The sequence below is a fragment of the Scyliorhinus canicula genome, chromosome 12, assembly GCF_902713615.1.
Source record: "Scyliorhinus canicula chromosome 12, sScyCan1.1, whole genome shotgun sequence".
Lineage (NCBI taxonomy): Eukaryota > Metazoa > Chordata > Chondrichthyes > Carcharhiniformes > Scyliorhinidae > Scyliorhinus > Scyliorhinus canicula.
In genome coordinates, this window is record NC_052157.1 from 12,781,775 (window position 1) to 13,070,132 (window position 288,358).

A 288,358-nucleotide genomic window follows, 5' to 3' on the forward strand; every position below is an offset into this window, starting at 1 on the left:
AGTAGGATATTGCAAAGATTAGCAGCATTCTGAGTGAAGATATCTCTCCTCATCTCTACTCTAAATGACTGATTGCTTTAACCTGATAAGGTGACCCCTAGATTTTGAGTCTCCAGCCGGGGGAAACAGTTTCTCAGCACCAGCATACAGAAGGTGCTCAAGATTGGTTCCTGTGATGAGAGGATTGTCCTATGAAGAGAGGCTAGGTAAATAGGGCTATGTTCTCATTGAAATATACAAGATTCTGTGGGGTGGCCGCTGAGAGATTGTTTAGTCGGGGAATCTGAAACACAGGAGCACAGTGCAAGATAAGGAGCCAATCATCTCCGACTGAGATGAGGAGTAATTTCTTCACTCAGAGTGCTGTAAATCTTTAGAATTCTCTACCTCAGGAGGTTGTGGATTCTCCTTCATTGAATATATTTAAGGCTGGGATAGACATATTTTTGGTCTTTTAGGGAATCAAGGGATATAGGCAGGAAAATTGAGTTGATTCCCAAGATCAATTTTTTTTGGATTGCATTTGCTTATTGTCCCGAGTACCGAGGTACAGTGAAAAGTATTTTTCCATGAGCAGCTCAAACAGATTATTTCGTACAAGATAAGAAAAGAAAATACATAATAGGGCAACACAAGGTACACAATGTAAAAACATAGACACCGGCATTGGGTGAAGCATACAGGAGTGTAGTATTAATCAGGTCAGTCCATAGGGGGGTCGTTTAGGAGTCTGGTAACAGCGGGGAAGAAGCTGTTTTTGAGCCTGTCCATGCGTCTTCTCAGACCTTTGTATCTCCTGCCCGATGGAAGAAGTTGGAAGTGTGAGTAAGCCGGATGGGAGGGGTCTTTGATTATGCTGCCCGCTTTCCCCCGGCAGCGGGAGGTGTAGACAGAGTCAATGGATGGGAGACGGGTTTGTGTGACGGACTGGGCAGTATTCACGACCCTCTGATGTTTCTTGCGGTCTTGAGCTGTGCAGTTGCCATACCAGGCTGTGATGCAGCCAGATAGGATGCCTATGGTGCACCTTGAGAGGGGGGGGGGGGGGGGGGGGGGGGTTCAGCGATGATACCTCTTAAAACTGAATAGTTAGCATGCCACTAGAGTAGTTTTGCGTAAGTTACTTTATTTTTTTTTAAATATAATTTTTATTGGAATTTTTTACAGAAAATATAAAACATAACGACAAACAATGAAATGCAACAAAATAACCCATAATAACTGTATCAGCCCCAGACCGTATCGATGCATGTATCCCATCCCCCACCCCCCCCAACCCCAATGAACAACAAAAGAACTTCAAAATAAATTTAAATTAAATAAACAAACATAGTCATCGTCCGCCCCCCCCCCCACCTTTTCCCTCCCCCTTCCCCCCTCCCCCTCCCCCCCCCTCCCCCCCCCCCCCCGGGTTGCTGCTGCTACTGCCCCAGTACCCTATCGTTGAGCCAGAAAGTCGAGGAAAGGTTGCCACCGCCTAAAGAACCCTTGTACCGACCCTCTCAGGGTGAATTTGACATTCTCTAGCTTAATGAAACCCGCCATGTCATTGATCCAGGTCTCCACGCTTGGGTGCCTCGCATCCTTCCATTGTAGCAAGACCCTTCGCCGGGCTACTAGGGATGCGAAGGCCAGCACACCGGCCTCTTTCGCCTCCTGCACTCCCGGCTCCACACCGACCCCAAAAATCGCGAGTCCCCATCCTGGCTTGACCCTGGATCCCACCACCCTCGACACTGTCCTCGCCACCCCCTTCCAGAACTCCTCCAGTGCCGGGCATGCCCAGAACATATGGGCATGGTTCGCTGGACTCCCCGAGCACCTGACACACCTGTCTTCACCCCCAAAGAACCTACTCATCCTTGTCCCACTCATGTGGGCCCGGTGCAGCACCTTGAATTGGATGAGGCTAAGCCGTGCACACGAGGAGGAAGAATTAACCCTCTCCAGGGCATCAGCCCATGTCCCGTCTTCAATCTGTTCCCCCAGTTCCCCCTCCCACTTAGCGTTCAGCTCCTCTACTGACGCCTCCTCCGCCTCCTGCATAACCTTGTAGATATCAGATATCTTCCCCTCTCCGACCCAGACCCCCGAAAGCACCCTGTCGCTCACCCCCCTCGCGGGAAGCGAAGGGAATCCCTCCACCTGCCGCCTAGCAAATGCCTTTACCTGCAGATACCTGAACATGTTCCCCGGGGGGAGCCCAAATTTCTCCTCCAACTCCCCCAGGCTCGCAAACCTCCCATCAATAAACAGGTCCCTCAGCTGTCTGATGCCCGCTCTGTACCAACCCTGAAATCCCCCATCAATGTTCCCGGGGACGAACCTAAGGTTCCCCCTTAACGGAGCCTCCATCGAGCCCCCCACTTCTCCCCTATGTCGCCTCCACTGCCCCCAAATCTTGAGGGTAGCCGCCACCACCGGACTCGTGGTATACCTCGTAGGAGGGAGTGGCCACGGCGCTGTTACCAGGGCCCCCAGGCTTGTATCTCCACAGGACGCCCTCTCCATCCATTTCCATGCTGCCCCCTCCCCCTCCATTACCCACTTGCGCACCATCGACACATTGGCCGCCCAATAATACCCCAAGAGATTGGGTAACGCTAGCCTCCCCCCATCTCTACCCCACTCCAAGAAGACCCTCTTCACCCTCGGGGTCCCATGAGCCCAAACAAAGCTCATGATGCTGCTCGTAACCCTTCTAAAAAAGGCCCTAGGGATAAAGATGGGCAAAGACTGAAAAAGGAACAAGAACCTCAGGAGAACCGTCATTTTGACGGACTGCACTCTACCCGCCAACGATAGCGGCACCATGTCCCACCTTTTAAATTCCTCTTCCATCTGCTCCACCAGCCTGGTAAAATTAAGCTTATGGACAGTCCCCCAACTCCTGGCCACCTGCATCCCCAGGCATCTGAAACTCTTCACTGCCCTCTTAAATGGGAGTCTCCCAATTCCCTCCTCCTGATCACCCGGGTGTACTACAAATACCTCACTCTTGCCTAAATTTAACTTATAGCCCGAGAAGCCCCCAAATTCCGCTAACAGCTCCATCACCCCCGGCATTCCCCCTTCTGGGTCCGCCACATACAACAGCAGGTCGTCCGCATACAGCGATACACGATGTTCCTCCTCACCCCGCACCAGACCCCTCCATCTCCCTGACTCCCTCAACGCCATAGCCAAAGGTTCAATCGCCAGTGCAAAGAGCAAGGGGGACAGGGGGCACCCCTGCCTGGTCCCACGGTAGAGTCTAAAGTACTCCGATCTCCTTCCATTTGTAACTACACTCGCCATCGGAGCCGCGTAGAGCAGCCTCACCCATTTGATGAATCCCTCCCCGAATCCGAACCGCTCCAGCACTTCCCACAGGTACCCCCACTCAACTCTATCAAACGCTTTCTCCGCATCCAGCGCCACCACTATCTCCACCTCCCCCTCCACTGCCGGCATCATAATAACATTTAGCAGTCTCCGCACATTCGTGTTGAGCTGCCGTCCCTTGACAAATCATGTCTGATCCTCATGTATCCCCCCTGGCACACAGTCCTCTATCCTGGTGGCCAGGATCTTCGCCAGCAACTTAGCGTCAACATTGAGGAGCGAGATAGGCCTGTATGATCCACACTGCAAGGGGTCCTTATCCCGCTTTAGGATCAGAGAGATCAGTGCCTGCGACATCGTCGGGGGCAAAGCCCCCACCTCCCATGCCTCATTGAAAGCTCGCACCAACAGGGGGCCCACCAGATCCGCATACTTTTTATAAAATTCCACCGGGAACCCGTCCGGCCCCGGCGCCTTACCTGACTGCATTTCTCCAATCCCCCTGACTAGCTCCTCCAACTCTATCGGCGCCCCCAGCCCCTCTACCAGCTCCTCTTGAACCATTGGGAACCGTAGCCTGTTCATGAAGCTCTCCATCCCCCCTCTCCCCATCGGAGGTTCTGACCGGTACAGTTCCTCGTAGAAGTCCCTAAAGACCCCATTTACTTCTGTCCCCTTCTGCACTACATTCCCACCCCTATCTGTCACTCCACCAATTTCCCTAGCCGCATCTCGCCTGCGGAGCTGATGCGCCAACATCCTGCTCGCCTTCTCCCCATACTCATATACCGTGCCCTGCGACCTCCTCCACTGTATCTCCGCCTTTCTGGTGGTCAACAAGTCAAATTTGGCCTGCAAACTGCGCCGTTCCCCCAGCAACCCCTCCTCCGGTGCCTCCGCGTATCTCCTGTCCACATCCAGGAGCTCTCCCACCAGTCTCTCCCTCTCTCTCCTCTCCCTCCTTTCCCTATGGGCCCGGATGGAGATCAGCTCTCCCCGGATCACTGCTTTCAGAGCCTCCCAGACCATCCCCACCCGGACCTCCCCCGTATCATTGGTATCAAGATACCCCTCAATACTTCCCCGGACCCTCCTACACACCTCCTCATCGGCCAGCAGCCCCACATCCAGGCGCCAGAGCGGGCGCTGGTCCCGCACCTCCCCCATCTCCAGATCAACCCAGTGCGGAGCATGGTCTGAGATCGCTATGGCCGAATACTCTGCATCCTGCACCTTCGGGATCAATCCCCTGCTCAGGATGAAAAAATCTATTCGGGAATAGACCCTATGGACATAGGAGAAAAAGGAATACTCCCGCGCTCTCGGCCTCCCAAACCTCCAGGGATCCACCCCTCCCATCTGGTCCATAAACCCCCTCAGCACTTTGGCCGCCGCTGGTCTCCTACCCGGCCTTGAACTGGACCGGTCCAGTGGGGGATTCAGCACTGTGTTAAAGTCTCCCCCCATGATCAGGCCCCCTGCCTCCAGGTCCGGAATGCGGCCCAACAAGCGCCTCATGAAGCCGGCATCATCCCAATTCGGGGCATATACATTTACCAGCACCACCTTCTCTCCTTGCAGCCTACCCTTCACCATAATATATCTGCCCTCCTTGTCCGACACCACCTCAGCCGCCTCGAACGCCACCCTCTTCCCCACCAGGATCGCCACCCCTCGGTTCTTCGCGTCCAATCCTGAGTGCAAAACCTGCCCCACCCACCCCTTCCTCAGACGAACCTGGTCCGCCACCTTCAAGTTGGTCTCCTGGAGCATAGCCACGTCCGCCTTCAGCCCCTTCAAATGAGAAAATACCCTGGTTCTCTTAACCGGCCCATTCAGCCCCCTCACGTTCCAGGTAATCAGCCGAATCAGAGAGCAACCTCCCCCTCTCCCCCGCTGGCTAGTCATAGCTTATCGACTGCTCGCCCCAGGCCAGCTCGCCCCGCCTGACCCGTTCCCCATGGCGATAACGCCTCTCCTCTACCCCCCCCCGGCCCACGCCAGCTCCTTCCTGGCCATTCCAGCAGCAACCCGGTATCCCCCCCCACCCCCCCAGGCTAGGACCCCACCTAGCCGCGACGCACCCTCCATGGTACTTCCGTGAGTCAGCTGACTTCTGCTGACCCGGCAGCTCCTGACAAAACCCATCTCCTCCCGGCATGGGTCATCCCCCTCTTGACACACCTCCTTGGCACCGCTTCAGCGCGGGAAAGAAAACCAGTAGAGGCCACGCCCCCACCTCCAGCTCCGCCCCCCCCCTGCCCCGCAGCGCAGACAACCAGAGGAAAGCCCGCGCTTTCACACTGCCACACCCCACCCTACCGACGCAGCTCCTCAAAATCCAGTTTCACCCCAACCCCCGGCCCCGTACAGAAGAGAACATATAAAGCACATACCCCCAACGTTCCCCACATACCCCACACCCATACCCAACAGACAAACCCACCCGGAAACAGAGCAAAAAGAAAACCAGCATAAAAAAAACACGTGTCAAAATTGAAGAACAGCAACAGCGAAAACAGCAACGGCCATAGTGTGTCCCCAGATCCTAGTTCGAGTCCAGTTTCTCCGCCTGTACAAAGGCCCACGCCTCCTCCGGGGACTCGAAGTAGTGGTGCCGGTCCTTATATGTCACCCACAGACGCGCAGGCTGCAGCATTCCAAATCTGACCTGCTTGGCATGCAGCACCGCCTTCGTCCGGTTGAACCCGGCCCTCCGCTTTGCCACCTCCGCACTCCAGTCCTGGTAGATTCGTACTACCGCATTCTCCCACTTGCTGCTCCTCTCTTTCTTGGCCCAGCGCAGCACACACTCCCGGTCGCTGAATCGATGGAACCGCACCAGCACCGCCCGCGGGGGTTCATTTGCCTTAGGCCTCCTGGCCAGCACTCTGTGGGCTCCCTCAAGCTCCAGGGGCAAATGGAAGGACCCCGCTCCCATCAACGAGCTCAACATCGTGGTCACGTACTACGGGAGATCCAACCCCTCCAGCCCCTCCGCCAGGCCCAGGATCCTCAAATTCTTTCGCCTCGTGCGAACGTCCAGCTCCTCCAAGCGGTCTTGCCACTTTTTGTGAAGTGCCTCGTGCAACTCCACTTTCCCCACGAGGACCACGGCCTCCTCCTCCCGCTCAGCGGCCTGCTGCTGCAACTCCCGGATAGACACCTCCTGGGCCGCCTGAGCTCCAAGCAGCTTGTTGGTAGTCGCATTCAGGGAGTCCAGCAACTCAGCCTTCAGCTCCGCAAAACAGCGCAGAAGAGCAGCTTGCTGCTCCTGCGCCTACTTCCACCAGTCCTCGGGTGTTCCGCCGGCCGCCATTTTGTCCTTCTTCCCCCGCTTTTCTTGTGGAGCTGCTGCAGCCTTTTCCCTTGCCCCACTCCGGGTGAGCACCATAAATTATGGGGAATGCTCCTCTAGACACCTTCCCCCACCGGGATTCGTCGAGACAGCACCGTTTGGGGCCCTCAAATCGGCCCAAAAGTCCTTAAGTAGCGGGAGCTGCGGTGCGGCTTAGCCGCACCTGCAAAGCCGGTTTTCTGACCGCTCCACTCCTAGTCCAGGCCATCCACCGGTGGAGAATCTGAGAAGGAGTGTTCCCACACGGGGAAAATTCCAAACAGCACCACTACGAGCCCTTAAAAGAGCCCCAAAGTCCGAAAATTGTGGGAGCCACTGAACGTGCGGCTTAGCTCCGCATCACCGCTACCGGACGTCCGTCTCCGCTTCTTCAATGGCCTTGGTGAGATCTTTTCACAGTTCTTCCCTCTGCTGCTAGAATTCAGCTTTCATAAAGGCCCTCAGGTCAGCTTGAGACCTATAAGCTGGCCCTTCCCCCGCTAGCATGCTTGCAGAGGCTTTTGTTTGTTGCTGTTCAGACAAATCTTGCACTGTTTCTGAGGGTCTGATAACCAAGGAACATCCTATTCCTGGGGGAAAATACTCCTTGAACATTCACCCACGCCTTTTCATCGAAATTCCAACCCGTGCTGCCCAAAAAAGAGCTCTTTTCTGCAACCTTAGGCAGGAGCTGCCTTGTGTGTGCTCACTCACTTCATGATGCACACCGAAAGTCCGTAAGTTACTTTATTAAGGATTGAGATGAATTATAGGACTGAGTAATCATTATTAACCATTAAACATGTATTTTTAGGACATAACAGCAATAAGTAATCAAATAGAATTTAGGATAGCTACCTTGTCCGGAAGGACGTCACTTCTGATATCTTGTCTTTGTGAAACAATGTAGGATGTGGGTTTTGCTGTCCTGCTTCTCACAGACAATGAATGCACAGCAAATTACGAGTAAGCATAGCTGTCAGGATGAAGATCAATCATGCGCTGCTTGCAATTCTATTGGGTGAAGTTTAAACATTGCTTACAATTCTATTGGATAAGTTTAAACGTAGCAGCTTCAGGGATTGGATTGCGTCCAACTGGGGTGGGCTATTGATTTTTGTAAATTGTATAAGTACTGTGTTCTGGTCTTTGTTCAGCAGAACAGATCTTGGCAGATATCCAGTCTGTTCCCCTTGTACACGTAACAAGCTCGATTAAATAGCCATCTTGTCCAGGTTGTCGATGTGCTTTTTCCTCTCTGTACTGAGTTGAGCCACGGGGAATAACCCCACGTGGAAGCTGACTCAATACACAGGTCTTGAAACCACTCCTACACACCTGTGAAAGTTGGCAAGAGTCAGTGTGGGCATGCTGCATTTCCTTCATTTCCTGAGGAAGTATAGGCGCTGCTGCGTTTTCTTGGTAGTAGCGTCGACATGGGTGGACTAGTTCAGACTTTTGGTGATGTGCACACCAAGGAATTTGAAACTGTCAACCATTTCCACCTCGGTGCTGTTGATGCAGACACGGGTGTGTACGATACTTTGCTTCCTGAAGTCAATGATCAGCTCTTTAGTTTTGCTGACATTGAGGGAGAGATTGTTGTCAACTGTGATCGTATTGAATGGCGGAGCAGTTTCGACCAGCTGTATGATGTTCTCCTACTCCAATTTCACGTGTTCTTCTTTAAGTCATTCCTTCGTGTGAACCATGGGCTGATTCACCATTTATAAAGGAACTGCGGAAGGAATTGATACCAGCTAAGTCCGAGATCCAAAATGCCACTTTTCCCCCCATCTGCTTCTGATTGAGCCTGGAAGCTGCCTATCAAAGGCCTACCCTTCAATCTGGGCTGATGTGTAACATAGCGAGGACGCTTACTCATGGCTGGAGACTCCCTTCTTCAGTTGACTTGACTGCTTCAGTTGATGGTTTGGGTTGGTAGGAAAGCTCCCATAGCAGTTCCATCCTCAACCTTCTAATACAGAGACAACCACTGAGACCATGAAGGGATAATGATGATGATATATGTTCAAGTGAGGAGGCGAAAATCATGTGGGAAGCAAATGAACAACATTCGCTACTTTCCAGAAGTAATTGAATGTGGGAAGTTTGAAGATGTGCTTTATGTGAGTATGTCTTGATTCCGTCACCATGGTGCATGAGATGAAAACACCCAGTCTAAGGGTTAAGTGTTCTCTATATTGCCAATTGAAAAAACTGGCAAAATCCTTTTTCATCATTCCCACTTGAAACAAAATAATTACCTTCCTGTCGACATTATACACTGTAATTGCAAAGATCACTGGCATTCTAACATGAATAATATTTTTCTGGCTGTGTTGCTCTTTTGAATGGCAACCGCACACATGAGCACTAAATTACAATGTTAACTGGGCTCTTGAAAACCTTTCAACTTTGGCTTGAAAACTGTGCCGCTTGCTCTGAATATATTTGCCGCTGCCTTTTCAGAAAAGGCACGGAGAAAAGGCACATGAGTATGAAAATGGCCAGACATTTATTACTGTCTCAACACCGATACTGCCAGGAGAAATACTCTGATCCACAATGCAGAAGGGAATAGAAGGACGTGTTTACATGTTGACATGCTTCACTTGGTGAAATCGGGTTTGAAAGGACGTTTGTGTGGAGCATGAACACTGGGACAGCTTCAGGCGGTCGAAAGGCCTGTTTCTGTACTGCAAGTTCGATGCAATTTATACACTGTCCACTGTTCATCCAGCAAGAGTGAGAGAGCCCAACACGCCAGTCTCTGAGAAACACATTAATATTAATGTTTGAATGTTCTTTTGGTATAGGAAGACTCCTCGACTGTGGTATTCAATGACCGCGCCATTGTTCAGGAAATGAATTGCAATGGAATAAAACTGATATGCAAATTGTCAATTCCGGAGCCTGTCTTTGCCTCGAATCCCATGCTTTCAGCTCGGGTGTACTTCCAAGTTGCCACTGGGGTGACAGCACACTATGGCAGAGGGTGCAGAGAGTTTATCAGATTGTTGCAATGATTTCAGTTATATGGAGAGACTGAAGAAGCTGACCTCTGCTTAACGAGAGAGGTTTACGGGGAGGTTGTGCAAACGTTCTGCGGGTTTTTAATAGAATTTTTACTCGCAGTTGAATGGCAGCCAGAGGACAGGGATTGACGAAAGATTCTGAGGGGCGGTAAGGAGAAGTTTTTTTACACAGCGTGTTGTTATGATCTGAAATTCACTGCCCGAAAGGGGGCGGAAGCAGATTTAACAGCATCTTTAAAAGTGAGTGTAACTTTGTACGGGCGAGGTAAGAAAACAGTGCATACTGCCCATTATCATCAGGAAATAGGACAATGTTATACAACCCAGTAATTCAGGTGATCATTGATGGAACCATCAATTCACTAGACATATGCTTTAAGATATAAACAGTGGTTTTAATCTACTTACTGCAGAGCCAGCCTGTTACCCGTTGAACTCTCGATGAACTGCAGGCTGGCTCTGGACAAGGGTATTTATACAGCAGTCCAGGGGGAGGAGTCGTGGGCGGAGCCAAGGGTGGAGCCCTGTACAAACGCCTGAGCATTCCCAGAGCTACTCCCCCTAGTGGTCGGATAACGCTACTGCGCCTACAATGGTATTGGTAAATACAGTATGAATTACTAAGTTACATAGAACATAGAACATAGAACAGTACAGCACAGAACAGGCCCTTCGGCCCTCGATGTTGTGCCGAGCAATGATCACCCTACTCAAACCCACATAACCTGTATACCCGTAACCCAACAATCCCCCCATTATCCTTACACTACGGGCAATTTAGCATGGCCAATCCACCTAACCCGCACATCTTTGGACTGTGGGAGGAAACCGGAGCACCCGGAGGAAACCCACGCACACACAGGGAGGACGTGCAGACTCCACACAGACAGTGACCCAGCCGGGAATCGAACCTGGGACCCTGGAGCTGTGAAGCATTGATGCTAACCACCATGCTACCGTGAGGCATTCACCACAATCATCGTATCAGGGAACTGGATTTAAATGAGCAAAGGTATATCACCAGGAATCTCTGGCCCACTTTCCAGTCATTTTCACCCAATATGCAGTTGATTACTGAAATAAACACTCTGCTGTTTAGTTTATATTTAAGGAATAATCTAGACTGGCTGGACCAGATCCAGGTCGATGGCTACCCTTCCGAACTAAACATGACGGGTGGGATTCTCTGTTGGCTGACGGCAAAATCGGGAAACGTGATTGAGTGGAGAATAGGCTTCAATGGCAAAATCGTGGCGGGCGCCAATTTGACGCCAAATCGCAATTCACCTCGACAGCAGCGTCAACGCGGTCCGGATCGCACGTACAGTGAACACCATTTCCATATTATTAGCGGGCTTCACCCGATATTCTCCGGGAATCCGTGATCCTCCGCCTCTGATGGGCCGAGTTCCCGACGGCGTGGTTCACTTGTGCTTTTAAAAGTCGTGAAACCAGCGTCGTGGGTGCTGACGGAGAGAGAGGGGGTACGGAAAGACTCCAACCTCGCCATAGTTTGCTGACAGTTGTGCCGCTGGTTGGGGCCCTTCTGCTGGGGCTGGGGTGAGTAGCCGGGGCTGGCCAGGAAGCGGGCAGGCACAGAACACTATTGTCGCAGCAGGCAAGGCTGCCCGACCAGCGGGCCGGCCTTGCAGCTGTGCACGCCACTGCCAACCCACTGTGAACTTAGTGCCATGGGTTGTATAGGTTTCCTTTCAGGCCACCCCCCTGGGTGCCCTCTGGCCCCAGACGACCCATCAGCTGTACGGGTGCGCTCCAGCACAACCAGTGCCATCTTGTTGGCTGGGGCGAGTGTGTGTGGGGATTATAATCTGTATGCGCGGCTACAGCTTGTCAGCCCCCTGAGTATCATTCATGGACCCAGTGAATCCCGCACCACCTTTTGTTGGAATCGGTCGTGTTCCACATGACACTGGTGCTAGCCCCTCAGTGATAGCTGAATCGGTCCAGATTCGGCACCAGGCTTGCTGTCGTGAAAGTCGTGAATCCTGCCCCGGAGTTAACACAGGAACTGAGAATCCAGCCCGACATATTTGGTATCAGATTCTGAAGTCACCAAATACATATTTTGGGAATGATTGTTCATAGCTTAGAATTTACAAATGACAGAAATATGAATGTGGAAGTTCAATGTATCTTGTTAGGCTGTGACAACAGTAACACGGCTTGAAGCATATGCAAAGGCACAGGACAGCACGGTAGCATTGTGGATAGCACAATCGCTTCACAGCTCCAGGGTCCCAGGTTCGATTCCGGCTTGGGTCACTGTCTGTGCGGAGTCTGCACATTCTCCCCGTGTGTGCGTGGATTTCCTCCGGGTGCTCCGGTTTCCTCCCACAGTCCAAAGATGTGCGGGTTAGGTGGATTGGCCATGATAAATTGCCCTTAGTGTCCAAAATTGCCCTTAGTGTTGGGTGGGGTTACTGAGTTATGGGGATAGGATGGAGGTGTTAACCTTGGGTAGGGTGCTCTTTCCAGGAGCCGGTGCAGACTCGATGGGCTGAATGGCCTCCTTCTGCACTGTAAATTCTATGATTCTATGACAGTGGAGAATGAACTGATTAAATAAGAGTACGTTCTCCCAACATCTGCAACTTCCTGTCGCCCACAGAGCTGAATAGATGTTTGTTTAGAATGCATCGCTGCTCTCAATGAACGCAGCACTTACACAATATAAATCAATTTGCTCTCTAAGCTTGGAATAAACAAACAATACTTTACATGGTCGGCGCAGCATCTGTGCTCAAAGAGAAAATTAACCCCATTGATGCAAAATAAAAGATGTATATTCTGTAGTTCGGACTCCGAGTACTGAAGGAAGCTATTTGGTTCATCACACTTGTGATGGTTCTAGCTGCTCATTTATTCAATATTTTCTTTAATTCTATTGTTTTTTTTAATATTCGTTGATGGATGTGAGCCTGACTGGCTGGGCCTATATATGCTGTCCATTCCTAATTGATCTTGACGAGGTGTTGGTGAGTCGCATTCTGGAGCCACTGCGTCCATGAGGTGTAGGTACACCCAGGGTGCTACTGGGGAGGGAGTCCCAAGATTTTGAACCCGTGAGAGTGAAGCAATGACAATATAGTTCCAAGTCAGAATGGGAAATGCCTTGGAGGGGAATTTGCAGGTGGTGGTGTTCCCTTGCATCTGTCGTCCTTGTCGTTCTAGTAGTAGAGGTTGATGGTTCGGAAGGTGCTGTCAAAGGAGCCTTGCTCAGTTGCTGCAGTGCATCTTGTACATAGTACACACTGCTGCCACTGTGTGTTGGGGGCTGAAGGAGTGGACGTTGAAGACGGTGGATAGGGTGCCAATCAGGCAGACTGCTATCTCCTGGATGGTGTTGAACTTCTTGAGTGTTGCTGGAGCTGCACTCATCCAGGCAAGTGGGTGTCACTGGCTCTTGACATGCTTTGTAGATGGTGCATAGCTGTGTGAGTACAGAGCTTGGCATGAGTTTTCTAGTTACTGTTTCACATTTGAAGCGTGACTTTCAGCATTTCAAGACCTCCCTGGAAGCTTTTCTTGAAGATTGGAGCACACCGATCCATCATTTGTAAGGTACTGACCCTCTGCTTCTGATCAAATGGGGATAGTGTACACTGCTGGTGGGACCTTCTCTGAAGAGGAAGAGCGGGGCGGAAGGGAAAGGAGGCAGGAGAGAGGAGGCAAGGTGAGGGCAGGCAGAGACCTGTATGAGGAGAGACACGGGTTGAGTTGGTGCAGGGGCAGTAGGGAGGCCAAGACTGAGGGGAGGGGGAGGGGGATTGGGGCTCAGTGGGGGTTCTGTGCACTGTCTCTCAATGAGCCGCACACAGCTATGTCAATCTAGTGACTGATACCAGCTTCAGACATGCCCACACTTACATCAACTACCCGACAGAGGGCAGCCAGGCAGAGAGGGCACGAAGGTTCACTGGGTTCCCCCGCATCCAGGGTGCTATGGACTGGCCATAATGGTGCCAGCTGGATAGTCAGAAACTTTTATCAACAGGAAGGGTACCACCCGATGAAGATGATTGTCTGAGACCACAGGACATTGATTCTCAAAGTCTGTGCCCATTATCCAGGAAGTTCACGTGATTCTTACATCTTGCAGCCATGCCGCCCTGTCCCGTGTGCTGACTTCGAAACGCGGCCTCATCAGAGGGGTGGAATGCAGGGGTGCTGGTGGCCACCATGCCCACTCCATGCAACGGGTCCGGGTTGGCACCGGTGTCCTCTCCTCTCCCTCAGTGCCCATAGGGCCCTGGGGTTCACCTTGGGCCGGAGGGGCAGCTGATTCGAGCCCTGGCTGCCCCTGCATCGTCTGGATCTTCCAGCCCTGGTGGCTCCCTGATGTCTGCACCATTGTGTTGATGCCCTTGGCAATGCTCCTCAGAGACTGGGACATGCTCTGTTGTGTCTCAGCCATGCCCACCTGCAACTGGGACAAGCTCCGCAGCACCTCAGCCATGCCCATCTGACAGCAGGACATGTCCCGCGGAACCTCATCAAGGTCAGCCTGGTACTGGGTCACATCACCTAGCGAATTGGACTGTCTACCAAAGCCCTCAGCCATGGCCGTGACTGACTGCTCGATGCCTTGGACACCTTCACTCATGCTGCTGGCATCGTGCACCAGGCTCTCCACTGCGGTTGCCACCCCAGGAGTGTTGGCCTCGGTACCACACATTGCCGGCGACATCTCCTGCACCCACAGCCTCTGGGACTCCTCCAAGCTGCTATGGACCTGCCGGTGTCATTGCCATCTCCCTCTGAATGTCTCAGCCACTCCCTAACATCTCCATCAGCTCTGGGGCAACCTGTACCAGAGGCTCAGCATCTGGCTGGGTCCTAGCTGGGTCCAGGGATCCAGCAGACCTCCGACTGCTGTCTCGCCTGATGTACATCATCAGCAATGTGGTGCTCACCAGATTGTGCCTGGGAGCCTGACCACTAACACTTCTCACTGAGGTGTGTGTATCTGCTCTGGTGGAGGGTGAGGATGACAGCTGTGATGCGTCAATCATGGCACCCTCAGAGTTCTCCTCCGAGGTGATCTCATGGGAGGCAGATGGGGAAGGCCCACCTGGATAGGCCGGTGCTGTTGGCTGGAGGACCTGCGGGGGAATGGACATGTGGTCAGTGGGAGGGATGGGTCAGTCCGTATGGCAATAACAACTCGTGTGTGACAGCTCCTCCGCATGGCATCCGATGGATCCTCACCTCTGGCGTCCGCCAACCTCTGCATTGGTGACCTCTCTGTCTGCGGCCAACCCCATCACCTCCAGGGCCGGTTCCTCGAAGGTCATGAAGATTCTTATGTCCGGGGGGGGGGGGGGTTTGGTGAAGGAAGGGTTAGTTTGACAGTGGGTGGGGTAAAGTGAGGGTGCCCACTTGCAGGTCTTGCAGGGTGGGGTGGGCGGGGTCTTTGGTGTCAATTCACCCGTGCTAGCCCGTTGTTGACCTTCTTGTGACACTGGAGGGTGGTCCTCCTGGTCACCCTTTCCGAGCTGACAGCCTCTGTCGCTTCATCACAGGTGGCACTAACTGCCCTGTAGCTCACCCTCCAGGACCCTTGGGGGAACAGGGCATCCCTCCTGGCCGTGACCGCATCTAGGAGCCTTCCCAAGTTTGCATTTCCCGAATCTTGGGACCGGTCTTCTCTGCGCCACAGCTGTGAGCTGAGCGGGGTTGGCTGTACAAGAGCTGTTTCAGTGCTGCTGGACATTGTTAGCGGGGATCTGATGAGCACGGTGCCGGCGAATCGGCTGGCGAGCCTCCATTTGCAGCGTGAAGCGTGTGGAGCCTCATTAAGTGGACCAATTAGCGTTAATAGCATTGCCGGCCTCTCCGGGTGGAGCTCAGGTAGTCTCGAAGCAGTTCCAATCGCTACCACACTCAGAAACCTTTCTGGAGAATCGTGCCCTGAAATACAGCGTGACCCGGATGCAGGAGCATTGTCCTCCTGTATGCCTGATGGGGAGTCCTCAGGGTTGCCTGTGGCTGGCTGGGTCGGCTCATCTGTGGAATAAAGAAACAACATCAGTGAATTTAATCATCGTTGTCAATATACATGCTGGATATGTAAATGGTGTGCCGAGACAATGGAGAGAGCCTTCATGGTAACTTCTGCATTAGAACTTCAATGTGCAGTCGGGCTGGGGCAGCTCACTTTCCGATAACTGGTGCCCGTGAAGCCCGCCGTACCCATGGCACACTCACCTACACAGATACCTTCATCCCAGACCCCTGTCTCACCAGGACCAGAGGAGAGAGCTGGCTGGTGGCAATCCAGCTCCAGGGCATCACTCTTGCTCCAAGTCAGGACCAACAGATTGGGGACTTCCCCAACATTTCAGCGGCTTCTTCTGCTGACGTTCCAGCCTTACATAGAACATAGAACACTACAGCGCAGTACGGGCCCTTCGGCCCTCGATGTTGCGCCGACCTGTGAAACCATCTGAAGCCTATCTGACCTACACTATTCCATTTTCATCCATATGTCTATCCAGTGACCACTTAAATGCCCTTAAAGTTGGCGAGTCTACTACTATTGCAGGCAGGGCGTTCCACACCCCTACCACTCTCTGAGTAAAGAAACTGCCTCTGACATCTGTCCTATATCTCTCACCCCTCAATTTAAAGCTATGTCCCCTCGTGTTGGTCATCACCATCCGAGGAAAAAGACTCTCACTGTCCACCCTATCTAACCCTCTGACTATCTTATATGTCTCTATTAAGTCACCTCTCAGCCTTCTCCTCTCTAACGAAAACAACCTCAATTCCCTGAGCCTTTCCTCGTAAGACCTTCCCTCCATACCAGGCAACATCCTAGTAAATCTCCTCTGAACCCTTTCCAAAGCTTCCACATCCTTCCTATAATGTGGTGACCAGAACTGCACGCAGTACTCCAGATGTGGCCGCACCAGAGTTATGTACAGCTGCAGCATGACCTTGTGGTTCCGAAACTCAATCCCCCTGCTTATAAAGGCTAGCACACCATATGCCTTCTTAACAGCCCTATTAACCTGGGTGGCAACTTTCAGGGATTTATGTACCTGGATGCCGAGATCTCTCTGTTCATCTACACTACCAAGAATCTTGCCATTAGCCCAGTACTCTGCATTCCTGTTACTCCTTCCAAAGTGAACCACCTCACACTTTTCCGCATTAAACTCCATCTGCCACCTCTCAGCCCAGCTCTGCAGCTTATCTATGTCCCTCTGTATCCTATAACATCCTTCAGCACTATCCACAACTCCACCGACCTTCGTGTCATCTGCAAATTTACTAACCCATCCTTCTACACCCTCTTCCAGGTTATTTATAAAAATTACAAACAGCAGTGGCCCCAAAACAGATCCTTGCGGTACACCACTAGTAACTGAACTCCAGGATGAACATTTGCCATCAACCACCACCCTCTGTCTTCTTTCAGCTAGCCAATTACTGATCCAAACCGCTAAATCACCTTCAATTCCATACTTCCTTATTTTCTGCAATAGCCTACCGTGGGGAACCTTATCAAACGCCTTACTGAAATCCATATACACCACATCAACAGCTTTACCCTGATCCACCTGTTTGGTCACCTTCTCAAAAAACTCAATAAGGTTTGTGAGACATGCCCTACCCTTCACAAAACCGTGTTGAGTATCGCTAATCAACTTGTTCTTTTCAAGATGATTATAAACCCTATCTCTTATAACCTTTTCCAACATTTTACCCACAACCGAAGTAAGGCTCACAGGTCTATAATTACCAGGGTTGTCTCTACTCCCCTTCTTGAACAAGGGGACAACATTTGCTATCCTCCAGTCTTCCGGCACTATTCCTGTCGACAAAGACGACATAAAGATCAAGGACAAAGGCTCTGCAATCTCCTCCCTGGCTTCCCAGAGAATCCTAGGATAAATCCCATCTGGCCCAGGGGACTTATCTATTTTGACATTTTCTAAAACTGCTAACACCTCCTCCTTTTGAACCTCAATTCCATCTAGCCTGGTCGACTGAACGTGAGTGTTCTCCTCGACAACATTGTCTTTCTCCAGTGTAAACACTGACGAAAAATATCCATTTAATGCTTCCCCTATCTCCTCTAATTCCACACACAACGATTTTGGCAGAGCACACTTCAGTGCCAGTTGGCATACACTCTCAGACCCCTGAACGCACATCGAAATGGACATCTGACTACCCGTCTCTGCACAGGTCCGTGCCAGCTCTGCACTTACCCTTCCTGACCGCAGAAATTCATTGAACCTTTTACAGCAGTGCAGCCATTGCCCACTGACCTCGGCAGTCACTTCTGTCCACGCCTTCTTTGTCAGGTGGGGTACCTTTCTCTTGCCATAACTGGGCATGTGAATGTGGCACCTGGCACTGTTCTGTGGCACTTAGAACAACCAGGTACTCAATTGTGACATGGGGCGCACTTAGCCCACCCGACTTGCCCACTCACCTTCCATGACCCTCTGGTGTTGATGTCATTGCCGAACAGCAGGAAAGCAATGACTGTTATCTCCCAGAGTGGCCTCGGTCTCCACCACAATTGTAGGTAGCCTTCAGGGGGGCCACCTCCACAGGTGTTAAACCCCCCTGCTGGGTCCTCATTGTATCTGGTGCTTGATGCAATCCCTCTGGCACTCAGTAGGAGTCCAACCAGCAGACGTGTTTCACGCTGGACGGGTCTTAATCGGCCACGTAGCATAACATTGTGTTAAATAGGGCAGCACGGTGGCCTAGTGGTTAGCACAACCGCCTCACGGCGCTGAGGTCCCAGGTTCGATCCCGGCTCTGGGTCACTGTCCGTGTGGAGTTTGCACGTTCTCCCCGTGTCTGCGTGGGTTTCGCCCCCACAACCCAAAAATGTGCAGAGTAGGTGGATTGGCCTTGCTAAATTGCCCCTTAATTGGAAAAAATAATTGGGTAATCTAAATTTTTAAAAAAAAAGAAAAAAAAACATTGTGTTAAATACGTGAACTCAGGCAGGAGCGGGTTTACATCTGCTCCTGCCGACGCCGATTTTGGGTGCACCCCAAAGGTAAATTCAGGTGCTGCTCTTGTGGTCACAGTATGGGCCAGCCTAGTTTCTGGTCAACGATAATTCCCAGGATGTCAACAATGAGGGACTCAGGCACGGCAATGCCATTGAATGTCAAGAGGAGGTGGTTGATTCTCTCTTGTCGGAGATGGTTATCATTTGCAGCAACGTTCTCTCCACGCTGACCCTTTCGACAATCTTTAAAGAAATAAAGAATAATCAATTGAGCTTGTAACCAAGCCAGCTGACCAGGATATTACACTGCCCATGACATGTTGGCAGGTGGATGGGGGCGGGCACTCCAGAAGTTGTAAAAAGGCAGGAATGAATTTGGGGAGGGCATATCATTCAGGTCCCCATGGCCAAAGACAGGTAATGTCAAATTCATGCTCCTCTTTGTCTTGAAGGGTAATTGGCAGTCAGACACTTTACCCAAATGTTATTGCGGCCAGATGCTTCATTTGAAGGTTATTGATGGCCGGTCTCCATATCTGGAGTTTTGCAAAAGTGTCACTTTTGCTGGAGGGTCACAGATTTAAAAATTCTTTTGCAAGGTACAGGTATCACTGGCAAGGCCAGAACCTGTTGCCCAAATGAGTGGCTTGACCATTTCAGAGGGTAGTTACGAGTCAGCCATATTGCTGTGGTGATCCGCATGTGGAAACTCCATCACATGTAGACCAGACCAGATAAGGCTGGCAGATCTGTTCCTCCTGAAGGATATTTGTAAACCAGAATGGTTTTTAAACAACTGTTGCCATGGAGACTAGCTTTATAATTCCACATTTTTCAAATTGAATTTAAATTCCACCAGCTGCCAGGGTAGGATTTGATCCCATCTCCCCAGAGAGTCGCTGGATGACGAGGCCAGTGACATTACCACGACACTACCATCCCCTCATACATGTTTGGTGGAGGGTCATTGATCGTCAGGCATTTTATTTGAAAGGTTCGTTATGGTCGGACTGACTCTGAAGCATTTCAGTTACGCAGACTTTCTTTCTCGAGTACATTTGATGGTGCAATGGTTTTTCTGAAAGATTACTGCGATAATTTGATCGATTCGCCCTCTTGTGCATTTACTTATTCCAGTGGCTCATATTTTTGCTTTCAGAATTGAAGACTCCAGCTGTTATGTTGAAGTGTGTGGGTGTAAGTGAACGATGGAGGCAGCACAACACAGGGAGAACTTAACAGGTTTGCGCTGTGCTGTTACATTTGCCTAACATGTTGCAGTTAGATGATAATGGATAATGTTGGAAAACTTTCAGTTTTAACTGTAACGTATGGTTCTTCTTTTCCGCCAAATCCTGTTCTAAAGTCACGATAATAGTCACAAAACTAACGCTCAAAATGAAGATCTTTCTTTGCCGGTAACTCAGTGATTGGCGAGTTTTATTTCTCAAATAAGGCTGTTAGGCGGTCAATAACGAACAGCCAAAATGTCGGCGTTGGACTGGGGTGGGCACAGTAAGGTGTTTTACAACACCAGGTTAAAGTTCCAAGTTTATTACGGGACCTCCTCTTGTGCAAGGTTGAGCCTGATACAGTTTAAGTCAATGGAAAAGAAGATTAACTCTTACTTCAGCCAGTTGGGGATTGACATGAAATAAATTTGTGTGCTCCACAATGAAGCTCTTTCCTAATGGTAAGAAGTCTTACAACACCAGGAGCTGTGCTCTGAAAGCTAGTGTTTGAAACAAACCTGTTGGACTTGAAAATGAAATGAAAATTGCTTATTGTCACGAGTAGGCTTCAATGAAGTTACTGTGAAAAGCCCCTAGTCGCCACATTCCGGCGCCTGTCCGGGGAGGCTGGTACGGGAACCTGGTACTTTAACCTGGTGTTGTAAGACTTCTTACTGTGCTCACCCCAGTCCAACGCCGGCGTCTCCACATCGCTCTTTCCTAATGAGTGAGTTCCCGCACATCACCTCTTTGAATTCAACATAAACTGCCAGTAAAATGAAAGCTTCACTGACAGACACCACAAAGTCCACCAGTGTGTCCCAGCGGAGTATTAAAGGATGTTTTCTGAGGTTAGGGATGAAAGGCACATTTTTAAGCTCGGCAGAAGGAGCTTTATTCTGCTTCGATAGAAACATTAAGCCTGACCTGACAGCACAGGGCTAAATGACTACAACATGAAAAGCACAGTAATTCACCACAATGCATAAATTCTAAAAAACAAAACTGAAATTTCACACCGGATCTTGTGAGATTCAAAATCACTGTTTCCTCTTTGCCAGTGTCCAACTGTTTAAAGTTGACATAAGCAGCTGCGTTTATGGAGATGTAATTTTCTCTCTAAGCCCCTTTCCACTAATCGTACAACTAAATAGATGATGTTTTGTTTCTGAAATGTTATTCACGGGTTGGGTTTCAGTCCCAGCTTTGTATTTGATGGCACAAGATCTGCATTGTTCAGCTACATCCCAAGGTGTTGTCAATTTAATTGGTGTCATACTGGAGCGCCAAACTGATGCATTCTATTAATCAGTGTTTCGCAGCTAGTCATCACCAGCATGGTTTGACAAGAACTGGATTTACTCAGATTACATTCACAGTTTTAGTACAAAATATAGGTTTACACCTTGATCAATGCGGAGGTTCTTCATTTTTGGGGTAGATTTTATTTATTGAGTTTCTTTACGTTCAGAACCAGGGGATCGAATTTGTGCAAACTACTCCTTGGATTTCAGGTCGAATAATAATTCATCCCAAATCCTCCCCTCGCCCCCACCCAGAATAGTTACGGTGCAGAAGGAGGCCATTTGGCCCATCGCATAACCAGTTTTGGTTTCCTTACTTGAGAAAGGGTGTATAAGAACTGGAGGGTGTGCAGAGGAGAATCCCACCCATAATGAATGATACAAAGTCAAAGGCCACATGAGGAAAATATTTTTCCAGCAGCGAGTGGTTGGGACCTGGAATGAACTGCCTGAGAGTGTCATGGACCCAGGTTCAATCGTGGCTTTCAAAGGGAAATCAAATAATTATCTGAAGACAAAAATGTTTGCATAGCTGTCAGGAATGGGTGAGGAAATGAGATTCACTCTTGCAGAGAGCTAGTACAAACATGATGGGCCAAATTCTATGATTTAAATGGTCTCCTTCTGTGCTGCAAACTTTCTAACATTCCAAGATTCGATGAGACTCAAGAGCAACAAATGTGGATTTCATTAAAAATACTTGGGTTATCCAGATGTCCTATGCTCTGTATAATTCAATACCCATTTCTAACCAGCAATCCTCTGCTCAGGGTCTGACTCCTGCGCATTGAGATTAAAGGCCCTCAAAGTGAGGGGTTCATTTGGAGCCCGAGAACATCCAGCAAAACCAAGTCATTCTGGAGAATCCTCTATAATTCTTAACATGTCTTTCACATATGAGCAGGAATATATGGCTGAGCCAAGCTCCAGTCCTGCTCTTGGAGACAGCCAACTCAGCCGATTTGGACAGAAATGAGAGACTACTCTGAATCACTGTGGGCCAGAAGGAAGCGGCCCATGTCCTTCCGGGTCAGTTGGCACCTCCGCTGTGTACTTCCAAAATCAGCAGCAGGAGGCTCAGCTGTCCTCTTTGCCTCACAATCAGTTCTGATGCACAGACGGAATGTTAGGATATGGCACTGTAATTTTATTTAACTTCAAATCTATTGCCTGCTCAAGCCGCACAATACATCTTGTCTCGAGTGTGCAATGCAGTAACACTTGCTGCGGTATACTGACTTACAGGGATTACCAATTCTCTTCCAGCATCAAGGCAGATTTTCATCTGTTTCTACGGCTAGTTATTTCCAGAATGGGTCACTAGTCTGTCGCCATGGGGCTTATAGTTTGAGGGACGCAGCTCCACATCAAGCGTGGCTGACCAGGTATTTCTCCCATGCTTAGTGCCTGCCATTGGTGTATTTGGAAGGATGTTTCAGGTTGACACACTCAACTATTTGACCGTGTTATGAACCCACCTTCCTTGGCCATCAAGTCTTGGGGTGGGGCTCGAAACTGGAGCCTCTGGCCGAGAGGCAGCGACGCTACTCACTGCGCCACAAGACCCGACCCACAGGAATAGTCAAGTATAATTAAGTAGTCGCACCGCTCGTAGTGTTAACATAAGATGTAGGAGCAAGAGTAGGCCATCTGGCCCTTCGAGCCTGCTCTGCCACTCAATGAGATCATGGCTGACCTTTTATGGACTCAGCTCCACTTTCCCGCCCGAACACCGTAACCCTTTATTCCTCAAAAAACGATCTATCTTTATATTGAAAACATTCAATGAAGGAGCCTCAACTGCTTCACTGGGCAGGGAATTTCATAGATTCACAAACCTTTGGGTGAAGAAGTTCCTCCTAAATTCAGTCCTAAATCTACTTCCCCTTATTTTGAGGCTATCCCCCTAGTTCTGCTTTCACCCGCCAGTGGAAACAACCTGCCCGCATCTATCCTATCTATTCCCTTCATAATTTTATATGCTTCTTATCAGATGGCCCCGCTTCCTTCTGTAGCCAAGGTTTAGTATGGCAAATACATAATGTAGTGTCTCTGGTAGAGTCAACATGAGGAGCATACAGACACACATTACTTTCAATGAGGGCAGGTGCATCCTTGTTGATAATGTCGTGATGGCCACCTCAGTCAGTGGGGGATCAGCTCCGTGCAGGAAACACGGGCTGTAATTGACGAAAAGAGCCAATCTGTCGGCAGGTTTAGTGCAAGCTCGGATCTTTTTCCACCCCAATCCTATTCAGAAATAATAAGTTTGCGAAACATTTTGACACGAGGTCTTCTGAAAGAGCAAACCCCATTACCTGAACAGAAAGCAACGAGAGAACAACAAGGCAAGTAAAAATGAAATGAATAAATGAAGAAGAGCAGCTTGCTGTGTCTACATAATCCTCTTTCAATGACTTATCCACCCATTGGATTAAGCGGCTTTAGATGTATATATGGATTCTACTCTTCATAATGATATTTTGGACTGTACCAAGCTTGCAAAACGCATGAGGGGGAGCAGCGACACTGAGAAATACAATGTAGCTTTTCTACAGCTTGGTCATTTCAGGAACAATTTGTTTCCCAATTTACCTGGCAACTCCCAGTAAATTTCTTCCACAAAAAGTTGAGAAGGAGCATGTGTCTACAAACTATCGACCTATCTCTGGCTTCCTGGCTGTTAAGTGCTGCCGTTGTCAGATTTTAATGACGCGATGCAGAAATGCAACTGCTGAGGGCTGCAATGAAACTTGGTTGGGAGGTCCAGCAGCAATCAGTTAATGAAGGAGTAATTGATGACGGCTTTAAAACTGTCACATCTTTCTGATTAGGATAGCCTGATGGAAGTGCATCCAGCACACTGGCATTGCTGCACGATAAGAAAGATCTTGATAAAACCTCTCTCTTTTCTCTGCAGCCGAAATTATCATAGATTGTGTACGATTTGGATTGATGTATTTGCCAGGGAAAGAAACTTTGGTCTTTTTTTCAATTTCTGGATAAACTCCATGCGCTTGTTAGCGATCATTGCACAGTAGGAGTCCCTTCTCTTGTTTTCTTTTTTCACATTGCCACTTGCCGGGGTAATCTGAATTTTGGCCGAGAGTGTCAAACCAATGCTATTGAATCAGTCGCCTTTTGTCAGATTATTCGCTCTTCCTTCTTCACTCAATCAGCACCTGATTTTCTGGGTGTGGGGGATGGTGGCGAACACTATTCCTATCGGGACATTGTGAATTTGTGCTCTCATTGAGGAGTTTGCATCCCGGGAGCATATGTCAGGAGCTGGTTTCCCAATTCCCTGATGCCTGATGGATGGAACATTGCGGTGGAGAGGGTACACTCCACGTTCCAATCATGGAAGGGAACCATTTTGTACAATGACTCACGGGCAGCACAGCATGGTAGCACAGTGGTTAGCACAGTTGCCTCACAGCTCCAGGCTCCCAGGGTTCGATTCGCGGCTTGGGTCACCGGCTGTGCGGAGTCTGCACGTTCTCCCCGTGTCTGCGTGGGTTTCCTCCGGGTGCTCCGGTTTCCTCCCACAGTCCAAAGATGTGCGGGTTAGGTGATTGGGCATGTTAAATTGCCCTTAGTGTCCTTGGGGGCTGGTTCAGCTCACTGGGCTAAATCGCTGGCTTTTAAAGCCGACCAAGTTGGCCAGCAGCACGGTTCGATTCCCGTACCAGCCTCCCCGGACAGGTGCCGGAATGTGGCGACTAGGGGCTTTTCAGAGTAACTTCATTGAAGCCTACTCGTGACAATAAGCGATTTTCATTCTCATTTTTCAAAAGGTTAGATGGGGTTACTGGGATACGGGGTTTGGTTGGAAGTGTGGGCTTAAATGGGGGGCTCTTTCCAAGGGTCAGTGCAGACTCAATGGGCCGAATGGCCTCCTTCTGCACTATAAATTCTATGATTCTGTGATCATCTATGACTCCTGTCTTATTGTATTACACCATACCCACACATCACCACAATGGCCATTTTCCCTGAGTGCAGCTGACAGTTTAGTTGTGGCAGGCACTAAATGCAAAGACTGAACAGGTTGAGGCTCTTCTCGCCAGAAAGGGGAAGGCTGATTTGAATGAGGTGTTTAAAATTTGGAGAAGGTTTGATTGAGCAGATATAGCGAAGAGGTTTCCACTTATCGCGAAGACCAGAATTAAGGATCAACAACAACAACAGTGTATATCTATATAGCACCTTCAATGTAACACAACTTCTCAAGGCAAGGCCATCAGTCACCAAAAAATTAAATACGGATTTCTGGAGGTATATCTTTAATCGGAGATTGGGTAGACTGCAGACCTCATTTCCACAAAGACTAGTTAAGGCAACTGGCATAGATGCCCTTATGGCGATGAATTATTGAGGGAGACAAGAGTGGAAGGCTATGTTGATAGTGCTAGATGACGAAAAGGTGGCTGGAAGCTCAATGTGATCATAAATACTGACATGGACCTGGTAAGCCCAGGGCCCGTTTCTGTGCTGTAGATATTACTTAATATGTCCTAGTTAATAAGTCAAACTAGCATCATGTGACAGGCGCACACATGCTTGTTGAAAGAGGGGTCTAAATTCATTGAGGATGAAGAACCATAATTAATTCCACACCCCGTGCCCACACCAGCCTGGAATGTTGAGGGCAATTACACCAGCTGAAATCAAACAAAGTGGCTCAGTAGATACATTAGCAAACTGAGCCACTGGCATCTGTTCAATGTTCTCACTATCTGTCCAATGTCAACCCAAATGGTTTACATATATGCCCAGATCTGTCTGTTTAAGTCTTTAGCTGGGGGCAATTGCTGGGGTCTTCTTTCACCCTCATCCACGATGTTGCCACCTCCAGCTTTGATTTTGCCAAACCTGAAATTCAAACTCAGACTGTACCCTACGTAGCTCCAACACATTTCAGTGGTTATGTTTTAACCTGTACTCAGTTTCATTTGACTGCTTCATTATCGACCTCCCCCCCCACCTCCTGTTACGCTGAGTACTGAATACAGAACCCCTGCTCACAAATCCCTCCAAGACTTTGCCCTTTTCCACTTCTGTCATCTCCTTCAGCCCTGAATCCCAGCTCAAACCAACACTGGCCTCCTGTGAATCCTCACCCCCATCTGCTCCATTACCATCGGTGCAACCTTCCCGTAACAGCCTCCCCGAACAGGTGCCGGAATGTGGTGACTAGGGGCTTTTCACAGTAACTTCATTTGAAGCCTACTCGTGACAATAAGCGATTTTCATTTCATTTCATTTTTTCATTTCATTTCAGCGATCTCTGCACCGCACTGTGCATCCCGCTCCCTGGACATCTCTGCCTTGCCTCTCCTCTCCCCATCTTCCCAGCCTGGTTATTTTGTCATGTCTTAAGTCAGTGAATCTCGTGTTTGTTATCCAATCGTATTTCCATTCCCCTCTCCTTTCTCTCTTCTGTGAAATGAGTGGGGACATTTACCATGTTGCTGTTGTTCCAGAACATTTTCCATCAGTGACAGTCTGATGACTCTCACAAAAATAAGACTCTGTTACAGTAATCTGTACGACACTGGAGACCGGAAGTGGTTGCATTGAAACCCATTGATCATACTTTAAAAATTCAGTTGCCATCATCCAGAATATTGCAAAGCGGAAAAAAACACGGGAAACTTCCCTCCTTAATAAAGTGTTTTGTGGAAACAAAAAGGCATATTTATTTGACCTTGGCAGATGACAGTTTGCCATTCTCTATCCCTTCCCCCACCACCCCCACTCCGGCTCAATGCCAAACTTTTGTGACTATATTCCAGAAAGAATTAAAATACCTGATACAGAAATGTCAGCAAATAACTAGGTTCACAGATACACCTGTTCATTTCTTCCTGTGTGGAAATTGTGTTTTTATCCAGGGCCTCTCACGGATCAATGAGTAAATACCTAATGTGGTACAAAGCCATTCAGGCCACATGCTCTTTGGGTCAAACCCTGATCTGCAGGGAGTTTGATGATCTTAATGAAGCATATAAGATTCTGAGGGGCTTCAGATGCTAGGAGGACTTAATAATCTTTATTAGTGTCACAAATAGATTTGCATTAACACTGCAAAGTTACTGTGAAAAGCCCCTAGTCGCCACACTTGGCACCTGTTCGGGTACAGAGGGAGAATTCAGAATGCCCAATTCACCTAACAAGCACGTCTTTCAGGATTTGTGGGAGGAAGCCGGAGCACCCGGAGGAAACCCACGCAGACATGGGGAGAATGTGCAGACTCCGCACAGACAGTGATCCAATGGGGAATCGAACCTGGGACCCTGCCGATGTGAAGACTGTCCTCCACCTGGGGAATCTAGAAACAGGGAGCACAATTTAAAAATAAGGGGTCTGCAAAACAAGATTGAAACAAAGGGCAAGCTACAACTATATTCCTATTTATGGAAGTCAATTTTATTTGAAGAAATATTATGACCTAGTTCTATTAGTTGTAACCTCACGTGTTCAGCCAATAGCCAAAGGCTATTGGGACAAGTTGACTGTGGGTATAAACCTGCAGCTCTTTACTGAACTTGATGGGGGCGCCATTGAACATGGGCAGGAAGATAAGGCAGATGGATTAGCTTTTGGCATCCTGTATAGGACGTACCCACTGTACAATTCCATTGAGATCAATGGACCAGAATATTAGATGTATCACCAACATATAGTATCATAAAACCCCTGCATTGCAGAAGGAGGCCATTCGACCCAACGAGTCTGCACCGACCCTCTGAAAGAGCACTTTACCAAGGCCCACAACCCCCGCCCCATCCCCGCAACCCACCTAACCCTTTGGGGACATTAAGGGGCAATTCAACATGCCCAATCCTCCTAGCTGCACTTCTGTGGACTGTGGGGAGAAACCAGAGCATCCGGCAGAAACCCACACAGACACGGGGAGAACGTGCAAACCACGCGTAGATAGTGACCCAAGGCCGGAATCGAACCCGGGTCCCTGCCGCTGTGAGGCAGCAGTGTTAATCACTGTGCCACCATGCCGCCCCTGTGGTGCAATGTGATTCAGCCTGTTTGTATTCCCCTGCCGAGATAACACCCTTTAATTCTGCATGTGTAATAATTTCTGAGAATTACTGATTCTGAATGAACAACAACTTTTATTTCTGGCATGCCTTTCACTTAATAAAAAGTCCCAAATCAGTTCCCAGGAATGTTAGAATACAAAATATACCTAGGGTTAAGGTTAGGTCAAATTCTTGGTCAAGGAGGTAGCTTTTAGGCAGCAACTTAGAGGAAGAAAAAGGGAGTCTGGAAGCACAGAGGTTTAGGGAGGATGTTCCAGATCTTTGGGATAAGGCAGACAAAGGAACAGCCACCAATGGTGGAGCAATTCAAAATCATGGATGCTCAAAAGGTGAGAATTAGATGAGCGCAGGTACATCAGAAGGAGGAGATAACAGAGTTAGGGAGGGGTGAGGTCAGGGAGGAGTTTGATAACAAGGATGAGAATTTTAAAATCAAGGTGTAGACCAGCGAACACAGGGTCGTTGGGTAAACAGGACAAGTGGTGCAAGTGAAGTCAAGGGCGGCAGAGCTTTGGATATCCTCAAATTTATGAATGGTGAAATTTGGGAGGCCAGTCAGGAGCACATTGGAATAGTCAAGTCTGGAATTAACAAAAATATAAACAAGGGTTTTGGGAGCAGATGCGTTAAGTTGGGCAACTTTCCAGAGGTAGAAATAGGCGGTTTTAGTGACGGGTCGGAGAGGTGGTTGGAAGGTTATTTCAGGGTCAAGAGCAGCTCCAAGTCCGTAAAGAGCTGGGTTTAGCCTCCGACAGTTGTCAGGGAGAGGGCTGGGCTTGTTAGCTTTAGGGAACTGAGCAGCCACTGAACTACTTTCCAGTAGCTCTGTGCACAAGTTGATATTCATCTAAATAGGAGCAGGAGCAAATTCACTGCAGTTTTGAAACCAGGTTTCTGTACACTGCTCTGAAAGTGCTGGCTCCTGCTGGGGTTTGATTTGTCATCATCCATCGCCTTTGGAAGAACAAGCCTGATCTGTCATCCCCCGCTGTCCACACATATGGAATTTCCAGCATGAGTCACCGGATAGAAATCAAGGGAAGATTTTGTCCCTGCACTTTATGTAATGACAGCATAAAGAATCAATCGCTTTATGATTTTGATGGAAATCTCCAACGGGACAAAGTTCGAACCCTGAATGGTTTTACCCCTGCCTGGCCTTGGTCAATCGTGGCCAATGCCAGTCGCCTACCTCTGTCCCCGTTGAGATCAATGGATTCAGCACAGAACAAAAATCAAACCCAGGTGCATACAGAACCTTTCCATCTTCTCTATTCAATTTGTGGTGTTGGATTGGCCAATGCCACAGGCAAAGGTAAGATCCCAGATACCCTAATGCTTATTTTTGACGGCGTCAGATAAGAGATAAAGGTGGGCACAGCCGGGCTATCCCTCTACTCTTTGACCTTTGGCATGGCATCTTTTAGATTGCGGCATGGTCATGGAGGGCACCTGATCTGAAAGACGGTACCTGCAACAATGCATTGCCCCATTGGCAAGTGAGGGAACTGTTGGCCTAGATTACGTTTTCAAGTTCTGGAGTGGGATTTTGAAGGTGTCTGTTTGAAGCTACAAAGATGTGCCGGTTGGGTGGATTGGCCTTGCTAAATTGCCCATTGGTGTACAAAGATGTGCAGGTAGATGGGGTTCAGGGGGAGCCTAGAGGGTGCTCTTTCAGAAAGTGGGCGCAGACTCGACCGGCTGAATGGCCTCCTTCTGCACAGTAGGGATTCTATGAGAATGAACTTCCCCATCCAACAACGCAAGCCCGTGCCCTGGCACTTTAAGAGCTGGACCTTTGGAGTGCTGACAATCTCCTAACAGCTGTCAATGCAAAGCGACGGAAACAGGACACAGGCGAAATGTACAGGGAGACACTTCATTGATTCCGCCGGAAAGAAACGGCGATGAAATGATATTGCAACCGTTCTTGCTCTGGGGGAGGGGTGTTCCGCCAGCCCTGATAGAAGCTCTCCTTATCATTTGAATTCTGTCAAACTCACTTCAGCCTTCGGCGTCACAGATTTTCCTATTTATCTTCCTGGACCATTTGCAGAGTGCAAGCTCCCCCCCCCCCCCCCCCCCTCCCTCTCTCTCTCTCTCCTCCTGCTGCACTGCTGTGTGGGCTTGTCTGAGCTGGGCAGAGCTCCCCTCCTCTCTCCAAACCTCCCTCTCTCCCAGTGGAGCAGGGCACATCTGTGCAGTCCGGGAGCCACTATTCCGCGATAGCAGCCCTTTTGGAGATTAATCTTCCTCCAGCAAGCTAACGACCATTTTGGAGATTGCGGCAGGCAGGGCAGCCGGCGCTGGGAGATGCTGTGGGTTGTTGGTGAGTTTCAGAGGCAATGCCCCTGGCTATTGACTGCTTTCCATCTTTACCCCTGCCCCCTCCTCCCTCTCCCCTCCTCCCTGTCCCAGCTTTAATTGATATTTACACAGCAGTACCTGGAAAGTGATTCCTGCTGGGAGGGGGCAAACTTAAGTTCAATCCTTCGTTAAAAAAAACTTGGAGGAGTTAGACGAGTAAATGGTAAACTTGCTACTGGAAATAACACTTAGTGTCTTTGGGTGTGTGTGTGTAGGGGGGGGGGGGGGGGTTTAGGGAAAGAGGGGTGGGCTGTGTCGGTGGCTGGAATTGTGTTTAATTTCCAGATGTTGGAAGTGCTCACGTTTCATGTCCCAACACATATTTGCTTTTCGTTACTGCACTCATTTGGTCCAATACTCGAATCTGCCCTTTTCTGGGTCTGGGTGTGAAGTGACTTGACATTAAATTCTCCTGGTGACCAGAAGGTGGATTGGTAAAGGCGTCAAGAAAACCTTGTGAAACTTCCCGGCTGACAAATATTCCCAGCACGGCCCCCTGGATCATTTCAACTGATCCAACTCACCCCAGGAGACTCTCATATTTCAGCACATTCCCTGTTGGAAACCTGCTTCCCACCCCAATTTGCTGCAGATCCCAGTGAGGGGCGACACTGGTGGCATGTTTACCACTGGCAGTTGCACCTCTCTGTTTTACAAAGCAAAAAAATTAATAAAATGGCTGTAAAAGATTAATTTATGTGCAAAAAATAAACAGACGTGTGGACCATTGGATTGTGTGGATGAAGTTGGTCCCTCATTGATGCCGCATGCGGGGATTGCATAGAATGGTCTGAATCAGTGAAGGCACTCAATGCGTTTCATTGCCACAGGCAGGACTATTGATTTTTCTGCTGCATTGCCATGCCAGCTCCGATTGTATCCATCTGTAAAGTGTGGGGGCTGGTTTAGCTCAGCTGGCTTTGTGATGCCAGGAGCGTGGGTTCAATTCCCATACTGGCTGAGGTTATTCATAAAGACCCCGAATCCTCAACCTTGCCCCTCGCCTAAGGTGTGGTCAGGTCAGGTTAAAACACCACGAGTCAGCTCTCCCCCCTCAAAGGGGAGCCAACGGTCATCTGGGACTACCGTACACAAATATCCTCTCTGTTGCAACAACTGACGGGGTAAAAAAACAGAATAAATGTCTGATCTGGCACGGGTGCAGGTCTGGGATAAGTCCTGAAAACTGATGGCAAACCAAGGTTTCGCCCAGTTGCTGGATACAAATCCTGATGCAGTGTCCTTCAGAAGTCATGACCCAGATACTACAGCTGCACCCTGCCACAAACTGGCACTGTCACTGTTGGTTGAGAAACAGGTCTGTTACAGCATTCACAACACTCGTTCAAGACTTATTACATACTCTCAACAGTCACAACGCCCGTTCAATCCCGGCCTCGGGTAACTGTGTGAAGTTTACACTTTCTCCCTATGTTTGCGTGGGTTGCCTCTCAGCCCAAAGATGTGCAGGTTAGGTGGATTGGCCATGCTAAATTACCCCTTAGTGTCCAAACAAAGTTAGATTTGGTGGGTTAATGGGGATAGGGTGGACGTTTGGTGCTCTTTCCAAGGGCCAGAGCAGAATCAATGTGCTGAATGGCCTCCTTCTGCACTGTAAATTCTCTGAAATCTGTCGCCCGTACTTGGTCTGGCCTAACTGTGAGTCCAGCCCCACAGCAACATGGTTGATCCTTAACTCTGTCGTAGCTGAGTAAGCCTCTCAGTCAGGGGCACTAAGGAAGGGCAATAAATAGCCCTTTCCCGACTGTGAACTTTCATATGCTCTGCTAAAAGAGTTATTAACAATAGATGAGGGGAGATGCAGGGTCCAAACTGCTGTTTGAGATGGCGGGGTGATGTGGAGGAGGGGAGGGGGGAGCTACTTCAGAAAGGAATCTGTAAGTGAAGAAAGAGGCAGAAAAACCTAGAGCAAAACAAAAAAAAGGGACATTTCCCTCGAGAAAACTACAGTAAGTGCGCGATCAACCATTCGTGTTGTTACAGTCATAAACTAGGCAAAGAATCCTGCTTAGTTAAGCTGTAATAAAATATTGTTATCATCTGTCGGGATGGAGAACATTTCATTTTACATGCAAGGCATCAAGCTATACCTTTCCAGAATGTAAATGGTTAAGTGCATGGCAGACATACACTTAGTATAAGGATCAGGAAATGAGAGTAGTTTAACCAAAATGCATTTAGACTATAACACCAAACCAAAATGCTACAGGTGCTGAACATCAAAAATAAAAGCAGAGGATACTGAAGTACTCAGTCCGTTCAGCAACACCTGAGGAGACATAAATAAACACAGTTAATGTTTTAGGTCGAAGAACTGCAAAATAATTAAGAGGCGACACAGGTTTTAAGCAAGAGGAGAGGCAGAGAAAGGGGAGGGGGGAGAACAAAAGAGAAGATCTGTGTTGGGGTAGAAGGCAGGAGGGATTCAACGATAAAAGATACAATGTTGCAAGGCAATAGGAGATGCTAATGGGGAAAATAAAGAAAAGGTTCTCGAGGAGACGTAAATATGATGGGAGGATCATTACAACAGCTGCCATCTAAATCAATAGGGGCAGAGGTTAGAATCTGAAATTGTTGAACTCAAGGTTGAGCAAGACAGGCTATAAAGTGCACAGTCCATAGAATCTCTGCAGCAGATAAGGAGGTCATTTGGCTCAAAGGGTCTGTACTGAGTCTCCGCAAGAGCACCCTACCTAGGCCCACTCCCCGCCCTATCCCAGAAACCCCACCTAACCTGCGCATCTTTGAATACTAAGGGGCAATTTAGCATGGCCAATCCACCTAACTTGCACACCGTTGAGTCATGGGAGGAAACCAGAGCACCCGGAGGAAACCTACGCAGACACGAGGAGAACATACAAACTCCACACAGACAGTCATCCGAGGTCGGCATTGAGCCCGGATCCCTGGGGCTGTGAGGCAGCAGTGCTAACCACTGTGTCACCTTGCAGATGAGCTTCTGTTTCTTGAATTTACATTGAGCTTCATTGGAATTGTTTAGGAGACTGAGGATAGAAAGACGATAGTGCGCGTTTTGGTGGTGCTGGTGGGGGGGGGGGGGGGGGGGGGGGGGGGGGGGGGCAGGGGTTGGGGGGACGCAGGGGGATTAGAGTGAAAGAGTTTGAAGTGGACCAGGTGAAGGTGTAGGAAAGGCTAAAAATTTGAAGCAAAATTGATTACATTTACAATTTGAGGGAACGAGCTGAAAGTTAAACTGCTACAGTCATCAAAATATTGGACAAAGACATGAGGGAATGGACCTGAGTAAGATCGGGCCAATGAATGATCCACATTTCCCACAAAAAGACAGGCATAGCTAGGATCGGTGCAGATTCCTATAGCAACACCTTTTATTTGGAGGAAGTGAATAAAATTCATGGAAAAGTTTTCAAAACGGCAACATGTTCAGCCAAGCTGGGGGGAGCTGTGGTGTTTGGTGGGGCTGAATTGGACCTTCATCCAAGGAAAGAATAGAAAGTCCTGAAGGATGGAGATGAAGTGAGGTGAGATATCCACTCTCCTCCATCTCCACTATTCCAAAGGAACCATTCCTGCTGCGACACCCATAAGACATAGGAGCAGAATTGGGCCACTCGGCTCATCCACTCGGCCAGTCTGCTCCGCCATTGAATCATGGCTGGTATGTGTCACGTCCCCACTCTCCTGCCTTCTCCCCTCCCCTCCCCGCCGATCACCCAGAATATGTACATATGTAAAATGGAGGAATTCCAATAAATATAGGAACACTGAAGATTGTGGAAAATTCCAGTGTCATTATACTTTGTGAGTACAAGTATTAGCCAACCAGAGCCTCGAGTTTATAATCCGTAAACATCAATGGAGAAATTTCTCATTTATTATTTTAAGTGTTAAACATATGTTCTTTGTAAATTGTTTGGTAAATATGATGCATTAGTTTTTCATGTTGTACAGGAAACCAATTTGACAAATGACCTTAGCTTAAATCTGGTAACAGAAAATCCAATCAAGAAAGTTCAGGCTTGCATTTATATATCTCCCAGCACTTCCTTTACAATCGATCACTTTGAAGTGAGTGACTGATATAGGCAAAGCTGCGCGCCAGAAGATTCTATAAGCAGCAGTGAGATCAGTGACACTTTGACCTTTATAAAGGTGCGTTGACATGGAAACCACACTGCTCGAATACAAATGCAAAATACCCTGGTTGCTGGAAAACTGAAACTAGACGTGTTAGTAACACTCAGCAAATCTGGCAGCTTCTGTGGAGTGAGAAACAGCGTTAACCTTGGTGAGCTGTCATTGGCCTAAGATGCCAACTTTGTTTCTGTCTCCACCAAATGCTGCCACATCTGCCGGGTCTTTGCGGCATTTTCTGCTTTCGGACCATGTAGCTCCCTGCACACCTTTGAAGAAAAATCTTTGGTGTTCATCACGGGCCACTTAAACAAGCAGATCGGAGATCTTGCTTTAATAGTTTGTCTAAAGGTCTGGCAGTGGTGCAATCCATAGTGGGCTTGCTCCCACAATAAGAGGTGAGCCGGAGTGACAGATGTCCATGTCTAATATTGCAGTGGAGGGTAAGGAGAGGAGAGGGCAAGAAGGATGAAATGAAAAAAAATGAAAATCGCTTATTGTCACAAGTAGGCTTCAAATGAAGTTACTGTGAAAAGTCGCCACATTCCGGCGCCTGTTCGGGGAGGCTGGTGTGGGATATTGAGAGGAATAGAATGGGAAATGTAAAGGACAGCAGCAAAGTTGGAACAAGAGTTGGGTGCAGAAAGACACTGGATTATTTACCAATGGGAATGCGGAGGTGATGTTTGAGGAAGGGAAGTGGCTAAATCATTACATTTTGACTTTTTTAACCATGAGGGGGAGGGTTAAGATCCTGAGTCAAGCCAGGAAGACAGAGAAAGAGCAAACCGGAACTAATGTCACAGGGTTGGCATAGTCCAAAGGTTCAGGCAACTCTAGACTGATAATTTCCTTGTCAAGTGTGCTGATGTAAATACCTGAGGAGATTGCAAATCTTTCAGCGCTCATCGGAATTACCCAATGGGACCTCCTCGTGAACCTGCTCCTGGGCTGGTCAAACTTGCCATAAACACGCTCAGGCAGACCTGACTGTCTGCCCCTCTACCATGGCTACATTCGCGGCTGGGTGTCCCTGACGAGGGAGCATGGGGTGTCCACGGGAACCATCAAAGCCTTCCATGCCCGGTGGGGCCCACAGGGCATGGGGTGCTTTATCGCCCCATTTAATCATATTTCGGTCTGATATTTTAAGTTTCATTTGCAATTTGTCTTTGTTTAGGGCAGTCTCCCTTTAAGGGGCTGCCCCTTTAACTTTGTCCTTCAGTTTATTTAATTTAGTTTAATTGTTTTCCATCAAAATAGTTGGAATCATCCAATTTCCCAATGGTTTGGAAAGGAGTAAATCAGGGCCTCATTTTAAACATGTTGTTAAAGAGTAAGCGATACACCATCACATCACAGGTCTGTGATCCCCACCTTGATTGTGGTGCGTTCTCAAGCTTTTCCATAGCACCTTTCATGACCACCGATTGTCCCAAAGCATCTTCCAGCCAATGTAGCCGCCAATGAACAAATGTGGCAGCCAATTCGTACTCCCAGAAATAGCAATGCGATCACCTATTTTAGTGTTATTAATTCAGGGACTAACATTGGTCAAGACTCCTTTGAGATCAGTCCCGCATTTCTTCGAAATAGCGCAATGGGATATTTCATGCCCACTCGAGAGAGCGGACGGGGGCCTCAGTTTAACATTCTCTCCGAAAGATGGAACTTCCAAAAAGATCCTCTTGATTTTGGAGTGCGTGGACACTAGAACATAGAACATAGAACATAGAACAGTACAGCACAGAACAGGCCCTTCGGCCCTCAATGTTGTGCCGAGCAATGATCACCCTACTCAAACCCACGTATCCACCCTATACCCGTAACCCAACAACCCCTCCCCCCCCCAACCTTACTTTTTGGACACTACGGGCAATTTAGCATGGCCAATCCACCTAACCCGCACATCTTTGGACTGTGGGAGGAAACCGGAGCACCTGGAGGAAACCCACGCGCACACGGGGAGGACGTGCAGACTCCACACAGACAGTGACCCAGCCGGGAATCGAACCTGGGACCCTGGAGCTGTGAAGCCTTTATGCTAACCATCATGCTAATTAAGGGTTATAATGTAAGGCAGGTCCTGTGGGCCTCAAGGTCCTTCCGAATCCTTTTCCCATTTCTTACGGATGATCCAACTTGGGTGTGTTTCATAGAATCACAGAATTGATAGTGCAGAAGGAGGCCATTCGGCTCATCGAGTCTGCACCGGCCCTTGGAAAGAGCACCCTGCTTAAGCCCACAGCTTCACCCTATCCCCGTAACCCAGTGACCCCGCCTTTTTGGACATTAATGGCAATTTAGCAATGGCCAATCCACCTAATCTGCCCATCTTTGGACTGTGGGAGGAAACCGGAGCACCCGGAGGAAACTCACGCAGACATGGGGAGAACGTGCAGACTCCGCGCACACAGTGACCCAAGCCGGGAATCGAACCTGGGACCCTGGCGCTGTGAAGCAAATGTGCTAACCACTGTGCTGCTGTGCAATGCACGTCAGTCTGTGCATTAACCACAACATATCCTTGGGTTGTTCTCTGTACCACACACTCCTTGTATGTTGCCCTTCGGATAGAACTGCTGTTGAACATTTGCAATCTTTCTGACTTTTATTTCGATGATGATGCCCCAGAGTACAAGCAATTACCTGCAGTTTAAATGACACATCCTTTTGAGAATGAATGCAAACAGCTGGGTATCTGGTGTGAAGGCAGTGCAGTGCAGTCTGTTTAAATATTTAACACTGCAGTGATTTACAGGGAAAGTGTAAGTCATCAGCATTGGAAAGGGAAGATGGGTCTTTGTGCGTGATCCAGGCAGAAGTGCCAATCGTCCGCTTTCTGATCAGATAGCTGGCAGGCTTGCCATCGCTTTTACAGGAAGTGGACTTGGTGGCAAACATCCAGTTGGCATCCGTGTGCCCCAGTTTTATCTCAGTCCCTCGCGTGTGGGATATCATGGTGAAAGAACAGGGGGAATGGGATCATTCCAATTGGTCTTTCAAAGAAGCCAATGGGCGGAATGGAGTATTTCTGTGCTCTACCAGTCTGAGATTCAATATTACAACATGATCCAATTATTCTATATGGGGCGGCCCAGAGGCACAGTGGTTAGCTCTGCGGCCTCACGGCACCAGGGACCTCACTTCGATTCCTGGCTTGGGTCACTGTCTTTGCGGAGTTTGCACATTCTCCCCGTGGTCTGCATGGGTTTCCTTTGGGTGCTCCGGTTTCCTCCCACAGTCCAAAGATGTGCAGGTTAGGTGGATTGGTCATGCTAAATGGCCCTTTATTAGGTAGGGTGCTGCTGGAGACAAAGTGAGCCTTCCACTCCATTTGTGAAGTTACTGTACTTGTTACGTGGGGTTTGAAGCGGGAGCAATAAAGATTATTATTAATCTGCAATGAAGTTACTGTGACAAGCCCCTAGTCGCCACATTCCGGCGCCTGTTCGGGTACACAGAGGGTGAATTCAGACTGTCCAAATTACCGAACAGCATATCTTTCGGAACTTGTGGGAGGAAACCGGAGCACCCGGAGGAAACCCATGCAAAGACGGGAAAAACGTGCAGACTCCGCATAGATAGTGGTCCAGGGACTCCGCATAGACAGGGAATCGAACTTGGAACCCCGGCGCTGTGAAGCAACAGTGCTACCCATTGTGCTACCGTGCTGCCTGGTAGTGTGCGAAGAGTGTGCCTGAAGGAGTGCCTGTGGGGTGCGAGGTGTGTGGGCACAGAAGCTGGGACTTGGGAGGGGAGAGGGTGGGGTGAGGCGGGCTTGCTGGATTTAGGTTTATGAAGGAGTTTGGTAACTTTAGCCAAGGCTTCCATCGCGAGGCTCCCCTGACAGGATGGAGTGCAGCTATTATGATGCAGCTTTCCTCTCCATTTGGACTTGCTATGTGAGGCTTGAAGCGGGAGGCTTGAAAGGGTAATCAGGCCTCAGCATGTACTAGTTTACTGCAGAATCTGACTACCCCACTGTCACCATGAGCTTCTTTATTCCATTTAATGTTACTTTCTACTGGAGACATAGTGAATGAGATTACTTCTTGATGTGGATATTTTTCCTCAGAAGCCAACTGAATTTAAGTCACTATTGATGAGGTTTGGCTTGCTGAAGCAGTTTGGTTATATAGAACTATGTAGAATCATATGAATCATGTCAGCAGATAGAATCTGAGCAATTGCATAACCATTCTTTTTGACTGCAGAAATGGATATTTATCAAAATGTGTGTCAGCCGTGGCTGTGTTGGTAGGAGGGCCTTCCCGCCAGCGGAATCTTCCTGATCCCTGGTGGCGGACTGGCGAGCCACGCAAAATGCCGTAGGTATCGGCGGGACGAGTAGTTCCAATCGGCAGACAATGAAGAGCCGCTTTGCTGCTGGAACATGGACCGCGGGGAAGGGAGGATGCGGGGATTATGGAAAATCCCACCCTCTGAGTGGCAGAGCTCTGGGTTCAAGTCCCAGTCATAGAATTTTATAGAATTTACAGTGGAGAAGGAGGCCATTCAGCCCAACAAGTCTGCACCGGCTCTTGGAAAGAGCACCCTACCCAAGGTCCACACCTCCACCCTATCCCCATAACCCAGTAACCCCAACCCAACACTAAGGGCAATTTTGGACACTATGGGCAATTTAGCATGGCCAATCCACCTAACCCGCACATCTTTGGACTGTGGGAGGAAACCGGAGCACCCGGAGGAAACCTACGCACACACGGGGAGGATGTGCAGACTCCGCACAGACAGTGACCCAAGCCGGGAATCGAACCTGGGACCCTGGAGCTGTGAAGCAATTGTGCTTTCCACAATGCTACTGTGCTGCCCCCTCAGTCGAGGGCTTGAGCACAGCATCAAGGCAGACATTCCAGTGCAGCTTCGGAGGGAGTACTGCGCTGTGGAGGGGCCGTCTTTCGGACGAGATGACTCTATTATGGGTCAAATGCGGGCAAGTGGAACTAGCTTAAGGTAGAAACTGGGCAGCATGGACAAGCTGGGCCGAAGGGCCTGTTTCCATGCTGTAAACATCTATGACTCTGTGAGATGTTAAACCGTGGCCCTGTCTGTCCGCTTGGGTGGATATTGAAGATTCCCTGGCACTATTTCAAAGAAGGGCAGAGGGAGCTATTCCTGGTGTCCTGGCCAGTATTTATTCCTCAATCGACAGATCACAAGAACAGATTATCTGCTCGTTATCACATTGCTGTTTGTCGGAGCTTGCTGTGTGCAAATTAGCCGGCACCTATGCAAAAGACTTTGTTTCATATCTCTTTCACATCTGGTTGCTGTCATTTACCTTCAGATTTAACCCCTCTGCCGTGAACCCTACCTCACTCCTAAAACCCTGCTTTGCTGTAGAATTGGGGAAAGCTGCCGATCCCACATCCTTTTCCCTCCAAGACGTTTACTCTCATCCCAGTCTTTCACTCTGTGTCCACGGGAAGTACTAGTTTTGTCCGGCGCTACGACATGACCCATCTGTTTAATGTGCACCAAGGTGTTTCATGACCGACATGTAATTAAATTAATTTTGTTGAGATTTAATTAGCTGCAATTTCCATGACCTAATTCTCAATTCCAATCTGTTCCGCAGTGTCGTTATCACGTCCTGTGGCAACTAATGGCCAAAAGCTACCGCTAACTATTTGTATTTTAGACATGAAGAATTCATGCATTTTCTGTCACCTTCATCAGCCTCTCTCTGCTTATTGCAGCTTCATGTTCTTTTTGGCAGACGTTGGCTTCACTTGGTGTTTGCAGCTTGTGGAGCCAGCGGGGGAGTGTGAAGGAAATAGCGAAGCTTTTGAAGGGCTCATGGAGGGAGGAATGAAAATGGTCTCGGCAGCAGCACATGGGTAGAGTGGAAAACGTGTTATCAGTCTCCATTTTGCACTATGGCCTGAAGTGGACTTTGCCCCTCATTTGTTTCAATCTTACGTGATACCTAATTTTGAAGGAGGAAAGACATCTAGGTTTTTTATTCATAAATTTAGAGTACCCAGTTCTTTTTTCCCAATTCAGGGGTAATTTAGCCTGGCCAACCCATCTACCCTGCACATCATTGGATTGTGAGGTTGAGACCCACGCAGACACTGGGAGAATGAGGAAACTCCTCACGGACAGTGACCCGGGGCCAGGGTCGAATCCGGGTCCTCGGCGCCATGAGGCAGTAGTGCTAAGCACTGCACCACCGTGCTGCCCACAAGACCATCTAGGTTGCCCCTTTCCTACAGTTTCTTGCTATAAATGTACAAGCTGGTTTATACACGCTCAGTTGGCTGGACGGCCGATTTGTGATGACGCAGAGCGAGGCCAACAGCGCGGGTTCAATCCCCGTCCCGGCTGAGGTTATTCATGAAGGCCCCGCCTTCTCAATTTCGCCCCTCGCCTGAGGTGCGGTGATCCTCAGGTTAAATCACCACCAATCAATACTCCCTCCTCAAAGGGGAAAGCAGCCTATGGTCATCTGGGACTAGGACAACTTTACTTACTTACAGGATCTTCGTTGTACTGCATCTGAAGTACTGTGTACAGTTTTGGTCTCCTAACTTATGAAATAATATAATTGCATTGGAAGCTGTTCATAGAGGGTTCTCTCAACTGACTCCCGGGACGAAGGAGCTATCTTATGAGGAAAGGTTGAACAGATTGGGCCTGTACCCATTGGAGTTTAGAAGAATGAGATGTGATCTTATTGAAACATGTAAGATCCATAGAATCCCGACAGTGCAGAATGAGGCCATTCGGGCCATCAAGTCTGCACCGACCTTCTGAAAGAGCATCCCTATCTAGGCCCACTCACCCGCCGTATCCCCATAACCTCACCCAATCTGCACATCTATGGACACGAAGGGCCTATTTAGCATGGCCAATCCACCTGACCCGCACACCTTTGGACTGTGGTAGGAAACCAGAGCACATGGAGGAAACCCATGTAGACACGGGGGGCGGGACCCTGGCGCTGTGAGGCTGCAGTGCTAACCACTGTGCTGCCGTGTCACTCCCTGAGGGGACCTTCCGGGATGAATACGGAGAAGATTTTCACCCTTTTGGGGCAGTCTAGAATAGTTTAAAAATTAGAGGTCTGCGATTTGGCGCAGAGACAAGGAGGATCTCTTTGTCACAGGATCATTGGTGGAATTCTCTTAACCGGAGAACAGTGAAGACTGGGTCGGAGAGCAGTGAAGACTGGGTCGGAGAGCAGGGAAGACTGGGTCGGAGAGCAGGGAAGACTGGGTCGGAGAGCAGGGAAGACTGGGTCGGAGAGCAGGGAAGACTGGGTCGGAGAGCAGCGAAGACTGGGTCGGAGAGCAGCGAAGACTGGGTCGGAGAGCAGCGAAGACTGGGTCGGAGAGCAGCGAAGACTGGGTTGTTGAATATATTCAAGGCTGAGATAGATCAATTAAGGATCGACAAGGGAGTTGAGAGTATATGTAGGGGGTAGGAAGGAAAGTGGTGTTAAGGCCACAATCAAATCAGCCATGATCTTAATGAATGGTGGAGCAGGCTCAAGGGGTCAAATGGCCTACTTCCGCTCATCATTCAAATGCATGGTGACACGATGGTTAGCACTGCTGCTTCACAATGCCAGGGTCCCGGGTTCAATTCCGGCCTTGGGTACCGTCTTTTTGGATTTGGTACGTTTTCCCCGTGTCTTCTGCTGCGTGGGTTTCCTCCGGGTGCGCCCCCCCCCCCCCCCCCCCCCCCCCCCCAGTCCAAAGATGTGCAAGTTAGTTGTGGGGATAGGGTAGGGGAGTGGGCCGAGGTGGGGTGCTTTATCGGCGGGTCAGTGCTGACTCGATGGACCGAATTACTTCCTGCTGCTCTGTAGGGGTTTTAATGGACTCTGCCCACCATGGCTCGAGGAAAGGTGTTCTGATACTTCCACCCAGCCCATAATATAAAATAAAGCAGAATTCCAGAATCTCGATTTCCCCCCCATTCTACCTTCCTGACCGGCTCCTCCCCTCGCTTTGACACTACTGCAGTGGCATCAGCTCAGGATTCAGCGTGGCCCGCATGGTATGCAGTCATTTCTCTCTGTACTGATCCTTAGCATTCACAACCACACTGCTCACCACACAATTATTCAGCACATCATCAAACACTTCAGCCAGGATTTCATTCTGCAGCTCCACGACTGCGTGGGAGGGGAAAATCCTTCTAATCTCAAGCCTAGCCTCAGGTTTGATAATCATGTACTCACATCTTCCAGCTCTGTGCTCTCAATGCAAATTGAATAGCGTGCTTGCATTTGCATTATCCATTCCTCTGAGCATTTTCAAATCTGATAGAGTTAGTGGTGATTACTGCTATAATTGAAAGGAGAAAAAAGGAACTTTCATCTACAAAGCACCTTTCATGACCTCGGGATGTCCCCAAGCCTTTTATAGCTAATTAAGTACTTTGGAAGCATGGTCACTTTTGGAAGGTATGGTACCATTAGTCACTGGTATAGGCAGTCATAATTACTGGTGTAGTTAGTGGGGTTTACTTGTAATCAGAAAGAGAGGGGATTTCCCAGCTATCTTGTTAGTCGTGGAGAGGTTTGCTATTGGAGTTATCAAGGATGGATTAATGAGTCTCAGTCTGAACTGATGTCTGATAAGAGGAATGTATCGATAATAGTGATTTATCGATAAGGCCGATTTATTGATCGGCCATCAGAAAGATGCCGATAACAAAAACTGTGAGATCTCACCATTGAGGTCGTACTTCACCAATCTGTAGGGTATAAACTTTTGGTACTCTGCCACTTAAGTACACACGAACATACAATTTAGGAGGAGTAATAATCTTTATTATTGTCACAAGTAGGCTTACATTAACACTGCAATGAAGCTACCGTGAAAATCTCCTAATCGCCACATTCCGGCGCCTTTTCGGCTACACAGAGGAAGAATTCAGAAAGTCCAATTCACCGAACAGCACGGGGGCGATTCTCCGAGCCCCGTGCCGGGCCGGAGAATCACCGCAACTACTCCACGATTCCCCATTGCCGGCGCGCGATTCTCTGAGATGCGGAGAATCGGCGCCATTTGTGCCTACGCATTTGGCGTGGCGCCGGCCGTGGGCTGCTGGAGCCGATTCTCCGGCCCGGATGGGCTGAGCGGACGCGCCGATACGACAGAGTCCCGCTGGCGCCGTTCACCCCTGGTCGCTGCTGGTGGGAACTCTGCGCGAACAGGCAGGGGGGGGCGGACTGTGGGGAGGGCCTCCTTCACCGGGGGGCTTCCGATGTGGTCTGGCCAGCAATCGGGGCCCACTGATCGGTGGGTCGGCCTCTCCCCCACCCCGGGCCTACCTTCGGGTGCGGCCGGCCACTGAACACCGACGCCAGCTTGAGTCGGGGTCAGCACGCATAAGTGGTCCCCCGCGAAAGGAGGCTGGAGCGGCGTGAACCGCCCTATGGGCGCCAGAACCTGTCGTACCCAGGCCCGGTTCACGCCGTCATGAAACGCGACTGCGTTCACGACGGCGCGAACATTTGGGCTCCATATTGGAGAATCACCCCCCCACGTCTTTCGGGGCTTGTGGGAGGGAACTGGATGATCAGGAGGAAACCCACGCAGACACGGGGAGAACTTGCAGACTCCACACAGACAGTGACCCAAGCCGGGAATCGAACCTGGGAACCTGGATCTGTGAAGCAACTGTGCTAACCACTATGCTACCGTGCATCTGTCGTGGACAGAAAGACAAAGGGAATGTAAATGGTGGTGATAATGACTAACGAGGGTGCTGATAGTGGCACTTTAAGAGATCAGAATGTGTTAATGGCAAACAAAGGCAAGCAGTGTGTCAAAGGTGATTCACCTGAGGAAGGAGCAGTGCTCCGAAAGCTAGTGTTTGAAACAAACCTATTGGACTTTAACCTGGTGTTGTAAGACTTCCTACTGTGCTCACCCCAGTCCAGCGCCGGCATCTCCACATCATGGAACAAGGGAGAGATGGCTCAAGTGGGGTGGGGTAAGGGGAGAGGGGACAATGGTGAGGGAGAAACAAATTGATGGAAGAAATGAAAATAAACTGATCAAAATAAAATGGGGTGAAGGTGGAGGACAGAATTCACATTCTGAAGTTGTTGAACTCAATGTTTTTTTTTCTTCTTTTATTAATATAAATTTAGAGTACCTAATTTTTTTTTCCCAATTAAGGGGCAATTTAGCGTGGCCAATCCACCTAACCTGCACATCTTTGGGTTGTGGGGGTGAAACCCACGCAGACACGGGGAGAATGTGCGAACTCCACACGGACAGTTACCCAGGGCCGGGATTCGAACCCGGGTCCTGATTGTGGACGGAATGAAAGTGTTCTGCAAGGTCTGCGTTTAGTCTCTCCAACGTAGAGTGGACCGCATTGGGAGCATGAATGCAAGAGACCAGATTGAAGGAGATGCACGTGAATCAGTGCCTCACTGGAAAAGAGTATTTAGGCCCTTGGATGATGAGCATTGAGGAGGTAAAGGGGATGTGTTGCACCTTCTGCGATTGCATGGGAAGGTGCTGTGGGAAGAGGGTGATGGAGGAGTGGACCAGGGTATCCCAGCAGGAGTGGTCCCTGTAGAATGCTGGCAGAGGGAGTGAAGGGAAGATGGTCAGTGGTGACATCAGGCTGGAGTTAGCGGAACTGGTGGAGGATGGTTCTTTGAATGCAGAGGCTGGCGGGGTGTAAAGTGAGGACAAGGGGAACCCTATTCTGTTTCTGGGAGGGAGAGGAAGGGATGAGAGAAGAGGTGCGGAAGATGGGTTGGTCACGGATTCGAGCTCTGTCAACCACAGTGGATTGGAAACCACAATTAAGGAAGAATTAAGACAACTTATATGTTTCAATCACGTCGCCTCTTATGCTTCCAAACTCCAGCGGATACAAGCACACCCTGTTAAATGGAATGAAAAGACGTTTTCTCATATGTGGTCCTTGGAATTCAATTAAATCATTTCCCTACTGGGAATATTTTCCCAATCTTCAGAGGATACTGTTCCACAACAAATACCTGGAAAAACAGACCTCCAAATTAAGTCAAGCTGCTTGAGGCAAGGATTAAGGTGTTTGAGGTTTCAGTAGGAGAACATTTTGGGAGTAGTGACCACAATTCTGTATGTTTTAGGTTATTTTTGGATAGGGATGTGGGTAACCCTCAGGGTCGCAGGTTCGATTCCTGGCTTCGTCTTACGTTCTTACTGTGTTGGTGTGGGTTTTTTCCGGGTGCTCCGGTTTCTACCCACCAGTCCTGAAAGACGTGCTTGTTAGGTGAATTGGACGTTCTGAATTCTCTCTCATTGTACCCGAACAGGTGCCGGAATGTGGCGACCAGGAGCTTTTCACAGTAACTTCATTGCAGTGTTACTGTAAGCCTACTTGTGACAATAAAGATTATTATTAAGGTGCTAAACTGGGGAAAGGCAAATTACGATAACATTAGACAGGAATTGAAGAATTTGGATTGGGTGCGGCTGTTGGAGGGTAAATCAGTGTGGAAGTCTTTCAAGCGACAATTGATTAGGATTCAGGAAAGTCACGTTCCTGAGAGAACGAAGGATAAATATGGGAAGTTTAGGGAGCCTTGGATAACGAGGGATTTTCTGAACCTCGTCAAAAAGAAAAAGGAGGCTTTTGTACAGTCTAGAAGGGTGGGGACAGTCAGACACCTTGAAGAAAATAGGAAGGTACGTAAGCGGGAAATTAGTGGATGGGCTAGGAAGGGTCATGAAAAGTTCTTGGCAAGTAGGATGAAGGTGAATCCCAAAGCTTTTTATTCACACGTAAAAAACAAGAGGATGCCCAGGAAAAGGATTGGACCACTTAAGGACAGTGGGGAGAATCTATGTGTTGAGCCAGAGGAAATGGGTGAGGTACTAAATGAATACTTCGCATCAGTGTTCACCAATGAAAAGGACTTTGTGGAAGATGATTCTTGGGTCGGGTATGTGGATAGCCTGGGCCATGTTGACATCAAAAAGGAGGATGTATTGGACAACTCATTTAAAAGACATTAAAGTAGATAGGTCTCCTGGGCCAGATGGGATTTACCCTAGAATACTGAGGGAAGCAAGGGAGGGAATTGTTGGCGGCTTAACTGACACCTATGTAATAATTTAAAAACATTTAGAGCACCCAATTCATTTTTTCCAATTAAGGGGCAATTTAGCATGGCCAATCCACCTACTCTGCACATCTTTGTGTTGTGGGGGCGAAAATTACGCAAACAAAGGGAGAATGTGCAAACTCCACACGGATAGTGACCCAGAGCCAGGATCGAACCTAGGCGCCGTGAGCCAGCAATGCTAACCACTACGCCACCGTGCTGCCACAACACTTTTGTAATAATAATCTTTATTATTTTCATAAGTAGCCTCAAATTAACACTGCAATGAAGTTACTGTGAAAAGCCCCTAGTCGCCACGCTCTGGCACCTGCCGGGTACACTGAGTGAGAATTCAAAATGTCCAATTCACCTAACAAGCACGTATTTCAGGACTTGGAGGAGGGAACCGGAGCACCCGAAGGAAACACATGCAGACGGGGAGAACGGGAAGACTCTGCACAGACAGTAACCCAAGCTGGGAATCGAACCCGGGTCCCTGCCGCTGTGAAGCCACAGTGCTAACCACCGTGCTACTGTGCCACCTATCCTCATTGGCTACAGGTGAGATCCCAGGGGACTGGAGAATAGCTAATGTGGTACCGCTGTTCAAGAAAGGTAGCAGACATAATCGAGGAAACTATAGGCCGGTGAGCCTCATGTCGATAGGAGGTAAATTATTGGAGAAAATTCTCAGGGACAGGATTTATACCCATCTGGAAACAAATGAACTCATCAGCAACAGACAGCATGGTTTTGTGACGGGGAGGTCATGCCTCACTAACTTGATCGAGTTTTTTTGAGGAGCTGACAAAGATGATTGATAAGAGGTGGGCGGTGGATGTTGTGTACATGGACTTCAGTAAAGCCTTTGACAAGGTGCCTCATGGCAGACTGGTACAAAGGCTTAAGTCACATGGGATCAGAGGTTAGGTGGCAAGATGGATACAGAACGGGCTCGGTCACAGAAGGCACAGGGTAGCAGTAGAAGGGTGTTTTTCTGAATGGAAGGTTGTGCCTAGTGGTGTTCCACAGGGATCTGTGTTCGGGCGTCTGTTTTTAGTATACATAACGATTTGGAGGAATATGTAGCTGGTCTGATTAGTAACTTCACAGATGACACCAAGGTTGGTGGAGTGGCAGATACTGTTGAGGATTGTCAGAAGGTACAGCAGGACATAGATAGGTTGGAGACTTGGGCAGAGAAATGGCAAATAGAGTTTAATTCAGACAAAAGTGAGGTAATGCATTTTGGTAGGTCTAACATAGAGAGGAAAGATACCATAACTGGCACAACTCTTAGGAATATAGAAAGTCAGAGAGATCTGGGAGTGCAGGTCCACAGATCTTTGAAAGTGGCAACACAAATGGACAAGGTAGTCAAGAAAACATATGGAATGTATGCCTTCATTGGACGGGACTTCGAGTATAAAAACTGGCAAGTCATGCTACAGTTGCATAGAACCTTGGGTAAGGCTGCACTTGGAATATTGCGCACAATTCTGGACGCCACACTACCAGAAGAATGTGTAGGCTTTGGAGAGGGTGCAGAGGAGGTTTACCAGGATGTTGCCTGGTCTGGAGGGTGTTAACTATGAGGAGAGGCTGAATAGACTTGGACTGTTTTCATTAGAACAACGGAGGTTGAGGGGTGACCTTGTAGAGGTCTACGAGATTATGAGAGGCAATGGATAGAGTGGATGGGCAGGCACACTTTCCCAGGGTGGAGGGGTCAGTCACCAGTGGGCACAGGTTTAAGGGCCGGGGGGCAAAGTTTAGAGGAGATGTGCGAGGAACGTTCTTTACACAGAGGGTGGTGAGTGCTCGGAACGTATTGCCAGGGTAAGTTGTGGAAGCAAATACATTATCGGCGTTCAAAAGGCATCTTGAGAAACACATGGGTAGGATGGGCATGGAGGGATACGGCACAAGGAAGTGCTGAAGTCTTGGCCAAGTGGTATCATGACCAGTACAGACTTGGAAGGCCGAAGGGCCTGTTTCTGTGCATTATTGTTCCTTGTGCTTTAACAGGCATAGATAAAAGCAATGGGTATGTGTATGAATATTTCCAAATGTGTATGATTTTACAAAAATAAATTTAGAGTACACAATTCATATTTTCCAATTAAGTGGCAATTTAGCGCGGCCAATCCACCTAGCCTGCACATCTTTGGCTTGTGGGGGCAAAACCCACGCAAACACGGGGAGAATGTGCAAACTCCACACAGGCAGTGACCCAGAGCCCGGATCGGACCTAGGATGTCCGTGCTGTGAGGCAGCAGTGCTAACCACTATGCCACCATGCTGCCCCAAAATGTGTAAGTTAAGGTATCATATAGAGGGCTGGTTGATCAAATTATAGCTCACGGCGTTACTGCAGCATAAAAAGGGTGTTTCCTCAAGGACAGGAAATTAGAATAGTGGTTAATGGATATTTTGGGGACTGGCAGGATGTAGGCAGTGACATTGCACAGGAGACAAAGGGTTAAAAAACATTGCTGGGGCCCCAACCCCAATATTCCAATCCATGTTTTATGACAGAGGCAGTGAGCTGGGTGATTGACACAGCGAGTGCTCAAGGAGCATGTGTGAGCCAGGAGCAGATGGGTGAGGAAGGAGGTGATAATTACTAAGTTGGTTTTGCTTAAGAATCAGAACATAGGAACAGCAGTGATCCATTTGATTCTCCAAGCCAGCTCCTCTATATTTTCTTTCTTTTTAATTCCATTTCTTTGCCCCCCACCCTTGCAAGTGTGTTATTTCCTAAGTGCCCGTCTCCTTTCAATTGTCCCAATCAAGCTTGCATTATGTCCTTCGGCGACACAGTAGCACAGTGGTTAGCATTGTTGTTTCACAGCGCCAGGGTCCCAGGTTCAATTCCCGGCCTGGGTCACTGTCTGTGTGGAGACTGCACGTTCTCCCCGTGTCTGCGTGGGTTTCCTCCAGGTGCTCTGGTTTCTTCCCGAAACACGTGCTTGTTAGGTGAATTGGACTGTCTGAGTTCTCCCTCTGTGTACCCGAACAGGCGCTGGCGTGTGGTGACGAGGGAATTTTCACAGTAACTTCATTGCAGTGTTAATGTAAGCCTACTTGTGACAATAAAGATTATTATTATGGGCCTGTCGGTATCAGATCCTCACAGCCGGTGTCTGGAACCCTCTTTTTCTGTAGTCACTTTTGACCGACCTAATGGGCAATTTTATGATTATGCCCCCCCTCACACTCCCCCCCCCCCCCCCCCCACTCTGAATTCTACTGACTCGCCAACTAGAGGAAAGAACCACTCTGTTACTGACATGCAAGCCAGCCTCAACAAAACTCAACCCTTATTGCTGTAATTGATTCCTAAAAATGGTGGGCACAGTAAGAAGTCTTCCAACACCAGGTTAAAATCCAACAGGTTTATTTGGAATCACTAGCTTTCGGAGTGTCGCTCCTTCATCGGGTGAGACTCACCTGAGGAAGGAGCTATGTTCCGAAAGCTAGTGATTCGAAGCAAACCTGTTGGACTTTAGCCTGGTGTTGGAAGACTTCTTACTGTGCCCACCCCAGTCCAACGCCGACATCATAAAAATGGCGTGTTTGCTGTGTGTCTGTGTGTGAGTACGCTGTGTCAGTTGAGCAGGAGATTGATTGAAGTAGGTTCTACTGCCTCACCGCCTGCTAAAGCATAAGGGAAAGTTGTGGGCAATGTGCAAGTGAGAACTCAAGAATAATTATCTCCTTGCCTCCCTCGAATGATAGAAATAGCAGTGCAGAAGGATGCCTTTTGACCTATTACACCTGTCCTGGTTCCAGCTCCACATTGAAACTCTACAATCATTCCAATACTTTGCTTATTCCTCATATCCTTTGATATCTTTCTCTTTAAAGTTGAATGTTAAGAGTTGCGACTTGGCAATGATACCAGAATATACTTCTGCCAGTGTAATGTTAACCTTCTCACCTGCCTCCAGGAATTAATACATTGAGAAGAGAAGAAACATTGTGGGAAAAGAACCTTAAAAGACAGATTCTGCTTGTTAGTTAGTGGTGTTTATTGATAATGACAGACAGAGTAAGCAGGGGATTAGAGAAAGCCTATTTCTCCTCTGTCACATACCACCGCACCATCTGTCTCCCACACTAACAAGGTAGAGGTAAGCTTAATTGGGAAGGTAGATTTAACTTTCTGGTCATTCAGCTGAAACAGCTTCCCAGCACAGTGCAAACCCCTTGTTGCTTAGATGTGTCAAAAAATAGTTTCGACCAAAAATCTAATCGGCAGAGGTCTTTGGGTAGGATAGTATCACCCTGGGGGTGGGAATGTCTTGGGGGGGGGGGGGGGGGGGTCCTTCTCAACCTTGCCCCTCACCTGAGTTGTGGTGACCCTCAGGTTAAATCCCTGCTGGTCAGCTCTCTCTTAAAGGGATCCCACATCCTGTGGGACTGTGGCAACATTTACATTTATTTTAATGCCGGATTTGAGAGGTTAGATGACAGCCTGACTGAGGGTATATGACCAGGGTTGGAAATGGGTGGAGGAATGGAATTAAAGTACACATACAGTCAAACCTGGATTGGCACATTTTGAAACAGGGGACGAAAGATAAGAGGGGAGATCGAGAGAATAAGATCAATTACTGAGCAGCCAGACAGAGGAACTGGATAGGAGCTGGACTGGGGGAGAATTATGTTAAAGTCCAAATAATGAGCGGTTTATAAAGTGCAGACTAAAAAAGTTGGGGAAAAAAGGGTTTCAATGGATTCTTTTGAATCTCGTTTACACGTTAACATTTCTACACACCAATGAATGGGTATCAGACAGCACAGAAATTGGCTGGATTAAAATCCCCATGAATTGCAGCAAGGTGATGTTGGGGGAATCCGCCCGTACAGGCTGTGCAGATTAAAACGCAACTCGATTGCCTGAGCAAGTAGCCATTACTCCCTCAAGGAAACTCACAAGGTTGAAGCTGGGGGGGAAGGGAAGAGTTCTCAACTTCCTGTAATGCTGTATTCTATTCCAGCCAGTCACTGCTGACAGGCCCTGCAGTATTAGCAATCAGCCCTCCTGGGATTTTTTAAAACGACTCTTATTTCCCTTTAAACATATTCAGAACCTCGCTTTTTGAATTCTCTGTCTGCATCATATGGTAAAAAAAACAAAGCTATCGCTCTGTTGGTTTTAAATCAGCTATATGTGTTCCAAGGGACATTTTATTTTTAAACACTCATCCAGTTAATGGTGCAGTAATTAATAACAAAATATTTGCTCACTTGTATTTAATATCCAGTTAGGAGAGTTGGGCTGCAGTAAATGTTGATTCCGCACCTGTGGAGCTATGAAATTACTTTCATTCAGGATGTAACTCCTTGTGTACAAGACCGGCTCATAGAATAAGGACATGATCAAGGTGGCAATCCAATGATTTGTGCTGTTGGCAGTGGTTTTAATTGCTGCGGACCTGTCACAGGGAAATACTGAGCTGAAATTCTCCAGCCCATTGGCAGGGAAGACGGTGGTGTAGTGGTATTGTTACTGGATTAGAAATCCCGAAACCCAGAGTAATGCTGGGGACCCAGGTTCAAATCCTGCCACTGCAGATGGTGAAATTTGAATTCAATAACAATGTGTAATTACAAGATGACCATGAAACCATTGCCAATTGCCGTAAAAATCCATCTGGTTCACTAATTTCCTTTTGGTTGATGGTCTGGTCTGGCCGACATGTGACTCCAGACCCACAGCAATGTGGTTGACTCTTAACTGCCCCTTACGGGCAATAAATGCTGGTACAACCTGCAACACCCACATCCCATGAACAAATAAAAATAGATTTGCTTTTCCCATCAGCAACGTCCCCCCCATCCCCCCTTGATGGTTTCTGGGGGGCGTTGGGTGGTTTCATTGGGAAATCACATTGACAAGTGGCGGGAAGATGTAATCCCGCCACCAGCGAACGGCGCGCAGAACCACAGGGGGTCGCAGAATCCAGCCCTGAACCAAGGGCTAGGTACTGATCTCAGTTGACGGTATTGTGTGTCAAAGGGAAAGCGTTAGCACGTTCCCCACATTGTTCTCAGAAAAAGATTAAGCCCGACGTTGGCCTTCTTGTGCCCTGCATTGGGGTTGACCAGAAGGATCCTATGTGAATAAGTTAGTGTTGGCTCAAACCAGCTCTTAGAGTCATGATAAATCACAACCTGGTCATTCAGCCTCTGGGCCATACGGGGCCCACAGTACCAAACCCTTTCTACCTGCGCACGCTTTAGCGCTGAATTGAAATCGTACTCAGAAAGATCGCGGGTCACTGATGTGAAAATGCAACAGAATGTCACAGAAATCTGGTAGGGGGCATTCTATGTGAGGGCGGCATTGAGGTACATTTCTGGGACAAAGTAGAAGGAGCTTAATTCTGCATCCACCTTGGCTGACACTTTACCTCAAAGGTGACGTTCAGAGCCCCAATATGTTTCGCTCCGCAGCACAGCCATGTGGATAATCCCAGAAATTCCTGAAATAAACAGAAATGGAGATGCCATCGTGCTCATGTATCAGCGTTGCCATTTTGATTTGAACAGTTCTGGAAAGTTGAGCTGTCGCGAGAGCCTTGATAGCGCACCTAACACAGTGCCTGATCCGGATCAACTGAGGCAACACTGACAAGATTGATGGTGCTGTAATCTAACTATATTTGGGGAAAGAAAAACGCAAATAAAGAGCAAAACGTTGCAGATGCTGGAAAGCTGAAATAAGAACAAAGTAAGCTGGAAAAAGGCTGCATCTGTGGAAAGAAGCAGAGTTAACGTTTCAGGTCAATGCTCCTGCACCTGTTTTATTTTACCGCTGTTTCTCTTCACAGATGCTGCACTGAAGACACCTCACTGAATGCATCTGGCTTTTGAAACTGAAATGAATATGAAATGAAACGAAAATCACTTATTGTCACGAGTAGGCTTCAATGAAGTTACTGTGAAAAGCCCCTAGTTGCCACATTCTGGCGTCTGTCCGGGGAGGCTGGTATAGGATTCGAACCGTGCTGCTGGTCTGCTTTAAAAGCCAGTGATTTAGCTGAGTGAGCTAAACCAGCCCCTTTTTGTGTTCTATTTGAAAAAAACCACAACATGTATTTTAAAAGGATCAACCATCACGAGAGGAAAGCACGTGGCATTACAGGTCATGTATCCATTATCTGAAACCTTCGAGGCCAACAGCGTTTCGGACTTTGTTTAATTTCAGTTTTCGAATACGCATATCGGCCTAGCTCTGCTTACGTTACAATTGCCGAAGCCTAGGTTAGTTATAGTCTAAAGTAAATAAAATGTCTCGATAATTAAGATGTTTCACTGTGTAATAAATACAGGGGGCTGGATTCTCCGTCGGCAGAATCCTCTGTTTCGCCGGCAGCGCACTCAGGCGTGGGGGGGCCCACAATGGGAAACCCCATTGGCTGGCTGGCGTGACGGAGAATCCCGCTGCCGACGGGGGGGCGTGTTGCACCAGAAAACGGGTGCTGCGGGACTGAGAATCCCGCCCAATGTACCAAGTTCCCACCGTGGCGCCATCCTGAGATTCTGCTTGCAGGAGAACTGGGATCAATGTCGATTTGCAGACAAACAATTAGACCTCTGGTGCCAAAGGTTGGGTGCAGTCAGCGAGATTTGTGTCGCCTCAGTCCATGTCGGCTCGGGTCAGGGTCTTCCTGCACTAGAGATCTTACTCGGAGAGCCCAAAGTCATGTTGGGAGTGGAAGATTGCACAGTGTGGAGCGAATTAGGTGGTTTTCCAAAGCATTGGCTAGTTAAGCAGCATTGTCGGAAGCAAAGAGGCAGGAACATTGGTTGAAATGTGGATAAAGAACTGAATTTGGAGGTGAGGTGAAAGTACCAGCCCTCAACATCGAGGCAGCATTTGACCAATTTTTGGCATTAAGAGGCCCTGGTGAAAATTGAAGTCAGTGGGAATCAGAGGGCCGAGTACTGCATTCAAAACTCCAACTCTATTTTTGTGACACCTGTAATAATGATGCCCACATCTGTCAACACCTTGGCACAAGTTGTATGCCTCCATTCAAAATGGAAAAACTGAACTCAGGACAATAACAACAACAGATTTATACATTGCTTTTAAAGTAGTAAAATGTCCCAAGCTGTTTCACGTGTGCATCATGGAACAAAGGTTGACAATGAGCCGCATTTTCTTTATTCATTCAGGAGCTGGCCAGCATTTATTGCCCATTCCTAGTTGGCCTTGAGAAGGCATAAGGAAACATTTGGACAGGTGACTAAAGGCTTGCTAACAGAGGTAGGTTTTAAGGAGCGTCTAGAATATAAGTGTGGGGCAGCTGAGGGCATTTCTGCCAATGGTGTTGCAAAATAACAAGAAACAAATAAATTACGATACCTTAAAATAGCTTGCAGGTGCTGTATAAATAGTCTGTACTGTGGGGACCTATGAATGGAAACTAAAGTCGTCACTGCAGTGTATGTGACTTCTGAGTGTCTGCTCTTGGGTTATGCCACATGGTTTATTTTCCATAGATCACTGAAGTGCATCCTCAGTTGACTTCACTTTGACTCTGATGAGTTGTATTGTTTTTCGCTGCTCGCCCAGAGCATGATCTTGGCAGGATGCCTACTTCCGAGAATTATTTACAATCAAACAGTTTGTTTTCCATTCCCTCCGAAAGTTTCCTCTCTCTTCTATGAAAGGCAGTCACTCGTGCTATTGTATGGCTCAGTTTAAAAAACATCTTTAAAATTCATTGACAGGATGTGGGCGTTCCTGGTTAGGCCAGCATTTATTGCCCATTTCTGGTTGCCCTTCAGAAGGTGGTGGTGAGCTGCCTTCTTGAGCCGCTGCAGTCCTTGAGGTCTAGGTACACCCACAGTGCTCTGAGGAAGGAAGTTCCTGGATTTTGACCCAGCGACAGTGAAGGAGCAGCGATATATTTCCAAGTCAGGGTGGTAGAGTGACTTGGAGGGGAACCTCCAGGTTGTAGGGTTCCCAGGTATCTGCTGCTCTTGTCCTTCTAGATGGTAGTCGTCATGGGTTTGGAAGGTGCTGCCTAAGGAACCTTGGTGAGTTCCTGCAGTGCATCTTGTTGATGGTATGCACGACTGCCACTATTCGTCGGTGGTGGAGGGCTTGAATGTTTGTGGAAGGGGGAGCAATTAAATGGGTTGCTTTGTCCTGGAAGGTGTCAAGCTTCTTCAGTGTTTTTGGAGCTGCATTCATCCAGGCAAGTGGAGAGTATTCCAATACACTCCTGACTTGTGCCTTGTAGATGGTGTACAGGCTTTGGGGGGTCAGGAGGTGAGTTATGCGCTATAAGATTCCTAGCCTTTGACCTGCTCTGGTAACCACAGTATTAATATGGTTAGTCCAGTTCAGTTTCTAATCAATGGTAACCACCAAGATGTTGATTGTGGGGGGTTACGTGATGGTAATGCTGCTGAATGTCAAAGGCCGATGGTGAGATCCTCTCCTGTAGGAGATGGTCATTGCCCAGCACTTGTATGGTGCAAATGTAACTTGCCACTTGTCAGCCAAAGCCTGAATGCTGTCTAGGTTTTGCTGCATTTGGATATGGACTGCTTCATTATCTGAGGTGTTGTGACTGGTGCTGAACATTGTGCAGTCGTCTGCGAATATCCCCACTTCTGGCCTGAGGATGGAAGGGAGGTAATTGATAAAGCAGCTGAAGATGGTTGGGCCTAGGACACCACCCTGAGAAACTCCTGCAGTTATGCCATGGAGCTGAGATGATTGACCTCCAACCACCACAACCATCTTCCTTTGTGCCAGATATGACTCCAACCATTGGAGATTTTTCCTCCGATTCCAATTCACTCCAGTTTAGCTCAGGCTTCTTAATGCCATACTCAATCCAATTCTGCCTTGATGTCAAGGGCAATCACTTGCACCTGACCTCTGGCTATCCATGTTTGAGCATGTATTGAGGTGAGGAGCTGAGTGACCCTGGCGGAACCCAAACTGAGCATCAGTGAGCAGGTTATTGCTAAGTGCCGCTTGATAGCGCTGTTTTTAAAAAAAAACTGATCCCCTTAGGGCAAATTTCACCCTCTCCAATTTAATAAACCCTGCCATATCGTTGATCCAGGCCTCCACGCTTGGGGGCCTCGCATCCTTCCAGTGAAGAAGAATCCTCCGCCGGGCTACTAGGGACGCAAAGGCCAGAATGCAGGCCTCTTTTGCCTCCTGCACTCCCGGCTCCTCTGCAACCCCAAATATTGTGAGCCCCCAGCCCAGTTTGACCCTGGATCCTACCACCCTCGACACCGTCCTTGCTACCCCCTTCCAAAACTCCCCCAGCGCTGGGCATGCCCAGAACATGTGGACATGGTTTGCTGAGCTCCCTGAGCACCTAATACACCTGTCCTCGCTCCCAAAGAACCGGCTCATCCTTGTCCCGGTCATGTGAGACCTATGCAGCACCTTAAACTGTATGAGGCTAAGCTTTGCACGAGAAGAGGACGAGTTCACCCTCCCTAGGGCGTCCGCCACGTCCCCTCCTCAATCTCCTCACCCAGCTCCTCCTCCCATTTACCCTTCAGCTCCTCCACCGAGGCCTCGTCTACCTCCTGCATCACTTGGTACGTTGCCGAGATCCTCCCCTCTCCAACCCACACCCCCGAGAGCACCCTGTCCTGGACCCCCCGCGGCGGCAACAGAGGGAACTCCGCCACCTGCCGCCTGACAAACACCCTTGCCTGCATGTACCTAAAGGTGTTCCCCGGGGGGAGCCCGAACCTCCCTTCCAGCTCACCCAGGCTCGCAAACTTCCCGTCTACAAATAGGTCCCTCAACCTCCTAACACCTGCCCTGTGCCAACTCGGGAACCCGCCGTCCATTCTCCCTGGGACAAACCGGTGGTTCCCCTGTATCGGGCACCCCATCGAGGCTCCCATCTGCCCCCTGTGCCGTCACCATTGCCCCCAAATTCTGAGGGTAGCCGCCACCACCGGGCTCGTGGTATACCACGTTGGAGGGAGCGGCAGTGGCACCGTTACCAACGCCTCCAGGCTCGTGCCCACACAGGACGCCATCTCCATCCTCTTCCATGCTGCCCCTTCCCCGTCCATCACCCACTTACGCACCATCGCTGCGTTGGCAGCCCAATAATACGCACAGAGGTAGGGCAGCGCCAGCCCGCCCTATCCCTGCCCCGCTCCAGGAACACCCTTCTCACCCTCGGGGTCCCGTGCGCCCACACAAACGCCGTAATGCTCCTGTTAACCCGCCTGAAAAAGGCCTACGGGATAAGGATGGGGAGGCACTGGAACAGGAACAGAAATCTCGGGAGCACCGTCACCTTGGCTGATTGCACCCTACCCGCCAGAGACAGCGGCAACATGTCCCATCTCTTAAACTCCTCCTCCATTTGCTCCACCAGCCTTGTGAGGTTAAGCTTAGGCAAGGCTCCCCAGCTACTGGCCACCTGGACCCCCAAGTACCTGAAGCTCCTCTCCACCCTTTTTAGTGGGAGCTTACCAATCCCCCCCTCCTGGTCCCCCGGGTGTACAACGAACAGCTCGCTCTTCCCCAAGTTGAGCTTGTACCCTGAGAAATCCCCAAATTCCCTGAGAATCCTCATCACCTCCGGCATTCCCCCCACCGGGTCCGCCACATACAACAATAGGTCATCCGCATAAAGCGACACTCGGTGTTCCTTCCCACGTCGCATCAGCCCCCTCCAGTTCCTCGACTCCCTCAGCGCCATGGCCAGGGGTTCAATTGCCAGCGCAAACATCAGGGGGGACAAGGGACACCCCTGCCTCGTCCCTCGTATAACCGAAAATACTCTGACCTCCTCCTATTCGTGGCCACACTCGCCATCGGGGCCTCTTAGACTTAGACTTAGAACAGTACAGCACAGAACAGGCCCTTCGGCCCTCAATGTTGTGCCGAGCCATGATCACCCTACTCAAACCCACGTATCCACCCTATACCCGTAACCCAACAACCCCCCCCTTAACCTTACTTTTTAGGACACTACGGGCAATTTAGCATGGCCAATCCACCTAACCCGCATATCTTTGGACTGTGGGAGGAAACCGGAGCACCCGGAGGAAACCCACGCACACACGGGGAGGACGTGCAGACTCTGCACAGACAGTGACCCAGCCGGGAACCTAACCTGGGACCCTGGAGCTGTGAAACATTTATGCTAACTACCATGCTAACCACCATGAACAGTGGTTTTAATCTACTTACTACAGAGCCAGCCTGTTACCCGTTGATGAACTCTCGGTGAACTGCAGGCTGACTCTGGACAAGGGTATTTATACAGCAGCACAAGGGGGAGGAGTCGTGGGCGGAGCCAAAGGTGGAGCCCTGTACAAACTCCTGAGCATTCCCAGAGCTACTCCCCCTAGTGGTCGGATAACGCCACTGCGCTTACAAAGATACAGTGTGAATTACCAAGTTACATTCACCACAGAGACTGAGATGGATCATCCATTCAGCACTTCTGGCTGAAGATTGTTGCGAATGCCTTGTCTTCTGCACATATGTGCTGGGCTCCTCCATCATTGGGGATGGGGATATTTGTGGAGTCTCCTCCACCAGTGAGTGGTTTAATTATCCACCACCATTCGAGGCTGGATGTGGCAGGACTGCTGCGTTCATTTCATCCAGGTGTCCCTGTGTGTTTCATTGGCGCATCCATTCTTTCATCATAAGACCTCATTGTCGAACCCAGCTCTCGTTCTTGCCGTGAAGTCATGAGCACCCCCTTCGCAGCTGGTGTCACTGGACGGAGATTAAGAGCAGAAACACTCACTGATTTTTCACCCTCCTTGTCCCAGAGATGCTGCGACCAATTGCAGCAATATAATAGCTGAGTTTAGTTAACTCAGCATAGACAGGGAATTGAACGCTGGCTGCTCCAGATCAATACGGATCAATAGTACACCACACAGAGCGCCTGTCAGCTAAACCATTGAGGGAGGTTAAAGGAGTAAAGAGGAGATCAGAATTGCTGAAGAGAACACTCACTCTTTGCTCCTTCACTCCGGGTTTTGCAGGAGTAAAGACAGGTCACCGAGTGTTTGACTTGCCAAGCCTGCTGTGTCATGCAAGAGTGCCCCCCCACTTCTAAATCTCCTCAGCTTTTGGTTTCATGCCAACTGAGCGACGATGAATACAGATCAAAGCACTAAGGGCTGGCTGACCTTCCCCTTACCCAGCTGCTCTCTTCATTGCAATGCAGATTCCAAGTTCAGTGTGATTAATTATAACGGGCCTTCAAGAACTGAATTTATTTATCTGAAGTAACGCTTGAGTAAGCTGTTTATCTTGATGATGTTGGCTATTACACACATTGTGTGCGCCTGCGTGTGCGTGCAACAACTCATGGACATAGCACAAGATTGTTATCTGAGAGCTGTTAAGTGTTTCGAAGAAGCAAGAATTTTTAGGAGGCGGGTATTAGGCGCACCTGGCCCGCTCTTTTGAACAGTTCAGCCCTACCATAGAATTTACAGTACAGAAGGAGGCCATTCGGCTCATCGAGTCTGCACCAGCCCGTACAAAGAGCACCGTACTGAAGCCCATGTATCCTATCCCCGTAACCCAGTAACCCCACTTAACCTTTTTTGGCCACTAAGGGCAATTTATCATGGCCAAATCCACCTAACCTGCACGTCTTTGGACTGTGGGAGGAAACTGGAGCACCCGGAGGAAACCCACGGTGACAAGGGGAGAACGTGCAGACTCCGCACAGACAGTGATCCAGCCGGGAATCGAACCTGGGACCCTGCAGCTGTGAAGCAACTGTGCTAACCACTATACTACCATGCTGTCCTCCACTATGCTACCATGCTGCCCTGCCCTGCCTTGCCCTATCTAGAAGAACAACAACTTGAATTTATATAGTGCCTTGAATGTAGCACAAGGTGCTTCAGAGGAGGGTTAATCAAGCAAAATTCAACACCGAACTGCATTATGGGATTATATACAGACAGGTGACCAAAATTCTGGTCAAAGAGGTAAATTTAAAGGAACATCTTTAAAGACGGAATAGGTAATGTGGAGGTTGAGAGGTTTAGGGTGGAAATTCCAGGGTTTAGGATCTAGGCAATCGAAGGCGAGCTCACCAATTGTGGAACCTATCTTTCCACCCTGTCCCTTAATTTCTTTGCTCATTGAATATCCATTGAACCCATTTATGGCTCCAGTAGACCCTTCTTGAGTTATTTATTCCAACACTACATTATCCTTGGGTTGGGCGAAATGCCACTTGATTTTTTGACTTATACTAAACCTCCTAATTTCCATTGTGCCTCCCCATCTGAGATGAAATGCTATCTCTTTGGGAAGCATGTCAGCCTCTTTAGCACATTTCTCCGCTTCCCCATCCACCTTTTCCCGGAAGCATTGGCTCTTGCGGCACTGGAGACGCATGGAGACGATTAAACATGTCTGATCTGCATTAGATATTTGCTCAGGTTGTCTGTTCTGGGTCAGTGTTACAAGTGGAGCCCATATCTCTACGATCAGAGGTATACTGTTGCTGCTAGATATTTATTCGATGTTTGTATAACAATACATCACCTCACTGTACAAACTGAATCCAGCGATTTCCCAAGTCTTGTCGTGTGCAATTCTCCTGACTTTCAAATCGTCAATTGATGAGCTCTCTGGTGATGCAAGGCCAATTGGAAATCAACAATTGCGGTTTGTTTCGCAAAAAGTGCATGAATGAATAGGCCACCGTTCTCACAACAATATTTAGCCATTTCCTATTACGTGCAGACATAATCGTGCTGTAGTCTGTTTTTATTCCAGAGGGAGAAAGAGAAAAAAGGTTCTAAAGCTTGATCTTGGTCCCTCACCCAACGTTCCCTGTCAGGGATTGGCTTCCTCAAATACCAATTAAAGCTAAAAATGAGGAAATTATTGCTTTGTTGGGAGAACCAATACAATTGCTTAGTCAATAAGCTAGGCCTCCTACTGTATACGACAGATTGAATCGATTCAGTCTTATAAAGACAGCCTTAGAAGACTTCCCCTATCTAAGGGCGCACGGAGCGCATGCTTTTCTGTGGCTAGTTTTGCCTGGAACTGGTCTCTGGTCTGAAGCCGGGGGGGGGGGGGGGGGGGGGGGGGGGGGGGAGGTTATAGCTCGCGGGGCGCCACCCTGCAGAAAACATGGCTGACTAGACGTTTCTCCTGCTTCAATCCTGGAGTGGGACTCAAATCTGGAGCCTTTGACTTATTGGTAGGGACAAACCCACTACACCACAATGTCTCCCTTACGGGGACAGTTCTCATTGGAGCATACTCATACCCTTTCATTGTCTCCAACCGATAGGGTATGTAAACAAAGACCCCATCATTTTTGTGGCGGCTGATACTGATTGGACTGAAAAATCACCCTTTCTAAGAATGAATATGGGTGCGATCTTATGCCCGTGTTCACTGTGCCGCAGGTGGAAAATCTCACGAGAATCGGGAAATGCGATTCACGCTGAGGAAATGAATAAATGAATGTGATAAAATTAGGCACTAGGACCCTGAGGGCACTGTGGTAACAGACAGAACAAAGGAAAGCAGAAGTTTCATGGCTCGCGGGGGATGGTAACCTCGTGGTCAGAAGGAATCAAAGATGCTGGGGTTACAATGCAAAGTGACCAATTAGGATATAGGGCCAGGTCAGGAGGTGTATAGAATGACCAATGGGAAGCTTATATGTGAATCTTACTGTGATTTTGAATATATCAGCAGAAGCTTCTTTGTATTCTGTCTCTTTTTATTCTGGGCTCTCAGAAGACAGTGTGTGTGTCCTGAGGTCCTATGGATTAAGTCAGCCTTGCAAGTTGGTTATTATTAAATGATATGATACCTGCAAATCCATCTCAGATTTTATTGAATCTAGACTGACAGCAAATTAACCAGGAATCCACATTTGGTGCCGAAATCCGGATTTCTCGACAATTTTGCCTTTCATCTGCGAAATCAGAATTGGAATGCTCGCAGACGGTGAGAAAGGAAATGGGCCCCACGGTATTTTTATATCGATTTTCCTCTGTCTCGTATTCTGCTAACAGTCTAATCACTCGCATTTGCTCAGGTTCGATTGCCTCGACGAAATCAAAGGTCAGTCTGATGGATTCAAAGATTTTATTTCAGTCACTGCAGGTATGGTTAAGTTTTGGAATGAGGCGAACAGTTCAGTTGGTGTCTGATGGGATGTTGCCTGGTTCCTCAGTTGCATGAGGCGAACAGTTCAGTTGGTGTCTGATGGGATGTTGCCTGGTTCCTCAGTTGTATGAGGCGAACAGTTCAGTTGGAGTCTGATGAGATGTTGCCTGGTTACTCGGTTGCATGTGAGTAGCAAATTAAAAATTGGCTCTATTAAATTATACTTTAATTCGGTTAAGGTCTTTAACGGATTGATGTGATATCGCGTAACAGTTCAGTAAAAGACCGCTGATGGGATGTTGGCGCACACTTCAATTCCGTTCAATTTTAAATTTGATGAAAAAATTGGTTAAGGTCCGTACCGGGTTGATGTGATGTCGCGAAACAGTTCAGTGAAGGAAGGATCGCTGATGGAATGTTTGCGGACAGTTCAATGCCGTTCAACTATAGCTTCGCGAAGATATGGGTTGTTTGAATGAAACAGAATTGGGTTATAAATGACTTGTGTGTTGATGAATGCATGTGTACGGATGTGAATTCCTTTGTCTGAATGGAGATCTCCAATGAATGAATGAGTCTGTTTGATAAGAATGTGATAACCTCTGTTCCTAGTTTTGTGAAATGTTGTGTTTTAGGAGGTATTAAAGTGAGAGTTAAAACGGAGTAAGTATTTGAAAGTTCTTCAGAACCTTAGTAATAATGATGTTAATTAAACATAATTCTCAGGAAGAAAACAAAAATTGAAATCAAACTGTATAAATTGGGATTCGTAAATGATTAGTTGCAACTCGGCATAGTCTTGGCTGGAAAAAAATAAATAAATAAAATGAGGGAGATAAATACAAAAGTTTCAAATCAATTAGAAGTAAAATAAATGGCCGGCACAGCAATGTGCTTGGGACAAAGATTTCAAGCAGTCAGCTTTGTGTAAGCTGTACTGCATGGCTCCGCAGGGTCCTAGTGCCCGATGAGCACGAAAAGTCACTTGCAGAAATAATGATGTTTAGCATGTTATAGACATTGAAGAAGGAGATTTGGAGAATAAAGATATTGGACCAGAAGTTAGATTAAGAGAATTAATTGCAGTATCAGGAAATGAGAATCTGATTGCAGGGAAATATTTAATGAAAAAATTGATGCAGAAAAATTAAGATATTAAAACCAATTGCTAATTTAGAGGAAGTTTGGGTGAAGCTACCAACTAAGACTTCAGGGAACATCATCCGTGAAGCTGTAAGATGTGAAGACAAGATTAGTTCAGATTCTGAGTACACATACAGTTGAATTAGGGCAGCATGGTGTCTGGAGCAAATGAAATTGTATCACATTTAAAACAAATGATCCGATGGGGGAGAAGACAGTGAATTAAAACCTGTTCGCAGCATTGATTGGACAGCTGATAAAGTTCAAATGTCATGTTTGGATCTTACTTTCATACAAATCCGGTCGTCATCAACATAAAGTAATTAAAGTAAATGCAGTAGCACTATCAGGAATGTATCAAAGGAAGGTTTTTACCAGATTGGATCACTGGGTGAGCAAAAGGGGAGGAGTTTGAGATTCTTCGCATCTCACTCAGGGGTGCAATATCAGAAGGAGGAGGCTTAACAGGCCACAAGGGCGGTGATTAATGGCCCTCAGTTTAAAATGGTTCACAGTGAGTATCAGGAAACCACAAGTCTGGATTGTGGGGCATTCTGTAGCCCGATTGTTTGGACTGGTAGTAGTCATATGAAACCCAGGAGACGGTCAGATACTGAGTATTCAGGAGAATGGATAATGCATTTGCAAAGACAGCGATGGGATGCTGCAGCCCCCAGGGAGATTTGGGGCATTCAGGTTTGTCCTGATTGTTTTGTGGAATATCAGGCAACTTTAATGATTGAGGTTTGTGACCACAGAGGGGATTTTGAATCCAAGAGCATGGAGCAGTGCAGCACAGGGCAGGCCCTTCGGCCCTCGATGTTGTGCCGAGCAATGATCGCCCCGCTCGGACCCACGTATCCACCCTATACCCGTGGCCCAACGGCTTCCCCTCCCCCTTGCCTTGCTATTGGGACACTGCGGGCAATTTGGCGTGGCCGGTCCACGTAACCCCGCACATCTTTGGACTGTGGGAGGAAACCCACGCACACCGGGGGGGGGGACGTGCGGACTCCGCACAGACGGTGACCCAGCCGGGAGTCGAGCCTGGGATCCTGGAGCTGTGAAGCATTTGTGCTAACCACCATGCTACATAAGTGTCAGTGTAAGTGGGATAGATTAATGACAACGTGCAATTACTGCAAGGATAATTTGGCCGACAACAATGTGACTTTAAAAGGCTGTGCAATCTTGTAGACAAGTGACAGACTTATGGTATCGATTTGTGAGGCAGTACATGGGCTATGCTAGATGGTACTTCTGGGATATCCAAGCACGGATAGGAAGATACAAATTAAGAAATAGGACCCTCTCCGCCTTTGACCTGTTCGTTTTAGTTTCAGATGAAGCAACGATCATACCGATGAAGAACCTGAACAACACTCTGCAGAAGAATGTTTCAGACAGTATGGGAAAAAACTAATGATACAATTGGCTACATGTTTGAGGGAATTGAATGATAGAGCCCGGAAGAAAAACCTTACGGGTTAGCAACAAATCAAAATATCAAATTATTACTGAATACTGAAACCTCCGGTCAGACATCTCTAACGGGACGTTAGCTGATGGGTGATCTGTGGTCTCCAGGAGGGACGTATTACGCGGAGGAGTTATTAAGGGTCTCGGCAGACAGCAGTGACTGACGAGGAACCCCCATATTTTAAATGACAGTAGTCTGGAACAGTGCATCTCCATCACGCATTTAAGGATGATCGTGCCCACAAAGATGCAGGCAAGATAGTCAAGAGCATAACGGTTCTGCATGGCAAACAACCTGAGTTGAGATAATTCCCTGGTTAGTGCCCCAAGGGCCCCTAAGGTCTCGTTTCCCAGGATGGTAAGGCCGCAAATAAAATACTTCCTATCGTTGACCGCCAAGGAACCCCCCATACCCCCCAGTGTCTAGGCGCTCAGAATTCCCCATCCGGCTGAGTGGCCCCGGTTGGGTGCTGGAACCTGAGGTTTCTTCCAACCTTCGCAGAATTCGGCTGAGACTGACCGACGCGCCAATTTATGGTGCAGTATCCACTCAGTGGGGCAGGGGGCCGCAGTATCCACTCAGTGGGGCAGGGGACTGTGGTGGGGACTAGAGTCCCGATAGCAATTTGGCGGGGAAATGGGAGTGACTAAACATTGGCCGCTGTACCATTAAAGAAAAAGTAGTATCCTTGCTCCGTGTACCGGCTGGCATCACAATCAGTATATTGATTGAGCAGGGAACCCCCAGTAGCCCATTTCATCCAGCTTTGGAACGCCCATTCGGGCCTCATAGCAATGCGGAACGCCCTAGACTCAACAGTGATATGAGAGACATTCGCCCAGCTACAAAGGAGCTGGATGCCTAGCGTCAACGGGACACAAGTGGCATTGTAACAGGCACATTGACCTGATGTCAGGGTTATGCAACACTTTGGATCAGTACAAGTGGAGGACAGACATGTTATATACATTTTCATCTCTACCAGCAAACAGCCGTACCTCTCACTGCTGAAACAATTCTCATATGACCGGGAATCTCTATTGGGAGTGAAGGGGCTAGATATATATGCCCTCCACCGTTGAAGCTTATCCTAGTGAGAGTGGGAATTATCCCCAGGAAGGGGAAGGCGAATAGCCGGTGGGCCGAACCTGGATCGTAAGGAAGAGTAACTTGCGCGGGCGGTGGCTCGGAACTCTGACAATGAACCACAGTTGGGGGAGTGCCCCAAAGCGGTGAAACAGAACATAACCTAGACACCGATGTGGGGTTTGGGTAGCAGACAACCCTCCCCTGGCCATACAAGCGGTGGTAAATCTAGAAGAGATTCATACCGTCCAGGTTTCCCTCATTCCGGATCCTAAATAAATTAAGTACATCTCCTGATAATCTACGTCTGGTTGTACCTCCCCTCTTACACAGCCCTTCCTCTGTCTAGTCCCTCTTTCTCTCTCACAACCTCTTCCTACCCCTCCTCATAGTCTGATTTTACCTGTAAGGCATCAAGGTTAACACATCCAAAATCAAATTTACATATGCTCCAAAAACAAGGCAATGTCCATGCAGTCTTCCCTTCCCATCGTTGGGACCGGTGCAATTGCGTCATAAGTCCTGAATGGTCCGTTAACCGGATGACCTTCCATGAGTCGATACCACGTCCTCGTATATGGGGGCAGCGAAGAACGTCATCTTTGCAGAGGTGGAATGTCCGGGTACTTCGGTTGGGGTTACAGATGTAGATGATATTCCCCTGTTCCATTACCGCCGCCGATGTCACTCTAAGCGAGGCGTTGCCGAAGATCACACAGGCGGCGTGTAGCCACCCCATCATGCTTCACACCTGTAAAATAGCGCTGGGGAAGGGAGGCAGGTTAGTGACCGACCTTTTACAGTGGTGGAGGTGGGCCCAAACACTCCACCCCTCCACTTTAACTGCAGTGGGGGTGGTAAGGAGAACTTGGAAAGGCCCCTCCCATCGTGGCTCTGACCCTTTCCGAGTCCAATTCTTGACCATGACATAACGACCAGGCTGCACTGAGAGCGAGCTATGTAATAGGGACGGTGACGAGTGAGCTGCACGGTACTGGCCATGGAGCTCCTTGAGGGCGTTAGTGAGGGCTAGAACAGAGTTAGTCCTTTCTTTAGTCAGATGGTGAAACTGGACCAATCTGGGAACAGGCAGGTTCCCGGGAGTTCTAATGGGCCTGCCGGAAAAGACTCGGCAGGAGAGAGCCAGGCCGATCCTGCAGGTGTGACCTACAGCTGAATGAGGACACCGGAGAGCAACTTAAGCCATGTCGGCCCCGTGTCCGCTCTTAATTTAGCCAATTTAGTTTTGAGGGTCTGATTATGTCTCTCAACCAACCCGGCTGACTGCGGTCTGTCCACACAGTCTAACTGCTAACATATCCCCAACTGGGAGCAGAACTCCTTGTTAATCTGTCCAATCAAATGAGGCCCGTTAACAGAACTTAACTGAGCCGGTATTCCGTACATAAACACCTCATCACATTTTTACAGCCTTTGGCTCTCCGTCCTCTTCCGTCTGGTGTCATGGTCACCAGTGACGAGATGTCATCTTTGGTGAATAATGATGGGCCAAGCCTATCGGCAGCATCCGAGCCCTAGCCAGCGTACAACACATATTAAAGCATCCAATGATTGTGCAGTCTACAATTATTTTTTTTTTTTTTTTTTTTTAAATTTAGATTAGCCAATTATTTTTTCCAATTAAGGGGCAATTTAGCGTGGCCAATCCACCTACTCTGCACATTTTTTTTTTTGGGTTGTGGGGGCGAAACCCACGCAGACACGGGGAGAATGTGCAAACTCCACACGGACAGTGACCCAGAGCCGGGATCGAACCTGGGACCTCAGCGCCGTGAGGCGGTTGTGCTAACCACTAGGCCACCGTGCTGCCCCAGTCTACAATTATAATAACAAGTATTATCAATCCATGCAGCAGGTAAATCCCCATGACCAAGCTATGAGAGATAACCCCGAACTGAATCTGACTAGATAGATAGCCATCCTCAATACTACTGTGTTTCCCTTAGGATTTATCCTTCTTATAGTTATACTGACTAGCAACTATCCCTCAGCCTTGTCATTCGTGTTTACATGTCAGGATTTGTAAACTGTGCAGGAAAATCAATGGTAAATGCATCCATCTCGCAGACCAGTGTCAATAGACCCTTTGTGAGGTGCTTTCCTCAAGTCCAATCACCGTGAACCATAGCTGGCGCCACTCAGGAAGGTAACACAATAGCCATTCCGGTTGTTCCACTACCTCCAAGGCATCTGACTACCTCGGGGCAGTAGCACCATAAAAGCGTCCTCATGTCCCTTAGAAGCAGCCCACAACTCAGTCCATCAGTGACCACAAAGTCCTTATCCCTCACTGGGATTTTTTGTAGGATTTTCCCCACCCCTCGCCAGTGAAATCATGAGATTCGTGCTGACAAAGGGTGCGAATCTCATTTGAATAAATTTGAATGGATTTATGTTATTAGCGCCCGACCTCTCTGTGATGTCATGTAGGCGAGATTTTGGAAAGTGTTGGCCAGGTGTGAGGCAGTCAAGGGGATCCCTCCAGGAGTGCAGAAGTAAGCAGAGCCCCAGGGGGGTTAGACTGGCATTCCCAGGCCATGGCACTGCCCCTGGCACAGGTTGGCATTGCCAGGCTGAGGGCAGCACGGTGGCGCATTGGTTGGCGCTGAGGACCCAGGTTTGAATCCCGGCCCTGGGTCACTGTCCGTGTGGAGTTTTCAGATTCTCCCCGTGTCTGCGTGGGTTTCACCCCCACAACCCAAAGATGTGCAGGTTAGGTGGATCGGCCACGCTAAATTGCCCCTTAATTGAAAAAGAAATTATTGGGTGCTCTAAATTTATTTTTTTAAAAGCATTGCCAGACTGGCACTGCCAATCCAGCAGTGCCAATCTGTGCCAGGGAAGTGCCAGGGGCAGGGCCTTGTGGAAGCCCATGGTGGGGGGAGGAGATTGATGTGCGGTGCGGAGGTAGTGGTGCAGAGTCTCACTGGTCCGTACAGCTGGAGAGTTATACGCCAGTGAGCCTGACACTGTCAAATTCTGGTAAGATTCCATCCTTAATATCTTGTGATTCAAATTTAATTTTGTATCAACATTGTCAAAAAACTAACCTGAAATTCCCTTCTTGGCCAAATAGATGAAATTCGAAATTGCAATAGTCAACAATCTGTGCAAATGACCAACCTTCATCAGTTTGTCACGCGTTTCAACAGGAAGAATCAAAATATTGGCCAAACTCAATCCCCCCCGCCATGACACCACAACAGAACAACTAGCTTTACAGTGAGACACACATTTATTGACCAGGACATTCATGGAATTTTCTGAATTCCAGTTGGCTCCAAAACCTTTGACATAAAACCTTCTTGTTGCATTGGAACGTGGAAAAATACAGGACTGGCAAAGTCTCCGCAGTTAATCTAGATGATCGCAATGACTAAATACCTCTCAATATCTCATTCTCTCAAATATCCAATTCCACTGTTATTTCTGCAAGGTCTTCGCCACCAGAGTCTCCCTGCGAAGTCCTCCCATGTGAACACATTCACCGGCAAAATTTTGGTTACGTCGAAAACTTTTGTGTTTAAGCCCGGTTTACTTGTCTTGGAACCTGAGGCAATCTTCAACATTTTGGGGGTTGAGCCTGTCTATTTGCTAGAAAGTCTTATGGCTTCTGAGCCTTTTTCCCCCCTGTGTGAACAATACCAGGCTCCTCAAACTCTCCTCACAGCTCACCTGCCTCAAGCTAGGTAATGCTTGTTGTTTGATTGCCCTTTTGTGCAGTGTCCACAATGTTTGGATACCTTCGCTGCTACAGCACATCCAAATTAGATATAATTCTGCAAGAGTGCCTCTACCAACAGCTTGTACAGCGTAATCTCCTGAGATTTATGCAGTTTAACTCTGACTATGAAACCTTAGATCTATTTCTTTTCCCTTCCTGATGCTACACGTTTCACCGTGCTATCCACGGATAACCCCAAGTTTGTCTTCTGGATTGCATTCTCTAGCCTTATTGATGTTCCTGTTATTTATTTTCTTCCCCCAGTTTCAATACATTGCTCATATTTAATGTCACTTGTCATCCACCTTCCTAACCTATCCAGATCCTTTTTACCAGATTCTTGTGTGAATCCTCTTCAACCTTATTTTTCTTTCTGCCTGACGGCACCGGGGGGGGGGGGGGGGGGGGGGGGGAGGAGGAGGAGGGCGCAGTGGTTAGCACTACTGCCTCAGGGCGTTGAGGACCCGGGTTCGATCCCGGCCCCAGGTCACTATCTGTGTGGCGTTTGCACATTCTCCCCGTGTCTGCGTGGGTCTCAGCCCCACAACCCAAAGATGTGCAGGATAGGTGGATTGACCACGCTAAATCGCTCCTTAATTGTGGAAAAAAAAGAATTGGGTACTCCAAATTTATTTATTTAAAAAAAAATTCTTTCTGCCTTTAACTGCAAATCATATACATTGGAAACAGCTGTGACGCTAGCACTGACTGCAAATCATATACATTGGAAACAGCTGTGACGCTAGCACTGACTGCAAATCATATACATTGGAAACAGCTGTGACGCTAGCACTGATCATGGTCACACGCCGTTCGTGACCTCTTGCCATATATACATTGCGCCAATCTCAAGTGAACTTTGTCTTCACTGACGTGGCATGTTTTCCAGCTCCTCCTGCTTCCTGCCTGCCTGGGTCGCAGACTACTTGCTTGCGTCACACAGGATTGAAAGCCTTGCTGAAATCGGGGAATGCATCCCGTGTTTAGGATTTCCATTGGCACCTCATCTGCATCCAGACCAGATAGGTCCGTCTGCAGTCAATTTTTCAACTGCAGTGTACCTGTATCCTTGTCTAACCGGCATCATTGCTGAAGCAGATCTGTGTAATGTTGATGATACCACTGATGTGGAGATGCCAGCGTTGGACTGGGGTGAGCACAGTAAGAAGTCTTACAACACCAGGTTAAAGTCCAACAGGTTTGTTTCAAACACAAGGGGCGCAATTCTCCGCACTCACGACGGTGCGGAGAATAGCGGGGGTCGTAAATTTTTACAGCCACGCTAGTCTGACACCCTCCCGCTATTCCCCCCACCCCCCACACCCGACTCCCGACACGAATCGCTGCCGCCGTTTTTTTACGGCGAGCAGCGATTCTCGGCTGGCCGATGGGCCGAAGTCCAAGCCCTTTACGGCCGTTTTTACGAACGGCAAACACACCTGGTCTGGCCGTTCGTAAAAACGACCGTAAAGTTCGGATCTTGGCAACCATGGCACCGATTGGCACGGCAGTACCACGGCCGTGCCAAGGGTGCCATGGGCCCGCGATCGGTGGGCACCAATCGCGGGCAGCGGGTCCGATTCCCGCGCACTCTTTGTCCTTCCGCCGCCCCGCTGTATCCATTCGCGGGGCGGCTGAGGGGCATCCCGGCCCGCGCATGCGCGGGTTTCGCGCAAATGCGCGATGACGTCATCCGTGCATGCGCGGGTTGGAGTCTTCCAATCCGTGCATGTGCGGCTGACGTCATGTGACGCGTCAGCCGTCGCAAACTTTGGCAAGCGGGCTTAACGAAATTCGTTAAGCCCGCGATGCCGGAGTTCACGGCCGCGGCATGCTAGCCCCAACCGGGGACCAGAAACGGTGCCCGGTCGGGGAGGGGGGGGGGGGGGCTGGCGTCAAACCCGCCCGTTTTTGACGCCAGCCTTACGAATTCTCCCTGTTGGGGAGAATCGCGCCCAAGCTTTCGGAGCACAGCTCCTGAGGAAGGAGCTGCGCTCCGAAAGCTCGTGTTTGAAACAAACCTGTTGGACTTTAACCTGGTGTTTTAAGACTTCTTACGATGATACCACTGGTCAAGCAAGGACTGCCAGCTCCCACATTTTATTGCTTACCTTGCATATCTATTGGGCATCTGTTTTCCCTGTTCCCTAGGCTAATGTATTTATCTATGTATCATCAGTCCCCCATGTGGTCATATTGTCATACTCTCCTGTATTATCTGCTGTTTCTGTGTCTGTGTTGAATTGTCCATTAGCATTCCTTGCATTCTAACATCACATTTAGCTTCTGCATCTTTTCCATCTTCATCATTCTTTATTTCCCCTCTTCCTTGCTCGGAGCTGTTTATGCCTCGCTCTTGCCTTATTAGTTCACATCCTCCGCCAGTGCCTCAATTATATTCTTTGTATTGACGTTGCACTGTTCTGCTCTAAAGTCGGTTCCTTATAAAAAGATGTGCTGCCATCAGAAAAGGAGCCCTGTCAAGCTTCATGACAATCGGTAAAAAAGGCAAGAGCTGGTACTTACACAACACCTCATCACAGTGTTCAGAAACATCCCAAAGCAGGTTACATGCCATGAACTACATTGAAATACACTCTGTTGTTATGGACGCAAAGGTGGCCACCGTTTTGCACACTGGCGATGTCCCACAAGCAACGAGGTTGAATGTGTTTTGCTTATTATAGTGTTTCACAATGAGTTTTTGCAACCTGGAATGCGTTGTCTGGTAGGCCAATGGAAGCTGATTCAGTCAGTAATTTCCAAAAGAGAATTGGATAAAGACTTGGAGAGAAAATAGATTGCCCGGCTCAGGGGAAGTTGCAGGGGAGTGGAATACATAAGGTGGCTCGGTCAGGGGCCAGCGCAGCTATAATGGGCCGAGTGGTCCCCTGTGCAATTTTTCATTTTCGGAATGTGGAACTATGGTCACAGTCAGTTCAGCCATGATCTTACCGAATGACAAGGCAGGCCCGAGAGGCAAGTTGCATATTCCTGCTCCTATTTCTTACAATCTTATGGCCCTGTTCTTTATGCAAATCAGTTGTTAATGTTCTTCCGCCCCACCCCCTTCCCCTCCATGAAGACAGTGCCCCTTTAACACAGATCTGGAAATGAATGGATACTGCGGCAATCATCACTGAAGTATGAATGCATCATTCTAGAAGCTAATAATAGAACAGCCATTAACGTTTCATAAAAAAAGCAGCATTGTCTACAGTGTGAAATTGGAGATCTTTTCCCAAAGGAGATGCCTCAGCTCGGAAAGACTGACTCAGAACCGTAATGAAAGTGCTTTGGTTCTCATTTTTCTTTTATTTCTCTTCTTTTATTTTACTAACCCGTGCAGCATCTTGCCCGGGTCTCCTGTGAGCAAAGGAGGTTCCGAGGAGATTGGATAGAGGTGTTCGAAACCATGAAGGGTTTGGAGACAGTATAAATGGAGAAACTATTTTTGGCAGCAAAAGTGTCGGTGACCGGCGTTCCCAGGTTTCAGGGAACTGGCAATGGAACCAGAGGTGACGCGAGGAAACGTCGTTTTAACGCAGTGGCCGGGATTTTCCGGCGCTGCCTGCTGGTGGGATCTCCGGTCCAACAAAGGCGACCACACCCCTCCCCTGCGGCAGACATGCTGCGGAGGGAAGGGCGGGACAATCCTGCCAACTGAGTTGTGATCTGGAATACACTGCCGGAAAGGAGAGTGGAGCCAGATTCATCAGTAACATTCAAAAGACAATGGAAAAAGAAACAGTGTTACTGAAGAGAACAAAAAGCATAGTCTTCCTTCTCAGTTCCATCATTTTATGATGATGAAGCCCTCAGTCTTTATCCGTGAGGCTTGACAGTGGGTGCCAGCAGGAGTTTGCATCCTGGAGGCACGTTAGCCTCTTTGCAACACACGCGCATTTTCAGCAAAAGTTATTGGACAATGTCGCTGAAGATTGGTGGAGCTTTCCCCTCCCAGGACACCGAGGTCAATTGGGGCTGGTTTAGCACAGTGGGCTAAATATCTGGCTTTTAAAAGCAGATCAAGACAGGCCAGCAGCACGGGTTCAATTCCCGTTACAGCCTCCCCAAACAGGCACCGGAATGTGGTGACTAGGGGCTTTTCACAGTAATTACATTTGAAGCCTACTTGTGACAATAAGCAATTTTCATTTCATTCATTTCATTTCATTGTACCCCTCCAGACCGCCCCCACTGAGGTCAGCTCACTCAACACAGAGCTGGGCGGGATGATAGTACAGTGGTTAGCACTGTCGCTTCACAGCTCCAGGGTCCCAGGTTCAATTCCCGGCTTGGGTCACTGTCTGTGCAGAGTCTGCACGTTCTCCCCGTGTCTGCGTGGGTTTCCTCCGGGTGCTCCGGTTTCATCCCACAGCCCAAATATGTGCAGGTTAGGTGGATTGGCCATGCTAAATTGCCCTAATTGTCCAAAAAAAGGTTGGGTGGGGTTACAGGGATGGGGTGGAGGTGTGGTGCTCTTTCTGAGGGCTGGTGCAGATTTGATGGGCCGCATGGCCCCCTTCTGTATTGTAAATTCTATGAAAGGCCAAACCTGGAGCTAGCCTGGTTGATATATCTTGAAAAGCAAATAAGGTAACACTTGCACAAACGACTTCTATCAGTTGTAAAAGCGTTGCAATGCCATGACAGTTAAAGTGTTGGCAGATGTGGCAGCCATGTTGAACACTGGAAGATGCATGAGGTGAACAACCAGTTCATCTCTTTTCGATGAATATTTGCCAGGACATTTTCTTGAAGTTATGGAATCAAAGATATTTGAGCACAAAAGGCAATCTCTGGGTTATTCTGGACTATTAATGGCAGTTTCCTTGCGCATGTATCCTTTACAAATTTTCTTCAAATGTGTACCTGTTTCACTGCTGAATCCTGTGATTGACTCCGTTTCAAGCATTTTACTTGCAATAATTCATGTCCTGTGCCCGATTTTTATTAAACTTCTCCCTCCTGGTATTGATCTTAAAAGTCTGCCATACTATTACCAATTACCAGTGGGAATAATTGCTCATTTTTTACTCCCTCGAACCATTGCAGCACTTTGAACATATCAATGAGATGTTCGGTTAACTTTCTTTGCTCCAGTATAGATCAAATGGTTCATCATGTCTCTATTCTCTCTTTTTTTGGGAACATCCTAATTAATTTACTTGTACTTGTACATTTTCCATGGTTTTAATGAACCTTATGAAAGGGTTTCAAATTTCTTACAGCACTGCATCTGTAATCTAATTAATGCCTTAATCAGATTCAACACCCCTCTTTGCTTGTCTAGTCATTATATAACTGTTGATAGTACCTCAGTGGTAACTAACCTTTAGTTGCTTCTTTTACAGAAGGTCACAGGTTCAAATCCTACTCCAGAGATTTAAGCACATGACACAGACTGAAACGCCCAGTGCTGCACTTGGGGGAAGTGCATCTTTTGTTAGAGATCTTCAACTGAAGCCCAGTCTGCTCCCTCAGCAGTGAAACAGAACAGAGGCATTCTCCCTGGCCCCCTGGTCAGTATTTATTGTTAACCTCAAGGACCAGACCCCAACATTTGTTAGAATATCGGACAAGAAACCCAAACACTTTTTATTTTTATTTTTAAAACTGTGAGGAAAGGGGGTGAAATTCTCCGACCCCCAGCAGAGTCGGAGAATCGCCTGGAGCCGCCGAAAATCCGACCCCCGCCGTGGCAGAGATTCTCCGCCACCCGGGAAGTGGTGGTGGCGGGAATCTCGCCACTCCGATCGGCGAGGCCCCTGCAGTGATTCTCCGGCCGGGATGGGCTGAGGTCCCGCCGCTGGGAGGCCTCTCCCGCCGGCGAGGTTTGAACCACATCTGTAATGGCGGGATCAACGGCGCGAGCGGGCCCCCAGGGTCCTGGGGGGGGTGGGGGTGGGGGGCGATCGGACCCCGGGGGGTGCCCCCACGGTGGCCAGGCCCGCGATCGGGGCCCCCCGCTCAGACTCCGGGCCAGTGCCCTGGGTGCACTATTTCTCTTCCGCGGCCACCACGGCCTCCGCCATGGCGGAAGCGGAAGAGAAACCCACATCGCGCATGCGCTGGTGGTGACGTCAGCGGCAGCTGGCCGCTGACGTCACCGCCGGCGCATGCGCCGACCGGCGAAAGTCTTTCGGCCAGCCCCGCTGCCGGGGGCACCCGTTTTTTGTGCCAGTCTTCTGGTGCCAACCGCTCCGGCGCGGGGACAATTCCCCACCTTTGGGGAGGCCCGACCCCTGAGTGGTTGGCGCCACTCCCCTACGCTGGGACCCTCCGTCACGCTGGGTAGGGGAGAATCCAGCCCAGGATACTTGCTCCAGGAGTGATTCCACTGACCAAGAGGTATCATATATCAAAACAAACTTTATTATTGACACAGGATTAAACATTAACATCACAGAAAATAGCTCACAATTAAGTTAAAAAGGAAACCCTTTTTACTGCTAGCATTTTAATTTTTCTATCTCCAATTAAGCAAATCCCATCACATGGCAAAAGCCACTTATAAATAAAGTTAGTAAACACAGGGTTACTAGCTGTACATTTGTATAGAGATTTCTTGAAATTCTGCTTGAAGAGAGCTAGAGAGATACTTTCACGAAACTGCCTGTGGATCCTTCCATCTATGTGGCATAAGCTGCTGCCTAGCGGAATGGTCCGAGCACTCAAAGCTATATAACACTACCAAAAACTACAGACCTGGCTCCTCCCATTAACGGCATTATCTTTATCCCACTCAGATCCCAGACCTGCTTATCGAAATCTAAACGAAATGGACTGGATTCTGCACCAGCAGCTGCCAGTAATGGGGCTCCCACTGCGGCGGAGAATTGGGCATCATAAAAAAACTGGAATCGGCAGCGGGTGCCGATCTGTTGATACCCTGCGCCGCTGGTAGTGGGATCGAGGTTTGCAACCGTGTGCCACCGGGAGGATGCAAATGTCTTTAAAAAAAATTTTGAATGCCCAATTCATTTTTCCCATATTGGGGCAATTTAATGCGGCCAATCCTCCCACCGTGCACATCTTTGGGTTCTGGCGGTGAAATCCATGCAAACACGGGGAGAATGTTCAAACTCCACACAGAAAGTGACTCAAGGCCGGGATTGAACCTGGGACTTCAGCACCGTGAGGCAGGGATGTAAATGTCTTAATGACCCATTTGCATCATTTTGCGGGCTGAGCATCATTTTTTCAGGCCAACGTGATCCTCTGGCCCTTGGGGCTTGGAATCATGTGGGAGGGATTTACTACAGGTATTTCCCAGCGTAGCCCTGACATGATGGACCTCAGGGTGGGCCAAGGGTTAAATCCTTAAGCGAGTTGCCCCCATAGTTCATCAAAGGACCACCCTCCACCCCCACAATGCAAGACCTGCCCACCCCACAACCACCAGACCTCCTCCATCACCCCTTCCAGAGACCCATTCAATAAAGAGACCCCCTAAATAAAGAGACTGCTCCCAGAGACCCTCTAAATCAGTGGGGCATCTCCTTATTTAGGGGTCTCTTGCAGGGGGAGGGATGGGCCAAGTTACCCCCGTACTTGCGGAGTGACCCAGAAAATCCAGTGATTTGTGATGCGGGGAGGGGGGCTGATTTGCGATGCGGTGGGCGGTGACCAGCCACTGGAATGCTGGCCCCACAGCGGGATTCCCCCTGATCTCCCACAATCCTCATCATGCATACATTTGCATGGCTGAGGATTGGGAAATGCTTCCCTAATTTGCAGGAGCACAAATCAACAGCCATTCACCTCCAGCAGGAGAACAACAGTCTCCCAAATGGAGAATCTTGCCCAATGTCTCAAATTATCTAATCTACAGCAATCATAACAAAATTCCACTGCCCCTCTTTGTAAATACATACATGGTTGGAATGAATGATGATCCCACTTTTATGACATCTTAATTGCAGCTTTTGCAGACACACCGCCTGCCTGTCAGTTAAACCAGGATTTAAAATGAAATGCAACACATATATTTACTTTAACCCAAGCTTTAAAAGCATTGCTGCAATAGATATGAAAAATTATTTATTTAGAAATTTTCCATATTCTTTACAATATCTCACAAGTCATGTCACTAAAAACAGATTACCTGGACACTATCACATCACGAGGTGATTATGGGAGCTTGCTGTGCTCAAATTGTCACATTTCCTATGTTAGAAAAGTGACTTAATTAGCTGTAGTGCAGCTTGGGACATCCGAAGTTACGAAAGCGATTACATCACTGATAAAATTGTATTACTCTTTTTTTTATTTACACTGATCTAATTTGAAAATAATTTATATATACATTCATGGAGAGCGAGAGATATTGTAATAAAGATCCACGAGTAACATCACGTCAATAAACTGCATCTTACTCCGAGGGCAGAATTTTACCTTATTTTTTTTGCAGTGTGGTAAAGGTGGCATTGAAGCCATCGGCACTGATGGTGGCTTTCTCCGTCGTATTTCTAGGAACTTAGTGTCTAAGTGTTTTAAGGGGCGAATTCCAGGACATCACGCTGGCCTGCTTCAAACGTATTTTTCTAAAGATCGGGGTCCAGTCTGAAGTTGTTGAGTCCTGAAGGTTGTAACGTGTCTGATCAGAAGATAAGGCGCTGCTCCTCCAGTTTGCACTGGGCTTCACTGGAGCATTGCAGCAGGCTGAGGACAGACATGTGGAGCAAGATGCTGCATTGAATGGCAAGCGACAGGAAGGTTGGGGGTCATGCTTGCAGACTGAGTGAAGGTGCTTCACATAGCGGCCACCCAGTCTCAGCACTGTAGAGGAGACCACATTGGGAGCAGCAAACACAGTAGACCAAATTGAAGGAGGTGCAACTGAAATATTGCTTCATCTGTAATGAATGTTTGGGGCCTTGGACGATGATCAGCGAGGAGGTGTGCATCATCTGCAATTGCAAGGGAAGGTGCCAAGGGAAGGGGATGAGGAGTTGGGGATGATGGAGGAATAGAAAAGGGTGCCATGGAGGGAACGGTCACTGGGGAGTGCTGATGGTGGTGGGGTGGTGGGAGGAAGGTGTGTTTCCCAGTTTTCCCAGCATTTTCTGGTGTTGTTAAATGTCCTTGTTTAGCCCATACATTTTCTAAGGCTTGTTGTGTTATGTATTCTGGGAGAACACAGGCTGCAACTTGATGCAGTTTTGACCAAAAGATACTCCAGACTTTGAAGTAAGTTCAATGCGATTTATTGAACCATTAGCACAGTTCTCTCTGAGTTCGACTCTCCTGCTAATCTTGCTATAGTAACTCAGTCTAACTAACCAGTCTGCTCTAAGCCACGTGGTGGGTGTGATGCTTCTGATCTGCACTTGTCCTACTCTCTAAGTGTTGCCTGTGGAAAGAGACAGAGCATGTGTGCCCTGTCCTTATATATGGGTTGTGTAATGCCCCCTTGTGGTGCCACCTCTGGGTGTCTTGACTGCCCATTGGTCGTGTCCTATTCTATGTGTTCATTAGCTGTATGGCTGCATGTCATGACACCTCTGGTGCTCCCTCTAGTGTTTACTTAGTTGTAGTGTATTTACATTAACCCCGTGTGTATTTACAGTGATGCATATCACTACAAGGCTCTCCTGCAATTTTCTTTCACAGACATGATGCTGATCTGAATCCATTCAATCCATAGAATCTTCATGTGTGCAGGAGTAGGCCATTTGGCCCATCGAGTCCTAGGCCCATGCCCCACCCTATCCTTGTAACCCATCTTACCTTTTGGACACAAGGGGGTAATTTAGTATGACCAGTCCACCTAACCTGCACATCTTTGGACAGTGGGAGGAAACCGGAGCACCCGGAGGGAATACACGCAAACACGGGGGAGAATGTGAAAACTCTACACAGCCAGTATCCCACCCTGGGTCCCTGGCACTGTGAAGCAGCAGTGCTAACCACTGTGCCACCATGCTGCCCCTGGCTTATCCTTATTACATGGCTTATCCTTGATTTTTGTTTTGAACGGGATGGAACAATTGCTTCCCTACTGCTTTCCTTAAGTAGAATTCCCGCCTCCAAAGAACTATGGATCGTGTCTCTCCTATTTCTTCACTACCTCCCGAACTATTCTGGGATCCAGATCATCAAGACTTGGCAAATTGCCAAATGTAAGTCTCATTAATCTTTCCTTAAGATTTACGTCACGCGACTCTTCTGCTACATCCTTCCTTTCTATGCCTGCAACCTCTCCTTCACTCCGTTAACCCAGAGACATAACTGTGGCACTGGAGAAGAGCAGGGAGGAGGAGGTTTTGCTGTTTCACCTGAAGGGCGGTGTTTCTGACATTGCAGAGCTCCCTCGGCACTGAATTGGAGGGACTGTCTGCATTACAAAAGCGAATGATGGATTTGCATTGGCAAAGCTCCTTTTGTGACCTCGGGACACCCTGAAGTGCTTTACAGCCAACGAGGCACTCATTCTATCCAAGCCCGGTCACTGTTGTGATGTAGGAAGCCGAGTGGCCAATGTGTACACAGCAAGATCCCACAGATGCCAATAAAATAAAAGTCTGGATCAATTGTTTTTAAGTGATGTTGGACGAGGGATAGATATCAGCCAGGCCACTAGGAAGAGGTCCAATACTCTTGGCTGAAATTGAGCCATGGGATCTTTTACTGAGGGCAGACAGGGCCTCGGTTTAAGGTTTCATCCAACAGTTGGCACCTCAGAGACTGCAGTATTCCGTCTCAGTATGCACTGCAGTATCAGCTTAAATTTTGTTTTGCTCAAATCTATCTGTAAGAGTTCTCTACTAAATTATTTGCTTGTTTGAATTAGTTTCCAGACAGTGAGAGCTCAGAACACAAAATTTATATTAATTTAGCATGAATTGATGTCAGTATAGACTTTGAATGATTGTGTAAAATGGGCACTATCGGAGGTGGAGTTCTCCGGCCATCACGATCCACCTTTGTGGGCTTCACGACACGCGAGGTGTCTCCAATGGGAAATTCCATTGAAAAGCGGCAGGAGTAGAGAATCCCGCTGCCAGGGAATGGTGCCCCACAGAGAAACACGTGGCGCAGGGTGGGGGGGGCAGAACACAGCCACAGATGAGTAGCCTGTTATATATATCTCCTGTTTTTAGATCATAGATCATAGAATTTACAGTGCAGAAGGAGGCAATTCGGCCCATTGAGTCTGCACTGGCCCTTGGAAAGGGCACCACACTTAAGCCCACACCTCCACCCCATCCCTGTAACCCAGTAAACCCACCTCACCTTTTTTGGACACTAAGGGCAATTTATCGTGGCCAATCCACCTAACCTGCAAACCTTTGGGCTGTGGGAGGAAACCGGAGCACCCGGAGGAAACCCAGGCAGACACGGGGAGAACGTGCAGACTCAGCACAGACAGTGACCCACACCGGGAATTGAACCTGGAATTCTGGAGCTGTGAAGCAACAGTGAAAACCACTGCGCCACCATGCCTTCTACTGAGGACAAGACACGTACTGGAAATGGGGATTTTCAGGATTCTGGATCCTGGGCTGGGGCCTGGGCTAATAAAGAACAAAGAACAAAGAAACGTAAGCACAGGAACAGGCCCTTCAGCCCTCCAATCCTGCGGCGACCATGCTGCCCGTCTAAACTAAAATCTTCTACACTTCCGGGGTCCATATCCCTCTATTCCCATCCTATTCATGTATTTGTCAAGATGCCCCTTAAACATCACTATCGTCCCTGCTTCTACCACCTTTTCCAGCAGCGAGTTCCAGGCACCTACTACCCACTGTGTAAAAAACTTACATCGTACATCTCCTCTAAACCTTGCCCCTCGCACCTTAAACCCATGCCCTCTAGTAATTGACCCCGCTACCCTTGGAAAAAGTCTCTGACTATCCACTCTGTCTATGCCCCTCATAATTTTGTAGACCTCTAAAAGGTCGCCCCTCAACCTCTTAGTTCCAGTGAGAACAAACTGAGTTTATTCAAACTGGTAAATCTCTTCTGCACCCTCTCTAACGCCTCCACCCTTCTGGTAGTGTGGCAACCAGAATTGAATACTATACTCCAAGTGTGGCCTAACTAAGGTTCTATACAGCTGCAACATGACGTGCCAATTTTCATACTCAATGCCCCGGCCAATGAAGGCAAGCATGCCGTATGCCTTCTTGACTACCTTCTCCACCTATTTTGCCCCTTTCAGTGACCTGTGAACCTGTACACCAAGATCTCTCTGACTGTCAATACTCTCGAGGGTTCTATCATTCACTGTATATTCCCTACCTGTATTAGACCTTACAAAATGCATCACCTCACATTTGTCCGGATTAAACTCCATCTGCCATCTCGCCGCCCAAGTCTCCAAACGATCTAAATCCTGCTTTATTCTCTGACAGTCCTCATCGCTATCCTCAATTCCACCAACTTTGTGGCATCTGCAAAGTTACTAATCAGACCAATTACATTTTCCTCCAAATCATTTATAGATACTACGAACAGCAAAGGTCCCAGCACTGATCCCTGCGGAACACCACTAGTCACAGCCCTCCAATCAAAAAAGCACCCTTCCATTGCTACTCTCTGCCTTCTATGACCTAGCCAGTTCTGTATCCATCTTGCCAGCTCACCTCTGATCCCGTGTGACTTCACCTTTTGTACCAGTCTGCCATGAGGGACCTTGTCAAAGGCCTTACTGAAGTCCATATAGACAACATCCACTGCCCTACCTGCGGCAAACATCTTTGTCTCCTCCTTGAAAACCTCTATCAAGTTAGTGAGACACGACCTCCCCTTCACAAAACCGTGCTGCCTCTCGCTAATAATAGGATAACTTAAAGCCGGGTGATTTCTGTGCCGAGCTAGACTCAACTGGAAAGGGGAAAGGGAGGGATTAGGGGCAGACCAGGTCAGTATCCACTGTTAATGCCAGACCCAAAGAATAGGGATCCCTCCACCACCTGGATATGATGCTGGGCAATGCATGATGACATTGTAGTTTCCAGGTCCGGACCCAGTTTTCAGGTCCTTCTGGATTTTGGGATACGGGATAAGAGGTCTGGGACTTGTATTTTTTCAGATAGGGCATAAGTATAGAATTCTCTCCCTAAACCTCTATCTCTCTTCCCTCCTTAAGGAGAACCTTAAAACCTACCTCACTGACGACACTTTTGGACATCTGGCTTAATATCTTAATTTGTAGCTCTGTATCAAATTTTGTCTGACTCCTCTCTTGTAAAGCACCTTGAGATATTTGTATTATGTTAAAGGTGAGTGGTGAGGTGCAAGTTGTTGTCATCCAAAGTGAAAATTCCCTCCACGTTGTCTGTACATTGTCTTCATTGGGATTGGAGTGGCCACCATTGCTGCAGTGTCTGTTTGAAACAGACCCCTTTGCAATTTACAGGCCCTTGGAAGTTCACTCTGCTGAGTGCTGTCTGCCATTGAATACTCAGAAGGCCTCTGGTGATTTGGGAGTCCACTCCGGCCTCCCCTCTGGACACCCTCTTACCCCAACCGTTTCATCAAGGGGATGGGTTCAGCCATTCTCAATTATGGGCCCACCAGGTGTTGGCACTCATCAAAAGCGCTGCCTCACTGCAGACGAAGCAGGGGATCAGCAAAGCTCACCCCAACCAGAGGACACCTGGACCGAGGCACTTTGGCGTCCTCCATGGTTCTCAGGGCAGAGGCCTTACCAGTGACTCCCCGCCCCTCTGGACCACAAGGTGTCTCCTCCTGGTGTGGCTGGCAATGCTGACGGCTTCTGCCACAACCTCCCAGGCAGTGTTCAGGAGGGCAGGTTTGAGCCTATAGTCCACCCAGCGAAGAGGGTGTATCTCCTCTCTTCACTGGCATGTGGGTCCACCTCAGACTCCTGACCTCAGGGAGGGGGGGGGGGGGGGGGGGGAAGACAGTTCTTCTGTGAGCCATCTTAGTGACTGCAGTGAACGTGTGGTAAGTAGAGAGCTTAAAAATAGCCCCAGCTGGCACCCAGATGGCACTGCCAGGGTGCCCAGGTGACACAAGCAGTACCAGAGCACCACCCTACCCAAAGGGCATGTACCTGGTGGACTCTGATCCCCTGGGAGACCCCCCGCAAGCTCCATTCTGCCTCGTCCCCATTTGTGGGGACCAGTTTTTTTTTTCAAAAAATATACTTTATTCATAAAATTTATCATAAACTTTACAGAACATTTCAGATTATCTTGGCTGTACATTTCCATCTGAGTTACATTCATTTGTCTTTCTTCAATTCAATTGGGATAACATTACACACGTATCCTACTTTAAGTTACAGTTCTTTCTTAAATATTTACATTGCTTTGTTTCTTTCATACATTGTGGTATTGAAGACCCAGACCAAGGGGTTTTACACTGTTACCCACCCCTCGGTGTACATTTGCTGGTGAGACCTTACACAGTGGTCTTTCCCCATTGTGCCTTGGCGGCAGCTGCCCCAAGCTTGAGTGCGTCCCTCAGCACATAGTCCTGGACCTTGGAATGTACCAGTCTGCAACACTCGGTCGAGGACAATTCTTTGCACTGGAAGATCAGCAAGTTTCGGGCAGACCAAAGAGCGACTTTCACCGAGTTGATGACCTTCCAGCAGCAGTTGATATTTGTCTCGGTGTGTGTCCCTGGAAACAGTCCGTAGAGCACAGAGTCCTGTGTTACTGAGCTGCTTGGGATAAACCTTGACAGATACCACTGCATCTCACTCCAGACCTGCTTTGCAAAGGCACATTTCACAAGGAGGTGTGTGACTGTCTCATTTCCCCCACAACCACTCCGAGGGCAGCGTGCATTGGTGCTGAGCCTTCGGGTGTGCATGAAGGATCTGACAGGGAGGGCCCTTCTCACCACCAGCCAAGCTAGGTCTTGATGCTTGTTTGAAAGTTCTGGTGATGAGGGATTCTGCCAGATGGCTCTGACAGTCTGCTCAGGGAACCATCCAATGTCCTCCACAGTCTCCCTTTCCCTGAGGGCCTTGAGGACATTACGTGCTGACCACTGCTTCATTGCCTTGTGGTCAAAGGTGTTTTCCTTCAAAAACTTTTCCACGAAGGACAGGTGGTACGGCACGGTCCAACTACTTGGAGCGTTCCGCGGCAATGAGGCCAGGCCCATCCTTCGCAACACCGGGGACAGGTAGAACCTCAGTATGTAGTGACACTTGGTGTTTGCAAACCCGGGGTCTACGCACAGCTTGATCCAGCTGCACACAAAGGCGGCCATCAGGATGAGGGCGGCGTTGGGTACGTTCCTCCCTCCTTTATCTAGATGCTTGTACATTATGTCTCTTCGGACCCGGTCCATCTTGGATCTCCAGTTGAATTTGAAGATGGCCCGGGTGATTGCTGCAGCGTAGGTCCGAGTGATGGGCCAGACCTGCGCCATGTACAGTAACACCGAGAGTACCTCACACCTGATGACCAGTGTTTTGCCCGCAATGGAGAGGGAGCGTTGCTCCCACCAGCCCAGTTTCTGTTTTACTTTAGCAATATGCTCCTCCCAGTTTTTGGTGCATGCCCCAGCCGCTCCGAACCATATCCCCAGCACTTTCAGGTAATCTGACCTGACCGTGAAGGGAACAAAGGCTCGGTCGGCCCAGTTCCCAAAGAACATGGCCTCGCTCTTGCCGCGGTTTACCATGGCTCCTGAGGCCAGTTCAAACTGGACCAGTACCAAACATTGCTCGCCCGAGGTCTCCAAGGCGAAGGGGTTGAATCCCAAAGCCTCAGGTACCTCGGGATTCTGCACATTAGAGTGAGGCTTACTGCCTCGCTCTAATATGCCGATTTGCCCAAATGTGACCCTGCCCACAATGGGCGGGATTTACATCGCAACATCTCGCGAGATCGCCTTAAATCTCGCGAGGCAGGGCGACCTGGGTTGATCCCGGGAGCGGGGTCTCCCGCCTTTCATCAGCCACACTGCACTGCGGCGAGCTGCTTTTCCTGGCGAAGCGTGGCCATTGGATCGCGTCCAAAGTCTTGTTTAACAAGGGAGTCAAATGGCATTGGAGGTAGCCGGAAAGTAGCACTGCGGCCACAATCAGCCATAATCTTACAGAATGGCGGCGCGGACTCGGGGCCAAATGGCCTATTCCCGCCCCTAATGTATATGTTTGTATGTTCACTGATTGGCAACACGGATTCAAGGTGTTTTTTATTAAGGAATGTGCAAAGATCGCAGACACACTTGTTTCACAATGTGTGTGAGGTTTTGGGACATCTGTTATAGTTTCTTTACTTGTGATTTAGTTACTAGAGCCCTTTAACTGACACATAATCCATTATCTCCCCAATTAAAAATAAATGTTTTGCTTTCTGGTCAATGTCAACATTTCCTAAAGCCAATTCCATGCAAATTTGTTCCTACCTAACAAATAAATATTGCATGGATTTTTTTTTCAGAGATGTGATTCGATCTTAACTTTCCTTGAACCAGGCTTTATTTAAACTGTTTTTTGCCTCTTCCTCTCCTGAAGCTACTGATATTCGGAGGTATGTACTGCCTGATAATTCTCCCTGTGTAAGCCTGGACAGCAAACCGCGGAGAGCTATTCTAAAGTGGCAGGCATCACAGTCAAGTCTAATCCTGTCCCTGCCCCACATTCATAAAAATTACTTTCCAACACCTACCAGGACTGATTTTTAACCCTCTCCTGCCCAGCTCAGGAGCTTCCGAGCTCAATTATGATACTTCAATTATAACCGCAGCTGAGATTACTTGACTCAAAAACAAATGGGGGGTCTTTGTGATTCGAATGGTTTGGCTCAATATTGAGTAACCTATTGCAGTACTAAATGGCAAATCCCATTTCAACCTGTGCAAAACAAACATGCCATGAGAAAATGTAGAAGCTGATGATTAAAAGTTAATTTCTAGTGAATAAGTATTGGTTAGCACTGCTGCCTCACAGCGCCAGGGACCCGAGTCCGATTCAAACCTTGGGTGACTGTCTGTGCGGAGTCTGCACCTTCTTCCCTTGTCTACGTGGATTCCCCCCCCTGCCCTCCGGTTTCCTCCCACAGTCCAAAGTGTGCAGCTTTGGTGGATTGGCCATGATAAGTTACCCCATCAGTGTCCAAAGGATAGATGTGGTTACGGGGATAGAGTGGGGTGTGGGCCTAGGTAGGGTGCTCTTTCATAGGGTCAGACTGGATGGGCTGAGTGGCCTCCTTCTGCAATGTAGGGATTCTATGATCCAAGAGCATAAGAAAAATAGATTTTTTTTAAACAAGGGAAGCTTGAATCGCAGTGATATTATGTGGTGAATATTGTCTCTTTCTCTAACCAGTGTGATTAGAATTTTCTAATGCAGTTTATTTCACTTTAATAACGACATGGCTGATGAATGAAATGGAAACCAAAAATGCTGGAAAGCAGGTCCGTGACGTTTCAGATTGATTAACCTTTTGTCAGATTCCTACATTTCTCTCCACAGCTTCTGCCTGATCTATTGAATGTGCCTAGATCTTCCCATTAGATATTTCAGCCTTCCAGCAACTGCTTTCAGCTTAGAAGCAAAAAAATACATTTTTGTTAAAACTACCTGGAGTTATTGATCATTTTATTTATTGAGCAAGATTGGGTATTGCAGTGAAAATCAGTCAAGGTGTTGTTGCATGTTTTACTATGGGCGTAAAACGCGTTTATTGGAGTGTATTAACACGCCTCCGAGTTCGACGTGTGCTTAACACTGCTAGGCTCTGTTCTATGTAATTATTCAGCTCTGGAGTCGCCAGCTGCCGTATAGGCAACGTCACAAGTATTCCAAGGTCAAGTTCAAAGTAATAAAGACGATACACCGATTAGTCAAGTTCAAACGATCAATATTTATTATACAGTTATAATAAATACTCATGCACACACTAAGAGACTAAGCTACAACTAAACATAAGCAAACAGAATACTTATCTAACAGGAACAGGCAAGGTCAGAGAACGAGGCCTTCGTCCTGGTTTTGTCTGCAGCCTTCAGCAAGCGTTCTGGCACTTGGGAGTCTAGTGGGCTTGGATCGCGTAGCGAGCGTTGAACTTACGGTTTCGGCGGCTGGTGCTCAACGGCTGGAGTCAGGATACCAGGTGTCAGTCGGGGCCGGAGCACGGGTTTAACAGACCGGACAACACGAGGTCCCTATCTTTTATAGGGGTTCCGTTGTCCTTCCCTCTTCTCGGGCGGGCTCTACCTATTGGATCAATTTCTTATCGATACTGGATTAATTCCCCAATGCGAGGGGGTCTCCGTGATGGAGGGGGCGTTTCTTATGTCCTTTTGTTTGGAGGTTTCTGGTGCCTCGATGTCTGGGTCTTGATTGGAATGTGTCCATTCAGAACCAAATGTATCTATTGTGTGGGTGTTCAAGTCTGATGGCCTCATTAGCATGCAAAGCGTTTTGCCATTTGCACCTAGCTAAGGTCTTTTCACCTGAGCCCAAACTGGTTTCTGCTGCTGCAGAATGCAAACTGCTCTTTGCAGACTGCTGTTCTGGCTGAACTGTCTGTTTCCCAGCAGCCTTCCATTTTAGTTTGGCTCAGTGTCCATTTTGCGTGGCCAGCATGGCTACATTCCCTCCTTGTGATCCTCACAATCATACTATTGTGAAGGATCACCTATGTACTTTGCCTTCCTTGTGTTCTGACCTCTTGCCAGTTCCTGTTCTACTCTGTTCTAAACTATGGGAAGAAGAGAAAAAAATTTTAACTAACATTTCTACTTGGCCCTATGTCAAAAGGGACATGCATTACTACAATTGGGAACCTCTACCTATCACTATTAACCTTAACCTTAACTTAAACATTTAATCACTCTAAAACCTTAACCATTCACACCACAACATCACACTTCCCAACTCGGCAGTCGAGTATGGAACAATATAATACATGGCTGAATTTTTATTTACAGAGTGTTGTAATCAGTGAGGGGTTGAGGGGTTTGGTGGAATCCGAAGATGGGGGATTGCACTCTATAGATGGGTGAGGTGCTGGAACGAGAGGCTCTCCTCTTCCATTTCCTCAACCTGAGGGTCTGCACTAGGATGATGAGGATCGCAATCACCAACAGTGATTCGATTATGTAGGACATGGAGTACCACGTCATGAATTTAGTACACCAGGTCTGAACCTCGCTGATCAGAGCTGAGCACTGGGGGTTTGCTGTAATGGACACATTTACGGTGGGGGTTGTGGGGGAAACGTGTCTTGTTTCCACACATATACATATGACATTAAACAGTAATAAGTGGGCTTCCATCATTTTGCTGTTCTTCTTCTTTCTCTTCCTTCTTCCTCCGGTATTGACAATCCTGGCTTCGACCCCTGTCTCGTCCTTTGAAACCTTTGGGATCAAGCACAGTATCTGTCAATACACAGTTTAAGACCTTTACTTGTTAGTGCATCTGTCTTTCAAAACCCAATTGACCCTTTAAATGACTGGCTAAGTCACACCCTGTGACTCCCCTCATTTTTTTTCAAAAAGCGAATTTAAAGACCAGCATACACCTAACAATCCTTCCTTCTGCGAGCCGTCTCGCAGGCTTTGCTGATTTACCATCCGAATGTTCCCGGATGTAAATAGCATGTGGGATGGTGGCCGAAGGGCTACCTAACCTAAAATGAAAACAAACTTGGAAATAAACATCCGAATGAGTTGCGTATGGGCCGCTACGGGTACGAGTTGGATGGGATCCCCGGGTAGGGCGTGCTGTGCCATACCCGAGCTTGGCTGACCAAGGGTTGGTTCTCAGACAGGGCGGGTCCTCAGTGCCGTTTGTCCACTGCCTGAGTAACCTGGAAAGAAACGGGTACGAATGTGTTTACCATGACTTGCAGCCTCTATTTCGCCGAATAGAGGGGCACCTAAAAAAAACCAAGGGAGCCAAGATGCTCCAACTGAGGACATCACTGAAGTTCTCAGAGATATCTGCGGACAAGCTATTTGGCGTGTGGCCTTACAACTTTGGAAAAGATCTCCAATCAAACCGAAGTTCTCAGAAGTATCTGCGGACAAACTAACGTGTATGTGAGGTGGTCACAATCTTTTCAGCTGAAAAGAAGATGTCCATCCTCCAGCTGAACAATGTACATTCCTGAAAACAAACAAACATAAAACGAAGACAAACATACGTGCAGGTTCCATCAGAAAGGACATCGTTTCCCTCAAACGATTCCTATCTTACATCATCTGGACACCTCACTTTGATTCTGCCTCTGTGAACAGGGTCACAAAGGGGTTGCCGTGTCGGGAGTCAGACACCGTGTCGTCCTGCTCTCCCGGATCCCACACCCTTGTGTGGATCAGGCATGCTATTTTGGAGTTGTGTGACCGGGGGTCACTCTCGTCATTGCGGACAAGTCTGTAGGAATTGTCCCTGTGCCATTGTGTAGTGTCGAGTGTGTTGTCGGGGTAGTCGGGGTCGGGTGGTGGTTCTGGGTTTTTGAGGTAAGTGACTTCCATGGGGTCACTGGAGTCGGGGTCGTAGTTGGTGCAGTGTGGGCTGTATGGCTGTGTGGTGTCGCTGTCTTCAGAGTCAGTGTCAGTCCTGCTGTCTCTGCTGTGGCAGCTTGTGGGCGTGTCGGGGCGTGGTCTGTAGTGGTCTGTGGGCGGAGTCGTGGGCGAGTCCGTGGATGAACTGGTCTGTGAGGGGGATGGTGGAAAAGTGTCTCTGGTGGGCGGGGTGAAGTGTTCTGCCGCGTCTAGCAGGACATGGTGAGCATGGTTGGCCTGTGTTCCATAAGCCTTTAACTGGTTTATATGGAACCACGCGGTCTTCCCATTAGGATACTTTATCCTGTAAACGGAGGGGCTAATTTTGTCCGAAATTGAGTAGGGGCCGGAATATTTTGGAGCCAAAAAACTGCTGGGGTTATAAACAGATAACATTACCTGTTGCCCAACCTGGAATTCTGTGGTGTGTACGGTCTTATTGAAACAGGCAGTCCGTTGCTGTCGGCGTTTCCCTAGCTGGACTGCGGCTGCGAGCTGTGCAGACCTCACAGTCTCAACTAGATTTTTAACTGCCTTTTCATGTGTGAGGGCCGTCACTTCGGGGCTTGTCATGTCCAGTCCTAAAAGGAATTCTGTACCTTTCATAGGGCGTCCGGTCATGAGTGTGTGTGGTGTGTATCCTGTCGATGTGGAGACAGTGTTCCTTATGAACATAAGTGCAAATGGGAGCACTGAATCCCATGTGGAATTGTTCTGTTGAACCATTTTCCTAAGGGTAGTTTTTAGGGTCCGATTCATGCGCTCCACAATCCCGCTGGACTGTGGATGATACGCAATGTGGAAGTTCTGTTTGATTCCGAATATTGTCAGGACGTTCCTCATGACCCGTCCTGTAAAGTGAGATCCCTGGTCCGAATCGATACTTCGGGGTAAACCCCATCTCGTGAAGATGTGGTGGGTCAGGATCTTTGCAGCTGTCTTTGCTGTATTTGTTCGTGAGGGAAATGCCTCTACCCACTTGGTAAAGGTATCTATCACCACCAGAACGTATTTATAGCCATTCCGACAAGGGGGCAATGGACCTATAAAGTCGATCTGGAGGTTTGTCCAAGGGCCGTTAACTGGGCGAGTATGCCGAAGTTGTGCTTTCTTAGAATACCGCTCCGGGTTATTCTGAGCACAAATCAGGCAATTCTCTATGTAGTGCGTGACATCAGTCCTGAGATTAGGCCACCAACAGAGTTGCCTGAGGTGCCTCGTTGTTGCATCAATTCCCTGATGCCCGTGTCCGTCATGGAACAAGGCAATCATCTGATTCCTGTCCTGCTGTGGGACCACATAAAGTTGGTCCTTAATGATCACACCCTCATGTGTGGTCAGTGCGTGTTTAAAGTGCTCGTAAGCAGGCACAAAGTTTCCCTTGAAAACCTCCCTGAGGTCTCCGTCCTGTTGCTGTGCTGCCACGAGATCTTTAATATCAGTCTGTGAGACTTGGACTGCGCTCACAGGGGTGCTAGCTGGTGCGCTAGCTGGGGGGGTCCATAAGTGTCCTCTCCTGGAACCTGCCTTAGCCAACGCGTCGGCTTTTACATTCCCAGGGGGTGATGACCTATGGTGACTTCTTACTTTTATTATGCCGAAGGTCCTGTCCTTCGCTTTTGCTAAAATATGCTGGAGTAAGGGGGCTGATGGAAGGGGTTTTCCGTCTGCGGAGACAAAACCTCGTGTCCTCCACAGGGGCAGAAAATCTGTTAGGCTATTGCAGACATATAAGCTGTCTGAATATATGTCTGCTGGGCTGGGGAAAGAATCGGGGTGGTCCACTATGTACGCTATGGCTGCTAGCTCTGCTGCCTGCGCGCCTAAGTGACCTGGTAACTTAAGAGCGATTTCTTCGAGAGCGCGCCCCTGCGCGTCCTCTACATAGATGCCGCATCCTGTGATACGCTCACCATTTAAAACTGTGGAGGAACCGTCTACATAAATCCTCAAGGGTCCACACGTGTCTGTGGGCTGGGGGCTTTGTTTCGGGTTCCCTATCTTCCTGGGGGGTGTTTTGGCTAAAAAGGGTCCTGTGTTATGCAGGGGAGCTACAATTTCACAGTCATGGGGCTGTCCGGGGTATTGGAGGTTGTCGGCTAAGTATGTGTGGGTGCGTGTCCGTTTCACTGTAATGTCCCGTCCTTGTGAAAGTAGGGTCCACCTAGCTGCCCTAATCTGGCTAACTGAACCGTCCTTCAGTCGACCGTCTAGTAGTAGCTGTGTGGGTGTGTGTTCGGTCAGAATAGTAATGGGGTTGAGTCCGGTGATGTATGAGAAATACTGCACTGCCCAGAAGACAGCAAGGAGGTGCCTCTCACAGGCTGAAAATCCTTGTTCTACCGGGTCTAACAGTCGGGAGGCATAAGCCACTGGTCTTAGCTGCTCGTGCCGTTCCTGAAGCAACACGGCCGAGAGGGTCAGATCTGTGCTAGCTACCTCTATTGCGTACGGTGAAAGTTGGTCGGGGACTAGCAGCGCGGGTGCTGCACTAAGGGCTCGTTTCAACTCTTCCACAGCGCCTGTATGCTGCGGAAGCCATTCCCAGGGGGCTCCTTTCTTAAGGAGGTCTGAAAGTGGGGCGGCTTTTGTCGCGAATCCGTCGATGTGGTTCCGACAATAGCCAACCAGTCCTAAAAACGACCGGAGGGCTGATACATTCTGGGGAAGGGGCAATTTGACGATCGAATCAATTCTTTTGAATTCGATCTCGCGTTTGCCGTGCGTGATGACTGATCCCAAATACATCACTTTACTTTCCAATATTTGGGCCTTTTTCGGGTTAACTTTACAGCCAATTTCAGTTAAGAGTTCCAGGAGTTCGGCCAGAAGCGAAATGTGCTCTGCCTTTGTGTCTGTCTGCAGTAGTAGGTCGTCTACATACTGTACCAGACAATCGGGTCGGGAAAATTTCTCTAATCCACTTGCCAGCTGTCGGTGGAAAATGGAGGGTGAATTGTGGAATCCTTGTGGGAGGCATGTCCACGTGTACTGCTGTGTTTTAAAAGTGAATGCGAATTTGTATTGGCACGCTTTTGCCAATGGTATTGACCAGAATCCATTACTGATGTCCAATACCGTGAAGTACTTGGCGTTGAGACCCTGCTTGAGCATGGTCTCGGGACTAGTAGCTACCGTTGGGGCTACTGCGGGGGTTACTTTATTGAGTTCCCGATAATCGATGGTCAGACGCCATGATCCATCGGGCTTCCTCACTGGCCAAATAGGGGCATTGTTGGTGGAGGCTACCGTTCTCAGTACACCTTGGTCCAACAAGCTGCCTATAACTTTTTCTATTTCCACCTCTGCTTCAAGGGGAAATCTATACTGCTTTTGCGGTCGGGGGTTCTGTCCGGTAACATGAACTTGTCCAGTCATTCTGCCACAGTCATGACGGTGACTTGCAAATGCTGTCCTGTGTTTGTTTAGTAGGGCCTTAATTTGTCGGTCGGTGTGGAGTGTAGTCAGGTCGAATGAGTACTCTCCCACTGCGCTAATCCGATTAGCGTAGTCTCCTACTGTGAGGGTGGCTGGGGCTCTGTCTGATCTAGCCATTCGCCAGACACACTGGTTCACTGGGTCGAACGACAAGCTATGAGCGTTCATAAAATCTATCCCCAGGATGTGCTCTGCTGTCCGGGGAAGATTTACTAGAACTACGGGGTGCCTTGTGCTAATGTTCCCTAGCTGGATCGCTACGGGTGCTGTGATATGTCCCTGCTGCGAGTGTCCGGTGAACCCGCTAAGTGTGATGGTGGAGGTGGTCGGCCACGTGTCTGAGTGTGCCGTGGTTGTGGAGTTAATGGTGGTGCGGGATCCTCCTGTGTCCCACAGTAACTCTATGGGCTTCCCTTTGACTTTTGCTGTGACTACGGGCCTCCCTGATGAGTCCCATAGTGTGTCACAGACCCAAGTGGGGGAGCCCGAACACCGTCAGTTCGTCTCGTCCACATTGGTGGGTCCTGACTGTACTGCTACATTGTGGATGGGTTTTGCCTTACTGCGGTTCAGAGTGCCTGTCTGCTGGCCTCTCTGAGATCGCTGGGGTGCATTACACTCTTTTGCCCAATGCCCTAACTGTCCACAGTTATAGCATTCCTGTCCCTTCTGTTGAGGGCTGCTCTTGCCTTCATTTACCCATGCGGGCTTCTGGTGCTCTCTGACTGCTTGGATATCTGCAGCAGCCTGAGCCTCTTCTGGGGATCTAACTTTTCCTTTTGCCTGAAGCGATTGCTCCCAAGCGCGGGACAATCTTTTGAGGACCCATTTTTCGTTATGGGCCTCTTCTGAGGGGTCGTAATTATTGCAAGCGCTCTGTCCTGCTTCTGTTGCGTGTGAGATAATTGTGCGCGTCCACTTAACCATGTTTTCGCGGGTTAAATGCGCTCTATCTAGCTGTCCGAAAACTGCGCTGAAATGAATCCACAGCCTTCCTGCGAATGCTGTGGGGTGTTCGGATCTCTTCTGCCTGCACTTATTCAATCCTTCTACGGGGTCACCTCTATTGTACCCGATGGCATCTAAAATGGCAGTGTGCATCTCCTCTAGGCTGCCTCCTGCCACGTTTTGTGGGTCGGGGAGGGCTGCCACTACACTCTGGTCTAAGCTCAGCACGGTGAGCTTAACCTGCTCTCTCTCATCCAGGCCGTACATGGTAGCCTGCTGTTTTACTTTAGCGAAGAACTGGTGGGGGTCTGCGGTGGGGAGGAACGGAGTGATCTTTTCACAAGCGTCCCTTAGCTGGGTTACTGTTAAAGGGGTGGTGTAAGTTATGTCTGGGGCGCCTTCTGATTCGGCTTTCCTCTGTGTGGTTACGGGATTCATGGGTGCGGTTATGGTCTGAGCTGTGGGGGGTTGGGGTGCCTGTCGTTTCTGCTGAGCTGCTGGCGCACATGTTCCCTGAACATAACGCTGCGCTGTCTCGCTTAATTCCTGCCAATCTGGGGCATTTTCCCCATCTAACTGTGCTCCAAAGGTGCTTTGGAAGCCATTCTGCACCGAAAGCAGAGATTGCAGTTCCGCAATCTGTTTCCTGCATTTCGCGTGGTCAACTGTGCTTTGTCTTTGTTCGGTCGTTGCAGCATGGAGTGCTCTCAAAGCTGCTTTGAGATCAGAACATTGCCTCTGCAATGCCTCCACCTGCTTTTCCGATTCCTGTCTTATCAGAACGGCACGTTGCACGTCCTGATAGGCTTTCTCATACTGGGTCTGGGAACTGTTCAGATGAGCTAGACAAGACTGGTGAGCCCTCTTGGCATCATCCACCTCTCTACCCTTCTCTGCCAACTTCCCTTTGAGATCCAGGTTTTCTTTCTCGATGTCCCTGACATCGACCTTACTCATTCGGTCCCTTTCCTCTAAATCTGCCCGGAGCGTCCTGATGACCTCCTCTGCGCCTCGCAACTGTGCCAAGCAGGACACAATCGCCATCGGCTTGCGTGCTTTACCTAAACTCTTTTTGTGTATTTGAGAGAGGTTCTCCCACCAAGTATGACCTATACTCCCGGGACCTGTCTCCTCATTTGCACAAAACTCTTTCCAAAGGGGCCATCCCTTTCCCTGCAGATATTTGCGGAGTTCCAGCTCCCACGTGGGACACTGGCCTACTCTGCTACTGCTGCTGGTCGCTGCGACCACAAACTTTGCTGGATCCATCAGACGTTCCATTGCCTGCATGGCCATTTCCTCTGACTCTCTTTTTATAATTTGGAACAGGGGGTTGCTGGGGTGGTGTTTCGTGAAAAGGGTACGGCTTACGCTATTTTCCGATTACAAAACTACCGAAAGTTTGTCGCAACAAAAAGCTTTCAGTTTTACCTTACAGCCCTGTTAGTACGCATGCACTAAACACACTTCCGAATTTCGCTTATTATTTTGAACACCTTGAATACTTGTGATCTCTTTCTTTCTCTGCAATTTGGAGTTCTGATTCAAATTTCAGGGTCCTGGACACTGTGGTGTTTCCACTTACAACAGGGTCCCGGCGGATGTCGCCACTAAATGTTGCACGTTTTACTATGGGCGTAAAACGCGTTTATTGGAGTGTATTAACACGCCTCCGAGTTCGACGTGTGCTTAACACTGCTAGGCTCTGTTCTATGTAATTATTCAGCTCTGGAGTCGCCAGCTGCCGTATAGGCAACGTCACAAGTATTCCAAGGTCAAGTTCAAAGTAATAAAGACGATACACCGATTAGTCAAGTTCAAACGATCAATATTTATTATACAGTTATAATAAATACTCATGCACACACTAAGAGACTAAGCTACAACTAAACATAAGCAAACAGAATACTTATCTAACAGGAACAGGCAAGGTCTGAGAACGAGGCCTTCGTCCTGGTTTTGTCTGCAGCCTTCAGCAAGCGTTCTGGCACTTGGGAGTCTAGTGGGCTTGGATCGCGTAGCGAGCGTTGAACTTACGGTTTCGGCGGCTGGTGCTCAACGGCTGGAGTCAGGATACCAGGTGTCAGTCGGGGCCGGAGCACGGGTTTAACAGACCGGACAACACGAGGTCCCTATCTTTTATAGGGGTTCCGTTGTCCTTCCCTCTTCTCGGGCGGGCTCTACCTATTGGATCAATTTCTTATCGATACTGGATTAATTCCCCAATGCGAGGGGGTCTCCGTGATGGAGGGGGCGTTTCTTATGTCCTTTTGTTTGGAGGTTTCTGGTGCCTCGATGTCTGGGTCTTGATTGGAATGTGTCCATTCAGAACCAAATGTATCTATTGTGTGGGTGTTCAAGTCTGATGGCCTCATTAGCATGCAAAGCGTTTTGCCATTTGCACCTAGCTAAGGTCTTTTCACCTGAGCCCAAACTGGTTTCTGCTGCTGCAGAATGCAAACTGCTCTTTGCAGACTGCTGTTCTGGCTGAACTGTCTGTTTCCCAGCAGCCTTCCATTTTAGTTTGGCTCAGTGTCCATTTTGCGTGGCCAGCATGGCTACAGTGTCCATTACAATCAAAATATTGTAGGTAGAAAATGGAAATCAAAACTGAAATCTAATGGAGAAATTCGCATGATATTAGAATATCTGAGAGGGAGGCTCGAGCCATTTGTGAATGTGATCAGTAATCAGATTATGGTCTCACATTCATTCCTTGTTGTCTGTTTATTCAGTGATGTATATCAGACAATTTTGTAAATGGAATTAAGGTCTTCACATCTTGTCACCTGCAGACAAAGTCAGTATTTAAATCAGTTTAGGTTTTGGAGGGTGGCTGATGGCTGTAGGTGTAATGGCGGTACAATAGCACAGTGGTTAGCAGAATACTGAAGGAGGCAAGAGAGGAAACTGCTGAGGCCTTGACAGAAATCTTTGGATCCTCAGTGTCTTCAGGTGATGCCCTGGAGGACTGGAGAATGGCCAATGTTGTTCCTTTGTTTAAGAAGGGTAGCAAGGATAATCAAGTAGCAAGGAACTACAGGTCGGTGAGCCTTACGTCAGTGGTGGGAAATTACTGGGGAGAATTCTTCGAGACAGGATCTACTCCCATTTGGATGCAAGTGGACGTATTAACGAGAGGCAGCATGTTTTTGTAAAGGGGAGGCCGTGTCTCACTAACTTGATAGAGTTTTTCAAGGAGGTCACAAAGATGATTGATGCAGGTAGGACAGTGGATGTTGTCTATATGGACTTCAGTAAGGCCTTTGACAAGGTCCCTCATGGCAGACTGGTACAAAAGGTGAAGTCGCACGAGATCAGAGGTGAACTGGCAAGGTGGATACAGAACTGGCTAGGTCATAGAAGGCAGAGAGCAGCAATGGAAGGCTGCTTTTCTGATTTGAGGGCTGTGACTAGTGATGTTCCGCAGGGATCAGTGCTGGGACCTTTGCTGTTTGTAGTATATATAAATGATTTGGAGGAAAATGTAACGGGTCTGATTAGTAAGTTTGCGGATGACAGAAAGGTTGGTGGAATTGCGGATAGCGATGAGGGTTGTCAGAGGATACAGCAGGATTTAGATCATTTGGAGACTTGGGCGGAGAGATGGCAGATGGAGTTTAATCCGGACAAATGTGAGGTGATGCATTTTGGAAGGTCTAATACAGGTAGGTAATATACAGTGAATGGTAGAACCCTCCAGAGTATTGACAGTCAGAGAGATCTAGGTGTACAGGTCCACAGGTCATTGAAAGGGGCAACACAGGTGGAGAAGGTAGTCAAGAAGGCAGACGGCATGCTTTCCTTCATTGTCTAGGGCATTGAGTATAAAAATTGGCAAGTCAGGTTGCAGCTGTAAAGAACCTTAGTTAGGCCACAATTGGTGCATAGTGTTCAATTCTGGTCGCCACACTACCAGAAGGATGTGGAAGCTTTAGAGAGGGTGCAAAAGAGATTTACCAGGATGTTGACTGGTATGGAGGGCATTAGCTATGAGGAGAAATTGAATAAACTCGGTTTGTTCTCACTGGAACGAAGGAGGTTGAGGGGCGACCTGATAGACGTCTACAAAATTATGAGGGGCATAGACAGAGTGGATAGTCAGAGACTTTTTCCCACGGTAGAGGGGTCAATTACGAGGGGGCATAGGTTTAAGGTAGCAAGGTTTAGTGGAAATGTACGAGGCAAGGTTTTTTACACAGTGGGTAGTAGGTGCCTGGAACTCGCTGCCGGAGGAGGTGGTGGAAGCAGAGTTGATAGTTATGTTTAAGGGGCATCTTGACAAATACATGAATAGGATGGGAATAGAGGGGTACGGCCCCCGGAAGTGTAGAAAATTTTAGTTTAGACGGGCAGCATGGTCGGCGCAGGCTTGGAGGGCCTCACAGCGACAGGGTCCCAGGTTCGATTCCCGGCTTGGTTCACTGTCTGTGCGGAGTCTGCATGTTCTCCGCGTGTTTGCGTGGGTTTCATCCGGGTGCTACGGTTTCCTCCCACAAGTCCCGAAAGACGTGCTGCTAGGTCAATTGGACATTCTGAATTCTCCCTCTGTGCACCCGAACAGGCGCCGGAGTGTGGTGACTAGGGGCTTTTCACAGTAACCTCATTGCTGTGTTAATATGAGCCTACTTGTGACAATAAAGATTATTATTATTATTACTCAACTGTACATTACAGCTTCTTTCTCTCTGTTTATTCAGTGCTGTCTGTGGTCATTGCTCTTCTGAATTTCTCCCTCTAAGTTTCAAACATTTTTTCCGAATCGGGTTAGGTGAAGTCGGATTGATGGGAGGAGGCTTGAGTGGGAGATCCGTGCTGACCCAGACTTTGTCACTCACACCTCTACAGGCCAAAGGGCCAGGTTTCCGTGCTGCTAATTGTATGGAATTCCAAATGCTAATTATTGCTTTGCCTCACATCTTCATCACATCATCACAACGTCCCTCACTTGAGTTATTTTCCTTCTTGATGAAATCACGTAAGTGCCTTAGTTTCCCCGTCCACCTACCATCCCTACATTTTAAAGATTGGGTTGATTTTCTCACTCTTTTCAGCCTCGGTTGGGTCGCCATGCACAGCTTTGCTCTTTGGCTGCTGTGAAGGAGTTTGCAGTGGACGACGAGAACAATCTTGTTACAAAGAGTGTCAATTTGAATACAGAGCATTCCTTTCAGCCTTTCTCCTAAATGTTATTGCTTTACTGGCGTCTGTTGAGGATTCGGAGTATGTGCGGGCTTTGGGTGTGGTTTTCCACTCTGTAAGCAGGACCTGTTTTACTTGAGTTCCTGTTTTTATAATAATCTTTTAGAATCTTTAATAGTGTTACAAGGAGGCTTACATTAACACCGCAATTAAGTTACTGTGGAAAGCCCCTAGTCACCACACTCTGGCGCCTGTTCGGGTACACAGACAGAGAATTCAGAATGTCCAATTCGCCCAACAGCACGCCTTTCGGGACTTGTGGGAGGAAACACGGTAGCATGGTGGTTAGCATAAATGCTTCACAGCTCCAGAGTCCCAGGTTCAGTTCCCAGCTGGGTCACTGTCTGTGCGGAGTCTGCACGTCCACCCCGTGTGTGCGTGGGTTTCCTCCGGGTGCTCCGGTTTCCTCCCACAGTCCAAAGATGTGTGGGTTAGGTAGATTGGCCATGCTAAATTGCCCGTAGTGTCCTAAAAAGTAAGGTTAAGGGGGGTGGGGTTGTTGGGTTACGGGTATAAGGTGGATACGTGGGTTTGAGTAGGGTGATCATTGCTCGGCACAACATCGAGGGCCGAAGGGCCTGTTCTGTGCTGTACTGTTCTATGTTCTAAACCGGAGCACCAGGAGGAAACCCACACAGACACAGGGAGAACGTGCTGACTCACACAGACAGTGACCCAAGCCGGGAATATATTTATTGTCATGACTGTTACTATTGTTCGACTACCCCTTTTGCGGTCTCAAGTAGCCACAAAGTTTATATTCAACATATTAACTAATTTACAAAGCTATGGAACTGGTTTAGCACAGTGGTCTAAATAGCTGGCTTTCAAAGCAGACCAAGGCAGGCCAGCAGCGCGGGTTCAATTCCCATTACTAGGGGCTTTTCACAATAACTTAATTTGAAGCCTACTTGGGACAATAAGCGATTTTCATTTCATTTCAAGTGGAGGCCATGTCAGGAAATTGAAGTGGTTGCTAAATCAGTTTCTGCTTACATAGAATTTATACTGCAGAAGGAGGCCATTTGGCCCATCGAGTCTGCACCGGCTCTTGGAAAGATCACCCTCCCACGCCCACACCTCCCACCCTATCCCCATAACCCAGTTACTCTACCCAACACTAAGGGCAATTTTGGACACTAAGGGGCAATTTAGCATGGCCAATCCACCTAACCTGCACATCTTTGGACTGTGGGTGGAAACCGGAGCACCCGGAGGAAACCCACGCACACACGGGGAGAACGTGCAGACACTACACAGACAGTGGCCCAAGCTGGGAATCGAACCTGGGACCCTGGAGCTGTCAAGCATTTGTGCTAACCACTATGCTACCGTGGGATAGGTAACGGCAGCACTGATCTCAACATTGCCCCCAATTCTGTTAAGTCACCTTTCGAGCTTGTATGGCATTGAGAAACTGGACGAGTGATAGTCGGAGTGAAAGTTACCATCAACCTGTTGCTTTATGCTTCTTGTGAGCCGCGTGAACAATAACATTTGGAGGCCTTTGGTCGGGATATCTGCCAGCCTTCATTAACAAAGTAAATACATGGTATCGTCATTAGGGATCAGGGAGAAAATGGGGATTAAAAATTAGAGATGGGATCATAGATCATCATAGGATTCAATCATCGTAGAATTTACAGTGCAGAAGGAGACCATTCGGCCCATCGAGTCTGCACCGGCCTTGGAAAGAGCACCCTACTTAAGCCCACACCACCATATTCCCATAACCCAGTAAACCCAGCTAACCTTTTTGAACACTAAGGGGAATTTATCATGGCCAATCCAGCTAACCTGCACATCTTTGGACTGTGGGAGGAAAGCGGAGCACCCGGAGGAAACCCACGCAAACACAGGGAGAAAGTGCAAGCTCCACACAGACAGTGACCCAAACCAGAATCGATCCTGGGACCCTGGAGAGGTGAAGCAACAGTGCTAACCACTGAGCTTGACTGATCACGCATCTCTGGGAAATGTGCTTAAATCCAGAAAAGCGTGAGGGGATAAAGGGTTCTTTTGTTTCCTCCCAGAGTTCTACTTGATTGGCGAACGATTCAAATCGAATATGACCTTTCTGCTTCTGAAGGGTAATATTTGACTCAGAATGTTGGCACTGTTTCTCTTCCCACAGATGCTGCCAAACCTGCTGGGTTTTTCCAGCACTTCCTGGTTTTATTTCAGATTTCCAGTATTTTGCTTTTATTTGCGTGACTTCTGTTTGGATTGGTGCTAATTGGGACCAAATGGATAATCACACTTAGAAAGGAAATGAAATGAAAAAATGACACAGGATGGCAAGTGCAGGGAGTGATTTCAATAGACTTTGGGGAGACTGCTGCTCAGCCATATTTGTACTGGAACCTGGCTATTCTTGATGCCACATGCTTGAGATGGGAAACTGTCCCATTCCATAGTACTGACATCCCACAGACTGGTGACTTATATCTGCACAGTGTGCCGTCTGCCTCTTTGCAAATTGGCGCGAAAATCAAATGGTCAATAAAACAGGAATTATCTTTCATTGAGTATTGCCCCATTGCTCTTCAATTCTCTAATTTACTACAGAGACTTTCCAAGCAGCGGGAACTGCTTACAGACAGTATTATTGTGCACATTGGTATGAACAAGGGAGCTGTTCACAGTGCTGAAAATAACCTCCTCCCCCATACCTTTGCTGAATAATAGAAAATAGGATTCAGTGAGGGCCTGCATCTTAGTTTGCTCTCCTGAATTTGCTACTCTTGAACAATAATTCAGGCAGTCTGATTTCTCCTCCTCCGTGCCTGAGAGACTCTTCTTAGCAGCCTGGCTGAGACTTCCACCTTAGCGGGATGGAGTGAAGAAAGATATTGAACCAATATCCCTCACTGCCTTGGCTTCTATGCACAGTATCCAATGAGCTATTGTTTTTGCTTTTGTTGCTAATAAAATCCTAAGATGTTTTGTTGCAGGAGATCATCTGGTCTCTTATACCTGTGCTATCTCCCTGAAAGATCCACCTATTTAAATCTGATTATGCTGCCTTGACCTCGTATCCCTATTATTTTCATTTTGTCAAGTATTTGTAAAAATAATCTTTATTATTGTCACAAGTAGGCTTACATTAGCACTGCAATGAAGGTACTGTGAAAATCCCCTAGTCGCCACACTCAGGCACCTGTTCGGGTACACAGAGGGAAAATTCAGAATGTCCACTTCACCTAGCAAGGACAAGTGGGAGGAAACTGGAGCAAGCGGAGGAAACCCACGCAGACATGGTGAGAATGTCCAGACTACACACAGACAGTGACCCAAGCGTGTATCGATCCTGGGAGCCTGGGGCTGTGAGGCAACAGTGCTAACCACTGTGCGACCGTGCCACTCATATCCAATGCTCTTTAAACGATGTTAGCACTTGAGTGCTGGCAAGACAAAATTTTCATGGAGTAGTAAATGCCTTGCACCCTCTTCCGTTGAAGGTGCAGCATTCATTGCCTGGTGCTCAGCGGCATGTTGCAGGGTGGTCCAGGGACTGATGGAGAGAATGAATACCTTTACGGATGTGGTAGTGAAAGCTCTTTCTCCTGACGACTTCCATAAAGTTGAGTAACATCACTTACTCTTTTTAGGTGAAGTCCTCAGAGAATTTCCAGAATTGATGTTTTTTTAGTGTTGGTGAAGTCTTGACAAAGTGCCCCAGAGAGTCTCTGAAAGTGTTACTGAGGTACTGCACACAGCTCCAGCAGCAATGTATATGGAATGGTGAGTTTGCCTTTAAGCAGCGTTTTATATTCCCATCAATGACAAGTTGCTATTATGAGAAGGTGCTGGCTGCATCACCATCTATCAAAATGCCATGCAGCCTCTTTGATGAGCACTTGCAGGCACCTTAACTGGCAATCAGCTATTTGATGTGCCTCTGGGCAGACATTCCTATCCCTGGTATCAACTCCTTTACCAAGATGGTGCCCCGTGCTGAATGCAGGATGAATCAATGTTGCAACTGAGGACCTCATTTTGGCTACCCAAGAGGCTCTTTAATGCTTCAGGTAGTCAGTGAAAATTACCCTTCCCTTATCCCAGCAACCCCATCGATAGAAATGTCTCCCAATCGCCTTTTTTATTTCATTGGTCACCTTAATTAAATTGGTGCCCTGCAGTTACTGACTTATTGGCCAATGACAATACTGTACTTTCTCCAAATTTGCCTCCACATGGACGGCATGGTAGCACAGTGGTTAGCCCTGTTGCTTCACAGCGCCAGGGATCCGGGCTCGATTCCTGGCTTGGTTCACTGTCTGTGCGGAGTCTGCACATTCTCCCCGTGTCTGCGTGGGTTTCTTCCGGGTGCTCCGGTTTCCTCCCACAGTCCAAACATGTGCGGGTTAGGTGGATTGGCCATGCTAAATTGCCCCTTAGTGTCCAAAGGGTAGGTGGGGATACTGGGTTGCGGGGATGGGGTGAAGGCGTGGGTTTAAGTAGGGTGCTCTTTCCAAGGGCCTGTGCAGACACGATGGTCCGAATGGCCTCCTTCTGCACTGTAAATTCAATAATTCTCTGATTTTACAATGTCAAATCTAACTCCATTTTCTACAAAGTTGCACTGTCTAAGAACCTACACAAAGGTGCGCGTGCATAACATTTTACAATAATCTCTTTCATTCATCCTATACCTCTACTGATTCACAGACATGTGCGATTATATTGCTGATTAATACATTTCCTAAGAGGTTCTGCCCTTGTGCATATAATTCATCCTGCCAGAAAAATGCTAAAGTTCTACACGGAGGGCAGAGGAACCTGCAATAATGATTAATCATATTGAAGAAGACCTACTGCCTATGTTGGGCTAATGCCAGCAACTGGTCAGACACACTTGCAGTACAGCTTTAACGTCGAATGATGGGATAAGCTTTACCCTACCTGAAATACAAATAGATGGATTAAACAAGAAAATCATCGGATTAACGGAACAAAATGTGCTTCGATATGGACATAAAAGATACCCCACTGGACCTTTAATCTAAAAGGGGAACTGTCTTCTCCGTTCGAGATCCTGGCTGCTTTGTTCCATGAGCATTGAGGGCTGAATTGTGGAGTGGTTCTGCTACTAGACTAGTAATCAAAATGCCTGAAGTAATAATTCTGAAGTACCCTGGTTCAAATCCCATGGTGGTGGTTTAAGAATTTCAATTCGGTTAAGAATGGCTATTAAAAAAAATCAGCCATCGGGTTGTTGTAAGAATCAAACTGGTTCACGGATGGCCCGTGGGGGAGGCTGCTGTCCTCATATGCTCCGGCCTGCAAGTGACTCTGGTCCCACAGCTATGTGGTGCACTCGTAACATCCCTCTGAAGAGGCCATTCATTGCTACACCAGGGAAACAGGAAATACAGGATACTGTGAGGCCTGGATAGAGTGGACATGGAGAGGATGTTTCCACTTGTAGGAAAAACTAGAAACAGAGACACAATCTCAGATTAAAGGGGTGATCCTTTAAAACAGAGCTGAGGAGGAATTTCTTCAGCCAGAGGTGAATCTGTGGAACTCTTCGCCGCAGAAGGCTGTGGAGACCAAATCACTGAATGTCTTTAAGACAGAAATAGATAGGTTCTTGATCAATAAGGGGCTCAGGGGTTACGGGGAGAAGGCAGGAGAATGGGATGAGAAAAATATCAGCCACAATTGAATGGCAGAGCAGACTCGATTGGCCGAGTGGCCTAATTCTGCTCCTACGCCTTATGGTCTTATGGATAATAAATGCTTGTAATACCCACATCCTGTGAATAAATTATTTTTTAAAAAAACAGTCAGAAGTTTAGCCATGGTACCAGATTCAATATTCAATACATGTAGATTAGATTTTCCTCAAATGACGCACGGTGACAGGACTGTCACACCTGAGACAGAAGATTGTAGCTTCTAGTCCCACTCCGGAGGCTTGAGCCTATGACCTTCAGTGCAGTATTGTGGAAGTACTATCTTATCTGTGTACTGTCATTTGGGTACGGTCTTAAACCTAGGCTTCATCTGTCTGCTCATGCAGATATAAAAGATCACATGGCACCACTTGTGGAAGGGTAGGGGAGTTGCCCAAGGCATCTGACCAATATATGGCCTGCAATAAACGTCACTGAATCAGATTACCTGGTCAGGTATCTAATTGCTGTTTGTGGAATCTTGCTGTGCACTGGTTGGCTGCTGTGCTACTGGTATTGTAACAGTGACTACACTTTAAGTGTATTCCATTTGCTGGAAAGTGCTTTGAGAAATCCTGATGATGTAAAAGTTACTTTATTAATACAAGCTCAATTGTACCAGAGTATTGGGCGGGATTCTCTGATCCTGAGGCTAAGTGTTGACATCGTTGGAAACGCTGTCGCATTTCTTGACGGCGTCAACACGGCCTCAGGGTCAGCAATTCTGGCCCCTACAGGGGGCTATCATGGCATTGGAGCAGCCCACGTCGCTCTGCAGAGAATCGCATCCCGGCGCCGGGGTGTCGTGGCGCGATTCGCGCCGGTCGGGGAGATTCTCCGGCCCGGCCCCGGGCTGAGAGAATCCTGCCCATTATGTCCTTTCGGCAAGCAAGTTTGATTTTCATTAAACTGTTACAGTTTAAGTGTAGATTCCAAAACATCTGCCACTGATAGACGCGTATTGTATAGTTCTGTAGTAATTAGAGATTTAAAAGGCTATCATCTGATTCCAGCCAGTGTAGATTGTTGACAATCAACAAATCTTTTCCCAGTACTTTATGTTCTGAGACTCTGATGTAAAGGGCTGTTCCTCATTACTGCTGAATATGTAAGCTCTCTAGTTGTTACCTGTGTGGTAGGTAACATGTGCTACTCAATCCAGTTACAACAGAGGCTTCCGGAAGAAGGCTCAAAGTCGTCCAGAAGTTTATGTTAGGTTTATTGAGTAACAGAACTTAACAAGTGCGTGAGTTCTTACTTTAAGAACTATATTAGTAGAAAGGTTACAACTTTTACATACAACAACTAGGCCTGACCACACTAGCAGCCCTGCGCTAAATCTCTGCTTCTGCTCGCCTCACAGTCTAATCAGCCCCCAGAGCCCGGTGCCAGTGCTGCCCCCTAGTGATCTTTCCATTTCCCATCAACCCCTTCTGTACATACCCATGTATAGATCACTACACATGTCCTCTAATTACAGCCTATTATCCTTTATTTCACATACCCATTGTTACGCACTGCACATTCTGCACAGCCCAAAGACCTTCATTGTTTACATTTTATCCCATTCTCTATGGCTCGTTATTGTTCATCGGGTATTCAGGGCTGGATTCTCCGATTTCCAGGATATGTCCGGAGGATCCGTGGCGTTTTATGTGGGCAAAATTGGCAAGGCGCCAGCACCGATCCTCCGACCGGTGAGGGGCTAGCAGCCGCGCCACGCAAAACGCCCGGCCTCCCCGATATAAACGGCTGGAGAATTGCCGGGTCCGTGCGGCCGCGCCGTACAACATGGCGCCGGCCACGTGCGGACCCGACCTGCCAGATAGTGTCCCTCTGGGCACCCCCTCGCCACCTCTCCGGGCCACCCCCCATCACCACCCCCAGCCCTCGCCGAAACCCCCCCCCCCCCGTTACTAAGTCACTCCCCACTACGGCCCCTGACCTGGGCAGTCACCCCTCCCCAGCAAGCCTGAGAATATTTTAGAGTTTTTCTGGCCGCCTGCTCCCCCTCAACAGCCATGGCGTCCAGACCCCATTTGTGAAAACCTGCATCAATTCGCGCCTGCGAGACTTCTGCTTCAGAGGGGTGGAGCATCACGGAGGGGCGGAGCATCACGGAGGGGCAGAGCATCACGGAGGGGTGGAGCATGAAGTGTCCAAACCACTAATGATATTTAAATCCATATAAATAACATCGCCAGTGGGAGACCTGAGTATGGCGATGGAGTCGGCGCCGGGCGTAAATCGTGATTTTTGTCTATTGTGCGCTATTCTCCTCCCGCTTGCAATCCTCCCTGTCGGCGATGGGATGCGGAGAATTCAGCCCCCTTTGCTTACCTGACTTTCGACAGACCAGTTCTATTGAATTGTCTCACGTGCCCCATCCATCCTGTTCCTCAGACAGCTTTCTGCTCTGTGCTTTGACAAGTTGCGTCGCTTTCAACCTTATCTCTTTTTTGTGATCAGGGCTGTATCGGATATTAAACGCTGCGCAGACCCACACTCTGCTATTTATTGTCTGTCGATCTGAATGTGTTTGTCGTTTTCCAAATTAAAAAAATAGGGATGTGGGCAGAAATACAGGAAATGAAATAAAATGCAAAGGGAAATAACATTTGGAGTATTGTTTGCAGTTCTGGTCACCTCATTATAAGAAGGATGTAGAAGGATTGGAAGGGGTGCAAAGGAAATTTACCAGGATGTTGCCTGGATTGGAGGGTAGGTCTTATGAGGAAAGGTTGAGGGAGTTAGGGCTTTTCTCATTGGAGCAAAGGAAGATGAGAGGTGACTTAATTGAGGTGTATAAGATGATGAGAGGGATAGATAGAGTGGACATTCAGCGCCTTTTTCCTCGGGTGGATGTAGCTATTACAAGGGGGCATAACTATAAGGTTCATGGTGGAAGATATAGGAGGGATGTCAGAGGTAGGTTCTTTACTCAGAGAGTGGCTGGGGCGTGGAACGCACTCCCAGCTTTGGTAGTGGAGTCGGACACTTTAGGAATTTTCAAGCGGTTATTGGATAGGCACATGGAGTGCACTAGAATGATTGGGAGTAGGTTGATTTGATCTTAGTTTCAGACTAGTTGGGCGCAACATCGTGGGCTGAAGGGCCTGTATTGTGCTGTAAAGTTCTATTAAATGTTATATTTGGTGCATAAACTCAAAAATGAAAATAACTACAGCTAAAGTGAAGTTTACAGTTAAAAATTGGCTGATCCTGGGGAATAGTAGCTTGTTGAGTATTATTTCACATTGGGCCCTGTCAAACTGAATCACTGCTTGTGAGATTGTGACAACGTCTGGAAGGGGAAAGACTGGCGGTAAAGCTCGGGCCAAGGCCAAGTCTCGCTCCTCCTGGGGCTGGACTGTAGTTCCCCATGGGTCATGTTCACGGGCTCCTGAGAAAGCACAACTATGCTGAGCGTGTGGGTGCCTGAGCCCCGGTCCACCTAGCTGCTGTGCTCAAGTATCTGACAGCTGATAGCTGACTTGGACAACAAGAAGATCCGCATCACCCTCAGACACATGCAGCTGGCCATCTGCAATGATGAGGAGCTGCTGGGAGGGGTGACCATCGCTCAAAGCGGGGTGCAGCCTAATCTCCAGACTGTGCTGCTGCCCAAGAAAAACTGATCTGGTGTGGGCTTGAAGACTAAGTGAAGCATTCTTTAGTCTAATAACCCCCCCAAAAACAATAATATTGTAGTGGTCAACAAGTTGATACAACAGAAATATATTTATTGGTGGAGTATTAACATTAAACTTACAAAAATAGACACCTAGAAAACTAAAAAGTGTAATACTTTACCTCCTATATTTGTAGGGTGGGTGAGGGTGCAGTACAGTTGATAAGCGCAGAAGAATGGGCTTCAGCCTAGTCCTGTCAAGTTTCACAGCAGCACCTCACTAACATTTGGAAAGCCCTTTCCTGGGTGCAGCCAGGCTGAGAGGATGTCCTGTGGTTGGGTCTTTAGCCACAGCCGTGGGGCAGAGAGGAGGGATGGATTGGAGAGATTGGAGGACGGACAGAAGGGAGGGGGGATGTTTGGAGGATCTCTGCGGCTTCAGCGAAGATTGGATGCCTTTTGTGGGGGACTCAACAGAGTCAGCGCGATAGGCCGCAGCCAGGGAATGTAAAGGAAGAAGAGTGGGATTGGAAAGACCAGGTGGGAGGTGGGAGATTATGATGCAGTCGGCACCATCATGGTTTTGGAGTGGTGCTGTCTGATGGCTGGATGTTTAAGGGTTGTAAGTGAGTAGATGCTTGCTTTCTGGATCCATCAATCCTGATCTCCCATCAGATGTTAGGCTTCTTGAGGTCTGGGAAACCCAACTGACCAGGGTCCAATTGAAAATGTAGACTCATATCTGTGCGATGCAGCCAGTGACTAAACTACTTCTAGAAGGCCCACGCCTTAGAATAGAATAGAGTAGAAGGAGGCCCATCGAGTCCGCACCGACCCCCTGAAAGAGCCCCACTAAGGTTCGCTCCCCTGCCCTAACCCCACCACCCCATCCATCCTTGGGCATTAAGGGACAATTTAGCATGGTCAATCCATCTAACCTGCACTTCTTTGGACTGGGGGAAGAAACCGGAGTACCTGGAGGAAACCCACGCAGACACAGGGAGGACATCCAAACTCCACACAGACAGTGACCCAAGCCCGGAATTGAACCCGGGTCCCTGGCGCTGCAAAGCAACAGTGCTAACCACTGTGCCATCGTACCATCCCTTGTACTGCCTCTGTCTTTACTTTCTCCACAACCCAAACAGTAAGGAGAGTTAAATCATCTTCTATCATGCTGCTTACACATTCATTGCTCTTGTATTGTTTTCTTTTCCATTTTCTCGCCCTCTGGCTTTAAGTGCAATTTTTCGCTTTAATTTTATCTTTATCTTACCAAGAAAATTACATTAAAAATCTTTGAAGTACTTTCCTCTTGATCTCCATAGTTCTCTCTAGTGGTTAAATCATTTAACCATCAAATCTTGTTGCAGGCAAGGCCTTGTCAATCTAATACTTGCAGAAAACAAGCATTAAAACCAGGACAGTGGGCCACCCAGCATTTTCATCAGCATCCCCAATAAAGGTGTCACTTTTTCGGGGAGCACGTTACAGAAAACATCCACATGTTACCTATTGTGAGGTAAGGTTTTACGGGGTAAAAATTCATTTCGGAGGGCTGTGGAAACTGGACAGTGTCATATCGGCTGTCCATGTGGATCACCTGACATTCAGTTCCACGTGGCATACAACAGACAGCGGGCACCATAACGACCATCGAGCATTAAGAGTTTCAATACGTATCTTTCCACCCAATCTTTTAGCCTCTTTTTCCAAAGCAGTTGCTGGGGCATGGTTCCATTGTAGCTGATTGCACGTGAATCATCCGATGATAGATTAGTCACGTGTGGTTATGGTGAGTGCACGCACTGGGCTATTTAACTATGAGAGGAATCACAGCTGGCTCCCCCACTGCCCCGTCTTTTCCTAAACTGATGCCCACACAACTGGACTTCCAGCAGAAGTCACCACATGGAGATCTGGCTGGGAACATTGATACTATCGCATCCTCACTGCCGATCCCACTGAGGTCTGTATATTTCAGCAATGCACTGAATAAGCTCAGCGGACCATTAAGTGAGCACCCGGATAAATGTTTAAGCATATGCTCTGTATTGACGTAAAATTCCAATGCTAAATTTCTGCAGTGCAAATTGTGGGTGTGACTTTATGACCACGCTGCGCCTCCAAAGCAGCTCGCCTTGGCGCAGTGCGGCCGAGAGAAGGCGGAAGACCCCACTCCCAGGATCAACCCAGCTCGCAACACCTCACGAGATCTAATGTGATCGTGCGAGATGCTGCAATGCGGGGTCTCTTTTTAGCAAATCTGCTAGTTAGCCTCACTTTAATGTGCAGATTCCCAAGGTACCCGGGGCGGGGTATCTATCCCTTTGCCTCAGAGACCTCAGGTGAGTACTGTTCAGCACTGGTCTCCACAAATTGGGACCAGATGGAACGGCGCTCATTGGGGTTTCCCAGGGAATTAGAGGCCCCTAGGTTCATGCTCTTTAGGCAAGGTGGCACCCTGGCACTGCCTCCTAGGTGCCAACCTGGCATGGCCAAAGGACCCAGGTGGAACTGCCAGCTGGCAGGGTGCCAAGTTGGTTGTGCCAAACTGACATTTGTTTTGCATGAGTGTGATTATGTCAGGGGTGCCCTGTGTGGGCTCTTGGGGGGATGTGGAGACCCTTAGGGGGTTGGGGCTTACTTTCGACACATTGGAGATCGGAGCTGCTCGGTGTACAAAATGGGGCTGTGTGCATCCTTGGCTGTGCATTCCCCATTGAGGCCCCTTATCAAATGCCAGTCGCGTTTTATAGCCTTGTGTTTCTCGGTGCTGCCAGCGCCGGGAACTATACGGTTAAATGCGCTCACTATGGGACCTTGTTCCCATTTAGTAAAATCCCGCCCTGTGTGTTTTCTGGAACCTCCAGCACAGAAACAGGTTATTTGGACCAACTAACAATAGGTGGGATTTACTGGCTGTTCACGCCGGCCGGAAATTCAGTTCCCACACCGGCGGCGGGGTTTGCCGGCGGCGAAGGGCGGTATCGACGTGAATCCCATTGACAACAGCTGGACGGGATGATCCCGCTGGCTGGGCGCCTCCCCGGTAAATCCCACCCAATGCCTCTGTCTATACTCCACTCGAACATCCTCCCACCTCACTTCATCTCACCCTATCAGCATGCCTGATATTCCTACCCCCCCCCCCCCCCCCCCCCCATGTGATTATCTAGCTTCTCTTTGAATGCATCTACACCATTCACCTGGCAGTAAGCTCCAAGAATCGTACAACACTGAAAAAGGCCGCTCAGCCCATCGTGCATGTGCAAGCACAGGTTCGTGCCTGAGGTGACCACGTGAATCCCTCCTTCAGTGAGGGAAGCTCACTTTTGTTCATCTGGTACCGGGACTCTGGACTCAGGCTGCACATGCACAATAACCTGCAGCAGTTGTACGATTGCAGCATATGCATCATTTTTAATTCCGCAGCTCACTTTCTTCCTCCCAAACGGGGGAATTTTGACACGGATCTCCAATTGCTGATCAATCAAACTGGGTGAATCTGCATTTAACTTCAGGCAGGCATCAGTGTGCAGGCAGCATCTGCTAATCTGCGGCTGTCTATATCAATGAACACCAGTCTACTTTGCTTTACTTGTTAATGTCAGAGATAAATCAGCCACACCCTGGACTCCAGAGTCTGTACAACCGCAGCAACGCAGTCAGGGATTCTCAGTCAGTGCGATGTGACCAGGGTTTGTTTATCTCACTAGCACAGAGCAGCTGTGGAAAGGTGTCACTGCTGGAGTAAAAGGATGTCTTTTTAAAATAAAAGACTTTAGCACGACTGGTAGACGTGTACAAGGGTATCGTTCAGGGAAATGTTGGATGCAGGAGGTGCCAGGCGCTGATTCTCAGAATATATTCTGTCCTCAGGTAAACATTAATCTGTGCTCGTTTGTGTGAACTCTTATTTTTTGTTTGAAAGGGGCAGTCTCTCATTGCGAAAATTGCATGTAAAATGGTGTCTTTCTACTTTTAAGTTAACAAGGAAAAATAACAGCTGAATTCTGGCACTGTTCATGGAGTCGTTGGGCGGGATTCTCCCGCATCTCAGCCAGCTGTTTGCCAGTGGTGTGAGGCGCCACGCCGTTCGCTGGTGGAATTCTCTGCTCCCGTTGCCGTCAATGGGATTCCCATTGAAGCCACCCCGCGCCGTTGGGAAATCACGGGCGATGGTGCGCTGCACGTGGGATCAGAGAATCCCGCCGCTAGCAAACGGCCGGAGGATTCCGGCAATGAGAGTTTTACAGCACAGAAAGAGGCCCTACATCTTTCGTACGCCAGCCATCAAGCACCAATCTATTCTAATCCCATTTTCCAGCATTTGGTCCACAGCCTTGTATGCTATGGTGTTTCAAGTGCTCATCTCAACCCTTCTTAAATGTTGTGAGGGTTCCCGCCTCTCCCACCCCTTCAGGCAGCGAGTTCCAGATTCCCACCACCCTCTGGGTGGAAACGTTTTTCCTCAAATCGCCTCTGAATCTCCAGCTTAAATCTATGACCGCTGGTTATTGACCCCTCCACTCAGGGGAAAGGTACCTTCCAATTCACCCTATCTATGTCCCTCCTAGCTATGTCCACCTCGATCAGGTTCCCCCTCGGCCCTCTCTGCTCTAAGGAAAACAACCCCAGCCTAACCAGCCTCTCTTCATCGCTGAAACTCAGGTAAACACCCTGCTGAATCTCTGCTGCACCCTCTCCAGTCAAATGCAGAAAATTCAAGAAAGGCACGGAAGACTCTGACAACAAGAGAAAGGCAGGTTTTAAACTTGGGGTGCCGATACTGGAATGATTCCAACACTTCTGGAAAATTGTGCTGGGGCACGAGGATGTGAATTAAGTCAAAACTCTGCGACGGGCTGCGAAAAACATCATTGCAAAGCTCACATATTATCATGGAAAAGAAGGGCCGGCGAGTAGCCTTTCAGTCACGTCTCCCACGATGAGCAGGACCTCCCCTGTAAACCCAGAAACTGGATCGATCGAAGCTTTAGTGGATCTTTGAGGTAGGAAGCAGGTCCTAATGTAAAAGAGTGGTTTTAATATGCATAGTAGCTTTGCTATAAGCAAACGGATGCTCCAGTCGGCACAAAGATAATCTAACTACATCAAATGAGAAAAATAGCATTAAAATGAGATTTGACATGAAGTGCAATTAAACTTTTGTATTTTTCCCAGGTACTGTTGGGCCCAATTTAGATCATATCCTCTGTGCTTTCCCTCGGGATCAGACAGGTTGTCAGCTTTTGTAAAGAGTTTATGACGTTTGTTGTGTTCTCTGAGATACAGCAGTATATTCTAATCAACTATATTTGTGCTCTACGCATGATGTTGCCATGCCTTACAGGCAATTAAACCAGGCGAACGTCAGGAAAGTAAGAATCATAGAATCATTGAACCACTACAGTGCAGAAGGAGGCCATTTGGCCCATTGAGTCTCTACCGTCCTCTGAAAAAGTGCCCTAACCAGCTTCACGCCCTATCTCTGCATAACCCCACCTAACCCACACATCCCTGGACACTAAGGGGCAATTCAGACTGACCAATCCACCTAACTTGCAGATCTTTGGACTGTGGGAGGAAACCGGAGCACCCGGGATAAACCCATGCCAGTATGGGGAGAAGGTGCAAACTCCACACAGACAGTCACCCTCGGCCGGAATTGAACCTGGGCCCCTGGTGCTGTGAGGCAGCAGTGCTAACCACTGTGCCACCGTGCCAAAGGAAGTTGAAAGCAGTTTTACAGTTTCTTTGTATTTCTGCTTTGGCAGTGCTCTCGGTAGGCCATTTTTCCCGGCGACCGGCGATTCTCCGGCCCGGATGGGCCGAGCGGCCTGCCGTTCCTGACCTATTCACGATGGCAGCAATCACACCTGGTCGCTGCCGTCGTGAACATGGCGCCAGGTAAGTGTGGAGCCTGTGGGGGGCGGATCGGGGATCAAGCACCATGACCGTGCTCGGGAGGGGACGAGCCCGCGATCGGTGCCCACCGATCGTCGGGCCGGCGTCTCAAAGGGACACACTCTTTCCCCTCCGCCGCCCCGCAAGATCAAGCCGCCATGTCTTGCGTAGTGGCTGGGGGGAAAGACGGCAACCGCGCATGCGCGGGTTTGAGCTGTCCAACCCGCGCTTGCGCGGCTGACGTCATTAGGCGCCGCCGCGGCGTCATTCTTGGCACGCCTGGCCTTGAAGCCAGGGACAAGGCCCGGTGGTCGAGTTTCCCGGTACATCCCTCCTATCCCCCCGGGGAGGGGAGAATAGAGGGCCGGGAAAGGCTTCCGACGCTGTCGTGAACCTCTCCGAGCTTCACAACGGCGTCGGGCCTTGCGGAGAATTCCGCCCTAAAATGTTTTCAGTCGTGACTTTAACCTAATGTGCTTCTGATAAAGGTTTTGTTTTTAAGTCGTATGGATGTTAAAAAGGAAAGCTTTAAGGTTTACTTAGTGTTGTACTCTTTGGGGGTTGTATTTGAATTAATGGTTGCTAAGATGTTCACTGTTTGTTTTAAAAAGGTTAACTTGATTTCATAGTATAAACATTGTTTGGCTTTAAAAAATACTTTTCCATTTCTGCTGTACCACACCTGTAGAGTGGGCCGTGTTCTCCCCATACCACAAGCTGTGGGTCAGGTGAACTCCATGATACACTTCGGGGTTCTCTAAACCCTGGCCCATAACAGAGGAACCCGGAGCACCCGGAGGAAACCCACGCAGACACGGGGAGAAAATGAAAACTCCACACAGACAGTCACCTGAGGCCGGAATTGAACCCGGGGCTCTGGAGTTGTGAGGCAGCAGTGCTAACCACTGTGCCACTGTCCTGCCCAGCTGATGGGCCTCAGTTTAAAGACACATTCTAAAGAAACAACACTGCCTGGGCACTATACTGAGATGTCAGACTGGATTATGTGCTCAAGACTGGAGGCCATGAACTCACACTGCTCTGAGTAAGCCACTAGAATAGGGTCACGGCTGACATTTCCGTGGATTTCCATTTCTCACAGCAGCCGCAATAATTGCCAAATTTGAGACAGCTTTGTGGAGTTGGCCCCATACACAGCTGGGGCTGTTTGGCACAGGGCTAAATTGCTGGCTTTGAAAGCAGACCAAGGCAAGCCAGCAACATGGTTCGATTCCCGTAACAGCCTCCCTGAACAGGCGCCGGAATGTGGCGACTAGGGGCTTTTCACAGTAACTTAATTTGAAGCCTACTTGCGACAATAAGCGATTTTCATTTTCATTTCATTACACAGTGGAAGACAGAATTTTATTTGTCCAAACCCAATCCATGTGGAATCCAAAATATTGAAAGATTTTGGGCGGAATTCTGCGCCCCACGGAGCCGCAAATGCGAATCCCGATCGGCTGGAGATTTGGGCGTCCGGCCGAAATCAAGGTTCGCGTCAGGGCACCATTCTCCGACCCCTCGCTGGTGGCGGTAACCAGGTTAATGCCCTGCACCTGTGACAGCACGCATACCCGGCATTTGCACACATTTAAATGTGACTCGCGGATTGGACACTTCAAGCTCCGCCCTTCCGCTATGCCCCGCTCCTCTCAGGCAGGAGTCTCACGGGTGTGAATTACTAGAAGTATTTACAAATATAGTCTGGGCGCCATGGCTGAGTGGGAGGGAGGGGGGGAGCAGGAGGCTAAAAAAAATCACTGGATAACTGTTTAAAACTTGTTGAGGGGTGGCTGCCCAGGTCAAAGGCAGTAGCTGGTAGTGACTTGGCACTACGTCCGTGAATTTGAGTTGTCCACTTCAGAATCGAGGGTGGCCTGGTTGAGACCATCATTGCTGCAGACCGTCTTTTAAACGCACTCCTTTGGTGCTACTTACAGACTCCTGGCTGCTCACACTGCTGAGAGCTGCCTCTGTCCTTTGAATGCTCACAAGGCCGCTGGTCATCTGGGAACCTGCCTAGGTCGCCCCTCTGGACACCCCAGCTGCGTCATCAAGGGCCAAACTCAATCAGGAGACCACTGGCGTAGGCACTCCTCAGAAGTGCTGCCTCACTGCAGAGGAAGCAAGCATCAGCAGAGCTCACCCCAACCAGAGGACACCTGCACCGAGGCCTTTGGAGCCTTCCTTCATTCTCTGCCCCTCTCAGGGCAGAGGATCCACCCAGGGACTCCCACCCCTCCGGATCACCAGCTGCCTCCTCCTGGTGAGGCTGGCAGTGCTGACTGCTTCTGCCACCACCTCCCAGGCAGAGTTCAGGAGGGCTGACTTGAGTCTGTGGACTTCCCCACCCAGGGGAAGAGGGTGTCCATCCTCTATTCTCTGGCATGGAGCTGTGGGTCCACCTCGGATTCCTGAATTTGGGGAAGCAGACCTTCTGTGAGCCACCTTGGTGGCTGCAGTGAGTGTGAGGTAAGTGGAGCGCTTAAAAACAGCTCCAGCCGCCAGGTTCTTTGGCACTAACTCTGGTCCCAGTGGTTAAAATGCCCACCCTGTCAGGAATTGCTCAGCATTTGTGCCAGCAGAGGGTTGGCCCATTACCATGTCCTGAATTGGTGCACAAATTGCGCCCCCAACGGGAATGCGAACCGCACGCAATTCAGTCCCGGTGTCAACACTTAGGGCGCAAAGGCGACGCTGCGCTGGAAAAGCAGTTTGCTGCGGCGCAGTGTGGCCGATGAAAACAGGGAGACCCCACTCCCGGGAAATACCCGGCTCGCTACACCTCATGTGATCCAACGGGATCTCGCGGGACGTTGCGATGCAAGTCCCGCCCATTGGGGGCGGATTACCTTTTGACAAATCTGCATATTAGAGCAAGACAGCTAGTCCGACTCTTATGTGCAGATTCCCGAGGTACCTGAGCATTTGGGATTCATCCACTTCGCCACAGAGACCTCGGGCGAGTGAGCGCCATTCAGCCAAATTGTGGAGACCAGATGGAATGACACTCATGGGGGTCTGCCAAGGGATTGGAGGCCCCCAGCTGCATGCCATTTGGGCAGGGTGGTGCCCTGGCACTGCTGGTGCCACATGGGCACCCTGGCAGTGCTATCTGGGTGCCAGCCTGGCACTGTCCAGATGGCACTGCCAGCTAGCAGGGGCACTACCAGTGGCACTACCAGTGTGCCAGGTTGGCACTGCCAAGCTGGCATCCTTTGAGCATGTGCGATCGGGATGGGGATGCCTGGCATGGGGGTGGATGTGGGCCCTCCCATTGTGTGTTCTGGCTGGTGGGGAGGAGGTTCGGGATCATTTTGGGGGCTTTGAAGATCGGGCGTCCCGATCTTTCGCTACACTGGGGAGTTCCGACGAGCGGGTCTATGTGCGATCTCTGTTCAGGCCCCTTATACAATGTGAGTCGCACTGAATAACCCATGTTTCTCTGCACTGCGAGCGATGGAAACACGCGGCTAAACATGCTCCCTATGGGACTTGTTTCCTTTTGGGCGAATCGCATCCTTAGTCTCCCAAAAGGAGAATTTCGCCCTTTGTTATTTTGTCATTAGAATAAAGAAGTCTGCATTAAATGCTGCACTTTTTTGATGGAGCATGGACTTGGATGATATTTGATTTTATTGGTGATATAAAACATCCTAAGCTGCTAGCTCAGGAATTGAGATCACCCTGCTCTGGTGAAAGACGCTGATGGACAAAAAAATCCATTTCCATCTGCGTAATTGTTTCTTTTTCAAAGCATAGTGCAATCTTATGGTTGAAGCTTTCACTATAAAAGCTGTCTATTTAGATCGACTGCCATTAAGCTGGAATGAGTTGCAAAATATTTATTTATTCATTGTGTGAGTGAGGTTGCTGCTTTTTACAGTTATATTCTACGTCTGTCAACATCGCCCATCCTCCACCAAGGAAGGGTGCCCTGTTTATTAATGCCTGGGTGCTGTGCCCTTGCAGTATGCATGGTCAATGAATGGTAATTTGTCATAGAATTTACAGTGCAGAAGGAGGCCATTCGGCCCATCGAATCTGCACTGGCTCTTGGAAAGAGCACCCTACCCAAGCCCATACCCAACCCCCATAACCCAGAAACCCCACCTAATACTAAGGGCAATTTGGACCCTAAGGGCAATTTAGCATGGCCAATCCACCTAACCTGCACATCTTTGGACTGTGGGAGGAAACCGGAGCACCCGGAGGAAACCCACGCACACACGGGGAGAACGTGCAGACTCCGCACAGACAGTGACCCAAGCCGGGATTTGAACCTGGGACCCTGGAGCTGTGAAGCATTTGTGCTAACCACAATGCTACCATGCTGCCCTAATCTTGCTCAAGGAAGCCACAAAGTAGCTGGTTAGGGATGAGGGTTAGAAAATGCAGCCACAAATTGGGCGCATCTGTATTAGAGTTATGGGTTAAGGTTTAGATTAGGGGTGAGTGAAAGGATTTACGGTTCGGAGTTAGGGTTAGAAATACAGAAAAATAAAATGCGCACATCTGCCAGAGGCGAAAGCACTTTGATACCGCTGTAAGATCAGGAAGGCCTGATTTATTACAAGAACACTTGTAGCTAAAGCTATAAATGATTTATTAACATTAACTGTGGGTAAACTGTATACAAAACAGCAGATGAATAACAGTAAAATCATGCACAGCAACCTCCCTCTGCAGCTTCCTCCAGCCAGTCTGAGGTCAGCTGACTCTAACATTCACTTATATACTAGTGAGACTCCTAGTGGTCAGTCGGTGAATTACAACACAACCATGATGTCACTACAGCCGCTATACCAGGAATCCAACATCACGCGGGCCTAGCACACAAACAGTAATTCAGCATTTTCGAACACGAAAAAGTGGATTTTGTGGGTCGCTTTTGAGGTTTGAGGTCATTTTTTGGTACACACTTGCTCCACTTGCCTGGATGAGTACAGTACTAACAACACTCAAGAAGCTCAACACCATCCAGGACAAAGCAACCCATTTGATTGCTCCCCCTTCCACAAACATTCAAGCCCTCCACCACTGACTAACATTGGTAGCCATGTGTACCATCGACAAAATGCACAACAGTCACTCGCCAAGGTTCCTTAGACAGAACCTTCCAAACCCACGACAACTACCATCTATAAGGACAAGAGCAGCAGATACCTGGGAACCCCACCACCTGGTTCCCCTCCAAGTCACCCACCATCCTGACTTGGAAATATATCACCGATCCTTCACTTTCGCTGGGTCAAAATCCTGGAACTCCCTCCCTAACAGCACATTGGGTGTACCTACACCTCAGGGACTGCAGCTGTTCAAGAAGGCAGCTTACTACCACCTTCTGAAGGGCAACTAGGGATGGGCAATAAATGCTGGCCTAACCAGCGATGCCTAGATCCTAAAATGAATTTTTAAAAAAAATACGTCTCAGAATTAGATTTTTGGGTTGTACTTCGGTTTGGTGATGATTATAGTTAGAATTAGGATTAGGGGGCAGTTTTGGCATTGATTTATTGTTGATGTTCTTCTGAGGCTAATACTGAGGCCTATTCCTGCAGGAGGTGCAGAGGGAAGCAAGGGAGATGGGAAGCGTGGATGCAGGATAATATTTTGAGTATCAAACTCTGGTTCCTAGTGGCTTGCCCAAGTAACTGATTGATCATAGGATCATAGAATCCCTACAGTGCCATTCAACTCATCGAGTCTGCACTGATCCATGTCCAACCCTATATCTGCAACCCCAAAACATAACCTTCACACCCCTTGATTCTAAGGGGCAATTTAGGATGACCAATCTACCTATCCTGTACACTTTTAGACTGTGGGAGGAAACTGGAGCACCCGGAGGAAACCCACGTAGACAAAGGGAGAACGTGCAAACTCCGCACAGGCCTAAGGTTGGAATTGAACCCGGGTCCTAGCGCTGTGAGGCAGCAGTGCTAACCACAAGGGAAATTACTGGAGAGAATTCTTCAAGACAGGATCTACTCCCATTTGGAAGCAAATGGACGTATTAGTGAGAGGCAGCATGGTTTTGTAAAGGGGAGGCCGTGCCTCACTAACTTGATAGAGTTTTTCGAGGAGGTCACAAAGATGATTGATGCAGGTAGGGCAGTGGATGTTGTCTATATGGACTTCAGTAAGGCTTTTGACAAGGTCCCTCATGGCAGACTGGTACAAAAGGTGAAGTCACACGGGATCAGAGGTGAGCTGGCAAGATGGATACAGAACTGGCTAGGTCATAGAAGGCAGAGAGTAGCAATAGAAGGGTGCTTTTCTGATTGGAGGGCTGTGACTAGTGGTGTTCCGCAGGGATCAGTGTTGGGACCTTTGCTGTTCGTAATATAAATAAATGATTTGGCGGAAAATGTAACTGGTCTGATTAGTAAATTTGCGGATGACAGAAAGGTTGGTGGAATTGCGGAAGCGAGGAGGACTGTCAGAGGATACAGCAGGACTTAGATCATTTGGAAACTTGGGCGGTGAGATGGCAGATGGAGTTTAATCCGGACAAATGTGAGGTAATGCATTTTGGAAGGTCTAATACAGGCAGGGAATATACAGTGAATGATAGAACCCTCCAGAGTATTGACAGTCAGAGAGATCTTGGTGTACAGGTCCACAGGTCACTGAAAGGGGCAACACAGGTGGAGAAGGTAGTCAAGAAGGCATACGGCATGCTTGCCTTCATTGGCTGGGAAATTGAGTATACAAATTGGCAAGTCATGTTGCAGCTGTATAGAACCTTAGTTAGGCCACACTTGGAGTATAGTGTTCAATTCTGATCGCCACATGACCAGAAGGATGTGGAGGCTTTAGAGAGGGTGTAGAAGAGATTTACCAGGATGTTGTCTGGTATGGAGGCCATTAGCTATGAGGAGAGGTTGAATAAACTTGGTTTGTTCTCAGTGGAACGAAGAAGGTTGAGAGGCGACCTGATAGAGGTCTACAAAATTATGCAGGGCATAGACAGAATGGATAGTCAGAGACTTTTTCCCAGGGTAGAGGGGTCAATTTTAGGGGGCATAGGTTTAAGCTGCGAGGGGCAAGGTTTAGAGGAGATGTGCGAGGCAAGTTTTTTACACAGAGGGTAGTGGGTGCCTGGAACCCGTTGCCGGAGGAGGTGGTGGAAGCAGGGACGATAGTGACATTTAAGGGGCATCTCGACAAATACATGAATAGGATGGGAATAGAGGGATACGGAACCCGGAAGTGTAGAAGATTTTAGTTTAGATGGCAGCATGGTCGGCGCAGGCTTGGAGGGCCGAAGGACCTGTTCTTGTGCTGTACTTTTCTTTGGCTGCTCTAGTGTATGGAAGCCAGTGGCGTACTACAGGGATCTGTGCTGGGACCCCTATTGTTTGTTATTTATATAAATGACATAGATGACTATATGGGGGTACGATCAGTACGCTTCTGGATGACACAAAAGATTGGCTGGGCGGTTAACAGTGAGAGAGTCTTGGGTTACAGGAAGATATAGACGGGATGGTCAAATGGATGGATAATTGACAGATGGAATTTAACCCTGAAAAGTGTGATGTGATCACTTTGGAGAGAGTAATTTAACAAGGATATATACTATGCAAGTTCTGATACTGGGAAGTTCCAAAAAACAAAGGGACTTTGGTGTGTTTGACTGCAGATCTCTGAAGGCAGAAAGGCAGGTTAATAGGGTGGTGAAAAGGCATATGGAACACTCGCTTTTATCAATCGAGGCACAGATTACAAAAGGAGGGTGGTTATGATGGAGTTGTATAGAACTTCGGTGAGGCCATAGCTGGAGTACTGTGTGCAGTTCTGGTTGCCACAGTAAAGGAAGGATGTAATTGCACTGGAGGGGGTGCAAGAGAAGATTCACCAGAATGTTACCTGGGATGGAACATTTAAGTTATAAAGAGAGGTTGGAAAGGCTTGGGTTGTATTCTCTGGAGCAGAGAAGTCTGAAGGGTGACCTGATTGAGGTGCACAAGATTATGAGAGGCATGGACAGGGTGGATAGGGAGCAGCTGTTCCCCTTTATTGAAGGTTCAGTTATGAGGAGACACAAATTCAAAGTGAGGGATGGGAGGTTTAGGGGGGATTTGGGGAAAAACTTTTTTACCCAGAGAGTGGTGATTGTCTGGAATGCACTGCCTGGGAGAGTGGGAGAGGCGGGATGCCTTAAATTCCTTAAAAAGTACCTGGATGTACACTTGGCACGCCATAGCATTCAAGGCAATGGGCCAAGTGTTGGCTGGAGGGATTAAGTGTGCGATTCAGGGGCTTTCATGTGCCGGTGCAGGTTCCATGGGTTGAAGGGCCTCTTCTGCACTGTTTAACTGTGATTCAGAGAATGACTGCCCTTGACATCAAGGCAGCATTTGACCAAGTGTGGCATCAAGGAGCCCCAGCTAAACTGGAGTCAATGTGAATTGGGGGGAAAACCCTCCGCTGGTTAGAGTCATACCTGGCACAAAGGAAGATGGTTGTGGTGGTTGGAGGTCAATCATCTCAGATCCAGGACATCATTGTAAGAGTTCCTCAGGGTAATGGCCTAGTCCCATCATCTTCAGCTGCTTCATCAATGACCTGACTTCCATCATAGGATCAGATGTGGGGATGTTCGCAGATGACTACACAATGTTCAGCACCATTCGTGACTCCTCAGATAATGAAGCAGTCAATGTCCAAATACAGCAAGACGTGGACAATATCCAGGTTTCGGCTGACAAATGACATGTTACATTCACTCCACATAAGTGCCAGGCAATGACCATCTTCTACAAGGGAGGATCTAACCATCACACCTTGACATTGAGCGGCATTACCATCACTGAAACCCCCACAATCAATATCCTCAGGGTTACCATTGATCGAAAACTGAACTGGACCAGCCACATTAATACTGTGGCTACCAGAGCAGGTCAAAGGCTCAGAATCCTGCAGCAAGTAGCTCACCTCCCGACCTCCCGACCTCCCAAAGCCTGTCCATTAGCTACATGGCACAAGTCAGGAGTGTAATGGAATACTCTCCACTTGCCTGGATGAGTTAAGCTCCAACAACACTCAAGAACATAGAACATAGAACATTACAGCGCAGTACGGGCCTTTCGGCCCTCGATGTTGCGCCGACCTGTGAAACTATCTGAAGCCTATCTGACCTACACTATTCCGTTTTCATCCATATGTCTATCCAGCGACCACTTAAATGCCCTTAAAGTTGGCGAGTCTACTACTGTTGCAGGCAGGGCGTTCCACACCCCTACTACTCTCTGAGTAAAGAAGCTCAACACCATCCAGGGCAAAGCAGCCCGCTTGATTGCTCCTCTTCCACAAACATTCAAATCTACTACCACCGACAAACAGTGGTAGCTGTGTATACCATCTACAAGATGCACTGCAAAAACACACCAAGGTTCCTTCAGCAGCCCCTTCCAAGCCCATGACAATCTAGAAGGACGTGCAGCAGATACCTGGGAATCCCACCACCTGGAAGTTCCCCTCCAAGTCACTCTACCATACCGACTTGGAAATATATCACCGTTCCTTCACTGTCGCTGGGTCAAAAATCCTGGAAGTCCCTTCCTAAGAGCACAGTGGATGTACCTACACCTCAGGGACTGCAGTGGTTCAAGAAGGCAGCCCGCAACCACCTTCTGAAGGGCAACTCGGAATGGGCAATAAATGCTGGCCTAACCAACGACGCCCAGATCCTGTAAATAAATTAAATAAAAACTAACTGCACCAGAGCTGCCCAGGTTTTCTTTAAAATTTAGAATATCCAATTCATTTTTTCCAATTAAGGGGCAATTTAACGTGGCCAATCCACCTAACCTGCACATCTTTGGGTTGTGGGGGTGAAACCCATGCAGAAACGGGGAGAATGTGCAAACTCCTCACAGACAGTGACCCAGGGCCGGGATTCGAACCCGGGTCCTCAGCGCCGTAGGCAGCAATGCTAACCACTGTGCCACCGAGCTGCCCAGGTTGGCTACTGGTTTAGCTCACCTGGGATTCCAACTCCTGACTGTTGACCTATGGCCCCTTGTGTAGATGTGTGGATGCTGAACAATGACCTAGCTTCACCTCTCCATGGTAAAACAGAGCAAGGGAACCTGCGAACTAAACCTGGGCATGAAGAATGGGCATTTGGGGTGAGCCATCAAGGCGCTAACCTCTTCAGAACACGAATAGATAGAAGGCAAGGAAATCGTTAAAAAGTACTCAATTCTGATTGCTAACAAAAACGATGAACTGGAAACTGTTAGAAGCTCTTATTAGAAAGCACGATTATGATTATTTTTTCAGCGAGCCTTTCGCGGAGCACAGTAATAGTCGTGCAGATAATCAGACGCTAACAGGAGGGCCTCGACATCTGCTTGTAGGTTCTTGTTTCAAATATAATTGCTTTTGTGCGTGATTTGTTTCAAATTCATTTTTCTGGGGTTTAACTGGATTGAAACAGTATTTATCAATTGATAAAAGACCAGTTTAAATGGTGCTGAAATCAGGTGAGTCACGGTGTTGGCAGGGACAGAGGGCTGTTGCCCTCAAGTGCCAATGCTGCCTGAGTCTGCAGTATTTATCTTAACAATCTTCATTGTCCGGAGACCAAACAGGGACATCAGCACCGCATGAATGCATAAAAAAAGTTGTCGGGCTACACCAAAACAACTTGCACTTTTATCACACCGTTCATGTAGTAAACCATTCCGAGGCTCTTCGACGAAGCATTATCAAACAAAATGTGACACTAAGATACCCACAGAGATATTAGGACAGATGAACAAAAACCTGGTCAAAGGATTTTGGATTTGGATTTGTTTACAGTAACGTCTACCGAGGTACAGTGAAAAGTATTTTTCTACGAGCAGCTCAAACAGATCAGTTGCACATGAAAAGAAAATACGTAATAGGGCAACACAAGGTACACAATGTAAATACATAGACACGAGTGAAGCATACAGGAGTGTAGCATTAATCATGTCAGTCCATAAGAGGGTTGCTTAGGAGTCTGGTAACGGCGGGGAAGAAGCTGTTTTTGAGTCCGTTTGTGCGTGTTCTCAGACTTTTGTATCTCCTGCCCCATGGAAGAAGTTGGAAGAGTGAGTACGTCGGATGGGAGGGGTCTTTGATTATGCTGCCCACTTTCCCCAGGCAGCAGGAGGTGTAGATGGAGTCAATGGATGGGAGGTAGGTCTGTGTGATGGACTGGGTGGTGTTCACAACTTTGTAGCTTCTTGCGACCTTGGGCCGAGCAGTTGCCATACCAGGCTGTGATGCAGCCAGATAGGATGCTTTCTATGGTGCACCTGTAAAAGTTGGTTAGAGTCAATGTGGACATTGACTGAATTTCTTTAGTTTGTTGAGTAAGTATAGGTGCTGTTGTGCTTTCTTGGTCGCAGCGTCGACGTGGATGGACTAGGACAGATTTTTTGTGATGTTCACACCTAGAACTTTGAAGCTGTCGACCATCTCCACCTCAGCCCCGTTGATGGTGACAGGGGTGTGTACAGTACTTTGCTTTCTGACGTCAATGACCTGCTCTTTAGTTTTGCTGACATTCCAGTAGAGATTGTTATTGTTACACCACTCCACTAGGTTCTCTATATCCTTTCTATATTCTGACTCGTCGTTGTTCGAGATCCGGCCCACTATGGTCGTGTCGTCAGCAAACTTGTAGGTGGAGTTGGAGCCAAATTTTGCCATGCAGTCATGTGTGTATAGGGACTATAGTAGGGGGTTAAGTACGCAGTCTTGTGAGGTCCCGGTATTGAGGACCTTCGTGGAGGAGGTGCTCTTGTTTAAAAGGACATCTAAAGGAGGGGAGAGAGGCAATGAGGTTCAGAGAGGGAATTCCCAAGCGAAGGGCTCTGGCAGCTGATGGCATGGCAGCAATTTGTGGATCAATTGAAATTGGGAATGTGCAAGAGGCCAGAGCTGAAAGAGCGGAGAGATCTCAGAGGGCTGTAGGACTAGAAAAGGACGCAGAGATCGGGAGGAGGGGTGGGGGCGAGACCATGAGGAGATTCGAAAACAAAGATGAGAACTTTAGAATTGAATTTGTCAGACTGGGAGTCACTGTGGTTCCCGACAGAGTAGATATTGCGGGAAGTGGAAAAGTGTCACAGTCGTGTGGGAATAGGGGTTGCTCCCCTGTGCATGGTTATTGTTGGAGCGGTGGCTTTGAGAGAATCTAACTCTGAACCTGACGTGGTTTGCGTGACCTGGAACCACTTGATGCTGATGATGTAGATGGTTTTCCATTTCCTCACCTTGGCAAATTCTCATTATTGTCAACGTGGATGTTTAAAAAAAACGAACAAGGGCCATTGCTGAGCAGGAATTAATCAACCACCAGCAGTTTTTATCAAACGGAATAAATTAAGAGGCCATTTGGGGAGTTGAGAAGGCTTCTGCCACATTATGCAGAACTCCCCAAGGGATGTTCGCGTCAACATAATTAAAGGCATTTCACGGTGAAAATATATTTGGCCAAAATGTTTTTGGAGAAAGCAATAAATGCATTTTCTCCACCTACAACATCCACATGTAAATGTCAGGAGTACATAAATCATCCTTTGTGTCATCATATCAGATACTTGCAAACAAATGAGTAGGGGTTTTGCCAGGAAATCTTTTTCAGAAAGGATATTCCAGTCTCCCTTTAAACAGTGACAGAGCAGATGCGTCTGCTTTCTAACAGAAGCTTCCCATAGGCAGAAACCACCCTCGTAAGTGCAAGGAACCAGAGGTGAACCAGGCAAGCCTTACTGTCGCCATGATACCGCAGTTATACTTATTTTTCAAAGCCAATTTTACTTTTCCCCGGAATTAGTTTTAAAAAAAAGTTTTCTCCTGTCTTCTCCTGACTGCTTTGGTGGTACAGGTGATGATTCGTACGGTTCATGCAAATGTGGCTTGCTCCCTGCTCGTGCTGAAGTACTGTGCAAAGGTAATGGCTGTTCACCAATACCCAGTCTTGCTGTGTTGTGGCATCCGAGAAATGGCTTTCCCCCAAATGCAGTCAATGATGCAATTTCGCCTTGTTGAGTATTTTTAAACTTCATTTTTTCGTAAATTATTTCAGCCCTTTCATATCTGATTGTTGAAATGGGTGAATCCCAATTTTGCAAACCTTCTGGGATACCTTGGCTGCAGATTTTAGGGAAGGTTTAGTGAAATGCCTGGGATGTGAACAGCAAGCCCTCTTTACTAATTACTTCTCAATACGCTGACCTTACATTGCCACAACACTTTTCATTTTCAAAAGTAGAGGGATTGTCGATAGGCTTGATTTCAGAAGTGAAATATGTCAATAACACAACAACAGAAACTGCTGGATAAGTGCAGCAAGTCTAGCAGCATCCGAGGAGAGAAAAGCTGAAGTTAATGTTTAGGTCCATATGCCCCTTCAAGGTTATTTAGACCTGAAAATCTTGCTGTTGCTCTGTGCGCTTTATAGAAATATAGAAACATAGAAAAGAGAAGCAAGGAGGAGGCCATTCGGCCTTTCAAGCCTGTTCCGTCATTCATTATGATTGGGTTTGTTTATTGTCAAGTGTACCGAGGTACAGTGAAAAGTATTTTTCTGCGAGCAGCTCAAACAGATCATTTGGTACATGAAAAGAAAATACATAACAGGGCAACACAAGGTACACAATGTAACTACATAAACACCGGCATCAGATGAAGCATACAGGAGTGTAGTATTAATCAGGTCATTCCATAAGAGGGTCGTTTAGGAGTATGGTAACAGTGGGGAAGAAGCTGTTTTTGAGTCTGTTCGTGCGTGTTCTCAGACTTTTGTATCTCCTGCCCAATGGAAGAAGTTGGAAGAGTGAGTAAGCCGGGTGGGAGGGGTCTTTGATTATGCCGCCCGCTTTCCCAAGGCAGCGGGAGGTGTAGATAGACAAGTTCAGTACCCTGATCCCGCCTTCCCCCATATCCTTTGATCCCTTTAGCCCCAAGAGCTATATCTAATTCTATGGCAAGATGGAGCCGGAGCATGGCGACTCTCTGCGAGCTCTCCAAAACAGATCCTCTTTTTACATCTCTTATTCCTAGTCTGTATTTTCTTTTTCTTTTCTTTTCTTTTCATGTTCTAAATGACCTGTTTTGAGTTGCTCGCAGAAAATTACTTTCCACTGTACCTCGATACACGATACACAATAAACAAATCCAATCCAATCCAATAATTTCTTCTTGAAATGACACAATGTTTTGGCCTCAACTACTTTCTGCGGTAGTGAATTCCACAGATTCACCACTCTCTGGGTGAAGAAATTTCTCCTAACCTCAATCTAAAAGGTTTGCCCATTATCCTCAAACTATGACCTCTTGTTCTGGACTCCCCCACCATCGGGACCATTCTTTCTGAATCTACCCTGTCTAATCCTGTTAGAATTTTGTAAATTTCTATGAGATCCCCTCTCACTCTTCTAAATTTCAATGAATATAATCCCAACCAATGTAGTCTCTCCTCATCTGACAGTCCAGCCATCCGAGGGAGCAGCCTGGTAAACCTTCGCTGCACTGCCTCCAGAGCAAGAATATCCTTTCTTAGGTAATGACACCAAAACTACACATACTACTCCAGGTGTGGCCTCACCAATGCCCTATAAAATTGCAGTAAAGCATCCCGATTCCTATACTCAAATCCTCTCGCTATGAAGGCTAACATACTATTTGCCTTCTTTACTGCAACTGATGCACAAGGACGTCAAGGTCTCGCTGAGTATCCACCTCTCTCAATTTACACCCATTCAAACAATAATAATCTGCCTTCCTATTTTTGCTAGCGAAGTGGATAACCTCACATTTATCCACATTATACTGCATGTGCCGTGCATGTGTCCACTCATTCAGCCTGTCCAAACCTTGTTGAAGCATCTCTGCATTCTCCAACCCAACTTTGTATCATCTGCAAATTTAGAGATAATATATTTAGTTCGCTCGTCCAAATCCTTCATATATAATGTGAACAGTTGGGGTCCTAGCACAGATCTTTGCTGTACCCCACTGGTCACTGCCTGCCGATCAGAAAAAGACCATTTAGTCCAACATGTTGCTTCCTATCTGCTAACCAGCTTTTTATCCATCTCAAGACACTATCCATAATTCCATGCACTTTAACTTTACATATTAATCTGCTATGTGAGACCTTATGTAAAGCATTCTGAAAATCTAACTAAACCACATCCACCGGTTCTCCATGGTCAACTCTACAAGTTGCATCTTCAAAGAATTCTAGTAGATTTGTCAAGCATGATTTTCCTTTTGTAAATCCATGCTGACTTTGTCTGCTTTCCAGGGGGCTAGTTTAGCTCACTGGGCTAAATCGCTGGCTTAGCTCACTGGGCTAAATTGCTGGCTTTTAAAGCAGACCAAGCAGGCCAGTAGCACGGTTCGATTCCCGTACCAGCCTCCCTGGATAGGCGCCGGAATGTGGTGACTAGGGGCTTTTCACAGTAACTTCATTGAAGCCTACTCGTGACAATAAGCGATTTTCATTTTCATTTTTTTTTCAAATAGTGTGCTATGAAATTCTTGATAATGGACTCCTGCAACTTCCCTACTACTGGCGGCTCACTGGTCCATAGTTCCTCATTTTTTCTCTACCTCCCTTTTTGAATAGCGGGGTTACATTCGCTACCCTGCAATCTGTAGGAACCCTACCAGAGTTCAAAGAAGTTTGGAAAATGACCACCAATGGGCCTACTATTGGATCGACTAATGGATCTACCAGGGGCTGGTTTAGCTCACAAGGCTAAATCGCTGGCTTTTAAAGCAGACCAAGCAGGCCAGCAGCACGGTTCGATTCCTGTACCAGCCTCCCCGGACAGGCGCCGGAATGTGGCGACTAGGGGCTTTTCACAGTAACTTCATTGAAGCCTACTCGTGACAATAAGCGATTTTCATTTTTTTCATTTCATTATTTCTAGGGCCAGTTCCTTAAATACTCTGGGATGAAGATTATCAGGCCCTGTAGATTTGTCTGCCTTTAATCCCATTAATTTACCCCAAACTATTTCCTTCCTAATACGAATTTACTTCAGCTCCTCACTAAAACTTGTGTTTCTCAGAACCTCCGGTACATAATTCATGTCTTCCTTTGTGAAGACAGAAACTAAGTACGAATTTAGTTCCTCAGCCATTTCTTTGTTCCCTGTTATGAATTCCCCTGTTTCTCACTGTAAGGGGCCTACAACAGCTTTTATAAATCTTTTTCTTTTTAGATACCTATAGAAACTTTTATAGACTGTTTTTATGTTCTCCGCTAGTTAACTTTTAAGTTGCATTTTTCTCTTCTTAATCAATCCCTTCGTCTACCTTTTCTAAATTTTAAACTGTTCCCAATCTTCAGGTCAATTGCTTTTTCTTGCTAATTTGTATGTCTCTTCTTTGAATCTAATACTATCTCTGATTTCCCTTATAAGCCATGGTTTGACCACAGTCCCCGTTCTACTCTTGCACCAAATAGGATTAAACAGCTTTTGGAATTCACCTATTCGTTCCTCAAATGTCTGCCATTGCCTGTCCACTTCCCTTCCTTTCAGTAATGTTTCCCAGTCCGTCATGCCTCATACATCATAGTTACTTTTATTGAGGTACAGGACCCTGGTCTCTGAATCAGCTACCTCACTATCCATCTTGACAAAGAATTTTACCATATTATGGTCACTCATCCCCAAGGGTTCTCTCACAACTAGGTTGCCAACTAATCCTTTGTCATTGCACAACACCCCGTCCAAAATGGCCTGTTCCCTTGTTGGTTCCTCAACATATTGGTCCAGGAAACCATCCCGTACACACTCCAGAAATCCCTCCTCTATTGTACTGTGACTAAAATGAGCCACCCAATCTATATGCAGATTAAAGTCACCCATAATCACAGATGTTCCATTATCATACATTATCACATATTCCCAACATTACCACTGCAGTTTGGTGGTCTGTGTACCACCGCTACGAATGTTTTTTGTCGCTTGATATTTCTTAACTCCACCCAGAGGGATTCCACATCATCAGAAGGGAAGGGGGGAGCATAGAAAAGCAATAGTAATAGGAGATTCAATGGTTAGGGGAATAGATAGGAGATTCTGTGGTCGCGAGCGAGACTCCCGAAAGGTATGTTGCCTCCCGGGTGCCAGGGCCAGGGATGTCTCGGATCGTGTCTTCAGGATCCTGAAGGGGGAGGGTGAGCAGCCAGAAGTCGTGGTGCACATTGGTACCAACGACGTAGGTAGGAAAAAGGGTGTGGAGGTAATAAACAAGTTTAGGGAGTTAGGCTGGAAGTTAAAGGCCAGGACAGACAGAGTTGTCATCTCTGGTTTGTTGCCGGTGCCACGTGATAGCGAGGCTAGGAATAGGGAGAGAGTGCAATTGAACACGTGGCTGCAGGAATGGTGTAGGAGGGAGGGCTTCAGGTATTTGGATTATTGGAGCGCATTCTGGGGAAGGTGGGACCTGTACAAGCAGGACGGGTTGCATCTGAACCAGAGGGGCACCAATATCCTGGGGGGGAGGTTTTCTAGTACTCTTCTGGAGGGTTTAAACTAATTTGGCAGGGGAATGTGAACTGGACCTGTGGTCCAGCAACTAAGGAAGCCGATATTCAGGACGCCAAAGCACGTAGTGATGCAGTGGGGAAGGTAACACTGACAAAGGAGAGTACTTGCAGGCAAGGAGATGGGTTGAAGTGTGTATACTTTAATGCAAGAAGCATCAGGAATAAGGTGGGTGAACTTAAGGCATGGTTCGGTACTTGGGACTACGATGTGGTGGCCATCACGGAAACTTGGATAGAAGTGGGGCAGAAATGGTTGTTGGAGGTCCCTGGTTATAGATGTTTCAACAAGATTAGGGAGGATGGTAAAAGAGGTGGGGGGGGGGGGTGGCATTGTTAATTAGAGATAATCTAACAGCTGCAGAAAGGCAGTTCGAGGGGGATCTGCCTACTGAGGTAATATGGGTTGAAGTCAGAAATAGGAAAGGAGCAGTCACCTTGTTGGGAGTTTTCTATAGGCCCCCCAAAAGCAGCAGAGATGTGGAGGAATAGATTGGGAAACAGATTTTGGAAAGGTGCAGAAGTCACAGGGTAATAGTCATGGGTGACTTCAACTTCCCAAACATTGAGTGGAAACTCTTTAGATCAAATAGTTTGGATGGGGTAGTGTTTGTGCAGTGTGTCCAGGAAGCTTTTCTAACACAGTATGTAGATTGTCCGACCAGAGGGGAGGCCATATTGGATTTAGTACTTGGTAATGAACCAGGGCAGGTGATAGATTTGTTAGTGGGGGAGCATTTTGGAGGTAGTGACCACAATTCTGTGACTTTCACTTTAGTTATGGAGAGGGATAGGTGCGTGCAACAGGGCAAGGTTTATAATTGGGGGAAGGGTAAATACAATGCTGTCAGACAAGAATTGAAGTGCACAAGTTGGGAACATAGGCTGTCAGGGAAGGACACAAGTGAAATGTGGAACTTGTTCAAGGAACAGGTACTGCGTGTCTTTGATATGTATGTCCCTGTCAGGCAGGGAAGAGATGGTCGAGTGAGGGAACCATGGTTGACAAGAGAGGTTGAATGTCTTGTTAAGAGGAAGAAGGAGACTTGTGTAAGGCTGAAGAAACAAGGTTCAGACAGGGCGCTGGGGGGATACAAGATAGCCAGGAGGGAACTGAAGAAAGGGATTAGGAGAGCTAAGAGAGGGCATGAAAAATCTTTGGCAGGTAGGATCAAGGAAAACCCCAAGGCCTTTTACACATATGTGAGAAATATGAGAATGACTAGAGCGAGTGTAAGTCCGATCAAGGACAGTAGCGGGAGATTGTGTATTGAGTCTGAAGAGATAGGAGAGGTCTTGAACAAGTATTTTTCTTCAGTATTTACAAACGAGAGGGGCCATATTGTTGGAGAGGACAGTGTGAAACAGACTGATAAGCTCGAGGAGATACTTGTCAGGAAGGAAGATGTGTTGCGCGTTTTGAAAAACTTGAGGATAGACAAGTCCCCCGGGCCTGAAGGGGTATATCCAAGGATTCTATGGGAAGCAAGAAATGAAATTGCAGAGCCGTTGGCAATGATCTTTTCGTCCTCGCTGTCAACAGGGGTGGTACCAGAGGATTGGAGAGTGGCGAATGTCGTGCCCCTGTTCAAAAATGGGAATAGGGATAACCCTGGGAATTACAGGCCAGTTAGTCTTACTTCGGTGGTAGGCAAAGTAATGGAAAGGATACTGAGGGATAGGATTTCTGAGCATCTGGAAAGGCATTGCTTGATTAGGGATAGTCAGCACGGATTTGTGAGGGGTAGGTCTTGCCTTACAAGTCTTATTGACTTCTTTGAGGAGGTGACCAAGCATGTGGATGAAGGTAAAGCAGTGGATGTAGTGTACATGGATTTTAGTAAGGCATTTGATAAGGTTCCCCATTGTAGGCTTGTGCAGAAAGTAAGGAGGCATGGGATAGTGGGAAATTTGGCCAGTTGGATAACAAACTGGCTAACTGATAGAAGACAGAGAGTGGTGGTGGATGGCAAATATTCAGCCTGGAGCCCAGTTATCAGTGGCGTACCGCAGGGATCAGTTCTGGGTCCTCTGCTGTTTGTGATTTTCATTAACGACTTGGATGAGGGAGTTGAAGGGTGGGTCAGTAAATTTGCAGATGATACGAAGATTGGTGGAGTTGTGGATAGTGAGGAGGGCTGTTGTCGGCTTCAAAGAGACGCAGATAGAATGCAGAGCTGGGCTGAGAAGTGGCAGATGGAGTTTAACCCTGACAAGTGTGAGGTTGTCCATTTTGGAAGGACAAATATGAATGCGGAATACAGGGTTAACGGTAGGGTTCTTGGCAATGTGGAGGAGCAGAGAGATCTTGAGGTCTATGTTCATAGATCTTTGAAAGTTGCCACTCAAGTGGATAGAGCTGTGAAGAAGGCCTATGGTGTGCTAGCGTTCATTAGCAGAGGGATTGAATTTAAGAGCCGTGAGGTGATGATGCAGCTGTACAAAACCTTGGTCAGGCCACATTTGGAGTACTGTGTGCAGTTCTGGTCGCCTCATTTTAGGAAGGATGTGGAAGCTTTGGAAAAGGTGCAAAGGAGATTTACCAGGATGTTGCCTGGAATGGAGAGTAGGTTATACGAGGAAAGGTTGAGGGTGCTTGGCCTTTTCTCATTAGAACGGAGAAGGATGAGGGGCGACTTGATAGAGGTTTATAAGATGATTAGGGGAATAGATAGAGTAGACAGTCAGAGACTTTTTCCCCGGGTGGAACACACCATTACAAGGGGACATAAATTTAAGATAAATGGTGGAAGATATAGAGGGGATGTCAGAGGTAGGTTCTTTACCCAGAGAGTAGTGGGGGCATGGAATGCACTGCCTGTGGAAGTAGTTGAGTCGAAAACGTTAGGGACCTTCAAGCGGCTATTGGATAGGTACATGGATTAGGGTAGAATAATGGAGTGTAGGTTAACTTCTTAAGGGCAGCACGGTAACATTGTGGATAGCACAATTGCTTCACAGCTCCAGGGTCCCTAGTTCGATTTCGACTTGGGTTACTGTCTGTGTGGAGTCTGCACATCCTCCCCGTGTGTGCGTGGGTTTCCTCCGGGTACTCCGGTTTCCTCCCACAGTCCAAAGATGTGCAGGTTGGGTGGATTGGCCATGAAAAATTGTCCAAAATTTTATGATTAACCTAGGTCAAAAGTTTGGCGCAACATCGTGGGCCAAAGGGCCTGTTCTGTGCTGTATTTCTCTATCTACTAATATCTATTCTCAGTACCCTTTCATTACACTTACCTCTTGGGATGTTTTTTACATGCCCCCATCAGGTGCACACTGGACAAGGGAGGGCACCTAAAAGAGGGAAGTTGCCCTCCCCTCCACCTTCCTGCCCACCCCAAACTCATCCCCATAATACGGGAGGTGGGCGAGTGCCAAAATTGGCAGCTCACCCACCACATCCAAGTACATAATCAAGGGTCAAGTAGATTTGTTCTCAAGCCAGCTGATCCTGGTAATACATTGCTCGTGCGGTACAACATTTGGCATGGGCAGTAGGACAGGAGTGGGCAGCCCGATTCTTAAAAAAAAATCTTCTCTGGGCAGGAAGGAAGTAGGATTCACTCTTTAGGGGCTGTCCTTTTGCTGGTCCTGGGGCACCCCCATTTCCCCTCATCCCTAAGATCCAACAGCCCCCTCCCTTCCTACCCACCTGCAGCCTTAAAACCCACCCTGACCTACCCAAACCTTCCATCTCCCAAGATCCTAGATTTACCTGCATGGGGAATCCATATGCCTACTTCCTTCCACTCCTGCAGTTCCGGGAACTGCCACTGACTCGATCTTGGCGCCGCTGAGACGGATGGTGCTGCCCTCCCATCAGATTGGCGGGCAGATCCAGAGGGCAGGACTGTTGAAGGGCCACTTGGTCCTTATCTAACCACCCTGTGGAGTGCTCTGGTTGCAGGGTGGGCCAGCAGGAAATGTGGAGCCCCCCCCCCCCCGCAATATTATCTTTCCTCCCAAAAAACATGACCTCATACTTTTCTGCAATAAGTTATCCACCAGTCCTCTTGAAATATTTCCTTACTGTTTGTCAAACCTCTACATTTTCTCGTGCTCTTGATGGTGGCACCTCGAAACGCAACACTGTGCCCATCAATCAACCGTGCCACATTAGCATTGACTTCGCAATCCCACACAGGGAAACAGTATGGGGGGGTTGATAAGGGAGGTGAAAATCCCTCAGCAGTCTACAGGGGAGGTAACACCATTCTGGGGTTGAGGTTAAAGAATATTGAGAGAGGGAAGATCTTCGCTGGATGTAACACCAGCCATACAGGACTTGGGGGTGCTCAATAACGGTACTGAGTACCACAGTATGGAGGAATCTGAGTTTCATCTGCATTGATCTTGATTAGCATTAACCAATTGGTAGGTATTGGAAATTAATCCCTGTGTTCAGACACTTCGAGAATTCACTCCAATTTCATTGAAACCTTACCCTCCCCCACACGTCTGTCACTGTCTATAGGTGTCTGCGGTGTTATTATGGAAGCATGGGAATATATTAATATCAAGCCACACCTGGTGACCGCATGCTTCCTGGGACATTGCAGTCGATTATCTGACTCCATAATGATGTTTAGTTTTGGGAGCATACTCACTTTAGCATTGGTGTAGACTGATTTTGGGAGCAATGGTTTTACATCTGGCATTATCTCTGTTAGTCTGACTGAGGTATTTAAAATGAGGACAGAAGTTCATCAGATACATGCAAGAAAACTATTCCCTCCAGGAGGAAGTGAAATTTGATGTCCATCCCTAATTGCCCTTGAACCAACGTAGCTTTCTGGGTGTTATAACCTGCCTGCTTACTATTGGCTGGGGCCTGATGACTATCCTACAATCCTGTGGGAGTATGAGCTTCCCCAATGAGGGGGGGGGGGGGGGGCGGAGAAATCATTAGCAGACTCCCTGCATAAATAGAGCTGGCCAGTTTGGAACCAGGGAGAGAGGAGTTAGCAGCAAGAGAAGGTGTTGCTGCTGTTGTGTATATAATATGTTAATTTGTAAATAAATGTTATTTCTTTGTATCCTGAAAACTCGTGCTGGATTCTTCGTGGCCCTCACAAAACTGGGTCATTTCAGAGGGCACTTAAGAGTCAACCGCAGTTGCTGTGGGTCTGGAGTCACAAGTAGGCCAGACCAGGTTAGGTCGGCAGATTTCCTGACCGAAAGGGGGCATTAGTGAACCAGATGGGTTTTTAACAACAATTGACAATGGCTTCACGGTCATCATAGGCTTTTAATTCCAGAGTTTTGCGGATGTCAGGCTTATGGTGAGATTTGAACCGAGGTCTCCGGAGCATTAGATAGAACATAGAACAGTACAGCACAGAACAGGCCCTTCGGCCCTCGATGTTCTGCCGAGCAATGATTACCCTACTCAAACCCACCTATCCACCCTATACCCGTAACCCAACAACCCCCCCAACCCTACTTTTTAGGACACTACGGGTAATTTAGCATGGCCAATCCACCTAACCCGCACATCTTTGGACTGTGGGAGGAAACCGGAGCACCCGGAGGAAACCCACGCACACACGGGGAGGACGTGCAGACTCCGCACAGACAGTGACCCATCCGGGAACCGAACCTGGGACCCTGGAGCTGTGAAGCATTTATGCTGACCGCCATGCTACCTTGGGTCTCTGAAATACTAGTCCAGCGACAATACCATTGCACCATTGCCTCCTGCTGTGTTCCTATTGCCTGCACAACCCCGCTCAGCTAACTCAGAATACAACAGGGATGGAACCCAACATTCACTTCTAATTCAGAAACCAATAACAGCTCGAGATACAAACAATTTTCTTTAGCGACCAGGGTCCAAAAATGACCCGTTGTGTTGCAAACATATTCAGCTTCTATCCATTTAATTTAAACTTCACATTTAATGAAATAGACGTGGGGATTCCACTGGGCTTGATATATGCTTGCAGCCTCTAAGGGCTGTCAGTGTGCCAGACAATTTTTAACAACAACAGTTCAATCAGAAAAGAGATTGAAAAGGGACAGGTTGTGAAAGTAACTAATTTCATTCCAATCTACACCTCGAGGACAGATACGTTTATTTTCTCTTTCTTCTTTATTGCAGAAATTTACCATTCGGACCAGTCCATGAGACACACGGAAGGGCATCCGTCACTTCAAAGCCACTGACAGAATTTGATAGCTAAGCTTTTTCCCAGTGGCAAGGATTTGCCCTACAGACTTCCTGTTTACATCGGCATCTCATCAGAGACACGCAGTGGCCTCATCGTGGAGCTGAGGAAATCGGTGACAAGTGCATCCAAATAGTTTTGTGTCTTGCCTTTTTTTAAACAGTAGATCAAATTGTAATGTACGCTGACAAGACTGTGTCCATGTAGTTGAGCTGCAGGTCAGAAGAGGTCTAGTTTGCTGTGAGCACGATGGATGACGGATTTGGGAATAATTCAAACTTCTTCCAAGGCGCCAAGGATATTGCCTATGAGGCCAAGAGGCAAGGCAGGATGCAAGACTCGTACACGCGGTACGATGGCGGTGGGGAGTATGCCCCGCAAGGTGGGGGCTATTACCACGGTGACGAGCCTCACGGGCAGGAAGACGCTGACAGTGATGCCACGGAAGGGCACGATGAAGAGGATGAGATCTACGAGGGGGAGTACCAGGGGATCCCACATCCCGATGACATTAAAGCCAATCGAATGGCAGCAACACAGCCCGTTCCGGATGAATACAGGGACCAGGCAGATCTCATGGCTGAACGAATGAAGGACGAGGAGCAGCTAGCGCATCAGTATGAGTCCATCATTGAGGAGTGCGGACATGGACGCTTCCAGTGGACACTCTTCTTCATCTTGGGATTAGCGCTGATGGCTGACGGAGTGGAAGTGTTTGTGGTGGGCTTTGTACTTCCCGTGGCTGAAAGGGACATGTGCATGTCAAATTCGAACAAAGGAATGCTGGGTAAGTGCTGCTGCAATGAGACGATGGATGCGCTTTCCGAGCTTGGGGTTCAAATCAGTAATTACACCTTTCGCCCAAAGGCTGAATTCCAAAATGACTGTCATTCCTGATAAAGGGCAGAGAGCGCAATGTTGAGTGGCCTTTCTTCATACATCAACCTTGTGATAAATCTGTAGCTGGCAGGTTATTCAACTTTGCGGGCCATCACGGCTGTTCCTGCCCTAATCCCACACAACGTCCACACCTACAATTCTGCAGTGGGATCAGGGACCTTGACAGGTTTAATTCCCACCGCTGTAGCCTCAGAACACTGAGCTGAATTGAAGAGCCCCCATCTCCACCCTAGTCAAGAACAGCCAATTGAGCAGAGAGCTGGTTTCGATGCTGGATCCTTCCTGATCTATATGGTTTAGTGCCAAGTCACATATTGCATTTGCTCACTGCCCCTTTGGGAAGGTTGGGCTGTCCAGTGTGTCCTTAGTCGTGCTTCATTTGATTTAAACTGCTGATGAAGCATTGTAACCCGACTTGTGGTGATGTAATGACATTAACATGCACTGATGGCATTAACTTGGATTTCTATCTGGAGACATGAGGTTAAATGTTGTTTGGAGGCCAGACAATTTCTCTGAGCAAGGGAGGAAAGGATTTAAAATGACGTAAACATCCTGACCAGGACTGCACTTCTGGGGTCTGGGGCCTCAGTGGCCTCACTGAGAAGAGTCAGCCTGCTTGGGCCCTTTGAAACTCGGCGTTCTGATATCTCCATCTCAGAGACAGCTCAAATAGATCAAGAGGTTGGAGACCGAGGCTTCAAATTAAAATTTTAAGGGCCCCCAAGCAGGTTGCCTCCTTATGACGGCCCACTGAGGGCCCACAGGTGACCCTTCCTGCCTGCAACCCACCCTTTGGATCTTGGGCCCTCTGGCTCTGATAGCCCCTCGCACGCCCCCCCCCCCCCCCCCCCCCCCCCCCCCCCCCTCTTCCAGACTGCCTCAGGGAGGCCACATCGGCCAAGCTATTTGTGTTGCGCTGGTGTGAGAGAAAAGATGGCCCTTCCCACTGGTGAGGTATTACAGTTCCACCAAAGTCCATGGACATTTGAATGGCTCGCCGTGTGGGGGCGTGGGGGGGGGGGGGGGGGGGGGGGGGCAAGGGGAGGGGGGGGGGGGTTAATGGCTGTCACTGGCAAAGTGGCAACAGGCTTGAATGATCAGCCCTAAGTGGGTTATTAATTGGCTTCCCCATTCAGCAGACAGCGCCTCCACATCTGACTACACAGGGAACCCCCCAAGGCCAAAAAAAAACGGCAAAGTGATTCTCGGTGCTGCAGCCACCAAGAAACACCCTGCCAAACGTGTCTGAATGCGGACTTGTTGTTAGTCCGCTGAATCGTGTCCAAGATTACCACATTACCTCATCTTAAATGCAGACGAAAACAGTTGCACAAAATACATGAAAGTTCCCAATACCTGTGGAACATCAAAGCCAACATATCTCAAGAAAGGTAGGAGAAAGATGGGTGAGTAACAGAGAGAGAGTTTAGGCGGACGTTCACCGCCCGTCGTGCCGTTCAAAGGTCCATTGACTTTGTCGGGAACGGAAAATCCCGCTGGTGGGAGGTGCCATGTTATTCCGTCTCTTCTCAGACCGAGCAGTTCGGCGGCACCGCGGTCAGCATTGCTGCCCCACAGCGCAGGGACCCGGGTGCGATTCCGGCCTTGGGTCACTGTCTGTGTGGAGTTTGTACGTTCTTTCCATGTCTGCGTGGGCTTCTTCCGGGTCCTCCGGTGCCCCCCCCATAGTCCAAAGATGTGCAAGTTAGGTGGAGTGGTTATGATTAATTGCCCCTCAGTGTACAATGATTGGGTGGGCTACACGGATAAAATGGGGGATTGAAAGGGTGGTCTTTCGAAGAGCAGGTGCAGACCCGATGGGCCGAATGGCCTCCTTCTGCACTGTAGGGATTCTATGATTCTACCAACTCTGATTGATTCTCAGCACAAACAGGATTAAACCTCCTTTTGGATTGATGCATGATGATGTAGCCCTCTCAGTCTTTAAACAGTCAGGATGTTAAATGGATGCTTTAAACAGTAATGCAATAGAGGTACTTTGAATGGTTAACACAGTTTTAACAAGAGTGAATGCAACATTCTGCTGTTCTTGCAGGACCTCATTAAATTGATGGCCAGGAGCCCGGAATGTTCTCGATAGCACTGAGAATGATCTGTGATGTGAGCTCTCTATTGATTGAGGAGTTTAATGGAAATTATCCGTTAAAGTACCATCTTCCATTTTGTGTATCGACTACCAAACAAATAAATTTTTGGAACTGCTGCACTAAGTATCTTGCTAAATGCGGCACATAATGAGATTGCTCCTACAGTGTCTCACAATGTCCAAAGATGTGCGGGTTAGGTGGATTGGCCATGCTAAATTGCCCGTAGTGTCCTAATAAAAGTAAGGTTAAGGGGGGGGTTGTTGGGTTACGGGTATAGGGTGGATACGTGGGTTTGAGTAGGGTGATCATGGCTCGGCACAACATTGAGGGCCGAAGGGCCTGTTCTGTGCTGTACTGTTCTATGTTCTATGTTCTACAACCACTCAATGGATTCACAGCAGCGTTGGTCTCTAATGCTGGGGACAGTTTTTTTTCCCTCCCCGGGGACTGGGTGATTGTGGTTAGACTGCAGTCCTATCACTTCGTGCGTTCTGACCCAGACAATCTGGTGGGTTGAAAGCATCTCGAGACTGTCTCAATCTACAGGGTATGGAACACGGAACAAAATTGCTTTTAGTTAGCATTAAACTAGCAAACGTACACCCAGAAAGGCTGCAGGAAATAGTACTCATTGGATGCTCGTCTGAATTTGGGATTTGAAGTTCATCGCCGGACAGACACAAAGCTTTTCTCTGCGTCTGTCCTTGATGCACTTGCGTTTTGCACCAGTCCCCTTCCACCCTGAAGGTTTTGTGTAAAGCGCTGAATTCACATTTAACAAAAAATCAATTCACGAGCGTATGTCGCTGGCAAGGACAGCATTTGTTACCTATCCCTAATTGCCCTTGAACCTAGTGGCCTGCTGCACCATTTCAGAGAACAGTTCAGAGTCAACCACACTGCTGAGGGTCTGGAGGTACACGTAGGTCGGACCAGGTAAGGGTGGTCAAACCAAAATTCAATGGGAACTTAACATGACTTTTCTCTTCTTTAATTTTATCTCACTAGAAATAATAATCTTTATTCTTGTCACAAGTAGGCTTACATTAACACTGCAGTGTAGTTACTGTGAAAAGCCCCTAGTCGCCATATTCTGGCGCCTGTTCGGGTACACGGAGGGAGAATTCAGAATGTCCAGTTCCCCTAACAGCACGTCTTTCAGCACTTGTGGGAGGAAACCGGAGCACCCGGAGGAAACCCACGCAGACACGGGGAGAATGTGCAGATTCCGCACAGACAGTGGCCTAAGCTGGGAATCGAACCCGGGTCCCTGGTGCTGTGAAGCAACAGTGCTAACCACAGAGCTACCGTGCCACCCAATGAACCCCAGAGCAGTGCTTGTGGGGTTTTGTTTGTCCTTAATAACCTGCATCACCACATTCAATAATCTTCATGTTTGTACTCCCAAATTCCACTGCTTCTGTCCATTATATAGACACTTAGGACGAGATCTTCCAGCTGTTCACGCCGGCCGGATCGTCAGGTCCCGCCGATGGCGCACACCCACTGCAGGTTTCCCGGCAGCATGGGGTAGATTCGGTGGGCAGTGGGACTAGAAGGCCCCGTCACTGGCCAGTGGCGGGTAGCCTCTTGCAGCGGGGAAACATGTTGTAGAGAGGCCAGACAACCTTACCCTTATTGTCTACAAAGAGCATGAGGCCTCCTGCTTCTACCTTCCTGCATATATTTTTTTTTTACCAGAATTTATTACCTCACATTTATCTGTTGAAGTTAATTTGCCAATTTCACACCCTATTGACTCGTAATTGGAAAGTGCGTGAGAACACAGGGCGAGGGCAGGATTGCATGGCCTGTCAACGCTCGCTTGTGCACGGGAAATTCCCACTTCTGCGAGGTGTGTGAATGGCACGCACTGAACTGTGACTGTGCAAAGGGGAGCAAACTGACAAGGAAAAGGGGTTGTTGGTCAGTATTGGTCGAACAGCCGTTGTTAACGCACTTGTTTAATTTCCTGTCGTGATGCAACTATCAGACTGTCGATTTCCCTGTGGAGTGGAGTTGCTTTACTGTTAGTGCGTTCATTCAAAAGCAGCGACATCCTGAGAAGCTAACAAGGCACGCGCACTCCCTTGAGAATATTCACAGCATGAGATGCTAGGGCACAGTGTCATTTATTGTGCAACCTACTGCAGTAGCAGTATAATATAGAAAAGGGATTAAAACATTTCCTATGGCACAGTTGCCGATCTTTGTGAAAATGATGTTCAAAATGCTGCTGGATTTGACACGCACTTTTTCCTTGAGCTTCTGCTCAAACTCATTTTCATATTGCCGAAGGTAAACTAACCATGGAGATTAATCCGGCTGAGGGGCGTGGCCAGCTTTGTGGGTGAGGCCAGTTTCTAAACGAGTGCAAAGGCTCGCAGAGCTCAATATGTGCTGGGCATAATTTTCACCTGAGATTCTTCGATCTATTGAGTGAATTGCATCGGACAAACCAATTGAATCTATTTTGGACTAACTGGTTTCTTAGAACGAGGGAGGTTGAGAGGTAACCTGATAGAGGTCTACAAGATTATGAGGGGCCTGGATAGAGTGGATGGGCAGGCACTCTTTCCCAAGGTGTAGTGGTCGGTCACTCTGGGGCATAGGTGTAAGGTCCATGGGGCAAAGTTTAGAGGGGATGTGCGAGGCAGGTTTTTTTACTCAGAGGGTGGTGAGTGCCTGGAACGTGTTGCCAGGGGAGGTCGTGGAAGCAGATACATTAACGGCCTTCAAAAGGCATCGTGACAAACACATGGATAGGATGGGTATAGAGGGATACGGCACAAGGAAGTGCTGAGGGTTTTGGCCGAGAGTGGTATCATTTCTTTTTAAATTTAGAGTACCCAATTCATTTTTCCAATTAAAGGGCAAGCGTGGACAATCCACCTATCCTGCACATCTTTGGGTTGTGGGGGCGAAACCCACGCAAACACGGGGAGAATGTGCATACTCCACACGGACAGTGACCCAGGGCCGGAATCGAACCCGCTCCTCTGCGCCGTGAGGCAGCAGTGATAATCACTGCGGCACCATGTTGCCCAAGGTTGGTATCATGACCGGTGCAGGCTTGGAGGGCTGAAGGGCCTGTTCCTGTGCTGTATTGTTCTTTGTTCAGTGCATTAGGTCTACCAGTTCAAGCTGCTTGTACTGGATGTCTACCTTGCGTAACAGATGTCAGCTTGGCTCTGTTGGCCACATTCCTGGCTCTCTGGGATCAACTCCACGAGGGATTTGAGCTCATAGCCGAGGCTAAAGTTTTTGTGAGTATATGAGGTGTAAGGTTAAACTGTCTGGTCTGATGCATTAGAAAAGATCTCACTTTAGCAGGGGCAGCACAGTAGCATGGTGGTTAGCATAAATGCTTCACAGCTCCAGGGTCCCAGGTTCGGTTCCCGGCTGGGTCACTGTCTGTGCGGAGTCTGCACGTCCTCCCCGTGTGTGCGTGGGTTTTCTCCGGGTGCTCCGGTTTCCTCCCACAGTCCAAAGATGTGCGGGTTAGGTGGATTGGCCATGCTAAATTGCCCATAGTGTCCTAAAAAGTAAGGTTGGGGGGGGTTGTTGGGTTACGGGTATAGGGTAGATATGTGGGTTTGAGTAGGGTGATCATTGCTCGGCACAACATCAAGGGCCGAAGGGCCTGTTCTGTGCTGTACTGTTCTATGTTCTATGTTTACCGTAGAGGGAGGCGGAGGGCGTAATTTAGCCACCAACCCACCGCGTGTTTTTTGGCTGGGGAGGCAGCCCGCCAGCGGGATTTTTCAGGCCCTGCTGCTGTCAACGTGTTGACTGCACCCCTCGCCGCCGGGAAACCCGTGCACCGTTGGTGGGACTGAAATATCCTGCCTGCGTGAACAGCCGGTAAATTTCGCCCATAGAGTTCCCTTGGTCAATGTTTCTCTCCACCAACACCCAGCAAAACACACTATGGTAATTCTGTCTTGGTTGCGTTGTGACAAATTGACCGCTGTGTTTACCGACAACATTGGCAACGTTGACTACACTTCAAAATTAATTGGTCACAAAGCACTCCGTGAAAGTCCAAAGATGTGCAGGTCACATGGATTGGCCATGTTAAATTACCCCTTAGTGTCCAAAAGGATGGGTGGGGTTACGGGGATAGATTTGATTTGATTGATTTATTATTGTTTAGCACAGGGCTAAATCGCTGGCTTTGAAAGCAGACCAAGCAGGCCAGCAGCACGGTTCGATTCCCATAACAGCCTCCCCGAACAGGCGCCGGAATGTGGCGACTAGGGGCTTTTCACAGTAACTTCATCTGAAGCCTACTCATGACAATAAGCGATTTTCATTTTCATTTCATTTCATGTATTAGCTATACAGACAACGCATACCGTACATGGGGAAGGAAGGAGAGACTGCAGAATATAATGTTGCAGTTATAGCTAGTGTGTAGAGAAAAGATCAACTTAATACGAGGTAGGTCATTTCAAAAGTCTGACAGCAGCAGGGACGAAGCTGTTCCTGAGTCGGTTGGTATGTGACCTCAAACTTTTGTATCTTTTTCCTGACGGAAGAAGGTGGAAGAAAGTATGTCCGGGGTGCAAGGGGGGGGGGGGGGGGGGGGGGGGGTAGTGGGGTGGAGCATCGCCAAGAGTGCTCAAGAGCTTTATATTTTGAAGATGACTGAGAATGTACAGTTAACACCTGTCAGGGATGGCTATAGGGTGTTTCTCTAAGGGGAAATGGAAACCCTCCCTGTGTTTTTAGATAGGAGATTTCGAAAAGCATCCAAAGACTGATTACATCACTGATAAAGACAAAGGACCATAATTGCCACCCCACCTTGCAGACCCTGGGTGTAATTGTCTGGACGACTAGTGTCTTCTGGTTTCCTCTTGCATGCGGCGTGAGGAAAAGCAGCTTTAGGTTTCCTGCACTGCAGGTGTGTGATACAATCCTGGAAGCAGTGCCCCTGCGGAAAGGAAATAAGCATCTTTTTCAGTGTTGCTCGTTTTACTGGAGTGTATTAACACGCCTCCGTTTAAAGGCCGTGTGCTTAACACTACTATGGCTCTGTGTATGTAATTATGCTCAGGAGTCGCCAGGTGCCATATTTAGACACCTCACAAGTATATCAAGGTCAGGTTCAAAGTAATAAATCTGTACATCGATTAGTAAGTCCAAACGATTGATATTTATTATGACAAATATAATAAATACACATGCATACGCTAAAGAGACTAACTTACTTCTAATACTAAACAACTAAAATACTTATCCAGACAGGAACAGGCAAGGTCAGGGAGCAAGGCCTTCGTCCCGTTCTTGGTCTGCAACTCTCAGGTACTTAAAGTTGTCAGGGTCTAGCAAAGTCTGGATCACGTAGCGATCGTTGTAGTGGCACTTACAGTTCGATGGCTGATGGCTGATGGCTCAACGGCTGGTGATGGAACTGGAGTCAGGATGCGATGTAGCAGTAAAGCGGAGCCGGAGCAAAAGTAGCAGTCAGAGCCGGAGCCAAAGCAGACCGAACCATGTGCGGCGTCTACTTTTATAGGTCTTAGAAGTCCGTGCCCCCGTGGGGCGGGCCTTTTTACCTGCCATGTATCGATTGGGCCTTTCCCAATCGATATCTTCTAAACCCCCCCAATCTGAGGGTCGTCCCTCAATGGGTGGGGCGGTCCCTACGGCTCTTTGTGTTGGATACAGTGGTGCCGTTCTGTCTGGGCGTCTACTCAAAAGTATCTATTGATACTTAAATGTTTCTATTGTGCGGGGTCTGGATCTGGATCACCTCATTACTATGTAGATCTTGTTGCCATTTACACCTTTGGCTGAAACTCTGCACCTGGCCACAAACTGGTTTCTGTACGTGCAGAATGCTAATTAGTCTTCTGCAAACTGCTTGTCCTTGCTAAGACTGTTTTTCCCTGCAGCCTTAGCAGTTCTTCATTTTGTAGCCCAGTGTCCATCTTAGATGGCTACAGCAGGAATAACTAAAACGCTCTCTCTGACTGGAAGTCCACCGTCCAGCAAAAAGGGATTGCAGCTCGTAAAACAAAATTAAATTTGTCTATCAAAGCACACAGCACCTGAATTGTAGAATCAACTACTCATCTGCTGACGTCAACTATACTGAGATCGATCCATAACGGCCGCAACACTTTATCATATACACCGTGCAATTCAAGGACTGTTCTGCATAACTTTTTATTTATATTTACTTACTGTTGGGTTCAAGTCTTATTTATAATCCATATGAATGTAGTTGCATGTGTTTTTTTTTTACCATTTCTCACTATCTGTTTAGTAGTTAATAAACTTATTGTATCTTAACTGAAGAAAGCCTGGATAAATTGGCTCCTTTTTAAACAGAACTATTGGGTCTGGAATAGGTATCCAAGGGAAAGGGAACTTTGTTAGGTTAAACCTTTGTTGCTACCAGCAGAGGGTGGGTTTAACGAAGACGTGAAACCAGTCATCCTTCCTCATCTGGGTTTGTAACAATTTCGGGGTATCCCAAATGGACGGTGACAAATCGAACAGTCTGACTCGGATGAACAACTTTTGGGGAATCTCACCTGGGGATGCTTGTAGCAGCCTGAAATATCGTCTGGTTATGTTTTGGATCATACGTTATTCAGGCACCTTGGAGGTCCTCTTTGTGTGAAATGGAGCCTCACTGTGTCCGTTTTTGCATCTTCACTTCTCCCCCCTCACGGATGCTCCTTGGACCTACCTCTTTGCTTTTGGAACCTTATGCGGCTTTGTGGCAAGTTCTTGATACACGGCAGGTGCCAAATGGCCTAACTGCACTCGCATTGGCATTGTCTCTTCCCAAAGCCGGGGAGCCATTTCGCTGGCAGGGGGGCCTTCATGGGGGGCTGCGAGGACTGGTGGGAGATGGTCCGGGGTGGCGAGCCTGGTCAAAGGGGGGCAGCTTTTGGCAACCGGGTCCATGTGCGACCGGCTCCATGTTGCACGGTGCGGCCGCTGCAGTGCGCATGCGCGGCCACGGACCCGGCAATTCTCCGGCTGTATCCACAGCTAGAGCTGAGGGCTCTACACTGTGTGCCTGCTAGACCCCCACAGAGGAATGGTGTAGCTTTTGCACCGTTATTTTGGGAGTAAAATGCCTCCGTTCCCATGCCAGCACTTAGGGCGCGATTCTCCGCACTCACGACGGGGCGGAGAATAGCGGGCGGCACAAATTTTTACGGCAACGCTGGTCCGGCGCCCTCCCGCTATTCTCCCCCCCCCCCCCCCCACGCCCGCCCCCCGACACGAATCGTTGCTCACCGTTTTTTTACGCGAGCAGCGATTCTCCCCTGGCCGATGGGCCGATTTCCAAGGCCTTTACGGCCGTTTTCACGAATTTGAATACACCTGCTATACCAGTTCGTGAAAACGGCGCCAAAGTGCCATTCTGCACATCCATGCCACCAAGGGTGGCATGGGCCCGCGATCGGTGCCCACCGATCGCGGGCAGCGGGTACTTACCCCGCGCACTCTTTGTTATTCCGCCGCCCCGCTGGATCAGTCCGCGGGGCGGCTGAGGGGCATTACGGATGGCGCATGCGTGGGTCTGACGCATATGCGCGGATGACGTCATCATATGCGTCAGCCGTCGCTAACTTTGGCGCCCGGGGTTAGCGAAATTCGTTAAGCCCGCGATGCCGTAGTTCACGGGGCCGCGATGCTAGCCCCGACCGGGGAGCAGAATCGGGTCCCGGGAGGGGGCGCGGAGGCTGCCGTGAAACACGGCCGTTTTCATGGCAGCCTTCACGACTCTCCGCCTTTGCGGAGAATCGCGCCCTTAGTCTTCAAATTGGAGAATCCAGCCCAGTGAGTATGTTATGGAATAATCTCCTGGAGAGCAATTCTTGCTATTCCTTTGTACTTCTTTTGACTATACATTGGTGGAAATTTACAGTGGTCACAAATTCAATGATTTATGGGGAAGATTTTAAACATCATTGCACTAGACAAGTTGATATTGATTTTTATGATTCAATAACTTTGTTGTTTCATGTAACTACCCGTCTGGCAGAAGGTAAACTAGATAGACCGTCCAGTGGCCCCTATGTTAGGTACAAGCAATAGGGGCAAAGGCCCAGTGTGTCTGGTCTCTATGACCACAGTGTTTGGCCCAGATGGTTGACCAAATGGTCTAGTTGCGCTTGGACCTGCAGTGGACAATGATCCAGGGTCACAATGTGAATTAGGATGACCAAGAGATATTCCACTTACTATCTCCTGATCGTACTCTTGCGACACCCGGAAAGAAAAGTGAGCTGGTAAACCCGGAGCTGTGACCTTAGATCCTTGGAATTCTCAGGGATGCCTTGAAGATATTTTATATAGTCCTCCTCTCCAACAGCAGCCAGAAGTTCCCAGTGCAGATGTTCAGGAGCATAGCTCCAGACTATTCCAGGGAGCAGGCCTACACACGGTGAATGATCTACTAGACCATTTACATCCCGCATGCAATTTACCTCCGGTACATCACAAATAGGAGGGCGACTCCGAGAATAAACTGGCACATAGAATCATAGAATTTACAGTGCAGAAGGAGGCCATTCAGCCCATCTCGTCTGAGATATGAGCATCATTGGGTTATTCAGCTGTGGGTTTACCACAGCCAATTCCAATTCGGTCCTCGTTTAGTGTTCTCATATCTTCATGGTTTAACAGCGAAAGACAATTCATACCACTCTTCCTATTCATCGGAAAGTCATGGGTTCAAACCCGAGAACTGTTCTTTGGATGAGATGTCAAACAGAGTTACTGGGCGGGATTCTCCGAGCCGCGCCGGAGAATCGGCGCAACCGTGCCACACCGCCCCGACGGCGGCACACGATTCTCCGAGGAGCGGAGAATCGGCACCATTTGCACTGGCGCGCTGGTCGCCGGCCGCTGTCCGCGGCCGGGCAGCTGATTCTCCAGCCTTGATGGGCCGAGCGGCCACGCGGATATGGCAGAGTCACCGCCACGCTGTCCACACCTGCTCGCAGCCGGTGGGAACTCTGCGGGCAAGGTTCAAGGTTGGGGGGGGCGGGTCTGTGGGGGGGGGGGGGCTCCTTCACAGGAGGGGCCTCCGATGGGGTATGGCCCATGATCGGGGCCCACCGATCGGAGGGCCGGCCTCTCCAGCCCCGGCATTATTTTGTTACGCGGCTGGCCGCTGAACCCCCACGGCATGTTGCGTCGGGGCCGTCGAGGAAGTCCCCTGCGCATGCGCGGGTTGGCGCGGCGCCCAGTTGCCGCCGGGAAGGGAGGCTGGAGCGGCGTGAACCGCTCCAGCGCCGTGCTGGCCCCCTGTGGGGCCCAGAATCAGTAGTGCCCACGCCCGTTTCACGCCATCGTGAAATGCGACGGCATTCATGACGGCGCGGACACTATTTCGGAGAATCCCGCCCACTGGCTGTATGTTAAAATGGACGTTAAAGCTGTAATGTTGTTGAAGGGAAGCAGGAAGTTCTCCTGGAGTCCCAACGAACATTACCCAGACAGCAAATGCCACCAAAACAAATTTCTACTTGTGGGATCTCACTGTGCACAAAATCATCTGGTGTGCTTGACAACATAACAACAGTCAGTGCACTCAAAAATCAATTCACTGTGTGGGGAAAGTTTAAAATTTTATTATTAATCTTCTCATTGCTGCTTTGCAGGCTTGATAGTATACTTGGGAATGATGGTAGGAGCCTTCGTCTGGGGCGGACTGGCCGATAAAATGGGCAGAAGATATTGTCTGATCATTGCCCTCAGCATCAATGGAGTCTTTATCATCTTCTCATCGTTTGTCCAGGGTTATGGCATGTTCCTGTTCTGCCGACTACTATCAGGAGCTGGGTAAGTGAATCCGATCTTTTGAAACAGTGGAATTAACGAATGATACTCGGAATATTGCAATAAAATTCCAGCTGCCTTGGTAATTCTCTTATCCCTGGTTAAGACACCCTCACTGTCGTGCATAGAGTAAGATTCAGCAGGCAGCCATTATTGAACTGGCTCCCCATTTACACCCCCCCCCCCCCCCCCCCACCCCCCAATGGAGAGAGCAATGGAACAAAATGCTCAGTTCTTTTAATATCAGAACAGCAAGGTGTTGGTCGGGCGCGTGTGATCGGTGGGCGGGGGGGGGGGGGGGGGGGGGGGGGCCAAGAGGGCAGGCACTGAGCGAAATGAGAGTGAGGGTGGGTGTTTCCCGTGAGCACCCTGACAGCTGCTGTGGAGCTGCCTCAGCAAGCTGCGGCAGTGCATTAATGAAATTAGTTCGAAGAAATGTTGCAGACTGGGTCGATACTGCAAATTCAAGCACCTGCCAGCAGGACCCATAGGACCTCAAGCCCTCAGACATCTTCTTTTGGAACAAAACAAAGGACAAAGAAAAGTACAGCACAGGAACAGGCCCTTGAGCCGTCCAAGCCTGTGCTGACCATGCTGCCTGTCTGAACTAAAATCTTCTACAATTCCTGGTTCCGTATCCCTCTATTCCCGCTCTATTCAGGTATTTGTCAAGATGCCCCTTAAATGTCACTATCGACTCTGCTTCCACCACCTCGAGTTCCAGACATCCACTACCCTCTGTGTAAAAAAACTTGCCTCATACATCTCCTCTAAACCTTGCCCCTCGCACTTTAAACCTGTGCCCCCGAGTAATTGACCCCTCTAACCTGGGGAAAAGCCTCTGACTATCCACTCTGACTATGCCCCTCATACTTTTGTAGACCTCTATCAGGTCGCCCCTCAATCTCCGACATTCCAGTGAGAATAAACCGAGTTTATTCAACCTCTCTCCATAGCTAATGCCCTCCATACCAGGCAACATCCTGGTAAATCTTTTCTGCAACCTTTCTAAAGTCTCCATATCCTTCTGGTAGTGTGACGACCAGAATTGAACACTATACTCCAAGTGTAGCCTAACTAAGGTTCTATACAGCTGCAACATGACTTGCCAATTTGTAAACTCAATTTCCCAGCCAATGAAGGCAAGCATGCCATATGCCTTCTTGACTACCTTCTCCATCTGTGTTGCCCCTTTCAGTGACCTGTGGACCTGTACACCTAGATCTCTCTGACTGTCAATACTCTCGAGGGTTCTACCATTCACTGTATATTCCCTACCTGTATTAGACCTTCCAAAATGCATCACCTCACATTTGTCTGGATTAAACTCCATCTGCTATCTCTCCGCCCAAGTCGCCAAATGATCTAAATCCTGCTGTATCCTCTGACAGTCCTCATCACTATCCGCAATTCCACCAACCTTTGTGTTGTCCGCAAAGTTACTAATCAGACCAGTTACATTTTCCTCCAAATCATTTAAATATACTATGAACAGCAAAGATCCCAGCACTGATCCCTGCGGAACACCACTAGTCACAGCCCTCCAATCAGAAAAGCACCCTTCCATTGCTACTCTCTGCCTTCTGTGACCTAGCCAGTTCTGTATCCATCTTGCCAGCTCACCCCTGATCCCATGTGACTTCACCTTTTGTACCAGTCTGCCATGAGGGACCTTGTCAAAGGCCTTACTGAAGTCCATATAAACAACATCCACTGCCCTACCTGCATCAATCATCTTTGTGACCTCCTGGAAAAACTCTATCAAGTTAGTGAGACACAACCTCCCCTTCACAAAACCGTGCTGTCTCTCGCTAATACATCTATATGCTTCCAAATGGGAGTAGATCCTGTCTCGAAGAATTCTCTCCAGTAATTTCCCTACCACTGACGTAAGGCTCATCGGCCTGTAGTTCCCTCGATTATCCTTGCTACCCTTCATCAACAAAGGAACAATATTGGCTCTTCTCCAGTCCTCCGGGACACCTGAAGACAATGAGGATCCAAAGATTTCTGTCAAGGCCTCAGCAATTTCCTCTCTTGCCTCCTTCAGTATTCTGGGGTAGATCCCATCAGGCCCTGGGGACTTATCTACCTTAATATTTTTCAAGATGCCCATCACCTCGTCGTTCTGGATCTCAATGTGACCCAGGCTGTCTACACACCCTTCTCCAGACTCAACATCCATCAATTCCTTCTCTTTGGTGAATACTGATGCAAAGTATTCATTTAGTACCTCACCCATTTCCTCTGGCTCCACACATAGATTCCCTCCCATGTCCTTCAGTGGGCCAACCCTTTCCCTGGCTACCCTCTTGCTTTTTACGTACGTGTAAAAAGCCTTGGGATTATCCTTAACCCTACTTGCCAATGACTTTTCGGGACCCCTTTTAGCCCTCCTGACTCCTTGCTTAAGTTCCTTCCAACTTTCCTTATATTCCACACAGGCTTCGTCTGCAACCAGCCTTTTAGCCCTGACAAATGCCTTCTTTTTCTTTTTGACGAAGCCTACAATATCTCTCGTTATCCAAAGTTCCCAAAATTTGCCATATTTATCCTTCTTCCTCACAGGAACCTGCCGGTCCTGAATTTCTTTCAACTGACGTTTGAAAGCCTCCCACATGTCAGATGTTGATTTAACCTCAAACATCCGCCCCCAATCTAGATTCTTGAGTTCCCGCCGAATATTGTTACAATTAGACTTTCCCAAATTTAGCACATTCACCCTAGCACCACTCTTATCCTTGTCCACCAGCACTTTAAAACTGACTGAATTGTGGTCACTGTTCCCGAAATGTTCCCCTACTGAAACGTCTACCACCTGGCCGGGCTCATTCCCCAATACCAGGCCCAATACAGCCCCTTCCCTAGTTGGCCTATCTACATATTGCTTTAAGAAGCCCTCCTGGATGTTCCTTACAAACTCGGCCCCGTCCAAGCCCCTAACACTAAGAGAGTCCCAGTCAATATTGAGGAAGTTAAAGTCTTCCATCACAACAACCCTGTTGCTTTTACTCCTTTCCAAAATCTGTCTACCTATCTGCTCCTCTATCTCCCGTTGGCTGTTGGTGGCCTGTAGTAAACCCCCAACATTGTGACTGCACCCTTCTTATTCCTGATCTCTACCCATATAGCCTCGCTGCCCTCTGAGGTGTCCTCCCGCAGTACAGCTGTGATATTCTCCCTAACCAGTAGCGCAGCTCCTCCACCCCTTTTGCATCCCCCTCTATCCCGCCTGAAACATCTAAATCCTGGAACGTTTAGCTGCCAATCCTGTCCTTCCCTCAACCAGATCTCTGTAATGGCAAAAACGTCATAGTTCTAAGTACTAATTAAAGCTCTAAGTTCATCTGCCTTACCTGTAATACTTCTTGCATTAAAACATATCCACTTCAGGCCACCTGACCCGCTGTTTTCAGCAACATCTCCCAGTCTGCTCGTCCTCAGAGCCATACTGGCCCTATTTTTTAGTTCTACCTCAATCTTTTCACCTTCTGACCTATTACTCCGGTACCCACCCCCCAGCCATCCTAGATTAAACCCTCCCGTGTGACACGAGCAAACCTCACGGCCAGGATATTTATGCCTCTCCAGTTTAGATGCAACCCGTCTTTCTGATACAGATCACACCTGCCCGGAAGAGCTCCCAGTGGTCCAGATAACTGAAACCCTCCCTCCTACACCAGCTATTTAGCCACGTGTTTAGCTGCTCTACCTTCCTATTTCTAGCCTCACTGGCACGTGGCACAGGGAGTAATCCCGAAATTACAACCCTAGAGGACCTGGGCGGGATTCTCCCCTACCCGGTGGGGCGGGGGGGGGGTCCCGGCGGGACGGAGTGGCATGAACAACTCGGGAATCGGGCCATCCCAAAGGCGCAGAGTGGTTGGCGACCCGCCGGCCGGCGGGAGTCAGCACATGCGCGGGAGCGCCAGCGCGTGCTGGCATCATCCTCACGCATGCGCAGAGGGATTCGCTTCCGCACCGGGAATGGTGGAGGACTACGGTCTCCGGTGTGGAACAATAGAGTGCCCCCACGGCACAGGCCCGCCCGCGGATCAGTGGGCCCCGATTGCGGGCCAGGCCACCGTGGGGGCACCTCCCGGGGCAAGTTCCCCCCGCGACCTCCTAGGAACTCCGGAGCCCGCCCGCACCGCCAGATCCCATCGGTAAGGGACCTACTCTGATTTACGCTGGCGGAACCGGCATAGAACGGGCAGGACTTCGGCCCATCACGGGCCGGAGAATCCAGACAGACCCGGGGCCCATTGAGTTGCGCCGGACCCCGCCATTCTCCAAGCCGGGCGGTGCAACTCACGCCGGGCCGGGTTTTGGGGGGGGGGGGCGGGAGAATTCGGAGGACGGCGGGGGCGGGATTCACACCGACCCCCGGTGATTCTCCCACCCGGCGGGGGTCGGAGAATCCCGCCCCCTGTCTTTTAACTTTCTACCTAGCTCCCTGAATTCCTGCTGCAGGACCTCATGCCCCTTCCTGCCTATGTCGTTAATACCAATATGTACCACAACCTCTGCCTGTTTGCTCTCCCCCTGCAGGATGCCTGCTACCCATTCTGAGACATCCTGGACCCTGGCACCAGGGAGGCAACATACCATTGTGGAGTCTCTTTCACGTCCACAGAAGTGCCTATCTGTGCCCCTGACTATAGAGTCCCCTATGACTATTGCTCTTCTGCGCTTTGACCCTCCCTGCTGAACATCAGAGCCAGCCATGGTGCCACTTCTCTGGCTGCTGCTGTTTTCCACTGATAGGCTATTTTCCCCAACAGTGTCTAAATTGGTATACCTGTTCGAGAGGGGGACAACCGCAGGGGATTCCTGCACTGACTGCCAGCCCCTTCTGGTGGTCACCCATCTCTCTGCCTGCACCTTGGGTGTGACCACATCTCTATAACTCCTATTTATGACGCTTTCCGCCATCTGCATGCTCCTAAGTGCATCCAACTGCTGCTCCAACCGAATCACGCGGTTATTTTATTTCTTTTTTTTAATATAAATTTAGACTACTCAATAAATGTTTTCCAATTACGGGGCAATTTAGCGTGGCCAATCCACCTAACCTGCACATGTTTAGGTTGTGGGGGTGAAACCCACGCAAACACGGGCAGTGACCCAGAGCCGGGATCGAACCTGGGACCTCGGCACCGTGAATGTTCTTTTATTTGAGATCACCCCGGATGTTTTATCCCACCCTGGAACAGGTTTGTTGCAAAAACATGAAGGCCAGCTGACTGATTGGCCAGTCTGCCAGCCGTAAAATTGGACGCATCACGTAAAATCGCCACCGATTGCCCATTTACTGTGCTTAATTGTCGGCGAATGCACTTCAGACTCCCGTGTGTGTTCGCTGACCATAATGTTGGCCGCGAGTTTCCCAAAAGGGAACAAAGTCCCCAAGCAAGCGTGTTTAGCCGTGTATTTACCGGCGCTTGCAGTACCGAGAAACACATGGCTATTCGACACGTTTCGCATTGTATAAGGGACCTGAACAGGGAACGTGTGGCCGAGGCTATTGATTTGTACGGTGTAGCGAGAGATCGGAGACCCCCGAAACGATCCCTGATCTCCTCCTTCAGTCCGAACACACTATGGGAGTGGGAGGGTCCCGGACCCCCCCCCCCCCCCGCATCCTCTCTATAAATAGTAAATTCTTATTATTTATGTTTGCCTTCAGTGCGAGGTTGGAGGACTATCCAGAATATCAGCTCCTAAATTTGGCCAAAGCTTGCGTTCACATCTCCAGGTCATGGAATCTTAGTCCCCCCCTGTTGAATTTAGTCGATTTTTATGGTTTGTCTATATAAATCATTCTGTGACATTCTTCTTTTATTTATTTTTTTCTCTAAATTTAGTGTACCCAATTATTTTGTTTCCAATTAAGGGGCAGTTTTAGCATGGCCAATTCACCTAACCAGCACGTCTTTGGGTTGTGGGGGTGAAACCCACTCAGACATGGGGCGAATGTGCAAACTCCACACGGCCAGTGACCCAGGGCCGGGATTCGAACCCAGGTCCTCAGCGCCGTAGTACCAGTGCTAACCATCGTGCCACCGTGCTGCCCTGTGACATTGTTTTTAAGAAACCGCTGAAAAGCATGATAGTTAGCTTTGCTGAAAAATGTCAACTTGTCAATGGCTGGCATTTTTCAGTCCTGTCCGAAGTCAAAGGACCCTTGGCTGGTCCGTCAAATTCTATGTCCCATCTGCAATGATTCCTGTGGTGGACTGGACTAGAAAATCTTGGCCTGTGTGTGTGAAAAAAGCCAGGCTCAGAAAGAGGAAGTTAGGCAGCTGGAGGGCTCACATACTGACCCCCAGGTCAAGCAGAGGTTGCAGACAGTGACGTATTTTCAGCTTATGAAAGACATAACTAATTATATCTTTTGTCCAGGGTCCAGGATGTCTCAGAACGGGTAGCAGGCATCCTGCAGGGGGAGGGCAAACAGGCAGAGGTTGTGGTACATATTGGTACTAACAAAAATACTATTGAAGTCTTTTTGTGTTAGTGCTTGCTTCATCATGAAATTGTTTCATTTAAGATTATACTCTGCAAAAACCTTTGTGCAAGAACAATGGAAGGGGTAAGCTGGAGACCTCAGAACATTAGTGCTTGATTGCAGAAAATAAAGGATAAGATAAATGTGAAACTATAGATTTGCGGAAGTTGAGCTGTTGAGAGAAGTGGGAACACCTGTTAAGTGCCTCAATGTTGGGGAAAACCCTTAGACTACCAATGACCTCATCCTAATCCAATTATATTGGCCAACACAAACTATGACCCATTGTGGCATGGTAAGGGTCTCTCAATTGGGATAATCTAAAGGGGGCTACAGAACACTGATGTTACACCCAGAGGACAGACAGACTATGGCTAACAGCGAAAGAGGAAGAGAAGACTGACCCAGAGAGCTGGGGAGGAGGCACCACCAGAGCTGAGTCTTGTTCTACATCTATTGCTCTTGTTAGGTATTAACTTTGTGACTCTTTGTGTTACTTAATAAACTCTCTGACTTGATTAAAAAACATGCGTCCACAAAATAGTCCATAAGGTAGATGAGAATTGGTCAAGAACCCTGAGTGAGACAGGTTAGTGTATCCACTGTCACACATAGATTATCCTTGATGTGGAGATTCCGGCGTTGGACTGGGGTCAGTAAGGAGTCTTACAACACCAGGTTAAAGTCCAACATGTTAGTTTCAAACACTAGCTTTCGGAGCACTGCTCCTTCCTCAGGTGAATTAATTCCCCTGAGGAAGGAACAATGCTCTGAAAGCTAATGTTTGAAATGAACATGTTGGACTTTAACCTGGTGTTGTAAGACTTCTTACATAGATTATCCTACCTAGGGTGTGGTAGTATGACTAGAGGTACTATGGTACCGGGGAGTGTGAGCTGCTATTGGTGGAGAAGGCTCGCTGCCCATTGGCCCAAGTGTTATCTTCCCATTGGTCGAGAGGAAGGTAGCTCCGCCCACGAGGCGGAGTATAAGAACCCGTGTTTCCCAGCAGCCATCGTTCTTTCTGTACTCAAGCTGCGGGACACACTTCTTGTACATTAAAGCCTTCGATTCGGACTACTCCTTTGTTTCTGTGTTCATTGATCGCGCATCATAGGGGTCTACCTCTCCTTGATAACTTACACTGCTGGGATCAGGAATGGAGGTGGGTGTGTAGTATCGCTGCCCTGCGTGCCAGTCGCTCTGCTCCCTCCTGCGTCCGAGCCATTACCAGGAGGCAGGTTGGGGATGGGGGCAAGGTCAGCTACCCGCATGCAGGGAAGAGCCAAATGTCCCAATTTAAGGTTTATTAAGGCCAGTTATTTTCCAGTCACGCCAGGGATTTTCTGTCTGCCTCCAGGTTCCCAGAGGCAGCGTGGGGAACCGGGAGTGGGGGATGGGAGCAGGAGGGATAGATTAGTTGCCTGGGGGTGGCAACCTGGTGGCAGGCTTGCGGGGCGGACAGTGCTCCAGGCAGGCTTTGGGGCCTTCTCTGCCTACTTGTGATTTAGAAGCAACCAGAGGCCATCTTGTGGAGGGATTCACCCACCGTCACGTGCACCAGACCCGGCCCCCCACTCCCCACAATGGTGGCCCAGTTATGAAGGCTATTTTTTATATTAAACTCAATAAAGTCGGAGGGAATGTGCCTTCAGTTCGAGGCACCCTCTGGTATTTTGCTACCATTTTCAAATTGATAGGCCTCTGATTAGCCCTCGAGCTTCAAGAACCCACCCACGGTTCCTCTGTGGCTGGCAAGATGGTCCTCTGACCATGAATTGGCTGCTCTGAGGAAAATCACATTTAATAACTGGTCCTCATACAGTGCAGGCACCTGGCTCCAATATGAGCCTGATAGCGGAGGTCACACGCCCTCAGAGAAAATATTGCCCAGGATCTGAGAGTCCCAGGTTGTTTACATGATGCCCAGCATCATACACAGAATATTTCTGTGACCAATTTCGACATTAAGGGGACATTACTGATCTGGTTCGATCATTGATTGAAATAATCTTTTAAGGGTTTGAGTTTAGATAGGCTACAGGCTCATTCTGTTCATTATACCGATCCTTCCTGGAAGCAATGCATGTAAGTGAGCACATATACATACATGTCTGCCATTATGGATGGATCATTGCAAAGCTCAGCATTGCTGGTGGTCTCAGAATGGTAGTCAGTGAAGGGAGGTCCTGGTAGGGTGTGAAGGGAACGAGAGAGAACGGGTTTGAGGCCTGCTGACATCTACTCTGTATTGTGTTCTGAAAGTGGCTCTCCCTTTTCTGTCTTTCAGTATCGGGGGCTCCATCCCCATCGTTTTCTCCTACTTCTCTGAATTCCTGTCTCGTGAGAAGCGAGGGGAACATCTCAGCTGGCTCTGCATGTTCTGGATGGTTGGTGGGATTTACGCCTCCATAATGGCCTGGAGCATCATTCCACATTACGGTCAGTGTCTCGACGATTTGGTTTCTGAATTCTGTTTTGGCCCATTCTGCCTGTGGGGTGCAGGATCAGAGAGCAGATCATTTTTAGAATCCATGGATTTTTCCTTTACGAAAACAGGGGAAAACTATTATTTATCCAGTACATCATCATGACACTTGGAGGCATCAAAAGTGCATCGCATTGAATAAATTTCATTGAAGGATATTGGCTGCAGTGCAGACAAGCAGTAGCTACTTGATGCACATCAAATAATGAGATGGAGGATCAATTAATTTTCCTCTTGGTTGAAGGGAGATGGCGGTCAGGACACTGAATGAACTCCCTGCTCTTTGTCAGAGGGTACCATGGGACATGTCATGCCGCCTGGGAAAATTTAGCCAACAGGTGGCGCTTTGGCTCTTGAGACTGGGCAGCACCCTCTCAGTGGTGTGCTGGCAGACCAGTCCAGAGTGTGTGTTTGAATCTTGGAGTAAGGGCTTGAACCTCAGTTAATCAGGGCATCGGTGAGACCACACCTGGAGCACTGTGCACAGTATTGGTTTGCTTATTTAAGGAAAGATGTCAATGCACTGGAAGCACTTCAGAGAAGGTTTATCTGGAGTGGGCAGATTGCCTATTGAGGGAAAGTTGGTCAGGCTGGGCTTGGATCCGCTGGAGTTTAGAAGAGTAAGAACATACAACATACAGTGCAGAAGGAGGTCATTCGGCCCATTGAGTCTGCACCGACCCACTTCCCCGTAACCCAATGACCCCACCTACTTTTTTTGGGGGGTCACTAAAGTCAATTTATCATGGCCAATCCACATAACCAGCATGTCTTTGGACTGTGGGTGGAAACCGGAGCACCCGGAGAAAACCCACGCAGACACGGGGAGAACGTGCAGACTCCGCACAGACAGTGACCCAAGCCGGGAATTGAACCTGGGACCCTGGCGCTATGAAGCCACAGTGCTAGCCACTTGTGCTACCGTGCAGCCCTTGATGTGACTTGATAGAAACATATAAGATCCTGAGGGGACTTGATGAGATGGATGAGGAGCGGGTGTTTCCTCTTGTGGCAAAATCTAGAAGTTTAAAAAAAAGGGGGCAGCCAATTTCAGTCAGACATGAGGGAAAACATTTTTTTCTCTCAGAGGGTTGGGAGACTTTGGCATTCTCTTCTTCAAAAGTTTGAGGCAGAGTCTTTGGGCACGATCCAACGACCATGCTGTGCCTGAAAAGCAGCTCGCCACGGCGCAGCGAGGCCGATAAGAGCCGTGAAACCCCACTCCTGGGATCGGCGCGGCTTGCAACGCCTCGTGAGATCGCAATGTAAATCCTGCCCATTGTGGGCGGGGTCAGCTTTTTGGCAAATCTGCATATTAGAGCGAGGCAGTAAGCCTCACTCTAGCGTGCAGATTCCCGAGGTACGTCAGGCTTTGGGATTCAATCCCTTCATCTCGGAGACCTCAGCAAGCGCTGTTCAGCAATGGTCCCCACAGACGGAATGACACTTTTGTGGGTCTCCCAGGGGATCAGTAGCTCCAGCTGTATGCCCTTTGGGTAGGCTGGTGCCATCCTGGCGGTGCCAGCCTGGCACCATTGCACTGCCACCTGGGTGCCAGCCTGGCAATGCCAAGGTACCCAGGTGGCACTGCCAGCTGGCATGGGTGCTGCCAGGGTGCCAGATTGGCATTATTTGCGCGTGTGAGATCAGACCAGGGGTGCCCTGTGGGCGTGTGGTGGTGGGGGGGGGGGTGTGGGGGCTGGGGGCCCTCACATAGTGCTTTCACGCTGGGGGTGGGGTCGAGGATTGCTTTGGGGGTCTCAGAGATTGGGATGCCGATTAAAAATGGCGTCAGATCTCTCGCTACACTGGGGAGTTCCAGCGGAGTTTTTCAGTGTACAAAATGGGGCTATGTGTGGCTTCAGCCACGCTTTCCCCGCTGAGGCCCCTTATACAACGCTAACCGCGGTGAATAGCCATGTTATTCTCGATGCTGTGAGCGCCAGGAAACATGTGATTAAACGCACTCGTTATGGGACCTTATTCCCATTTAATTGAATCGAGCCCCTTGAATACCTTTACGGCAGATGTAGATAGATCCTGCTAAAAGGAACAGCATGGGAGGGAGGGAGGGGACAAGAAACTGAACTGGACTAGCCATATTAATACTGTGGCTACAAGGGCAGGTGACTCTACAAGGACAGGTGAATCTACAAGGGCAGGTCAAAGGCTAGGTATCCTACGGCAAGTAACTCACCGACTGACCCCCAAAGCCTGTCCACCATCTACAAGGCACAAGTCAGGAGTGTGATGGAACACTTTCCACTTGCCTGGATGAGTGCAGCTCCAACAACACTCAAGAAGCTCAACACCATCCAGGACAAAGCAGGCCACTTGATTGTTCCCCCTTCCACAAATATCCCCTCCCTCCACCACCGACGCACAATAGCAGCCATATGTACCATCTACAAGATGTATTGCAGGAACTCACCAAGGCTCCTTAGGCAGCATCTTTCAAACCCACAACCACAACCATCTAGAAGAACAAGAGCAGCAGATACCTGGGAACCCCATCACCTGGAGGTTCCCCTCCAAATCACTCACCACCCTGACTTAGAAATATATCGCCGCTCCGTCACTGTCGCTGGCTCAAAATCCTGGAACTCCCTCCCTAACAGCACAATGGGTGTACCTACACCACACGGACTGCAGTGGTTCAAGAAGGCAACTCACCATCTCCTTCTCAAGGGCAATTAGGATTTAGCAAAAATTCTGGCCTCACAGGTGAAGCGCACATTCCATAATAGCGATCTAAATAAACACCTAACAGAGAGATTAACTCAACAGGCTGATGGAGCCCTTTGCTGTGCACAGGGGGATCGATCTGCTAAACATGGGGCTTCAACAAATTGAGGTCCTAGATATGCAAATGTGGGCCCACGTTAATCTCGCTATAATGCAGAATAACATCTGAATCGGAATATTCTGCTGTTTCAGTATACTGTCAAAAGGTGAGGTGGGAGAGTTTGTGCTTTAACCGGGTCAGTGTTGCTGGGCAGGGTGGGGGTCTTGTGCAGAGAGTGGGAAGGGCCCCCAAATATTTATTGTGTCTCGGGGCTCCAAGAATTTTGAATGCAACCAACTCCTCTTGAATTTACAGATTTGCACGAAAAAGACTGAAATCCATACGAACGGCAATGAATCATCACGTACAGTTAGTGGGGTAAAGAGACTAAAACGACCGTGTGACGGTTGGACTGGTGCATCTTATGGGTTGTTACACTTGGCTACTTCTAGAGGGCATTTATGGTGTTAACTGTTTGCTGTTCTGGCAGAGTTATTGCTAAGATGGCACAAGATTATTTTGAGTCTGCTGGCAGAGGGGTGAAATTACTGCTGTCGGTAGCAACAGAAGAAATGCCACATTTCTACAATTTTGCCATTGGGTCATTATCCAAGAGCGTAAGAAATAATTTTGCCATTTACCAATAAAGCACAGGGTCTGGGGCTTTATGACAGAGTTATCCAAACCACCAACCATGACAGAACCAATGGCACAATGTATAGGGTGGGTACGGGGGTCGTTGGTAATCTTCATTTTCAAACTTTTTTAGAGCGGCAACTTATCCAAAGAATTCAGGTCAAGGAGTAAAATATGGCAATAATCTTGTGTGAAAGGTCATGGACCAGAAATGTCAACTCTGGTTCGCTTCTTATGATTTCCACAGAGACCAATAACTTTTAAAAAGAGACGCTATTTTCCCAGTGACTGTCTTGGAGAGTCACATGACAATATTTCACATTTTACGACTTTTACTGTAACAAACCAACTAAAATCAACTTCAACTAAACATGACTTCTCAGGCAATTAATGCATTAAACTACAGAAAAGTTGGGCCCGCTTTAACGTCTTAACACAACAGAAAACCCCTGCGTTTATACAGTATGTCACACACTCCGTCGGTAGTCTTAAGTTTAAAATCCAAGTCCACCCATGTTAACGGGACCCCTTCTCCCTATTTCGCCAAGATTAATCTTCTGGTGCCCTTTTAAGCAAAGTCCTCCTCACTCGACCCTTTGAGCAGAATCGAATGGACTCCTCAATGTAAGGCTCCGTCTGCATCCTTACTGTACTTGGTTGGCTGATTAACCCAAAAGCAGTTGTTTTCTTCTGCTTGACATCGCAGCACCTGCTTGCGGCCTGACTACCTCTGAGAGTCTGTGAATCTACAGCTGTGAGGCCAGCTGTTGTTTTTGTATCCAGATGTTAAAACTTGCACATGACTTTGAAAAACTTTTAATTTGGGTTTCTGTCTCTAGAATGAGCAGGTCACCTGGCGTTTATCTCCGGGAAGCTTTATGAGAAGGTCACATGTCCTACTTCACACAATTCCATTTAACCTGAGTTAAAATAGGCAGTTTAAAACATAGCCACTGATGTGACCATCAATTCACTCGAGACACGATAGGAAGTAAACAGTGGTTTTAATAGACTTACAACTGAGCCTGCCTGCGACCAGAAGAACTGAGGGTAGGCTCACAAGGCTGCAACACTTGATACTTCCGGTAGTGGGAGGGGCCATGGGCGGAGCCATGGGCGGAGCCGAGTGTGGAGCCCTGTACAAGGTCCTCATCTTCCCCCTGTGGGCAGAGCCGCGCAACGGCTCACAGACAGAGCCCACAAGGACACAATACTATACAGTGTGAATTACATGAAGTACATTCACCACAGCGACCATGTAAAGTCTAGCCGGAATAATACTCTTATGAATGTTGATCTGTTCAGTATTTCCAACAAATATCTTTTTATTTATGGAAATAATTCCCATCTGTTAAAATGTCTTAAAGTAAATTCTCCCTCCTCTTTATTAATTTCACATAGTTTAGAGAGGTGCTGTGAAGTGCGGAGGGGTAGCTGGATGCCACTTTACTCTGGGTCATGCATTGGAATCCAGCTTTGATTCAGGGGCTGGTTTAGCACACTGGGCTAAATCGCTGGCTTTTAAAGCAGACCAAGCAGGCCAGCAGCACGGTTCAATTCCCGTACCAGCCTCCCTGAACAGGCACTGGAATGTGGCGACTAGGGGCTTTTCACAGTAACTTCACTGAAGCCTACTTGTGACAATAAGCGATTTTAATTTTGTTCATTTCATGAAGATTTCCCAGCTATCGCTTCAAGCTCCCGAAAATAAAGCAGTCTGGGGCCAAATGTAAGATTGGCTGAGATCAATTAAATCATCTTAATCCAGCAACCGTCGGCTTCGAACCAGACAATACATTTGCCTGATAAGGCAGATTTCATTTTGGCAGTATTAACGACGTCCCGTATTGTGGGCCTCAGCTTTCTCGATTTATTTTCAAGGACTTCATGAAGGGTATTTTGTTTCCCCCTGGGAGTTGGTATGAGCTCATCAGCTCTCTGATCAGTAACCCTGCCTCGCAGCTCGCGTTTCAATTGAAATTGAAATGAGCTTTGAGGTTTCATCAAGGATGTCAATTGTTTCTGATCCAATCTGGGTGTATTTGTTGCGCTTGTTAATACGTTGTATTTGAAAGGTTAGCTGCCTGTAGTTAAGTGAAGTTAAAGTATCGCTGGTGTTTCCAACATGTCCACAGGAATGATGTGACAGATGGTGCAAAAGCATCGGTGGCATTCAGCCCAGTTAGTTCTGATCTCCTTTCTGGACTGCAAACGTTCAGTGCTCGGAGTAGGAGTGGCGAGTTAGTGCCTTGTTAGTAATGAGCCACACCCAGAAGGCACGCATAGTAATTGTCGTAACCCTCCCCCCCCACCTCCCCCAACCCATCACCCACAATGGGGAGGGAGAGAAGAGAAAACCATCCCATTATCTGGATGGTACATCATACCTTGCAACTGTGCTGCAATTAAAGAGCCATCGACCTTCTACAGTACAGAAGCAGGCCATTCGGCCCATCGAGTCTGCACCGATCCTCTGAAGAAGGGCCCACTCCCCCGCCCTGTTCCCGTAACACCACCTAACCTGCACATTTTTTGACACTAAGGGGCAATTTATCATGGCCAATCCACCTAACCTGCACATCTATGGACACTAAAGGGCAATTGATCATGGCCAATCCACCTAACCTGCACATTTTTGGACTGTGGGAGGAAACCGGAGCACCTGGAGGAAACCCACGCACACACGGGGAGAATGTATAAACTACACACAGTGACCCAAGCCGGGAATCGAACCCAGATCCTTGGCGCTGTGAGGGAGCAGTGCTAACCACTGTGCCACCCCCACTTTATGTCACATTGTTTTTCATTTAGTAATAGTCCAGTATCAAATGATAAAATTAAAAACAAAAGATTTATTCTGGTTTGAAAAAGAAATGGCGGGCTATAGCTTACAAACTCCATCCTGCAGACATTCTGATTAATTCTGTTTCCCCAATTGCATCTACCGGCCTCGCTGAGGTGACCCCAATCAGATGCCGTTCAGGACTGGCCCCCAGAAACAGGGACCAGGCAGAATGGTACCTGGGGATTGTGTCCCAGGTGATGGGAGGTCCCCGGGTGGTCGGCATCCAGACAGTGTGGCACCCTGGCACTGCTCGTGCCAGCTGGGCACCCTGGCAATGCCACTTGGGCACCATGGCAAAGTCACCCAGGCACCAACCTGGCACTGCCAAGGTGCCCAGGTAGCACTGCCTGGTTGGCAGGGTCACTGTCAGATGACCAGTGCCAAGGTGCCCAGGTGGCATTTTGCCCACGCTCGGGATTGGGCCTGGGCGTTCCCTGCTGTATGTGATGAGTTGGGGCATTGGGGTGTGTGTGGAGGGGGCGGGGGGAGGTCACGCTCCCTTCTTACACCAAGGGATTCCACTCGTCAGAGCCCCTCAGTGTACGACATGTGGCCAGGTGTGGCGTCGGGGGGTCGTTCTCTGCTAGGGCACGAACACAAGAAAGAGTGCCAATAGATAGGCGGGTCGTTCCCAGTGCGACAAGTGCCGTGATGACCCTGCTAATCCTGCCTAAACTGGCACTGTTTTATTTTGTTTAGACCGTGTTCCCTGTGTTCCAATCCTCAACCATATAATTTTCAGAGGAGGCTTTTCCTCAAAACTGCATCTATTGGTATTGTCCACACTCTTATAATTAACTCCAGGATGTTAATACTGACACAACTCAGAGGAAACCTCCCCCATAATATGGACAGCAACAGGCAAAATTGTCAAAGACAGCAAACTCAATTTTCACAACTCATACTTGATTACTGCAAGTAAGCTGCTGATCGTTGGGTGATCATCCTGTGTCTGGAAAATGGTTAACTATAAAAAGTCATATTGGACAGAGCAAGTGCCACATATACCAAGATATTACAGGGAACAGAATAAATACCAGCAGTGCAAGAAAAACATCTGAGTATTTTGGTACACCATTTTACAAGGCCAACATTGGGAGTGAAAGCTAAAGCAAATGGGCAATTCACTCTAAATTGGCATACCATTTTGCTGTTGTAGACGGTCTTGGTTAGGCCTCGGTTATAATACTGTGTGAAAATTTGGTCTCCTCACCTAATGCGTGATAATATGGCTGTGGAAAGAGTACAGTGGAGCACCACAAGATTGATTCCCAGTTTTTCTTTAGTTATCATGATGTCGGTAAACTTTAGAAAAGCCCAGACAATAGGCGCAGACAGTAGACTAATATACTTAGATTTTTAATAGGCCTCGATATGCTGGACTGAGTTCAGAGCTCGTAAAGTCAGGGAACAGGTAGTAGAATGGATAGCAAACTGGCTACAAACCATGAAACAGAGAGCAGGGTTAAAGTATTTCCTTAGACTGCTTGGAGGTAGAAATGGGGCGAAATTTTCCGGCCCTTTCCAAAACCAGAAATTCCTGCCCAACGTTTTTCTCTTTTTAATTTAGAGTACCCAATTATTTTTTACAATTAAGGGGCAATTTAACGTGGCCAATCCACCTAACCTGCACATCTTTGGGTTGTGGGGGCGAAACCCACACAGACACGGGGAGAATGTGCAAACTCCTCACAGACAGTGACCCAGGGCCAGGATTCGAACCCAGGTCCTCAGCGCCGTAGGCAGCAATGCTAACCACTGTGCCACCGTGCTACCCCATCTTGCCCAACGTTAATGGACCGGTAAATGGTCCATCAGATTGTCCGTCCCGTCTGTGATGATTCCCCAGCTGGGTGGGACCAGAAAGTTCAACCCACAATGTCCCACAGCGGTTGATGCTGGTACCACAGTTCTTCGCCATTTACGTAAACAAATTGGGAAAGGTTTAGAAATGTGGGGCTGGAGGAGGTGCTAGAGATCATTTGATTAGCTTATATTTAGATTTATTGTCACATGTACTGAGGTACGGTGAAAAGCATTGTTCTGCGTACAGTCCAGGCAGATCGCTCCATACATGAAAGTATAAAACATACGATAAATACATGAGGATACATAATGAAAATACATAAACATAAACAGCGGGTGAAATATTGGGGCTGGTTTAGCACACTGGGCTAAATAGCTGGCTTTGAAAGCAGACCAAGGCAGGCCAGAAGCACAGTTCAATTCCCGTACCAGCCTCCCCGAACAGGCGGCGGAATGTGGCGACTAGGGGCTTTTCACAGTAACTTCATTGAAGCCTACTTGTGACAATAAGCGATTTTCATTTCATTTTTCATTTCAAGTATACGGTATGTAGTGCTACAACTGTAGAGAAGATGCGTATGAAGATCAGTTCAGTTCATCAGATCAGTTCAACCCTAAGAGGATAATTCAGGAGCTTGATAACAGTGGGGATTGAATCTATTGATGTGTGTTCTCAAACTTTTGCATCTTCTGCCTGATGGAAGAGGTTGGAAGAGAGAATAGCTCGGGGGAAGGGGTCTTTGATTATGCTGCCCACTTTCCCAAGGCAGCGAGAGGTGTAGACAGAGTCAATGGATGTGTGATGGACTGGGCTGTGTTAACGACTCTCTGTAGTTTCTTACGGTCTTGGGCCGAGCAGTTGCCATACCATGCTGTGATGCTGCCAGATAGAATGCTTCCCATGGTATATCTATAGACATTGGTAAGAGTCGTTGTGAACATGTTGAATTTCCTTAATTTCCTGAGGAAGTATAGACGCTGTTGTGCTTTCTTGGTCGTAGCGTTGACGTGGGTGGACCAGGACAGATTATTGGTGATGTTTACACCTAGGAATTTGAAGCTGTCAACCATCTCCACCTCAGCACCATTGATACAGACAGTATCAATGAAGTAGATTACATTGCTTTGTTGACGTTGAGGGAGAGATTGTTGTTGTTACACCACGCTATTAGGTTCTCTACCTCCCTCCTGCACCCTCACTTGCCGTTGTTTGAGATCCGACCCACTACGGTCGTGTCATCAGCAAACTTGCAGATTGGAGCCGAACTTTGCCACACAGTCGTGTGTGTACAGGGAGTATAGTATGGGGCTAAGTGCGCAGCCTTGTGGGGCCTCGGCATTGAGGACTATCATGTCATTATTTATCCTTACTGATCGAGGACTGTGGATCAGGAAGTCGAGGATCCAGTTGCAGAGGGAGGAGCCCAGTCCTAGATTATGGAGTTTGGATATGAGCTTGGCTGGCCTTTTTAAAAGTTATTTCACAGCGTGTGGATGTTACTGGCTAGGCCAGCATTTATGGCCCATCCCTTACTGCCCTTGAGAAGGTGATGCTGAGCCACCTTTTGAACCGCTGCAGTCCATTTGGTGTAGGTACACCCACAGTGCTGTTAGGGAGGGAGTTCCAGGATTTTCATTTAAAGGGATGGAGAGAAATTTGTTTGATGTTTGTTCCTCAATTGGCCTGTTTCTCTTACCTTTGTGAGGAGATTCTTTGTCTCTGTATGGAGCATGGACTGTGTCTACTATGTTGTGTTAGGACATCACAACACTGTAGCAGGCTGGGTGAACCAGTGAGCCTTTTAATGACTGTCCTTTTGGGATGTTCGTCAAACTTAAAGGGTTGATCCAGTCATTTCACCAGCTGGGAGGAAAAGACTGCCGGATTGTCCCGACACTTGTGTAATCTCAATGGCAGGAGTCTAGCCATTCTGCACTATCCATGATTTAACAAATGCCCTTCATTTAAAACAAAATACACAGCAACGAGGAGTTTCATGCTGGAAGGATTAAATAATTTCTGAAGGTTAATTCACTATTTTCATCATTTGAATCTGTATTATAATGTTATTTATAATACTTTATACATGGTTAATGTTAATTTGTTGGCTCAGCTGATTTTTAATTTAACTAAATGCATGTTAAAATGAATATTGATTTTCAGCTACTGCCAATGTTGAAGACAGATTATAGGGAGGAGATGTATGAACTGAGCATAAAACCCATTACATCCGCATTTTCTCTTATTTACTGATATTCTTGCTATAGTTCAGGAAATTACATTCCTGTTTTTGGGGTATTCTCTACGGTACCCATTATCTGTACCATGCACCATCCAAAGTCACGAAGGTGTGACCAGCTCCTGGCAGCTGACGATGTCTGTCTTCAAATGCTGGCATCAGGAGGGGTCACAAGAGACACCCAAGCTAGATGCCCGGTTCGGAGGTTCTATCCTTCCTTACGGGGACAAGGTAAAGCTGGAGTCTGTGACACTGTATTTTTGCACGTGCCGACGCCTTCAGAGGGCGGAGGAGCAAGAAAAATGGAATGAGGCATGGTGACACAGTGGTTAGCACAGCTCCAGGGTCCCGGGATTAATTCCGGCCTTGGGTGACTGTGTGGAGATTGCACTTTCTCCTCGTGTCTGCGTGGGCCTCCTCCGGGTGCTCTGGTTTCCTCCCACAGTCCAAAGATGTGCAGATTAAGTGGATTGGCCATGCTAAATTGAGCCAGTGTTGAAAGGGTTAGGTGGGGTTACTGGGTTACAGGGATAGGAATGGAGGCGTGGGATTATGTAGGGTGCTCTTTCCAAGGGCCGGTGCAGACCCAATGGGCCGAATGGCCTCCTTCTGCACTGTAAATTCTATTCTAATCACACCAGTGGGATCGTGTGACCACAGTTGAAGGAGCAAGGACTGCCAGCCGCTCTTTTTCTTTGCTTATGCTGGCACAAGTAGAAGTGATGTTTCACCCAATTTTGTCTTTCTGTGTGTTGCAGGCTGGGGTTTCAGCATGGGCACATCCTTTCAGTTCCACAGCTGGCGCCTGTTTGTGGTAGTGTGTGCCCTGCCCAGTCTCTCCTCCCTAATTGGCCTACTGTTCGTGCCGGAAAGCCCACGTTACTTATTAGAGGTGAGACAACCAACCAGTAGAAACTGTATCTGGCATGTTCATTCACAGGAAAGGCAATCTCACTATGGATATGCCAATACTTGGAATTTAATCTCGCGAGGTTGAAACTATTCCATGTTGCCCATTAAAAAAGATGAATTGTCACTATCAGGATATCTACATTTTCACGGAGCATGGATCAGGGATAGGGACACTATGTTGTAGATCCATACCTCCAAATGATGATTCCATTGAGCCCAGCGCCCCACTGGGGGCACATCATTGCGGAAACATCCATTAAAATCCCCAGTGACAAATCAATGCATCTCAAAGCGTGGCAGAGAAGGGAAGGTCAAGACGAGATTGGATGGAGGGTTTTCATAGAGTAAAACAGATGAAAGAGTTTCCATTGGCGTAAAGGTCGGCAACCAGAGGACGCAGAACCAGGAGCGGCATGGGAAATGCACCGCTTGAGAGGTTGGCATAAGCAGGTGCAATAGTAACTCGGAATTGGATAAATACCTGAGGGGAAATAAACTACACAGCTATGGGAAAAGAGCAGGGGAGTGAGTCAGCTCTTTCAAAGCACTGGCAAAGAAACAATGAGCCTCACAGCCTGTCGTGTCTCATTTTATGATGCTGGTTTTTGATTTCTTGGGATCCATTTGGTGCGATGAGTTAGACACAAGGCTTGTGTTGGCTACTTTCTCACTGGAGATTGAGATAGGCATGCCTTCAGCCTGCCCTTGGTTGCACTCCATTGACAGGCAGGTGGGCACTGCATGCCATTTATAGGACCACTGAGCTGTCTGACATAGATGAGTGGAAGGATAGCCATTATGATAATTAGCCAGATATCCAGCTTTTAAGGATGTGGGAGCTGATGATACTTTTGCAAGGCAGGTTATATTTTCGTACCCCAAATGATGCTGGTACGATGCATAATTCTCAAAGACCTGACAAAAACAGGATCCTAGAGGCCTTAAAGAGTGACTCCTTTAAGCTTTGGGTTTCAGTGCACAGTTCATTTAAGATTTATTGCTTTGCATATTTTGGGTTTTAATTTCTGCAGCGGTTTTCTGGATTGTTTGTTGTAACTTTGAGGGGAATTCTCCAGAAACTCCAGAGACACTGCGTTTTCCCAAAGGTAGCTGAAGATCTTCAGCCAAAGGTAGAGCAGGTGACCAGGGTAATCACTGGAGGCCCTATGGCGCAGTGGTAGTGCCTCTACTACTGTACCGGCATTCCACCGTTGAATGAAAGCACTGCCACCATTAATGGAGAGGAGGGAGTGGTCAATGTAGGGTCGGCCAGCATCAGAACAATGTGTAATTCAAGGGGGGATGTCGAGTTTCAGGGGGGTTTCAGAGGTTGGTGAGGTGGAATCATGGCGAGAGAGGGTAGCATGGCCACCGAAGATCAAAAGGAACTGCTTGATGGATGAGGTAGTACTAGTTGGAAAGTTCTTAAAACAACAACAAGAGAAACAAGCAGGCTGATCTCCTGTTTGCCGTGAGGTGAATTCAGATTTCTAAACACTTGAAAAAAATTATTTCTGCTTAATAGATTGGGAAGCATGATGAAGCCTGGATGATTCTAAAACAGATTTACGACACAAACATGAGGGCAAGAGGGCACCCAGAAGCTGTCTTCACGGTGAGCTGAAACCAAACTCAATAACTGAATAATGGAAGACAATACATTTTTTAATTGCCCTTTTCATTTTTATTGCCACAATCTTCTTCCTCCTCCTTTTTTATTTTTCCTCATATCAGTTACTGTTGTCTAAGTTCAAAACCAGAAAATGTTGGATAAACTCTGCGGAGAGAATTAACATTTTGTGACAGTATGACTTCTTCAGAGCTGTTACAAACTCTTCTTCTGACCTCTCTCTAGCTCTTCCTTTCTCTCTCCCTTTCCCATTCATTATATTCATCTTCCATCTCTCTCACCCTCTCTCTCCACCTGCCATCTCTCCCATATCCATCTTTCTTCCATACCTCCTATCTCTATCATGTCCTTCTCTTCCTCTATTACCCCTTTCTGTCACTCTTTCTCTTGCCTCCTGACTCCCTGCCCTTCCTTTTCTTTTCTTCCTCTATCCCCAGTCTCCCTGTCCTTTCCTCTCCCCTCTCTCTTCCTGCGTTCTCGCTCACTCTTTTTTCCTCTCTCCAAACTGTAACTCTCCCTTTTCTCGAACATTCTCACTGTACCAGTTTCTCCCTCTCCCACCCCCCAATTAACAACCAGAAACCAAACCTTCTCGGGTGAAGACCAGCAATTATAAACCTGACTGATGTAACGCCAGGAAATATTTCTGTAACGTGTTGTTCCTTAACTCAGCTCAGAGCAGGTGAAATGGGAGGGGGAATGGAAGAATGTTGGCAACAATAAACAGATACAATCTTCATGTTTTCCAGGTTTCCCACATAAAAACCCCAATACAGATGGATGAATTCATCGAGATTCAGAGCTCAACTGGAACTTGGTTCCAGCGTTGGTTGGTCAGGATTATGACTGTCGTGAAGCAGGTCTGTATGAATCAAGTGCACTAAGATACAAAGCTGTCTAATCTATATATTATTCTGGGACTTGCAAGAATAATGTCCCCCAGCCAATTGCTGATTTAGATCTTAAACTTTAATAAGGCAATTTATTTGGGGGAATAGAAACGTCCCAGAAGAGTTACGCATTACTGTAATCACAATACCTTCCCACGAAGGTGAATCAGCCACATGTAATAATAATAATCTTTATTGTCACAAGTAGGCTTACATTAACACTGCAATGAAGTTACTGCGACAAGCCCCTAGTTGCCACATTCCGGCGTCTGTTCGGGTACACAGAGGGAGAATTCAGAATGTCCAATTCACCTAACAAGCACGTCTTTCGGGACTTGTGGGAGGAAACCGGAGCACCCGGAGGAAACCCACCCAGACACAGGGAGAACGTGCAGACTCCGCACAGACAGTGACCCAAGCCGGGAATCGAACCTGGGACCCTGGAGCTGTGAAGCAACAGTGCTAACCACTGTCATTATTCAAGAAATGTTCCATTTATAGCTGAAAGAAAAGAAACATTTTCATTTATGTAGCGCCTTTCACAACCTCAGGTCATCCCAAGGTATTTTACTGCCAATTAAGTACTTTTTGAAATGCAGCAGCCAATTTGCACCCAGCCAGCTCTCCCGAAGAGTAATATGATAATGAGCACATTGTCTGTTTTAGCGATGTTGGTTGAGAGAGCTAAATATTAGCTCAAGGCACACAGGGAGAACTCCCCTGGTCTTCTTCACATTGGTGTCACGGGATTTATTTGCATCTGCCTCAGGGGGCAGTCAGGTCCCATTCTGACATCTCGCCAGAAAGGCAGCATCACACCTCTGCACTAAACTGTCTGCCTAACTCTCTCGAGTGGGACTTGAGCCCACAACCTGTGTCATCAGAGAGAGTGCTACTAACTCCGGCATGGCTACCATCATAGAATCACTGGTGCAGAAGGAGGCCACTCGACCCATCGAGTCTATGCAACCCTCTCTGAAAGAGCAACATACGTAGGCCCTCATCCCCGCCCTATCCCTGTAACACCACCTAACCTTTTTTCTGGACACTAAGGGGCAATTTGGGATGACCAATCCACCTAACCTGTGCATTTTTGGACTGTGGGAGGAAACTGGAGCACCCGGAGAAAACCGACGTACACACGGGGAGAAAGTGCAAATTTCACACAGTCACCTGAGTTCGGAATCGAACCCGGGCCCCTGGAGCTGTGAGGCAGCAGTGCTAAACACTGTGCCACCGGGCAGTACCACAAATCTTCTGGCTGGGGTGAAGGGGACCAGCAAGTTAGTACACGGTGCCGATTGAAATGAAATGGATCTGCCAATTGGAATAGGACATTTCCATTTGACCTGTTCTACCATTTAATTAAATTGTGACTGTTTTGCTCTTTAACTCTTCTGTTCTGCTCTGCAGCAGGGCAGCATGGTAGCACAGTGGTTAGCATAGTTGCTTCACAGCGCCAGGGTTCCAGGTTAGATTCCCAGCTCGGGTCACTGTCTGTGTGGAGTCTGCACGTTCTCCCCGTGTCTGTGTGGGTTTCCTCTGGGCGCTCCGGTTTCCTCCCACAATCCAAAGGTGTGCGGGTTAGGTGGATTGACCATGATAAATTTCCCCATAGGGTCCAAAAAGGTTGGTGGGGTTACAGGGATAGGGTGGTGTTGTAGGGATAGGGTGGAGGCGCGGGCTTAGGTAGGGTGTTCGTTCCAAGGGCTGGTGCAGCCTCGATGGGCCGAATGGCCTCCTTCTGCATTGTAAATTCTATGATTCAATTCCTTGCACCTAGAGATCCAGATCTCTTGATCACCTGAGATCATTTGCTTTTCACAATTTTATTTGAACCCAGTGTGACACCCATAGTGAATAATGGTTCAGTCACTGAGCCGTGTGTCACCATCTGTTGTGAGTTGTTCCTTTTAATCCTCCAGCTATGTTATGTAGTCCATTACCTCCTGCCAGTTGTCTATATGAGGCTAAATCTGGTGGACTGGTGGCAAGTGAGTCCCATTGTACCTTTGGTTAGCGGTTGAAGCATTATACTGACGGATGACCACACCGCACCTTGAAAATATTGTGATGTCACATGACCAGTGTTTGCTTTTATTCAGTGACAAGGGCATTGTTTGTTGCCATCCCTAATAGTCCTTGAGAAGGTGATATTGAGCTGCCAAATACAAGTCACAGGTTTAGGAGATTACAGAGGGCAATTAAGAGTCAGCCACATTGCTGTTGGTCTGGAGTCACGTGTAGGCCAGAATGGGTAAGGGAGGTGGATTTCCTTCCCTAAAAGACATTAGCGATCCAGATTATTTTTTTTAACAAGACGTTGATAGCTTCATGGTGACCATGACTGACTCGAGCTTTTTAGCCCAGATTTATTTGATTCATTGAACTTTTAGATTCCCCCAGGTGCCATGGTGGAATTTGAATTGATACCTGCAGGGCCAAAGCCCTAGGCCTTTGGATTACTGTAATAAAAACAAAATACTGCAGATGCTGTAAATCAGAATTAAAAACAGGAAATCTTGGAAAACCTCAGCAGGTCTGGCAGCATCTGTGGAGAGAGAAACAAGAGTTAACGTTTCGCGTCCTTCTAACTCTGCAACCAAAGTGCTGTTGGGGGTCTGGTTAGCTCAGTTGGCGAGAGATGATGGGCGGGATCTACCGCCGCGTTGCGGCCGAGAAGCAGCGCGGCAAGTAGATGCTGGGAGATCGCTTCTCCAGGAGTTATTTGATTCGGCACGCCTCACGAGATCTAACGTGATCTCGCGAGATGTTGCAAACTGAATCCGCCCATTGTGTCACTCTAATATGTGTTCCCCTGATCTACTCGAGGCGTTGGGATCTAACCCCTTTGCCTCGGAGATCTCGGGCGAGCCCGTTCAGTACTAGTCCCCACAAACAGGCACCAGACGGAACAGCACTTGGGGGGAGGGGGGGTTCTCCCAGGGGATCAGAGGCCCCAGATGGTTGCCCTCTGGCAACCTTGGCATTGCCAGCCTGTCACCCTGGCACTGCTGCCTGGGTGCCAGCCTGGCACTGCCAAGGTGCCCAGGTGGCACTGCCAGCTGGCAGGGGCACTGCCAAGTTTGGTACTTTTCCCGTGCCGGGGATCGGGCATGAGGGTGCTCTGCCTGCGTGACGTGGGATGCGGGGGGGCTTGGGGAGGGGGGGGGGGGGGAGGTGAGGACTTCCATATAGGTGAGTTGTGGCTTTGGGGTGGGGGGTTCAGGGGTTGCGTCGGAGGGTCGAGAGATTGGGACGAAGGAGCTGACGGAGCCCTTCAGTGCAGGAAATGGGACTAGATGCAGCGGGCGTTCCCCGCTCAGGCCCCGAATTCAAACGTAGCCCCGATGCTGCAAGCGCCGGGAATACCGACTAAACGCACTCGCCGAGGGACTCGGTTCCAATTTGGTCAGATTGCGGTCCTCGTGCGTGGATTGGATTACCACTGGCAGCACAGGGTTCGATCCCAGTTCCAGCTGAGGTAGACTTGGGGCCTGCCTCCTTACCTGCGGGAAAAGAAAATCACAGCACTGGGCATGTGGTTCCGTAAATAATCACCAAAGGACCTGACTTCAGACAAGGAACTCAAGAATAAGAGAACATAATCTCTGTGCTGTTGTTTGCTTATGAAGTCAGGGTACACAACTTATCAGACATATATTTTATACTTTGAATGCTGCTGAGTGATAGCATCCTGCAGTGACATGGTGAATTGCACAGGCCAATTTATCACAGCATTTAGTCTGCCTTTTTACCCATGGTGCTGATGTGATTCAAATGTAAATTGTTGGAAATGCCACTCCAAAGACCTGTCTTTAAGATTGAAAAAAACCTCAGTGTCTCTGAGATTGGCACTAATGAAGGTTTGGCAGTATAATTCTTCTTCACTGTGTGAGATAGCAGTAGTGGGGCAGCAGGTGAATACCCATGAGTAGTTCTCTGACATTAAGAGTTCTGACTGTTTTTCAGGTATGGCAGAACATGTTGCTTTGTTTCACACCCAAGCACAGAATGACGACTCTGTTCCTGGCAGTGGTCTGGTTTACCTTGTCCTTCAGGTTAGTGCTGATTGGAAGTATCTACTATGAGAAATGATTCAGTCTTTTATTTTGATGTGTTCCTGGGAATTGAATTGGATACTCAGAGCGGGATTTTCTGGCCTCTCCATCTGGCGGGATCCTCCATGCAAACACAATATCTACTACGAGTTAAACTACACCTATCAGCTACAATAACCTATACTTAACTTCAGGGCGACCGGCACTGTGCAAATGGATAAGGCCTTTATCTGGATTTCACTTGGCTGGTTCGAAGAAAGTGGTTCTGTCTCTGCTGGGCTCATCCGTCAGGTAGCGATCGTTGGTCTTGAACTTAGCGGCTGTTCCTGCTGCAATTGGGTGACACAGGCCAGGTCCAAAAGAGACAGAACACATGGCTGTGCTCTCTTTTATCCCTCTGGGATTTTGCCCTCTTTGGGGCGGTCCTTAATCTTGGACCCAATAGTTCGACAGGGCTCTGATCACTCTCTTCGATTTCGGCCAATAAAGGGGCGGGTGCCTTGGTAGCTGGGTGGGTCCATAGCGGTCATTGACCTTGGCAGTTGTGCTTTCTGAGTAAGGGGAGTGGCGCCGATCAGTCTGTGGCTGTACCGGTTGCTTGATTGGAGTTCTATTGTCCTGGGAAAATGGGCTATTAAAATGTAAACGAACGGGGGTTTCGGTCAGATCTGGTTACCTATGTTTTAGATACACATAGGCTGTGTATCTGCCTGAGTCCTGGGTTGGCCATAATTCCCATGGTCCTTTCCAGGTGGCCATCTTAGATGGCTACAAGGGGCTGAGTCTAGAGGAGGGTCAACTATCTGCGAGCACCTTTCGTGACTGATAAGCTCCCCATACAGTGTCTGCTGAACAACAATCCTCGTTTGGAGATGATCTCTACTTTAACACTTCAGAAATATAAATATAAATATATTGTCACAATAATGTTCATAAATTAATAATCCAAATCAACTAATATGTAAAATAAATTACTGATTCCGAAGCTCATGTCTTACAAAAGCCTAGAGAACTAGTTCAAACCTGGAGTTCTCATTTATTGAAATCTTATGACAATTGGAGTTTCTTTGGAGTCTCCTTAATTTATAGTATTAATTTGAGACCACATCTGGAGTATTGTGTTCAGTTTTGGTCTCCTTATTTGAGGAAGGTTGTGGTGGCATTGGAGGCAGTTCAGAGGAGGTTCACCAGATTGATTCCGGGGGTGAAGGGGTTGACGTATGAGGAGAGATTAAACAGTTTGGGCTTATACTCGCTGGAGTTTAGAAGGATGAGACAGTATCTGATCAAGGTATATAAAATACTAAAAGAGATTGATGAAGTAAATGTAGACCAGATGTTCCCTTGTAGGACAATCTAGAATGAGAGGCCACAGATACAGGTTGAGAGGCGGTAGATTTAGAACTGAGATGAGGAGGAACTACTTCCCGCAGAGGGTGGTGAATTTGTGGAACTCACTGCCCCATAGTGAGGTGGAATCCGAGTCATTAAATGGTTTCAAGAAGGAAATAGATACGTTTCTGATTTTTAAAAAACAGGTTAAAGGGATATGGAGAACAGGTGGGGAGGTGGATTTGAGATCAGGAAGACATCAGCCATGATCTGATTGCATGTTGGAGCAAGCTCGAAGGGCTAAATTGCTTACCTCAACTCCTTATTCCCATGTTCCTGTTCTTGAGGCTCATTTTCTATAAATGGAAGATGGACTAATGTTTGGGCAGCTTATGTCACGGGGATTGGCCCATTAACTCAGAAGTAATGAACTTTGGAATTGTATGTTGAACCCTATTCAGTTTGGGCTGTGCTCTTGTTCAGTTACTACGGACTGACAGTGTGGTTCCCGGACATGATCAAGTACTTTCAAAATGAAGAGTATGAATCCAAAATGAAGACATTTCATCAGGAGCGAGTCGAAGACTTCACATTTAACTTCACACTGGAGAACCAGTTTCATACAGAGGGAGAGTACATCAATGTCAGGTGAGCTACCATAGAATGTCAAGCCACAAGAGTGTGATAACTATAACCAAACTCCTCACAATCACTCCCAAGGATTTTATATGTGGCACATTTCAGGCTCTCTTGTATGTAGCTCAATGTAATCGAAAACACCTTAGCATGTGCATTGCAATGCATTGACCATGCGTATTTTCCTGTATTTGACATCGGAGCAACCATGCATATGTAACTATGTTAATTTCTATTTCTTATATCCACTGTTGAGTTGCAAAATCGCACCATAAAATTTGACAGGCTAAAAGTTCACAGAAAAACCTCACAGAAAATGTCCCACTGCAAAATTTCACGGCAAAGGTTGAGTGAGAGCCCCAAAAGACCTCACCAGGGAATCATTGATTTGGCAATCACAGATGTTTTTCTCACTTCTTACTAGTCGTAGCAGTATGGGTACTCAATCAAGTCTAGGATCTGTATTACAGAGAGTTCCAGGTCTCTACTAAATTATGGATTGATGTTGGCAGCAGACTTGAGACACTGAGATTATTGCCATTGAGTCGAGAAAGCTGAGGTAATTCTTTGAAATGCCGAATTGTTTTGACAGATTGAATAGGGAAATGCGGGGCGCGATTTAATGGAAATGAAACACGGCCCCGTTTTGGGCGTGTTTTCGTTAGATCTCCCGAGGCGTAACAAGCATCACAAATCCCGCAAGAGGCCTCTCGCGAGATTCATCGGCCTCGGTGCATCCTGAGTGGGGCGCGCCGAGGCCGTTAGATCACGCTCACGATTTCATCTTTTTTGTGAGTCAGTGACAAGTGGCTCATCAATTAAACTTATCACAACAGAAGAAGTCAGCGATTTTATTACAGAGAGTGTGGTTGGAGCAGGGGCTACAGTACCACAAGGTGCAGTTGAGGCCATTGCACCTTTTTGAGGAGAGCGTAAATAAAAACTCCAACCTGCATCCGATCCATTGTGTGACGCAGTGCAGTCTGTGTGTGTAACACCCCAAGCCTCTGTATTTTTCTAATTGCCGAATTATTTCTGGGCAGATTCATTGGGATTAAATTCAAATCCGTGACGTTTGAAGACTCCCTGTTTGAGGAATGCTACTTTGAGGACATTGTATCAACAAACACTCATTTCAAGAACTGCACTTTTACAGCGACTATCTTCTATAACACAGGTCAGCCTCTGTGGTCGTCGCCACTCCTGTCTGTTTGAACCATTGTTTCCACAGGGGGTCGGGGGTCGAGGGCGACAGTTACCTTCATTTACCAATGGCACAGGTAGATTTCGCATTCTGCACTCATGCTGACTTTATTGTGCTGTTAGTAAATGGAATAAATCTTCCCTAATTTATCAAAACCCGTGTTAACGCAGATCATATTAACATTTTTCCACTCTGATTTTTCTTCCCACCCCAGAATGTATTGATCCTTGCTGGGACTGCCAACCTTGAGATTATAGGTTCGCACACCCATTATTCACATGCGTTGGTGACTATCAACAATGATGGAGCTGTGTCATTCATGAGTGGCATGTCTGGTCAATGATCAGTAGCTAGAACACTGGCTGACATTTTCTCCCACCCACCCACCATCTGGGTCCAGCTGAAAACCTCAGCTCCTATTCTGCCTGAGTTCAAAGGTTTTTTATTATTATTTAATTATGGGATATGGGGCCACTGGCAAGATCAGCATAAATCGCCTATTGCAGTTGCCATTGTAGATAAGATGGTGTTCTTGCTCCTTAAAGCGCTGAAATCTCTGGGGTGTAGGTAAACCTACAGTAGGGAGTTCCAGGAATAATGAAGGATCTGCAAAACTTGTCCAAGTCAGGATCGTATTTAACTTGGAGGGGGATGTGGTATTATCATACATGAAGGCAATGCAAGGGTTAATGAAATGTATACAGACAGCCACTAGAAGGAGCTAGTCCCATAAGTATATAAGGAATGATGCTAAAACAGAAGGACAGAAGATGATAGAGAAGATGGTAGCAGGAGTGAGGAGATTAGATTAGAGCTGAAGGAGACAAGATTCAAAGTGTATTGCAGAGCTAATTAAGATATTACAGTTATAGTTAGTAGATAGAATGTTAGTGAGTGTAGTTTAATTCTTATATATATGTTTGCTATTTAGAATAAGTGGCGAACTCAAATTTAGTAGCATTAATAAAATTAGTTTAGTTCTTCAAAAGAGCATCCATCCTGGAAATCCCACACAAAAATCACCACAGGGGACTTGGAGTTGATGGTGTTCCCGTGCACCTGTTATCCTTCTAGATGGTGTAGGTGGTCTCTTCAACTGCAGATGGTGCTAAACAATCTGGAAATGCTACTATAGGTTGAGCATCCCTTATCAAAATTCCCAAAACCCCAAAATCCGCACTTTTTTTGAGCGCCGACGTGACATCACGAGTGGGAAATCCCACAAGGCTCCCAGGCAATGCGCAGTTCCCAACGCGTGGCACACATGCGCAGTTCCCAACGCGTGGCACACATACGCAGTTCCCAACGCGTGGCACACATGCGCAGTTCCCAATGCGTGCTGCACATACGCAGTTCCCAACGCGTGCTGCACATGTGCAGTTCCAATGCATTTTGCACATGCGCAGTTCCCAACGCGCGCCACACATGCGCAGTTCTTAACGCGTGCCACATTTGCGCAGTTCCCAACGCGCATCACACATGCACAGTTCCCAACGCACGCAACACATGCGCAGTTCCCAATGCGTGCTGCACATGCGCTGTTCCCAACGCGTTCTGCACATGCACAGTTCCCAACGCGTGCCACACATGCTTTCTCAACGCGTGCCACACTTGCGCAGTTCCCAACGCGCACCACACATGCAGTTTCCAATGCGGCAAACATGCGCAGTTCCCAACACACACCACACATGTGCAGTTCCCAACGTGCCGCACATGCATAGTATGTTCTGAAATCCGATACCCATGCGGCCACAAGCATTTCGAATCAAGGATTTTCAACCTGTATTTAACATTTTCTTTTCAAATTCCTCTCTCTGCTTTTAAAAATAAACTGGTTTAACACCACCATTAGAATAGTGGAGGGAGTAATTTACTCTTGGATGTATAATATTGTAATTTTCTGAATAAGGTTTTCCTCCGTTTCTAATTCAGTTCAGTTTTAAGATAGGGTAAAACACAACAATTAAGATAGCACAATATAAGATATAATTAAAAATGGCAGCAATTTATTCATTTTCCAGGCAGACTTGATTATATCTCTGTCACTTCATATAGCAAAGTAATTAATTTTTAATGGATGATGTGATTTATGATGTCTGCATTAACCTAATAGGTTTTGCTCACTTGTCTTCATCTCAAAAGGTAGAAAAGTTAAACAGTTCTGAATCCAATGTTGAACTTTGTCCTTTTTCAATAGTCCACTTAAAGGCCAGATTTTCCTGTGTCTGGACCGAAGGCAGTTGACTAACCGGAATACTGTGGATGCAGGAAAACTGGGCAAGGAGTGGTGGCATGGAGAGGTGGGGAGTTGAAGAGGGAGAGGCATCAGTGGAGTTGGATAGAGAGAAAGAGAGAGAGATGGGCACAGAGAGAGAGGTAGCTTTAGTATGTTGGAAAAAAGGGGAGAAGTCAGTGATTGTAGAGTGAGGGAGGGAGAGAGCAATATATGTGGGGGGGGGGGGGGTGTCATTAACAACCTTAAAGAGTCAGGTCTGGTCAAGAAAACAGGTTTTATCTTATTCTTCTACTTTTCTCTAAATATTTCCAGTAAAATGTTATTTTCATTAAGATAGAGGTTTGTCTTGCGGTGGGAAGCTTTTTTATTTTGGGAAGTCCATCATTAATTTCCAGCTCTCCCAGATCTGCTGCATTGGAGTTCAGATTTATAAACAAAGCTTCCTCTTCACTACCTTATCGAATGATTCCAGAGCTGGTATACCACAGGAAATATTCAGAATGAAGCTCCGCCTCCTCAACCCCAGGAAGCTTGTTATGATCCTGATGGGAACCCGTAACTTTTTGTTTATGGGAGATAAAGTTTGAAATCTTAGTTCCCCACGAGGAGAACAAAGCCACAAGATTCCAGGGGTTTAAACAAACAAAATAAACTTTACTATACAGAGTCAGAAAATAAAATAATTTACAACTTCTTTCTCATACTCTAACATTCAGAATTGACATGAGGTAAATGTGAATTAATAGGCAAACTGTGGTCAAATGCAGCATACTGCATATTAAATGGAAGAAACAACCAAGACAGAGCCCAAACAATTCTCAGCAAACCACCCAGACATCAGTACCCACTGTGAGCCCCAATGTTTCATTAAAACCCTGGGCTGGATTCTCCGCCCAGCCGCGCCACGCTTCTGTTTCTCCCCGCCGGCAGGATGCGCCGTTACGCCGGCTGGTCAATGGGGTTTCCCATTGTGGGGCAGCCCCACGCCCTCAGGAAACCCCCAGGCTGCTGACAAAAAAAAGCACCCTACCGGCGGAGAATCCAGACTCCTGTCTCCCTGATGAGGAATTTCAACTCGTCCCTTTTGAAGGTCAGGCCACTGAATTCCCTCAAAAGACACTCTAACTTAACTGTTCACCTCCCAATGGTTCAATTTCTCCTCCTGAGACCATTTCCCACAGGATTTACACAGCTCCACTTCTGTCTCAAATTGCCAGCCCACTTCCAACTCTTTTGCAGATAGCTAGCTTCACTAAGCTAACACATCCCAAAGTTTCTCTGAACTCCAGTCTCCCAGCTGCAACCAGCTATAAATGTTTCCCAGGGCTTCTTCTGAGCCCTAGCTGCCTGGACCCTGCTAACAGCAAATTCATTGCAGCATGGTTTCTGGCCTGCTGGAGAATACTCTCGCCCAGCAAACACATTGAAACCAGATAACATTCTTACGCTCCACTCATTTCCATGACGATATAACTTGTTCTGGTCTACCTCGCACTGACCCTCAAGCTAATTATCCAGTCTTTATATTTTCGCCAGTGAAGTAAGCACACCGACTGTTTAATAGCTCCATCTCTTCCAGCTGTTAATCCCTTAAGTCAACATGGCCCGAACATTTCAAGTGTAATAGACTCCAAGTTGCTTTCATTGCATTTATCACATTTTATACATTAAACATTAATCTTCCGAGGCCTAAACGGTAGTTCTAAATTCTTAATTCTTAATAATCAGTGACAGAAACTGGGTGGCATGGACCAGCTGGGCCTATGGGCCTGTTTCCATGCTGTAAACATCTATGACCCTCTGACTCTTAACATGAACCATGAACTAGATATTCGTCACAAGACGTCGGCGCCCTCATTGCAGAAGGGCAGCTCTTAGTGGATCTCACATGTCAACTCACTGAACTCTTGTTTCTTTTCCAGATCTGTTCGAGACAAGATTCTCACACAGCAGGTTCATAAATAGCACATTCCTCCACAACAAGGAAGGCTGCCAGATCGACTTCAGTGAAGATGCTGAAACTGCATTTCTAACTTACTTGGTCAGTTTCCTGGGGTCCTTGGCTGTATTGCCGGGGAACATTGTGTCTGCATTGTTTATGGACAAGGTTGGAAGGATTAAGATGCTCGGTGAGTAGTCATTGGAAGACTCATTTAAAAAAATCAATCTTTTATCATGAAGGCAGGGGAGCTGAGAGAGATTTGGGGTATTAGTTAACTTGTTGCTCACCATGCGAAAGATGTGAGCTGACCCGGGGACGTGCAGTTTGATTACAGAAAAATAGGAACAGTCAAAGAGCTGTTATGGCACAGAAGGAGGCCATTCAGCCCATCGTGTCCATGCCAATTCTCTGTAGAGCAATCCCGTAGGTCCCAATCTTCCGCTCTGTAGTCCTGCAAAGTTTACGTCCCTGTAAAGCCCATCCAGTTTCCTTTGAAATCATTGATCTTCTCCACTTCCCACGCCCTCACTGTGAGTTCCAGGTCATTAACACTCGCTGTGCAAAATGTTTTTTCCTCACATCTCTCCCTGTATCTCCTACACAAAGCCTTCAAGATGTGTTCCCTCGTCATTGTGAATAGAAACAGCTTTTCTCCGCCTATCCCATCTAAACCTGCCATAATCATGCACACCAGGAGTATAATCCAACTTCTGGAAACTAATCTTGCAACTGAATTCCCTCAGTCCTGAAATTGTTCTGATAAATCACTTTTGCACCCTCTGAAGGACCTCCACATCTTTTTTAAAGTGTGCTGACCAGAAACACGAGAAAGGCTGGAATCCCCCCCCCCCCCCCGACCCCGCTATTTCTGACCTCAAATAAGTTATTTTTTAATCCAGGCTGACAATGACCCTCCTATTTCATAAACCTCAATTGGGTTAGCCAGCCTTGTTTGTGGCACCTTGTCAAAAGCTTTCTATAAAATTCCTTTGATCAACCCTCCCTGTTACTTCATCAAGACTCTAATTAGGTAAGTCAAACACGGCCTGCATTTTACACATCCATGCTGTCTCTCATTAATTAACTCAAGCCTCTTCAAATGCCCGCTAATTGTTTCTGATTATTGTTTGCAAAATCTTACCTATCACTGATTACAGTGACCGACCTGCAGTCCTTGAACCCGCTCTACAACGCATGGACTGCAGTTGGCCTAAAAAGGCAGTTCATCACCTTCTCAGGGGCAATTAGGAATGGGCATTAAATGCTGGTTCTAGCTAGTGAGGCCCACATCCCATGAATGAATATAAATATACTTTTGGATAGGATGGAGCTGGATGTAGGATTGAAAGGCCAAAGTTAGATTGAACGGGTAATTGTGGTGCACAGATGGAGCCAGTTTGATGGGAGGACTCAATGTTACATCATTTAGGTAACATTAAGGCAAATACACTTACAGGGAAAAATACCTAAAAACTGTCCTCGGTGGATGTAGCGGTTTAGGCAATAGGGCGGGATTTTCCATTGCCCAACGCCAATATCGTAATCGGCGATGGGGCAGAGAATCCCTTTGACGAACAAATCGGGGGCGGCGCCGGTTTGCCGCTGGTTTTCGAGTCTCCGTCCCCTCCAAATTGGCATCATCGCGCCGCACGCCGTTGAAACAGGATTGGCACGTCTTCAGAAAGCCCTCCCTCAATGCTCCGCCCCCGATGAGCCAGATTCCCGACCGCGCGGTTGACGTGTGGTCTGAGCGGTCGGGAACCCGGCATGGCAGCTCCGGACTGTGTCCAGCGCCGCCACACTCGGCCGGGATCCTTGCTGCTGGCCTGGGGGGGGGAGGGGCTTCCGAGAGGGCTGGGGGACTGGTGGGGGGTGGCCAGGAAGTATTTGGTGGGTCACTCCGCGCACGACTAGTGCCATGTTGTACGGCGTGCCCGCTGCAGGTCGTCGTGGCCACGGACCTGGCCATTCTCTGGTCGTTTCTGCTGCAGGAGCCGGACGTTTTACCCGGCGCCAGTGCTAGTCCCTCACTGGTCCCGGAATCGGTCGCCGCCAAATTTGCCATCCTAAACGCCCAGGAATTCTCCGTTTCAGCCGCCCTGGATTGCAGTTAGTAGCTCCTATCAAGGGTTATCATAATGTACGTGAAATGGACTGAATAACCCTTCCTGATATGACTTTAACATTACTGGAAAGAGGTGGGAAGAGGCTGTGAGGGGTGTAACTTTCAGAGTAGCTATGGGGACACATAGCAAGAGCCGCCATTCTAATTTGATATCAGAGCCTTTTAGCAGCTGGATAAGTTTTGCTGAACTGGTGAGACTTATTTAAGGAAGGGGAATAAATGAAAAAGAAATGCAGCTGCACTCCTCTAAATCAATACCTTGTACTCCGATTAAAGAACAAATTCACTTTTTTATTACCTTGCCTTTGTAATGGACTGGCCTTTAGGCAAAGGATGATGAAGCTCATTTAGCTGATAGATTTTCTCATTCCTTCAGTGCGTGACAGATCTGAAGCCGGAGAGAAATTTCAGTCGGGCAGACCTGTCACGTCTGTAACCAATTGCGTAGAAAGCTGTAAACACCTGAGACAGGCTTCGTCACGTGGTTTCCAAATCACTGGTGAGAGAGAGAGCTGCCCTCTGCATCTTCACTCTACCAAACCCCAGGGGGGGGGGGGGGGGGGGGGGGGGAGGCAAGTACTCTCGATACCTGCCCTTCTCCATATAACCTGCTGATGGAATAGGATTGATTGGCTTTCAGACGTAATGATTTCCGAGAAAGCTATTCCTAAATTGGGTCATCGATTAAAAAAAACAGATATCTTCTTGTTTTCATCATTAGTCTCTGAGATTCATTACCCTGTATCCCACTCGAACATTTACTGCCTTGATACTGTTCTCCGCTCTGGATCTTTTCATTTATTAATCTTTCTCATTCAAAAAACAAACGTTCATCCGGCTGCGGTTATTCCTGAAGGCCCCCCCTTCTCAAACTTGGCCCTCGCCTGAGGTGTGGTGATCCTCAGGTTAAATCACCACCACTCAGCTCTCCCCTTCAAAGGGGGAAACAGCCTGAGGCCATCTGGGACACTGGAGACTTTACCTTACCTTATTAAAGTGTGTACATTGCAGCTTTTCAGCTGTGCCACTTTCTGTTCTGTTGTGGTGGGAATCTGGACTGTGGTGATATGCCTGTGAGTAATATTGTATGCACTCAGTTGTGCGACCTCCCACCAGCAGGTGGTGTCAGACACCATGTGACATCCGGCTTGCGGCACAAGATTGTAGGGCGTACACCAGGACAGTCGCTCATAAGGGCAGTTCCAGGAGAATCTAATGTAACTCAATCAATAACTTGGTCTGTATAGCAATTCTGATTGATACCTTATCACGTGTACATCAATAAACCATCATTCTAGTTAAGTCACCTGCAGTTCTGTAGAATGATTGCAGAGACAAGATCACGGAACACAACATGGACCTCACTGCCTGAAAGGGTGGTTGGGGCGAGAACCCTCGCAACTTTTAAGCATTTTGGGCAGCATGGTAGCATAGTGATTAGCACAGTTGCTTCACAGCTCCAGGGTCCCAGGTTCGATTCCCGGATGGGTCACTGTCTGTGTGGAGTCTACACGTTCTCCCCATTTCTGCGTGGGTTTCCTCTGGGTGCTCCGGTTTCCTCCCACAGTCCAAAGATGTGCAGGTTTATGGATTGGGTGTGCTAAATTGCCCTTAGCGTCCAAAATGTGTAAGTGGGGGTTACTGGGTTACGGGGTGTTGCACGTTTTACTATGGGCGTAAAACGCGTTTATTGGAGTGTATTAACACGCCTCCGAGTTCGACGTGTGCTTAACACTACTAGGCTCTGTTCTATGTAATTATTTAGCTCTGGAGTCGCCAGTTGCCGTATAGGCAACGTCACAAGTATCTCAAGGTCAAGTTCAAAGTAATAAAGACGATACACCGATTAGTAAAGTTCAAACGATCAATATTTATTATACAGTTATAATAAATACTCATGCACACACTAAGAGACTAAGCTATAACTAAACTTAAGCGAACAGAATACTTATCTAACAGGAACAGACAAGGTCAGAGAACGAGGCCTTCATCCTGGTTTTGTCTGCAGCCTTCAGCAAGCGTTCTGGTACTTGGGAGTCTAGTGGGCTTGGATCGCGTAGCGAGCGTTGAACTTACGGTTTCGGCGGCTGGTGCTGAACGGCTGGAGTCAGGATGCAAGATGTCAGTCAGAGCCGGAGCACGGGTTTAACAGACCGGGCTCTGTGGGGGATTTGCTTTTATACCCCTCTCTAATGTCCTTGCCCCCTTCTAGGCGGGCTCTACCTTTCGGTACCGATTGGAACGTTTCCAAACGGCTACCTTCGAAATCCTCCAATGCGGGGCCTTCCTCGATGTTGGGGGGGGTGGTTTCGATATTCGTTACTCTGGTGCCATCCTGTCTACTCCACCAATTAAGTGCTACATTGAGATGGAAATGTTGCCATTGTGTGTGCCTGGATCTGGGCCGCCTCATCAGGATGTTAAGCGCTTTGCCATTAACACCTTTGGCTTGGAGATCTGCACCTGGCCAGAAAACTGGTTTGCTGCTTGCAAAATGCTAATTAGTTGAGAGCAGGCTGTCTGTTCTCACTAAACAGGCTTTCCCTGCTGTCCTCCATTTTAGTTTGGCTCAGTGTCCATTTTGCGTGGCCAGCATGGCTACAGGGGATAGGGTAGGTACGTATGTAGGGTGCTCTTTGTAAGGGCCGGTGAAGACTCGATGGGCCGAATGGCCTCCTTCTGCACTGTAAATTCTAAGATTCTATGACTTGAAACGCCATATCATACAAGGCTATGGGCCAAGTGCTGAAAATGGGATTACAATAGATCGGGGCGTGATAGTTGGCAGAGACGCAATGAGTAGAGGGGCCTCTTTCCGTGCACTAATGACTCTATGGCCATGCATGCTGGGATACAGTTCCATTGGCGTTAGATATCCTCAAATACTTGCTATTTCTCCATGAACCACGGCATCTAAAACTTTGCTTATTCTGCATTGTGTGTGATTTGCTTAATCCTCTTAGAGGTCCCAGGGGAGACAGCCAGTTAAAGAGAAAGACACAAAGAAGAAAAAAATGAAAGAATAATTGCAGTGCACTGCCCCGAGTTCAGAAGAAAGCAAACATCCAGGACTCCTGTTCCCAATCGCTGTCTTGCGGTGCCTGCTGAAAAGTGCATGTGTATGAACAAAATACAGGGGCATGTGGTGATTCAGTTAGTGGGCAGCATTGGTTGGCACTGCTGCCTCACAGCGCCAGAGCTCACGGTCCGATTCTGACCTCGGGTGACAGTGTGGAGTTTGCACATTCTCCCCGTGTCTGCGTGGGTTTCCTCCAGGTGCTCCAGTTTCCTCCCACAGCTCAAAGATATGCAGGTTAGGTGGGTTGGCCGTGCTAAATTACCCTTTAGTGTTCACAGGTTAGGTGGGGATATGGGGATTGGGGGGCCTTCAATGTGACCTAGCCCGCGATCGGGGCCCACCAATCAGCGGGCCGGCCTCCCTGTAGGGGCCAGAATTGCTGATCGTGAGGCCATGTTGACGCCGTCGAGACTTAGCCTCAGGATCACAGAATCCCGCTCACAATGATTCGATTTCTTTCCATTGTCAAATAGTGTGCCAACATTCATGGTGGAGCTCGTACCCAGAAAACTGGTCCTTTCCCACACAAAGGCTGGGAGGTACCTGGAGTAACTTGAAGTGCAGCATGGAATATTGGAAAAATAACATTCTTGGAAAGCACATTTATAGGCGCATCAGAGCACTGCATCGACTCTCACTGCTCCATAATGTGGGTGTCAAGGTCAGAAGCAACTTGATAAACTGTGCTCCACGCCGAACCTATGAAGGAATTTGAAAAGCAAATGGCAAATTGGCCTTTATTGCAAGAGGACTGGAGTACAAGAAGAAATAAATCTTGCTGCAGTTACCTGGGGCTTAGGCGAGACCACAGTGGGAGTACTGTGCACCGTTTGGTTTCTACCTCGAAGGAAGAATATATTTCATGAGAGACGATACAGGGAAGGTTCACTAGATCCGCAGCTGAATTCATTGGGCCGACAAGGCTGTCTGCTGTTCACTAAAATGAGAGATGATTTAATTGAAACACACAGGATTCGCAAGGGGCTTGAACTATTTTGTGTGAAAGCAATTAAACTAAATCATACAAACTGAGGGACAATGTAAAAGGGGGCGGCCCTTTAATGATAAACAAGAACACTGTGATTAAAAGGGTCAGTGCCCCCCCCTGCGGTGCCCAGTGGCATGGAAGGCGTCAACGTTGCCAGCGGACATCACAGGCTCCCCCTCCAGGGGCACCCAGCCATGAATGTGGCGACGGTAGAGGGCAGACAGTCGGTTCGCCCACTACCTGCAGCCAGAAGGGGCTTTAATATTATTATTATTGACAAGGTAGACACTGAGAGGCTGTTTCCTCCTGCTGGGGAATGCAAAACTCGGAAAAGGGGGGGTGATCGCTTAGGTCTGAGAGATGAGAAATGTCTTCACCTAATGGCATGTAAAGTTTTGGAATTCTCTAGCCCAGAGGTTGATGGGTGCTTCGTTCCTGAATATATTCAAGGCTGGGTTAGATACATTTTTCAGCTCTCAGATATTTGAGGACTATGGGGGGAAGGCAGCAAAGTGGAGTTGAGGCACAAGTTCATTGGTCATCCCTGATGTGTTCTTTGTTTTAGTTCTTTCAGGATGGTGAAGGTTGTAGTGCTAACAAAGAACAGCAAGCTGTGTTTAATAAACAAAGCTAATTTATTACCCAACACTGAATTAGGTTCAAACATATCGCTACGGAATTAGTTAAGTAAAGATTACACTACACATCTACACTATTGACTATACAATTAGTTCAACTATCTGACAATTACTCTGTCTTGCTCTCTCCCACTCTCTCCATCTATCACCCAGAAGTCAAGGAGCCATGTGATATTTATATGGCTGCTCTATAGCACCATCTATTGACTAGATTAATAACGTCACATCAATCCTTTATGTGCTTTACAATATCCACATATTGTGACAATGTCCAGTACAAGCATGAAAAAGTTACAAATTTTAACGCTATATTTTAAAAATTGGGCAGCAAAAGCTGTTTAAGAGAGCTGTAGCAAATCATGTGTCTTGTTGGTATTCAGGCCCAGACAATATAGAGACTCAAGCCAATATCTAATTAAAACAAGAGCAACCACAGCCACTTGTTAAATTCCACATCCCTTTGTTAAGGATGGACTGTGAACAGAAAGGACTATAACATACCAGCCAACCTTGTCTTTCTGCTTCAACGTGGACAATAGAGAAATTGGAACTCAGTGGGTGTTCGACAATTATGAAATGAATCTCATCAATTTCACTCACATTGTATTGCGATGGGCTCCTTATCCTGAATGCAAAGACCTTGGTTGCCTGAAAGTCTCAGGCTGCGAAAAGCCACAATACATGATGTGTACCAGCCTAACAAACCAGGCGCACACCCCCACCCTCCTGCAGCGTGTTTACGGTGGAAGAGGAGGCCCTCCATTGGCTGGGGCTGTGATCGATTTATCCCGCTGCTGTCAATGGTGGAGGAGCATTTTCCAGGGCTGATATTGAGCTGGTTTTTACGTGGGGTTCCTCCCACTTAGTTACAGCTCAGCTGAACACACAGACCTGCAGATACATCAACTCTGGTTAAGACGGCTTTATTTTTCCAAGCTTGGCCCACGTACGAGGGAGAGTGATTTGGATAAATGCCAAAATCACTCTACTTTACACTGGTGCAGACCCCCCCAATTATACAGTTTTCCAAAAATCAGTAGCCCACCCCAGGTGAAGGTTACTTTGAGCAACATGATGACTGTGATCAACTCATGATTTAACCCCATCCTGCCGCCTGTTGTTTTCCAGGATACTTTATCCGTTATGAAGTTGTTTTTCTGCCATTCCCATTTTACTTATCGCAGCCAGATCCTGCCCACCTCATTGTTCATCTAGGGGCAGGATGCTGAAGTTGGTTCCTCTTTACACCATGGATTGTCTGAGACAGGATATTGGGGGCACTGATAAGAACTATTTACTGAGCTGACCGTGTTATTGCTGACCACACTATTTCTGTCTAATCCTGTTTGACTTATAAACATGGGCAAGTTAGCTAGCTAAAATCCCAGCATGCATTGTAGCCATGTTTTAGCAAGAGTTTGAATGCTTAGTAATAATTATTATTATGTCCTAAAAATACATGTTTAATGGTTAATATGAAATGAAAATGAAAATCGCTTATTGTCACGAGTAGGCTTCAAATGAAGTTACTGTGAAAAGCCCCTAGTCGCCACATTTCGGCGCCTGTTCGGGGAGGCTGTTACGGGAATCGAACTGTGCTTGCTTTGGTCTGCTTTCAAAGCCAGCGATTTAGCGTATACTTTTTATGACTAGCCTAATCCTCAATAAACTAATTTATGAAAATCGCTTGTCACGAGTAGGCTTCAATGAAGTTACTGTGAAAAGCCCCTAGTCGCCACATTCCGGCGCCTGTCCGGGGAGGCTGGTACGGGAATCGAACCGTGCTGCTGGCCTACTTAGTCTGCTTTAAAAGCCAGCGATTTAGCCTGGTGAGCTAAACCAGCCCCTAATAAACTAATTTATGTTGAGCTATTCTAGTGTTATCCTCGCGATTCGGTTTTCAGGGGTCTCATCTCAGGATAACCTCTTCATACGGGATTTCCCATTGTACCTACCCTCTACCGCTAGGGAACCCATGGCGAGGGGTCGCCATCGCATAAAATCTTGCCCATAAAGTCTGTTGGCGACATCAGCTATGATTGTCCTGAATGGCCGAGCAGGCTCGAGGGACCATGGGGTTTACTCCCACTCCTATTTCCTATGTTCGTAAATAAATGCTGAGCACAGATCTATTTTCTATCTGCCACAGTCAACATGCAGATGAATGCACATTCACAGCAAGCACAATTCCAATACCTCAAGCCCCTTCCACTAGTCATTAAACAACGAAATATCTCAGCAACTGCTCTGAATGGGCAATGTTTTCAGGAGGAAAACGTTCACAAGCTATATGTTCCCGTACCAGCCTCCCCGGACAGGCGCCGGATTGTGGCGACTAGGGGCTTTTCACAGTAACTTCATTGAAGCCTACTCGTGACAATAAGCGATTTTCATTTTTCATTTCATTTCATCTCTTTGGGAAGATCACTATTAACCACGTAGGGTTGGATGGGTAACTGTCAGGATAGGCAATCTACTTCATCTGTCTGTTTTTTGATACGAAGAGAAGGACTTTTGCAGATATTTTCTTCATGAAAGTAGTGAGTCTGTGAATGAGATGATCACACGCCAGAGCCTAAGGCAGCATGGTAGCATTGTGGTTAGCACTATTGCTTCACAGCTCCAGGGTCCCAGGTTCAATTCCCGGCTTGGGTCACTGTCTGTGTGGAGTCTGCGTGGGTTTCCTCCGGGTGCTCTGGTTTCCTCCCACAGTCCAAAGGTGTGCAGGTTAGGTGGATTGGCCATGATAAATTGCCCTTTGTGTCCAAAATTGCCTTTAGTGTTGGGTGGGGTTACTGGGTTATGGGGATAGGGTGGAGGTGTGTGCTTGAGTAGGGTGCTCTTTCCAGGAGCCGGAGCAGACTTGATGGACTGAATGGCCTCCTTCACCACTGTAAATTCTATGACATTCTAAGGCCTCTCGTTTTGCCGGTTCTGAATCTACTGCCGCACTGCCTTTGTCTGCCCCACAGTCTCTAGGGGCTGAATGGCCAACTCCTGTCCCGACATTCCTCTATCCCACAACACAAACTATGTCTGGGCTCTTCACGCTCTGTGAGAAGACACCTCCTTCTGGTGTCTCCACACAGTCACTCAGCTGGGATTGATAACACAGGGGAAAGTTGAGGGGTGGATTAACTCCACATTGCTGCTGCTCCAAACTAATACAACACCACCACAACAATCAGTCTTGTGCTTTGATTGGATTTGGCCTTTACAGCATGGAGAAAACATTGCAGAAATATGTCTCCTTATTCAAAGTTGTTGAAATATTTTACTTTTGGGTCAATGTAGATTAATAGAGTCATAGATTATAGATGTCTACGGCACAAAGAAGGCCATTTGGCCCATCAGAGTTTATGGCCTGAATTTTATGCTCCCCCGACACTGCAGATTCTTGGATGAATTGATGCTTTAGCTGGAGTGGAGGTGTTGTATGAGCAAGTGATTCTATGTAAGTTGTGAAGCTTCTTGTAGTTAGATAGGATTTCGGGTGAATTGGAAGTTGGAGCAGTTTGTGGGAGAGTCCTTCTCCCACTTTCAAGGTGTAGCTGTACATTATCATAGATCGTAGAATTACAGTGCAGAAGGAGGGCATTCGGCCCATTAAGTCTGCACGGGCCCTTGGAATTTGCACCCCACTTAAGCCCACACCCGTAACCCAGTAACCCCACTTCACCTTTTTGGGAACTAAGGGCAATTTAGCATGGCCAATCCACTTAACCTGCGCATCTTTGGACTGTGGGAGGAAACCGGTGGACCCGGAGGAAACCCACGCAGACACGGGGAGAATGTGCAGACTCCGCACAGACGGTGACCCAAGCCGGGAATCGAACCTGGGACCCTGGAGCTGTGAAGCAACTATGCTAACCACTGTGCTTATCTATGTTGTATTGCTGCCTTGCAGCTGGTTCAATGGTCAACAAAGGTCTGACTACGCTAATCCCATTTTCCAATGCTTGTCCCATAGCCCTGGAGGTTATGTCAGCACAAGTGAATTCCCTTGGACTCCAGGCGCAATTTGTTAATATTATTTTGTTGAACTGTGATTATTATCTGGATAACCTCTGTTCTTATCAAGGTGGCTTTGCGATCTGGTGGATGCTCCAAGGTGTTACGTCACCAGGCCTTTCTACACTGCTCCTCATGTAGAAGAATGTCCCACGATGCTTTACACAGTTGAGGGTAGGAGTTGGTGGAGCATATTAGGCAATGGTTAATGGGGCAGAGTGGGCACAGAGAAAGAAATTATCAGTTTGGAGGCGCTTGAAGTCTTCTCATAGCGAAATGTCTCAAAGTGATTACCTTTGGAGGGCAGAGAGTGTTGTTCCATGACAACTGTTGTTTTGTTTAATTTTGCCTTGCAGGAGGATCCATGCTGTTATCAACCATCACCTGCTTCTTCCTGTTTTTCGGCAGTAGTGAGTCTGCCATGATTGGAATGCAGTGTCTGTTCTGTGGGGTCAGTATAGCAGCGTGGAATGCACTGGATGTGATCACAGTGGAACTCTATTCCACAAATAAAAGGTAGGCCCCAGTCCTCGCTGGCATGTTTACAGCATGAGCGTTGGTTTCTCTGGGACGCCCTGGCAATACAAACCTTAATCTTCCTGCGAGGGAAACCTATTTTATTTTGTAAATTTTATGCTCATCAAGGCAAGGGATTGGGTTATGTCATGTTTTTTCTAATTCAGGCACCCAGTGTCAACGCTCAATCGGGATTTAAGTGTATGGGTGTCTTACTGGGTGCCATGTTAACATGCCCTGGGGGCAGTGGGGAGGGGGGGGGGGGCTAGGATACTGAGATATAGGGTGGGATCTTCCCGCCGAATTGCGCCCGAAAGGCAATGCGGGGCGGCCAGTAGATGCCGGTAGATCCTTCTTCTGGAGTTTACCCGGCTCATCACGCCTAGTGAGATCTAACGCGATCCCACAATGTGAACCCTGCCCATTGTGGGCAGGATCACTTCTTAGCATAACTGCTCATTAGAGTGAGACAGCTGGTCAAGGGAACCCATTAAGGAGGGCCCTTCTCCCACCACCAGCCCGGGCAGGGAATCTTGCTGGAATGTCCACTTAGCATGGACCTCTCCTGCTGCTGGTTCAGTGACAGGATGAGCTCCTGGAACATTGGGTCATAGGAGCAGAAGTAGGCAATTCAGCCCCTCGAGCCTGCTCCGCCATTCAATCAGATCATGGCTGATCTCCTCCTGCTCTCAAATTGACTGCCTGCCCTTTCCCCATATCCCTTTAACCTGTTTTTAAAATCAGAAATATATCTATCTCCCTCTTGAAAACGTTTAACGATTCGGACTCCACCGCACTATGGTGCAGCGAGCTCCACAAATATCACCACCCTCTGCGGGAAGTAGTTCCTCCTCATCTCAGTTTTAAATCTACCGCCTCTCAACCTATATCTGTGACCTCTTATTCTAGATTGCCCCACAGGGGAACATTTGGTCTACATTTACTTTATCAATCTCTTATAGTAACTTATACACTCGATCAGATCCCCTCTCATCCTCCTAAACTCCAGCGAGTATAAGCCCAAACTGTTTAATCTCTCATCATATATCAACCCCTCCAGCCCTGGCATTAATCTGGTGAACCTCCTCTGAACTGCGTCCAATGCCACCACATCCTTCCTCAAATAAGGAGACAACTGGACACAATACTCCAGATGTGGTCTCACCAACACCCTATACAGTTGCAACAACACTTCCCTACTTTTATACTCCAGTCCTTTTGCAATAAACACAACATTCCATTTGCCTTTCTTACTACATGCTGTACCTGCATACAGACTTTCTGCGATTCATGGACAAAGACACGCAGATCGCCCTGCCCAGATGCATTTTGAATCTGCTTTCCATTTAGATAATAATTTGCCTGACTTTTTCTTCCGCCAAATGGATAACCCCACACTTATCTACATTAAACTTCATCTGCCAAAGTTTGGCCCAATCTCCTAGCCTATCTATATGGGTCTGTAAAATCTGTACCTCCTGTTCACTGCCCACTTAAGGGGATCAATAGGCCCACTAGTGGGTGGGTCTCCCGATGCCACCCTTGCCATTGGTATAGATGGGGTGAGGGGGCAGAGGTGTGCGTAGGCACTGGGCAGGCCACCCACTGGATGGAACAAGCTGGTCTGTCTTCAGAATCGCTGGGGAGAAGGCGTGGAATCCAGCCCTGAGAGGCTCCATGTCAGATTTAGTTTGATAACATTCCCGTGAAGTGTCTTGGGATGTTTTACTGTGTTGAAGATGCTACACAAATGCAAATTGTTGTTGTCTGCTAGTTGACCTTTCTTTCACTCTTGACTTAACCCAATCATAATCATTGCTGCCATTCTCTAGTTTGTTAAGGCAGCTAATAGCCTTACCTCCTCAAAAATCTCCTTCCTTGTAACTTCATTGTTTTGATATGAAAGTTGTCACAACAAAAGCCTTCACTAGGCCATATTTTCTAATGTATTGCCTCCCTGGTAATTGAGAAGTCGATAAGAACATTGGGTGGCATTCTCCGACCCCGCGCCGGGTCGGAGAATCGCTGGGGGACGGCATGAATCCCGCCCCCGCCGACCTCCGAATTCTCTGGCCCTCCAAAAGTCGGCCAAGCATGAGTCGCGTCGCCCGCCCCGGAGAATGGCAGTGACTGGATCGACTCAATGGGCCCCAGGGCTGCCCGAATTCTCCACCCGCGATGGGCCGAAGTCCCGCTGGTTTTTTGCCGGTCCGGCCGGCGTGGATCAGACTAGGTCCCTTACCGGCGGGACCTGGCGGCGGGGCGGGCTCCGGGGGGGGCACGGGGCGATCTGGCCCCGAGAGGGTGCCTCCACGGTGGCCTGGCCCGTGATCGGGGCCCACCGATCGGCGGGCAGGCCTGCATGTTGGCCATGTCAGCCTCCGCGATGGACGACGCGTAGGTGACCCCCGCCCTGCGCATGCGCGGGGATGACGTTAGCGGCCGTTGACGCACCCGCGCATGCACGGATTCTGGCGGTGCTGGCCTAGCCCCTGAAGGTGCGGAGGATTCTGCACCTTTGGGGCGGGCCGACGCCGGAGTGGTTCACGCCACTCAGTCCCGCCGGAACCCCCACCCCGCTGGGTATGGGAGAATCCCGCCCATTGTCTCTAGAAAATGGTTTGCTATCATTAGTAGTGGATCTAAATTTCCTTCTTTGTTTCCATAGGGCAACTGCATTTGGTATTCTCAATGGGCTGTCCAAGTTTGCTGCAATACTGGGTATATCGATATTTGCCTCGTTTGTGGAGATAACCAAGGTGGTTCCTATCCTGTTGGCTTCCATTGCGTTAGTAGGAGGTGCCCTGCTTGGCCTCCGACTCCCTGAGACCCGGGAGCAAGTTCTGATGTGATGGGCCCTCCAAACCTCTTCTGGACTCACAGTATGTGCACAGCTGCTAACCACTGTCCTTATAGCCTAAAGCATCCACTCTACCATCTGTGCTTTCTGTGACTGGACATACTTGTGCTCTTTGTACATTCCAAATGGATTCACATAGCTAGCTGCCACGTATTTACAGAAGTTGTCCTGTGCACCTGCCCTGTAAAAGCCTGAGAGGGGGAAGATCAGAAGCCATCAGAAGTGTTCTCATTGTTGAGTGTTGCGCACTTAAAACTTCACCGTAACCTGGCGTTGTGGATGTTCCCTCCTTTGCTGATCATACGTTCTCCCCTGCAATTGGATTTTCCCGTTTAAAGAGTAAGCTCTCGGGTACTAAATGTTTAAGTCTGCCGCCGCCTTTCTTCCAAAGTTACTTAAGCTAATTTTGTGAGGTGTTGAGATTTGATGAGGCGCCTCCCCGTCTCCACCACGAAGCTGGGGCAAACCAAGAACGATGCGCCATTAAAATACCGCTAACCGCTATGGCTGCTTTTGGCGAAATTGCCCTTGGACTTTTAAAAGGGCCACATTCGATCAACTTCCTGACTGTTGTCTCATATCTCCGTAAGGGTACGTCAATGGGAACTTTTTAGCTCAGTGTGTTTATACCATGATGGGATGGACTGAGCTTTCAGCCCTGGAGCCTGGGAATTGCCCGAGCACCATTTGCAGAAATCCAACGGGGTCGAAGGTAATTTATTGCTTACATTTGCCCTAATTCCTGTACAAAGGGCAGTTAGTGTTAGCGTAGCTCAGTTGAGCTCTCTCAACCAGGTGATGATGGGTTTGAGACATATGCAAAGTGCTGCCCTTTGGAAGAGACTAAATAAGAGCCTTGCCTATTTCCAGGTGGACATGAACGGTTTCATGATAGTAACAAGCAGGGAATTCTCACAGTGTCCTCATTCGACCAATTCACCCAACAAAAAAAACATATACTGGTCATTCAAATCCAGGGGAAGCAGGAGTGATCTGTCAAAGGTTGGGTATCCTCTTCTTATGTCTCCAGGCTTCACTGTCTTCTGTTTCCCTCTCCGGATGCTCATAGGAGCCTCTCAATTTCAATTTCAATCAGCCATATGACTAGGGAAAAGGGTACATGAGGTGGTTTCCCATTGCCTTCCTAATGTCCGCTTAAAGAAAACGCAAGTCCTCTTTCCAAAATAATCCTCTGCCTGTCAGCGGTTGTAGTCCCTCGAAATTCTGGCTCTTCCGCCATCACCACCGACAAAATGCACTGGCTCTGCTGTTGGCCATGGCTCATAAAGCTGAGCATGGGACCCTCATCTCAGCCTGTGGCGACTTGCAAAAGAGTAGGGCTGACCTCAAATGATCCTGTTTAATATACTGTTCATATGTTACCATTTAATTCACGGCAACTGAGAGCTTTTCTGTGGGACGGGGCAGTTCAGCGGGTTAGCATATTGGTATTTCAGCCTGGAGGTCAACTATTACGTATCGACCAAAGAGGTGGGATGAAGCCTTCCTTTGTTTGCCATCTGTACAAGTGCTACATGAAACGCGTTTAGCAGTCGGGTGTGGTAACATTTCAATCACCTTACCTGGCTAGTAATTCAGTGGCTTCCACTCATCGTTTAGGGGATGTGGGTTCAAATCCCACCTGGGAAACTTGGAATTCAGTTTGAAAATATTTGCAGATGAAAAAAAGAGGATTGTCGAACTGGTTCACAAGGTATACTGCCTTTCTATGGCACTTTTCATGACCTCAGGACCTTCCAGAATATTTTTGAAGGGTAGTCACTGTTGTTCGGAGGTCTCCTGTCCTTACCATCTAGTCTATATATGAATCCAGTCCTGACAAATTAAGTTCTTTACCCGTCAGTCTGGCCTCAATAAAACTCGAGAGGGATCTGTAGGTATGGTATTATTTATTTTTAAACAACTTGCAAGGCTGACCCGCTCTATAGAGATTCAGAACACATGCAGTCTCCTGAATCTCCCAGAACCGAGTGAGGTCCAAGACAAAGAGATCTCTGCACATATCATTCAAATGGCATCAAGTTTCACATACAAGATTCCCATAGGTCATCCTATACACCTCCTGACCTGGCCATATATCCTGATTGGCTCACTTCGCATTCCTCAACTCTGGGCCTCTTGTTACCCAGCATCCTTTTCACCATCCTCTGCATGAGCCTCCCCTCCCCCCTTCCTGGCCATGCTTTGCTGAATCCCTTTGTTCTTTGTCTGCGAACTCACTACCATCAGACTGGCTCTATCCTCTACATTATTCTAACTAATAATCCTATTTTATATCACATTTGTTTGTTCAATTCCTCAGTCCGACACCTTGGTTGGACTGTGACATCTCCCTGAAGTGGCCCAACACAGGCCATTCAGTAGTACAAAGGCAAGTAAGACGTGCCAACCATGCCCAAATCCTGAGAATGAATTTAGATAAACACGGTTGCTGTGACTAAGTACATGAAATGCCGAACTGGTTGTGGTGGGACATGGAAAGATGATTCTGATGTAATAGCAAGCAAAATCACATGCAAAACACGTTGGCCGAGAGCGGGGTTTACTCTGCACCTAATCTGCAGTAACATCCTTCACCTTGATGGGTGCAAAGCTGACAATAAACAAACAGAAGAACCCTTATTTCCACTTCCTTAACGTAATGTGTGATGCAGAAGATGAATCCGATAGACTCCAAGTGAAGGGGCTAAACCTGGTAACAGTGGTCAGAACCCAGTGGCATTATAGGAAGGATATGGAAGCATTGGAAAGGGTGCAGAGGAGATTTACCAGGATGTTGCCTGGTACGGAGGGAAGATCTTATGAGGGAAGGCTGAGGGACTTGAGGCTGTTTCCGTTAGAGAGAAGAAGGTTAAGAGGTGACTTAATTGAGGCATACAAGATGATCAGAGGATTAGATAGGGTGGACAGTGAGAGCCTTTTCCCTCAGATGGTGATGTCTAGCACGAGGGGACATAGCTTTAAATTGAGGGGAGATAGATATAGGACAGATGCCAGAGGTAGGTTCTTTACTCAGAGAGTAGTAAGGGCGTGGAATGCCCTTTCTGCAACAGTACTGGATTCACCAACATTAAGGACATTTAAATAGTCATTGGATAAACATATGGATGATAAGGGAACAGTGTAGAAGGGGCTGGTTTAGCTCAATGGGTTAAATCGCTGGCTTCTAAAGCAGACCGAGCAGGCCAGCAGCACAGTTCAATTCCCGTACCAGCCTCCCTGGACAGGCGCCGGAATGTGGCGACTAGGGGCTTTTCACAGTAACTTAATTGAAGCCTACTCGTGACAACAAGCGATTTTCATTTCATTTTTCATTAGATGGGCTTTAAGAGTGGTTTCACAGGTCGGTGCAACATCGAGGGCCGAAGGGTCTGTACTGCACCGTAATGTTCTATGTTCTATATTAAATCAGAAATGAGCCTTTAATCCCCAGATATGATCTGCTCGTTTTAATCCATTTAATACGGCAATTCTCACCTTGATAAGCACTTTCCAAATTGTTGTTGGAAGTGCTATTAATTGATGAAAACTGTTTATGTCAATTCTTTTAAGGGATGTGGGTGTCATTAGCAAGGCCAGCATTTGTTGCCCAACCCTAATTGCCACAAATCAGCGGCTTGCTCGGCCACTTTGGAGGGGCAGTTAAGAGTCAACCACGTTGCTATGGGTCTGGAGTCACATGTAGGCCAGGCCAGGTAAGGAGGGCAAATTTCCTTCCCCTAAAGGTCATTAGTGAACCAAATGGGTTTCTACGACAATCGATGATAGTTTCATGGTCATCATCATTAAAACCAGTTTACAATTCCAGAATTATTTAAATATTTTTTTTAATTAATCAACTGAATTTACATTTGAACCCACGTCCCTAGACCTGTGACCTCTGGATTACTGGCCGAGTGTCATTACCTCGAAACCACCGTCTCCCCAAACCAACCAACGATACTCAGCTTAGCGCACTGAAGACGTCTTACCCGCTCTGCAGTTACTTTACGATATGGCGTTACTTACCAGGAACCATCACCAATCTTTCCAGTTCCCGACTGCAGACAGTACATTGTTCCACTCTTGCACAAGCACTAACCACTTATAATTACGTGGCATTGCTCACCAATAGGAACATGTCTCAATGTGGTTTGCAGCACGGAAGACAGTGAACGCTGCCTCGGAGGGAAAGAAGGAGGCCTAAAATGGTTTGGAAGACCAAGATCGTGAGGATTTTTTTAAAAGCAGGGAGGGAGTGGCATGGCAGAAGGTCCCAGCAGCAGTACTATTGGGTAAAGGGAATGAACGGTGAACAAGCACGCCCCAGTGTTGGAGTGCAGGGAGGGGGTTGAAGAGGAGTAACAGCTGTTGTGCATGATAGGATTAGTGTGCCTTTACCCCCTACGGGCAGGGAGCTGAGTAGATTCAATATGATCATGGCCGATTTTCTACCACAACTCCACTTTCCTGCCCACTCGCCATATCCCGAGGTTCCCTGAGAGATCAAAAGATCTATCAACCTTGAATATACTCAACGATGGGGAATCTACACCCTCTGGGGTAGAAAATTGCAAAGATTCACAACCCTCTGAGTGAAGAAATTTCTCCTCATCTCAGTCCTAATTGATCGACCCCTTATCCCGAGTCTGTGCTCCCATTATCTAGACTCCACAGCCAAGGGAAATAATCTCTTAGAATAGAGTAAAAAAAGTTCTGTTCTGTGTCCAACTGCTTAATACCTAAACGGGGAGTGCTTGAGGCTCATAATGGGTGCCAGGAATAGAGAAGAAAAGCTTACGGGGCTGGTTTAGCACAGGGCTAAAGAGCTGGCTTTGAAAGCAGACCAAGGCAGTCCAGCAGCACGGTTCAATTCCCGTACCAGCCTCCCCGAACAGGCGCCGGAATGTGGCGACTAGGGGCTTTTCACAGTAACTTAATTTGAAGCCTACTTGTGACAATAAACGATTTTCACTTCACTTTCACTTTCAAGACCCCAGCTTAGTAGAATCAAAACACAACCTGTATATCATCGTGCACAGAAGGAGGCCATTCATCCCATCCTGCGAGTGCCAGGTCTTTGAAAGAGCTATTCAATTTGTCCCACTCGTTTATGTCTCCGCCTTAGCCCTGCAAATGTCTTTTCTCTTTCAGTACATGTTGGTCTAAAAATGATTATAATGCTGAAATTGGAAAATTCGTTCCACTGTGTTTTCAGATGCTGCCGTCCAGCTGTGCATTACAATTTGTTTGAACGATTGCATCTTGACAAGAAATATCCCACTTCACAATAATGTAGAAGGACCATTTATCATTTATGAGCCATTAATACTGAGCAGTCGCAATCTAACCACAAACATCATCAAATGTTTTCCTATCTATGAGCTTTCCAGTGATGCTGAACTGCTCCTTAACCCTTGGGCTTTCTGTATGCTCACAGAAACCTGTGAAACATGCTGGATGCTGCAGGAAACTATCAAAACCATTAGCTGCCCCAGACAGAAATTTTAAAAGTTCTGGAGAAACACAGCAGAGGTTTCCCCCACATTTGGCAAAGAAAGGCTTAATTTAAAAAATAAATACATTTAGAGTATCCAATTTTTTTTTCCAACTAAGGGCTAATTTAGCATGGCCAATCCACCTACCCTGCACATCTTTGGGTTGTGGGGGTGAGACCCACACAGACACGGGGAGAATGTGCAAACTTCACACGGACAGTGACCCAGGTCCGGGATCGAACCCGGGTCCTCGGCACCGTGAGGCAGCATTGCTAACCACTGCGCCACCGTGCCGCCCGTGAAAGAACAACTTAATTGCGTTCATGTAGCACCCTTTACGATCTGAGGCTACTCCAACGCGCTGTGAACCAGTGAAATACCTCTGCATTATAGTCACTGTTGTTACGTTTGAGATGTGGCAGATAATTTGCATTCCCCCGCTGCAAGCTCCCACAAAGAGCAGTGAGATAATGACCAGATCAACTGCTTTTAGTCACGTTGGTAGAGGGATCAGTATTGGCCAAGATACTAGGGAGAATCAGCTGCTCTGCATCAAAATGGCACAATGGAATCTTTTATGCTCACCTGAGAGGGTATTGGGGTTGGGGGGTGGGGAGCGGGCGAGGGGGGAGCGGGCGAGGGGGGAGCGGGCGAGGGGGGAGCGGGCGAGGGGGGAGCGGGCGAGGGGGGAGCGGGCGAGGGGGGAGCGGGCGAGGGGGGGAGCGGGCGAGGGGGGAGCGGGCGCTGGCTTAATCTCTCATCTAAAAGACAGATGGAAGGAAGATCTATGCAATTCTGGTGAAGGGTCACTATGGATTATGGAAGCCCTTTGTCCCACCTTTGCCCATCCATCCGCAGTGACCTTATGCAGTAGTCCTTTACAAAGAACAATACAGCAAAGGAACAGGCCCTTTGGCCCTCCAAGGCTGTACCGGACATGATACCAACCTTGGCCAAAACCCTCAGCACTTCCTTGTGCCGTATCCCACTATACCCATCCTATCCATATATTTGTCAAGATGCCTTTCGAACACCATTAGTTCAGAAACAATTCCAGGGTTTTCGCCCCCTTTATCTGCCCGATCTTTGGAGTAGCGATCACTTTTTTGGGAGGAAAACGGTACTGATTTTAGCCTCAAAGATGCCATTAACTTATTTTGGCCCGTGACCTCTCATCCTACGGTTCAACTTAAAGTAATTTTCCAAGTGTAGCTTTCCCACCCCCATTATAATCTCGTAGATCTCAATCAGATCATTTCTCAGGTGATTCCGATCAAGGATGAAGAATACAACTTTTTCTCAGAAGGCTTGTGAAATTGTTACCCTGTTTTTTTTCACTTTTAGATGGCAATTGATATTATTTAAATTTCGACATTTTCTGTTTTTGATTCAATCATCCCAGATTCGATCCCTTTTTATTCCTTTTTTCAATTTTTTTGTAGAGGTTTACAGTGCAGAAGGAGACCATTTGGCCCATCGAGTCTGCACCGGCCCTTGGAAAGAGCATCCCCCCCAAACCCACATCTCCATTTATCCCCGTAACCCAGTAACCCCACGTCACATTTTTTTGGACACAAAGGACAATTTAGCATGGACAATCCACCTAACCTGCACATCTTTGGACTGTGGGAGGGAAGCACCCGGAGGAAACTCACGCAGACACTGGGAGAACGTACAGACTCTGCACAGACAAATGACCCAAGCCGGGAATCAAACCTGGGACCCTGGAGCTGCGAAGCAACAGTGCTAACCACTGTGCTACTGTGCTGTGCAGTTTGCCCTATGTATTTAGAATTAGGCACTGGCTTTAAAAATAAGGTTCAGAGTAATCTGAATAATCAGAGTAGCAGATAGAGTGAAGTTGGTTAGAAAATAATTGTAGACATGCGTTCAATACAAGTTACGTTAAACCTGGGGCAGATGTCCGGGTTTGGCTCCAGATGTGTGTTGAGGGCAGTTGAGGTGAAGGTAAGAACGCTACAATTGGTCCCAATGCCATTGCGATAGAGGGCGAACAGATCACGTAAAGTTTCCTCTTCTACTTGCATTCCGTTGATCCTCGTTGGGAATTCGGAGAATGTCACATGAGGATAGAATCAGGCTCAACTGTGACTATGCCATCCAATCCAAAGATGGCAACTCACCACCACCACCGTCTCAAGGGCAATTAGGGATGGGCAATGAATGCTGGCCGAGCCAGCGATGCCCACACCCCTGCAATGAATTATATAAAAAAATACTTGCAAGTCCCACTGACACTCATTTGGCTTGATTTGCCCTTAATGGGGGTTGGGAACCGAGGGGCTGGCGGGCACTTGAAACCATATCTCAGTAAGAATTAACACATTCTGGAGATGAGGCCAGGGCATACAAATGAATCTCAGTATCTTTCTTGTGATTGGAGGTCATGGGCTGGGAAAGCTAGCCAAATCCAACAAGGGCAGGATGGGCAGTGTTCCCTCCTTATCATTGCAAGATTGAACCTCGGCTCCAGAGGTTAAGTGACCTGCTGGAATTCTTTTAGACGAAGCAACAAAAGATGTAGCTAAATTTGAGCATTGCAGATCGGAGGTGTTCGGGCAGGGTTTAAGAAAACATTGATATGGGGCTGTCGGTTCTTGGAAGTGTTGACCCAAGAGTGACATAGTGACAAGGAGCTTGGATGTCTTCAAGGTGACATTGGACAAGTGTCTTGAAGAGACGCAACACCGGGAAGGCAAGCCCGTTGGACTTTTATATCGGTTGGATTTAAGCTTGCCTCCCAGGTTTAAAGCTGGGTGCATATCAACTGCTCGTTAAACAAAGTGAAATCACCGGAAATGGGGATTGACCAGGGCGCCGTATTTTACACTTGGGCTGCAAGCTGAATATCTACCCCCGTGGTACCGTCCAATCCTGAGGTTTACTACAAGATTCTGCTGTTAACATTTTCTGGACCATTAGGCAACAGGACAACAGGAAAATAAATCATTACAGGACCATCTAGAATTCGACAAAGCGCATCAGGTATCATGGATTCTTCAGTGGAAAGCAACTTGGCTCAGCTAACATGCATCAGAACTCATTAATTTCACTGACGCAACCATTGTAACATAAAGGGGTTCAGTATTAAATGACTGTAAATGGGTTATCAAATGTACAAAGAAGAGAAAATGTCTGTGTATTGTCTAAATGTGCATGCTGCTTAGCCATTCACATATTGACAAATTCACTGCAGTATAAATATGTATAATTTAAAATGCGTCTAGTGAAAGTGCATGCTGCTGGTTTTAAGGAGAGTGATTGCTTTAATTTGGTTTTGGAGGCCGCCTACTTCAAAACGTTCACTGCTGGACATGTCACCTCATGAAAAGAAGGATCATTTTATAAAACCATTTAATCTGATCAAAGGCAATAACGTTTTCTTTTCAGTCCTCGTACCTCAATCAGAAAATTCTATGTATAGTCTTTCAAAAGGAAAAGCTTTATTTGTGATAAACGTCTTGTAACTGCTGGTGTCAACTTTCACGTCACATTAATGGATGTTAGTTTAATCACCTTACGGGTGCTGTATGTCGTTAACTGTAAATAAAACATGGCGTATCCACTTGTCCGGAGTGAGAATAAAAAAACATTATTCAGTTCTCATATTCCATTTGGGCGAACGTTTAACCACAGTCTTATCTGACGATCATTTTTCTACAAGCTTGTCTGGCTGTTCTTGGGAAATGGAGACTGGTGCTGACGATCCAAGTCTGTTTTGTTTCTTGTGTGTACCATTAAAAAGAAACAATTATTTTTTGCTGTCAGCCGAATTTCATTTGAAATATTTGTGTGACAAGTCGTACGTTTGTGCACACTTCCCTGAACTTGTGTTTACTATGGTAGCTGCGAATGTAAACATGTCACGCTGGTATTCCGCCCTCCCACCAGTGGTGGCACTATAATGCTGACAGTGACTGGGAACGCTACGAACAGCAGGTCACGCTTAATGTAGAAACTTGCTATTCTTCTTCTGTTCCCTGCGGAAGGGAGGTCTATCCCACAGCGGGTGGGGTAGGGAGGCAGGTCCCGAATCCACTCCAGCCAGAACGGTAAAACAAATTGAACCCCCGTCCTGTTGCCACCAATCTGATACATACCGACTGTCCAGTCAACTGACCAAAAATCTCTCTCTCTCGCTCGCCATTGGCCTGTATCGGAAGGATTTACAGTCAATTTGGCCATGTAATTAATGCACCTTCCTCGGCCATCACGTAGGGTCTGAACGCGGAGCTTCCGGCTCAGAGGCCAGGGGTGCTACCCAATGTCCCACAAGACTTCAACTTTCTATTATAAATGTGAATGTAGGAATTTATAAAATATGAACAATTTCATCTGTGAGACTTGGCCCAGTCCCCCTCCCACTCCCCTAGCCTCTAAATCTGACTGAACTGTATCATGTATATGTACATATGCACATGTAACAGAGTTCCCTCAAAGTCCAGTTGGGTGAAAGCAATGCCATGCAGTGTTTTGTGATACACAGAGGAACTATCCCAAGTTTGACCCTGATGGTTTTGATGCAAGTCAATATAAAGTCTTTACAGCTGCCTCCAGTGCCCCCTGCTCTTTTCCCCATGGATTGTCCAAACAAGTAAAGAGAAAATTTTAAAATCAATCCTCACTTCATAGAATCCCTACAGTGCAGAAGGCAGCCATTCAGCCCATCGAGTCTGCACCGAATTTTGAAAAGAGCACCAGACGAAGGCCCTCACCCCCACCCTATCCCCGTAACCCCACCTACGTGACCCCACCTGCCTCACCCCCACCCTATCCCCGTAACCCCACCTTCGTAACCCCACCTAACCTTTTTGCCACTAAGGGGCAATTGATCATGGCCAATCCACCTAAACCTGCACATCTTTTATACTGTGGGAGGAAACCAGAGCACCTGGAGGAAATCCACCCAGACACGGGGAGAACGTGCAAACTCCACAAGGTAGTCACCCACGGCCGGAATTGAACCTGGGTCCCTGGCGCTGTGAGGCAACGGTGCTAAGCACTGTGCCACACTGTCCACAAACTTGTTCTCATACAGTCCCCAGAAGGATGCAGAAGAAAGGAGAGTTGCTGAACAGCTGCCTGCCTCTTCCTGGTGGAAGGTAGGACTTGAGGAGAAGGAAACACCTTAAAAGAGAGACGTACCCTAAAAATGGCAGTAATCCCATCGCAAACCCAGCTGGAGGAGCTGGGATTGGGGGAGGTGGTCTCAATCATATCCCGGCATGACCAAAGCCAAGCCAGACTTGGCCTTGGCTGTTCAGGTTCACCTCCCTCTCCCCGCAACACACCACACCACCTCTTTATAAAATTTCTATCCTATACACACATTCAAAGGCACGGAATGGACTAGGTCACTTCCACTCACCAGGAGGCAGGGTGAGTGGCCTACGGGCAATAGAGGGCAAGGGTGAGGAAATGGCATTTGCATCAAGTTGACGGGCACTCGAGCCCTTGGCCTCTTCGCCAACTGAAATGCTAGAACCGGAAATTCTGAGGAGTTGGGAAAGGAGGTTTAATATATGGCCCAGACGCATAGGGAAGATTATCATCATTTCCAGCCTTTAGCCCCAGGATAGCAACAGAACCTGGGGCGAATACATGTCTTGGACTCTGTATTTGATACTGATGAAAGTTATGAAAAAAATCTCAATAACAGCTCAAGATGCAGAAAAAGTAGAAATTGTTCTTTTTCCCTCAAAGAAATACGACTTTGATTTTTAAAATTTCTGGATTTTCCAAAAAATGAGCTGGACAGGCCGAAGGCACACAGACGCACACACAGACACACACACACACAGACGCACACACAGACACACACACACACATACACACACACACACAGGCACACACAAGCTCACAGCCACACACACATACAAACGCACACACATTCACAACCACACAGGCGCACACACAGGCGCACGCACACACACACAGGCGCACGCACACACACAGGCACACACACACAGAGACACAAGCACACAGACACACACACACACAGCCACACACACAGACACACATATAGAGACGCACACAGACCCAAACACAGACGCACACACAGTCACACACAACCACACACACAGACAGACACACACAGGCCCACACACAGACACACTTACAGCCATATACACAGGCACACACAGACATACACACACACAGATACACACTCAGACATGCATGCAGACACACATAAAAAACACACTTAGTCACACACACATACATACACAAACAGACGCACACACAGAAACACACAGACACAGATACACACACAGACGCACACACAGACAAACACACAAGCACACACATACAGACACCACACACAGACACAAACATACATACACACACACATACATATACACCCATTCACAGCCACACACACACACACAGGCACACGCACACAGAACACACGCAGCCACACCCAGACAGACACACACACACTCATAACCACACAGACACACACAGACACACACAGACCCAAACACAGACGCACACACAGTCACACACACACAGAGACACACACACAACCACACACACAGACACACTTGCAGCCAAATACACACACACACACACAGAACACACACAGCCACACCGAGACAGACACACACACAGACAGACACATCCACACACGCATACAGATACACACATACAGACATACACATAGACGCACACAGACAGACACATATGCACACAGACACACACTCAGACATGCACATAACAACACACACATAGACACACACACACAGACCCGCACAGACACACATACGAACACATGCATAGACACACACTCAGACACATACACACACACATATAGACACACACAAGCTCAGATTCAGATGCAGACACACACATGGATGTGCACAGACACACACACAAACCCAGATGCACACACAGACATATTTGGACAGATATGCACACAAAATCTCAGACTTAGAAACAGACACACACATGGACACGCACAGACACACACAGATACACACACAAACCCAGACTCATACATAGACACACACATGGACATGCACATCACACACATAAACCCAGATACACATTTGATGAAAATGAAAAAATGAAAATGAAAATCGCTTATTGTCACAAGTAGGCTTCAATGAAGTTACTGTGAAAAGCCGCTAGTTGCCACATTCCGGTGCCTGTTCAGGGAGGCTGGTACAGGGCTGGTATATTTACACACAGACACAAACTCAGACATAGGGGGCAGAGTGTCACAGTGGGTAGCACTGCTTCCTCACAGCGCCAGGTTCGAATCGCTGGGGTTTAGAAGGTCGAGAGGAGATCTGATCGAGGTATCTCAAATACTAAAAGGGATTGATAAGTTAATGCAGACCAAGGGCGTGATTCTCTGACCCCCGCCGGGTCGGAGAATCGCCGGAAGCGGCGTGAATCCCGCCCCGATGCCAGCTGCCGGATTCTCCAGCGCAGGTTTTTTAGCGGGGGCGGGAATCGCGCCGCGCCAGTCAGGGGCCATTAGCAGCACACCCCCCCCCCCCCCCCCCCCACCCCCCACCCACCCCTCGACGATTCTCTGGCCCGTGATGGGCCGAGTGGCTGCCCGTTTTCGGCGGGTCCCACTGGCGTGACCTGGCTCTGCGGGCGATCTGCGGAGTCCTCGGGGAGGCGAGGGGGATCTGGCCCGGGGGGGGGGGCAAGGTTGCCTGGCCCACCGAAGCCAACCCCGCCAGCGCCGGCCTAGACCCTGAAGGTGCGGAGGATTCCGGGCGGCGCGACGCCGGAGTGGTCATGCCAGTCCTCGGCGCCAATACGGCCCGCCCCGCCAGGTAGGGGAGAATCCCGGCCTATACGTTTCCTCCTTGTGTGAAATCTAGAACAAGAGGTCATGGATAGGTTGAGAGACTGAGATGAGGAGAAACTACTTGCTGCAGAGGGTGTTGAGTTTGTGAAACTCACTGCCCCATTGTGCGGTGGAATATGTGTCATTAAATGGTTCAAGATGGAGATTTTTTTTCGTTCAATTTGTTTAGAGTACCCAATTCATTTTTTCCAATTAAGGGGCAGTTTAGCGAGGCCGATCCACCTAGCTTGCACATCTTTGGGTTGTGGGGGTGAAACCCACGCAAACACAGGGAGAATGTGCAAACTCCACAAGGACAGTGACCTGGGGCCGGGATGGAACCCGGGTCTCCACCGCAGCAGTGCTAACCACTGCGCCACTGTGCCGCCCATAAGGTGATAGCTATATTTCTGATTTAAAAATGGGTTTAAGGGATATGGTAGGTGGACTTGAGACCAAGAAGAGAAGGGACATGACCTGATTGAATGGTGGAGGAGACTCAAAGTGCTGAATGGCCTATTTCTGCTTCTAATTCGTATTTCCTGTGTTGTAGCTTCACCAGGTTAACACCTCATTTTCCGGTATGCCTGGTGTTGCTTCTGGCATGCCCTCCTGCACTCTTCACTGAACCAGGGCTGATCCCCTGGCTTGGTGATAATGGTAGAGTGGGGGATATGCCAGGCTATGAGGTGACAAGTTGTGGTTGTGTACAATTCTGCTGCTGCCCCACAGCTCCTCATGAATACCCAGGCCTGAGTTGCTCGGTCTATTCAAAGCCTATCCAATTTAGCACGGTGGTCATGCCACCCAACACAACTTGAATGGATACACACAAAACCACACGCGTAAAACGCCCGGCCTTCCCAATACAAATGGCTGGAGAATTGATGAGTCCGTGGCTGCACATGCGGACAGCGACGACCTGCGGTCGGGTCGTACAACATAGCCGCGGCCGCCGGCCACGCGCAGACCCGAACTCCCGGATAATGCCCCTCTGGACATCCCCTTGCCACTCCCGGGCCACCCCCACCAGTCGCTCCAGCCCTTGCCAAGCCTCCCTGGACCAGCAGCACGGCTTCCCCCCCCCCCCCCCCCCCTCCCCCGACTGTCGTGGCGCTGGACACAGTCCACCGCCGTCACGCCGGGTTCCCGACCGCTGAGGCCACATGTCCATCACCGGTCGGGAACTCGGCCCATCAGGGGCGCAGCATCAGAGGACGGCCTGTAGGTTACATCCTCAGGCCGAAAAATGATCCACAAAGATGCTGGTTAGGAGGGGGCGGAGCATCCGAAAACGGGCACAGCCGCCGAATTGTTCATAAAAAAGAAATTCTCCGCCCAAAAGCATTTTGCGATTTCGGTGTCGGCAAACGGAGAACCCCGCCCAAAGTCTCCCAACGTGTTTGGTGCCTTCCCAAAGGTGCCTGTTCCATTTTGGTCAGTCACAAGCCAGGGAAGACGTCGAGTTGGTATGGATGTGCGACCTCTTGAGGAATATTTTGAGGGCATCCCTAAAGCAAGTCTACTGACCTTCCTGGGAGTCTCCCTTTGTGGAACACCTTCGTTCAGTCTCCAGGAGTGACCCCGAACTTCTTGTCACTTGGCATTTTGATTCTCCGCCTTGTTTGCACTCTGACCTTTCTGTCCTTGGCCTGCTGCGCTGTTCAATGAGGTCCACGCAAGCTCAAGGAACAGCACCTTATTGTTCAACTCGATACTTTCCAGCTTTCCAGACTCAACACTGAGTTCAATAATTTCAGATTATTACGTTTGCCCCCATTTTGTTGTGAGTCTTTACCGTTGGCGTTTTTTACTCTTCTTACTTTAAGTTCAGACAGAAGCTTTCCTGCCATTCACACCTCTTCTAGATACATCTCTTTTTAAAATTAATTTATGGGATGTGGGTCTTCGCTGGCTAGGCCAGCATTTATCAGTTATTGCTTATCCCTAGTTGCCCTTCAGAAGGTGGTGGTGAGTTGCCTTCTTGAATCGCTGCAGTCCTTGAGGTGTAGGTACACCCACTCTGCTGTTAGGAAGGGAGTTTCAAGATGTAGCTCCAGTGACAGTGAAGGAACAGCGATGTATTCACAAGTCTCGGAGGGGAACCACCAGGTGGTGTTTTTCCCAGGTATCTGCTGCTCTTGTCCTTCTAGATGGTAGTGGTCGTGGGTTTGGAAGGTGCTGTCTCAGGAACCTTGGTGTGTTACTGCAGTGCATCTTGTAGATGGTACACACGGCTGCCAATGTTCGTCGTACCGGGTGGAGGGTTTGAATGTTTGTGAAAGGGGGAGCAATCAAGCGGGGCTGCTTTGACCTGGATGGTGTTGAGTGTCTTGAGTGTTGTTGGAGCTGCACTCATCCAGGCAAGTGGAGAGCATTCCATTACACTTCTGACTTGTGTCTTGTAGATGGTGGCAGGCTTTGGGGCACCAGGAGGTTAGTTCCCCGCCGTAGGATTCCTGGGACTGGATTCTCCGCACCCCAACGCCGAAATCGGGTTCGGCGACGGGACGGAGAATCTGTTTACCCGCACGAAATTGGGACCGGTGCCTGCAGGACGGTGAATCTGTGGCCTTTCCTGCTGTAAAAGACCACAGTTTTCACAACGGCGTGGGAACATGGTCCCAAAAACGGAGAACCCAACCCCTCGTCTTTGACCTGTCTTGGTAACCACAGTATTAATGTGGCTAGTCCAGTTCAGTTTCTGATCAATGGTAACTCCCAGGATGTTGACTGTGGGAGATTCAGCGATGGTAATGCCATTAAATGTCAAGGGGCGGGGGTTAGATCCTCGCTTGTAGCAGATGGTCATTGCCTGGCACTTGTGTGGCGTGAATGTAAGTTGCCACTTGTCAGCCCAAACCTTGATATTGTCCAGGCGTTGTTGCAGTTGGACATGGACTGCTTCATTACCTGCGGTGTTGCGAATGGTGCTGAACATTGTGCAGTCGTCCGCAAACATCCCCACTTCTGACCTTATGATGGAAGGGAGGTCATTGATGAAGCAGCCGAAGATAGTTGGGCCTAGGACACCACCTTGAGGACACTATCCTGCAGTGATGTCCTGGAGCTGAGATGATTGACCTCCAACAACCACAACCATCTTCCTTAGCGCCAGGTATGACTCCAAACAGCGGAGAATTTTCCCCTGACTCCCATTGACTCCAGTTTTGCTTATCTTTATGCGCGTGTGACTCGGAATTATCTTTATTCGTTCCATTACCACTCCCTTTTGCCATGTACCCTGTAACTTCCGATCATTTAATTTCTCCTGTCCTCCATCGTAATGCAGAGGTCCACTTTTGTTCTTGTTCCCACCTTCCCTTCACCCCTTTCCACTTGCTTAAAACCTTTCCAGCTCTTCCCAATCCTGATGAAAGGGCATTGACCTGAAATGTTAACTCTGTTTTACTCTCTCCACGGATGCCGCCTGACCCGCTGAGTATTTCCTGTATTTTCTGCTTCATTTCAGATTTTCCGCATCCACAGCGCTTTTCTTTCAGATTAGCTTTGGACGTTGGGGCCTTTCACATTACACAAAGCGTTTGTGGGCCAGGCTAGTACAACAGTGACATCTGCTGGCAGCCTGACATCACAGCAGAAAGACAATTGGTCCAACCAATGACAGACAGAAGTTGAAGTGTGTGTCTCATGGGGATGTCAATCCTGTCTTGCCTCCCTGCATTTCAAGCAAATTGAGTGAAAATTCCACTTAGGGTGCAACCTGGAAACTGTTCACGAAAGGCACATGACGTTACACTGCTCAGGTTTTGCAGTTCAAGGTTCAGCTGAAATTCATTTGTGTGGGCGGCATGTGGCGCAGTGGTTAGCACTGGGACTGCGCCGCTGAGGACCCGGGTTCGAATCCCAGCCCTGGGTCACTGTCCAGAGTTTGCACATTCTCCCCACGTCTGCGTGGGTTTCACCCCCACAACCCAAAAGATTTTCAGAGTAGGTGGATTGGCCACGCTAAATGGACCCTTAATTAGGGAAAAAAAATAATTGGATACTCTAAATTTATTTTTTTTAAATGAAATTCATTTGCGTAATTGCAAGAGTAAAATCTTCACAAACCTGCACAAGCAGGCCCGGGAACAGAATATAATCTCTTCTCTTTCATCCACCAAAAAGCTAAAATCTGCCACATATTTGAATGAAATTAAATGAAAGTGACTCATGAAATGAAATGAAATGAAAATCACTTATTGTCACAAGTAGGCTTCAAACGAAGTTACTGTGAAAAGCCCCCAGTCGCCACATTCCAGCACCTGTTCAGGGAGGCTGTTACGGGAATCGAACCGTGCTGCTGGCCTGCTTGGTCTGCTTTCAAAGCCAGCGATTTAGCCCAGTGCCAGAGTGGTTATCTGAAGTAGGTTTATTTATTTTTGTGAGGGCCACGAAGAATCCAGCACGAGTTTTCAGGACACAAAGAAATAACATTTATTTATAATAACATATATATACAACAGCAGCAGCAGCAACTTGCTGCTCACTCCTCTCTCTCTGCTGCTTCCAAACTGGCCAGCTCTATTTATGCAGGGAGTCTGCTAATGATTTATCCGCCCCCACCTCATTGGGGAAGCTCATACTCCCACAGGATTGTGGGATTGTCATTAGTCCCCAGCCAATGGTAAGCAGGCAGGTTATAACACCCCTCCCCCCACAAAGTCCAAGGAATCCACCAAAGACCCTGGCGAAGGAGGGCGTCGGACTCGTTTTGCCGCACCATTTGCACGAGGCGTTGGATCGGGCGGCGTGTAACGAGATGGAGGCCGGCGCTTCCGTGATGAACAGCGTAACGGTTGTACATCCACGGCCCATGGGCCTGAGGATTGCCCCTCTGAGGTGTCTTGTGTCTCCATCTCGGAGTCGGAGTCTGCTGCCTCCGTCATCTCGCCGTCTTTATCTCCACACGGTTCTGCCACGACCTGCGCAGGCTTTGAGTGAGGCACCAGAGGAAGATTGTGAGGAATACTTTCCATTGTGTGTGGTCTCTGTGGCTGTAGAAATGAGCTCCTGGGGCGGGGAATTTTTGGCAGGGATAGTCTTCTGGGCCGAACATGGTCTACATGTTTGTGCTGGAGACGCCCCTGGGCTTGTACCTGGTAAGAGATAAGGCCCGTTTGGCGAAAGATTACACCAGGGACCCACTGGGCACCATCAGCAAAATTTTGAATGAACACTGGGTCACCGGGCATAAACTGCCAAATCGGCCGATGCCGAGAAAAACCATGTCCCTGCCGTTCTTGTGTGCGCCGTACGTTTGCGCCAATGTCCGGGAAAACCATTCTAAGGCGGGTGCGAAGTCTCCGGCCCATGAGGAGTTCTGCGGGAGCTACCCCAGTCACCGCATGGGGTGTGGTCCTATATAAAAACAAAAAAAAAAACGGGCCAGTCTCGTGTCCATCGACCCGGAAGACTGCTTCTTGAGGCCTCGTTTGAATGTCTGCACTGCGCTGCTCCGCCAACACATTTGAAGCCGGGTGGTAAGGGGCAGTGCGGATATGGCGTATGTCGTTCATCTTCATGAACCTCGCAAACTCCTCACTTGTGAACGGAGTGCCGTTGTCCGTGACCAGCACATCGGGGAGGCCATGCGTACTGAAAGACAAACGCAACTTCTCGATTGTTGCGCAGGACGTTGAGCCTACCATCTGATGCACCTCTAGCCATTTAGACTGGCCGTTGATTAATAGTAGGAACATGGATCCTTGAAAAGGGCCGGCAAAATCCGCATGCAAGCGCGCCCAAGGCCGCCCTGGCCATTCCCAGTGATGTAGGGGCGCGGCCGGCGGAAGCTTCTGATGCTCCTGGCAAATGGAGCAGTTTTGGGCCACCTTCTCAATGTCGGTGTCGAGGCCTGGCCACCAGACATAACTCCGAGCCAACATTTTCATTTTGGTCACACCTGGATGCCCATTGTGCCAGTCAATCAGTATCAGCTCCTGTCCTTTTTCCGGGACAATCACACGCGTCCCCCACAAAAGGACGCCATCTTCCACGCTGAATTCGGACAGTTTGGAGGAAAATGCCCGCAACTCGCCTGGGAGCTGTATATGCTGCCCACCGTACAGAACTATGTGCTGAACCTTTGACAGGACTGGCTCCGTCTGGGTCCACTCACGGATCAGTGATGCCGTGACAGGCAAGGTGTCCACAACATTTAGGGTTGCAACCACCTCACCGGTCATGGGGGTCAACATGGGGCTGGTCGATAAAGGCAATCGGCTCAGTGCATCGGCATTTCCTATTTGGGTTCCTGGTTTGTGCTCCAGAGAATACTCGTATGCAGCGAGCAACAAAGCCCAGCGCTGGATCCGTGCGGAAGCAATGGGCGGTATTGGCTTATCCTCTCTGAAAAGTCCCAGCAGAGGCTTATGATCAGTCACGATAGTGAAGTGGCGGCCATATACGTACTGGTGGAAACGTTTAACCGCAAAGACCACTGCCAGGCCCTCCTTCTCAATCTGCGTGTACTTTTTTTACGCTGCAGTCAATGTGTGGGAGGCGAAAGCTATCGGCCGCTCGGCCCGTTCTCCATCTTGTGGGACAGGACGGCCCCAATACAATACGGGGATGCATCACATGTGACGAGCAAAGGCTTTCCAGGATCATAGTGTGTTAGTGACAATTGTTGTTTTACACGCTGGAAAGCGGTTTCTTGCGGCTGCCCCCAAACCCAGGTGTGATTCTTCTTTAGCAGAAGGTGCAACGGGGCCAGCGTCGTTGGCAGATTGGGGAGGAACTTTCCGTAATAGTTTACGAGGCCGAGAAATGAACGAAGATGCGAAGTGTCAGTCGGGGCGGGGGCCTGTTGAATCGCGCTCACCTTCTCTGCGATGGTGTGCAAACCTTCATGGTCCACCCGATAACACAGGTAGACTACTTCCTTCATCTGAAAGATGCACTTTGTCTGACGTAAACAGACTCCAGCCTCCGAAAAGATTCTAAGGACAGCCTCCAAATTTTCCAAATGTTCCTGATCCGACGTCCCTGTGATCAAAATGTCATCTAAGTAAACAGCAACACGCGGTATACCTCTGAAAATGCCCTTCATGACCCGTTGAAAAATCGTGCAGGCAGAGGATACTCGAAAGGGCAAACGTGTATATTCATACAGGCGCCGGTGTGTATTAATCGTTACATATGGCCGGGAGGCAGGGTCCAGCTCCAACTGTAGGTAGGCGTGACTCATATCTAATTTTGTGAACGAGAGTCCGCCTGCAAGCTTCGCGTAGAGACCCTCTATGCGAGGCATTGGGTATCGATCGAGTCGGGAAGCCGTATTCACTGTAAGTTTATAGTCGCCACACAAGCGAACTGTGGCATCTGGCTTCATTACAGGTACAATTGGTGCTGCCCAATCAGCGAAACGGACGGGCCTGATGATACCCAAAGTCTCCAAACGAGTGAGCTCCCCTTCTACCTTCTTGAGCAAGGCATGAGGCACGGGCGTGCCTGGAAATAGCGCGGCGTGGCTCCTGATTCGACTTGGATACGGGCTACAGCCCCTTTTATTTTCCTCAAACCGGGCTGGAATACATCTGGGTATCGTCCTAGCCCCTCAGTCAACCCTCCAGAAACTGTTTGGAGGATGTGCTGCCACTGCAGCCGCAAATGGCGCAACCAGTCCCGACCCAACAGGCTGGGCCCATGGCCGCGCACCACGATAAATTGTAAACGCCCCTCCTGGCGTCCATAAACAACAGGGGTCATCGTAGTTCCTGCAATGTCCAATGGTTCCCCCGTGTAGGTGGCCAACCTGGCCTGTGTGTTGGTTAATGTAAGGGTCTGTATACCCTGCTTGATGCGGTCGAATGTCCTCTGGGCGATCACGGAGACCGCTGCGCCAGTGTCCAACTCTATCTCAAGCGGGAGACCATTGACCCGTACTGTCACTTTAATGGGGGCCACACGGGGAGCTGCCACACAATGCAGCTGCAGGCAGTCATCCTCCATCTCCATGTCCTCTGGAGTAGTTGCCGCAGGTTCATCCAAATGGAAGGTATGGCCCCTGGACTGGCCCCAGTTTCGGTTGGAATGACGGGGCCTCTGGCGCCCCCAGGACCGGCGTCCGCGACTGGGTTGGCGCCTATAAGTCTGACATGGACATGGCTCCTTATCCATTGGTTCTGGAAAAGACTCCCTTCGGGGAGGAATGTCCAAAGGACACTGGCGTCGATCCGGACGTCGCCTCACCCAAGGTACCGCAGGGGTGCGGGGGGACGCTTTCGAACAGAAGGGGTTGCGCCCCAAGGCATGCACCTCCATTCCCTGTAGCTCCTGCACTCCTCGTTCTGCGCTCTCTCTGGACAATACTATTGGAATGGCCTGTTGAAAAGTCAATGTTGGCTCAGCTAACAACTTTCTCTGGGTGGCCGCATTGTTAATTCCACAAATCTAACAGTCGCGTAACATTTCTGATAAGGTCTCACCATAGTCACAGTACTCCGCAATCCTGCATAACCTGGATAGAAAGTCGGCAAGGAATTCTCCTGGGGTCCTCTCAGCGGTATTAAACCGGTAACGCTGGACTATCGTGGATGGGGTTGGGTTAAAATGTTGTTCCACTAAGTTCACAAGTTCATCAAACGTTTTGGTGTCCGGCGCAGCTGGGTATGTAAGGCTCCTAATCACCCCAAACGTATGCGGGCCGCAGGTGGTGAGCAATATGACCACATGGCGCTCGTTTTCGGTGATGTTGTTTGCCCAGAAATAGTAACGCATCCGTTGTGCGTACTGGTTCCAGCTTTCCAAAGCAGCATCAAAAACATCCAAACGTCCATCCAGAGACATGGTGTAATAGAAAACAACTCCCAACCTGTATCCAACAAAAATCCAGGGAGGTGGCTTCAGCAGTGTAGACAGCTATTCACTTAGTCGCCAGTTTTGTGAGGGCCACGAAGAATCCAGCACGCGTTTTCAGGATACAAAGAAATAACATTTATTTACAATAACATATATACAACAGCAGCAGCAACTTCCCTTGCTGCTCACTCCTCTCTCTCTCTGGTTCCAAACTGGCCAGCTCTATTTATGCAGGGAGTCTGCTAATGATTTCTCCGCCCCCCCCCCCCCCTCATTGGGGAAGCTCATACTCCCACAGGATTGTGGGATTGTCATTAGACCCCAGCCAATGGCAAGCAGGCAGGTTATAACATTTATACAGCTGGAAAAGGAAATACCAGCAAGAAAATGCGCATTTTTAATTAGGGTAGTCCTCTGTCTTTGAGCAACCTGATTTCATGTTCTGTAGGCTGGCCGAAGTGAATGAGGAACTACAGAACGTGTAGTTTAAAGTAATTTATTGTCGAACAACAATAACAACAGCAACAACAACCGGGTGCTACGGGTTCCTCCCACAATCCAAAGATTAGCGGGTTAGGCGGATTGGCCATGCTAAATTGTCCCGTAGTGTCCAAACGTTAGCTGGGGTTGCTGATTATGGGGATAGGGTGGAAGTGAGGGCTTAGGCAGGGTGCTCTTTCAGAGGTCAGTGTAGACTCGATGGGCCGAATGGCCTCCTTCTGCACTGTAAATTCAATGATTCTATGGTTCTAACTGTGTGGTAAGGTAACTAGGATAACTAAAACAATAAACAACTAACACTAAATAACTATTGCGGAACTACTGCAAATACGTCTATTTCCCAGCATGACCAACTCCCCGATCACATGGTGATGTGATAGGTTTACAATGCCATCTAATGGTTGGAGGTTGTACAAACTTACATTATGCATACCATCACAACCTTTTTTTCCAATTAAGGAGCAATTTACTGTGGCCAATCCACCAACCCTCCACGTCTTTTGGGTTGTGAGGGTGAGACCCATGCAGGCACTTTTAAAACTATACTGAACCATTTATAGTTTAACTCGTGTACACTAGCTAGCTTCCTCATAAAATAGATTTATTTCTCACATGAAAAATCTTTCAAAATGTGCTGTCTGGCGCCTGTGTGCTGTCTGGCACCATTTGTAAAATTCACTGCAGAAACTCACCAAAGCTCCTTCAATAGCAGCTTCCAAACCTGTGAACTCTACTATCCAGAAGGCCGGATACATCGAAACACCACCATCTGCTAGCTCCACTCTTGAACCATACACCATCCTGACTTGGAATTTCATCAGCATTCCCTCACTGTCACTGGGTCAAAATCCTGGAACTCCCTCCCCAACAGCACAGTGGGTGTAGCTACACCACATGGACTCCAGCAGTTCAACAAGGCAGCTCACCACCACCAGGGGAGTGAGGGATGGACAATAAATGCTGGCCTAGCCAGCAAAGCCCACAACGCAAGAGCAAATGGAAAAAAGAGCTCAATTTGAAGAGCTCTTCAAACCAGTGCAACCTCAACATCTTGGGCTTTGACACTCGGGATGATTTTTCGGCACTCATCCCGGAGAGTAGCAGGAAAGCCTCTAAACGGGGTTCGCGTCTGCCACTGAACGGATCTCCCGACGCTCCCGGCCCACGGCACTGGATATGAACCAGATGAGCACACTTAAATCAGTCTTTAAATTCATTGAAATATGCTCAGCACTTTTGAAGCCGGAGTCTCCGGATTCTCGGTCCCCGCCGTTGCAGCCTGAGGCAAGCGGGAATCATTACTGCTCTCCATGGACGGATTCCAGACGGGATGACCATGCCAGGAGGGGCTCGGAGGCCATTGCAGACCCCGGGTACTTGGGGACAGGGCAGGGAAGTGCACTGGCATTGCCCCCTGGCACCGTCAACCTGTAACTGCCAGGGTGCCAGGTTGGCAATGTCTGGGCACTAGGCTGGCGTGTCAGGGTGCCAGGGAGGTGGTGCCAAGGGACAGCACCAAGGGCCGGGGCCTTTAAGAATGGTGCCCGATCTCTGAGGAGCCAGTCTTGCTGCCGTCTTTAGGTCCCCACTCCAAAAAGCATTCTAAGTGTGGAAGAATTCAGTGAGAATCTCCCCGAGCTGCAGTGTAGGAGAACATTGGTTTACCTGACCAAAATCATTTAGTCACTTTTTGGGGAAGCTCCACCCATTGTCTGGTAATTTTATACTTTGACCATCACGTGGGTGATATTTGTTTCGAGTGAATTGCCTCTTAAAGCTGTGTAAACAAGATGGTGAAAAACATGGATATAAGTGTTCCTGCACACAACTCTCTTTTCAAGCTCCCCGACCTCTCACACTGATTTGGCTGTTCCACTCAGATTGCACTGATGTAACTACAGGTCAAGTACCATTATCCAAAACCTCGGGGATAATTGCACTTTGGATTGAAGATCATTCTTGTTTTCGCATATAGACCGATGGGGCATACATAGATACATAGAAGATAGGAGCAGGAGGAGGCCTTTTGTCCCTTCGAGCCTGCTCCGCCATTCATCACGATCATGCCTGATCATCCAACTCAATAACCTAATCCTGCTTTCTCCCCATAGCCTTTGATCCCATTCTCCCCAAGTGCTATATCCAGCCGCCTATTGAATATATTAAAAGTTTTAGCATCAACTACTTCCTGTGGTAATGAATTCCACAAGCTCACCACTCTTTGGGTGAATAAATGTCTCCTTTATGAAGAAATGTCTTCAATGAAGAAAAGGGACGCCTCATCTCGCTATAATCTGAAGTAAATAAAATGGCCAGAAATGTACTCCTGGATAATAAGTACAGGGTGCCTATAATAAGTTCCCACCCGTGGCGCCCTCTGCGATTACGCTTCTAGGAGAAGATTCACAAGTTAAACAGTGCAGCTAAAGGTCAGGTGCAGTCGGTGAGGTTTGTGTCAGCTCTGGTCACACACATCTCACGCTGAAGGTTAATGAGGTGAAAGAAAATGCAGTTTTTGGATGTGTTTGGTTTTCAGATTCATGGATAAAGGAAACTCAACCTGTAGCAGGAACTATGGGAAATTCAAGATCAATGCATTGACTCCCTGTGCAGTTCATCCATTTCACTTACCTTCATGTGATCACCAAAGACGGGATCACGCAGTCAACAACTGCAGCAACTTTGAAAGACTTTTTAATACAGTAAAGCGCCTGAAGGCACTTCGTACAGAGGTTTGTCAAAAAGAATCTGACATGGAATCACATCAGCGGATAGGATGAGAGATAACGGAGGAATGGGTGAGAGGGAGACACGAGAGTTTAGTGAAAGAATTTCATCATTAGGGCCTGAGCAACAATACAACTTATATATAATTAGCGCCTTTAACATAATAAAACACCCTGATGGCACTTCACAGGGACATTACAAAACAAACAATAGCATCAAGCCCTTAATAATAATAATAATCTTTATTGTCACAAGAAAGCTTACATTAACACTGCAATGAAGTTACTGTGAAAAGCTCCCAGTCGCCACACTCCGGCGCCTGTTCGGGTACACAGAGGGAGAATTCAGAATGTCCAATTCACCGAACAGCATGTCTTTCGGGACTTGTGGGAGGAAACTGGAGCACCCGGAGGAAACCCACGCAGACACGGGGAGAACGTGCAGACTCCGCACAGACAGTGACCCAAGCCGCGAATCAGACCTGGGTCCCTGGCGCTGTGAAGCAACGGTGCTAACCACTGTGCTACCGTGCCGCTCTACGGATGTATTAGGTCAGGTGACCAATATCTTCGACAAAGAAGCAGGTTTTGAGGTATGTCTTAAAAGGAGGAAAGTGAGGCAGATTAGGGAGGGAATTCCATAAAAAAAACCGGAGGCAAGGCCACCAGCAGCAGAATGATTGAAATTGGGGATGTTGCAGAATCCAGAATTCAATTGAGCTGGGAGCGAGTGTAGATCAGCACGCACAGGGTCTCTGGGCGAATGGGGTTTGGTGCGAGTTAAGACACGAGAGACAGAGTTTGGGATGAACTTCAGTTACGGAGGGTAGAATGTGAGAGCTGTTGAGTCTCGGGATAATGAAGACATGTAGCAGCGAATGGGAGAGACGGGGGTGAAATCGGGTATTCTTATGTAATTGGAAACAGGCAAGATGTGAAGACAAAGACATAGTTGCTATTTTTTTTCATTTGTTCATGGGACGTGGGTGTTGCTGGCTGGGCCAGCATTTACTGCCCATCCGTGAGGAATTTAAGAGTCACATGTAAGACAGACTGGGTAAGGATGGCAGATTTCCTTCCCTCGGTACAGTGAAAAGTATTGTTCTGCGTACAGTCCAGACAGATGCATACATGAAAAAACATAGGACATGCATAAATACACAATGTAAATACATAGGCACAGGCATCAGGTGAGCATACAGAGTGTTGTACTACTCAGTACTACTCAGTAGAGAAGATGTGTGAAGAGATCAGATCAGACCATAAGAGGAGTCTGGTAACAGTGGGGAAGAAGCTGTTTTTGAGCCTGTTAGCGTGTTCTCAGACTTTTGTGTCTGCTGCCCGATGGAAGAAGTTGGAAGAGAGATTAACCCGGGTGGGAGGGGCCTCTGATTATGCTGCCCACTTTCCCAAGCCAGTGGGAGGTGTAGACAGAGTCAATGCATCATGGTGCAGCATATTGCTGTACGTAATGAGCCCACCTGGCTGTTGCACCTTGATTGATTGATTTATTGATTGATTTGGTTTATTGTCACATGTACCGAAGTACAGTGAAAAGTATTTTTCTGCAGCCGAGGGAACGTACACAGTACGTACATAGTAGACAAAAGAATAATCAACAGAGAACATTGGCAAATGGTACATCGACAAACAGTGATTGGTTACAGTGCGGAACAAGGGGCCAAACAAAGCAAATACATGAGCCAGAGCAGCATAGGGCATCGTGAATAGTGTTCTTACAGGGAAACAGATCAGTCCGAGGGGGAGTCGTTGAGGAGTCTTGTAGCTGTGGGGAAGAAGCTGTTCCTATGTCTGGATGTGGGAGTCTTCAGACTTCTGTATCTTCTGCCTGATGGAAGGGTCTGGAAGAAGGCAATGCCTGGGTGGGAGGGTTCTCTGATAATGCTGTCTGCCTCCCTGAGGCAGTGGGAGGTGTATACCGAATCAATGTGGGGGTGGCAAGCTTGTGTGATGCATTGGGCTGAGTTCACCACACTCTGCAGTTTTTTGTGATCTTGGACCGAGCAGTTGCCATGCCAGGCTGTTATTCAGCCAGACAGGATGCTCTCAATTGCATATCTGGAGAAGTATGTGAGAGTCGATGCAGACATGCCAAATTTCTTTAGCTTCCATAGGAAGTAGAGGCGTTGTTAGGCTTTCTTGACTGTTGCATCAACGTGAGTGGACCAGGGCAGGCTGTTGGTGATGGTGACCCCAGGAACCTAAAGCTATCGACCATCTCCACTTCGGGGCCATTGATGCAGATGGGAGTGTGTGTTGGGCTACGCTTCCTGTAGACGATGATCAGTTCCTTCGTCTTTCCAACATTTGGAGAGAGGTTGTTTTCGGTACACCATGCAACCAAGTGATTTATCTCCCTCCTGCAGTCTGATTCGTCATTGTTTGAGATACGGCCCATCACAGTCGTATCATCTGCAAACTTAGAGATTGAGTTGGAGTTAAATCTTGCCACACAGTCATGTGTATACAAGGAGTACAGAAGAGAACTAAGCACACATCCTTGCGGGGCCCCGGTGTTGAGGACTATTGTGGAGGAGGTGCTGTTGCCTCTCCTGACAGATTGCGGTCTGTTGGTGAGGAAGTCAGGGATCCAGCTGCACAGGGAATGGGTCAAGTCCAGGATTGCAGAGTTTGGTTATTCGTCTTGTTGGGATAATGGTGTTGAAGGCGGAGCTGTAGACGATGAACAGCAGTCTTTACATAGATGTCCTTGCTGTCGAGGTGTTCGAGTGTTGATTGCGGAGCCAGTGAGATAGCGTCTGCTGTGGACCGGTTGCGGTGATAGGCAAATTGCAGTGGATCGAGACCGTCTGGGAGGCTGGTAGTGATCCGTCTCATGACTAGCCCCTCGAAGCATTTCATGATAACAGACATTAGGGTCACCGGTCGGTAGTCGTTGAGGCAGGCTACCTTGTTCTACTTTCGTACTGGTATTATGGTGGCATTATTTTATGACTATTGACAATCGGTTCATGGTCATCATTCGACTTTGATTCCAGATTTTTATTGAATTCAAATTTCACCATCTGCTGTGGCGGGATTCGAAACCGGGTTCCCCAGAGCATTATTACCCTGGGTCACGAGATTACTGGCCCACGAGTATACTCTATGCCACTGCCTTCTCACCACTGTGGGCAGCACGGTAGCATTGTGGATAGCACAATTGCTTCACAGCTCCAGGGTCCCAGGTTCGATTCCGGCTTGGGTCACTGTCTGTGCGGAGCCTGCACATCCTCCCCGTGTGTGCGTGGGTTTCCTCCGGGTGCTCCGGTTTCCTCCCACAGTCCAAAGATGTGCAGGTTAGGTGGATTGGCCATGATAAATTGCCCTTAGTGTCCAAAATTGCCCTTAGTGTTGGGTGGGGTTACTGGGTTATGGGGATAGGATGGAGGTGTTAACCTTGGGTAGGGTGCTCTTTCCAGGAGCCGGTGCAGACTCGATGGGCCGAATGGCCTCCTTCTGCACTGTAAATTCTATGATTGTACACTGCCTCCATTGTGCTGGCGCTATGAAATTCAGGGGTGAGCCAGAGGCCAAAAATAGGTGAGGGCAGATATTTTAGGGCTGGTGGAGGGTAAAGAGATAGGGAGGGATGAGACCATGGAAAGCGATGAGAATTTCAAAACTGAGCCACATTGCCAGCTGGGTGCTAATGTAGGTCAGTGAGCCCAGGGATGATGGGTGAATGGGACTTGTTGTGAATGAATAATAATAATAATAATAACATTTTATTGTATGAAGTTACTGTGGAAAGCCCCTAATTGCCACATTCCGGCGCCTGTTCGGGTAAGCTGGTACTGGAATTGAACCCGCGCTGCTGGCCTTGTTCTGCATCACAAACCAGCTGCCTAGCCCACTGAGCTAAAACAGCCCAGAATTAAGATATGGAAAGTCATGGTTTAGATGAGGCCAGGCTTAAAGAGGGTGCAAGGTGGGAGATTGGTCAGGAGAGCAATGGAACAGTCTAGTTTAGAGGTAACACTATCCTTACACACTGCAGTGTGTACCCAGCGTGAGGGAACTATGCCATCTAGTGTTGAGGAATATTCAAGCATGACTTCAGAAATAAATTAACAATCACTTGTCTTAACTCCAGCGGAAACCATGGGTGCACCCTGTAAACGGAATTCTCAATGTTCTCCTTCCGACGTCATGACAGCAGGTCGGATGAATCCCAGAGGAAAAATCCTGCGAAAGATTCAAACGGTCAGAGGTTGCTGTCAGCGAAGCTACTGCACGAACATGATATCAAAATCCCTCGATGACATTGTTAATATCACCCCTCTCCTTAAATGTTTATTGCAGTTCCCCGCTCCCAGGATTTGATCACGAGGCAGTGCTGCAAAGGGAGTGCTACACTGTCGGAGGTGCTGCCTTGTGGTTGAGATGTGAAATCAAGGCCCCTATCTGCTCTCTTAGACGGATGCGAGTGACCCATGGCACTATTTGAAAGAAGGGATGAGGGGGTCCACTCCAGTGTCCGGATTAGTATCTATCCGTCAATCAAATTCATCAGATGGTGAATTCAATAAAAAATCTGGAATTAAAAGTCTAAGGATGACCATGAAACCATTGTTGTAAAAAAACAAATGGTTCATTAACGTCCTTTACGGAAGGAAATCTGCCATCCTTACCCCGTCTGGCCTACATGTACTCCAGATCCACACAATGTGGTCGACCTGCAAATGCCCTCTGAGTGGGAGGACAGATAGTGGGCAATAAATTCCAGCCAGTAACGCCCACATTCTATAAATATGAATCAATTTGCTATCAATTGACTCTTTGAAACTGCCCTCAGACGATTTATACTACACATAATTGATTGGCAAGTTCAAATGCCAAGGGAATGTAAAAATTAAATATTTGTGCAATAAGTTTACCAGGGAAGGATGTGTGAGCCGATGAAGAAGATGGTGTGCCAGAGGGAGAAAAGATTGTGAGCTGCTGCGTTGATCTGCCAAAAAATGGAAGGGTTAGTTCGACCGAATGGCCTCATCCTGTAGATGAATTCTGCTTCAGTGTCTACAATCCAATTATTCAACTTCTATATCATTGGTCATTGGAGGTCTTGATGTTCAGTGGGTAGCGTCCCCGCCTCTGAATCAGAAGCTCCGGGTTTGAGTCCCGCCCAGGACCTGATGGCCAAGGAAGGTTAACGATCAACTTGCAAGCGCTTCCAACACACATCGACGGTAAGAACTGGAGAGATTCCCATTCTGCCTTGTGATGGAAAGAACGGTGGAGTCTCTACCATCACTATCCATAGCTCCACACCGCAACATGCATGTAAAAGTGCATGTGGCCACAGCAACTCGGACGCACTGTGAGAACTGGAACACATACGTCATTGGTCAGAGTTTCCGTGGGGGAATGTCTTGCATATGACCTTCCATCATTTTACTTGTTAAACACTAACCACCTTTGCTTCACGTCCCTTCTCAGTCCTCCTCTTGTTCTCAGTCCTCAGTTCTCCTAACATTGGGACTAGTAGCGCAAATAGAGATCACAGCAAGATTAACAAAAACAGAGACAATTAATTAAAATTAATTAGGGCAGCACGGTGGCGCAGTGGGTGGCGCACTGTGGCCTCACGGCGCCAAGGTCCCAGGTTTGATCCCGGCTCTATCTGTGTGGAGTTTGCACATTCTCCCCGTGTTTGCGTGGGTTTCACCATCACAACCCAAAAATATGCAGGCTGGGTGGATTGGCCGCGCTAAATTACCCCTTAATTGGAAAAAATGAATTCGGTATTCTAAATTCAAAAAAAAATTAAAATTAATTAATTGTGGGAAGCTAAGAAGGCAAGATGGATTCTTCAACGATTCTCATCATTTAAACTTTGAGATGGCCGGAAGTGTCACCAGCATTGACCGGTGCAAATGAAGAGCAAGAAAAGGATCCGTTTTCTAAAGGGACAAATTCTGTCAAACTCACACTGAATGAATGTGCTAATTAACCTGTGAGCTGTGGTTGCACTTTTACCTCTGAGCCAGAAATGCTTGGTTCAAAGGTCATTCCAGGGATTTGGGGAGATAATCTAGGCTGCCACATAAATGGTCGGCCCATGATGCACTGGGGAATCCCCCCAGGAAGTTCCCATGTAAGGGTTTATTCAGTAATTGCCCAGAAGTGTCAACTTCCTCTGGACAATCGCGCTGGGCTGTGATGTAAATCACAGAAGTGATGTAAATTGCTAACTTCAATGGTTCCGTCAGTTTTACCCCGATAGCCATTCCAAAAGAGTTAGAATAAAATAAAATCACTTCTAATCAGTGAATGTTGTAAACAGGGGACATTTTGTTTTTAATAAGTAAGTTTATTGAGATTTTACATTTTATATGTAACACAACAAAGTTACAAAATAATACAGCACCCAAAACAAGGAAGAGAAAAAAAATCAGAAAAGGCTTAACCCACATGAGCGCAGTATGGAACAGTAGAATGACATCGCAATTGGCTTAATACCGGCGTTAGGCAAAATGTAGACACCCACATCGGCCCCACTAGAGACTGAGGGAGAAACAGGATAAGATAAAGAAAACATGACAGCATTACAAGATGGCGCGCATCCTCTTATGCCACACAGCCCCGCAATCATCACAGAAGATCAGGATAAACCTCCCACGCCATGATTGGAAGAACTCCACCACACACCCCCTCAACTCCAGCAGTGGCAATGGCATCAATGACCCAGCAGCAGCCTTCTCTTCCAGAGTCCAGACCACCCGCACCCATGTGGGAGCCAGGAATGGATTTGTAATACCCACCCTTGCAAAAACAAAAGAAAATGTACAGGAACCCTGACAATGCCGAGAACTACACCTCTATCTAACGGGACTGTGCCTTTTTCTTTTTGGCCACATCGAGGCCACCCTTACCACATTCCCTGCACTAACAAGCTCAGCTCAGTCATTTTTAAATGCCACTCCGATCTTTTGCACCCCCCCCCGGAGCTCCTACTGCCGAAATGTACCTGCTATGGGGCCCTTGAGCACCCCTCCTCACCCCACCTCTTAAGGGCCGTGCACCCCAGAGGCCCGAACCCTGGCAAGGGCAACCTGGCACCTGGATATATTCACACTTCCAGCCTGGCACTCCGGCAGTGTGTGGGAGTGCCAGGGTACCATCTCGCCCAGAGCCCAACCACCCGGGGTTCTCCAATGGACTGGGAGAACCCCCCCCCCCCTTCCAGGTGCCGTTACACCTTGTCCAAGTTTGTGTGCACCAGTGCTAAACAGCACCATTGCATGGTCTCCCAAGCGAGGCCGATAGTTCCTAGTTCTTGGGAGAATCTGGTTAGACATATTTAAATGAGCCGACTGTGCAAGATCCAGATTGCAAGAGGATGATTATTCCAGAACCAGTCAGCAGGGGGGTCCGATCCGAGAAGATGGGGAATCGTCAAGACACCCAATAATTGCGCGCCCTGGGAGGGAGGGCTGAATCCCTCCCCCCGGCACAAACACGGAACCCCCCCCCCCGCCAAACCGCCGGACCAGATGAGGATAAAAACCAACACAATCCTCATCCGATTGATGAGAAAAAAAGGAGAAGAGAAAGAACCCCCAGAGAAGGGACACCCAGCCAAGCTCAAAGAGAGCACCGTTGCAGAAAGGGGGCGGGGTTCTCTGTCCTGCCAGCTGGCCAATGGGGTTTCCCATTGGGGGCGGCCCCACGCTGTAGGGGAATCCCTTGGGCGTGGGTGCGCTGCTGGTACAGCAGAGAATCCCGCCAGTGGATAATCCCGCCCATGAATTCAGAGCAAACTCCATCCTCAACAATCCGACCACCACAATAGCCCAGGGGGAAAACAGGAAGAGAGACCCAAAGAGAGGGAAGGAAATACTCAACCTCAGGATACAAACTCTGCCCAGGCCAAAGAAGGATGAAGATACGTGTTCTTAATTCAAATAATATAAAAAACCTAAAGAAAAACCTGAAACAGATTTGCTCGAAGTGTGGGGTGGGGTGGGGTGGTGGTGGTGTGGGGGGGGGGGGGGGGGGGGGGGTGTTGGTGTGGAGTGGTGGGGGGGCGATTCTTAATTTTTTGTGGGGATTGTATTCACCCTCCCAACCATAACTACCGCCCTTCACCCTGCCCCAACTCCACTCGTCTTCTTCATAAACAAGACGGGGGGGGGGGGGGCGACAGAAGTCACTCCCCTCCCCCAGTCACAAGAATTCTAAAACACAATAACCAAAAGGAGTATCACTGTACATAAATCACACTTCCATAATTGACTGAAAATGATCTTACGGCACAGCACAGGCCATCATGCTCACATCTCACACTCACCTCCAGGAAAAAAGATAATGAAAAAGTCAACAACATGATCAAAAAGGAATAACGAACAAGATTCTCAAAGAACATGAGGACAGATTACAGGATAAAGATGTCTTCCATGGCGCACGTGAAGGCAAAATCAAAGGCAGCATCAACAAGACCTCTCCAGGATCTCTCCAGGATTCCATCAATCGAAGCACGCGACACCATTACTTCTACCATGCCGTCTCTCTGACGCCCCCAGGCGGTCCACGGGCTAGGCCGCCGGCCGGGGGAATGACTTGACACACTCGGCCATCTCCAACCCCTCACGAATGGTCATTGAGTCGAGATAGGAGCACCGATCAGTGGGCTCTGCCGACCCCTGGTCTTGAAGACAGGACACGGTGGGCTCCATCGAGTCGGATGCACCCAACCTCCAAATCAAGATTACCAAAGGATTACCCAGCTTTTATCTCAATCGGGAATTCATCTCCCAACTCTCACCAGGGACTGGACTCAGGGGGACATCCTGCTCGGTCCCCATCTCCTGAACCCGTCAGGATAACTGACACACCATGCAACAGGATTTCAATAACATGAAGGCAGCCACTGGCCAGGAAGAGTGCTCTTTCCAATGCAAGAATCATCTCATGCGCCTCCACCAAAATTCTCAGTCAAGGCAGCATCTTGGATGGCGGCCATCATCCGATGCCCACAGCATCGCCAAGGCGAGAGCCAACTCAGCAACAACTGACAACTACCAGCTGGGCCCCAGCCCACTCAGACCACCACAAGCTAACAAGGAATTTAGCATCTTATTTCTGCTCTTTCTCACAAAAAGACCAACTAGGAACTTCCAGAGTCATAGCCATGTAACCTAGGAAAAAAACAAGCATGAAATGTGCATCAGGTGAAAAGACGGATTAAAAGATGAGCAGAGTCAGAGCTTGCAAAAACTTAACCGCTCCTGCCCTCACATGAAGGGGACGTTTCTGTGCCCCAGTTACTCCTCGCCGATGCAGCTAGGGGCACGCCTCGTGGCTCCTGTCTCACCCAGCCTGACTGAGGAAGGTTGGGCAAGACAGTGGCTTTGGAATTCCAGAGTGGGTAACTCCATGGAGAGTGGCAATCTGCCGGAGACAGCCACTCTGAAGAAGTTATGGGTATTGTGTAGATTTCCTGTGGTGCAGTGGGTAGCATCGCTACCTCTGAGCCTCAAGCTCCGGGTTCGAGTCCCACCCCAGGACTTGATGGTTGTAGAAGGCGTGTTCATAATGTGGCCAAAACAGGTTGAGTGTTAATCAGCAAATCCTTCCAAACACAGCAGTGGCTGGCGGTAAGAGTGGGAGAGATTCCTGGTCAGCGAGTCAGCCATGTTTGGTGCGGAGTGACACAACTCAAGCTATAAGCCTCTGATGACTGACTAACGGCCTGTTCCAGCTAAAACTCACTATGGGAATAGATGAAGGTCTGCAACATTACGTGCGGGAAGAGACACAAAACAAACAATATAAATATAGTACTTCAGGAGGGCTGCAATCAGACAGGATGTATTAAACTGTAGCCCTGTCTGCACTCTCGGCTTGTAAAATTCCTGGGAAACCCCTAGATCAGGTTTTCTCAATAATGGTTAAATGCTATGACTGACAGTCCGCTTAATCTTACACTTAACTTCTTTAAAAGTCTTGCCCCGAGTAATAGTGGTTGAGAGGTACATGATGGAGGGATCTTGTAAATTTGTATTTTCACTGACAAAGGTTTATTGAGCTGAAAAGTTCAGAAGGAACTTGTGTATTCATGTTTGTTGCTTGTTAGGGCAGCACGGTGGCCTAGTGGTTAGCACAACCGCCTCACGGCGCTGAGGTCCCAGGTTCGATCCCGGCTCTGGGTCACTGTCCGTGTGGAGTTTGCACGTTCTCCCCGTGTCTGCGTGGGTTTCGCCCCCACAATCCAAAAATGTGCAGAGTAGGTGGATTGGCCACACTAAATTGCCCCTTAATTGGAAAAAAAAATAATTGGCTAATCTAAATTTATAAAAAAAAAATGTTTGTTGCTTGTTGAAACAGGGTCACTTTTAAGAGTTCATTCACACGTCGTACTAATAACATAATCGGCAGTTTGGGCGGTATAGCAGCCATTCTACGCTCGCAGCCTGTGTGGCACCACCTTCCCAATAAAGTTCTTGTTTGTTTTGCAGCTTTTGGTCTGCAAGCTTCACTTTTAAAATACCACAGAATCAAATGGTAAAAAAGTACATTTTAGCAAATAATCCCATCAGGCTAAAGGTACAGAAGTCTGAAGACCCGCACATCCAGACATAGGAACAGCTTCTTTCCCACAGCTACAAGACTCCTCAACGACTCCCCCTCGGACTGATCTGTTCCCTGCAAGAACACTATTCACAATGCCCTACGCCGCTCTTGCTCATGCATTTGCTTTGTTTGACCCTTTTTCCGCACTGTCACCAATCACGATTTGTCAATGTACTCTGTCGATTATTCTTTTTGTCTACTATGTACGTACTGTGTACATTCCCTTGGCTGCAGAAAAATACTGTTCGCTGTACTTCGGTACATGTTACAATAAAATATCCTATGGAGTGTGTAAACATGTGGCTTGCTGCCAGAGAACTAAAAGATAAACACCGAAAGAGAATCTCAGAGGCCCAGATGTGGGCAGAGCTGAAAGCTGTGTATCAATTGTGCTTTGCTTTGGTCAAGCTCAGCATTGGAATGTTTGTGAGCTGACTAAGGGTTTGAGCCTGGGTTCTCAGAGTTGCTGGAACTCTGATCTGGGCAGATGGACACATAACATCTTTTGCAACTGGGCCATCAAATATTAGCAAGGCAATGATTGGTTTACATTGGTTTCGTGAGGAATTTCTGTGGAACGTACGAATACCAATCCCGCAGACAGATGGGCAGAAAGATGGGCTGGTGGAAAGAATTCACGTGTATGTATCACATTGACAGGTGCGATGGTGCCTGGGTACATGGCCATTTGGCATTGTCACACGGCGATCACGCTTTTACTCAGGGCACGATGAGAATGCTATTGTGCTTTGTCATTCTTGGTCAGCCATTAACATTTTTCAATACAGTGCAGAAGGAGGCCATTCGGCCCATCGAGTCTGCACCGACCCATTTAAGCCCTCACTTCCACCCTATCCCCGTAACCCAATAGCCCCTCCTAACCTTTTTTGGTCACTAATGGCAATTTATCATGGCCAAACCACCTAACCTGCACGTCTTTGGACTGTGGGAGGAAACCGGAGCACCCGGAGGAAACCCACGCAGACACGGGGAGAACGTGCAAACTCCGCACAGACAGTGACCCAGCGGGGAATCGAACCTGGGACCCTGGCACTGTGAAGCCAGTGTTATCCACTTGTGCTACCGTGCTGTTATTGAAACTTATAGGATACTACGAGACCTGGATAGAGCAGACGTGGCGAGGATGTTTCCACTAAGAGGAAAAACTCAAACCAGAGGACCCAATCTCAGACTAAAGGAAAAAGAAAAAGCACATTAAAAAAAAAATCACAATAATCAGTAAGGCCTTTGACAAGGTCCCTCATGGCAGACTGGTACAAAAGGTACAAAATGGTAGAACCCTCAAGAGTATTGACAGTCAGATAGATCTCGGTGTTCAGGTCCACAGGTCACTGAAAGTGGAAACACAGGTGGAGGCAGACGGCATGCTTGCCTTCATTGGCCGGGGCATTGAGTATAAAACATGGCAAGTCATGTTGCAGCTGTATAGAACCTTAGTTCGGCCACACTTGGAGTACAGTGTTCAATTCTGGTCACCACACTACCAGAAGGATGTGGAGGCTTTAGAGAGGGTGCAGAAGAGATTTATTAGGATGCTGCCTGGTATGGAGGGCATTAGCTACGAGGAGAGGTTGAATAAACTCGGTTTGTTCTCACTGGAACGACGGAGGTTGAGGGGCGACCTGATAGAGGTGTACAAAATTATGAGGGGCATAGACAGAGTGGATAGTCAGAGGCTTTTCCCCAGGGTAGAGGGGTCAATTACTAAAGGGCATAGGTTTAAGGTGCGAGGGGCAATATTTAGAGGAGATGTACGAGGCAAGTTTTTTACACAGAGGGTAGTGGGTGCCTGGAACTCGCTGCCGGAGGAGGTGGAGGAAGCAGGGACGATAGTGACGTTTAAGGGGTGTCTTGACAAATACATGAATAGGATGGGAAGAGAGGGATACGGACCCAGAAGTGTAGAAGATTTTAGTTCAGACGGGCAGCATGGTCGGCGCAGGCTTGGAGGGCCGAAGGGCCTGTTCCTGTGCTGTACTTTTCTTTGTAAGAAGTCTTACAACACCAGGTTAAAGTCCAACAGGTTTGTTTCAAACACGAGCTTTCGGAGCACGGCTCCTTCTTCATTCACCTGAAGAAGGAGCCGGGCTCCGAAAGCTCGTGTTTGAAACAAACCTGTTGGACTTTAACCTGGTGTTGTAAGACTTCTTACTGTGCTCACCCCAGTCCAACGCCGGCATCTCCACATCATGTACTTTTCTTTGTTCTCTTTGTTCTTTGTAATCATGGGGGACTTCAATATGCAGGTGGACTGGGAAAATCAAGTTGGTATTGGATCCCAAGAAAAGGAATTTATCTAATGTCTAAGGGATGGTTTTTGGAGCACCTTGTTACAGGGCCTACTAGGAAACAGGCAATTCTGGATTTGGTGATGTGTAATGAGGCAGATGTGATTCGAGAACTTAAGGTGAAGGAACGCTTAGGGAGCAGTGACCACAATATGATAAAATGTACCCTGCAGTTTGAGAGTGAGAAGCTGCAATCAGATGTAACGGTATGACAGTTAAATAAATGTAACTGCAAAGACATGAGGGAGGAGCTGGCCAGAGTTGATTGGAAAAGGAGCCTAGCAGGGAAGACAGTGGAACAGCAATGGCAGGAAATTTGGGGGGTTATTTGGGAGGCACAACAGAAATTCATCCTAAGGAGGAGGAAGCATGGCAAGGGGAGGACAAGGCATCCATGGCTGACACGGGAAGTCAAAAACAGCACAAAAGCAAAAGAAAAAGCATACAAAGTGGCGAGGATTAGTGGGAAGCCAGAGGATTGGGAAGCCTTTAAAAGTGAGCAGAGGACAACTAAAAAGGCAATAAGGGATAGAAGATGAAATATGAGTGCAAGTTAGCAAGTAATATGAAAGAAGACAGGAAGAGTTTTTTTCAATATATCATAGGTAAGAGAGACATTGGACCACTGTAAAAGGTGGCTGGAGAAGTACTAATAGGAAACAAAGAAATGGCAGAGGAACTGAATAGTTACTTTGCATCAGTCTTCATGGTGGAAGACACCAATGGGATGTCGGAGCTCCAGGAGAATCAGGGGGCAGAGGTGAGTGCAGTGGCCATCACTAAGGGGAAGGTTCTGGGGAAACTGAAAGGTCTGAAGGTGGATAAATCACCTGGACCGGATGGACTACACCCCAGGATTCTAAAAGCGATAGCTGAGGAGATTGTGGAGGCATTGGTGATGATCTTTCAGGAATCACTGGTGGCAGGAACGGTCCCAGAGGACTGCAAAGTGGTTAATGTAACACCGCTGTTTAAGAAGGGAGAGATTCAGAAGGCATAAAATTATAGGCTGGTTAGCCTGACTTCGGTCATTGGCAAGATTTTAGAGTCCATTGTTAAACATGAGATCGTGAAGTACTTGGAAGTGCATGATAAAATAGGACTCAGTCAGCACAGCTTTGTCTAAGGGAGGTCATGTCTGACAAATTTGTTAGAGTTCTTTGAGGAGGTAACAAGAAAGTAAGATAAAGGAGAACCAGTGGACATGATTTATTTAGATTTCTAGAAGGTCTTTGACAAGATGCCGCAAAGGAGATGGTTAAATAAGTTAAGAGCCCATGGTGTTAAGGGTAAGATCCTGGCATGGATAGAGGATTAGCTGACTGGCAGAAGGCAGAGAGTGGGGATAAAGGGGTCTTTTTCAGGATGGCAGCCGGTGACTAGTGGTGTGCCTCAGGGGTCTTTGCTGGGACCACAACTTTTCACAATATACATTAATGATCTGGAAGAAGGAACTGAACCCACTGTTGCTAAGTTTACAGATGATACAAAGATCGGTAGAATGACAGAGAATATTGAGGAAGCAGGAGGGCTGCAGAAGGATTTGGACAGGCTGGGAGAGTGGGCAAAGAAGTGCCAGATGAAATACAATGTGGAAACGTGTGAGGTTATGTACTTTGGAAGGAGGAGTGGAGGCGTAGGCTATTTTATAAATGGGAAAATGCTTAGGGAATCAGAAGCACAAAGGGACTTGGATCCTTGCTCACAATTCTCTTAAGGTTAACGTGCAGGTTCAGTCGGCAGTGAGGAAGGCAAATGCAATGTTAGCATCCACGCCGAGAGGGCTAGAATACAAGACCAAGGATGTAGTTCTGAGGCTGTATAAGGCTCTGGTCAGACCCCATTTGGAATATTGTGAGCAGTTCTGGGCCTTGTATCTAAAGAAGGATGTGATGGCCTTGGAAAGGGTCCAGAGGAGGTTCACAAGAATGATCCCTGGAATGAACAGCTTGTCATATGATGAACAGTTGAGGACTCTGGGTCTGTATTCTGTATTGGAGTTTAGAAGGTTGAGTGTGGATCTTATTTAAACTTACAGGATACAGCGAGGCCTGGATAGAGTGGACATGGAGAGGATGTTTCCACTTGTAGGAAAAACAAGAACCAGAGGACACAATCTGAGACTAAAGGGACGATCCTTTAAAACAGAGATGAGGAGGAATTTCTTCAGCCAGAGGGTGGTGAATCTGTGGAACACTTTGCCGCAGAAGGCTGTGGAGGCCAAATCTCTGAGTGTCTTTAAGACAGAGTTAGATAGATTCTTTATTCATAAAGGGATCAGGTGTTATGGGGAGAAGGCTGGAGAATGGGGATGAGAAAAATATCAGCCATGATTCAAGGCAGAGCAGATGCGATGGGCTAAATGGCCTAATTCTGCTCCTCTGTCTTCTGGCCATATGGTCTAATGTGATATGTTCTGTCAGAAATAGTTGAGTTTCCCTCATCCAAGATGGGCTCGCCACCAGACGGTGATAATGAGAGCTGTCATAAAAACCTCTCCCAGTTCACTCGTGTCTTTCAGGGAAGGGAAGACCCCTGTCCCTCCCCATTTCAGTACTCACGTCGCTCCAATCCCGGCTCACCTGGTAACTCTTAATACCCTTAGACCAGGACTGCCCAATAAATACTATGAGCAGCATCGCTGTCTTGACATGAAAACATTTTTGCCTAAAGGCCTCTTTTTCTATCTGAAGTGAATTTTAATAAATAACAAACTTGTGATCTTTTTTGTTTTGCAAAAAAGAGTTTCGATGAAAGTAAAATTTCCTCTGAGTTTTGTGCAAGAGAATTTGTTTCTCGGGGCAGACTTTGCACACCTCCTTCAGAATATCGGAAGGTTTCCTCCCCAGGCATCTGGCCTAACACTGAACCGTGTTTTGAAAATTGCCTCCCGAGATCTCTCATCCCTTTCTGGTGCTGCAGACGTGAGCTTTGATGCGTCCGGAAGGACATTTTTGAGTCCTGCCTGAAGTCAGCATGCTCAGGTTTGTTCTCCAGGAGGTGGCGCTGTGGAGAGGGTCACACCAACCAGCATCTCTCCTGTAGAAAATCGCCATTTTCACGGTAAATAGGAACAGTCAAACATTTTAACCAGTGTGCTGTGCCGTCATCAATCTTAATTGTTTCTTTTATTCTCTCCCCCTGCCCTTTCTCTCCCTGGACACACGCACACATGCAATTTTCTCCTCTCCTTTCCAGAAGGGTGTTAATTTTGGGTGGTTAGATTGCCATTGGCTTCAGACGCAGCCGATCTTTCTGTCTGTAACAGGCCCTGTAACAATCCGATTTTTCATCTGTGTTAGTGGGCAGCACGGTAGCACAAGTGACTATCACTGTGGCTTCACAGTGCCAGGGTCCCAGGTTCGATTTCCCGCTGGGTCACTGCCTGTGCGGAGTCTGCACGTTCTCCCCGTGTCTGCGTGAGTTTCCTCCGGGTGCTCCGGTTTCCTCCCACAGTCCAAAGACGTGCAGGTTAGGTGGAGTGTCCATGCTAAATTGCCCTCAGTGTCCGAAAGGGTTGGGAGGGGTTGTTGGGATACGGGGATAGGATGGAAATGAGTCGGTGCAGACCCGATGGGCCGAATGGCCTCCTTCTGCATTGTATGTTCTATGGTCGAGAACAGTGGTTCTCAACCTTTTTTAACCCATGGACCCCTTTTCCTCTTAATTTTTTTTTGTGGACCCCCATAAAGAAGTTAATGCCGTTAATCCTTCCTTCATTAGCGTGGTAAACTAATCCAAGGGAGATCAGTGGGACAATTAGGGCCACAGCAAATGCACCTTTTTGGTTCTGAGCTCCTTCAGCCCTCAAGGTAAATTAGATAGATTATAATCTCTTTTTGACCTTTGTCAGTGCGAGAGAGAGAGAGAGAGAGAGAGAGAGAAAGGTGAATATTCATCATGAAAACAAACATCTAAGGTCGCTGCCTGCTACCTGAGAAAAGATGAGTGATTTCACCTCCGTTTGTTCTAGGTAACTTTAAATTTACGACACTGTCAAATGTAAAGTTTTTTTCTTCTACTTGATTGCCATAAAAAATTCATAGCTACATTAATATATCTACTTTTAGTATTTTAATATGGCGTAGATTACTGTAAAAGTTTAATTCTCAGTAACAATTGTTCTGAAGTAGAATTGCTCTATGGACCACTAAAATATCACCGTGGACACCCAATTCGGTATTTTTTTTGTGTGGACCCCCAGTAATGTTACATGGACCCCCAGGGTCCATGTGGACCCCGGTTGAGAACCACTGGTCTAGAATGACGACAGACTATTTGACCATGATGGGGTGGTGACTGACTACCTGACTATGTTCCATCATAACCCTTAGAACTTAGAACAGTATAGCACAGAACAGGCCCTTCGGCCCTCGATGTTGTGCCGAGCAATGATCACCCTACTTAAACCCACGTAACCCGTATACCCGTAACCCAACAATCCCCCCCATTAACCTTTCACTACGGGCAATTTAGCATGGCCAATCCACCTAACCAGCACATCTTTGGACTGTGGGAGGAAACCGGAGCACCCGGAGGAAACCCACGCACACACTGGGAGGACGTGCAGACTCCACACAGACAGTGACCCAGCCGGGAATCGAACCTGGGACCCTGGAGCTGTGAAGCATTGATGCTAACCACCATGTAGAGTCTGTCCACAAGATGCATATTCCAGCATCCATGACTGAATAACCATAGTTATCCAATTCCTGATAGAACAAGGATGGGATTCTCTGTTTGGGAGACAGTGGGCGCGATCCAGCGGCCACATTGCGCCCGAAAACCATCTCACCGCAGCGCAGCTTGACCGATAAAAGGCGGGAGACCCCGCTTCCGGGATCTATCCGGCATGCCCTTTGGTCAGGGTGGTGCCATCTGGGCACCCTGGCAGTTTCAATTGGGTGCCAACCTGGCACTGCCAAGATGCCCAGGTAGCAATTCCAGCTGGCATGGACACTGCCAAGGTGGCAATTGTGTGTGTGTGAACGGTCTGGGGTTGCTTCGGGGGGCTCATAGATCGGGACGCCATTTAAAAATGGCTTCATCTCTCGCTACATTGGGGAGCTCTGCTCACCGGACCAAAACAGGGCTGAGTGCGACCCTGGCCGGGCATTTCCCGCTGAGGCCCTCCTGTGTTGTATAGCCATGTGTTTCTCAGCGTGCGAGCGCCGGGAAACACACGGATAAACACGCTCGCTGTGGGACTTTGTTCACAAGTAGACAAATCGAGCCCTAAGAGTTGCCGCCAGGACTGAATTGCCTGCGATTCGCATTCTCGCTGGAAGCAGTATTCGGAAGCAAGTCAGGACATTCAAATGTGCCAGCATTATGCCCACGTGAGTCTAGAGGAATTGCTATTCCCGCAGGCGTGTGATTCTCTGGGACCGGAATCAGCATTGGAAAGCCTGACCAGAGGCGGTCAGTGCTGCCAGCCTCACCAGGAGAACTGGAACACAGTGCCGCAAAAAGATGAATGACGTCCTCAGGGTGGCTCGGATGAGTCACCACCTCTGTGCCCCAGAGATCATTCCTGTTGCTCACTCCTCATATCACCCCCCAATCCCCTAGAAGCCAACCACACCCCTCCTGCCTTTAGGTCCCTGACAGCCCACCCTCCACCAAACCCCACACCTATAATGTCCTCTTTGGCCAGGAACCTAGCACACATATGCCACAAGCAACATACCCTCCATCCCCCATAGAACTCACCTCCATGCATCTCACCATATCCTTTATGGGTCCTCGAGGATAAGGCGACCCATAACAGGCGAGAGCTCGAGAAGATGGGAGGCGGTATCCCTGACTTGCGCGTGCACGGTTGCGGAAAAGGCAGTGGCTGACATGGAGGTCAGCGTCTAACAAGCAATATAGTACATAGAACATACAGTGCAGAAGGAGGCCATTCAGCCCATCGAGTCTGCACCGACCCACTTAAGCCCTCACTTCCACCCTACCCCCGTTACCCAATAACCCCTCCTAACTTTTTTGGTCACTAAGGGCAATTTATCATGGCCAATCCACTTAACTTGCACGTCTTTCGACTGTGGGAGGAAACCGGAGCACCCGGAGGACTCCCACACAGACACGGGGAGAATGTGCAGACTCCGCATAGACAGTGACCCAGCAGGGAATCAAACCTGGGACCCTGGTTCTGTGACGCCACAGTGCTATCCGCTTGTGCTACCATGCTGCCCTGAGTGAGAGAACAAGTTAAGGGGGGTGCGCAAGAGGATGGGACAGCGCAGATCCCTCATGATGCATGAACGTCATACCTGATGTCACCCTCAGAGAGAACTGGTAGGGCCTGGGTGCCAGAAGTGTGAGCCTGCCTGTATGACAGCATCTCCAGTGAATGAGCCTTAACCATTCACCAATTCCCAATCTCCCTCCCAAAGGATAAATGGGCCTGTGAGATGTACTGGCCAGCATACATACAGGGGCCACCCGGATGGAGGGTGGAAAGTGATCCTAAAAGCAGGAGTCAGAGTTTGTTAAACAATGAGGAGCAACAGCGCTCAACTCGCAGTGAGTCGTCATCATCCTCCCCCATCCCGTGGACGTGAACCGCTGACCCTGCCTGCCCATGGCCAACATCCTGTGAGGATGCTGGTAGGACCCTTGGAGGGGAAGGGATGAAAGACTGAGGGACAGGGAAGGGGTGAGTGGTTATGGGAAAGGGGGTTCCATTTTGAAGAGGGGGAAATGGAGAGATGGGACAACATGGCGGAGCTGCTGGCGGCCTGGCCCTTGGCAAATCGGTAAGTCATGTTTGAGGATGTCCTGTGTGAGGTGCTGCTGGCTCACACTTTGGGCATCCTGCCCTGCCAGTCCAGGGGATCAGAGATTATGGGGAGAAGGCAGGAGAACGGGGACGAGAAAAAGATCAGCCACGGTTGCATGGCGGAGCCGTCTCGATGGGCCGAGTAGCCCAATTGTGCTCCTTATGGTCTTATGGTCCACGCCCAGCTCATCCTGGACGTCCTCCTCATCAGATGAGGCCTGCCGCTGTAACTCCTCCTCCAGCATGTCACCCCTCTGCTGTGCAATGTTGTGCAGGCCGCAGCAGTCCAGCACGATGTTAGAGATCCTCCTGGGGCTATATTGGAGCACCCCACCAGGGCGGGCTAGGCATCGGAAGTGCATCTTGAGGATGCCGATGAATCGCTTAATGCCGCTCCTGGTTACTTCATGAGCTTTATTATAAAGGGTTGGTCCACGTTGGTCTGAGGCTTCCGAACAGGTATTATCAGCCACCATCTCTAGGTCACCCTTGTTGCCCAAAAGCCAGCCCCTCACCTGAGGGAGCGCCTCAAAGGTGTCTGGAACCTCAGAGTGCGCTAGGATGTATGCGTTGTATGCGCTGTCTGGGTATCGGGCACAGAAATCACGGTTTTGCATAGGCCGCTGGCATGGGGTGCAAACCTCGATTTCTCCGCCAGCGAGGGATCGGAGCGTGGCATCGGAATTGGCGTCGGGCACAATCCTGATTTTTTTCTATTTTACGCGACTGTCCGCCCGATCGCAAGTTATGCTTCTGGCGCCACGAAGCAGAGAATCCAGCCCCAAGAGTGGCAACCCTGGCTGATATTGCTTTCCCCCTCCCGGGATAGGTAGACTGACAGCAGCATGTAGCAACCTACTGCTGTCCTGAGATTGCTAACTCTGTGTATCCCAGTGATTTCATAGATTTTACAGTGCAGAAGGAGGCCATTCGGCCCATCGAGTCTGCACCGGCTCTTGGAAAGAGCACCCTACCCAAGGTCAACACCTCCACCCAATCCCCATAACCCCGTAACCCCACCCAACACTAAGGGCAATTTTGGACACTAAGGGCAATTTAGCATGGCCAATCCACCTAACCTGCATACCTTTGGACTGTGGGAGGAAACCGGAGCACCCGGAGGAAACCCACCCACACACGGGGAGGATGTGCAGACTCCGCACAGACAGTGACCCAAGCCAGAATCGAACCTGGGACCCCTGGAGCTGTGAAGCGATTGTGCTATCCACAATGCTACCGTGCTGCCCAAATACCGTGATATAACCTGGCATCTTCTGATGCATGAGTTCTGCAGCGTGCAGCAATTCTCCATACAATGCCATTCAAGGAATGAAGAATTAGTCATTCTAACACAACACTCTTGATGCCTCATTAAGGTGTCAACCTTGCTTATTGGTAGCACACTTTCCATCAGTTAGTCAGAAGTTAATGAATTTAAATGCAACACCGGCTGAAGTTTGGTTGCCACTCCTGATGGGGCACTGTATTATGAGAGATGTCATTTTTCTGGGTGAAATCTGAAGGCTCGATCTGTTCTCTCAGCTGGATGGAGAAGATCCCAGGGCACTGGAGGTTTGGATTAGGTTATCTGTTTGAGATCAGCAGTGGAGATCGAACCTACAACCTTCTGACTCCGAAGAAAGGCAAAGTCACAGGACTGTAACCTTTCCTCATGGTCCCTTGATAAAATCGTCTCCAAATTGTCCTTAAGCTCCAAATGCCACAGGGGTCATAAGGTGGGATTGTACAGTTCCGCCAAAGTCATTGGAGTTTTGAATGACGCGACACATTTTACAGCCTCACCCCCCACTGTGATGAGGCCATAATAGTCTACCCCTTAGGGCAGCACGGTAGCATGGTGGTTAGCATAAATGCTTCACAGCTCCAGGGTCCCAGGTTCGGTTCCCGGCTGGGTCACTGTCTGTGCGGAGTCTGCACGTCCTCCCCGTGTGTGCGTGGGTTTCCTCCGGGTGTTCTGGTTTCCTCCCACAGTCCAAAGATGTGCGGGTTAGGTGGATTGGCCATGCTAAATTGCCCGTAGTGTCCTAATAAGTAAGGTTAAGGGGGCGTTGTTGGGTTACGGGTATAGGTTGGATTTGTGGGTTTGAGTGGGGTGATCATTGCTCGGCACAACATCGAGGGCCGAAGGGCCTGTTCTGTGCTGTACTGTTCTATGTTCTATGTACCCTTCATTCCAGAACGTGGAGCTGAACACGAATAAGAGAGAACATGAGGAATATTTGTCTGGCAAAGGTCAAATGGCCGTGGCAAAGCGTCGCTGCTGAAATGACCACAAAGCATTCGGAAACAAACCCAGTTGAATTTGGAGGACAGAATGTGACAGCTTCAATCTGCTTTGTTTTTTCAGACTACAGTCTAAGAGCCATAAATACGTTAAAAGCATATTTATGCATGGTCCCTGCACTTCACAACTGCTTCTGACTCCGTTCAGTAGAACGACTGCAGCTTAGTCAAGCTGCCCACTGCCACTTTAGACATTGCTCAAGGGCCTGTTACCTCGGTTAGAATGCCGTTGCACATTGATCATTTGCAAACAATAGTTTTTGGCTTGCATATCAGAAACACGAGTAGCACCGTGCCAGGATGATTATTATTTGGAGGGGCTGGTTTAGCACAGTGGGCTAAACAGCGGGCTTGTAATGCAGTACAACGCCAGCAGCACGGGTTCAATTCCTGTCCCGGCCTCCCCGAACAGGCGTCGGAATGTGGCAACTAGGGGCTTTTCACAGTAACTTCATTGAAGCCTACATTGTGACGATAAGCGATTATTAGGTCATCCAAGCTTGAACAGACCCAAGTTATTTTCCTGATGCAATGCTGGGAGCGTAACATTCAATAGAAGTGTCGGAACAAAGAAACGTCCTGCTCATCAACACATTCTGTCCACCCTCGGCTGAGGAATCAGTAGTCCTCCATGTTGAACACCACTTGGAGGAATAACTGAGGGTGGCAAGGGGACAGAATGTTTTCTGGGTGAAGGACTTCAAATTCTATCACCAAGACGGACTTAGCAGCACCATTAGAGACCATATTGGGTGGGGGAGTAACCGCCAGATTAGATCTGTGGGATGTGACAAGGGGAACACAAGAGGGAAAAACATACTTGACCTCATCCTCACCAACCTGCCAACCACAGATTCACCTGACCATGACCGCATTGGGAGGAGTGACCACTGCACAGTCCTTGTGGAGAAGAAGTCCAGTCTTCACATTGAGGATACCGTCCATCATGGTGTGTGGCACCACCACTCAGCTAAATGATTCAGAATAGATCTAGCAACGAAAGACTGGGTATCCATGAGGCATGGTATGCCGTCAGCAACGGTACAATTGTACTCAACCACAATCTGTAACCTCATGGTCCGGCATATTCCCCACTCTACCATTATCACAAAGCCAGGGGATCAACCCTTGTTCAATGAAGAGCACAGGAGAATATGTCAGGAGCAACACCAGGCAGTCCGAAAAATGAGGTGTTAACCTGGTGAAGCTCCAAACAGCGTAGATGGGCAGCATGGTAGCATTGTGGATAGCACAATTGCTTCACAGCTCCTGGGTCCCAGGTTCGATTCCGGCATGGGTCACTGTCTGTGTGGAGTCTGCACATCCTCCCCATGTGTGCGTGGGTTTCCTCCGGGTGCTCCAGTTTCCTCCCACGGTCCAAAGATGTGCAGGTTAGGTGGATTGGCCATGATAAATTGCCCTTAGTGTCCAAAATTGCCCTTCGTGTTGGGTGGGGTTACTGGGTTATGGGGATAGGGTGGAAGTGTTGACCTTGGGGAAGGTGCTCTTTCCAGGAGCCGGTGCAGACTCAATGGGCTGAATGGCCTCCTTCTGCACTGTAAATTCTATGATTCTATGAAGTAGTAAGTGATAGACAGGGCTAAGTGATCCCACAACCAACGGATCAGATCTAAGCTCTGCAGTGCTGCCTCATCCAGTTGTGAATGGTGGTGGACAATTAAATAGCTCACTGGAGGAGGAAGTTTCGCAATTATCCCCATCCTCAATCATGGGGGAACCCGGCACTTGGAAGAAAGAGAACAAAGAAAAATACAGCACAGGAACAGGCCCTCCGGCCTTCCAAGCCTGCATCGATCACCTGTTCTATCTAGACCAGGGGTGGGCAAACTTTTCCGTGCAAGGGCCACATTCAGAAATTCACAATTTTAAAGGGCCGCATAGTATATTAAGTAAAATAATTACTTCACCCGGTTATGATTCTGGGCGCCTCATATAGAACATAGAACAGTACAGGCCCTTCAGCCCTCGATGTTGTGCTGAGCAATGATCACCCTACTCAAGTCAACGTATCCACCCTATACCAGTAAGTAACCCAACAGCCCCCCCCCCCATTAACCTTAAAAAAATTTTTTTTTTTATTTAAAAAAAAAATGTTTTTTTTTTTTTATGACTTGGTGGGCCGCATAAAGACCCATGCGGCCCGTGGGCCGTAGTTTGCCCACCCCTGATCTAGACCAACCGCCTGTATCCTTCTATACCCCATCTGTTTATGTGCCTGTCCAGATAAGTCTGAAAGGTTGCTAACGTATCTGCCTCAACCACCTCACTTGGTAGTGCATTCCAGGCCACCACCATTCTCTGTGTAAAATACCTCTCCCGCACATCTCTACTAAACCTTTCCCCCCTCACCTAGAACCTGTGCCCCATTGTAATTGTCATTTCTGCCCTGGGAAAAAGCCTCCAACTGTTCACCCTACCTATACCCCAAATAATTTTATACACTTCTATTAAGTCGCCCCTCAGCCTCTGTCTCTCTCTAGGGAGAACAATCTCAGTTTATTCAATCTCTCCTCATTGCTAATACTCTCCATACCAGTCAACGTCCTGGTAAACCTTTTCTGTCTCTCTCCAAAGCCTCCACGTCCTTCTGGTAGTGCGGTGACCAGAATTGGACACAGTATTCCAAATGTGGCCTAACCAATGTTCTATATAATTGTAACATAATTTTCGAGCTTTTATACTCAATGCCCCACCCTATGAAGGCGCATATGCTTTCTTTACCACCATTCCCACCTGTGCTACCACTTTTATGGATCTGTGGACCTGCACGCCCAAACTTCTTTATATCTCTATGTTCGTGGTGGGTCTGCCATTTATTTTATAGTTCCCACCTGAATTGGATCTACCAAAACGCATCACCTCGCATTTGTCCGGGTTAAGCTCCATCTGCCATTTCTGTGCCCAATTTTGCAGCCTATCTATGTCCTGTTGTATTCTCTGCCAATCATCATCACTATCCGCAGCTCCTGCAATCTTAGTATCATCCGCAAACTTGCTAATCAGACCAGCTACGTTTTCTTCCAAGTCATTTATATATATTACAAAGAGCAGAGGTCCCGGAACTGATCCCTGTGGAACACCACTAGTTACAGACCTCTATTCGGAAAGACACCCGTCCACTGCTATCCTCCGTCCTCTGTGCAAAAGACCAGGCTGAGACATTTTCAACAAGCTTCAGCCAGAGGTGCCAAGTGGATGATCCATCTCGGTCTCGTCCAGAGGTCCCCAGCATCACAGACACCATTTTTCAGCCAATTCAATTCAATCCACATGATATCAAGAAACAGCTGAAGGCACTGGATCATAGAATCTACAGTGCAGAATGAGGCCATTTGGCCCATCGAGTCTGCACCGGCCCCTGGATAGAGCACCCTATCTAAGCCCACCCCATCCCTGTAACGCAGCAACCGCACCCAACCTTATTTTGGACACTAAGGGGCAATTTAGCGTGGCCAATCCACCTAACCTGCACGTCTTTGGACTGCGGGAGGATACCCGGAGCACCCGGAGGAAACCCACGCAGATACGGGGAGAGTGTGGAAACTCCACACAGACAATCACCCAAGGCCGGAGTTGAACCCAGGTCACTGGCGCTGTGAGGCAGCAGTGTTAACCACTGTTCCACCGTGACGCCTCTCCTGTTATAGCCCCGAGACTACTGTTCAGCAATGCCGCAGGTGGTAAGTTAACACCTGCATATATATACCCTGACTTTTGAGGCAGACTAATACACAGCAAAAACAGGCCTGTTTTCAATGGGCCCACTGACGTTTTGTTTTTAAAGGAAAATAAATGATCTCTGAGTTCCATTTGCACCACCACACACTTTAACCACACTGGCACAAGGGGCATCTCGACAGCTTTAACAATATTGCTTCTGTGCTAAACCTGGCAATTAGGAGGATTGGTGTGGGGGTGGTGGGCGCTGGATGGGAGGGGGGTGGGAGGGTATGATTTCGAGGGGGTTAGTGGAGGTCAGGCCACATTACTTGAATTAAATGAACTGTGGGACATTTGAAGAATGGCGCAATTTATTACCAGGACTGGGACTTTCTCCTTGTAAAACAGAATAAATCTATAAAATACAGATAATGGAAGAGATATAGCCCAGACATTAAGTGCTGCACTGTTCAAGAAGGTTGAGCATTGTCTCAGATTTAAAATAGCAATTTTTCTTCATACTCTGATGATATGCGACAAAGGGGGGGAAATACATGCATGCTTAGGTTGTACCAGCATCCAGTTATTGAGGTAATCCTTTCAGATTTATATTTTCTCAAAGTATTTTAATGTTTCCGCCTGATAATAAAATTGCTAAAGTTCCTCTTGTGTGTTTTTCTCTCTCTTGGCTGACTCATAAAGGGGTATGACCTCCACAGGGCAGCACGGTAGCATTGTGGATAGCACAATCGCTTCACAGCTCCAGGGTCCCAGGTTCGATTCCGGCTTGGGTCACTGTCTGTGCGGAGTCTGCATATCCTCCCCGTGTGTGCGTGGGTTTCCTCCGGGTGCTCCGGTTTCCTCCCACAGTCCAGAGATGTGCAGGTTAGGTGGATTGGCCATGATAAATTGCCCTTAGTGTCCAAAATTGCCCTTAGTGTTGGGTGGGGTTACTGGGTTATGGGGATAGGGTGGAGTTGTTGACCTTGGGTAGGGTGCCCTTTCCAAGAGCCGGTGCAGACTCGATGGGCTGAATGGCCTCCTTCTGCACTGTAAATTCTATGATTCTATATACCTCACTTCCCCTTTGATTCACTCCCTTGACCGCCCGCTACCATTGCCCCCATTATCACATCCAAAAAATCTTCCCATGTCTGAGTTTCCATGGAAAGCCTTCAACCAGGGGAAAGGCAACAGAGCTGAACCGAGTTCTATCGCTCCACCCAACCTCCACACACAACACAGGATTTACTGGACATCAGTAATCAGGAGCAGGGCCACCGACTGAGTTCTTTCTTTCCCCTGGCTACGCACAAGTTGCAAGCTCCTATTGATCAAAGTAAATTAGGTTTGCTAAAGGAGTCACTCGGTTGCTCTCTGCCATTTCTCGGGTCATGGCCTGGCCTGAGTCTCCTGCTGGGCCCTCTCACTGCATCCAGCTCCTAATTAATTTTATAATGTACCTCATAAATAGTGAGATTGGGCACAGCATTGCATTGAGTGGACTATGGCATTTATGCCAGCTGTAAACCCCGACATTGGTGCTTGTAATGTCAACTCGCCAAGCCTGATATGTTTCTATTTTTGTTCTAACTATTAAAATCTGGGCCATTGGAACATTAACATGACAAATTTACATTTGGAATCTTCACAGAGTCGTGAAGGCTCCATGGACCTTTAAAAATGGTGGGCGTGGCTCAGGTGCAGAAGCCCCCCCCCCCCCCCCCCCCCCTCCCCCATCCCACCCCCCCACACACCCCCCCATTCCCGTCGGGGGTGAGGCATGAATCGCCGAGGCGGCAAACCTGAACTCAGCGGGGCCAGACTAGGCGGCCGGGTGGGACCTGGAGGCTTGCCTGGAGCGCCCATCACCTCGGCCTGCAGCCAGGGCCCGAGTTCTAGGCACCTAAACTGGGCCCCATCGCTCCCAATGAGCCTGACTGGCGCAGGCTCTGCACTGGTGGCTCCTAGGACCCTGAGCCCGTCTCTGCAGAAGCGGCTGGAGCCAGGAGACTGGGATGCCAGCGACAGGACTATATTTAGCCCCTGCCCGCCTCTGATCTTGGTACCCAAAATGCCTGAAATCCTAATCCAGGGCTGCAGCAAATTTAAGGATTTCTCCTGTGACTGGGGTCGTGAAATTTAAAAATGCTTTTTTAGGAACACTGCACTTGTTGAATATGAAGAATATGGTGGGATATCGGAAGCTGGGGGGGAAGAAAGGGGAGCAATTATCAAAAAAGGGATGGGCCCATTGGGCCTAGCCTGCTTCCATTCCTAATATTCCAAAGCCAGGGTGTAAACATGCTTTCCCTTTAAGAAAGCTTTGAGTACAGAATTTGGCACATTCGCTGCACAGGATCCTCTTCGAGCTCGAGTCGCAGCAGGCTGTGCATGAGAAAACTATTTATTTTTTTCCACTGCATCAAATATAATTAAGGGGGGGGTAGAAATAGCTGATAAACTCTAATCTCAGCAGAATGTCACAGGCCACACTTTCCTCCGCCGGCTATATCAATGATTTGTCCCAATGAGATGTCATTTTTTTATAAATGCACAATCGTCTCTCTTCCCCCCCCCCCAAAGACTATTTCTTTCCCCATCAATAGTCTCCATGCTGGATAATTTTTACGAGACTGCTTCAATTTGGTCTGACGGCTGCCTGCTGGTGCAAAAGATTGAATTTTCCTTTTTTTTTTACAGAGGACGACCAGATAGTTAGCATCTATACTCTTATCAGCATGCAGCGAAGCCTGACTCAATTTCTTCCTGTCCCCAGATGGATGATGAACTACTATCCCGCGCGCTGAGGGTTATTGCCACTTCGCAGATATTGAGGTGCGGCTAAGAAATCTGAGAGCAGAGAAATGAAATCAAAAGTGACATTTGTCTGCTCCCACCGCCCCATCCCTGCCCCCCTCCACCACCTCCTCCGGTGAAATAAATATATTTTTATATAAATTACACACTTATTCTGAGACCATGTTTTGCCTGATCGACTATATTGTATTTTTCATTCTCCATTTATATTGACGCTTATCTTTGGCATTTTTCTCACCTCGAGACAGTGGCTCGCACCGGTGGTGGGGGGGAGGGAGTGCAAGTTATGTGGGGGGGGGAAACCTAGAACTGGCCACCTTCGTGTAACTCAACAATGATGGGACTTCTTTCGCATGAGCCCAGAGAGTTGCCAGCAAGCTTATTGGTCACTGGGGTGGTGGGGGGTGGGGGGTGGGGGGGGGGGGGGGGGTGGGGGGGGTTGGGGCAGGGATTGCAACACCATCCTCCAGCCTCATCCTGCGCATCCACATGAACGGGGCAGCATGGTAGCACAGTGGTCAGCATTGTTGCTTCAACGCTCCAGGATCCCAGGTTCGATTCCCGGCCTGCACGTTCTCCCAGTGTCTGTGTGTGATTCTTCCGGGTGCTCCGGTTTCCTCCAACAAACCGCCTCTGACCTTGGTACCCAAAATGTCTGAAATCCTAATCCAGAGCTGCAGCAAATTTAAGGATTTTTCCTGCAACTGGGACCATGAAATTAAAAAACATGGTGCTGTTAGGTGAATTGGACATTCTGAATTCTCCCTCTGTGTACTGTTATGGGCCATGGTTTAGGGAACCCCAAAGTGTATCATGGATTTCACCTGGCCCACAACTTTTAATAGATTGTGGTATGAGGAGCACACAGCCCACTCTACAGGTGTGGTACAGCAGAAATGGAAAAGTATTTTTGAAAGCAAAACAATGTTTATTCTATGAACTCAAGTTAACCTTTTAAAACGTACAGTGAACATCTTAGCAACCATTAATTCAAATACAACCCCCAAAGAATAAAACACTAAGTAATCCTTAATAGCTTTCCTTTCAACATCCATAAGACTTAAAACACCTTTTATCAGGTTGAAGTCACTACTGTTATTAGTTTTAAATCACCAGGATCGATTTACAGTCTTTAGATTACAGAGAGACACTCTAATACACCTTATGGCTGTGACTGCAGCTATCCATCTCTGAAAATGAAACTAAAACACACCCTGCAGCAAACAGCCGAAAACAAAAGTAAAAAGCTGACAGACAGCCCAGCTCCACCCACTCTCTGATATCACTGCAGTAATAAACACCCATTTCTTAAAGGTACTGTCACTACAGATACTTATATACACACCCATTTACAAACACCCATTTCTTAAAGGTACTCTCACATGACACCTCCCCCCAAGAAAAAAAATAAACCATCAACTTCAAGATGGTTTCATTTTTCACCTTTTCACTATCCTTTAAGCAATGCACACAGTAAACATACTTTTTTTGTTTCAAAAAACAACACACACAAACAGGTATAATTATATAGTCCATTTTTTTTTGTTTTCTTCCTCCAATTCAAATCCTTCTCGATTGACAGTCCCTTTGAACAAGAAGGTCTCTGCGTGATCCGTCCATTTCTCTACTCCTCGTCATTTCTCTTTAAAGTCACATATTTGATCACAGAGTCCCTTGTAATTCTCCAACACAGGAGCATTGGTTATCACAGCTTTCAGGCAGTCAAATGCATGTTGAAACTCCGATATCCACTGACATTTACGACGTTTCTTCAGCAAGTCCATCAGTGGAGCAATCACGCTACAAAACTTTTGCACAAATGTTCGATCAAATCCACTCATGCCAAGAAATTGCATTATTTTCCTTTGACTTGAGGGTATCGGAAACTCCTCAATAACTGTTGTTTCACATCCCGTGTGACCATTCGACCCTGTCCGATTGTATGGCCAAGAAAAGTGACTTGGGCTTTTCCAAATTCACTTTTGGTGAGATTTACCACCAAACCCGCCTCCTGACATCGATCAAATAACTCTACCAGATGTTTTAAATGTTCTTTGCATGTCTGGCTGAAAATGACCAGCTTGTCGATGTATACTGCACAATTGGGTAATCCTGAAACAACTCTGTTAGTTAATCGTTGAAACGTGACTGGGTCGTTTTTCATGCCAAATGCCATAACTTTGAATTGGTATACACCTTCTAGAGTCAGAAAAGCTGAAATCTCCTTCACCCTTTCGGATAAAGGTACCTGCCAGTAACCTTGAAGTAAATTCAGTTTGGAAATAAAAGCTGATTCTCCCACTTTCTCAATGCAATCCTCCAAATGTGGCATAGGATAACAGTCAGTTCTTGTAACTGCATTAACCTTTCTATAGTCCACACACAACCATTGGGTACCGTCTGTTTTTGTTACCATCACAATGGGTGAGCTCCATTGGCTGCAACCCACTTCAATTATGCCATTTTTAAGCATACTCTCAATCTCCTGGTAACCTGTGACAATTTTAAAGGGTTAAGTCTGTATGGATGTTGTTTGATTGGGACAGTATTTCCCACATCTACATCATGTATAGCCATTTTAGTACTTCCCAATTTATCTCTACAAACTTGCCCATATGATATCAATAACTCTTTCAGGTCAGTTTGTTTTTCCTCTGGAAGGTAACTCAACAATTTATTCCAATTTTTAAGAACATCCTCATTTTCCAATTTAATTTGAGGTATGTCAAATTCACAGTCTTCTGGATTTGGTTCGTCACTTTGAGTTAGAATCATTAAAACTTCCTCCTTTTTATCTCCTTCCCTTTCAAAGTACCTTTTAAGCATATTCACATGACACACTCAGTGAGTTTTCCTTCTATCTGGTGTTTTTACCACATAATGCAACTCACTTAATTTCCTTTCAATCTGATGAGGTCCACAAAACCTTGCTTTTAAAAGTTCACCTGCCACTGATAACAACACTAAAACTTTATTTCCACTGGCAAAACTACAAACTTTGGATTTCTTGTCCACTACCCGTTTCATCACATTTTGTGCAACTTTTAAATGTTGTCTCGCCAATTCACCTGTTCTATTTAATCGTTCCCTAAAATCTGACACGTAATCCAATAATGACATTTCTGATTTCTCACTCACCAACTTTTCTTTAATCAATTTAAGTGGTCCTCTTGCCTCATGACCAAAACTTAGTTCAAAAGGACTGAATTTGGTTGATTCATGAGGTGCATCCCGAATTGTAAACAGTACAAATGGAATTCCGTTATCCCAATCCTCTGGATAATCTTGACAATAAGCCCTCAACATTGTCTTTAATGTTTGATGCCACCTTTCTAACACTCCCTGTGATTCTGGATGATACGCAGTTGATTTAAATTGTTGTATTCATAAACTATCCATATCTTCTTTGAATAACCTGGAGGTAAAACTTGATCCTTGATCCGATTGTATTTCTGTGGGTAGTCCATATCTACTAAAGAGTTTAAGTAACTCCTCCACAAACTTTTTTTTTAAATTTAGAGTACCCAATTATTTTTTTCCAATTAAGGGGCAATTTAGCGTGGCCAATCCGCCTACCCTGCACATCTTTTGGGTTGTGGGGGTGAAACCCACGCAGACACGGGGAGAATGTGCAAACTCCACACGGACAGTGACCCAGGGCCAGGATTCGAACCCAGGTCCTCAGCGCCGTAGGCAGCAATGCTAACCACTGTGCCACCGTGCTGCCCCTCCACAATCTTTTTAGCTGTAATATTACGTACTGGAGTGGCATCTGGAAACCTAGTAGACACATCCATTATAGTCAAAAGACATTGATTCCCACTTTTTGTTTTAGGAAGCGGTTCTACGCAATCAATTAGGACTCTTGTAAAAGGTTCCTCAAATGCTGGAATGGGTATTAAGGGCGCTGGTTTCATCACTGCTTGAGGTTTCCCTATCACTTGACATGTGTGACATGATTGACAAAATTGTACTGCATCTTTATGTAGTCCAGGCCAATAAAACGTTTCTGATTTTAGCTTGCGTTTTCTTTATTCCCAAATGACTTCCCATTGGGACCTCATGTGCAACTCACAACACCTCCTTTCTATACCCTACCGGCAATACTATTTGATGAACTTCTACCCACTTTACATACCCACTGCATATGTAAAGGTCTCCATTTTCTCATCAAGACATCGCTTTTACGGTAACAACATTCTGGTAGACACTCAGATTCCTCTTCTGTGTACGCTTTCCAATACATCAGTTTTATTTCTATATCTTTTTGTTGTAACTTTGCCAATTTTCCTGAACTAAAAATATCCGCCTCATCATCGACGTGTTCTTGTTCTTTTTAAACCATCTGATCAAATATCGTTTTTGATAAATGCACTTAAATGTCACCTTCACTCTTTGATTTCTCCTCTTGTCTTAACTTATGACTTTGCGACCTTGTTACTGCACAATCCAGAAAAATCCTAGGATATTCATCCTTCAACACTTCAGTTGTCTGATTTTCCACTGGCTTATCCACCACAGAAGGCATCACTCCCACCTGCTATCCAGCTATATTATTACCCAAGATAAACTGTATTCCTGGACAAGATAGTTTCTCTATTACTCCTGCTACCACTTCACCAATCTTCACTGGACTTTCCAACCTTACCTTATATAATGGAACACTACTCCTCTCACCCTGAATTTCACATATTACTACCTTTTCTGGCAATATTCTTCCCAAATTACATAACTCCTCATCGCTTACCATGAAAGATTGACTAGCTCCCTTATCTCTCTAAGTTGTGACTTCTTTACCTGCTCCTCCTGATACACATGAGTAAACATTACCCACATAAGTAAATTCTTTAAAGAGATCTGGCACCTTCTTATCAATCATCTCTTGATCAGGCTGTACAATCTTTTGCACCTCCTTCACTTCACTTGGGCTTTCCTTTACCACTTTAACAAACCCCACTGTCGTATCCTATTTTACCACATCAGCCTTCCCAGTGCTTTTCTTCAAACACTGTGACTTTACATGGCCTACCTTATTACAGTGAAAACATTTTAAATTTTTCATTTCTTTTCCACACTCCTGGATTTCTTTTTTAATCTGAAGTACATTCTCCTTATTATCTCCCATCAGATCACCTTTATGTTTATCACTTGAATGTTTCTCATGTCCCCAGTTTCTATCCCTCACTGGATGAGACTGATGTCGGAAACCAAGCTTTGATTTCTGAACTAATTCATAATCATCTGCCATTTCTGCTGCTAATCTCACAGTTTTAACCCTCTGCTCTTCCACATGAGTTCTCACTATATCAGGAATTGAACTTTAAAACTCCTCCAAAAGTATAATTTCTCTGAGAGCTTCATACGTTTGATCTATTTTCAAAGCCCTTATCCACCTATCAAAGTTACTCTGTCTGATCCTTTCAAACTCCATGTATGTTTGACCAAATTCTTCCCTTAAATTTCTAAACCTTTGTCTGTCGGCTTCAGGCACTAGTTCATATGCACCTAAGATGGATTTTTTCACCTCCTCATATAAATGAGATACCTCATCCCAGATACCTCCTCCCGTAGTGATGCAAACACTTCACTAGCCCTACCTATCAGCTTTGTTGGAATCAGTAATACCCACATGGCCTGTGGCCATTTCATTTGTTTAGCCACCTTCTCAAATGAAATGAAAAAGGCTTCTACCTCCTCGTCAAACCTTGGTAATGCTTGGACATATTTACATAGATTCACACCAATCCTTCGACTATGACGCTCTTTCTCACTATCCTCATCACTATCCACCAACTGCATGTTTCCCTTTACGTCTGCCAATTCTAACTGACTGTCATATTTCATGGCCATTTTCTGAAATTCAAACTCTCTCTCCTTATTTTTTTCCATGATCTGTATCTCCCTTTCTCTTTCTTTTTGTTCTGCTAGGGCTATTCTTTCTGCTTTCCTTTCGTCACTCTCTTTTCCCTCTCTCTCTCTTTCTCTTTCTCTTTCTTTTTGCTCTCTCTCTTTCATATTCAAGCTGCTTTACTTCTTTCTCATGTTCCACTTGTTTAATTTGTAACTGGAATTTTGCCATTTCCAATGAGTCAAACTGTATCTCAGGCAACTTTAAATGCTTAGCCACCGCCATATTGACCTCATCTTTTCGCATTTTGTCAGGTAATGTTAACTGCAATGTTTTTGCCAAACCTAACAGTCTGCTTTTAGTTTCTGTCTGTAATGTTCTGCTTGTGACCGTCTCCACCCCCAAAAACTTCAGAGCCTCTGAAAGAACCATTGTCCACAACACACTCCCTACATAAAATGAAATACCACACCTGAAAAACACCCGTAATATGGTCACCCCTCACTGTCTTTACATTCACTAAGCCAATCCAATAGATAGATTTTTATCCCCCTTGAGCCCCCAATTTGTTATGGACCAGGGTTTAGAGAACCCCAAAGTGTATCATGGAGATCACCTGACCCACAACATTTAATAGATTGTTGTGCGGGGAGCACATGGCCCACTCTACAGGTGTGCTACAGCAGAAATGGAAAAGATTTTTTAAGCAAAACAATGTTTATTCTATGAACTCAAGTTAACCTTTTTAAAACATACAGTAACCATCTTAGCAACCATTAATTCAAATACAACCCCAAAGAATACAACACTCAGTAATCCTTTAAGCTTTCCTTTCAACATCCATAAGACTTAAAACACCTTTTACCAGAAGCACATCAGGTTAAAGTCACTACTGTTATTAATTTTAAATCACCAGGATCGATTTACAGTCTTTAGATTACAGAGAGAGACTCTGATACACCTGCTGGCTGTGACTGCAGCTATCCATCTCTGAAAATGAAACTAACACACATCCTGCAGCAAACAGTCTGAAACAACAGTAAAAAGCTGACAGACAGCCCAGCTCAACCCACTCTCTGACATCACTGCAGTAATAAACACCCATTTCTTAAAGGTACTCTCACTACAGATACTTATATACACACCCATTTATAAACACCCATTTCTTAAAGGTTTTCTCACATGACAGTACCCGAGCAGGCACCGGAATGTGGCAACTAGGGGATTTTCACAGGAACTTCACTGCAATGTTACTGTAAGCCTACTTGTGACAATAAAAATTATTATTTTTTTTAAATATTTCCTGGGAACCATGAGCTCAGTTACAAATGCATTTTAATCTTGATTTTCCTTGACTGGCGTTGCAAACTCAAATAGTGGTCGGCTTCTGATATATTTTGAAAAGTTCAAGTCAGGTTAAGGGACAATCTGGCTTTGAATTTTCCAATGCCTGGTCCCCTCCAAATCAATTGAAATGCAGAGCATTGAGGAATAAAATTTCAGGAGAATTATCAACTTCCCTGTGGCAATTTTTGTTCAGTGTTAAGAATCTCACAACTGCTTGCTCTTCCTGCCAATATTTTCCATTAAAAATTCCTGTGTCGATGCTTAATGCAATCCGCCCGTGTAAACCCGTGACATTTGAATTTCACCTTCGTGCCAGTAGAGGCACAGCAGCGCCACTGCTGATGGGAGGGCGTAACTGCAACTTGACAGCGAGGTAGTTTCCATTGTTTATGTGGACTCAAATTTGTGTGTCAAAATATAGACAGGAATTATGACTTTAAAATGGGGACAAGGAGTTGGCTGGTCACCATAATTCCATATTCAGCTAAACTACAGCCCTGCTTGTCTTCAATCATTCTTGTTCGCAAAGGGTATTAAAGGTTGTGAAGTAAGGAAGGTAGACAGCATTAAGGTGCTGAACAGCCATGATTGAAATGAATCGTGGAACAGGCCCCATGGGTTGAATGGGGCACCCCTGGTCCCGCTCCTTGGCTGGAATTTGCCAACCCTACCGGCCAATGTGATCTTCTGGTCTTGTCGAAGTTAATGGATGTCTGGCTGGCTTACCACGTTCACTGCATCTGGGCCAGAACATCCCGCCATGAGTGTGCAAAACCGAGATAACTAGCAAATCAAGTAAACTTTTGATTGTGACACTGGCACATTGAAATCAATGATTATTGCTATGTCATCCCAAAAGCATTGATATCGATGAATAACAGGAGCCCACTCTCTTGCTTGGTGCTGTTACCTCTTTAAATAAACGATTTTACAAGAATTTTTACAAGAATTGATAATGAAAATCGCTTAATGTCACAAGTAGGCTTCAATGAAGTTACTGTGAAAAGCTCCTAGTCGCCACATTCCGGCGCCTGTTCGGGAAGGCTGGTACGGGAATTGAACCTGCGCTGCTGGTGTTGTTCTGCATTATCCCACTGTGCTAATCCAGCCCCTATAATGTTGCTTCCAAGCTCTCACACAGGTTCTGGGCCAGGGTTTAGAAAACTCTAAAGTATATCATGGAGTTTACCTTCCCTATTAATGTTGCCATATTAATGTTTATTAATGTTGGTTATGAGGAGCACAAGGGCCTACTTCTCACGTGTTATACAACAGAGGTCTTAAGCACTTTTAAACAAAACAAAGTTTATTCTACAAATTCAGCTAACATTTTATAAACACACACAGTAAGCATTTTATCAACTACAAACATAAATCCCCCACACAGCTAAGGTTCTCTATATATAAATATCCCTTAATAACTTCCCTTTCAACTGTTTCCATTTGATAACAACATCTACTAAACCAGGAAAACCCTTTTAACAAAACAGTAGGTTTGAATTCTTTACAGAAAACAGTTATCATTTTTAAATTATCAAGTGATCTGGACACCTTTTAACATACAGAGAGAGAGAGAGGAGAAACCTTCTTTGTCTGAATCCAGCTTCTAACTGTGTAAACCGAAAGTGAAACTCAGAGCCACAGCACACTCCTAGCTCAAATGCGAAAGTAAAACACAGAGCCACAGCTCAGCTCCACCCACACAATGACATCACTGAAGCCATTTGATAAACACACATTTCTTAAAGGGACACTCCCATGACACATCACAAACATTGCCCTTGGTCAATCACAATCAATGTCATGGGGAGATGAACTTGCAGCTGATAACGTAAAGCCACCATCGCCCCAGGTGACACTTTCCCCTTTGAGGGGGGGGAGAGCTGACTGGTGGTAATTTAACCAGAGGGCCACCACACCTCAGACGAGGGGCAAGGTTGAGAACACAGGGCCTTCATGTATAACCTCAACTGTATAACCAGTACAGGAATTGAACCTGTTCTGCTGGCCTTGACTCTGCAACACAAACCAAGGGCGCGATTCTCCGCACCCCACGCGAATCACACCACGCCGTCCTGGCACCCCCCGCGATTCTCCCACCCCCCCCCAAAATGGCGTATCGCGTTTTGTGACAGGCCGCTCGGAGAATCGCCGCTCACCGTTTCTCACGGCGACCGGCTATTCTCCGGCCCAGATGGGCTGAGCGGCCTGCCGAACCCGACCGGTTCATGCCGGCGCCAACCACACCTGGTCGCTGCCGGCGTGAACAGCGCGCGACCGGTGAGTGTGGGGCCTGTGGGGGGCGGAGGGAGGATCAAGCACCATGGGTGTGCTCAGCAGATGTCTGGCCCGCGATCGGTGCCCACCGATCGTCGGGCTGGCATCTCTAAAAGACACACTCTTTTCCCTCCGCTGCCCCGCAAGATCAAACTGCCATGTCCTGCGTGGCAGCGGAGGGGAAAACGGCAACCGCGCATGCGCGGCTGATGTCACTTTGGCGCCGCTGGCCGCGTCATTCCCGGCACGCTGCTTTGACGCAAACGTCAAGGCCCGGCGGGCGGAATTCACGCGCCTCCACTCCTAGCCCTCCCCCCCGGGGGGGGGGGGGGGGGGGGGGAGGGGGGGGGGGAGAGAGAATAGAGGGCGAGGAAACACTCCGGTTTCACCCCGGCGTCAGCTGTTTGTCTCCCGTTGGGAGAATTCTGCGCCAGCTGTCTAGTCAAGTGAGCTAAACCAGCACCTAAAGTGATACAATAGCAGATAAAAGTACCCAATGTAATACTGAGAGACACAAACCAGGAAGGCCTCAAACTTCATCTAAGAGGGCAATTTTACACCCGCAAGCGTAAACCGTGACATGGTCGCAAAATCCAACGTGAGTTTGGAAACCCGATTTAAATATATTTTAATAAATGTTAGTATTGTTAATGCTCATCCATGCCACAGGATCCTCCATCACTGAATATTCAAATGCTGTTAACGTGACGTCACAGTGGCAAGGTTCACAAAAGGTATTTAGAGACAGGATTCAGTCGAGGGAATCCCACCAGAGACACCGGGTTAAGTGTAGTGCTCAGGTGGAGAGGAAGGGGCATGCCCGGGCAGTGTCAGCCTGTGCCAGGCTCACCGGAGAGCCCCAATGGGGGGGAAGAAGTGGGGACCCAAAAAGGTGGGGGGGGGGGGAGGGGGGAGTGAGAAAGGGCTGATGTCGTTGAAAGGGGGGACCCGGGGAAGAGTCCCCGCGATACCTGAGAGGTGCGGGGAGGTGGGGGAGAAGCCCCAGATGGGGCTTGTGATGGGGAGGGGGGGCAGAGACCCCAATACTTTCATAGTTGGTGGTGGGGGGGGTGTGGAGATAGACTCTGATACCTTTGTAGTGGGGGCTGGTGGATGACCTCCGTGACTGTGCGGGGAGTTTGCCTTCAGTGCTGATCAGGAAGATGGTGCCCTGATTTCTGTAGACCAGCTTTGAGACTGAAAGAGTGGCTGATGATCTGGGACGCGGTTTAATCATCACATTGTGCCCGGCGTGGAACTGTTTGCTATCTAACCGGCCCGCTCCCGATGCCGAGTTCCAGATCACGCCCAAATATGGCGGGCATATCATTAACCCTCATTTGCATTCATTTCCATCTCATTAACGAGATTGAAGTCGAATGCAACGACCTCCCTGGAACCAACCGGCTCCCCAGCGAGAAGTCACGCGGGTGTCGTTTAGTCCACCTTTTCAAAAACATGAAGCGAGAGCAATGGCTGGTGTTACACAAATTTCACGTCACAAAACCATGGGTAAAAGCGGCCTCCAGTGCCTAGCTCAGAGCACAGATGAAAGGTAGAGACCAGGAAATCCTCATCCTGTTTGTCTCTCCACAGATGCTTCACACTCTCTGAGTAATTCAGAACTTTGTGATTTGAGGCTTGTTCAGAAACTGATCAGTTTCAGACTGCAATTTAAGGGAAACATTTCTACGTGTCTATGTGAGCATCAAACCGTGCGGATCTAGCCCCCGGCCGCCTAAAATGCCGACCCGGTGTCCGACCCACTCCCCCCCCCGCCCCAGACCAGGGCGGCCATGGACTGAGTCCGCGGCTGCCACTCCAGCATTCCAATCGGCAATAGATGGTTAGTTCAACGCCGTTGGGAACTCAGTCAGTCGGGAGCGGAGATTTGCTGGGCGGGCCTCGGTCAATGCTCCCAGCTGCACGGCATCCTCCGCGGACACGCCAATTTTCGGTCCCGGAGAATCGACAGACCGGCACCAGGCCTAATTCCATCATGAAGGCGGATTCGAAGGAGAGGGGCTCCCGCAAGCGCCAGGAAGGAACCCCCCCGACAGGCCGGACGGCGGAGGAGGAGCGGGCGACAACAGAGGAGGAGCGGGCGGCAACGGCGGAGGAGCGGGCGACAACGGAGGAGGAGCGGGCGGCAGCGGCGGGCGGCAGCGGAGGAGAAGCGGAGGAGGAGCGGGCGACAGCTGAGGAGGAGCGGGCGGCGGCGGAAGGCGGAGGCGAGGAGCAACGGCGACAGGGAGGCCCAGCAGCGGCAGGTCCAACCCCTCTCCCCCCCCCCCCACGCGGGCCGGGAACGGAGCGGCAGCGACGGGCCCTCTTTCCCCCCCCCCCCCAAACCAGCAGCGGGGACCCACCCCCCAACCAGCAGCGGGACACCCCCCCCCCCCAACCAGCAGCGGGGACACCAGCAGCGGGGACACCATCCCCCCCCCAACCAGCAGCGGGGACACCAACCCCCCCCCCCCCAACCAGCAGCGGGGACCCCAACCCCCCCCCCCCCAACCAGCAGCGGGGACACCAACCCCCCCCCCAACCAGCAGCAGGGACACCAACCCCCAACCAGCAGCGGGGACACCAACCCCCCCCCCCCAACCAGCAGCGGGGACACCAACCCCCCCCCCCCAACCAGCAGCGGGGACACCAACCCCCCCCCCCCCAACCAGCAGCGGGGACACCACCCCCCCCCCCCAACCAGCAGCGGGGACACCAACCCCCCCCCCCCAACCAGCAGCGGGGACACCAACCCCCAACCAGCAGCGGGGACACCAACCCCCCCCCCCCAACCAGCAGCGGGGACACCAACCCCCCCCCCCCCAACCAGCAGCGGGGACACCAACCCCCCCCCCCAACCAGCAGCGGGGACACCAACCCCCCCCCCCCCTCAACCAGCAGCGGGGACACCACCCCCCCCCCCCAACCAGCAGCGGGCCCCGGCCCACTCGCCCCTCCCCCTCCCCCCAACTGCAGTGACCACCACGTGGCAAGGACAAAGGGACTCTCTCTCTCTCTCCTGGGCGAGTGGAGAGAGAAAACAAAAGAAAAAAGAGACTTATATTTCTGTTCTTTTTTTAAAATAAAAACCCAAAAGAAAACTGGTAAAGAGAAAAGGGGTGAAATAAAGGGGTAAAGGAAAGAAGGGGGGAAATAAATTTTTCATTTAAAAAAAAAAATATATACATATATTTTTATATATATATATATATATATATATATTAATAAATAAAATTAAAATAGGGTGCGGAAAAGGGGGAAAAGAAGAACAAGGAGAGAAGAAACGATGAAGGGGAAGGGGGAGAAAAAAATGCTAGAAGGGACCCAAGAGAAAGGGGGCACCGGAGGTAGACGGGGCAAAGGGCAAACCAGCTTGGGCGAACGAGTCAACACGCGAAGCAGCGGGAAGAATGTATCGCCGCATCCAAAAGAGCTGGACGGGCGGGCAACCTCTCCCCTGGGGTTAGAGGGGGGCGTGAATTGGAAGGAAGCCATTGCCGAGGTGGTGAGGGAGCAGCTGCAGGCAATCAAGGCAGAGTTAAAAGCAGACACAGAGGCCGCAGCACAGGCAGCAGTGACCAGGGCCATGTCAGGGGTGCAGCAGGCTCTGACCAGAATGGAGGAGAAAGTGGATGCCCAAGGGAAGATACTGGAAGCCCAAGGGGCAACCATTAAAGAGCTGGAGAAGGCAGCGACTGACGTGAGCGACCGGGTCATGTCCCTGGAGAGGGAAATGGCGAAACTGAGTGCAACACAGGGGAGCCTGAAGGGCAGGGTAGACGACCAGGAGATCAGCTCGAGAAGGCAAAACATTAAGATAGTGGGCCTGCCAGAGGGGATAGAGGGTAGAAATCCCACAACATTCGTGGCTGCGATGCTGGGCTCCTTAGTGGGGCGGGAAACTTTTCCCACCCCACCGGAAATGGACAGAGCTCATCGGTCACTGCGCCCGAAGCCCAAGGAAGGGGAAAAACCGAGAGCAGTTATAGCCAGACTGCACCGGTACCGGGATAGGGAGACAATCCTGCGCTGGGCCAAGGAGAATAGAGCCTGCAATTGGGACGGGCACGCCATCCGAATCTACGAGGATTTTGGAGCGGACATAGCTAAGAGACGGGCGGAGTTCAACAGAGCGAAAGCAGCTCTCTATAAGAACAAAGTACGTTTTGGTATGCTGTACCCAGCAAAACTCTGGGTCACATACCAACACAAGGAATATTTCTTTACAGCCCCTGCCGAGGCGAATAGATTCGTTGAGGAGCACGGGCTGGAAAAACGCCATGGGAAGTAGGGACGAGGGGCCCATGGCAAGGAGATACGTCATGCCGACGGGGGGGTGGGGAGGGGCGAGGCAAAGCCAGCCCCCTCCCCCCTGGCAGGAACACCCAGGAAAAACAACCCAATGCCCAAGGGCCCGCTCCAGGTGGGAGGCCAGGCCCCGGCACGAGGGAACGGGAGTACTGGAGAGGGGAAAGGGGAAGGGGGACAGCAACCTCCGAGCGGGGAGCCACCGTGCTAGCGGGAAAGCTAGCGAAGGGGGCGCGCAACAGAGCAGGGCCGCAGCGCACCCCCAACAGGGGGGAAGGCGCCAGGCAGGGGAGGGGGGGATCACCCATCAAAGGTGGGAGAGCAAATGGGGACAGGAATGGGGGAGAGAGGGGCAATGGAGGGGTACACAGGGGTATCCCCGAAAGGGATAGAGCGGGGGGGGGGGGGCACTCGGGGGGCGAGAGACCAGGGAGGGGAAATGCAGGGACGAAGGGACAAAAGAGGCCAGAAAGGGAATAGGGCCACAAAGTGCCACAGACAAGGGCTCGAAACAGGGAACTGCTGCAAACACCCACCCAGTACGGTCTGTGGGTGAAGGGGCCCCCCGGAGTGCAGGGGACTACCCGCGTGGCGGACACACAGTGGACGGCCATGGCGGGTGTCCCCGGGACAAGGGGGAACCCCGGAGCGCAGGGACCCGACCGCATGGGGAGAGCAGTGATAGTGGACATCCTGGACGGCCCCCTAACAAAGGGAAACCCCAGAGGGCAGGGGCGCGTCCACCGGACAAATATGGTTAACCCCACAGGAGCAAGGGGGCAGAAGCCCCCCACCAGAATAGTCACCTGGAACGTAAGGGGACTTAATGGCCCAGTGAAGAGATCTAGAGTCCTCACCCACCTTAGAAACATGAGGGCCGACATAGTCTTCCTCCAAGAGACGCACTTGAGGGAGCAGGACCAACTGCGGGTAAGAAAGGGCTGGGTGGGACAAACCTATCATTCCTGTTATGGGGCAAGGGCCAGGGGGGTGGCGATCCTGATTGGCAAGAGGACAATGTTTAGGGCGACAAAGACGGTTACGGACCCAGGGGGACGGTATGTCATGGTCAGCGGGGCCCTGGATGGGGCGCCGGTAGTCCTAGTTAACGTGTATGCGCCCAACTGGGACGACACGAGCTTCATCCAAAAGACCATGGCAGAAATCCCGGACATAGCGACGCACCGACTAATCATGGGGGGGGACTTCAACTGTGTACAGGACCCAACGACGGACAGATCAAACCCCAGAACGGGGAAAACCTCAAACATGGCAAGGGAACTCAGTCACTATATGGAGCAGATGGGAGCAGTAGACCCCTGGAGATTCGCCCACCCGGGGGAGAAAGAATTCTCTTTCTTCTCCCCAGTACACAACGTGTACACCAGAATTGACTTCTTTGTGGTGGGGAAAACGGTGCTTCCAGAGATAGACAAGGTGGAATACTCCGCAATTGTGATATCAGACCACGCTCCACACTACATGGATGTGCGGCTAGAGACGGGAAGGGCCCAGCGCCCCAAATGGAGGTTGGACGGTGCCTTACTAGCTGACAAGGCCTTCAGCGAAAGGATAGCGCGGGCCATAGCGGAGTACACTGAGATCAACCAAAACGGGGAGGTCTCACCCTCCACGTTCTGGGAAGCGCTTAAGGCCGTACTAAGAGGGGAAATCATAGCCTACAAAGCGCAAAGAGATAGGGAGGAAAGGGTGGCTAGGCAGAAGCTGGTCGACTCCATACTGGAGGTAGACCATAAATACTCCGAGGCCCCGACCGTAGAACTCCTGGCGGAGAGGAAAGAATTACAAAGGAACTTTGACCTGCTCTCCACCAGGAAAGCAGTACACCAACTCCGCCAGGCACGCGGGGCCCTATACGAACACGGAGACAAAGCCAGCCGCCTGTTGGCCCACCAGCTGAGAAAGCAGGCAGCCAGCAGAGAAATTGCGCAAATCAGAGATACCAGAGGCACGTTGGAAACAGAACCAGAGAGGATTAACAAAACCTTCAAGGCCTTCTACCAAGAGCTGTACACCTCAGAGCCCCCAACGGGGAAGGCTGGGATGAACCGGTTTCTTGACGGACTGGACATACCAGTTGTGGGAGAGGGCAGAAAACGGGATCTGGAAGCACCACTAGCACTGGGAGAGATCATGGACAGCATTAGCTCCATGCAGGCGGGGAAGGCGCCGGGACCGGACGGATTCCCGGCGGACTTCTACAAAAAATTTGCGACAGCGCTGGCCCCGCACCTGCGGGAGATGTTCACAGACTCGCTAGCTAGGGGCACATTGCCACCCACGTTAGCACAGGCCTCAATCTCGCTGATACCTAAGAAAGACAAAGACCCAACGGAATGTGGGTCATACAGACCCATATCTCTGCTGAATGCAGACGCCAAAATACTGGCCAAAATCCTAGCCAAGAGGCTAGAAGACTGTGTACCTGAGGTGGTCACAGAGGACCAGACGGGCTTTGTCAAAGGTAGACAGCTTACCGCGAACATCAGGCGCCTGCTGAACGTGATAATGACCCCCTCCGGGGAGAGAACACAAGAGGTGATCGTCTCCCTGGACGCAGAAAAGGCCTTCGACAGAGTCGAGTGGAAATACCTCATAGAGGTACTGGAGCGGTTCGGGCTTGGAACAGGGTTCACCGCTTGGGTAAAGCTCCTGTACAACGCTCCCATGGCGAGTGTACAGACCAACAATACCAACTCCCAATACTTCCAGCTGCACAGGGGCACCAGACAAGGATGCCCACTGTCCCCGCTGCTGTTCGCACTAGCAATTGAACCGCTAGCAATCGCGCTCAGGGCAGCAAAAAATTGGAGGGGGATCCGAAGGGGAGGTAGAGAGCACAGAGTCTCACTCTATGCGGATGATCTGCTCCTCTATATCTCGGACCCACAAAGCAGCATGGACGGAATCATCGCGCTCCTGAAAGAGTTTGGAGCCTTCTCGGGCTACAAACTCAACATGAGCAAAAGTGAGATCTTCCCAGTACACCCGCAAGGGGGGGGGGGGCAGCACTAAAGGGGCTGCCGTTCAATCAAGCCCGACATAAATTCCGCTACCTGGGGATCCAAATAGCCCATGACTGGAAAGGGATCCACAAATGGAACCTCACCAGCCTGACGGAGGAAGTTAAAAAGGACCTGCAAAGATGGAACACACTCCCGCTCTCCCTCGCGGGGAGAGTTCAGACGATCAAAATGAACGTACTTCCCAGGTTCCTCTTCCTGTTTAGATCCATTCCGATCTACATCCCCAAGGCCTTTTTCAAAGCGCTGGACAAACTCATCATGGCGTTCGTATGGGGGGGTAAAAATGCTAGGATCCCAAAGAAGGTCTTACAAAAAACAAAAACCAGGGGAGGGCTAGCCCTCCCGAATCTACAATTCTACCACTGGGCAGCAACAGCCGAGCGAGTAAGGGGATGGATCCAGGAGCCAGAGGCTGAGTGGGTGCGTGCGGAGGAGGCCTCCTGCATGGGAACCTCCCTCCGGGCCCTCGCCACGGCAGCACTCCCATCCCCACCCAAAAAACACTCCAGCAGCCCAGTGGTGACAGCCACCCTCCAATCCTGGAACCAACTGCGGCAGCAACTTGGCCTGACCAAAATGTCGAACAGGGCTCCCATCTGCAACAACCATAGGTTCACACCAGCACTGACTGACGCCACCTTCAAAAGGTGGAGGCAGGACGGGGGGACACTGACAGTCAGGGACCTATACACGGACGACAGGATCGCAACACTGGACGAACTGACAGAGAAATTTCAGCTAGCTGGGGGGAACGAGCTACGGTACCTGCAGCTCAAAAACTTCCTACGAAAGGAGACAAGGACGTACCCACAACCGCCACGACAGACACTACTGGAAGACCTACTGGACGCAAGTATCCTAGAGAAAGGGAACTGTAGTGACATGTATGACCGACTGGTAGATAGGGACGACACCGTACTGGACGCAACAAGGAGGAAATGGGAGGACGACCTGGGGATGGAGATAGGGTGGGGACTCTGGAGCGAAGCACTGCATAGGGTCAACTCCACCTCCACGTGCGCAAGGCTCAGCCTGACGCAACTAAAAGTGGTACATAGAGCCCACTTAACAAGAACCCGTATGAGTAGGTTCTTCCCGGAGGTGGAAGACAGATGTGAACGGTGCCAAAGAGGCCCGGCCAACCACGCCCACATGTTCTGGTCTTGCCCCAGACTCGTGGAGTACTGGACAGCCTTCTTCGAGGTTATGTCCAAAGTGGTGGGAGTGAGGGTGGAGCCATGCCCGATAGTGGCGGTCTTCGGGGTTTCAGAACAGCCAGATCTATTCCTGGGGAGGAGGGCGGACGCCCTTGCCTTTGCCTCCCTGATCGCCCGCCGTAGAATCCTGTTTGGCTGGCGGTCAGCAGCACCGCCCAGAGCTGCGGACTGGCTGTCCGACCTCTCGGAATCTCTCCAAATGGAGAAAATCAAATTTGCCATCCGAGGGTCGGACGACGGCTTCCACAGAACGTGGGAGCCATTCATGCAACTGTTCCGGGACCTATTTGTGGCCAATGTACAAGAGGAAGAATAGTCGGGGGAAGGTGGCGGGAGGGGGGGGGGGGCTACAGGTTCGGTACGGGGGTTCGAGGGCTAGCTAAGGCCCAAAACCAAACTAAATAAACATGTTGAGGGAGGGGGGGGGGGGGCGCAGTTACCACTACGAAGATGCTTACCTGTAAATATGTATGTTAATTTTTGCGTGTTTGTTTGTTTTTTTTTTTGTTCTTTTTCTCTCCTAACAATTTGTAATTTGTTCAATATAAAATATGAAAACTGAATAAAAACATTTATAAAAAAAAAAAATGAAGGCGGATTCTCGGGGCAGCACGGTGGCACAGTGGTTAGCATTGCTGCCTACGGCGCTGAGGACCCGGGTTCGAATCCCGGCTCTGGGTCACTGTCCGTGAGGAGTTTGCACATTCTCCCCGTGTCTGCATGGGTTTCACCCCCACAACCCAAAAGATGTGCAGGATAGGTGGATTGGCCACGCTAAATTGCCCCTTAATTGGAAAAAATAATTGGGTACTCTAAATTTAAAAAAAAAAAAAAATGAAGGCGAATTCTCCGCCCCCGTGCCGGCCGTGATTGCAGTGCGGGGCTGTGGGGAATCCAGCCCAAGGTATTTTGAGTCAAAGTTGCACTCTGGAATTTTTAGATCCAGTTATAATGTCAACTGGGATTGTAACGCAACTTACATTCCAATTGTTCTTGACTCTTCTGAACAGTAAAGGTCACTACTGCCACAATAATTTGAGTTGGTTTAGCTTCTGTCTCTCAATCCCTTCTGGTTAAACATTGGTTCCCCAGACTCTTTATATGGCCATTAGGAAGTTAGCAATAAGAAGGGAAGGTAGGTAAACAGCTGCTCAGTAGTACAGAGCATAAATATTGCCAAAAGTTGCTGAATTTTTCGTCTCGCTATCACCAGGTCAAAAGCTAGAATGTCAAGTTTCCAACAATTGATTCACAGCACAGGAGAAAAAGATGCTCATTCATTGACAACTTGACCCTGATTTGTTAAGGCATTGCCTTAGAAAGCAATGTGGCACAACAGGCTCCTCAAGCTCCTGGGTAATCCAGAAAAGGAACAAGGTTTGCAAATATTCTTTTTGTTTGCATGGAACGGATCCCTGTGAATGAATATGTGTCACTTCCAGCAAGTGTCAATGAACCACGTTACAAGATCACCTGATTATCTTTTATCGGTTGTACGCCCAGCTATTTATTTTCAATTACCTGGGAGCTTGGGAAACCTTTTGTTCCTTGTTTCTTCCACCGTGGCAATGCCTCAGCTAATCAGAGTCAGTTTGCCAACCAATCAGCGCAGTCTTCTCCTGTGGGCGGCATGGTAGCCCGGTGGTTAGCACTGTTGCTTCACAGCGGCAGGGACCCGGGTTTGATTCCCGGCTTGGGTCACTGTCTGTGCGGAGTCTGCGCCTTCTCCCCGCCTGCATGGGTTGCCTCCGGGCACTCTGGATTCCTCCCACAAGTCCCGAAAGACATGCTTGTTAGGCGAATTGGACATTCTGAATTCTCCCTCAGTGTACCTGAACAGACCCAGGAGTGTGACGACTAGGAGATTTTCACAGTAACTTCACTGCAGTGTTAATGTAAGCCTACTGTGAGACTAATAAAGATTATTATTAGTAAGAATTGCTGTGATTGTTTAAAATTTGACATTCTTGCTTTTGCCCTGTTGAGTGTAAGATGAAAAGCTTTGGCAGCATGTCTCTTCTTTTTTGAGGAAGTAGATAGAGGCTTTTCACCCAAGACAAAATGGATTTGTGGAATCAGTTAGCGGCGAAGGACTTTTGGCTGGCAGAGGGAGCATGTTGGTAATAGGGTAGTGAAAGCATAAAAGACTGAAGCCAATGTTTCTGTTACTGGCCTTGGATGGATTGGAGTGACTAAGCACAGTGCACATAGGAAAATCAAACGAGGATGTCAGACAGTTCCCAGCAAATTGTCTGGGACGTTTTTGCCTGATTTCCCACCTGAAATACAATTGTAATTACACTTCAAACTGTCTACCTCAGCTCACATCTTAACTTCAAGAGGAATCAGAGGGAATTTGAGAAATTGCCACAGTCCCAACAGCCCAGAAATGATTATGTTCCACTTTTTGATGCATTTGCACCCCATCCCCTCCATTCTATTTCTCAGCAGATGTAAGTCCTGGCTTATACTTGTCCCTTTACAGACACCACCTAAAACTGATTTACTGCTTATGCATCATCTAAATATGTGCGAGATCTTGCTGTGCACAACACGAGTGTGGTGTTTTGCGTACATCGCAACACTTTAGAGTGGTTAATTGATTTTTAAAAATTGATGTGGAAGATCAAGAGGTCTGATAAATTTATTTAGTTTGGAACATTTGTTAAGTACATAAGGGCTAAATTGGAACCTTGCCCATGATTTTAAAAATCTTTAATACAGAAAAATAACTTGAACAATTTTTTTTATTGGCCTTTTGCCTGAAAACGTAAATAGATGCATTTCTAGACTTGAAAGGTATCGGAGGTATGGGGAGAGGGTATGGTGCAGAGATCGAGAATCAGCAATGATCGTATTGAATGGCGGAGCAGATTCAAAGGGTCAAATGGACTCCTGCTGTTCCTATTTTCTACGTTTCTATCATCCTGCTCATTTTTTTGTTTAGGGTGTCAATCAATGCAGCATTAAATCATCCAACAAGTGGGAGTGTATTCCATGGAAAAATAATTTGCTCGTTTCCAGTCTTTGCTGAAGCTCATTAATTTTGTCTCTTCGTTCGACAATCACAATTCAGAGTGCTGCCTCTGTTGATTTTCCTAACCTCACATCAAGTGCAAGGCATTAGAATTGTGCGGCTGATGTTTCCTATTAAGCTGCGCCTTCCTTGCATTCCGTTAAGCACAGACTCTCCGTGTCCAGCAGCCCCAAAGCTCATCAAGCCTCTGTTTCCATATCGCACTTTCAGTGACATTTATACATTATCTGGACGGAAACTACTACTGAAGGTATTAATGGGCAATCTCAGGCAGATGGTGAGATGTTTTAGCCCCTTAACAGATTAACACTCACATTAAAACTTGACAATTCTCCATTAATTTATACAGGCGTAATTTCTGGATGATTATTACCAGAACTAGGGATCATTCAAGTCACTGGTGGATCCAAATATCTCAGCTGCTTTGACTGCACAAGGGGTGCATTTCTGTCCTATCAGAAGGGAATTTACTATTAAAAGATTATTTTACGACATGGCTGGTTTCTTAGTAATTAAATCGAAATCATCCCATTTAACGGGGATAGTTTCAGGAGTAATGATCAGGCTCCGGCAATCCCTAGTATCAGATAATCATTGACCTTGTTATCAAATCAACTAGAACATCTTAGATTTGTTTCCATTAATATCACACGCCAGGTATGGTCTCAATTAATTTACGGAGGAATGATAGATAATGGATCAGTAACACAGAGAGCTGCCTATTAATCTGAATACATTTAAAATACAACAAAACAAACTTTTGGGCAGCACGGTAGCACAAGTGATTAGCACTGTGGCTTCACAGCGCCAGGCTCCCAGGTTCGATTCTCTGCTGGGTCACTGTGCAGAGTCTGCACGTTCTCCCCGTGTCTGCGTGGGTTTCCTCCGGGTGCTCCGGTTTCCTCCCACAGTCCACAACGTGCGGGTTAGATGGATTGGCCATGATAAATTGCCCTTAGTGACCAAAAAAGGTTAGGAGGGGTTACGGAGTTAGGGTGGAAGTGAGGCCTTAAGTGCATCGGTGCAGACTCGATGGGCCAAATGGCCTCCTTCTGCACTGTGTGTTCTATGTAAACTTGGTTTTGATTCAGTACTGACTGGGGAAAGAGTCTCAAACTGTGGTTTGCTGATGATTCTATTTAAATCCCATGTGAGCAACATCACCTTAATTCAGCGGTCATATTGATAACAAGGAGCCCTTATTAAAGATAGCTCTCTGCAGTGGCTGTTCCATATGCTTCAAACTGACAGTGATAGGTTGGAGATTAGAGGCGTACAATGGCAATGATGCTTCTCATTTCTTGTGGGGGGGGGAGGGGGTGTACAGAATCTGTTTTATGTTCTCTTCCAGAGTGCAACACTTTTATGGTCAAAGATAATGGGACATCTGACCAGTGACTTCATCAATTCTCGGCTCTGGCGAGGCATTCTGGTAGATGTTCATTATTAGATGATATTTCTCAGCTTGACAGTGTCTGAAAAATATAGGATTTATTTTAAGAACAGCAGAAAGATATTAGTACCAATAAATAGAGCTTTTCAAACACATCAGCCGTATTTCTCCGGTTATTGTGATTCACTTTCCCCACCGGCAGTGTCCCCCCCCACCAGCAGGTTTCCCAGCAGCGTGGTGTGATTATATGGGAAATCCCATTGACAAGCGACGGGAAGATAGAATCCCCCCAGCAGCGAATGGCGCTGCCGAGAAACACGCAGCTGGATGACCGGGGAATCCCGCCCACCTTCTCTTACCATATCCCTCAATCCCTTGCCTCTTCAGAAACCCTTCGAATTGCCTCTGGAATTCATTTAATTGGAACAGCTCTTGCGTGGAAATTTCAGTCTATGCCGTCCCTCTGAAGCCCGTGCCCCAGGCTTCTTGTCCCTCTCCTCTCTCTGGCCCTTCAAAGAAGCCAATGGCTCTCTCTCTCTCTCTCTCTCTCTCTCTCTCTCTCCCTCCCCTCCCCCCCCCCCCCCCCCCCCCCACAGAAGGCAGCCATGAATACGTTGCTGTTCAGACCTAGAACATGAGAACTAGGAGCAGGAGTAGGCCATCTGGCCCCTTAGAGCCTGCTCCACCATTCAATGAGATCATGGCTGATCTTTTGTGTTCTCACTCAGCTAAATCGCTGGCTTTTAAAGCAGACCAAGCAGGTCAGCAGCCTGGTTTGATTCCCGTACCAGCCTCCCCGGACAGGCGCCGGAATGTGGCGACTAGGGGCTTTTCACAGTAACTTCATTGAAGTCTACTCGTGACAATAACCGATTTTCATTTTTTTCATTTTTTCACTTTCCCGCCCGAAAACAATAACCCTTTATTCCTTTATTCTTGAAACAACTATCTAACTTTATCTTGAAAACATTTAATGAAGCAGCCTCAACTGCTTCACTGGGCAGGGAATTCCATAGATTCACAACCCTTTGGGTGAAGAAGTTCCTCCTAAACTCAGTCCTAAATCTACTTCCCCTTATTTTGAGGCTATGCCCCCTAGTTCTGCTTTCACCCGCCAGTGGAAACGACCTCCCCGCATCTATCCTACCTATTCCCTTCATACCGCATCTATCCTATCCATTCCCTTCATAATTTTATATGTTTCTATAAGACCTCCCCGCATGCTTCTAAATTCCAACGAGTACAGTCCCAGTCTACTCAACCTCTCCTCGTAATCCAACCCCCTGAACTCTGGGATTAACCTAGTGAATCTCCTCTGCACACCCTCCAGCGCCAGTACGTCCTTTCTCAGGTAAGGAGTGCAAAACTGAACACAATACTCCAGGTGTGGCCTCACTAACACCTTACACAGTTGCAGCATAACCTGCTTGTGCGCCCCCCCCAACCCCCCCCCCCCCCCCACACCCCCCACCCCCCCACACCCCCCACCCCTCCACCCTGAAGACTTGGAACCGCCCCGTGAGCGCTGTGCCAGCACTCAGTTCCCCTCAGAGTTCTGCTTGCCAGGTGCCTGCCTTTTGAAACCAGTTGTACATCCCGCTGTTCTGACGTCATGCCGCTTTAGTTGCCATGGAGATATGATTCTGGTGTAGAGGCCCGATGATGCAGCATAATGGCATTCCTGACATTAAAAGGCCACTGACAGGGGGAGGGGGTGAACACGTCCCGCACATACGTCGCTGGGAATCGCACCCAAGCCCTTCTCATGATATTTTCCACTCCCGCCACAAAACATGCCCAGCAAGGGCAGGAATGGAAAATGCAGGCCAGAGTGTCAACTTAAATTGAGATTATTTTAGCCATTCCTTAAAACTGACATTAAAATAGCACAGAGCTGCTTCAGCGCAAGTGACTTTGTCTGAAAACAAGAAAAACTATTTTGTTTCTTCGCAGGCAATAGCTTTCCTGTCAGGCACTTCCAGCAAACAGAAATTCAAACTGAACCATTTAATTTAAACTGTGTTTACAGAATAAAATCCATAGATATTACAGATTCGAAAAATTAGTAGAGGGCGAGATCTACGCCTGTAAGGCAGCGCGATGGGTCCGGTAGATGCTGGGTGATCCCTCTTCTGTGATCTCCCTAGCTCGCCACGCCTCGTCAGATCTAGCGCCATCTCGTGAGCCGTCACGATGCCAATCCCGCCCATTGTGGGTGGGATCAGTTTTTAGATAATTAGAGTGAGACAGCTAGTGGGATCTAACCCCCTCGCCTTGGAGATTGCAGGCAAGCGCTGTTCAGTGCTGGTCTCCACAACGGACAACAGATGGAACAGTACTCGCGGGGGTCTCCCAGAGGATCGGGGATCCCCATGAGTGCTTGCCCTCTGGGCAGGGCAGCACTGCTGGTGCCACTTGGGCACCTTGGCACTGCTATCCTGGCACCCTGGCAGAGTTGTCTGGGTACCAGCCTGGCACTGCCAGCTGGCAGGGGTACTGACCGGTTGGCATTTCTCCTGGGATCGGGCCTGGGGGTGCGCCCTGCGGTGGAGTATGGGGGGGACCTGAGGGCCCTCTTATAGGTGATTTGGGGCTGGGGGGGGGGGGGGGGGGGGGGGGGGGGGGTTGGAGAGATCGGGAGGGCATTAAAAAACGGTGTCCTGATCTCATCCTGCGCTGAGGAATTCTGGCGAGAGGGGCTCCTCAGTGCTTTAAACGTGACTAAATGCAGCCTCAGCAATGCCCGTGTTTCTCACCCCCCTACCCTCCCCCCCCCTAGCAGTGGTTAACACTGTTGCCTCACGGTGCCGAGGACTCAGGTTCGATCACGGCTCCGGGTCATTGTCTGTGTGGAGCTTCCACATTCTCCCTGTGTCTGCGTGGGTCTGACCCCCACAACCCAAAGATGTGCAGGGTAGGTGGATTGGCCACGCTAAAGTGCCCCTGAACTGGAAAAAAATAATTTTAAATCAATGTGTGTCCCGCTGGGGTCCCCAATCTACCCAAATGGCCGTTCGATAGCGTGGTGTCTCTTGGTTCTCCGAGCGCCGGGATACACCCAACTAATCTTGCGTGCTTCGGGACTCTGTTCCCATTCGGATAAATCATGCCCAGAATTTCCAAATCTTACAGGTGGAAAGTCAGGTTGAGAGTCTAGTTAATAAAGCATTCGGTGGGACTTCCGGTGGCGGCTATGAGGGGGGACTTCTGGTGGCGGCTTTGAGGGAGTATGTCGTACATTTGGGGCTCTCGCTCCGGTCGGACTTTTGGACCTTTTCCCCCGACTCTTTGGTACTTTTGAGCGCTGGATCTGAAGGCACAGGCACTCAGGCACTGACTCCAGATATAGGTGTATGGAATTAAGAAACAGAAAGAATCGCAAACAGTTGAAGAAGTGGGCAAACAAGGGCAGTGTAGAAGCTGCTGCTGAGGACAATATGGCCGATGTCTGGACCCCGGTGCAGACAGCCAAGCCAACAATGGAGAATCTGCTGAAGGTCATCCAAGAGGGCTTAACCGCGCTGAAACGGGACAGTTTAGACCCGATCCAGAAATCAATCGAGCGCCTGGAGCACAGGCTGGATGCCCAGTATCCGACGATCCAGAAGCTGGAGAAGGCGCTGGAGGAGCAGGAGGATTACCAAACGGTGGTGGAGGTGGAGATGGGGAGGCTGAAAGACCAACAATAACGGCTTCTGGAAAAGGGGGAGGAACTGGAAAACAGGTCCCGTCGGCAGAATTTGAGAATCGTTGGTCCCCGGGCGGGGCTGAGGGAGAGGATGCCACCGCGTATGTGGCAGACATGTGCCAGAAGCTGTTGGGGAATGATGCCTTCCCTCGCCCGGTGGAGGTGGACAGGGCGGGCGCACAGAGCGTTGGCGAGGCAGCCGTGAGCCCCCCCCCCCCCCTCCCCCGAGCGATGGTGGTCAGGTTCCACGGGTTCCTGGACAAGGAGCGGGTGCTACAGTGGGCCAAGCGCACGTGGAGCTGTAATTGGAACAGTAGTGTCTTGCGCATCTACCAGGACCTGAGCGTGGAGGTGGCCAGAAGGAGGGCAGGCTACAGGCAAATCAAAGAGATTTTGTTTAAGAAGCAGATGAAGTTTGGGCTGTTATACCCGGCACGCTTTTGGGTCACGCACGAGGGATGGCACCATTACGTTGAGGAGCCCGAGGACGGGATGGACTTCGCCAAGAGAGAAGTGCTGGTGCCGAACTGAGGACTTTTGGACTTAAGTTAAAAAGTTACTAAGCGATGTTTACATGTTTTTCTTGTGTCTTGTTTTTTTCTTCTGTATTCGAGTTTTCGTTGGAAAAGAGGGAAGTTAAAGTATCTGGTGCTGGGGGAATTTTGTGTTCTGATCAGGGTGGTGGAAGTGCCTATTACTTATTTTGTATTACTTGATTTGCACTAGCGTCGGGATTTTCTTTGTCCCTTGGTTTTTTTTCCAGAGAATTTGTTTGAGGATGGCTGGTTTGGGGAAGTGGTGTTGATGGGCGGGGAGGGATGGGTCAGAGGGAACAATAGGTGGGAGACTTGTTGGCGCCGGAGTCGAGAGTCACCAGGCTAGCTGGGTGAGCTGGTCTACGGAAGCCAGGTGGGGGGTGTGTACATAGCTAGTTTATGGCAGGGGTTAGGTTACAGAGTGGTGTTGGGTGGGGGGGGGGGGGGGGGGGGGGGGTAGTTGATCTGCTGACGAGGGAGAGACTTGGGTCTGGTAATATGGAGGAGGTCGGAGGTAGGGGCTGCCAGGAGACAGGCCAGGGGAAGCATGATACAGGGGCTAGGGATGGCCCCAAGAAATGAGATGGCTGATAGGGGGGGGGGGGGGGGGGGCACGGTGCCCCCCAGCCAGGCTGATCACCTGGAACGTTAGAGGGTTAAACGGGCCAGTAAAGAGGGCACGTGTGTTCGCGCATCAAAGGGCGCTGAAGGCGCATATAATAATGCTTCAGGAGACTCATCTGAAAGTGGGTGACCAGGTCAGATTAAGGAAGGGCTGGATTAGCCAGGTCTTCCACTCGGGCTGGACACTAAAAGCAAGGGGTCACGATTTTGGTTAACAAAGGAGTACAATTTGAGGTGCGGAGCACAATCTCAGATGGGGGAGGCAGATTTGTCATGGTGAGTGGCGAGCTTGAGGGGATGAGGATAGTTTTTGTCAATGTATATGCCCCAAATTGGGATGATGTGGAGTTTATTAAGAGACTGCTGGGGAAGATACCTGACCTGGACGCGCACAGGCTGATTATGGGAGGGGATTTTAACACAGTCCTTGACCCCGGCCTGGACCGGTCGTGTTCAAAAACGGATGAGCTGGAGGCAACGGCAAAGGAACTGAGGGGGTTCATGGAGCAAATGGGGGGGGGGGGGGGGGGGGCTGACCCATGGAGGGCTAGTCGGCCGATGGGGAAGGGGTTTTCATTCTATTCACATGTTCATACGGTTTATTCCCAAATTGATTTGTTCATCATGAGCAGGGATTTGCTGGCGGGGGTGATGGACGTAGAATATTCGGCGATCGCTATTTTGGACCATGCTCCACATTGTGTTGATCTGCAGGTCTGTAACAAAAGCTTTCAATGCCCTCAATGGAGGCTAGAGGCCGGTCTGTTGGCAGACGAGGCGGTGTGAGAGAAGGTGAGGAAATAGATGCGAACCTACCTGCAGGTCAATGACACAGGGGAAGTCTCAGCTGCGGTGCTCTGGGAGGCGTTGAAGGCAGTGGTGAGAGGAGAGCTGATCTCGATTCGAGCACATAGGGAGAGGACGGACAGGGAAGAAATGGACTGACTGGTGAAGGAGATCTTACAGATAGACAGGTGATATGCGGAGACCCCGAGTGTGGAGCTTTTAAGGCAACGACGAAGGTTACAGGCTGAGTTTGGGGTGTTGTCCACAGGTAAGGCTGTGGAGCAGGTTAGGAAGGTGAGGGGGGTGATTTATGAGCATGGGGAGAAAGCCAGTAGAATGCTACCACAGCAACTGGGGAAGAGGGAGGCGGCTAGGGAAATAGGGAAGGTGGTCGATCGGGGGAAGCTTGGTAGGGGATCCGGCAGGGCTGAACAAGGTGTTCAGGGACTTCTATAGTAAGCTTTACACCTCGGAACCCCCTGCAGGGCCGGAGGGGATGAGGCGCTCTCTGGATGGACTGACCTTCCCAAAAGTGGGTAGGGGGTTGGTAGACGGGCTGGGGCCCTCGATTAGGACCGAAGAAATATTGGTGGGCTTGAGGGCCATGGAATCGGGTAAAGCCCCGCTGCCAGATGGGTATCCGGTAGAGTTCTATAAAAAGTTCTCTGAGATAGTGGGGCCGGTGCTGGCTAGGGTTTTTAATGAGGCCAGGGACAGAGGGGTTTTACCCCCGACGATGTCACAGGCCACCATCTCCCTGATATTGAAACAGGACAAAGACCCGGAGGCATGTGGGCCATATAGGCCAATCTCTCTGCTCAATGTCGATACAAAAATACTGGCCAAGCTCTTGGCTGCTAGGATTGAGGACTATGTGCCAGATGTTATTATGGAAGACCAAACCGGGTTCGTCAAGGGCAGGCAGTTGGTGGCCAACCTAAGAAGGTTGCTGAATGTGATCATGATGCCCCCGGAGAATAGGGAGGTAGAGGTGGTTGTGGCAATGGATGCCGGGAAGGCTTTCGACCGGGTTGATTGAGACAACTTATGGTAGGTGCTGGGACGATTTGGGTTCAGGGAGGGCTTTATCGACTGGGTTAGGCTGTTGTACTAGGCTCCACAGGCAAGCGTAAGGACGAATAGGACAACGTCTGACTACTTTAGACTGTACCGAGGGACAAGGCAGGGGTGCCCCCTCTCCCCACTGCTGTTTAATTGCCTTGAGAGTTTCTAGGGGTTGGAAGGGGTTGGTACGGCGGAGGGCCGGTGGGGGGGGGGGGGGGGGGGGGGGGGGGCACGCCAACGACCTGCTCTTATGCATCACGGATCCAGTGGCTGGGATGGATGGAATCATGGGAACCCTGACGGAATTCGGCCGGTTCTCAAGGTATAAACTGAACATGGCAAAAAGTGAGTTGTTTGCAGTCCAAGCGAAGGGCCAGGAGGGTCGGCTGAGGGGTCTGCCGTTTAGGTTAGTAGGGACAGTTTTAGATACTTAGGGATACAGGTGGCCCGGGACTGGGGCCGGTTGCACAAGTTGAATTTATCTCGGTTGGTGGAGAAAATGAGGGCTGAGTTCCGGAGGTGGGATGCTCCGGAACTGACACTAGCGGGAAGAGTGCAGACGGTTAAAATGACGACCCTCCCGAGATTCCTGTTCGTATTCCAGTGTCTCCCCATTTTCATTGCGCGGTCCTTTTTTAAGAAGGTCAGTAAAATGATTATGGGATTTGTGTGGGTGGGAAAGTCCCAGCGGGTGGGGAGATTGATGCTCGAGAGGAACCGGGGGGAAGGGGGGCTGGTGCTGCCAAACTTTAGTAATTACTACTGGGCGGCTAACAGAGCTACGATAAGGAAGTGGATGGTGGGTGCGGGGTTGGTTTGGGGGCGGATGGAGACCGCTTCGTGCAGGGGCACCAGTCTGGCGGCCCTGGTTACAGCGCCCCTGCCGCTCCCGCCGGCACAGTACTCCACCAACCCTATAGTGGTGGTGACTTTGCGGATTTGGGGCCAATGGAGAAGGCATGTGGGGGAAGTGAGAGCATAAGTTTGGTCCCCTATTTGCGACAATCACCGGTTTGCCCCGGGGAATATGGACAGTGGGTTCCGAACATGGCGGAGAGCTGCGATTGAGAGGATGGGGCATCTGTTCTTGGAAGGGAGCTTCCTGAGCATGAGGGCGCTGGAGGAGAAATTTGGGCTGGCGAGAGGAAATGATTTCAGCTACTTTCAGGTGCGGGGCTTTCTACGCAGACAGATTCCACCCTTCCCACGCCTGCCACTCAGGGGGATCCAGCACAGGGTAGTGTCCAGTGGATGGGTGGGGGAGGGGAGGGTCTCAGATATATACGAAGAACTTATGGTGGCAGGAGAGACGCAGACCGAGGAGCTGAAGCTGAAGTGGGAAGAGGAGCTCGGAGGATGGATAGAAGAGGGCTTATGGGCGGAGGTGTTGAGCAGGGTTAACGCGACCGCAACATGCGCTCGGCTCAGCCTGATTCAATTCAAGGTCGTCCACCGGGCCCACATGACGGTGGCCCGGATGAGTACATTTTTTGGATTGGAGGACAGGTGCGCCAGATGTGCGGGAGGACCAGCGAACCATGCCCACATGTTCTGGGCATGTTCAAAACTCAGGGGGTACTGGCAGGGATTCGCGGCCGTTATCACCCGGGTACTGAAAACAAGGGTGGTGATGAGTCCAGAGGTGGGAATTTTCGGGGTTTCGGAGGACCCGGGAGTCCAGGGGGAGAGAGAGGCTGACGTTTTGGCCTTTGCTTCCCTGGTAGCCCGGTGACAAATTCTGCTGGCATGGAGGGACTCAAAGCCCCCGAAGTTGGAGGCCTGGCTATCGGATATGGCGAGCTTTCTCGGTCTGGAGAAAATTAAGTTCGCTCTGAGAGGGTCACTGTCAGATTCGCCCGGAGGTGAAACCCATATATCGACTTCTTCGCGGACTATTTTGTATTGTTGTTGTTTACTATGCCAAAATACTTCAATAAAATTGATAATCAAAAAAAAATAAAGTGTTTGGTATCTCTGGCTTGATTATTAGGGGGAGAGAGTGCAAGTGCAAGGAGGTTATATTGAATTTGTAGGAGTCACTAATTCGGCCTCAGCTAGAATAGTACGCCCCAGTTCTGGGTGGCACACTTGGAAATTAAATGTAAGTCGCCATAGGCCCCGAAGACCATAGACTGCTCTCCCCTTTTGAGAGTGAGCTGACTGGTGGTGATTTAACCTGAGGGTCACCACTCCTTAGGTGAGCCATGAGGTTGAAAAAGCGGGGCCTCCATGAATCACCTCAGCTGATACGGGAATTGAACCCACGCTGCCCAGCCAACTGAGCTAACCAACACCCACAAGCACACATTAGTAAGACATTAAAGAGAGCGAAGAAAAGATTCACAAAAATGGTTCCAGGGATGAAAATTTCAGTCATGAAGATAGATTGGAGAAGTTCGGACTGTTTTTTCTTGGAGAAGAGAAAGTGGAGAGGAGATACTCAAGATCATGAGGCGTCTGGGGGCGGTACAGTGGAACAATGGTCAGCACTGCTGCCTCATGGCACCGAGGTCGCAGGTTCGATCCTGGCTCTGGGTCACTGGCCATGTGGAGTTTGCACATTTTCCCTGTCTCTGCCTGGGTCTCGCCCCCACAACCCAAAGATGTGCAGGTTAGGTGAATTGGCCACGTTAAATTGCCCCTTAATTGGAACAAAATGAATTGGGCACTCTAAATTTATTTTTTAAAAGATCATGAGGCGTCTGGACAGAGTGGATGGGGAGAAATTATCCCCAGTCTTTTGCAGGATTTCAGTGAAATGGGGCAGCACGGTAGCATAGTGGTTAGCACAATTGCTTCACAGCTCCAGGTCCCAGGTTCAATTCCCGGCTTGGGTCACTGTCTGTGCGGAATCTTCACATTCTCCCCGTGTACGCGTGGGTTTCCTCCGGGTGCTCCGGTTTCCTCCCACAGTCCAAAGATGTGCAGGTTAGGTGGATTGGCCATGCTAAATTGCCCTTAGTGTCCAAAATTGCCCTTAGTGTTGGGTGGGGTTACTGGGTTATGGGGTTAGGGTGGGGGTGTGGGCTTGGGTAGGGTGCTCTTTCCAAGAGCCGGTGCCGACTCGATGGGCCGAATGGCCTCCTTCTGCACTGTACATTTTGAGGTAAGCTGCTCAAACGCAGAGCCGATGCAGACAGGAAGGTCCAGATGGCCTCCTTCAGTGCCAAAACAGTTCTGTGATGTAACTCAGCTCTTTGATTTAATGTGTCATCCAAGACAATCATCTTCGAAATTTCTTTGCTCCCTCTGTACTGAAAGATCAGCTTGGATTTTGCTCTCAAGTCTGTTCTGGGTCCTTGAACCTACAACTTTCTGTCTCAGGAGGGAGTACAACCAATTGAGTCAAGCTGCAATTGAGGAGTAAATAGTTGACTTTAATATTGCTGTCGCAGAGGTGTGTGCACTGGCAGGCACTCTGGGAATTTGAGCCCAATTTTAGTGTTCGCTGTTTTCCGAAAAAAATGTGGACTCCCCCTTTGCGCGCAGTTAAGGTAAATTTAAGCACGCTACTCAGGTGCCGTGACAATGCACTAGCCTCTCCTCATGTGACTGAGACCAAAAACCTCGAGTGGCCGGTTGAGCCTGGGGTCAGCCATTTCTGACAAGCACGAGGCTCATATCAGAGAAGCTCCCCAGTCAAGTGCACAATTTCCATTCTAATTGTCTGTTTCTACTGCGGGAGCAGGTGTCAGGGCGAACAAAGTTTGACAAAAAAAATACAGTTAATATTTTTCTTTGACCAACCTTTTCTTCCTGAAATTCCGTGAGGGGGACATAATTCATTTATTAACATGTCAAAATACCAGCTCGGAAAAAATAAATTGTCCAATGTACCTATCTATTGAAGCTTGAATTCCATCAATTTTTGATGAAATTTACACATGGGCAGAGATAATTAATAGTTGTTGCCCTTTTTAGTTGGTAATGTCAATAATATCGCTTTTACTTGTTCCAGCCTACGACACAGATCAGTTGTGGTTTGACATTTCCGAGAATGATATTTTTACGCCAAAGTCATTGAATTGGTGCCAGTCTGAGCCTCTCAACGTGATGTGGACAATGACAACGGTGATACAGAAAATGGGCCCAATTCAATGGCGTATGCATCACCGGATCTGGTGGGCAATTAAACAGGTGCTAATTTCCTCCTCCCTGTGATACATGAAATGTCCCTCACTTACACATCGCGGGTGGGATTCTTCCATTCGGCGGCAGAGTGTCCACGCCGTCGGAAACGCCGTCGCGTTTCACGATGGCGTGAACGGGCCGCTGGGATACCGATTCTGGCCCCTACAGGGGGGCAAGATGGCAACTGAGCGGTTCACGCCGTTCCAGCCTCCCATCCCGGCGCAAACTGTGTGCTGCGGGATCTGCGCATGAGCAGTGGCGCCGGTGTCAACGAGGACATGGGCAGTGGCGCCGGCGCCAACCCACGCATGCGCGGTGGCCTCCCTCAGCGCGTCGGTCCCGATGCAAACTGGCGCGGGAGTTCAGGGGCTGGCGCGTAAGAAAATAGGCCCAGGGAGCCGAGAGGCCAGCCTCTCGTTTGGTGGGTCACGATCGCGGGCCAGGACCCATTGGAGGCCCCCCCTCCCCCCCCGGGTTGGAGCCCCCTCCCACA

General features: G+C 48.3%; 1 protein-coding gene across 4 annotated transcripts; it reads left to right on the top strand.

Moving 5' to 3' along the window:
• The first annotated feature begins 19,816 nt into the window (after positions 1-19,816).
• LOC119974456 (synaptic vesicle glycoprotein 2B-like) lies at positions 19,817-202,389 on the top strand. 4 transcript variants are annotated; one of them, XM_038813364.1, is made up of 14 exons: positions 30,391-30,632; positions 55,101-55,191; positions 139,433-140,286; positions 152,152-152,332; positions 161,131-161,282; positions 172,399-172,532; positions 174,078-174,167; positions 174,932-175,042; positions 179,045-179,133; positions 180,949-181,113; positions 182,145-182,278; positions 186,464-186,670; positions 197,681-197,840; positions 200,509-202,389. In XM_038813364.1, exons 3-14 carry the CDS (start codon positions 139,749-139,751, stop codon positions 200,690-200,692), a joined length of 2,145 nt encoding a protein of 714 aa, XP_038669292.1. In that variant the 5' UTR covers positions 30,391-30,632; positions 55,101-55,191; positions 139,433-139,748; the 3' UTR covers positions 200,693-202,389. The 4 variants fall into 4 exon arrangements, with proteins under 4 accessions (XP_038669291.1, XP_038669292.1, XP_038669290.1 ...); XM_038813363.1 differs by lacking the exons at positions 30,391-30,632; positions 55,101-55,191 and adding an exon at positions 19,817-19,945; XM_038813362.1 differs by lacking the exon at positions 55,101-55,191.
• Positions 202,390-288,358: the final 85,969 nt, after the last annotated feature.

Excerpts from the sequence above, each read along its gene's own strand:
- LOC119974456 (XM_038813363.1), top strand. The coding sequence starts at position 139,749 with ATGGATGACGGATTTGGGAATAATTCAAACTTCTTCCAAGGCGCCAAG. Across the intron at positions 161,283-172,398 it reads GAGCATCATTCCACATTACG|GCTGGGGTTTCAGCATGGGC; the intron begins GTCAGTGTCTCG and ends TGTGTGTTGCAG. Across the intron at positions 197,841-200,508 it reads CTCTATTCCACAAATAAAAG|GGCAACTGCATTTGGTATTC; the intron begins GTAGGCCCCAGT and ends TTGTTTCCATAG.